The sequence below is a fragment of the Neodiprion fabricii genome, chromosome 6 (genome assembly GCF_021155785.1).
Source record: "Neodiprion fabricii isolate iyNeoFabr1 chromosome 6, iyNeoFabr1.1, whole genome shotgun sequence".
Taxonomy (NCBI): domain Eukaryota; kingdom Metazoa; phylum Arthropoda; class Insecta; order Hymenoptera; family Diprionidae; genus Neodiprion; species Neodiprion fabricii.
Genome location: NC_060244.1, coordinates 7643685 through 7850837, shown reverse-complemented (window position 1 = coordinate 7850837; position 207153 = coordinate 7643685). Strand labels below are relative to the sequence as shown.

The following is a 207153-nucleotide window of genomic DNA, read 5'->3' as shown; positions in this document are numbered from 1 at the left end:
AAAAAAAATTTACCGAACAATCCATGAAGTTTGTTCGAAATCCTAATGAAAGATAACAACTTTTTCATTTGTAAATGATTTTACCACAATTTATTTTATGTTTAGGAAATCTAGTTATTTAAAAAGTTTTTCCTATATCACGGTCATTTATATCTTATCGATAGTTCGATATAATAAGATTAGATTAAGGGAGATTTTTTGAACCACTGGTTCCTCAAGTTTCTGTTTAAACAATTTTTTTACCTGACTGTACGTTTCATACACGATCCTCAATAGTAAAATTACGTCAAGTATATAAACTGCAAAAAATAAAATACCGTAAAAGGTGGCATTGTAGTCTATCAACAAGTATACTCCCAAAGTTTCCAAGTATACTCTCGAAATCGTTCGTATTTAAATTGATGTGAAAATTCTAGTGAAATAAAAAAAAAAAAAACCAAGTGGCTAATTTGGCCGACCTTAATGAACTAGCCAAGAACTTCCAACCGGGATACGTTTCGAGCCTATAACATATTAACAAGTCAATTTTTTGTTGTTACTCAAATAACTAAAAAATCGCATGACTAATAAAATCCAAAATTTAGTCAGTTATGAGATAAAAAAAAAAGCCGCGATAATATAATTAAGATTAAAATTAAAAAAAACCTTCGATTCACTTCGAGATATTTTTTTCGTGTTCTTAATCGAACGACTCGACAGCTGTTCAAGCGATGGTATCCAAAATCTAATCAGTACCGAGTCGAGCAAATCTCCGGTGACCGAGGCCGTAATCACCCAAATCCTTCGATTCGTTCTCCAGATATATTTCGACAAAAAGCGTATCAGACAGACAGACAGGCACACACACCACTGACATCGAATGAAAATTGAGCTTTTCATTTCCCGAGGATGATTATAATAACTTTCCTCGTTCCGAGTCTCGTCTTCCTTCGCAAGTTAAAAAAAAGAGCTAAAAACAAGTTCTATACCCTCAGGGGGATTTCCTCGAGACGTTTTACATCATCAGTATCAGGCAGGCAGGCGGGCAGAGAGGGTCTGAACTTTTCCTCCGCAGTCAGAAACGGAGCGAGTTCTGGTTCGGGGTCGTCGAACTTTAGCTGCAGGAAAAAGGATCCTGTCAGGAGCCGATGCGGAAAGGCGGAATAGTGGATCACGTACGTCACGACTAGGCGACTATACCCCGTGCGGCGAAAATATCGGCGGGGAGCCAAGAGGATGCCGGAAAAGCCCGAAGGATCCCGAATTCCAAACGCGGCTGAGCAATGCCTGTTCATCAGCCTTATAGTTGCACCCTGTTGGATGGCAGCTGAGGATCACGGGAAATCTCGAGAGACCCGCCAAGATTCTGCGGAGATATGCTGACGCGAAGGGCGCCGATCTCTCTCTCTCTCTCTCTCTCCATTTTCTTCCCCCTTTTTCTATCTCTTGGAAACATTGACCGACTGAGATCTCGAAAGAAAAGAAACCGGTATGGACAATAAATCGAGGTGGCGTTGAAATTCCGAATTTGATATGTTCGGAAAGCGTCAAGTTCCAAAATATTTGGCGGCGAAACTTGAAATAAAATAATCAAACTTTTGTGAAGCATCGAAGTATAATTTTCAGAATCTCGCATTTCGGAACTTTGAGCCGAAACTTTGTTGTTTCTTCAAAGTTTGATTTCTTTACTTCAAGTTTCGCCACCAAATAATTCGAAATCCGGCGCATCGGGAACTTTTCAAATTCGGAACTTCAAACCCCGCCCCAACGATCCGAAAAAACCGCTTAGCCAACGCATCGCAGTTTTTGAGGAGCAAGAAAAAAAACCCCGGATCCGTTTCACCGGTATCTCGTTATGATCGATCGTTTCCCTCGACGAACAAACGGTGGGGGGGGGGGGGGGGGAGGGGGATGAAGGACTCGGTTAACGGCGTGGTCAAACGCAAATTCGGTTGGTCTGAGGGGCCGCTGCAGGGTTATCTCTGAAATTCAGCTCAAGATTTTTCCCAGGCACGTCCGAACCGACACATCGAGATTTCGTGGTAGCTGAGTAAAGATGAGGTTGCAACCCCTCGAAGCAGAGATACTCGTAGGATAGTCGGATACTGTCTTTGGGGAGAGAATTAGGCGCGGAACGTTTCTCGAGCGACGTTTTCGAAATACCTAATCGAACTTCGATCCTTCTCTCCGGCATCGTCGGAGGATCCGCGAAATTGGGTTTCTGGATCGATGATCATGCAGGCGAATTTTAACGCGGATCACCTTGCTTCCGGCGATTGTGATAGCACATCCGGTTCAACGTACATATATTATGAACCGATGTTCAAGTATCGCAGGGGAGAGATCGGATGGAAGCCACTCTGACTTGCAGATTCCAAGGGCCAAGGCGGGATTCGCAATTGGCATGAAATTAGAGGCGACGATTATAGGTTGCGGATGTCTCCAGATACCCTCGTCCTCTTACCCTCGAGCAGACTCCTTTTCTCAGTTTCCCGAATCCGTTTCACCACTCGCTTATAGGTACTCGTGCAAACCGAAAACGACGTAGTCTTCCTTTCCATCCCCAATTCCCAGCTTTGCCTCTTGTTGTAACAACGGCGCATTTTCCTACCGAATCGGAAATTACGACTGACGAAATTGACGAGCTTCTCCCGCAGTTTTCGACTCGCGATATAAAAACCGTTGGGAAATTTTCGAACGGTCGTCGTCTCTCGAGTCGCGAAATTTCGATAAAAGAAAAAGAAGAAGAAGAAAACGATAAATAAGAAACGACCGAACGAAATCGAAAAAAGACAACTAAGTTGACTCGCGAGATTCGTAAAATTTTTCTCACAACTTTTGAATAACAATTGCTGTTCTCGCTCTATTTTACACGATCCGATTCGATGAGAAACAGCGAAAACACCGTAATATACAAACCTAAAACTTCCGGGGTGAATATAAACCAAAAGTATATCGAACGACGGATCGCGAAATAAAATGCATAGAAGTAGAATTTGAAACGGTTGAAACGGGGGTGAGAATGTTGCATAACAGGAACAAAGGGGATGGATAGATTCGCGACAAGGGTCGCGAAAACGGCGGTAATATCGAATTGCTGGCTCCTTCGGTGTCCTGGCTCAACGCCATTTGACCCAGCTTATACCTCATACATTGACTGCAGACGTCGCTCGAAGAGGAGCTCGAAATTCTCAAAATCCCGGACCGTTCTCAAATCCGGCATACGTGTAATAAATAGCGACGTTTACGTTACAGCGATACGCGTGAGAAAGATCATTTTACCCTATCGAAACATCCACAAATGTTACATATTTCGAATCACGTACCGCAATTTTTTTTTCACAAATTATGTGTCCATTTCTTTATCACCCGTCAAGAATTGACCTGCTGTGTATATAATGTATTTTTTTTCTTCGTTTTTGAGGTTTACTTACGTTTCTGGATCGCACTGCGATTAAAGGTGTAAGTTTGATCATGAGATTGGAATTGTTTCTTACCTGAAACATAAAAGGAAGGTATTTTTAGGTAAATTTTTTACGAAGGTAAATTTTATTTGCCTCATTAGAAGTATTCAGGTAATTTCAGATTCATGAAAAACTGGATAAAGAGAATGAATTTCCGATGGTACTGAAATTTCAGATTAATCAAGACGACGCTTTGATCATCTTCGCGGTACTGAATCTCAAGTTAAAATACGTCAACCATGCTTCTCGCGTTCTCTTCTCGGCATACCGATAAAGATATTTATTAGAAACGGCTGGTTTACAATCCGAGTTGGAATTAGTGTTCGATTAAAATCTGTCGTGACGAAATTATCGTACCTCGAGTAATCGCAAGTGACTCTTAGATCCTAGAAAGCCGAGGACCGCAATTTTCCAGGACTCTTTATCATAAAAAATTTCATAAAATCTGAAAGGATTCTACAGCAGTATTTCGGGAACTTGGAGAGATTCTGCGTAGGTATGGAATAATTTCTATGGACGAGGATTTCTCGGGTCGCGTGGTGTAAAGATTCGCCATGCCTGTTCAACGTATAAACTGAATTTGAAATAGGCATGCGAGTATGTATAACATTCGTTCGGGTTATCCGGGCTCAACGAGATCCCCGGGGCACCATTCTCAAATATTATCAAACCCTACCGAGCGACGGACCGAAACCGCAGATCGCAGATTAAGTCCACCGTGAAGAAAGAGATGTACGATACAAATTGGGAAGAGAGAAAACGCCGTTTCAAAAAATATACGAATCTAAAGAAGTTTCAACAACACTGGCTAAGGATATCAACGATTATTCTGAAAAAAGATTAGAAACAATTTTATAACAAAAACCCTCAAAATGATTTAAAAACTCACATTTTTCCTCACTGAATAAATTCCCCGTAAAGTGTCTGGATTTTACGTCAGAGTAAACGAATATGCGTATTTATTGAATGTTGAGATAACGATTCGTGACATTAACTTTTTCAAAAGCTCCTCTCAACCCGTCGTTTTCTCACATTGTCATTCGAAATTGCACGCAACGTAAGATCAGAGAGTTTTCGTGAATGACGAGGATATGTAATTTGGAAACAGTAGCTGCTGCCGGCTGCGGGTGAAATTTCATATATTTAATTACTCGGAGGGTTGTAGGGTGGCGGGGAGCGCAGGCGGCAGGTAGGAAATGGCGAAATATCCGGTAGCCTGCAACAGGATATTACCTTGCAGGAGAGCATGGAGCAGAGACCTGGTAGCTGCGGGAACGAGGACGCGTGCAGCTTTAAACGTAAAAACCGTAAAAACATGCCCCGTCTCTCCGTGAACTTTAAGGTGGGATGATTTGGAAGAAAAGTGTTTCGTCCGTCCAGCTTCTGCGACTTTCCCTGCGTGAAATGCGTAAAAAATTCAAAAACCGGAAGTGCGAGTTGTGCAGGAAAGTTCACAGAAGCTGGTGGATGTTTCGCTTGAACCTCGCGATGTTGCATATTTTTCTCTTTTTATTAGCCTGTACATAACGCGTGCGTGACGAAGAAGGAGACAAACAAACGAGCCTTTCGCCTAAAAGAATTCTGCGGTACGATTTGCAAGTTTCAGTGATCGCCGAAGGACCTCGTCTTTTTTATTTGTAAAAAATCGGGGATTCGTTCCGGTGCAAAGAGTGCTGGAAGCGGATAGCGAGGAGATACGCAACCGAAACACCTACAAGAAAGGACAACCCGTCATCTTATGAATATAACAGTAAGTCCGGGAGTCGTTTTGGAGTGTAGAAAATCCCGTAGTCCGTACCAATTTACCCTCTTTATCGCACCCTGGAAATTCTCTCTTCTCTGGGAGTATATAACAACGCTCGCCGTTGCCGGGGGAACAGAATATAAAAACTTTCGTTCTCTTGCCTCTCTTCGGGCCGAGTCTGATTGCGAAGAGAGCTAGCTCCGTGCCATTAAGAATTCTCGAAACGACGAGCAGCGTTTGGGTTAAATAATTCGTCCGCGTCTGTTAATAATTATATATAAATATTTTTGAGACCTCCTAAGGTGAATAAAGCTCTCAAAATCCCGGCAGTCCAAAGATTAAAGACCGCGTGAATTTTACATCATTTCATTATCAGCTCCTCGTGCACGTTTTTGCTACGATGAATGTAGAAATTGAATTTCTCGATCTTTGAGCTGGGAATTTAACGAAAGCTTTGCCAAATTAGACGTTCTTAATTCGTGCTCGAGGAAACCGCGGCCGAAGAAAAGAATCGCCGGCGATATTCGATCTCGTCATTAGCTCTCTGGCTTTGCCAGACCACGAAATCTGAGCAGTTTACGTCGCACGGCTGCCTTCGCTCTTGGCTCTAGAAATTATCTGCAGTCACGAAGGACGCGAGGAGCGGTGGCTTCTGGTTCCTCCGTACCTACTTCGTGCATAATTACTCGTAAACAACGTCAAATCGGCCAGGGAGAATTGGGATCGGATTTCACCGTCTGGCGAACATTTCTCACGATTCAACATCGCGGCCAGAATTCTGTCGTATTGTTTAATTATTCGAAACGTGAGATTTCTGTTTTGCGATCCAAAAAGTCGAGAATTAAAAGCAGTCGAGTAGCATTCTTTCTGAAAAAGATAATAAAAAAATTTCCATCTAATTCTAAAAGAATCTTTGTTCTCACCCAGCATTATTACACGAAAATTTTAAAGTAAAGCAGATCCAGGAAACTGAGACATTTTTGTACAACCGTTATACGTTAACGGATCTCGTGTTCATCCAGGCGTGGGTACAACTATTATATTGATCAGCGTGCCGATTCCGTGGAAAATAAATGATTAAATAAGTGGTAAAAATACACCTGCTTGAAATAGATCTCTATCCGGAACGTGGGTTAAAAAAAATGTTAGAAATATATTTTACAGTGGTTGCCGAGTCAAGAATCAATTCTTTGCTGGTCATTTTGCTACAAGGAAGTCGTACGTTCGTTAATTATTCATCAATTTTGTGTATTCGTAAGCTACAAAAATTTCCCTGAAAACCCAGGAGAAAGTATTGTAATAAAATTATGAACAACGGCTAATTTGATACCAGTTTTTTTTCTTTTTTTCTTTTTTCTCAAATCGTTTGCAAATGGTGAAAAAAAAATCTAGCGTATTCGTTTGTATAAACTCTGCAGCGAATGATTTTATTCCGAAAACTATGCTCTACAGTTCCACAGTGACGCTTTTTTCATCACGGTTAGTATTGGAAAATATTCAATTAGTCGATGTCAAACTATGAAACCTACTGATTTTTACTGCACCGATATTAATTGTAAAAGAGTACCGAAGAACCGAAGTTTTAGAAAAAATTAGCTTCGTTGAATTTGTGAGATAAATAAATAAATAAGTAATCCGGTATCGTGTAGTGAAATCCAACGGATCTGCTATATTTTTCACAATTTTGAACAGACCTTAAATGGAAAACCAATCGACAACATCCAAGCTCTCGTTCGTGAAAATTCGGTATTTTCTTTCTCTTTCATAAGCATACTGATCAAATAAAGGAAAAGTACTAATTTCGAGAATCTAATACAATACAAATCCGATATGAGAATTTACACGCATCCCCTCGAACAATGATTCCAACTTCCGTAGACAATTCCGCAGCTTCTTTTCGATCGACGAGAATCGCCCCTACAGCCTGTAGAGCCGTGAGAAAGAAATTTATGGCCAATCGGAAACTCGTCTCCTCGTCGTCGATTTTTCCTACCCTGCAGCGAATGTTTTCACGGTTAAACCATGACCGTCTTTGTCACTGTCGGCATTCTTATCGTAATTTTCCTGTACCTGCAACTCCGCGAGGATCGATTCCTCCTGCAAGTATCGGATGAAATTGTGCAAATAATACACATTCTCGGTAAAGATTGTTAAACACGGTACCTACCAGTGCTATACGATTAATCGATTAATCGTTTTTCCGAACTACGGATACTTCGATTAATCGATTAATCCCAGCTTTCGATTAACCATCTTTCCGATCAATCGCTTAATCGACGTTGCCTCGTAATAATTCTACAGATTAATCGGAAAAGCGATTAATCGATCAATCGCACAGCACTGGCACCTACATGGATGTGCTTAAAAACAGCGTTACGGAAAACGTTACCTTATACCGCAATTTTCCATTCGACTTACAAAGACTGCAGCAGAAACTCGCCAATACGTCGAAACAACGTCAGGTCATTTCTGCCCCGGCAATCAAGGTCGCTCTTTTTACCCTTGGTATCAATTTTATCCATGTGTTTTGCACTTATGTGCATACAATTATACATACACATATGTATTCATATACATTATATTTACTGCACGCGCAGCTGCAGCAGAGATGACTTGCACAACGAAAAACAAACTGCAAAACTCAGCTCGACTCCGCTTCAAGTTCATTTATTTTTCAACTGTGTGTTCAGCTTGTCGAACTTGTCGCAGCTACACAATGTACGTATAAAATACGACGGTGAATCGGATCTGCGTAGTTGTCGGAGGAAATTAGGCCGTCCAACGAATGACGCTTCGGTTTTGAGAAAGACGACACGCGTACGTAATATATAATATAAGTATACACGGATAGGCGAATACGAAAATCGTATTCTACAGTAAAATTATCGTCGGGCTGACTCGACGATTTCAGATGATATACGTAATTATGCATGAAATATGCGCCGGAAGTGAGAGGGAGAGAGAGATGTTAATAAATTGCTTCATCCCCACGGGGATGATGAAACTCTTCGAGAGTTCCGAAATTATGCTGACTGAAGTATTCTCGAGCGGAAAGTTCGAAGGCTTGATTTCCCTGCACTTTGGTACATGCGGAAAATAGTCGGAGTGATAATTGTCGAATATACGCTTCGAGAGGATCTGCGGATGATTGACTGAAGACGATATTCCGATAAAAAAATTTTTACGCGACTGTTTGAGAGAATTGATGGCGGGATTGATATTCCGAATTTGAAAAGCTCCGAAAGGACCAAATTCTGAATTTTTTGCTAGCGAAACTTGAAGTAAAGAAATGAAACTTTAACGAAATGTCAAAGTTTCGAATGCTCTGAAACCCGACGCTCAAAGTTTCGAAAGAATTAAAAACTGATAGACCGAAATTCTGAAATTTAACTTTTGGAATTTTACTCACCCCAAACTTTATTTTTCGGTGTTTTGCTCTATCGGAACTTTTCGGAACTTTGTTCTATCGTAACTCGAATTTTCGTAATCCTGCGTTTCCAAATTTCGAGCCATCGGGTTTCCGACCATCCGCAACTTCGTTGTTTCGTCAAAGTTTCATTTCTTTGTTTCAATTTTCAAATTAGGAACTTCAACTCGGCCCCGAAAACTGAGCCGATGAATGTGGGGGATAGAAATTTTTTTTATCCGTCTTGCTTTCGCGTATAATCGGTAAGTGAAGGAGCATCGGAAGAGAAGAAGAGACCCTTCGAGTTTTATCGTTTCAATTAGAAACTTGACAAGGTCCTTTGTCTCGGATTACTTTATAGAAATTTAATTCTCTTCAACACAAGGTGAAACAACCTCTCGTATAATTTCCCAAACGTATAGCCAAAGTTACACTTCGCGCAGAAAAGCTGAATTATCAAGCCCGTGAAAAGACCCCTCGAGTTCTCAATAATATAACGAAGAATATCCTCTTCATCCTCATTTTCCTCTTCGCGATCACTAGATCTCGGAACGACATAGTTGATCACGAATCGCTAATTGCGCGGTAAAAAAAGAAGGAGGAACATCGATACTTGGAGAAGAAACTTTACGTGACAAAAAAAAAAAAAAAAACATAACGATTCGCGAATAAATGAGTTGAGCTAGTTATTCATCGAATTCATAAAATGGTAACGGAAGTTAGTTGTACAATTTTAACTAACCAGAATAATTTCTACGTGCGAACTTCTTTCTTACAATTCTTTGTTGCTCCATCGATTTTCCGAATAGTAACTGTCATACATTAAAAAATAACTAAATAATAAAAAGCTTGAGCGAAGAAAAAATGCAGTAATTCAAACTAGTCCGTTTGATTAAATATAAAAACCGAGACGTAATCTATCGCGTTTTTGCATTCCTCGCGATGCATGTGTGAAATGCTTTTGAAATCGACCTGAATCACGCACGTCGTACACGATAACACGGCGTACAATATACCGTCTATACGCATAGTACGGAATTTACCGTAACGCAAACCGAGAGAGAAAAGAAAACCCAACGAACCGTAACGAACAACTTCGTCACGTGTAGTCCCCACTTTTCACCGGCGTAATACAAATGCGCCAGTAATTTTATACGCCTGTACTTTTGTGTGGACAGAACGTCGTCATCGGTAAAAGCACGAGGATAAAACAGCCAGAGCAGTTCTCTCCTGGCCGTAGAAGTCATCGGTTCGCAATAAAACGTGTCCGATTCAGCCGAGCCAAAACAATGCAGCCTCTTCGGATTCATTTACGAACATTTTGCTCCGTCGTTTTTATAACGAGTTTGGCTGTCGCCTCATCAGGTGAGAGAGACGCTGACTATACAACATAGTTTCATTGTGCTGTGCGTACGATATTACATTTTTTTCTGTGAGGTTGAAGATCGCAAAGTTATTATTGCAAGTATTCAGTTTTAAGGAAATTTGTTAACTATTGTCTAAACTTTAATCGAGCATTAATAAAAAGTCATACTGGGTAAGTTTACCTCCAGTAAAGTTTTTTTATTATCAAATTGCAACAAAGTAAAATGACGATTCTTTCAACGTTTCGTTTCAGTCAACCTTCAATTTATCTAATCATCGACCTGTCGCGTTTCATACTTTATGTATGTATACTTGTTTGTTATCAATTCGACTCTATTAGAATTTATACCGCAACATGAGTGCCTCGTACAATTTCTTGCTTTCGTCTACACGCACAGCAATATCATCTGATACGCGATTATAATGTTATTTACGCGAGATTTCATTCGAGTTCAACGTTACGCCTCTTGCTACGATAATCGTTGTTTAAAAAAACGATCAGGAATAATTTTTTTTTTTCGATACCCACTCGCAAATGTCTGAAAAATTTTCCTTTCCACATTCAATCCTCACCCCGAATCGAACTTACAGTTTAGTAACCAAGCACGATGCAAAAAAACAAAAAAAAAAAAATGTAATCCGATTCGTGTTACTTGCAACATATCGCGAATAAAAGTATTTGTAATTCCAGTGTACGAGAAGAAATGCAACGATTCGAGAGAGTGCGCGGTCTATCCGAAAATCATCCAGGGTCCAGACACAAATTGGATACCGTTTTTCTGCAACGAGAATAATTTATGCGTATGTCCAAACGGATGGATGCCGGAATTGAATCGGAGCATTTGCATCTCTCGAATATCAGGTTAGCATACAGATTTCCAGCAGCTGCAATTATCTGTAATACATGTACATGAGGGGGGGGGGAGGGGTTGAGCTGAATACCCATGGATTCAGTAAATGCCGTTGCAGTGGGTGTATAAAACATTGTACGTACGTGCATAACGCGTAAGATAACCTGAAAGGTGAAATATTCCGTTTCATCACCCCCCCCCCCCCACACCCCTTTTCGCCCCGCGAATTCTTCTCCGTGTATAATTGTTTCTTTTTCTTACATCGCACCGCAGGTTCATTGACAGCAGATACGTGCGCTGCTTACGTCTGGACGATCAGCCTGCTAATCTTCACTCTCCTAGCCCTCATCACTTACAGTTTCGTTTCTCTATTTTCTTGCAGAACTCCCGTTTCACCGAAATATAACAATCTTACCGAACCGATGAAATGTTACCGAAATTTCACCATCGCCGACGAGTTTTTAGAGAAATTTTAATATTTCTGATAAATTTCCGACGAGTCGTACGCATTTCAAGCTTTTTCTTGGCTCTCGTTCACCTTCCGTTCTTTCTTTTCTTTTCTTTTTTCACAATTTTTTTACAGGAAACGAGAGTTTCATTGGAAAGGCCACGAGCGAAAGTATTTATACAACTTCTCGGTACAATAGAGACGATATGTTTGTAAAATAATACCGTTAAACTGTATTCTGGAAGAGATAAAAAAATTTGGTGTAAGCTTATGGTTAATAAGAATATTCATGTATATAATACGTGTGCCTATATAGGTATAATATGCATCCATGTTAGTAATATCAAGCAATGTACCTGTACTAGTTATGTGATAATATATTTGTCTGTATAATATTTTAGTCGGTTCGTAAGAAGTAAGCCTAGGTGTAACAATAAACGAATGAACAAGAATAAACATTTGTTCGTCGGGAAAAATAATCCCAGTAATAATGTGCGCCAATAAACGATAGTCTGCAGTGTTAGACTAGAATACGATGTCGAATTTCGCTATATCTCTCAAAAAATTATATCAAATTATGCAATTGGCTTGTTGCAAAATCATTCGTGCAAAATTGCCAGATACCTTGTGGTTCTGAAGTTGCGTTGATATTTTTAGAACAAATATTTGTACAAACATAAGATACTTTACGAAAAAATGAAATACATTGAATCGTAAAATCGGGCCGTAAAGTGACGTTTTGTACAGATATCGGTGTTTATTTGCTTATTTAAAATCATTTTCCGCGGACTTCGTACGTACGAAATATTTGCGAAATTTCGTGCAACACGCACGTAGCCTTCCTCTCGTCTAAAGGGCGTCGATTCTCTAAGGCTTCGTCGAATGCACGGAGCGAGAGTCGACGAGGGTGTCTGGCGAAGGGGAAAAAAGAAGGTAAAAAATCGGTACCAATTACGTAACGACACGTTGAGATTACACGCGGGCAGCGACTGCGCCAGTAACAAAAAAAAAAAAATGAAAAGAAAAAAATAAAAATTATGTCGCGCTGCCCAGTGGCCGAGTTTGGCTTCTCTGACACCCTATAACCCAGCTAAATTGTACCTGTATAATATACCTGCAGTGGACGGACGATAATGTTGAAGAAATTTTCGTGAGGATCTCAAATTGCAGAAAAGAAAAAGAGTAAGTCTGACTGAAAACTGCAGCAAATAAAAGGGTTTTTTGGTAAAATATACCCATGTCAACTATCTTTTATACTATAAATGTGTCGGATGTTATTTTGACACAATGATTTTCACCGTTTCTAGAGTATATTCCACATTTTACGATGCACATATTACCAAGAAATCCTGACGTGTCCCTTTTATTTCCCGCAGCTCTGAAAAAGTCGTTTTTTTCTTCTATTCTCTCCGTACGTAGAGGCGAAAAAAATTACCGCATAGCCGGGAAAATTCGTGTCAACTTTTTTGGGATCTTACATAAGGTCCGACGAGAAATTACGGGTGGGGGTGGTTTTGAAACCATGAAAAAACGAATTTAGTCACGTGCGTCGTTGCCGTCTACATTATAGGTAGCGTGAAGGAAACGGGTTTGCTGCTATATATATATACATACATATACTGCAGGCAAATTTACGAATCACGACGTGGAAACGTAATCGTAAATCGTTGCCCATTTTCTGCTTGCGGTAATACTTTCCGAGGGTCTACCACATGTATAACATGGTATGTACACATTCGTACATCTATGTAGAAACCGTGACCAAGCCGTATATGGAAGAAACTGAAAAGGAGAACTTTACCCTCGGAAATTACGAGAGGGTCAAGAGAAATTACGTATTACGCGATGTGTGTTACGCGTGTGTAACACGAATGAAAGTTAGACGTATCGTAAAAGGTGAGATATATATGTGCGTGTGTGTACTTGGGTGGGAATATTGCGTTTATATGTATTGTATATATATTTCGTAAAAAAATGTTCGCACCTTTTATCTTTCGCACGGATAAAGCGCTTGCAAGAAAAACTCGAGCAGCTAAAGCGAAGATTGAATGAATAGGGGAGAAATGTAAAGAGGAAGAAAATGCTGAAAAGATTTGGCAATGTTGTCGCTGAGGTTTTGACTCTCCGAGCTTTGGTAAGCCTCGACCCCGTTGAAGAAACGCAGCGAAAGGCAAGCATGGAAATATGTACCGTGTGTGTACCAACCACATGGTAAAAAGTTCCTTTGAATTAGAAAAACACATTCAAGCCCCGAGTGGTTGGTTGGGAAGCGAGTGTGGCACACTTTGCGTATGAAAGAGGGCTTCGGAGCGTTTTTTAAAATAGCTGCCGTTGGTTTTTCCATGCGACGATGCGAGATGTTGAAAATGTTGAGTGCACAAAAACAGCCTCATCATCGTGCTGCACCGTGGTTTGAGGTGCGAATTTACTACTGCAAGAAAATCTCTCTCTCTCTCTTTTTCTATACACTGAAACTCTTACCACACGCCGTTATTATAAGCTTCGGCAATCAAAGCCTTTTACAATGTTGCAAAAACGTAAGATTGCAACTGTCAAGTTTCGAGATAAAGTTTTCGTTGAAAAGCTCGATACGATGCGACGCTATTTCAAAATTGACGCGTAACTTGGTCAAGCAATATTAACACAAGTCTGAAGTGTAAGGGTGGAGGGTGATGGGCGTAATTAATCAACTCAGTCGCGCAAAAGCTGCAATGATAAAATCAACTTATCGTCGATCGTTCGCGTATTGATCCGATACAGACAACGAGCATAAGAGCGTGTAAAAATATTTTCGAACATGATTACCTTACCGTAAGATATAAGGAAGCTATTTAATTATTAAACGCTGAAACGTCCGGAGACCTCGCGCTAATGAATTCACTCCGAGCTTGCCGGTGCTTTGTTGTGGCTTTTTCTCTTTGTTTCCCTGGGTGACACATTATGCGCGTCGGGAAACGACGCGTAAGTCGGTGGGTGGGAAACAGATAACGTGCAAGGCGGGGCCCCCATTTTCTCTGATGAGAGAGAGAGAGAGAGAGGGAGAGACGACGCCTCTCGAGACACGCGGCATCAGCAGAAATGCGCTTTGCACCTTTGTAACTTTCCGAAATTTAATATACCGTTGTAAAGAAAATATACACTGATTCTGAAAAACCAACTATCCTTGAAAGTCGTCTGAAAATTGGCCAATGATGATTTTTCTTTCCTGACGCATCGTTACGTTGACGTTACTAACTTCAGCCTCGTGCTTTACGCCGTTTAAACATCCGTCATCTATGGCTTGCCTAGCAAATTTCGAATGACGATGATGATCGTGGCTTTCCAAAATCTAAGCAAATTTCGATCATTTGTTACAGTTTTTTTTACGCGAGTTTTGACGATACTTAAGTTACGAAATATCAATTTTTCCCCCATTGACATAACTAACTACAATGTCGTTGAAAATTTGACCTTTGCTAATTGTAAGATAAATTAAGCCAAACCTGTTCACCGAGTTTCAACCAAATCAGTCTCACTGTTTTCGAGTTTTATCCGATAAAAAAGTTACATGTTTGCAGATAACTCAGAGACGACTAGACCGATTTTGCTAAAAATTTAACCAGTTCCTAATTGAATAAAACCGAACCAACCGACTAATTTTTAACAAAATCGTTTTATCCGTTCTCGAGTTTTCGTAACTGGAAGTTAAGTTGTTGGGAATAAGTGTGCCGGTTTCATTCAAAAACTAATAAGTCCTGAGTTAAAAAGATTCACATCGTTTCGTACCAAGATTCATTCGATTTGCTAATTTTCAAAAAATTCCGGCCGTGATTTGAATGAAAATAAAATGTAAAAAAGAAGTTCGTACGAAAATTTCGAATTCCTCATATAACCCGCGCAATTTTGATAGTTGGAAATTTTCGTACGAAGATGAGTATCTCCTTAGTTTTTATGAACCAGGAGACCATCAAATTTGGCCGATAACAACCGGATAACGTGACTCTCCCCGCGGCGAAGATAAGCCGAATTAATCCCTCTCCGATTCGTGAACTTATCGCCTATATTATATAGGTATGTACATACGTCGCGATGCATCTGGCCGATGTGTTATTTCAGCCTCAATTCGTTACTTTGTGTAAGTATGTACGTCTATAAATACACCGCAAACACGTTTTGTCTCTTATCTTTCGCTGACGGCTATTTATATCCCCGATATACGTACAATATTGATTATCATTTTCATCTGTCACGCAAAATTCGGTTCTTCTCCTTCTGTGTACGTATAACTATATGAAAATCGATGTCCGTTGAAGCGATAATTTCCGTTCCTTGTTCCGATCGCATGATTACACACATGATTCTGTTTCGCATCTAGACCATGATCAAGCGGACGTTTAAAAGTTTTAAAGTCACACGTTATTGCGCTGAGTCAACTTTTATACCAAGACAGTATTCTATGGTCTTTGGGATCACTGATTACAAATCTGAAACCAGATTTAAAAAATTTTAAATGGTGGATCTAATATGATGGATGAAAATTTCAAAGTTGATCGAATACGGATATTGAAAAAACTCTATACCGGAGTTTTTGAGGTCGCTGATTAGATTCGCCGTACTGAATTGTAATCAGCGACTCCAAAAACCCGTGGACAGAGTTTTTTTATGCGGATTCGATCAAATTTGAAATTTTCATCCGCCATGTTGGATCCGGCATCATAAATTTTTTAAATCCGATTTTAGATTGGTAATCAGCGATCTAAAAAACTTATAATCTATGTAAAACATGTATATGTTTAGAGGAGTAACTTTCTCGGAAATGAATTATTGCTTCAGTTCTCACGATTTTTTTCAAACAATTTGTTTCTAACGATAATAATTTACATTATGTCGCAGTAATTACTCTCGAGTACTGAAAACCCATTGGTATACTATCAAAAACAGTAAAAAACTGCAAAGAAATATATTGAAAAGTTCTCTAAATGTACAAAAAAAAAAAAAAAAGGAATTGAAAATAGGTGATAAGAAAACTTACTACTATGACTCAAAGGGTTAAACAGGCGGTATAATTTTCAATAGATCAGAAACACGTGATTGCTGCGGGAATTATTGTTGGTACCCGTTGGAAAAAACGTATGATTCCAACATCCCTTTATTTTTGTTCTATCTCTTTTACAGATTACAAGCGTAAACATGAAACGTTTAGCTTCCTAACCGCACGGGACAATTTCCCACCCAGCTGTGATTTACGCGTTTAAACATGTTTAAACATTATTGTAGGATCGTGGAGAAAAAAAACGAGCATTAAAAAAATAAAACCTACACGGAGCGGCTGAGATAAAAAAAAAGTATACCGAGGTGAATTAAAGCCGAACGTGACTTTGAGCGGAACATCTCTTAACCCCTATAATTCTCTACGTGCGTTATACAACGACTTTTTCCGATCTTAAAAGACTCTCAAATATCAGGCGTGCGTCACTATTCGCTGTGACAAAGATCGTTGCACGCTGAGGAGCCATTACAACTGCAAACATACTTCGTCCCAAGAGACTGAAGCGAGCCTTATATAGTTACATAGTGTCAAAAGTGAAAGGACATAGATTCTGTCATCGCTTCTTTTCTCCTACGTTACATCGTTTCTCTTCTCATTTTTATTTCTCTCGATCTAAAAATATTTCAGAGTAACCACGCTGAGAAAAATTTCATTTGTTACAGTAACTAGAAAAATCGAGTAAAACAGGTATGGTTAAAAAAAAAGTGTTGGAATATTGTTGGAATTACGAAAAACTAGGTACGCCTAACCATTTTGCGCTATTGTCGATCCTTTTTTGGTAATTGCAACGCTAAATCAATTTGTTCGGTTCACTCTACGTTTTTAGTTAAACCAGGCTTTATCGTACAAAATGAAAAGAAAATATTCCAGTCCTTTTTACCTCTGGTTTTATTGAATAGAAATCGATAATTTACCTGGTCAGTACAACAAGAAATCAGAACAGATACCAACAACGAAGTTGAAACATTTTCAAATTGTCGATGTCTCAGCTTACGCGATTAGAATTTCTCTTTTTTCTTTCTTCCATCTTTCGACTCGAAAAAAAAACAAAAAGGAGCATATCAACGAGTAGAAAATCATGATTAAAGAATGAAGGGTAAAAAGTATTAAAAAAGAAAATAAATAATTAAAAGCTAACAAACTACATCCAGAGCCAGCCGAGCGCTTCCGTATTCCAAAGTTTGATACATTGGGACTCGACTCGGGCGTATCCGGCCATCAGGGCGATAACTTGGAAAAGTTGTAATCGAAGTTGCAACGGGCAGCCGACTCTATTCGTGTTGCACGTCGACGTTCCCGAGGTTCGTGCAAATTGACCGTCGACACGCCGGGCGCGCAATTCCTCGCATAGCTTTCGGCTTCCTCCGCTTAGCCTTGCAGATCCCTTATACACTCCGTGCTCCGATATATAACCGATGCCGGCGCACGTACCAGCCTCTGATAAGAACGTGCGAGTGCCCGTTAAACTCCGCGAGCGATGATCGAAAGGGGCGAGTATCAACCCCGATTTGGCAAATTTGCATTGCCCGAAAATCGGCGATTTTTGATAGACATTTATTTCCGGTATCGAGGAAATTGTTCGGGAATCTATTTAGAGCAGGCTCGATTCGGACGTTCCGAAGACGTTTTCAAAGCCGTAAACACGCGTTCAAACATTCGTAACGACTCGCTTGCGAGGATTGAATTGTTTATTCAACATTTTCAGTTATCAGCAAGAGGAAAAATGTCCAACAATTGAATAAAAGGGAAATTGTTCTCTTCGAGTAAATCCGAATGTCCGGATTACGGGATTATATAATTATATGATTCCTTGTCGCCTCTTGGATTTTGCGGCCCGCATTAGGCCGTGATAAATAAAGAACCCTGTATTATCAATCGCGTTCTTTTTATTCATACCAGTAATACGAGAGTTTAGAATTTTATCAAATCCAACCAAATTGTCGAGCACATTTTTTGGGTCCGAAAATATGCAATTTTACTGATAATCAAACAATAATTATCTGTTTTCAAGGATTGAAAATACTTGACCGACTTCTTTTCGTAATTTTAATTTTGAAGTAGAGTTCCACCAGGTAGCGGACCCGGAGCGCAGGAACCAGGAGGTAGAGAACCCGGTACTCGAAATTTGCGGAGAGCGATTCTCATCCGTCCGCTCTATTGCACGGTTGTTTCCAGACTGAGGAATTCGGCTGGCTGATTTTCGTCGTCAACGGTTACTATAGATCGATGACGTCGAGAAAAAAAAATTTTGGGTGACGTCACTTTCCGAACATCCAAACTTTGGTTTCGACCTTTAATACTATGTAATATGATGCGTGATGTATGATGTAAGATGTATGATATTCCTAATCTAAACGCGACCAATTCTCGGCCCCTCTTCGAACTTCACGCAAATTAATCTGCGGTTTGAGAACCGCGAAACCGCTAATTCCTCAAGCAATCAGATTCCAGCCGACGATCGGACAATCGGATAAATTACGGAGAAATAAAACATGAGTGCATGTCAGGAATGTTTTAGGTACGAAAATTATTCAATTGGCTTGAAATTTAGGGGATTATACATGTTTGTTTCTTGGTATATTTATTTATTTTTTGTCATTACTCGACGTTCAATAATTTCTGGATTAACAATCGATCGATCGAAATTTCGATGATTCACCGGAACTTTCTGATTCTATCCGAAATTCGTCATTTTTCACGAATATATGACATTGCAATGTACAGCGATTTAAACCGAACCACTGCCAGCTTCCATTAACAATATTGGCAGTCCGGCTCTGCGGATGTAGAAAAAATCGTATCAGACTGCATGAAAAATGCGCATTGCTAGTAACGTATCGAGTATAACATGTATTTCCGCATTCGCATAAAGCAGCCGGGAACTCCCGATGCATCAAAGGTCCGATGCCTCGCAGAAAATGCGGCACTGGTTGTAAAATCATGTACCTGTACAATATCTAGATATATACGCGTATGCATTTCTGAAAATTAGTTGCAGGTATGATACCTCGTCCGATTGCACCGGTCTTTTATATTCAAACACGCAGGGTACGTTCCACGGTTTTGAAAAATATCGTATCACGGATGTAAAGTTGAATGGGACGAAAAAAGAAAAAGAAATAATACGTAATATTCAATAAATATAATAAAAAATAGAGATAAAACTATAATAATGCAGCCGTGAAGAATGTATGGCGTGTATCGATTTCAATAAACCGGTGAAATATTTATAATTACGATTTATTTGGTTCTTCCGATACGTGATTTAATAATATAAATTGTATACGTGTAAATGTACAATTTCACCGCATTTACAGAGAGAAAAATTTTTGTGTCGATTGAACATTGACAGTGATAATTTTGGTCAGTTTTAAAGAATGGCCTGCATTTTTGAAACGACACCGAAGAAGAAGAAGAAGAAGAAGAATTACGGATCATTTTAAATTCCCGGCTTCTTACCTCGATCTGTTATCCAGTGTAGTAAAGTCTACTGGAATTCAGACCCGCAGCCTGTAGCCTCAAGCCTGCCGTACACTTTCGCAAATATTTTTCACTTTCACCTGCACCGTAAAACCCGAGGCACGAAACCTGAACAACGATATCGAAGGTAGGCAAGTCGCTCACCGCGGTTGAAGTATAATCGCAGGTTTATCCATCGATTCTGCCGCATCCAGCCTGACGACGATGACTCCGAGACGCCGCCGAATTTCCGATTATAAAAATTCACCAATTATTCCCGATCACTGTTGAAAATTTTCACAAATTTTTTTACCTCGCTTTTCACGCGATTGGAGTGATGGGGGTTTACTTATAATTATACTGGGGAAGTTTCCGTTCAAACGAACTGCTTCGAGAACTCGACTGAGACGGACAATTTTGAGTGAAAATTTGTAAGGAAAAAAAAAAGATAAAAATACGCGTCATCGAGAAGTCGTATAACGTGAAAGTGTGACGTGAAGGAGAATTTTCCTCGCTTTATGCGAGAAATAACGAGACGAGAGGTTGTGTATTATACATTATCCACAACGCGGATTAAAGTAGATGATTGAACCGAGAATTGAGAGAGGCAATTTTCCCAGGACATTATAGGTATATGCATAAGCTCCTTTGAGTATCACAAAGGCTGTGAGGAGGTTTATTAGATTTCATGGATACAGGATGAATTTCCAAAAGCAATTACACCTTTCCTCTTACCCATCGCGAATTTCGCTTCTTCGGAGATGAAACTTTACGTTAATTATACATATTAAATTATACCTCTCACGTATAACATACAAATAAATCTGTAAAAGTAACCGTCGCGATAAATTATTACATTGTAAATTGTAGCACGAGAATGTTGCACGAAACTCGTTCAAAATAATAACCCGGTTATAAACATGACGTATGTAACGCACAGAGATTTACCGCACTTTATAACGACTTAGGAAAACTCTCACCACTCACTCACTCATTCACTCACTCACTCACTCACTCACTGATTCGATATATTCCCTCTATAAGTCCAGTTACGTTTGTAAGAATTTCTCTCTCTCTCTCTCGCACGTCAGGTTTCCGCATGCGGTTGACACTTGGCGATGCGAAATCCCGTGCAATTCATCCGGGTGATTCGGGTCACACCCGAATTGCACTTGTTCGTCAAATATACGTGTGTGGTATGCAATTTGTAATTTGCAAAAACAATTCCGCACTGTATTCGAATGTCGCCACTTCTTTCGCCGTTTTGACAAAATCCTGCGTGCTGCTTGAAAATAAAAAAAAAAACAACGAAGAAGAAGAAGAAGAAATTTCAGGGCGGTGTTCAGCGCGGTTTCCGATACGGCCGCCTTCGCGCGACTGAACTAACTCGAGGAAGCAGCAGAAAACGACACGCGACAATCGAGTTCCTGGAGCTCGGGGCCGCTTTCTGCGCATGCCGCAACCCCCAGAGAGCGAGGGAGAAGGGAGATCGAATTGGAGAACGAGAGAGAGAGAGAGAGATACGTGAATTATCAGCCCCGGCTTGGCTGAAGTCTCGTATTGCACGAATATACGCGGTTACCGATTAATTAAAATTGTTGTTGTTTCACGGATTTTCAACGATTTTTTATTGTTGATTTATTATTTTTTTGCTTCGTCACTTCAACATCAGGTCGCAAATTTTTCCCGAAAGATAAGTATCACGTGAATCTGTAAAATGTGATTCTACTGTTTTAGGGATAATCGTCTGAGAAAAATGTGCAGAAAATATGCGAATTAATCTGGCAATGATTTACTTTTTCGGAGAACAGAATACTTTTGTTTATTCGTTGTTTTTTTTTTCTGGACAGAAGATTTTACATTTTTTTTTTTTTTAGATAAGTGTAAGGTGTAGATCCGATTTTTAATTATTCTTTGAAATATGGTTATTGCCGAAAATTTGGCACGCGTCTTCGGCGAAAATGTACGATTTTTATTCAGACTCTACGGATTTATACTGCAATATTATAGATGTACAATTGGCACATGGCTCGGATCTTTTTTTGAAACTGCCGTCAGAAGCTGCTGCTGAGGGAAGAAAAATAAAGCGACGTAACAACGGTTTCTTATACTCGTCGAAATCGAAGTGTTTGGGGATTTATGGGATCGAGTGTAGAGAAGAAAAAAAAACTGTAAAGGTACGAAAACTGTTATCGAATTCAATGTCAAGTGAAATTTTATCCTGACAAATGCCAGCTTTGAAAACCTGGAATCTGACGTTGGTAGTTTAACGTGAAAAAAAAAAGAAATGAAAAATTCAGAACTCTAATAGCTTCAAATAAATATTCATTTTGTTTATATAAATAAATTCACTACAAATCGCGTCATATAAATTGTTGCTCAAATCCAAAATAATTTTACAACAAAGAGATTCTTTGTGCAATTTTTTTACGCCTGCGCATGTAATTAATGAACTAACATACTTATTTCAGATTTTGTAAATTTAAACATTTAAACTAAAAATCTAAAAAGCGTTTAATCTAAATACGATGTTCAATCGCATTGCTGTTTTATTCCCTCACTGTGAAAAAGTATTTTCTTCGTGCGTGTAACACGTTACCTTGCGTACAGAGGATATCCCCGCGAATATACCATAGAGGGGAGGAAAAGTTTTTAGGGCGTGGAAAAAGTTATGACGCGAAGAATTCAATCGTTGAAGAAAAAGCGATGAGTTGAAAAGTCGGCGAGGCGGCGTGTAACCAGCTATACAGAGGGATCGGTTTTCCTGAATACAAAAAAATTACGGGGATAAAATCCAGACACAGAAAGCGAGCGCGAAAAAACGAGGGAGTGGCAAAGACGCATCAATCTTCGAATCTCCGACCCAGGATCGACTAAAATTCCTTTTCCGTCATCGAGAGAATTTTGTTTGAAAACCAAAAGAAATTTCTAGCCGTAATTTCAGCAATATTCGTGTTACCTATAAGCAAGAAACAAAAAAATTGATTTTTCACAATGAAACGAAGCGATATTAAGTATTGAGCTGCTATCGTTGGAACGAGAAAATATTGGAACCGGGAACGAGGACTCGATTATAGCTAGGATCGCTTCGCTCCCTCGGGATTAGCAAGCAGCAGTGAGGTAAGTGTAAATTCTGTATCGTCGTTAACGGCTTCTCTGGTGCAGGTAAGTAGGCAATAAGTATTGCTCAACGAGAATCCCGTCTTAGGTTACACACACACACACACACACACAATGAACGCGATTCCAATTTGCATAAGCCAATAACTGCACCGGAATTAGTTCGTTCTTATCACCCTGGCGCGATTCGAAACCGCGTTTATTTCAACAGCCACACGTATTCGACCCTCAGCTGCGCGCGATGCGTTACAAATGGATAATTAGGAAAATACTAAACGCCCAATCGCCGTGTCTCGATAAGTGTGCAATGGCTCCGTATTTCGATGAATTGTAAAACGAGATGAAAAAGAAAAACATGCATCACGCGTACAACGATCGTAGTATTTGCAGAATTATAACGAAGGGTTTTAGATTCAAGAACCCCTCTGGGTATAAGAAATAATTTCAAGTTCGCAGATTGTAGAACGGCGACAATTTTTCCTCTGCGTGGATCAAAAAGATGTGTCTAAAAGCGGATTTAAAACCTGAGCATAGATTAGGATTGGAATATAGATATAAGGATGCTAGCCGAGAAATATCCTTAAAGTAAAAGTGAAGTGACAAAATTCTGTATTATATTGCACGTTGAATTTACACACACGTAACTACATACATATATAACCGATCAAATCGAGAATTATGTAAATTTGCAAACGGTTCGAATTGCGACAAAATAATTTATACTCGTGCATAATAATATATTTAGGTATATCTATAGATATACAACTTTAGGAAAAATCATATTATACACATTTAAACATACATACGTATATACATGTACATGTATATGTATGAAGCGATCACCCGACATTAAGAGTAATTTATTGCACAAAAGGAACGAAAAGGAATAAAGGATCCGCGATATAATATCGAGAAGATATTTTTATTTCACACATGTAATACACACATTGATGTAACACAGCGGTTATGCTGGCCGTTGAGCTTATGTTAATTATCCCATCGGTCGAGGCAGCGAAATATTCTTCCCGAATTCTTCATTAACCGATCGAGAAACTCGCAAGCTGGGAAAATTATCTCGCCTATATTATAACTTTTTTATTAATTATAGTTGAATTACAGTTTTTCCCGTACTGTTATTTTACCGGTGTACCATTTACCGAACACTCTACGCGAATTATCCACGCGAAAGATAATTTCAAGCTTTTTTCCGCATCCGTAAATCTATTCGAAAAAAAAAAAAAACATCTACTCGGTCTCGTACAAACGAGCAGCAATAACCCAACGCCTCATTGATCTTTGGGTATCTGTCTTATCGATTATCACGATCTCTCTCTCTCTCTCTCACTCTCTCGCACGCGCCTAATCGGGTGAAAAAATACTGTCAGATAAAAAAAGAATACAGGAGAAAAAAAAAAAAAAACACGAATACGCGCGGGTCGCGACGAAGAAGTGAGTAGCTGAGAAAAAAGGGCTGACCAGGCGAAGGCATGGCCGTTTTTATACATATTCCTTATCTCTCGAAGCCGTTCTTCGCAATCATCCAAGAAGCTGACCGCCCCTCCCCCCCCCCCCCCCTGCCCCGCCCTCGAAACGGGGTCAACGAGATAATAAATGCAGTCAATGTGCAAAAAAATTGTATGGAAAAACTTGCAATATATGTACAAATTTATATACAGCTGCAAAACTTGAGACGACAGCGACGACACTGAAGAAAAAATGTATAATGCGCTGATAAAAAATGAAAGAAAAAAAAAAAGAAAAGTGACGAAAATTTGTCGACATATTTTTGATTATTGATCGGACGGAGGTTGGAAATGCGAGTGGCGACATCAAAGTGAACGGAAAAAGACGCCGCCGAATCGTGGAAAAATTCTGTGGCTTACCAGGCTAGGATTTAGAGGCAACGGTATCCGTCGAGAGTCTAGACGTTATAAAATCCGCAGGTCAAGTTCCAGGACACGCCGCCATATACGTCCTGCGGGACGTTCGAACGCGTTATACGTATAAGTTCATGGCTGCTGGACCTTATTTCTTCGTTCGATTCGATTTCCGTTTAGTCTCTGCTCGCGACTGCAGCCGGCCGATAAATCTCTGCACTGCAGTCTTATACGCAGCAAGGAAAAGATCCCTCTTCTCTTCTTCTATCTTATTCCAATACTTCCGACGTATCGAATTACCGTTTATAGTGGAATAAAGCGAGGAGGTGGAACCGAAGAAGCCGATTCGACGGTGATCGGTAAAGAGAATCCCTTCGTCCTGATCCTGATGCACATTCCTCGAGCCCAACTTCGCTTCCTTGATCCCTTCAGTTTCTATCCAGTTTCAAACTCGATCCGTACGATCGAACAAAACGCGAACACTTGGATGCCTCGGATATAGAGAAGTCGACAGACGTTGTGGGACATCTAATCCTGCATTCAATTGAGGACGCACAAACTGCCGGTCAACGTTTTCCCTTTCATTATTTCTCAAGGGAACAGCTCTATGCGACAGCGAAACTCCAAAGTGTTTCGATTTATGTGATATTGATTAACCTGTTTCGCGAGACAAGTGTTAGATAAGTTTCTGCGGGTTAGTAGTCGAAGTAACGTCCAAGATTGGTGGACTTGAGTTACCGGTTATGATGTCAAGGTCAATCGGAGAGAAAGAGGTTCAAATTTCCCTGACATTCAGATGGCGTGTCTAATGGTATCAGGACGTATGCGCCATTGTACGAACTTTCGCCACGCCTAAGGGTAAGAAGGCGTTTTTTTTCCCTTTTTATATTGACGCGAAAAATATGAGGATACATTGGAAAACGTTGAAATTGAAAAATGGATAAATAAACGGTAAAAGGTCGTAAGTACTGACGGTTTTGCCCTTTTATCGCAAACCTTATGAAAAATAATCACGTACACTTATGGTGCATGTAACCTTGACGTCCTTATACCATCGGACAGGCGATGCAACACCACTCGTAAAGAGACGAAATTTCTCCGAGTATCAATCCGTTCGAGAGAATTTTCCCTGATCCGGTCCCTCGCTTGATAAGAATTAGAACCAATGACGCATCGAACTAATCAATGGTCCGTGAGTCTCTCCTATCAAGGGGATATTTTGTCCGATCGAGGCATTAGTTCGCTGAAAAGAGGATCGAAGGTCGACCTGTCCGAAGTTTAGAGTGGGCTCGAGGTTCAGCCACCCGAATGGAATCCGACCCGGCTAACCGTTAGCTAATACCTAACCCTAATGGTAGGTGTAGTCGGTGGGCACTGGTTATAAAAGGAGTATCGACGGTTACCTCTCTTTCCTGCCGCAGGGTCTGACCGCGTCGTAGCGGACGCTGAGCTTCCTTGCGTGATCCTTGGGCGTCCGAGATCCCTCGGCTCTTGTCTGAATGTGCAGATCCTTGAGGAGATTGGTTGGCCAACAATCGACGATGTTCGGTCATTTTATTTCAGTCGTTATCAAATTCTTATATTCGTAAGGTACGTTGAGAAAAATTTCATTTGTTACATTAAGAAAACTGTTTGAATATCGTTGGAATTACAAGAAAAGAGGTACGCCTAACCATTTTGCGCTATCGTCGATCCTTTTTTGGTTATTGCAACGCAAAATCAGTTTCTGATGTTTACTCTACTTTTTTAGTGACGCAAGGCTTTAACGTCGATTTATTCCTGCACATATTTTTCGATTGTGGTAAAAAATGAAAATAGTTAAGGACTGAGCGGTAACCGCAACTTAAAATTTCTCTCAGTGTAAGGTTTTAAAGGTTTGTTTGAAAATACGAAAATAGAAGGTACTGGAATTGTAAACGAAAGCTTGGATGTCGTTGCTTCATTTCGGATAACTTCAAAGTTCATAAAAATCTAGTAGATTCGTTCAACTTCGCTCTGCGATAGCTAGTTTTATTCTGTAATAGACTATTTATTACAAGTTCACTGAAGCATGTTTTTTCATGTTAATGTTACAAAATTAGAAAAAAAAAATCTGTTTCGGTAACATTGCAAAATGAGTCATGGTATAAATTCTCATGATTTCTAAGATTTCATATAATTTCTTAAGATTACAAAGAGATTCCTGTAATCCTATATGATTTTTCATAACTACCAATGAATACCTTGATGATTACTAATGCGGAATTTTATTTTAACGCTACTGATTTAAATATAACTACGAAGATTACGATATGAAACACCCCTTGATAGATTAAAAACGAACCAGATTAACTAGATTCTTAACAACTTTGAAGGGATTTGGAACAAAGCATAAATATCTAATTATAAACTTTCGTTTATCGTAATTTCAGTACTTTCTATCTTTTGACGTTTGATTCTCGTGTCTTTGGAAGCCAACAATTTGATCAATACTCAGTGCACGACTATCTGGGAATAAAATTGATGACACGCATCGATTTTTGGCCGACCAACCTCCTTAGCTTCGAGGAGTTCGTACGACTTGAAGAAGAATTCGTTTCGACCGACCCTTCGACGACTTCCAAGGCACTCGCAGCACCGCGGCATCCTGATCCTGATGTCTGATTACGTATTATCGCTAAGCACAGCACAGTTTCCGTCCCCTTTTCCGTCTCTCAACCGATCATCATCCACCAGCAGATGTTGTTGCAGACATTTCGAAGTTCGTACACGTTCTCGGGAAAAATAACTGCCACGTTACTCACGAGAATTCGGCTCCGTCTTTCGGCCACAGCCTTAGATATATAGCTATAATAATTCACCAGCTCGAAAAGCTGGGGTGTTTGCTTCGAGTAAACGTCTCTCTCTCTCCTTCTCTCTCGCTCTCTTTTCCCGATCGCGAATCGATCTTTGGCAAATTGGCAAACACTCTCTATTCCTTTTTCTTTTCTCGAATTGCTCCTATCGCGGAATCAAATTGTTGACCGTTTGTTCGGAAAATGTAATAATATATTGACAATGACATGTACTAATTCTCTCCGTCAATCCAGCCGTTCACTTTCTTCGTCAACACACGTCGGCTTCCGGCTTTGTAAGAATCTCCAATAAGCTTTACGGAGTTGTTTATCAAGTCAACGAAGACCCTTCAACGGAATCATAATAAGTTGAGCTCCAATTTGTGAGGAAGGAAATTTTGTATCTTCGACAATTGCAATATTCTCGTCTCTCGTACGGTTCAGTTTCTGACAGTTTCCCGAGTAACTCCCAACTCCGGATGACAAGATCGATTACCTATTAGCGATGTAAAAAGCTCGTACACAAAAATCAAGCTCAACTCGGCTACTTCAAACTTCACACTTCACAATATCGCCAATTACTCCTCAGCAATGACCTTCGAAACCGTGCAACAATAAATTGTCCGCACGAACGATTTCGCCGGTTCGAATTACCCGCGTTCCAATTCGGAAGTTAAATGGAACAAATTCGTTAGTTTCAGACAGTAACAGGGTCGCGTTATCCACAAAATTGATGAGAATCTTCACCGCAACCGGATGTACCCAGAGGGTATATTATAATAAACAGAAGGATCTCCCCCCTGTCTGCAGTGACTTGACTTTCCAAGACCAGATCCAAAGTGCTACTGAAAGGGTTTCTGCTCAAGTACCGAGGAGTCTGCTACACGTGTCACGTCGTTCTGTCCTTCTCGTAAAATGGTCTTCTTCCTCTTCTTCTTCCTCTTCTTCTTCTTCGTCTCGATGAATGATACATAGAATTTAACGTGCAGTCTGTACACCGTACGCCCTAAGAAACCAACTTGAGTGCTAACGGATAAGTCAACAATTACTATTCACCAACAAATATGCCCCGTTTTATTTATGGAACCGGTTGTCTTTACGCGGCTTCATACGATACGATGATAAAATCTGTGAGTAGTTTTGTCCTAAAAAAAAAAAGTATCATTTCAGTCCAAATAATTTCGAGAGTATCGTACGTTTGCGACGTCTTTGTCAATTCCCATTTTACTTCGAAATAGCGACGCTTGGCGGTAGCGATATTTGAGAAACGTTATTAATCAACATCGTAATAAAAGCACGGAAGCCTCTGGGATAAGATTAGTTACAGAAACTTGGGCCTTATCGTGGGTCCCGAGTTCTGTTCCGATACGCGGAGGAAGAGCGAAGATCAACAACCCAAGAGTGTATTTCTTATCTCCGGATGCGGCGGCGGCTGCTGTTGCTGCGTATAATAGGATACAAGTGGAGAAGACGCGGCGCCCCGAGATATTCGCTAATATGAACAATGTTGAGCGTACATCTTTGAGTAACGGAAAAGCGTCTCGAACAATGTGTGGAGTAATGAAAATTTGGATAATCCCGAATTGCGAAATATGTAAGCAGCAGCAGCAGCAGCAAAGCTCGCTCTCGGTACACGCTCGTTAAAAATGGTCACGTATATTAAACTCCTCGTTCTCGTCGGCGTCGATGAGAGGAGATGCAGCGATGCCTGCCGTTTCAACCGCGTGCAGACGTTAAAATTAGTTTTTGCCAGGATGCTGCAGCAACGGCTGCGGATCGTCGGGCGCCTCGGCCGTCTGCATACTTCCAGTGAAATCTTTTATACTTTTTCTCACTGCTGTATGTTCAGTCAGAGATATACCTCGCGAATGTGCGTTACACCCCGTAAATAAAACGGAATTTATACACGCATGCATGTAGGTACGTGTAATGTACCTAAATTTGTAGCTTGCTTCGCATCTTTATTGGATGATGGCTTATGGATCACTGCAAGGATTATCGGATGGCTGTTGTTCTAATATAAATGTTCTTACTGCGGTTGGGTTCGTGAAAATTTTTATACAAATATCTTGCGTCAAACTTAAAAGTGGCTTGAACAAAAAAGATTCAATTGAATTTGATTGAAAAATTCCTCGTACAAATTCAGACAAAAATCTTTAAACATCGTCACGGAAATGACATTCTTATGTTTTTTTTTCACCGATACAATATATGAGGCGTTCCACCCCAAACCGATCTACGTCTGGCCCTGTCCATCGACAATTTTATTTATTTTTAAATAAGATGTAAAGAGTAGAAAAAAATCATCTGTCACTGAGTTGGGGCTTTTTATGAACGACGGGTTTGATTTTTACTGCTCCCAAAACCTCGAAAACCTAATTCCCTAACGAATAGCCCCCAATCGATTGGCTTTGAATGTTTCTCATGAATTCCTTGTTGAATAAAAAAACGACAATTTTCAGACCAAAGTGGAATCGCTGCGGGAAAGCTTTCGGTTCAAAAGCTACATTAAAAACCAGTCACAATCGAATCTAATAACAATTTAAACAATACAATTATTCTTATTCAATCCGATTTTTCTCACTTTTTAATTACTGTACTCGTAGTTACATCGCTGAATTAGAATTTCAAAGAACATTGTTCCGGATAATGACTACATCCAAGCGTATCCGTCATTACATGCATATACATCCGAAACGCACAATGCGTATGCAGCTTCGCGTGCGCAATATCGAAAGCACGATTCATGCATAGTTAGAACACATCGCGAGGTATGCATAGGTAGGCGCACACGTGTATAATAAGGTATCCTCGCACCGGAACTCCCGCAACGGAACATCTGTTTATCATTGTTAACGGGTTAAGTATAATGTCAGTGCATGCGGCAAGACGGACGATCCCTGTTAAGAGTTCCGGGTTTAAAGACCCCCGGGGTTACAACTTACACCGGTGCCCTGCACCCTTTCCGCTTATCGCTGCAACGTCGACAATTAACGCACTGCACGCGCCCCGGTGTAATTACAGGCATTACAATCCCGACTGCGTCGCAGCTGGGCATTTGGTCTTGTCCGTACGTTGTAACGATTCGAATATCCCCGCTTCGTACCGAAACAAGTATCTACTCCGTTGAAATTGACCCTGATTGTAGGTCACGTGGTGTAGGCCTTCATTGTTGGAACACCGCGTGTAAAATTGATTATCCCGATATGTGTCTGTTAGTTTATGTTTCTTGGAGAAGAGTTCAACTTCGATAACGAATGAAATAATTTATCGATCCGAAGATTCCGTTTCACGTTATCAAATCAGATTTGTAAAACATCGAATATACGAGGTATCTTCGACGATATAATTACACGGATACGCGCTTGAACCAACCTGACACCGTCGTTGGTAACATCGATTGAACTGCTCTGCTGGTAATAAATGATTAGTGAATAAAAATACTCGAAAATGAATGAAGATAGAGAGAGTATTTGAAAAGGAATAAAGAAAAGTTAGCGAAACAATTTTAATGAAAGAAAAACGATTTCTATTTACGATTTTAACCAATCGGTGATACTTGAAACTATAACGATGGTAAATTTAAACTAACTCGTAGAAAGAAACAGGAGCATTGACAGAAGAAAGTGTAATCGTTGGAAGAAAAAATTATTATTACTCAATTCAATTAATCAAAAACCAGCAGTTCTCAAGATTTTGCCGCTAATTTTTATAGCTGCGAAACGATGATGGAAAGAAATGTGCCTGAAGTTTCGAAGGTTCGTTCGAACGAAAACACGTTTAGTAAGCCACTTATTATACCAAATGAGTTTTCGTCGTTGACGTTTTGCACGAGTGAAATGATAAATTTATATATAAATTCGTACGTTAGTTTTTGAGAAAACTTGTGTATACTAACAACGACTATGTGATCACGTTGTATAAAACCATGTTGAGGGAAAAAGTCATCATTTTGCGACTTTAGTATTGTCTAAAATTCAGTAAACCGTAAAAGAATTTAAACAATCTCTGTATAAAAATAACAAATCGTCGTTTAGAATTGATTCCAATAGCCGATAAGAAACAATTGGAACTGTAAACAATTATTCCACCTGCCGATGCAAACTTTGTTAAGTTCAACGGATTATTCTTTCTCTGTGCAATTGTTTATTTAAACGCGTGCGTTACAAGACATTTGCGTACATTACGCAGCATCCTCGTAACTATGCGGGAAAAGGACGACTACTCTCTTACACGTAGAGACCGGAGAGCCCGGAAAGCCAGGGAATCATTCCGCCGAGTGGTTTTCTGGTTTTTAAACGTTGAACGACTGCAGCAGCATCAGAAATACGAGATAAAATCTTATATTTACATTCCCCAGCGATCTTTGGCCATATTTTTTACAGATAGACACGATTTGTTTATGCCGCGATCGAGAGATCGCGAATTATTCTCCCGACATCCCCTAAAATCGAGGATCCGAACCTCGATCTTCGTACTTTCCTTTTTCGCAGACGCTCCGTGAATTCGGCATACGGAATGCGCCGAGTTTTCGCGGGGAAAAAGTGAGGGAATAAATAAGCAAAAATTTATTCCGTATCGCGAATACTAAGCACCGCGTTTTCACAGATTTAAGTCTTGCATGCATGGCCAAGGAAATTACGAGGCGCAACTTTTGATCGCCTGCACGAATCCTGCGAGACAGATCGTTACCTTTAATCCTGATGACCAATTTTTAATTTAAAGAATTGGGAGAAGGATTCGGTTACGAAGGTACACTCGCAACATGATTCGAGTCCAATAAATCATGTAATTGGTTTCGGAAAACTGGTGACATTTTTTCAACAATAAACCTAATCAGCGAGTATCGTGCAATTTTTGTTGAGGAAATCCCTATTAGAGATTTTACCGTTTTCAGCTCAGCAATTACAGATAAACATAATTAAATCTACCGGAAAATGAAGGGATGAAAAAATCCGCGCTTCTGCAATTCTATAATTCCGCGGCCTAATTCGCACGATATATTGTTTTCTCCGTTTTTCCAATCAGCTTACAGAGCCAGAGGTAGAAATATTTCGATATATGTTGCGCCTGAATCAACGAAGGTATTATAGCTCTATATATGCATATTAAATGTATACCTATACTCATAGTACGTGTACAAAATATAATTCACAAAGAATATTTATAAGTATAACAGATACACATAATTATCGGAATAAAATACAAACCACAAATTCACGTTAATAAACATAAAAAGCAGTAAGGAAAAAAATGTACAAATAATGAAAGAAAAATCATCCAAAAAAACGATATTTTCAGCAATTAATTTGATGAAACAACGAGGTTGAAAAATCGATCAAGACTCGCGCGATTCTCAATTTACGTTCATGAAAATCAGCTATAACGATTCAGCAGAATGGACAACTTCCGGCTGATTATTGTCCACGACAGAAATTCCAGAGATGGTTAATCTTTGGCCATATGCGTAGAAGATTGAAAATGATGAAAAAAAAAATTAGACAATTTTCCCGACGCGAAAGCAAAAAAAGTAAAAAATGAAAAACACAATATGATAAAAAGTTTCACCGGATTCCCCTCTTAATGAGAGTCCGTACTACGAAAGTTTCCATGGTGTATAAAATCATTTTTTACTTTCTATATATTCTCAAGTTTCTTTTAGGGCCTTTCACATGTATCATTATTATTATCATCATAATTAATTTTTTTTTTTTGCAACAAACCCAGAAGGTTCAACTGGGTCCATAGAAATAATGCCCATATTGATAGAACTCTGTTTAAACCCGACGACACAGTTTCATATTTTTCTAATTTGTCATGCCAACTTCAATTTCTATTTCTATTATTATCAACTTACTGCTTCCTTCAATGCACACCTTTACTCATTACGGAAGCAATTCGAATCAACATAGATTCAGTAGTTATAAACAAGTTCTGAAAAGTTGGTAGAGAAACGAAACACATAAAAAAAAACAAAAAGAAAAAATTGAAAAACCTCTACGAATAAATCATTTACGGAATAAGTTTAACGAACTTTTTCCGTACAGGTATGGTTAACTTAAAATTCAGAACACGGCGTGGGATAATCGTGGAAGGACACAGTATTTCATCGCTGGTAGTACGTATCAGCTGCCGCTGCTGCTGCTTTTACCGATGCTGGATGTAATTTCAGGCAGCAATTGCAGCAGCTGCATCGCCTCTGAAACGGGGATAGTCGATATGGTCATTGACACTCGTTTTCCTTCTTCACTGAACTTCGCGCTCGCGCTGCACAAGCGATTCTTGGATGTAATTGCCGTACGGACCCGACGTACGCTGTCACATGCGTATAGGGCATTCCGTCAGCTAACTCGGCCGGAACGTAACGTTATTGTCCCAAAACTCTTGAAATTTTTTTTCCTCGAAATACGATTCGTTTGTAAATTCTACCGTTTAGCTAAAAAATCTACGTTTGTTTAAATATTTATTTATTTACTTTGTATTTTTCTCGTGCTTAATTTTAGGTACCTAACGACTGTACGATTTATCCAACCATTTCCAAAGTTAAGAATAATATTTTATTCTATTATTCCATGCAAAGTTTCGTTCGTGTGTAATAAATTCAATACGCACTACCTGCAATAAGCCCATAAAATTTTGCAACGTGCATAATTCATTAATGGTATTTAATGAACAGTATTTGTGGTAAGAATTTGACAAAACAAAAAGAAACCAAAAAAAAAAAGCTAGAAACAATCGTAATACATAAAACAGAACAAGACTGTGAAGTTGAATGAAACTAGCATGGAATATCCCATATTTAACTATACATACATATGCTTAAGTTATGAGATATTTCAACTGAACAACTTTTATTTCCCTTGCGATCTGCGAATGCTTCTATTCCTCGTGTACTAAAAATCCAATTACACGCGGAAATTAAAAAAAAAAAATCATGATAATAAAATATACCATGTACGCGACTACATAATCTGATCTAGAAATGCGAAGGGACATGTTCGTTTTAAACAAAAAAAAAAAACAAATTAAAATAAGAAGGCTGCATTAATCAAAATTCAAACCGTCTTTCCGTGCAGTCCGTTGTATATAATCTGCCGGTATAATTACGAAATTATACGCCGTTGGCAAGGACAGCCACTTCGTTACGTCTGTGTGCGAATATTCTTGCACACAACTCGTAAACTTTAACTTTAATACACGTGCATCGGGCCGCGTTAATTATTCCTTCCCAGGAGAAGATAATTAAAAAATAAAAAATAAAATAAAATAAAAAAAAAATCCAAAAGCACGAACGGTCGAAAGAATTTGACTCACACTCGAACGTCTACCTACACCTACCTAAACCTACACTACTCTATCGATGTAAATTATGCAATTTGCAAAAGATGGGACATGTCGCCTGCCCGGAAATTTTGCAAGGGTATTTTCAACATCCACAATAATAATACCTGAGTAAATCATCGAAATTGCGTGAAAGAAAAATCTTTTTGCTCTATGGAATTCTATTCGACCATTTTTTTTGCATGGATTATACAGGGATCTACTGATAAAAGGAATGAAAAATCAATGTCGGGTGTTTTGAACACCAAAATAAAGTGTCCTCGAATCTAGAATTACTGTGTTACACGATTACGCAACGACCGCATCTCTTTTGTACACACGATTATAAAATAACGTAACGAAATTCATAACGTATCTACGATTTAGCGCACATCCGGTTCGCGTAATGGCATTGGTCCTAGACGGAAATACTTGTTATTCGTCACCTTTCGATGGTCAATGGCTCTAACAAAAACGGACGAAATTAACATAAAAAGCCGATTTTACCGACTGTTTCCGACGTTATCCGAGACAAGATAGGATTTTAGACCATCTTGAGTCCGGATATCGATTTGCGATAATCGCTGCGAAAAATAATTATCTATATTTCTCAATGTGTATAAGATGTAAATTGAATCATTAATCGCAGGATATCCGAGATGATAACAAGTATTATTTTTGTTTTATTTAAACAAGAAAGGATTTCGTACAATACATCGCATGGTTCGACAAATTTACAACTGATTTTTGCGAAAAATGGTCAAACTTTTTATCCAGAATAAATTATACGATAACTTTCCCTGACTTGATCTTCGAGTGGGAAGTTTTGAAACGTCTTAAAGTCAGCTGATGAAATGTGATTTTTCGTAAAGGAGAATAGCGAAAGAGAGTCTTTCGAGGCTGAGAATCGGTCGAGAATAAAATTATTCAATTAATGCGTTGATGAAAGGCGATGGATGGAAGAAGCCGAGAGACGTATTATTTACAGAGTATAATATTTAACGTACTCGCTGAGAGAACGAGAATATTACACATGCGCGATTTCGCGGGAATTCGCGATACGTATCAAAGAGGCGTCAGGATGCCGGGTACATAAAAGAAGTCGTTTTCAACTTTTTACACATCTTCTATTTTCAAAGCGATATCGCAGGAAGTTTACGCACAGTGATACACGGTGTGTATACGTATACATATAAACGAGCGGAAGTTCGCTTGACGCGATGAATTTAAAATGCGTGCTGCTGCTGCAGCGATACAATTATAACTTGAATAAAAACTAGCGAACAAGTGGATAACTGTTACAAAAAGATGGCACAGGCAGGAAATAGATTTTAACGCCGAAAAAAGATAACAAAAAAAAAAAGAAAAAGAACATCCCATCCTTGCAGAGTGACGCGGAGGTGCAAAATAACGGAAGTTGATTCTCTATAAGCTTAAATTGTATATGACCTGTAACATTTCAAGCTTTTCCGAGTTTTTTATGCGTACATCTTCTTATATTAAATTTCTCTACACGAAAGCACACAGAGAGAAGAAGTTCGCATCGTGCGATATAGATAGAAATAAAATTTACAACAAGGAAAGTTTGGTAATTTTGAATGCGCGGCATTATTGTGTAATAACAAGATTCTTTCAAAGTGGATTATACAAAGCGGCTCTCTGTGTGGTGCGGTGCCAGCCTATTTACGTTTCGCGTTGTATGCCCAACACTATAATAACGAGGCATAGAGCATTGTACCTGCAGACATCGGTGCTGCAAATAAGAAAAGACGATGATGAAAGAGATGAAGGGATATGACGGAACCAGCTCTTGCGGAATATCCGCGAAACACAGAAGAGAGATAAGCGTTGCGCGACTTTTTCTGATGCCGCAAGCTAGGGCGTTGAATCATTCTCGGAATTCACATCTCATAGTCATCGGATCGTCGTTTCTTCACAATTTTTTATCACATGCAAACGAATCATGCCCGGCACCGACGCAGAAATTACACGCAAGATTGAAACATTGAACAAGTACAACGCTGTATCGACTTACACGACCTTTCACCAAGCGTAAAGGTAAAAATACGTATTTTTTCGAAAGGTTATTAAAACGTTTGCGACAAAGAAATTGGCTGATACGACCCTTTACTCTTACGTTCGATATCATTTTTTGAAGAAATATAAAAAAATTTCGATTCTTACCGAAATTGATAAATCTTGATGGTTCGAAGGTTTCCGCATCGTTTACGATAAAAACATGAAAATGGCGAATGCGACTTTATATCATTTATAAAGGCGATGAATAAAGATATATTTTGTTGCTGAAAAGGCGTATCCACCAAACGTAAGACCTTTTATCTTCATTTGGTTTTTCGGCTAATTTTAGTATAGATACGCGTTCTGAGTGCTTTCCTAGCGATGCCGCGAAAAAAAAAATTATACGCCCACTTACTACCAATTTCGGCTTCTTGGTGCATACGTCTTTACACCGTTAGACACACGATGCATAAACGACTATTTAGCAACTTCGGAGATGAGAATGAAATTAGTAAAGTTACTGTAACTATGCGAGTTCATGAAAAATCTTTACTTCCCACCTTCGGGAACATCTAAAATTTCGTGAACCATGACAAATAATATATACTGATATTTTTCAAAAACAACTCGTTGAAAATCATTCTAAAATTGCGCGATAACGATTTTTTACGTTACGTTAACGTTATACTGATTTCCGACTCCGAGTATAACCTTCGGAGAGAAGACCTTCCTTTATTGCAAGGCTTGCTGAACTTTAATTACAAATTTCGTTTTCCCCTAAAAGTCCACGGTTACATTTAACTACACTGCAGTATCCAAATTTGGCAACGATTGTCTTACCGAAAACTTTTCTCACAATTATTTGATGTTACAAGTTAACCAACTTGACGGCGTGGGTGCCTAAAAAATATTTGTATGAAGGCCAGTAGGTTGCTGAGAAGCAACCCACGCATAACGTTCAATTCAAAGAGAAGAGATAACACGGCCCATACATGCATACGTACGAGGATCGTGGTTTTTCTTATCCATTCGTTTTCTCGTTCCCGTCGTTCCTCTCTCTCTCTCTCTCTCTCTCTCTCTCGCACTCTCTCTCTCTCTCTCTCTCTCACGACGAGCCTACACACAACATTCCAAAGAGGGCGGACACTCACCTCGGCCTTCTTACAGCGTTGCATCTTCCGCTCTCATCCCCGGGATCGAGTGGGTACGATACTCTCTACTCGGTCCGTTCCATTCAAATTGTTATGGGTGCGCGTCCCTCCGACAACCTGCAACGTGGAATGCGGAGGATTTGAGCGTAAGGAGAGCCGATTTCAAAGTCGGTGTCACATTGATGTTACGGAAAATCCGAGAGAAGAAATCACCGTTCTCCTAGTGTTTGATGATTTGGCCAGAATTCAATCGGTAATATACGCATTTTTAGGTATAGCTATTTTATTATTGAGATTTACCGATTTGGATATGCAATCCTAGAATCGCGAAACAACGATTTTTCACATAGGCACGCATCGCGTTACGAAATTCATGATCATTCAAAAAGTGCAGTAAGAAATTCGGATGAAATTTTTTCTATACAAACTCCGACGTCCAGAATGCGATTTAAAAATTTATACATCAATTAGGTGGTGTACGTTTCAGTTGAAGAAAAATAACTTATTACCTCAACGATATGATAACGAAAATTGAAGACTCGATTCAGTTGAATTTTAGTGTAAAGAAATATCTCTTCATTAAACTTGGGAAAACTCGATCGCGTTATAAGGTCTAATTTTTTTTTCAATAGTCATATCGTATAGTTTGTACAATATCAGTAAATCAAGATTTATTTCGATTATATTTGAATCTATTCACTAGAAATCGTCTAAAATTGTAATAAACAATCAAGTTGGCTTTTTCAATTAAAATTCACAGATTTAAAATTGTTTCTCAGCTACCCTAAAAAGATGATTTTCTTCTGGCTAACTTCACGATCTTATTTCATTCGGTATATTCTTTCTTCCCGAAAAATTCCCAATTCTTTCAAAACTCGAGAGTAGATTTTCATCCCGCGTGACGTTTGGAAGCCTTGATTATCGGACTGAGTCTAAACCTCTTTACTATGTTTATTTTTAACAAGTACGCGGGGGAATGCGGGCGAACGAGAGGCGAGAAGGATAACGCCCACGTACTCGCCATGTGTGTTGCTGATCGGAGAACGAGAAAGAGAATAAGAATGAGAAAGCGAATGAGAATGAGAATGAGTCAGTCAACGTCAGTCGACGAGCCTCGCCGTCGCCGGGAGTTTATAAGCTTTGTCGCTTTGCGTTGCCGGACTTTTTCAACCTCTCCGACAACTCGAACCCAACGAAACCCTATCATCGCACATATTTAAATATACCCAAAGACACGCGGTACAATATTATCCATCGTGCGATAAAGTAGTACAGCCTTTTGTTCTGTACAGCAATCGAACTCTTACTGCTTCAAATTTTGGACGAATCGACTCTACAGGTTGAAGAAAAAAAACCTCGCATTCGTTTTTTATCTCCTTCTCTCGTCGGATCATTGATAAAAGCTCAATTTTTACGTCGATTCGAAAAAGAAACCAAGTGTTGCAGTAGGTACAGGTACGTGTAAGGGGAACAAAAACCGGATTTCGAGGCAGTAATTGTATGTCATTAGAAACCGGAAGTCAAGAATAACAACGAAAAACGTACACCAGCCAGTGAAATGTAGTAGGTATATTCTAACTCACCATAAATAGATAGAAGCGAAGCGGCGTCTTACTAACGAAGATAGCCAAGCGAGAGGAGCTTGGTCAACACGACACGCCCGGCACACTGTTCGAATCACTCTCAATATAAACAAACATTGAACCACATCATCACCGTAATCGAATCACAAACATCATCATCACACGTTGAATATAAATAACCATATACATCGGCGTATCCTGGACGATTATCGTCGAGTTTCTTCTGGTATGATACGTAAGACGAACTATGAAACACTGAAGAAAACCACGAGACGTTCAACGGCTTTAACACACCGCGTATAGATTTACGGGAACAAAGAGGATAACGAGAAAGGATGTGGAAAGAAAAGAAATAAGGGGGGATAGGTGAAAACAGTCGAATACGCGTACTCCTTCCGCTTTATAACGAGAATAAATGAGATAACCTAGGCGGTGGTTGTTGCAGAGCGAGGAAAAACCGACGCGCCGCTCCTCGTAAGCCGAAGACGCCGAAACGGCGTTTGAGACCGGAAAACTGAGATAAACTACTCGGCGCGTTCAACCTTGCACGGGATAAATTATCCTCGAAAAACACCTGCAGCTATCGGTGTAGCATGGCTGCTGCTGCCGCGGCGATACTGGATGCGAGAATAGGCAACAGGTTCGTCGGAGGGGGGAGAGAGAAGAGAAGAGAAGAGAAGAGAAGCGGCGGTGGTCAGCGGCTCGGCAGGTAGATCGCCCGCCATCATGCCTTCAGTTCCTGCCCCAGCATCCAGCAACAGGTTGGCGGGGAAAGAAGAGGCGAGGAGGGCGAGGGATCACGGAATGAACAGAGGACTTGCCTGTAAGCCGGGCTCCTAATCCATATCCGACAATATTACACTGCAGCGTGCGTCACAGGACGGTTGTCGAAGGGCTTCGTTTACGATCACGCCGCGCAGCTGTCGTTATTACACTATTTCTCAACTTATTTACTGATTCTTACGCCGAGTATGTAATGGACAGGCGTCGTCTCCTTCGATTTTTCGCTGGGAAACAAATGAACGCTTACCGACTCGTGTCTTATTCAGCTACGTTCAGACGTTCGATTGCCTACGTCACAGCGACGATTTTCAATTGTTCGTAACGCTTTTGTATACCGATATCGGTTTGTTAACATTGCATCGTAATTTTTCCCCGCATGGAATATGAGTCATGAGGACTAATTTATTAAATCATCGGACGAACAACGATACTCGAATTAGCCATCGTGTCCGATTGATCTAGTAATACACTCGCTTCGAGGAGCACGACTTTGATGCGACATCCAGATTCCTAATGTATTTAGAAATTCTTACCAATTTGTACTCTGAACTTGTCGATTCCGTGTGGCAAGGAGACGTGGATGTTCTGTAATTTCATCACAAGCTATGAAGGAAGTTTTCCATTCACAGCTAATCCCTCATTGATCGTAAAGAGTTTCAGCACCTTCTTCAGCGTTTATCAGCACTGAAAACCAACGCAACAAGTGCCGCGCGACGTGAAGTTCGAAGCGGAACAGGATGCCGAAAATTCGCGAACATCTCGCAACTAGTGCCACCTGCACGTCAAAATGTAAAAGCGAAGTGAAAACAGATGGTGGCGTTGTCTAGCGTCGAAGAATAAAACAGTTTTCGCTCAGTATCGTCATCCTGTTTGCTCTGCGGTTTCTTGACTAACTTCGTCTCGCTTGAGATATAAAAACGAGGGGGAAAAAGATATACCAGGCGACGTCTTGTGCCGTTCGTTGGGAGCTGTCAATTTTGACAAAGCACGGAACGAGATGTCTGACGTTTGTAGATAACAGTTTAAAATTGCAACAGTTGACTGATTTTCTCAAGCGTGAAGATGTGCGATTCGAGTAATAAAAAGCGATGACGCTTCTACTTCGCGGTAGATAAAAAAAAAAGAGAAGAAAATGCACGGTGCAACGAGGTTTTGTTTGTTCGCGAAAAAGATATTGCTACTGTTGCTGCTCGTCGTCGTGCGATAGAAACTGGCTTCATTCCCTTCTCTACGCTCACCGTTCTTCCAACGAGCTCGGAGGGATTATTTGAGTCACTTTGTTTAACAGGCACGCCTAACCTTCGCGTGACTTACAAACTCGTTAACGAGGTTTCTTCTGTTACCCGAGAAATCGGAACGCGGCTGTGATCGAAAATGGCATGTGTACTGCTCAATCAGGACAATGTTCGCATAAAAATACCGTCCTCGGAGACGATCGAGAACGTGACCTACTACGAGATTGAAGTTACGGTGTCGTCGATCAAATGGACTCTGAGGCACAGATACAACGATTTCGCCGAACTCCACGAGACCCTCGTGGCCGAGCACTGCGTCGAGAAGGATATTCTGCCCCCGAAAAAGTTGATCGGCAACAAGAGCGAAGGGTTTATAGAGAAGCGGAGAATCGCCCTCGAGACCTATCTCAACTCGGTCTACACCTACCTGAAAAAAGCTATGCCGAGGGAGCTCGCTTTGTTCCTTGAATTTCACGTTTACGACATATTTTTTCTACTGCAGAACATGGCGCTTCGATTCTTCAACGAAGGTGTTACCATCCTTGAAAATTCACAGTTTCACACCTTTGATCTAGTCCAGGTATTGTAATTTCTCTCTTGATTCTGCTACCCGCGAGCCAAGATATGGAGCAATTTCGAAATTATTAGAATTTGTGCACAATCAGCTTAATTATGAGAGCATTGTTATTCATTTAATGGAACTCACCTCTTTTCATCCTGATTCCGCATTTTTTATTGCAGCTCTACGCCATCAGCAAACGACTGAAGCAGCCTCGTTCTCCCCTCGAAGTTGTCGATCGAAAGTTCGACTTTAGCCATGTCTTGGACTTCAATTCGCACTTAAGAAGCCTCGTGGTTGAAGGGAGCAGCGCTCCTTACGGTACAAGCAACATTGTGCCGTGTACTCTTCCAGTGGAATTTTCTACGTTTAGGAGCGTCGAGAATCTCACGATCGATGGGTATTCTGTGAACAGGATTTACAACATGGGAAATCTACGAGACACTGTGAAGGTTTTAAAGGTCCACAATACCTCGTTGAAGAACATCGTCGAACTTGCGATGTGCGAAGAGGTTCACAGGCACATCGCTAATGCGAACGATTCTCACCTTTGGTTAAAAGTCACGCAGTTGGATTTAAGCAGAAATAGAATCGAGACTATCGACGAAGCGATCAGACTTCTGCCCCACATCGAATCTCTGACATTAAACAACAATGCGTTGTCCGAAATATCGAATGTTACCCTGCTCCCAAGATTGTCCGAGCTTCACTTAGCATCCAACAATTTTACGTCGTTACCTGACAATCTGCATACCAAGTTGGGGAACATTGTTTTTATTGACCTTTCGCAGAACAAATTGAGCTCTTTGTCCGCCTTCGCAAAATTGTATTCATTAGAGGGATTGGACATTAGTTGCAACCACATCGAGGACATTGAGGAGATAAAATACGTCGGGTGTTTGCCCTGTTTGGAGAATTTGATGCTCACAGGGAATCCGGTTTCGACTATTGTTGATTACAGAGTCAAAGTATTACAGCCGTTTGGCAAAAGAGCAGCTGAAATTTGCTTGGATAATGAAAGACCAAACCAAAAGGAATTGGACACTGTTTCTATTTTACAAGCGCTCAGAATAGCGCGAGAAGGTAAACCTGTTGTCTTTAATGCCAATGACGAAGCTTTGTTCTCAGCGCAAGTTCCGAGCAGTTAGATTAGGCGTTACTTCGAAGTTAAGTGCACATGCAACACGCACTTGTTATAAAAGTGTCCAAAAAGAAGGAAAAAAGCTAAAGAAAAGAGAGAAATGCTTCGTCACTCAAAATTAGACAATATTCAGTGCAAAGAGACGACTTTCGTATGTTGTAGTTGGTAGATTGGTCGAAAGTTAGATTTTTAAGTATTTTTAATAACGATGAGCAATTAGCATTTTTACCAATTTCGACATCATCAAAGGCACTTTGTCCAGGTTTGTACCTTTTCATGACCCATTTTCTAATTCGTACCAACGTTAGGGTTGTATTCAACGACAGGAAACTTTCCCCAGAATCCTGCATTAGTATTCTGCATAACTGTCAGGTTAGTCTAGTCGCAGCTGATTTTTAAACTACTCGTTACCAAAGGTTAGGAACCAAGTTTGCGAAGTGTATCAGACTTCTGATAAACATTGCAGAACTTATAAAATGATAGATAAAGTTCTTTGCGAGGCTCAGTCCACTTAGTATTTATTAGGGTATTTTCATTCTGTGTTTAGCGAGGATTTCCTTCTCTCTGACTCACCGCATCCCATCTAAAGTAAATATTAATAATTGTTTATCACATTGAATATTGAACACGATCAATTTTCGCATGTATGTACATAGTGAGAGATGTGCATTGAAAAGTTTTGTTTCTTTACGCCAACTACTTACAACAAGCAGATCATAACTTAGTAATGTAAAATCTGATACAATAATCCATCAGTATGGGTACAATGTTATTTTTCTGACCTTGCAGTCAATTTTAATTAGATCGATAGTTTGCAATGAAGTTATTCTATTTAATTGATTTATTTAATTTTTCTTTCATTTCAATTCGGTGATATCTATTCAGTATGCTATACCAAAACTCAGTAGATAATAAGAATGAAACAGGAAAAGAAAACCATTGAAAATAAAGAATTAAATGGATATCGTTTTTACGACTACAAAGCTTCGGCTGTGTAGACTGAATTATATTACTCACATACAATATCCACATATAGTCACGCATACGATATTTACACGCAGTCGGTTATAGTTAGCCAGGGTAGGTTTGTAGCAGGCATTCGAAACAATTCACGGTAAACCCCCCATAACACTATTCTCCATTATTCTTTTTATACTCAATACTAAGACTAGAATTAATCTCCAATATGTATATTTACCACAAATTTGATATTAATGATGTCTGAAGTCGTTGTAATCACACAATGGAAAAACAAGAACGGAGACTAAAGACGCATCGAATATAATATATTATTTTAAAATTGAAATTCTAAAGAGGAAGATAGTCGAAATGAGATATAGTGTAAGATGAATTACTGTACATGAATATTTTTATTAATATATGTGTACCTATATATATATTATATATATGTATAAATAATCTGAATCTATACATGCGTCACTATTATTCTGTACATAAAACGAATCACTATTTTGTCAATAAAGTGAAAATCTGTGATATAAAACGGCCTGACTTTTATCGTAGGGATCAACACGCGAATAGAATATTGGTATAACAACGATATCGCGCATGTTACACCGATGTAAATGTAAGTACTATGACCGATGAAAATTAAATTCTGAATATGCCGTGACGATTTTATTCTTCGCCTTGAAAATAAGGACAGAAAACAAAAAAACACAATAAATTATAGATCACCGTCGTCTTATCTTAAACACCAATTAACAATCAGTAATTAATATCGTAATTGTACAGCGTTTAGCGTATTTTGTGGAAACAAATGGAAGAAGCATGCATATACATAGACATGTATTATACGCATGTAACGATGTTCGGTAGAAGCACTAATCGGCGATACGACCGAAAACTCTAATCGGTAACATGACATTCCACAAATAACTTCTTTCTTCTCTTGCATATTTCGCCGAAGCAGAAACAGATAACGATTAATCGTAAAACTAGGTAATAAATGATGTTAATATACGTGTACACGACTAGAAAAAAAAAAAGATTTACAGTTGTTTCGTTTGAACTCTAATTTTATTCTTCGTATAATATATATATATGCCATTTTGAAAGTATTAAAATATTCATAAATAATATTAATAATGATATAATCGTATAATCTGTTTACATATAGATATACATTTACTAGGCACTGTTGTTTTTTTCTTTCTTACATTTTTCTCGTTTATTAGTCTTTTGAGTTACACCTGCACTATATAACACGTGTGTGGTTGTGTGTGAATATATAAATTACACTTTCATAAATAAAATTCTTTCAACTCGTCAACACGTATATAAAGAGGATTGCCAATCGTTATGCTGCAGTTGTTATTACAGTTTCCTCTGGTCACGATAATTTATCAAACAGATAATTAATTATGCGTCGGAACTTTCTTTTCGAGTATAGCCGTTCAGTTGTCGTCCTGTGAGTGTATGCAGACAATTTCTCATCTATAATGTTGTATGTATCGCAAATTATCCATACCGAAAAACCCGACGATATTCCGAATCTTGTTTTTTTATGAGACGCGATTATGCATCGAGAATGTACCACGTACTATACTTGAAACTAAATATTTGCGATTCCCTCTGGCTCTGCTCATCGACAATTAGCTATACTTCGTTTCTATTACACATATGCATAGGAGTATAATACAGTTGAACAGATATTCAAAAGCAATCCTGTAATATTTAATTGCACATAGCGTGACGCTTAATATCAAATTATTACTATTATTATTATTTTTTATTTATTTCTACCATTTCAAGCACAGGGTCAATAATAACGCAACGATTTCATTCAATTATATCCAAATTTTTTTATTCTCTTGTTTGCAGTTAATCTTGTGTATATAGTCTTGTCGAAAATTATCAACGAGTTTAAATTCACCTCTGCGGGAGGAAAAAATTTCGATAACATTTATGCGATTCACTTCCAAACATGTACATATATAATATTACAAATAAAGGAGGAAAAAAAAAGTAATATCTTTTTATTTTTATTTTTATTCTTTTATTTAAACAAATATTCAATTTTTAACGATCTATGAAAACTTGAAACAATAAATACTTTTTTGAGTCATTCGGCTTTCTGTTTAATTTTCCCTCTTCTTCTTTTTGTGCGAAAAATTTAATTTAATTTTTCGTCTTTCCGAAACCTACGTTTTTCTTTTGCCTTTTTCATCTTCTTTCTTTGAAGCACGATATTACAATGTATCAATATTTCACCGTGCAACAAACCGAAACGTTATGTAAATAAATATCGAATACGCCGAAATAAATTTTAATCGTTACACCGGATTGACATTATACTAAGTGTGAAAAAAAGTTTTATAATATCGCCGGTAGTCAGCAGGTGGGGTGAAAAAGGAAATTTATAGGCATATATCAGGAAAGGTTGACAGGAACGCTACTGCGACGCAGCGTGTCAGGATAGGATAATGAAGAGGAGAGGGAGAAGGAGGGAGAAGGAGGAAGAGGAGGAAGAGGAGGAAGTGGATTTATATAATCGTTAAATAAAATAATATACGTAAATAAATATATGGATATTTATTTATGCGCAATCGGGATGAGTGTTTCTCCTGATCCTAAGGGCAGAGGTGCTTCGACCGTTAGAACACCATCTTTGCTCAGCGATGACTTGATGCTTTCCGGATTGGTGCCTTTGGGCAGCAAGAACTCCCGGTTGTATTCCCTGTAGACAGATTTGCTCTCGGATTTTTCCTCGTGTTTAGCGTGAACCTGAAACAATCGAATGATAACCATCGTTTTAACACCATTTCTGCATGGTCACATACTTCACGATTATATATTTATACATGAACAAATTATGAGCTGAATGTATTTCTACTGTACGATATAGCAAATCGAACAGGCATACCAGTTGGGTGAAAAATTGGGAATTATAAGACCAGAGTTTGAAGAATACGAAGAATAACGTTGCTCGACTCAAACCGTTGGAAGATGACAAATATTCGGATTTTTAATTTAAATATTAATGTTCAAGTATAAGAATTGCGCTGACACTTTTCTGCTTCGACTGTACTTCGTACACATCGTTAATTAACAACGTGTAAGCGTCTGCCTCAGGCCGCATCGTGCAGAACGTCATCGAAGCGTATAAACTATAATATAATACAATCTTGTGGGTTTTGTGCTTGTTATGTATGTACACATACCTCTTCACCCACACGACGTCTATGCGTATAACAACGCTTACAAATTCAAGCATATAAGCTGAGTTTACCTATGAAGCTGGAAAAGAAGACGCCTGTTAAAATATATGCTCGAGAAAAAGAGATAAAAAGAAATACGTATCTCCTTCTGTATTTGCCTACGCATAGGTATACGCTTATACGGCTTATAAGTGTGCGAGCGTTGCGCCGCGCAGTTCTCACCGTCTAACCAAACGCCCCTCAGGCTATAACGCACACCGAATGACGGAATTTCTATAAATACATACTATCCCGTTGTCCTGCTGCATCAGCAGCAACAGAACCGCGGTTGCTGTCGATATTCAATTTTGTAGCAACGCTCGAAAAATCGTACGGATCAATGATAACGAAGCAGCATTAATCGCGGCTGCAAGCGTTTGATTTTCTATCAATCGATGAACAACGATATCAAAAATCCGAATACAAGAGATGAATTCCTCTCGTTACTGTTCTCCATTATTTTCTTACAACACGTATAATGCGCACAGAGATAAAGAAAACGGCCTTGAATATAATTGTAATTACAATTACACAATATCTGTAATGTAAGTTTTCGTGCCGAGAATTACTAAAAATCTTCACACGTCTGTGGTACACCTGTGCAAATAAACGGCAATGCCGATGGTAACGACGTTTAAGAGAACCTGATCCTCCGTGTCGCTCGGGGCTCGAGTTGAAATTCGTCATCGCTTGACCCTAGGACATAACGACAATGACTAGAGTATGGCTAAAGTCTGGCGTTTGACATTCTCCTGTGACTAATTCATCTAGTTCCAGTCGCTTGTACATGGATCGTGTAAGAGAATATCCGAAAGTCTTTAACGGTACTTTCTAGAAGGAGAAGTGTTCGAATTCAAACAAGTGTAACTTCGCTTCAAGACTGATTCGGGAGTCGAGGAAAAAAATGATCGAGCGATTAGCTCGTAATCTCGAAACTTTGAATCGGGCATGAATAAGGATTTCTGGATCACGTCTCGATGCTCAAGCTCGAAACTGCGCACGCGATGCACGCGAGCTGCGATGTCGACGTCGGCAAACGTGACGTGACGTTAACTTGTCCCGGGACTTGATTAAACGCTTGACGAGTGGCGTGAGAAGTAACGGAGCAAAACGGAAGGCCTTACAACGATATCGAAAATCTGCAAATCAATTTGCGAATCCCAAAAAAGACACGTTAAGCGTGTGTCCTACAACGATGCGTAGGTGCACAGACGTTATCCAACCGGTAGCTTATTTTACTCGGTTGTACGGGAAATCTCGAGAAACTGGAACAGCATCGATTTATCATCAAGGGTAGTTTTTCGCGAAGACGAGGGCAGCCGGACAAACAACGTCGGCGTCAACGAGGCTGACGCCAGAGCTCCTGCTCTATATAGAGGTGTAAGGACCTCTGTATACCTATATGCACGAGAGACGTCCTGGAAGATCGATACACGCCACCAGAATGGACTCTCTTACATTGAACGTCCCACCGTCGTATCTACTACCCCAGTTTCGAAAAACAATCTCCGAATTGAAGGTATTACACGATTGTTTCTGCTGAATAATAAATTTAAATGCCACCTGGGATATTGTAATAATTGATCGGTAGTTTGAAATACCAGTGTTTGAAATTAGTTAAATTGTCTGATTAGTAGCGGTGTAATTAATTGTACGTTTTATAAACAGCAGAAGCTGAGGAAACCCGGTGCTTCAAAATTCCGAAAATTTAAGTTTCGGTAGAGTAAAACTCCAAAAGTTAAAATACAATCGGACAGCATAGTTTATCCAACAGAAAAACCTAAAACCAAAATGACCAGGATTCCGAACGTAAAAATATCGAAAATCCAAAACAAAGAAAGACCAAAGTGGTGAAATTTCACCAAGACAAATATTCAAAGAATTGAAAATCTGGATGATTTGGAATTTCAATTTTCAGATATTTAAAGTTTCTTATATTTGCACTTTCGGAACTCTGACTTTTCGAAGTTATGCCCCCTCAGAATTTTGTCCTTTCGGAACTTTGAACGTCGGGTTTCGTTCTATCCGAAATTTTCATGTTTCGTAAAAGTTTGATTTCTTACTTGAAACTTCGCCATAAAAAAATTCGGAATTTCAACCCCGCCTCGAAATTCCGTGGCTAATCGTGCGAGAAAAAAATGACGTACGTAACATGTGAACAGGTTGAAGATTCTCTAGCAGATATTATTATTTAACGGACGATGGACACGCGATGGTGTTGTTTAACCGTATGACGTTTTAGCCTCGGTTAGCGCAAAGCGTCCGTGTAGGTATGATGTAAATGACAAGCGTCTGTCAGCTTTAACGAGTCTCGTGTGTACATATGTGCGTGTATATAGGCGATTCGGGCCAGCTCAACTTATGTGACGCTGTTCCACACGTGCTAATTATTTGGTTGGTCAATCCTTGCCACTAATGAGTTAACGTTGTTAACCACGTTTCGACGAGCGTTTGACACTCTCTTAAACTCATACTGTATCGGTGTATTATGCATAAATCGGTTCGACCAATGTCCCTTAATGATGAATGTTTGAGTTTAAAATATATGTCCAGCACTGATATTTTCGCCAACGACGTTAACAGGAATAAATCCAAGCAGATTCGTGTAACAGAAGCTAAGATGTCGACAATTTGACGAAAGGTTTCATGATTAGAACACGTTCAAATCGACTAATTATAGACTCTGGCATTTTAGATCAGATTTCAGTGCTTTTTGTCTCATTTTCGTCGCTGTCCGAAAAACGATCAATATAACACAGTTTGAAATTGTTACAACTTTTCGGAACGATTGTTTTTCATTTTATAATTATTTATCCAGATAACGCGGCGACTAATTCTCTGTGATTTTCACCGTCAATCGAAACTGTTCAACGAGTGCGCAAAAAAGAAAAAAAGAAAAAAAGAATAAAAACGCGGCAAAATTTCAAAGTAAAACGAAAATTTCTCACGATTGAAACTTGACACGTACATTGGTAACATGCAGGTTGTATCTTCTGCCCAGAGTCTAGGGAGCTGAGAAACTGGTATTAAAAGGTTATAGACGACGAAGGGAAGTGGATTTTTGGACAATGTCCAAAGAAATGGATGCTGTGCTTCTGTTTGCTTGTTTTATCTATTTCTACGTACATTGCGTCAGGTTATGCATGTTCGAGGCAATCCCGCTGTTTCTCTTTTCTAATACAGAAAAGAGAGGAAGAAGGAAAAATAAATTTACCGCGTATTCGATCACCGGTTAAAAAAGCTCATTCCTCGCCCTCGTCTGTGGTGACAATAAATTCAATATTCCGTTCAATTTTGCATCTCAGTTGCGAAATTATACATTACACAATCTGACGGGTGAAATTTTCATGGGATTTCGTAATGGACCCGACGGATATCATTTTCATACATATCTACGTACAATTGAGCATCTCGCACGAATCGAAACGATAGTAAAGAAGAAGAAGAAGAAAAACACGTTAGCGATATAAACGCGGAGCAGCAACTAGTTCGCGTATTATTTCTGGAAATTCTGTATTGCCGTCAGCTTGGCAACAGTGAATTATACAACTGTATAACAGGAGAGTTCTACTTGCTTCTTCTTCTTCCTCTTCTTCTAGTTTCTCTATCGCCTTTACATTACATATATTTGTTGTGTAAAAATTTTGGATCCCAATGAGAGATTTTGCCGATCGAAATGGATATCGGAAATCATTGATTGATTTTACACGATGCAAATTAAGACGGTCGCAAAATTTTACAAGTGGAATCGAGTTGTTCCATCGCGAATTCGTCGAATTAGAACTATCGACAAGCATCTGAAACCGCGAACGCTACTTAATAATCAATTTATTACGGTCGAAAGATTTATATCACAGGATGATTCACCGACTCATGGCTGAATGGGGATCGTTATTTTCGGTCACCTTTAACAAATGACGAAAATAAATTGGGACAAAAACGATTGACATACAGAGTTTCAGGACTCCCGATGTTGAATATCTACGCCTCGTTTTTATTCGTTCGTCATCGAGCTTTATGGTGTAATAAAGATGTCTACAACTTTTCAGCAAGGTATAAAATATGCATTTTTTTTTCTACATCGATTTTTGGAGAAGTTTCTACATTATTCGATCAACAATACCAAAGTTTGATACCTGCACATCTATTTATACCGAGAAATATTTGATTTCCTGCGTCGAAATAACCTGCATAAAAACCGAAATAGATAAATCGTATATTTCAACTCCTAGCCTACTAAAAAACAAATTTTCTTGTCAGGCAATAATATTCCGTATTTTCCATAGGTGTCAAAATTGCCCACGCGTATTATAAAATAAATAACCAGGATCGATCGGTATCAAGTGTTTTTCTATTCCTCTTGTCACAGTCCAGTCTTCGATTCTACCTTTCGAAATATCGCGGTTGAAAAAGTGATCCGAATAAAAATAACGTCGACCCGATCAAGCGTAAAGGAATTTGCATTAGCGAGGTGGTGGAGACCGTAATATTACGTACAACGGGCAAGTCTGTCGGTTAACAGAGGAACCTGATACGAGAGGAGAGGAGAGAATTGGCGAAGGCGTGCAATGCGGAGCGTAAAAAAATCCGTGGGCCGCACCCTGAAAAAGTAGGAAGGAGCGAAGCTTGCAAACTCTGCAGTTATTATACATATACAGAGAACATAGCCTAGTTGGCGTGATAGTAAGTGGGCAGGTGGGTGGGTGGGTAAAGCGTACAATATCGATCTCTCGGTCTTTCTATAAAAGGCAAAGCACCTCGGAACTCGTCACTTCGTCATTCTACACCCACGCGTCCTACTCGACGAAGAACGTCGCGTCGTCTCGTTTCCTCGCGTGTCGGTAATTCGATGCATTTCTGTGCAGAAGCCCGTATAAGGAATCCGTGGGTACCGAAACCGGCATGTAAATTTCAAATTAAAACGGGTTGCCGAGTCGGCGCGGAATTAACACTCGCCGAAAATTATTCAAGTATAATTTATCCCTCGCTACCGACAATTTTTATAAACTCATGCTAATTCGTGGGCATTTCAATAATTTTTCATAATTGACTGCAACTGTTTATGAAATTTTAATAAAATTCCGTATCCTGCAGCTGACGGGATTTTCTGAATTCTCTTTGCTTCCTGTTTTTATTCTGCAAAAAAATCCAATTTCTCAACGATCGTGTAACTGTTATAAAATCCATTGAAAAAAGATTGTCGGAAATTCGCAAAAAATTGAAAAGAAATCATACTCGACCATACATGTAAATATACAATGTCCAAACGTGCAAAGCGCGAAAATTTGTTCGCATGGCACTGCGTGACGTTGAATTCGCGTTGGCTTGAAATATGTACGTGTAATGTAGACGCGGCGTAACTCCGCAGGTCCGTACGTCCGTTTCTCGTGCGATGAGTCATTCGCTAAATATAAAGCCTTACTCTTTCAAACGATATTCAAGATATTTCACCCGCTTGTTCCGTCGAGAGAGTTTTACCAGTGATTTCGATTATGTATACGTACATATTCGCGCATGCTGATACAGTTCCGAGGTTACTTTTTATCTATGTGCAAATGTTCGGTTCACTTACCCTTCCGAGATTCGGATGATAAAAATAATTTTTACATCACGTTGTACAGTCTTTTGAAAGAATTTTTTAATTTATTATTTCATCTCGTATCGAGCTATTTACTCGTTATTCTAATTATCGGTACAACGAACGCGAATTTTATTTCTACATCGACCTTCGAATCATCGAAATTTTGACATTAAGTTAAAATCGAGTTAAAAATAGTGGAAATGAATCGAGGATGAAAGATCGTTGTGTTTATAAACCGTAAACCTCGATGTAAATTTGAGATCAAGCCAGTCTTTCATAATCGACTCCGATGCGCGTCGTTGAATTTAGGACTGTTTCAAAAAAAATTCAACAAACAAATGAATCGAATTAGGAGAAATTTTTGCGAGGAATGTAAAAGACTCGGTATCAGTGGCGAATTGGCCTTAATTGTATTACGCGGCGTAGAGGCGAGAAGTCGGTTGTAAAACGAAATTGCTCGCGTGCTTAAGGACTGAATATATTTTCTGGCCCTTTTACTCGAGGACAACGGACCAGTTGTACCTGACCCTAATTCGGTCAACCTTCACCACGATATCTACAATCTTTTGTGTACTTTAATACACCAACGCGTGACAACTGAACAATTAATACCGTATTTACTCGGTAAAATTTCAACAATTTCCGCTAATTTAGCTAATAATCCAATTATAACAACAGGATAGAAAAGTCTGGTTTCAATTTTCTTTTACTTTTTCAACAAGCCCCCTAGAACTAGAATCAAATTTCTAACCTCATACAATAAAACTGTTCATTTTCCACCATATTTATTTGGGACACGAAGAATGAGGATTAGGCTGATGGAAAAAAAATAAATAAAATGCGGCACGTCGAAATCTAGAATGAAATATAAAACAATAATAGAAGGAAATATATGTAAAAACCACGAGAATGTTACAAACAAATGATTACACTACGAGGGTTTGTGTATCTTTGAATTTCCTCGAAGTTGGAAAACTAGTCCATATCCTAGGTAAACTTTCCCCCCATCCAACCAATCTCACACAACTTTCCGAGGTAAAAAAAAAAGTCTGTTTAAATCCGATATCGAGATAGATTGAAAAAGCAATGAAAAAAAAAATGTCACCTCGTTAGGACTCTCATAGACAGCATTTCGTTTCACGCATTGTCCGATAGTTCAACATTACACATTCTATACGCGAAATATATTCGTGCGACAAAACAATTTCTTCGACACACCTTTATGATATATATACATATATATATATATATATATATATATTGTACCTAGGCGCGAGCGCAACGCGGAGAATTACATGCAAGGCACATCCGGCTCTGCAATAGTGTAGGTAAAATTGTAAACGTGACTTCTGCCTTTTATCTCCTTCCTCTCTACCGGTACGGTGGCAACAACCTCGTAAGCTCGTATACACGCAGAATTCATCCATTAAACAAATTTTGTGAGCTGACCTCCCTCGCAACTCGCCGATTGCACAACGGGATTTCAAAGATAACAAAAGATTAGCAAAAAAAAAAAAAAGAAGAAAGGCAAATTACGTTACGCAGAGAACGCGGCAAGACTCTCTAACGGTTATCGTGATTTAATTAAACCGGAAGCGATGTGAAATTCTCGCTAAAGATGAAAGATACTCCTTTTTATTCTTTACTTGTCATTTTTGTTTTTTTTTTCCGTCTAATTCACCCGCAGCAGCAGGATTTTTCTCATCACTCGGCCCGACCCGATTGTAGAATTCGAAGATTATATTCCGGGACGGAATGATGGCAGTGCGACGAGGCCCGTCGTTACGATATATTTTTGGAACGAGTTATTTCGGAGTCCCCCGCTCTGCTTTTCTCCTCACGTCGACGTCTTTTAAGACGTCTTATACACTACGCGGTTGCAGGGAATTAGATGAAAGGAAAGATCGTATCCTTTGAGAGAGACGCGGCTTTTCCTTCATGCCCCGAAAATTTTCACGCGCATCGACACGTCGCAGACCTGGAACTCGCATTTTCAAACTTTCCCGATCGTAGTAGCGACGAGTAATTATCCCCCGCCGAAAAAAAAACAAAAACAATTCCTTTAATTTTTTACTCGCTGATTTCCCCTCGTCAGGGAAAATTATGTGAATAAAAATTGGGGCATAACCAAGAGTGATAATTAATTATACCGTGAATTTCGTGAATTTCACAACGTTTAAAACGTAACAAAACCGTCGACATCATAGACAGGCCAGCCGGGATCAGCGGGATGTATTATTCGCGAGTTATTTTAGTGTGGGCTCGTCGTTAACCGGGTAAAATCGCGTGGCAGCGACGGAAGTTACGTCAGAGACGCGCGGTTATAAACACCTTTGGCAAAGCCGGAACGTCATCGCGTTGCGTTGGAAATTTTCAGCACGAAGAGAGATTCAAAGCTTGCGTATAATACGGAGTGAGAAAACGGTGCATCGAATCGACGAAAAATTAAAAAAAATTAATAAAAATTGATACTCGTCGACCGATTTTTAACATACCTATGTAACTAACATCTTACCAGCAGTTTGTTGTCGACGGTTTTAACGACGATTTCCTCTGGCGTGTATTTCGATACGTCGAAACGGAGCTTCAGCGATTTGTTACCACCTTCGTCCTGGATCAGGGGACTGTCGAGACCGTCCAGCCATGTGTTAGAGTCGTGATGCGGTGTCAGCGAGCTGTTCTGTGATTGTTCTTGCGTCGTTTTGCTGAAACGAGAGAATTTCTCATAGTTATATACTGCCGGAGTCGCGGGGATTTCTTTCTTTTTTTTATTTTTATTTTTTTCTTCTTTTTTTTTTACTCCTACACACCGAAGAATATTACACAAGTATACCTCTACATTATCTGTACGTGACACAAGTATTGGCAAAAATCGCAAAATTCTGGGAGATCTTTCGGCGATTCTAAAATCGCGAACAGCGCTCTATACTAAATAATCTACGTATAATGCGGTGTTGTATATACAAGTAATTAAACTATATTGCGTGTAAGAAAAAAAGTTGCGCTCTAAAGTTCAAAATCTCGTTTTTTTGTTTTTTTACATTATGTAGCAGAAAAATTCTACATACGAATAAAATCGGAGTTTTGTTTCAACTTTTCGGGTTATGTGATCGGTACAAAGAAACGATTTGTGATTCATAGTACGAACGATCCAAGTTATACACGTTTATTACACAATCAGCGACGCAGAAGAAGAAAAAAAAACAGAATTTAATCCTAACGTGCCTGTAAGTAGGAAGACGATTACAGGTATCACTTGTTGTATTTCCTCCGAAATGTAGAACGAGAAATCGAAAGTATATAAGGCGAGTTTCGACACTTGTACGACAAACAAAGCTGAAACTACATGATTATTATTATATATAGAAGGCACGATGCAAAGGCAAGCAGAGAAGCAGCTGTCATGCGAAGAAGAGACTTCGGTCGGAATTAGTTATTAGAGGGTCATGCGTGGCGAGTTAGCGAATAATATGCGGTAAAAAATCATGCGAGAGATGCGTGAATATCACGAATATCGAATACAGTGCAGACAACGTTGTTGCGAGTGAGCGGCAAAGTCCGAGAGAGTTGAATGATTTTTCACTTTCAAAGCGTTAGTCATTTTGAATATTCGGTATTTCCGCTTCCTTTGGTGACGCGATAAGCGTCGCCGTTGTAACGTACAACTATAGTCACAGCAACAAGTATTTGGTACGACAACAATTTTTATTACGGGTACGCGTTTGAAAGAACCGTCGAGGTGAAGATAAATAGAAAAAAATCATTCAACACAGATATAATAATATAATATAATATGATGTGATATGATATTATATAATAACAATAACAATAACGATGACGATAAATAAAACGATTGACTAATCTGACGGAGAAAAAAAAGAAATAAAAAACAAATAGCCAAGTACAAGAATTTTGAAAAATAAAGCACGACTATGTAATAATAAATTTGCTTGCGGTTAGGGCGGGGTTGAAGTTCCAAAATCACCTAATTTCTAATTTTTTTCCGGCGAAACTTGAAGCAGAGAATTCAAACTTTTACGAAACAACGAAGTTTCGAACGGTCGGAGAGTCGACGGCTCAAAGTTCCGAAAGTTAAAATATAGTCAGACAGCGTGGTTTATTCGACGATTGGTTGTAAAAAACAAAGAAATATCAAAGTGGTGAAATATCGCCAAGCAAAAAATTCAGAAAACTGAAAATCTCGGATCATTCGGAATTTCGATGTTTCAGGTTTTGAAATTTTCACATTTCGCACCGTCAGAACTCCGAGTTGTCGGAGCGATGTCCTTTCGGAACTTTGAGCGTCGGGTTTCGGACGATTCGAAACTGTGATATATCGTAAACGTTTGATTTCGGAATCAGGCGCTTTCGAAAATTTTCAAATCCCTAATTTCAACCTCGCCCCTTGCGGTTCGACTGCAGTCAGCAACGTATACGTACGTCCACGTAGACGCGACAGCAACAGACGTACGTATGCGACGTGTAACGTGGAAGCGACGCTTAGTCAAGCATTTGTGTTGATTATTTGTTCGTTTGTCACCTGGAGAAGGTATCGAATGCAGACTTTGTTGTCGGCGCGGCGCTATCCAGGCTCTCCCAATCACCGGTTGTGGACTTCGAGGTTCGGTGCTCGCTTGTCATGTGGTGCGTACTTCGAGGTTAGTCACCGTATGCAGTAAGACGCCAATTGCCAATCAGCCCGCGATTCGCGAGATAGGGATGCGAGTGGGGTTAACGTCAACACGTGTTAATGTTAGTCCAATACGCATACTTTCGATGTACGTTAGGGTCGTGATTCTCATTTTCAACTTTCGCAAAATTTTTATTCATTCCAAATAAATAAGTAATCGCTATCTTTTTCGCAAGTCTCAACTTTGCATTTAAAATGTACCTGTACACATTTTTGCTCTACTTTTAATAAACCTATATTTTATCGTGTGACCATCTATTGGGGAGAAATGAGATAAAAAAAATACTAGCATGAGAAATCGATCAGCGTTGATGCCAATATTTGATAAAAAATATCAGCATCGTCGATGCAAGATTTCATGTCAATGGTTTGATATTAAAACTCACAAAAACTTAAAATTCTATAGATATTGGAATGAATGCTCATTGATTTCTCACAGCGACAGATTGCTTTTTTTTTTTTTTTTTTTGCAAAGGATATTTTTATTCATTTATTTATCTGGAACGAATTTGGAGGACAGCCAATTTAATATTCTGAAAAGTCCAAAATAAAAACCACCCTAGTATACGTACAATACATACGTATTACATGTAATACGTATAATCATTGTAATCGGCAGGTATTATACTCTTATCTAGACACGAAATTTGCATTGCATAACTACCCTGGCACAGAAATGAAATTACACCGCATTTAGATAAAAGTTTATTTATCCACGGATTGGATTTCATATTACTTTCATATTGGTTTCTTTCTTATATCAAAACAGAGATAAGAGGAAAATTATAAGAACAACCCGGAAATCGCAGTTTAGGCTTCGTCACCGAGCATATTGTAAAATTGTTGTAGAATTATTTCGCTTCATCTTCCAACTAAAAAAAGAATTGTGCACGTCAGTGCCGGTGGCTTCTGACAAGAATAAAAAAAAAAAAAATGCGAAAGACTTTATAACAAGAATGTTAATTATTTCAAGTCGTTGCATAAACGAAGAATACTGAAATACCAGTTTTCGTAAATGTTATTTTATGTCCGTGTACAGGGTACGCGTATTGCAAAGATCGTATCTAAAAATACAGGATTACATGAGAACGAGTTTTTTTCCTCAAGCAGCTTGTGTTTTTCTCATCTTTATTCTTTTCCTCGTTTTTGAAAGATGGATAATTTGTTTTCGCCTCGCCTCTTATGTGATCCTGTAAATTTTACGTCAGATTCTTTTTTGTATGCGAATCCACCTTACACCTTTACATTATACACTGTAGCGTGCCGTATAACATATATGTATAAGTATGTAACGAGGCGCAATCCGATCGTCATTTTCTTCGCAATAACCCTAATTTACAAAATAAGAAAACAACAAATTGAACACCGTATTAAACGTGTAATTATTACAAATTAAGTGTATACGTACAAAGGTTTTTGGAGTAGAAAATGTGCGATCAAACGGAGCCGTTTGTTTTTTGTCTTACTGTTAGCATACGTGTATAAATATTCGGATAGAGCAAAATTAAAAAGATAAAAAAATTACAGAAAGAGAAGAAAAGAAAAACCGTAAACGATAGTAAACAGGATAATGCAAATATACAGTGTAAATAAAAACCAAGAAAGCCACTTTACCAGCAACAAAATTGTAGGTATAATAATATAATAACACAACATTAAAGAGAATGTCGCATAATCGTTGTAAAAAAATAAAAAAAATAAAAAAAATTGTAAATAAACGTTGGTTACGCTTAAAATGTTAAACCTAAATCAAAGTTAAAAAAAATCATATGAAAAATCGTTAATAACAATTAGCGATCACTGTGCGCAAGATGTTTGGGAGTTGTTAGTAATTTGGCCACTTAACAAAACAACGATACTTTGTGTAAAAATTCGATGGCGCGAAAAAACGGGAAGAAATTTTTCACCGACCGCGTATAAAGTACCAGGTATACAATGTATGCGTACAGAATAATATATTTATGTATACACACCCGTTCGTAAAATTTATCGCTATACAGGTGTTGGCAAAGCCTCGCTCAGCTGATCCTTCGTGGCGTGTCAATTGGCAATAGAAACTCGCAGACTTTTACATACTTTCATATACTTTCATGTATGTAAAATGATGTATAAATATGCTCCCAAGTGTCTCGGCATAAATCAAGACGCTACTAGACCGGAAATTACATCGCCTTAGGGATTGATAGACGATCGTCTGCCGTGGTGTATAAACTCGGTTCAATAACCCTTCGCATATAATACTTGACTAACGTCATCGAGATATCGCTGCTATCGTAACTACACTGACAATGGGAGACGTTTCAATCCATGAAAATATAATTGTTGTAGAAAATGATATTGTTACATTAAGTAAGTTCCAATTAGAAAAAGCAGTCAAGGCATAAGGTAAAAATTATCGTTGCATTGCACTTTTATCCGTCATCTCGAATCGTGGAGCTAGCTGCCTTTGCAAAAAGCGATGGTTCGTAAATTGGACTTGGAAAGATCGTAAAAATTATTGAACGGCGCACTGGAAATACCTCGCCTTCTCCGCTACGTGATATTCTCAAAATTATTCGGCGATGAGAAGGGAAATAAAAACCTCTTCAGGAAGAATTCAATCCCGATGATCTTCGACCTCTGCCGAACGGTTCTCCGATCAGATCGAAGGTTGCAGAATCTATCTTCGAACGCAGAAATGTGTTACGTGCTAGGAGAAGGAAAGCTCGAGACGCTTACTGGCGAGTCGAGAAGAATATAAATGCAGCCAACCGTGGCCGCGAGGATCAGCAACCCTGGGGATTTATCCGATGGCGATCGTTACTCGATCCAACGGAATAACGACCTTTGCCGGTGAGCCAATGTGCGGGACCCCGATTCGTTCCCATGAAATAAGGCACGGCATTGTTGTCTGCCCCGGATAAATCCACTCCCACCATACTACTTTTTACTCCTAACCATTAATTCTTTCCTCCGATACCGCTGCGTTGCTCTATTTTTTACAGTGTCCGAGTTGTCACGGATTTTCATGAAATAAATTTGTAACACCGATTGAAAGAAGAGGATTTTAAAATGCGTTACAGAGTTTTCGAATTCGCGGTTAAACTCGATATAGAAATTTAATAACAATTGTTTACGCATTTTCATTTAGTATTTTTCATTCAAATCTTATGACATTACGATCTAGCGATAGGTTTCTACAACGAGAATGAAAGGGAGAAAAATGAGAAGATTGAAAAAAAAAATATATACCTATATACAAGACTTGGAAAATTAATGCCACTAATGAATTAAGGTCTATGACGGGGCTGAAACTAATGAATCGATGTGGTAAATCTGTAATCTTTTACAACGATCCAATTTTTTGCCACACCTCTGATAACCGGAGGTTTAATACTTTGACAGGTATGGATCTAATTTCCGTACTGCACGCAGGTAACGCGAACTGTAAAAAACCTGCAAGGTGGAAAATTCGATTGATTTACACGCTGAAATAAGGGATTCGCAAAGATCTTGAAAAGTAATGGAAATAGAAAAAGAAAAAGAAAAAAAAACAAGCTAATTGTAAAATGCAAATTTTCGAACCGATTATCCCTTCTCTCTTAGTCTGCATTCGCATAGCGAAGGATAAACGCGGTGTTCACTTGTTGTGGCTACGATTAATTGTTTCCATATATGGTTCACCCGCTGACACTGACACAGAAACGAGGCGCGAATTGTTATTATTTTTGTCCGTTACGGTGCAAAGAAAGGGGGGGGGGGGGGGGGGGGGGGGGACGGAAGGTGAAGAGAAAATGAGAGCGAAACGCACAGGGAGAAAAAACCCTGAGCCAATTCTTCATTTCACGTTTTTCGACCTCACACAGAGAGACGACACCAAAAATGGTTTGGATATATGTGGGTTAAATCGTACCGCCTTTTAGGTCGTCATGGTGACCATGGAGCGAGTTACTCATCGATTCTGTGCAGGACGCGTTCAATCTTGGATGGTTAAATCCCCCCCAACAGAAAACGGAAATAATGGATTTGGAACGTCAGCGTAAAATTAAAATTTTCCCTCTTCTCTTTTCTCAAATATACAAAAGGAACACGATGTTTGTAACCAGACGCTTGTATCGTTTAATTCGAATATATTCCATGAGATATTTTTGTCAAAAATTTGTGCGACCTACATTCCGATCGATCCTAAATAGGTAAAAACTACGCTCCAGACGCGAGATTCAACCTCGTACCGTAGAAGATCTCAATCTCGTTCGAGACTAGGACACCGGAAGTGGCGCCAATTACAATATACCGGAAGTTATACTCCAGCCGACCGTCTACTCCATTAACTCTTTGTTTTAAATGAAACCTAGGATCTACATCGCACGGTGCGCGTTTATAGCTGCAGCGTATAACTGACTCGGCCATGCAGCAAAGTAGCACGGATTCTAATATTAGCCAGCCAGCAGCTCCGTGCGAGCATTAGACGTTCATAATTTGTGAAAGATCCACGCGTTCTCCTATGGGAGTAATAATTAATTATTTTACCGACATAACCGGGGATCTTCGAGGATTCGAAAAAAGCTCGTCACTTCATCGAAGATTAAAAGAAACTAACCCCTGGCTAATAATGTTTCAAAGATTCTTGTGAATAAAATTGCTCCGAAGGACGAGATACGATCCTTCCATGACTCGTTCGTTTTTCTAATCGAGGTGAAAATACGGAAAGCTTCGACTATCGGCCGATGGATTTAGCGATAAGTAATTCACTTAGTTGATTTCAAGGAGAAACTTTGGTCCAATATATATCGACGAAGCACGCAGAGCAGGAAACTAGCATCGCGGTAACGACACTCGATCGTGCCGAGCAGTTTCCGCTTCGTTAAAGGCACCAACTTCAAATGGAATTAGGTATAATCCTAGAGCTGGCAATTAGCGTCTACGATATCCAATCGTCGATTTAACGACGTCTAATCAGTCGCTAATGTGTAACGACAAGTTAACATACTTTTTCCAGAACCAGGAACCAGTTCTTGTTCCTTGCTTATATAGACTCTGTTGCTAATTCGAGATCAGAAACGGTCGAAATTCGGCGGACAAACCGAGCGGAAAGATGAAATACGTACCAGAACCGGATGACAGTTTGGTGGTGACCGGGAAATACTTCATTGTCGAGTGTCATTTTGGCAAGGAATGTTTTTTGTCGTTCAGAAAACTTGTCTCGCAAACACTTTTTCGCACCGTTTGTTACAGAACGCGACGAAATCAGGATCGATAATCGTGGAACAACGGCGAGTTGAAGAGGATTAAAAAAAAGCACTCCGTACACGTGGAGATATCGAGTGTCGGACGATTGACCACCGAGTCGCGAAATCTCGGCTATCTAGGCATATATATATACTCGCCGAATCGACAAGGACGAAGAAGTCGAAGGTGGGCGTAGAAAGATGGAGATAGATTTGAGTAGAAGGGGGAGTAGATCTTGTACAATGTACATATTATGAGTCACATTACTTCGCATGTATGGAGAAGCTGTGTCATCGCGGTCTTTGCGACCTCAGTTCGTGTGCCTTGGGTTAAGTTTCGTTCGAGAGCGATGTATTTTTTTTTCACCTCTCCCATCTGAAAAAAAGATCGCCTCCGAAGGATATCTCTTTTTAACTTTTTTGCTCTCGGTAATTCGAGTATTTCCATTCAAATAACGTGGAAAATGTGTCAATTGTTTCCTTAATCGTTGAAAAATTTCATCAATTAGTGTAAATTGCGGGAAATTCGTTTGTACATCTTCTGATGTCTCGAGTGGGCAAATTATTAAATCAACGATTCGTTAGTTTGTTTCTTTGTTTTTGGCTATAGGTATGACGACTAGGTATGAGAAGAGAAAATATTGCTTCCAACCTAAACGTCCTACAATATATTACACATCTGCACCGACTAAATCAGACGCTCTTTTCCCCTAACGATTTTTCAAAATCCGTGTAATTATCTCCGCAGAGCAGAATCCAAATATGGATCACATCGTCGATTCGCCGCGTTCGTCTTCTTCGGTCATTCCGAAAATTCAGTTTCAGCTCCCCGGCGGCGGTGCAGCTGGGACGCGGAGCAATTTCGAGTCCATTAATTTTCATCGCCCTCATCCCGGGGGATAACAGGAAGTCAAAGCTGGAGCGTCGAGATGGGATTCTGCAACAACCCCCGTGCACATGGCGCTCGGTAATGCCGCGTTTCCCTTGTGCGTTATGGGTTTGAAAATGAATTAACGTAGCCGAAATTAAAAAAAAATATGTACCGAACCAAGCAGTTAATTTATTTGACCACCAGTTTATTTGATTCGAACAATTTTTTACTCGGACCATATCCACTTTTTACTTGAAATCTGATTTGGATTATTTAATATTTGTTGAATCTAATTACTTTCTTTTTCTCGGTACGTAGAGCCATTTTCTTCTCCGCGGCACGAGATGAAAAGATTCAACACCAAGAGCTGGGTGGTCGAATATAATTAGTGATACCGTTTCATGTAAAAATGAGTATTGAGATCGATTAGGCGAAAGAAAATTTCATTTAAAAACTTAAGAACATTTAGAATGTCGCACAGTTCTCTGCATTGAGACAAGATAATTCATTTACGATGCATATGTTTACGTACATTCGATTCGTCGCTAGCTGTGACAAAGTCGAATCTGAAAATTTTATTTCATTTGAAACGAATACGATAAACTTACTTTTGTGGTTAGAGCAGGTAAAAATTCTTATTCACTGATTCAAGGGCAACATATACAGTGCATTACTGACAAACGAGTATCCCGCTTGGCGTAAAAACAAGCTATTCAACAAATTCAAATTCGTCTACAAATGGATGATCTTCTTGACGCGGAAGTGTGAAAAATAAATAATTAGACTCATATTTCATCGTCGCATGGCATTGTGTAATTTTTTAGCCCGTATAATAGAGACAGAAACAAACGTATAAGCCAAGGTTTAAAAAACGAAACTACACATCCTCTTTTCAAACCCACAATGCACAATTTAATATTCACAGTGGCAATTCTCACCTACGCGAGCAAACTAGCTGATCGATAGTAGCTACGTACGTATAAACGGTAAAATAATCGACGACTCGTTCACGTCGTGTTTTCTACAAGCCACGAGTTACATAATACAAGCGATTAATTTTTTCATAAGGTAAAAGCTCTCAGGCTTAGGTACACCAGGTATGCACAGCCTAGACGTGAAAGGAAGCTGTCTGCTTCATTTTTACAAGTTTCTAAAGGCGCTCGGCCAAGAGAAGACAGCGAAGGATTCATCTCGTTTCCAACGATGAGTGAACGTGTTCCCAACTTTCTGAACAGTTGCTACCCGCCTGCAGGAACGATCGCAAAGTTGCACGTCTCTGCTGATGCTTGGATATTTGACTTCGTATAAACTAATATTTGAACTGTTTTGTGTGTAAAAATAAAAAAAAGCAATTAAATATTAAAACCACAAGTTCTCTCGACACCGGCAGCTTATAGCGGCGGCGGCGGAGCGAAGAAGAAGACCGGCCAACGCGTCCTCGAATTCAGGACGTGAAAAATTAAAATTAGGCACTTCTCGCTGCCGTGAAGCAAATAATGAATACGTCCTTCGCTTACTGCGACACGATTTGTTTGTGCGTTACGACACATCTCGGTGTTTGTACAACGGCAATTTTTATTTTCTTTTTTCGTCAGAACGCAGAGAAAACTCGACGACAAATTCGTCTATCGAAATATGTATACCAAAAATATGTGAATTGGTAATTATTATGCATAAATTAAGAAGTTGAGAAAACAAAAAAAATATATATATATATATATATATATATATATATATATATATATGTATGTATATAATCATCGCTTTTAACGAGTTTCGATAGAGTTAAAGAGGTGAATGGAATCTATTCTTTGAGATAACTGCAGAAATCGCACGTGCATAAATCATTTCGAAGACAACACGAGGTGAATAACAATTATACAAATTATACCTAAATTTTTCCGCAACAAGGAAAAACCGCCGCATCCTCGCAACGTTTTAAACGAAGCGCACGATGCATATGCATCGGGCTTTCATTATCCTCCTGCAATTCTTATCTCCCTGATACTCGTATTTTCTTGTATCCGAGTCGTTCGCGCGCGCTTCGAATTTAATATTTGCGCGGTTGAAGAGCCTGCGGTATCTGTACCGGTTCGAAAGAACCGCAAAACTCTTCCTCCTCTCTCAAATACACGTTACCGCTATGCGACTGACTGACTGACCGAACCTCTATAAATAGCCTCAGACTAACCAAAATACATACAACACGCCGATTATTCAATAAGGAAGAAACCTAATCAGCTCTCCTTCGTCTATTATTCGCAGATATATTATACAACATCTCGGATCACTCGAATCGTCTGAAATAACCAATGTTTTTTTTTTTTTTTTTTTTTTTAAAGCCATTTCGTTCGATGCTGTCTATCAAAAACGTAGTTTCGTTACCGTGTTATTTCACCGAGAGTTAGAAAAAATAGAGCAGAAATGAGAAGAAGCCGGTCGCCGGCGCACACGGGTTTCATAAATCAATTTTATTTCTCTCATTTTCTCCATCCAGTTACACGGCACGCGGGGATCGATGTATAAATAAAATAGAAAAAAAAGGAAAAAAAAGCCAGGCTTAGACTCGAACAACGTCGGAACGCGAATAGCCTCTCACGAATTTCAAAAAATTTATGCGACGTAGCCACGGAGGAGGATCGATCTGTCGCTGCTTGTGGTGGAAAACGACGGAAACATTCGCCGGGTCTAGACTCACTCTGCCTGATTCTCCTTCTTCGGCACGCGACGTACGAACTTCTATTCTACCGTCGAACCACGTTAAAATATAATATGTAGAAAATGATCAAACCGGTATATAACACAAAAGTTGAACGGCGAAAGTTATAACGGAAATTCTCTGCCGAGATTGATTCGATTCGTTGCTTTCGGATGAAAATTTGGTTTTCGTTTGTCACTGAAAGACACAGACGTAGAAATTTGGCAAGTTTAAACTTGGAAACTATTGAAACCGTGTATAGTTTCAAAGTTGAATGTGTTTCAGAGTTGTACGTGTGAAATTTTATGCGATATCGAATCCATTTTTGCCGATGAATAAATTCAATTCGAATGGAGGAATAAAACTGCACGCACTTTTTACGAGTGTAATTAAGAGTGGAATTAAAAAAGTGTCGCTAGAGCCCGCAACGAAAAATCTTAAAAGACGGAGAAAAACTGTTTTTCTTCTCTGAATAGTTATTTATGGCTTGAATTTGTTTTTTGAAACAAAATAGCACTAAAAGCCGCTTTCGATTCTCCTTTTCGATTATAAAACGCTTCTGATTACTGCGAAAAGTACAGATCAGACGCCTCGCGCAATCCGATCGCCTTGGGTCTGATCAAAGTCTGAGTGCTCCGGTTCGACGATATCAATACTTTCAAGATCTATCGCTTATCGGTCAATTCTATATATCAATGTCCTCTTATCCGACGCAACATGCAGGGGAAAATCGTTGCTTTTAGCTGCGCGAACCGCATCTGATTATTTCTGATAATCAGAATCGAGTGTTACATTGTAGCAACTGGATATTCCAGCGTTTGCAAAATAAAATTCACCTAACATTTCATTTCATCATTGGCCTGCGGCTGTTTATCGAGGACCTTTTGGACCTTCCGCCACCGAGGAGTTGCCAACCCTTGATTAATCGATACAACTCCGGTTAATGGTGGAGAATATATAAAACCGCGACCTGCAAGTCTGCACGCGACATTTTTAAGCCCGCTTCTACCTGCCGGATCAAGCTGTATATGATACAAGAAATTTCGTTCGTTCGTATTCAATCTAGAATTTACTAAATATCATCGGGTTGTAGTTTGTGACGTTGTTGTAACGGTGTATTTTTAGAAAAAAACTCGTTCTTTCGCAACTTTAGAATTTTCTGGAATTCAGTGTACCGCAATACGGCACGAACAAACTCAGGTTTGGTAAATTCAACTCCTTCGGTTATTTTCCTCGACTGCAAAATGACGACTTTCATCTCAACGTTTCGTTACTTTAATGTTACTAATCTCAGTCTCATAGAATTTTAGTATCGTATGCGCGAAACACGAGGAAAACATCAAAACTTTCGACAAACAGTTTCGTTAACATTGTGGATGTCTTTAAACTCTCCGGTCACTCTCTAACACTTCTGCAACTCTGATCTTTCATTGTCAATTACATTTGATTTGCACATTAACTGTGTGTACAGTCATAAGCTATCCGTCGCAATTAGAAACGCATAAAACGCGCCATTGCGTATATATAACGTCTACGTCTGTCTTGTCGAGAACAATCAAGGGGAATCAAAAAGAATTATAAAGGATTTCGAGAACAATAACTACTCACTTCTTTTATTCCTCGACAAAGTTTGAGTATCGTAATGATATCGACTAGATCAATACAATTGTAGAAAAATAAATGTATAAATTCATGTTCAAACTCGAGCTATTTCTTACATGTAAAACATGGTAAAAATAAACTTCTCCGTTCGGTAAACGAAAACTTTTGCAAATTTAGTTTTTTTCATACTTCCCGCTTCACGATGTTCAACCAGTCACTTCCCCCCTCTCGCAATTATTCATTAATCGCTATTGGGCCAGCAAAATGATTGATTACCGATCGATCTTCCCAAATCACATTAAATATGTAACTTGCACCCAACGGAAAATCGGTCTCAGACACTCGCCAAACTAGTTTCGCGATCGGAACAAGAGATGAAGGGGGTGGGGAGGTATAAATCGTATTTTAAACACGACACGCCGGTTTGAATAAGGAAAAATAGAAAAAGGTAGAAACCATCAAAAGACGTAAGAGCAAGACAAAAAAAAAAGCGCGCGACTCGAGGATCAAAGATTGTTATCAAACACCGCGTAACAGGTGAAGTTAGGTTAGGTTAGGTTAGGTTAGGTTGAGGCCGTCAGGTAGATAATAACCGGGGGATAAGATAGGAACGAACGAGGAATGAATGTGAAAGAAACGAAGGAACGAGCGTCTACCTGGTGGTGCTCTTGAAGAAGTTGTTGCTCTCGCGATCCATGAGCTTGCTGCGGAACTTGGACATCTCGTCCTCCATTTTCCGCATCTCGGCGTCGAACCTTTCACGAATATTCGCAAACTCGGTATCGATAACGCTGAACTCGCCTAGCTTGATGGGAATGTCGCGCCTAATACCACCGTCGGCCATCTTGAGATCGTCGGATGTCTTCTGTTTTTACCCCGCTTCTCAAATACTCGAAACAACAATTTCGCACTCGCAGTATTATCGAGTACCGACGAATATAACGTGTTACCGTAACGCGTCGATATATCAAAGTTTCCAAATCTTTCACTCACTCAAACTCACTGATAATATAACTCAGCAATGCCAATGCCAGTGACAATAATAATAATAATAACAACAATATTATTATTATTATAATAACAATAATAATTGCTTATGCGTTTCTCGCCTATCTGGATCCTCGCGCTCCGACCTCTCGTCTAGCAGTTATAAACGCGGGTCGCGTGCAACGCTTTAAATACCGCCGGTGACTCGGATCGCTTCGGTAATCCTCGGCCATCGTCGGTCGTCTCCGCGAACGCCAAGCGTCGCCGAATGTTCAGGAACGATCCCTCTCATCCTCCCCCGCACCGCCAAAGACCGCGCATTTTCAATTTGCGGGGGCGACGCAGCTACGCTGGATGCTGCCTTGCCGATGCGCCGATGATCCGATTAGCCCGGAGGCTGGGTACAAAAAAGAAGACCCGAAATTGCAGTCTATCGATACCTACCGCTATTTTCTTTTTCTAATTGTCGCGGGAATTACCATTTTTAGTCAATAGTTGAAAATGGGAACGTTATTTGACGAACACAAAATTCACCATAAATTCAAGATGGCGGCAGAAGCTACCGTAAAATCTGGTCGAAACTCCGGACTTGGAATTTAAAAGTGATATCGAAAAATTGCTATTTTGTGTGCTCAACATTCCGACTGGAATAGATCCACGGATCCATCGCAGGCTTGGATTGAATGACGGACACTTGTTTCCGGAAATCGTAACTGCGGTGACGCGACTTGCCGTTCGTTTCGATGCTTCGTAATCTCGTCAGATCTAGACACACCGCAATACCTTATTCAGCGATGATCTAGAACCTGTGAATTTCTATTCAACTGAGTTTAACGAGTAGGGATGAATAGGTGTACTGCTACGCCAGCGATTAGTAATCGAATCGTCACGATTTTTTTTCTTGCATTTCGATACTTGTAGTATAAATATTTAATTCCTTAAGAATATCTGCAGAGTTAATAATTATATGATCAATTTCGATATGCGGTTTCTTAGCCTGTAACTTTATTGTACGGAATGGTGAAGGAATTAGATAAATGTACTTTGGAGCCGGAAAATAAATTGAGAAGTGGAAGTCTGTGATTACGGCGCAATGCGAACTTCAGACATTACAGTTTCAATTTAGAATAATAACTTTCGTGTCGAATTTTCATCGTCTAAGAGGAAATTCGAACAGTGTTGGGAAATTTGAAATTTACAATTCTCAGACGTAGCAAAACACTTCGTCAGGTGTAAAAACATGAGGGTATTTATTTTTGATGATACTACTGCGTCAAAAATACCAGTGCTATCATTGTGGACATACTTATTTTGCTCGAGGTGTTTTCTATAAGAACTTTGAATATTTATATACGTTACGAAGAATACATATATTCTGAAAGATTAAAAACAAAAGTGGAAATAACGCAACCGGTAATGTAGCGGCAAAAAATAAAGTCTGCGCATTTAAAATAACAGAAATCTGAACTCGCGACGATTGAAAGGTATCGGCGAGAAAAAGTGCGACGTCAGCTTCTTTTTGCGTTACAGCAATGTCAATTGGCGGAAATAATTCGACGATAAAGTTCCTTCGTGCAATAATTTAAAATAAAACAGCGGAGCGAGCGTTACATCCGTGGACGATGAGTGTACGTATTACGTGGTCTCGTTTAAATCGAGCAATTGATTAATTGGAAAATTAATTGTATCAGCGAAGCTGCCGCAGGTTTCAAGACACGAAGAATTGAAATCGAGGCGAACAGGCGCGTTATATCACACAACACGTACGATAGGAAGGCTGGCATCTTACGAACAGATGAATTTACGAGTTCAAAACCTTCTAACGAGGTGTGTCCCGTTTTCGGTGTGTTAATTGGTTAATTAGCGTGTAAGCAACGGCCCGCGGTAGAAACTAAGGCGATTCCTCCTCGTCACGTCTCGTTACGGTCCGCTTCATATCATAGGTGAACCTGCACATACGTTTCAACGTTGAAGGATGGAAAATAGGCTCTTTTCTCACGCGTTAACATTTACGAATTTATTGGTGTGGTAATTTAATCACCGTGAATGATATCGCTCTCAAGGTGCGTCGAAGGTCAGGAACGATATCTTGATAGCTGCACTGAGAAAAATTTCATTCGTTGTAGTAACTAGGAAAATTGAGTAAAACAGGTATCGTTAAAAAAACTGTTTGAATATTGCTGGAATTACGAAAAACGAGGTACGCCTAACCATTTTGCGCTGTCGTCGATCCTTTTTTGGTAATTGCAGTGCAAAGTAAGTTTGTTCGGTTTACTCTACTTTTTTAGTTAAATAATTTAACATCGATTTATCGTTGTACAAGCATTAAATTTTCGCAACAGTTGCAAGAAAATGTAGCGAAGCTAAATTTCAGCCGGTAACAGCTAAAAAACTAATTTTCATTTCGTACCTTGGAACTATATTTTTCGATTGTGGTAAAAAATGAAAATAGTTAAGGACTGAGCGGTAACCGGAAAAAAAATTTCTCTCATTGTCAGTGTGCTTATTCTGACTGATCTTTCCTTGCTAGGAGATGAAAAATCATGAAAAAAAAAAATAAAAATCCACCTGCATCGCGAAACTTTATACCTACGTGCAAAGAATGCGCATGGACAGGTTTTCGTCTAACACAGCTCTTGTTACTATCGCGAAAATCAGACGCGTTTCGAGTTTCATCTCGACGCTAAGAACACCGTCAGGCTTATTACAGTGTAAGCTATTATACGTGGTGCATTACGAGAAACCAAGGTTAACTTCTGGAACAATTGATACGTGCCTCTTTGGTTACGTGTTTCGAAAAGTCGTGGGAGGCGTACGTCAAGTGATGGCATCGATCGTATAAATAAGGCTCGTTGCTATCAATAAACATATGACGTATTAGTATACTGTGGGCATGTTTACATCCCGCACTATTTCCGTTCGTGCCGCGTTGAAACAATCATAGACAGGTAGGTAGGTTTATACATATAACAGGTGAAAAGGCGGAACTGCGATTTTTCCGAAACAAACAACACTGCAATTACGTGTCGTCTATTTTTGAAGAAATTTTCAAACCGTGACTGCTAATATACGTATTCTTTGGTACATCGTCAAAACTGTTTTATCGTGAATCATTTCGCTAAGATTTGCCAAATTTTGTTGTTTTCTTTTCATTTTTCTTCCCCTCCCCCCAACAATATAGTACTCTTGGAGTGGACTGTAAGGTTTGAACCCCTTCAACGTACATTTTTATTTGTTTAGTTCAACTCAATTACTATTACCTATAGTACAACCATTTTATGCAAAATTGTTTGAACTTTAATGAATAAAAAAAAAATCCTGCTAGCCTTAATAGAATCTGAGATATTTGACATTAATTTCCACTGGGTATTGTTTACAGTAATTTCCACGAAAGGTACAAGGTTTGGATGCTTGCCCGTCAGGGATTAAACTAACGCTGATACTTAGAAATGTGTTCAATCCTTGATCAGTCAATTTCTTGGACTTTGAACGACCGAAATTTTGAACTCTTGCCAATGGTACCGCGACACGGGTGACAAAATTCGGTTGAATAGTATAAATAAATGCGATCACAATCGAGTCCCAGAAATATATTAGGTTTTCCATTTTTGAGCTTAAAAAATTTTAGTAGCGCTACCCCGAATTCGATAAATTTTTAAGCAGTACGCGTCTTACTGTCCGAGGTTTGAAAATTTGCGAAAGCTTCGAGAAACCTGGTGTTTCAGCTCTCACTCTTTTCCTGTGAAAAAAATTGAGCCCCATGTAGGGAAATCGACCGAATGACGTGTATTTCCGTCGGATTGAAAAATCGCGAGAAGCCGGTTATGAGAGAAGTCTAAAACGTCGGAACGGGACTTGAATGAATGACGTCACGGAGTGACGAGACTTTTTTTGTCTTCTCATTGTTCCAAAATAGTCCTGCGGGGGTTTGGCGAGTGGGCGGCACGAGATTCTGGATCCCCTGGGCGAGAAACACATGCTCGAATTAACATTATCACACCGTCTTATTAATATGCATCGTAGACCAGATGAATCAACGTTGACCACAGCCAAGCGGGTCGTACTTCAAGTCCGTAAAAGACCCGATGGGCGTGCTTTACACCTTTCGTAGTGTGCGTGTGCGTGCAATGCGAGTAAATAGTATCAGAGGCTCGAGGATTATTATAATAATGCAAGATAAACAAGAGTTTTGCCAAATATGATTCGACCGCGGTTTCGCGATCAGAGCCGAGAGCAAAGTTCTCTTTACCATTCGTTTGTGTTCCACGTAAAATGTAAATCATTACACATCCACGCGGTAGGTTGTATATTTATAAGGTATTGGAGGAACAATTCGAACGCCATTAAACATGCATCACGGTGTCGATACTGTGGGCGAAACGCTTCGGGGATCCAAACTCCGAGGTTAAACTCTCGGCATTCTGTGACGACTAATTTGTGCGTGACCTCAGCTACGATTCACGTCGACGATCGTGACGTCACATCCAACAACTACCAACGCGGCAGACGTTGGATCCGAAATAGTCTTGGTCGTCTTGGAGGCACGCCGATCGATCTTCGCTTCCAAAACCGTTTTGTCGGGCAAATTTTGTCGGAGTTGTTCTTTGCAGTCGCTCTGTTGCATCGATAACTAAACTACAGTCACAGACGATGATAAGAATATGAAAATTTTGTGAAGTAAACATTTCACATTGTGCGTTGATTCTCGTTTTAATTGTCATTGAATAATGGGGCGCGAGATTTTAATCCAGTCTTGAGGAAATCCGTAAAATTGGTATAAAAAATATTCTTTCTCATAACACAGACAAGAGTCATCCAAATATAATTAAATTCGTTAAAAAACTGTGAGATAGATATTTTCGTATATTCTTTCGTACGATTCGTGACTATCTAATCAGTTTGTGATAAACTAAAATAAAAACAAAAAAAAAAAAAAAACGAGAGCCGTGGAGTGCAGCTGCAACAAGATTTCAAAAACTGGTCAAAAATATGGACCAAAATTAGAAAGAGCGAATAAAACAGCGACGGGTTGCGAATTACGTGGGAGAATTCTCGGGCCGTTCGTGATATCGCGTGTTGCGAGTTGAAAGCGACGGAGAACGGAATCCGAACTGCGGAGGCGTTATCAAGGAGCTCGGAGACCCTTATAAGGATCTGGGCCGTTTGATTTACTTGCGGAATATCTTGTTCGTCGCACTTTTTTAATTCGCTGTGTAGATCGCGCCTAACGGATTCGAACGTAAAGTTTGCAGAGGCGTACGAAGAGAGAAGATATTTTGCGATCCATCAGTGGCGGGATTTTGTAAAAATTAAGGGGACTGGCTGGCTGAAAGTATAAAATTTGAATTGATTTTATTACGAGATAGTCATGCGTCGAGTACTTGTTAAATTATTATAATATTCCGAACTACGAAGAATTTCATAGGAAAGCTTGGATATCGATGCATCGTTTAAAATCACATTAATATTGGTGAAAATCTGATAGAAGTTTATTTGATTTCGATATACGACGATTCGTTTTATTCGGGAGACTATTTTCTACTGTAAATTCTTGAAGTTCATTATATATTTTTTTTTTTTAACCAATTTAATTGAGTATTGCCACTCGCTAATTTTAATGAACATTGGTGCAATGTCAAGAAATTAAATATTCAACGATGCGAATGTGATAGAAAAAGTGTTTCATTGAATTTTTGGAAAATAGTCTTCTGAATAAAATGAGCCATCGTAAAATGAAATCACAGGAATAACATACAATCCTAGGGTAAAAAAAATACGTCCGCGAGGGTAAATTCTACCAACGTCGCGTCTTTGGCCCGAGTTAACCCGCGATGAAGTCGAAGAAAGGGCGAAAGTCCGAAAACGCGATCAATCAAACGGAGCAAAATTGGCGGACGGTAATTTCGGGGAGATTGATCGACCGCGTGGTTGTAAAAGGTGAAAATTATCACCTCGGCAGGTAGAATTATCCCGCCCGTATCCTCGGCATCCTCGTTACCCTGTATTCGGTTCTTAATTAAGATTCAAGTTACGATCGGTATCTCGCCTCAAAATCGTGCCAAAAATTCCTGAGACCCGGCTGCCGGTGCAGCTTCGCGACCTTAGCCTTCGACTCAATTTTTATTCGTCCTCGCCGGCGCAGCCAGAGGCCAGAATTCTAGCGCAGCTTTAAATGTTGCGGCATCATTTTCCGGCCAATATATCCGGCCCGATCGGAAACTGCGAGATATACCGACGAGAGAATTCCGCGATGGAATTTAAGCCGCGACCAGACGATCTTTTGCCAAATTTCCGCCGATGGAGAGAAAAATTCGCGATCCAGTGGCGTCCGATCTGATTCAAAATTTTTTTTCTATTCGCTTTTTGTCTCCTTCAAGGCGATTCGAAATGGGACACCGGCGTTTGGCATGTGCGGGAAAATAAGAACCAAACCGACTCGGGCATCGTGCAACTGCTGTATCCTCGCTGCCGCGGCTATTATTAGCTAAAGAAAATTTCAAACATCCACGAATCCGAGGCCTCGGATCAGTGCCACGTGACTTTGGTCACTTTGTACGAAGTGCGTTTCTAGGTACCTTGTACTCGAGGAAAATATGTAGGTAACCATGTATCACGTAGTGCACACGAAAATAGTTGTGCGTACATAGTTTCACATTTTGCAATCTGCGGTTTGCTGATTAACCGCACATGATGAATCCGTCTTTCATCTCTGAGATTATTTATACTTTGCTCAGACTTGTGAGAAAAAAACTAGGACTCTCACAGTAATTAATCAAAGATAATTATTCCGACCGATTGTCGATTATTGTTAGTACAATTGTGGTGATTTTTGATCGATTTGGAGAAATTCCTGTCGATCGATAACGTTCAACGATAGCCGAAATTCTTTCTTGCAGAATATTGAGTTCGTTTTTCCACACGTATTCGACGTAACGCGACAAGTAATTATACAGTGATTTTACGAGTTTGAAAGTGTGCCCGAAGAATAGAACGAATAAGAAAGAAAAAAATATCTGTGACAGATGTATCGCAAACAACGTGGGTGTGAAGTTTGTCCGGTAATGCGATACACCTGAAAGCACCATATTGCACAACCCGTCCGCATCCTGAATATCTCGTGTTTAGAGCGGAGAACGTGTCATTGGATTACGTATTGAATTTATTTGCATCTGATGACATTGACCAGCCCGCGTGTGTAACCCTTGCATGTATACACCGACGGACATCACATATAACGTAAAAGCGTAGCTGTTATACATTGCTGTTACACATTGCTCGCCGATTCTGTCGGTACGATCTATTGTGCTTCGTTCTGCGCAGAGCTAACGCGATGATTTACAACGTTCTTTATTGTAAATAGGCTAGCGCGATTCTCTCGAAAGAGATTTTTTACAATGCGAGTAAAGATCTTCGCGGATCTTCGAGAGGTCAAGTCTGAGGACAAACTGCGCAAATAGAATGGCGCGATATAATTGAACGATAGTTACGTACGTACGAATGCTCGGAAAGACTGTCTAGATCCTAGTTTCGGAGTTTTTTTATTTTTTTATACATTGGACTTACCTACTCAGAATTTTCAGTTTGACTTCAGGAGGAATTATTCGAATTATTCGAACGAATGAATTCAAAATGTGGATACCAATTCACAGCACGCCAGAAGGTACAAATTAGCAAGGCTGCAATAGTGCAACGGTTATACGGATGACTCATGGTCAGGAAGGTTCGGTGGCGATAGTCCAACAAAAATTTAACCCACCAAATATATAATGCACATACTCCTACCTACTTTCTTACAATTGGCGCTACTTGTGTGGATCTCAGATTTGATTACCCGAGTTGCGCATCGTTAGGCGAGAACTGTTGCTCCTTGGTTTTGCGAATTGATTTGTTGATTTGCTTCATAACTTTATAGATAGCGCGTGAACAACGCTAATACCTCCGAAACGCACTTCCTCATAAGTTTTTTTGTGTATTTTTGAACGATACTGGATCGTGTATAGCCGATTAATAAGTCAATGACAACGCGTTCAGAGGTAACGAATAAGATGTTCATTGATTTAAAGGAACCGCGTTTATTTCGCGCGCCGATGGCGTAGGTTGAAAAAAGCGGTTTTAACATGGCCGTCACCTTACAGCTTCGTTTGGTGCGCCGTGTGCTAAACGACTTGTTAAACATCGTACACGCGTGTAACTACAGTTGCGTGTAACAAGTCGTGCGAGTTGGAATAAAATATAGGCAAATTTAATAAAGAGTAGATTCACAGGTTTGTATTATTTTTATGTGTAAACTAATCGGTAAAACAATGTAAAATTCATTCTCATTTCTCGCATGACACCTTTCAGAACTGAATACCTTGGGGACTATTTTTTTTTATCCAATACCACAGGTTAGTTTAATCCCAAGTCGAATGATATAAGAAATTGGAAAATGATTAAAGTCGATATCGTTAAGCAAGTGCAAAAGCTTTTCCTGTGGAAAACTGCATGATAAAATTGTGATACTTACTTCAATCACAGCCGATACGGGACGTAATTAGCTTAATACCTATCCTTTTGTCAAAATTATAATTTGTTCGCGGCAGAAGAGGTTTTGTTGGATATCTACTTTTCGGTAGTAACAGGTCACTTTTAATTTGTTACTTTCGAAATTCCTGGGATTGATTGTCCGTCCGATACCGGTGATATAGTTTCACAGTCCTAATACTTGTATCACTATATGTTACGACACACTTTTTCATTCGCTCATACGCTACTGCGATATAACCGACGTCGTTTGCTACTTACTTAAGCTAATGTGTAAGCTACCAATCAACTGTTTCACTGACCTCGAAGCCAAGCTGATTTGACGCCTGCTAACATCACGATTTTACCAGTCATTTTATTTTATTTTTTAATGATTACAGCGTTTAACTCGCTTGAATTCACGAAAATTTACGTGAAATATGTGAAATAATTGAAACAATTCGAACTCACTTTATAACACAGTGATTGATCCAGGATTTGTTAGAGAATTAGCGTCACTGCGTATTAGTGCCTCGAGGGTTTGTAACGATTCTGCATAATTTCGGTTTTCACCCGAGTCTTAATAACCGTAACAAAGACTTGGACTCGGGAGCTCGTTTCAGCCGATCAAAAACAGCTAGACTGTTAATATTTATTCTTGCTTGATTAAGTGTACACATATTCCCCTGACATCCATTTATTAATCGAAATCCCGTGAAAATTTAATGTTCGCTTTCTTAATTAACCTTATGTAACAAACATATGTATTTACGTGTAGGATTGTCGTTTATTTACTCTAAAGCCAATCTTAATGTATTGGACCAGGCAAAAAAAAAATCTTCTTGAATAATAATATTATTTTAGATCAATTCTTTTGACGAATTCAACAAATTCTTACTTTCTGTGCATTCTACTGAATTTGTTATTGTTATTACGTAGGTATACGAGTTTAGATTGTTTTTTTATTACCACAAGGCCTCGCAACATTTGTCTCGTACAGTACAATTCTTTACGGTAAAGTGAACAACTATTTGTCAAATTCTGAACCAACAACTTTGCTTCGAATGAGAGGCATTATTATTAGGAATTGGTTCATTACTCCAAGTTGAGGTGTATCTAGTTCCTTTAAAGACAGTCGTTACCCACAAGCACGCAAGCCTTCAGATATACTTGTTGCCTCTCCTACTCGACGAAAAAGGGAGGCTAGAATGGCTTCAGGATAAAAGTTATTATTAAGTAGGTTTGAATTTTATGAAGTTTGGTACTGCCATGTGTGTCCATCTGACAAGTTTTCCCTATCAGCGCCGGTCTCATTGAGTATGATAAGTATATCCTTATTGCTAACAATAATAAAACAATGAATTTGGTTGAAAATTAAACGGATAACCGAATTATCCTTCAAACTTAATTCGTATCTTCTCCCAACCCGAGGGGCGGAGTCTTTCACCTAGATCCAAAAATCGTTGCAGCTTGGTATTGACGAAATCGACAACCATCGAGAGTTTCATCCCGTAGTAAATGAAAGATCTGAAATAACGAGAAATGTGAATTCAGGTACGGTGACTTGTGATGTCGATAAAGATGACTCTCATTTTCATTCTGTGGTTCTGTAGACAGAAAATGATGGATTGAAAAAATTGGAGCTCACTTCATAAGACAGTGGTTGATCCATGCTTTGTAAGATAGCGACGAGTAGAGCCGCGGCATTTTCAGACCAAGGATTTCGCAAACGAAAAGAACGGAAGTTTCGAAGCTGATGTACGGTAAAATGAGTTTGAAACCATCGAATACACATCTCGTCATGTGCTCCCACTCAGGGGTCACTTCTCGCAAATTGGGCTTCACCCAAACATCGAGAAAATCATGACTCAATTGTTGAATTTCGTGGAGAGTGCCACGACAAAAGTTGTACCTAAAAAATAAGTTGCTGGCTTACCATTGCTGACGATAAAACGCTAACAGTGCATCATGTACATTTTTGCTCGACTCACTCATCTTCCGCTCCCAGCTGGTAGCCGATGCTTCTCCACAAATGACAATAAGCGTCAAGATCTTCTTCCGTCGCGTCATGAATTCCGAAATACTGAGGGTAGCAGATGACCAATCCAACAAGTTGCCATTGCGTGAACGACATTTCAAACTGATTGAAACCCTTGGGTCGATCAGGATCGTTCGGCTTCACCAGAAAAGGACACTGACCGACCGCAGGGGTTTCACAAGCCTCGGAAAAATCTTTCAGCAACATGTCACGCGACGGACACGACAGGTTTGGAATTTTTACCGCGTTGTCCGTTTCTTCGGTTGTGGAAGCATCCACCATGTGTTTTACGGCAGCGTGGGACGCTCTAACAGCCAAAATATCCTTCCAAGCTTTCGTTCCTTTGGACCAGGGATCGTAACAGTACCAGTGATGAAACCGTATCGCCGCGGATGCCCACCTTGAATTTTTACAGAAACGGGAATTAATATTATCGACATGACTTTCTTCTTCTTTTTTAACAAGCTTTTCAGCGACAGCGTTGACTGAAGAAACGCTGACAGTATTTACAGGCGGTAACTAGGAGTACCTTTTCATGGCCGTAAAACGTGTGCTGGTCTTTCCAGTCAGAATCATCAGCTTGAGTGTGTCTTGAAATGTGTACGTGCACATCAGGGACAGCATCTCGGCAAGGTATAGTGAGAAATTGTGGTCCCGAGCAAATTTCTGACCGCGCCGTAGTTTTTCCATGTCAAGCCAGTCGGGCTTCCGGTCAGCGGGTCTTCCGCAGTCTCCGGGACGAGACATTCCCGTCATCATGTGCAGTAGTCCGTCCGGTATTGCCTTTAAAAATTCTCGCAACTCTTCGACAACCGATTCCAGGCGTTCGTCTTCGGACTTCTCGAACGTCTTCGTCTCCGGAGTCTCGATCTTCGCCTGCGCTTCTCTGGCGCTGTTCAAAAGATATTTTCTCAAGCACTTGTCACCTGCGAGCTTGCGGAGTATCGCCTCTCTGTCGTACGTTTTGGTTGCCGATGACGATTTCATTGCGTCAATCCCGTTCGTCTTTTCTTTATCGTTAGGTGTCAGAGTGTCGCGATAATCTCCTGATTTCCGAGACGTCTCCAAAATGTCGCTCTCCTTCACGCCACCAGAAATCGACATTGCATCACTTTCGAGCGACGATCTTGAATGCGAAAGAATTCGTTTCACGTAGCCGTCCTCTTCAGTATCCGAAAATTCGTTCTGCACTTCACAGTTCATAATTGACTCTTTATCCCCCTTCATGATTCTTGTTATCCTTTGACGGCTAGAAATTGAAAGCATTTAGATAAATAATCTGTCACGGACGACCATCTATGGGCCAGTTTTCACCAGTGATTTATAGCTTTTCTCTATTCAACGAAACGACTTACCAATCACATTCACTGGTCGAGTTCTGTCCAAGTTTTAACGGTTTATTGTTCACAACCAGCAGTGATAATAGGCAGAGTACAAAAATTCATGCGAAGCAATATAAAGTGGGGCTGAATTTATGTATAAACTAATGTAACAGTCTTCTTGACCTCAGGCATTTCCTGTCGCTGACCCCACGGAACAAACTTCAAACTTGCGCAGCAGTCAACGCCAATTGGACAGACTTACCGTGGCTCATTCTGGTTCGTGAATTCATAATTCTGATTTATACACGTATACGTATACCAACTCGTTAGACTTGGGAGAATTAATAAATGAGCAGAGTACTAATTTATATTAATTGACGTTTTCTGGACACATGTTCTATGCTTCTTTTACATTTCAGATACCTATTCAAATGCGCCTCTGAAATGGGAGCAATGAAAATACGTGCAATACAAGAATATATCTCCATGTAAATCAAGCACACCACACTTATTCAATTCTGCTAGGAGCACCACAACTACACTAAAGAAAGACTATAGCTAGAGGAGGGGGTTAATCAGAATCAACGTATAAATACTGTACATACATTATCGTTCTGACTTAAGCTATTCGGTGAAATACACATGACAAAACATGACAGAGGAATTTTGAAGGGGTCATCATTTTCTAGCCACCATTGCGTGAGCCTGAGTTTTGAGTCTAATTTTTGCTGATTACCGTAAACCCCCGCAGCATTCGTTTCATTGAGCGCAATCCTTCGTACAAAGTAACACCTTTCTCGTAATTCCGGACCACAAACCTTGCTTCACTTGAGGTATTATCACTAATCCTCAAACGATGCACTTCATTCGAACGTATATACTTGATACACAGGTACGAATTGGGATTTTGTTATTTTACTCACATATTGTAATATATTTATCATCCGGCTACGCGAAGGCAAATAAAAATCAGCTTATGCGTGACGTATACTTGAGGGAATCGACGTATTTAAAGTAGTGCGCAATGGTACGAAGTCGCACCAGTGTACCGTTTGAGCTTTAACAATTTACTCATCGTTCCAAATTGTGGTGTGTATAACGCTAGCAAAGCAGAGTCACTATCCAGTTGCTTCTCCTTCTCCAGAAAAAAGGGAAAGTAGCTATAAAAATTTACATCACGAACGACGCAATAGTTCGTTATGTAACAAGGGAATGGTCGACTTTTATTACCGTATTACTTGTGGAACTTTTTGCCCGACTCGACTCTGGCTACATTATTGACTTAAAAAAAGTAAAGGTGTGGAAGCGGGTCCAGGGCTGTAGTCCCTGGTGGGGTTGAACACAGATTTTTTTTTAACATTACTACTCTTACAATAAAATATATGCTGAAAATGTGTCCGAAGCACATGTATTTTAAATACCTTCTTGTCCCTTCTCTTTCCTTCCTTTTCTCCTCTCAAACGTTACGAAAATGTTAATGTTCGCCGTGCTTCCTGACACGCTGCAGCAAAATCGCTAATTCTAAGCCACATCGAGGAATCATTGCAGTTAATTGAATAAATTGAATAGCGCGGGCTTCTTCCTGCTTCCTCTTGTATATTTACGTCACATTCACGCAATTAGTCTCACCAGGTGCCATATACCGAGAGGCGAGAGCTGAGATGTTACATGAATTTCCGCAAAATATGCGCTAACATGGAATAACATGCTACTTTCGTCCCGCTCTTCTGATAAAAACAAGTTAACGTTATGGTTGAGTCGGATATAAATTTTTTTTAAAATACGATTCACTCTTGTGTTGGTTTTGATTTTATTAATTTGGATATCGTCGCGTGTGCCCATCATAAACCCTTCCGTTACCCCAGCCCTGATACCACAGATTATAATAATTATACCGTTACACCCTTATATTAATAAAATGATCGACTTCTTTCAAAATTTAACATGTAACTCCCAAACTATCCCTCAAGCTTAATTCGTATCTTCTCCCAACTCGAGGGGCGGAGTCTTTCGCCTTGATCCAAAGTTCGATGCAGCTTGGTATTGACGAAATCGACAACCATTGGGAGTTTCATTCCGTAGTAAAACAAAGACCTGAGATAAAGAGAAAAGTACGTTAGGATATGGTGACTCGTGAAATCGATAAAGATGACTCTCGTTTTCATTCTGTGGTTCTGTAGAGAGAAAATGATGGATTGAAAAAATTGGAGCTCACTTCATAAGACAGTGGTTGATCCATGCTTTGTAAGATAGCGACGAGTAGAGCCGCGGCATTTTCAGATCAAGAATTTCGCAAACGAAGAGAAGGGAAGTTTCGAAGCTGATGTACGGCAAAGCGAGTTTGAAACCATCGAATATGCATCTCATCATGTGCTCCCACTCAGGGATCACTTCTCGCAAATGAGGCTTCACCCACATCTCAATAAAATCGTGACCACATTGTCGAATTTCGTCGAGAGAGCCGCGGCAAAAGTTGTACCTGAAAAAAATTGTGGGTTCAATATTGTCGATGCGAAAAAACGATCGATACGTCGCACACATTTTCGATTAACTTACTCATCTTCCACTCCCAATTGGTAGCCGATACTTCTCCACAAATGACAATAAGCTTCGAGGTCTTCTTCCGTAGCGTTATGAATTCCGAAATGCTGAGGGTAGCAGATCGCCAGCCAGACAAATTGCCATTGCGCAAACGACACTTCAAATTGATTGAAACTCTTGGGTCGGTCAGGATCGGTCGGCCTCACGAGAAAAGGACACTGACCGACCGCAGGGGTTTCACAAGCCTCGGAAAAATCTTTCAGCAGCATATCATGCGACGGACACGACATGTTTGAAATTTTTGCTGCATTGTCTATTTCTTCGTTTGTGGAAGCGTCCAATCTACGTTTCGCAGCAACGTGCAAAGCTCTTACAGTCAACATGTCCGTCCAACCTCTTGTTCCTTTGGACCAGGTATCGTCGCAGTACCAGTGTTGAACCTTCAACGCCACGGACGTGTACCTTGGGGTTTAAAAAAAAAAAAACAGGAATCAATATTATGAACACGATTTTTTTCTGCTTTCTTAACAAAACTTTTCAGTGACAGTGCTTACAGGCGATGATTAAGAGTATAATTTACCTTTTGAAGGCCGTAAACGGCGTGCTGGACTTTCCAGTCAGAATCATCAGCTTGAGTGTGTCCCGAAAGGTGTATGCACACATTACGGAGACCATCTCGGCAAGGTATAGTGAGAAATTGTGTTCCCGAGCAAATTTCTGACCGCGCCGTAGTTTTTCCATGTCAAGCCAGTCGGGCTTCCGGTCAGCGGGTCTTCCGCAGTCTCCGGGACGAGACATTCCCGTCATCATGTGCAGTAGTCCGTCCGGTATTGCCTTCAAAAATTCTCGCAACTCTTCGACAACCGATTCCAGGCGTTCGTCTTCGGACTTCTCGAACGTCTTCGTCTCCGGAGTCTCGATCTTCGCCTGCGCTTCTCTGGCGCTGTTCAAAAGATATTTTCTCAAGCACTTGTCACCTGCGAGCTTGCGGAGTATCGCCTCTCTGTCGTACGTTTTGGTTGATGATGACGATTTCATCGCGTCAATCCCGTTCGTCTTTTCTTTATCGTTAGGTGTCAGAGTGTCGCGATAATCTCCTGATTTCCGAGACGTCTCCGAAATGTCGCTCTCCTTCACGCCACCAGAAATCGACATTGCATCGCTTTCGAGCGACGATCTTGAATGCGAAAGAATTCGTTCCACGTAGCCGTCCTCTTCAGCACCCGAAAATTCGTTCTGCACTTCACAGTTCATAATTGACTCTTTATCCCCCTTCATGATTCTTGTTATCCGCTGTCGGTTAGAATTTGAAAGCGTTTAGATAAATAATCTGTCACGGACGACCATCTATGGGCCAGTTTTCACCAGTGATAGCTTTTCTCTATTCAACGAAACGACTTACCAATCACATTCACTGGTCGAGTTCCGTCCAAGTTCTGATGTTTCACTGTTCACAACCATCAGTGACAATTGTCGATACACAAAAGCTTAAGCGAAACAATGTTAAATGGGACTTAATTTATGTGCAAGTTAATTCAACAGTCTCCCTGACCTGAAGCATTTCCTTTCGATGATTTCACAAAACAAACGTCAAACTTGCACAGCACTCAACGCCAGTTGAAGAGACTTACTAGTAGCTCATTGCAGGTTCATAAATACGATCGCTTGGAGCTACATTTAAAAATATAAATTGCATTAAAAAATATTGGCACGTCGTGGTTGCAGTTTTTTAATAGTTGACCAAATTTTAAAACAACAAATATTATTCATGCACGCATACGTATATCGACTCGTTACACTTGGAAAATTGAATAATTTGGCCGAGAACTGATTTATAATGATCAACTTTTTTTCTCGTATGTTTTTTCCTTGATTCTTTCGCATTCCAGTTAACTGCTCAAATGCAGCTTTGAAACGTAACTACACATCACAAATTCGTATAATATAAGAATATTCGTAAATGATATACGCTGTAACGTTAAACTGCTCTCACCCTCAGTTGAGGGCGTACCGTTGACAATTTGCCGCAATTCTCTAGCTATCCTGAATTCAAATAAACAATAATAAAGGATACTCGTTGGGCGCCAGACGCTTCAGCGTTAATTTTTATACAAAAGGTACGGTACGATATGATAATAATTAGAAAATCTGCCGGTTAGGCTTACAATTAGGTACGGTAAAAGAAAATGGTAGAGTGACGGTATTTAAAGGCAGCTAGCGATAGTTAGATAAGCAAACAAATAAACTGAAATCAAAGAAAAGAACAGGTCAATCAGTCGTACAATGTCGATTGGGTTTACAAGTTTCGAGGCAGCAAAGTCAGCTTACAAAAGTTAACAATAATCCACTTTGTCTTATTTAACAAGTCAACATCAATTAATATATCGAACAATAGAATTTCGCAGGATTTGCGGGAGAATAAAGTCAAACGACAGCTTTTAACAAAGGATGACAGTTAGCAGAGAAAATTGCGCGTAGGTCGAATTACCGAATTTTTGTTTCTGTTTGAAAATGGGTAAAATTTACGAGGAGCAACATATTGAATTATGAAAATACCAAGAGTCAAAAAGTCGAATTTTTCAAATGTCAGACTCGTGCCTTTTTTGAAAATTTACGAACCCGAATTTATCAACAACGACAGACCAAAGCCTCGAAAGGTCGAAATTCCGAAACTCACTAACGTAAGACAGAATGGACAAAATACCGAAAGGTTGCAAGACGTGAGAAACACGTTTATTCTTTCCAAGTTGCAGCTAATAAACGGCGTTACGCGTTTGTAAAGTGACACGAGGGCGCTGTCGTGATTACGGAACGCGGTTTAATTACTGTAATAACGTCTTGAATAAATTGAACGTACGAGAAAAAAGATATACCGTGTTATTAAAAATATAATGCCTGTTCCTTTGCGTTCTTTTTTTCGTTCATGACACGGACGATTGTCAAATACAATGAGATAATCTTGATAAAACTAGCATCGAGTTGACGAATTTCACAAATTCCGAAGTCTCAGGCGATTCGGTATTTCGTCATTTTGCAGATCAAGATTTTGCTCCTTCTGAAGTTTAATTTCCGACAAACAATATTTTCGTTTTTCGGCAGTTCGAAGTATTAGCCGCTCTCAATTTTTAATTTCGGAACTTCCATTATCGATATATTGACATTACCACATTCTGTGCTTTGTTCATTCGGAATGATGCCGTTAGTTCTGAAAATCCTTTTTCGGATAAAAGAGCGTTACCTTAAATGAACATTCGTCAAAACAGTTATTCTACTGGGTGATTCATCGAAATTCGGTACACTGATCATTGGTTATTTTAAAATACGTATCTCGATAAGATAGATACGAATGGTAGATGAATGATAGGTGAACGGTAGGTGCTTTTGAAGGCGGAGCAGAGCTTGCACATCAGGTAGTCGGTAAATGAGGCCATCGGGAGAATAAATCGTCATCAGAGTTGTCACCCTGGTACCTTGTTTGCTTGCGCCGAAGTGCGAAACACAGAGTTTATAAAGAAAGAATTGGTTACTAGTAATTTACCGTCTAGTTTGCATTCAATTCGCTCGGAGTAACCCGCCAAAGAAAAGTAGAAATCCTATATATTGTATACGTGATTATTCTGGGTCAATCTATTCGGTGAACTAAACACTGTACAACATGACAGCGAAGTTTTAGCGGAGTCATTTTCTGTTTGTCAGTCGTTTATTAATTACGAATAACGATTCGTTCCTGTTCTTTAAATACCTGCGTTCACATTATTCTGCGATTTTATATATTGTATTGATTAATTATTTTCTGTTGATTTACAATCCTTGCTAATTATATCACAGTTTTACATTGCTTACTTTGATTCAAGTTTATGATTCATCGTTTCAGTTATCACACTATGCTATATAATACAATTTGTCTTAACCTTATTAAATATTTGTGTATTAAGTGTATCATACTTTTTTACAACTATGCGTTATGTAATTTACCGGAGTAACGCCCAGCGTGAAGAATACTTTTTTTGTAATAAAGATCCATCAGTGCTCTGCAGGATTAATATGACTCGTATTCCAAGCTCAAAACGAAATCAATGATCTTACTAAATTTCCTATAATATCTTCAGGCATCGCGGTTACAATTTGATTTGTCACATCTCAAGAATTAGTAGCGATCGGATTCTCCGCCGTTTCTACATCTGGAAACCCAGGAAAATTGGAGAGCTTGATTCTTATTGCTTCGATGTCCTCGCTCGTGTATTTTTCGGCTCGATCTAAAATTCGGTTCAACAGAACATTGAACAAACTCTTCATTCCCGGCAGTTTGATCGTGCAGTAGAAGAGAGATCTGCAACAAACCGAGTGTACGATCAGAATATGCGTTCTTTCATGAACTAAAACAGATGCTGCGGGGAAATTTGAGGGAGAATTTGTAGGGAGGAAATTGGTTCATAAACGGTTTATAAAATGTGATGAAAACTTTAAAATCCGTACTAAGAATTTGTAACTCATGACGCCGAGGGTCCCAGAAGAAAAAACAATCAACGTCTTTTGAATGGAATGTTGAAATGAGTTTTCATTTCCAAAGAACTTTTTGTAAAACTTATGTGGTATCACATACAATACATCGCAGTGGAGGTTTCGATATCGATTCAATTCCAGCGGAAAATGTATTCTCTTATCTCGAGGCCATTGAAATACTGAACGTACTTGCTGAGGTTGAAGTTGATCCAATCTTTGTACGACAGCGAAGCGTATAGCCGTGGCATCTGGAGATCGAGAATTTCGGTGAGGTAAAGAAGAGAAGTTTCGTAAGTGGCACCGGGTAGATAAACGCTGACCCCGGTAAATATGCACCTCATCATGTGTTCCCACTCGGGAGTGATGATCCGTAAATTAGGCTTGACCCAAGTCTCGAGAAAATCGCTACCCCGTTGTCGAATTTCTTCCAAAGTTCCACGGCAGAAGTTGTACCTGCAGTGACGAGAAAGGTCGTATTAAAAACGCCGCGCTGTGACATCTGGTGGCAAAACGACGCATCGTTCAAAATGCACCATATTTAATTTTAAAGGATATTTTTCCACGTATTTTCCGCAGTCTATCGATTTCACGTTCAAAAACTGAAACACGGACAACTTGCACCGAGTCGTATCTACTTTCGTGTACACGTAATCGGCGTAAAACGATCCGCTCGTAGATCATTTCTCGCCGCCATGTTGCTTAAGGGGACCTTATTGCGGTCTAGCGGGTGAGAATTTCACTGCTTTTCAAACAATTTTTTTTCAATGAAAGAAATGAACAATGTTATTTCAATTTTGTAGGTATGTCTTATTACTTATAAATTTTACAAAATTGGAAATTAAAGAAAAAAGAATAATTTTTTATTATTTAAAGAATGGCGCTGAAGTCGTCCCTTCGAAAAAAGTTAACCTTGCTGCTGTTAATCGATTTGGTTCTTCCGCTTATCTGAAATCAAAAAATTAAAAATGACCCTTGATTATTATGAGTATATCTATCGCAGGAACTGAAATGAAAGAAAAAAACAAATGACAAAATGGCGTATTGTCAAAATTAGAAGTCGGAAAACAACCTGATTTTAACAATGTTTTGTTTATAAAAAAAAATAATAAATATTTGATGGAAAATTTTCGTTTCAGCCCCTGCGATAGCTGCCAGTGTACTCAATAACATATTATAGTTTCGGGATAAACGCGTTTAAAATTTCAAATAAGTATTTTCTCAAAAAAATTAGATTTAAACCTGTACTTACATTAATCTGCGATTCCAGCACCATACAACGTCCCTTCAGTCTTCTCATACTCTTCTCTCATATTTTCACTACAACTCAGGTAGCAGCTGCTTTTCTACGAACAATAAAACTATTCACCGAGTGGATCGACCCTTCTACTTACTTTGGCGCCGACCTTCAATGGGCTGTAAAACTTGAAATACTGTGAATATCATTACCAAATTTTCACAGTATATTCTTAAGATACCATACTTTCGAAATGTTGAAAAAAAAAATAGATATTTCGAAAATTCTAGACCGCAAGGTCCCCCCAAACCACGTTCGCCGCCAACTTCACGCCGAAGAACGAATAACGCGGCAAATCACGGAATCTTTCGCTACTTACTCGTCCTCCATTCCCAGCTGGTACCCGATGCTTCTCCACAAGTGACAGAAGGCTTCGAGGTCCTCGTCGGTCGCGTAATGAACGCCCAGGCACTTAGGGTAGGAAACTATCAGGCCAACAAAGCCCCATTGCGTCAAGGCCATTTCGGTCTGGTTTATGCCCTTCGGTCGATCAGGGCTGTTCCTCTCGATCAAGTAAGGACACTGGCCGATCACGGGGGCCTCGCAAGTCTCGGCGAAGTCCTTCAGCAGCATTTCCCTTGACGGGCACCACGCGTTTGGAATTTTCGCCGCCGCGTCTATCTCCGCGTTCGTAGAAGCGTCCAGTCTCCGTTTTGCGGCACCGTGCATCACCCTCACTGTCAAAATGTCCTTCCTGGCGGCTGATCCCTTCGCCCAAAGGTCCTCCGTGTACCAATGCCGAACCCGCAGTCCAGTCGACAGGTACCTGAAATTTTTTAACGTCGAAAACCCGGTTCAAACGATTTTTAGTCAGAATTTTTGTTCATTATTACTGTGTTCAAATCGCCGCAAATTTTACAAATTATTTATAATCACATGTTTTTTTCTGCTCCATATAGTTTTCAGATTTACTTTTCACTTGTCTGTGATCCTCTCACCCAAACTTGACTAATTTTCAAGTAGAATGTTTCCATCTTTTAGAGATCGAAGATAATGTACACCGTGAAAAATTGACGGTGTCAAATAATTGACCAGATGTGGTAGAAAAATTTGTATGGCCAATTCGGAACTTGATCGTCGAGCAGCGTTAGATTGACGTGAAATTGTATTGGATTAGCACCAAAAAATATTCTCTAAAAGTTCACATCCAAGTTTTTTTACAGTGTACTATTCGAAACATTTATTATTCATTTATTACGTCAGAAATTTACTATCAAATTAGAATTTATCGAAGGAGAGATTTTTTTCTCCTTGACACGTATCATGTGATAGACTATGAAACTGAAAATGCTGAAACCGAATTGATCCATTCGTTTGATTCAGCTACATCATTCTTGCGATTCAAAGAAGATTTGGTCAAACTCAAACAATTGGCACAGGCCAGAGAACTTTTAATATATTCGATTGAATATTCGATTTCAACTTATACAAACGCAACCATAACCATATATACATATACATGTACATATTTAGGTCAGGCTCCGAGCGATTTCAATTTTCGGTCAAATTAGAGATAGATTTGACGAAACCTCCCAACGCACGAACATAAAAACTTGCAAAATTTTTTATAAATTGTTTTACGATATTGAATAGTGACTAACATTGAAAGGAACTGCATTTATAAGGTGATTCTGACAAAGTTTTTCGGCACAATGTCATACTTATCCTACAGCCTACGGAAAGAGTCTCAGACTCTGCGACACTTTTTCGTAGCTTCGACAAGCATATAAAAAAAAAAAAAAATTATTCAACGGTTATTTTATCACCTTTTGAAAGCTGTGAACGGTGTGCTGGACCTCCCAGTCATAATGAGCGGTTTTAGTCCGTCCTCGAAGCTGAAGAGAGCGAAGAGGGAGAGCATCTCGGAGAAGAATATCGGAAACATGTGTTCCTGAGCAAACTTCTGCCCTCTTCTGATTTTCTCCATGTCCAGCCATTCGGGTTTGAAGTCAGAGGGTCGGCCGCAATCGCCGGGCCGATTCCGGCCGGTCAGCAAGTGCAGCATCGAGTCCGGAATAGGTTTCGTCGCCTCGCGCAGCTTCTCGATCATCGATTCCCGGCATTCCTGGCTCAAAGTTGAAGCGTCGTACTCGAAATTGTCGGGAAAATCGGCGTATATATCTGAAGCCGATTTCACACCGCCATTTTTCATCCGCTCGACGGCCGCGATAAATCTGGCTTCCCGCGGATGGCCGGAACTCACCAACTCGTACAGGATCGCATCCCTGTCGTAGGGGCCGCTTCCGCTCGTCTCGGTGCAAGGCACTTCCGGTGTTACGGTGTCGAGGCGGTCCAATGATCCCTGGGAAACTCCCACGAACCCGCTGTCGTTGTCGCTGTCGTCGATCTCCGTTCGTTCGCCATCCGACGATGAGAATATCCTCTTTGTCGACGCGACGTCTCCGAGCTCCTCGAAGTCCGAGGATTCACTCTCCGCCTTCGAGTCCTCGGACGGGTTTCTTTCCACCTTCATTGTGCTCTTGATTTTTCGAATATTCCTCTCGTCGACGATTTATCAACGCTCTCGTTAACCATAGATCGGTAGATCGGATGATCGGTAGAAAATTTGACACCGAATGTCAATTCTGAAACACGTGCAGAGAAAATTTTTCATCACGGATTAATATTTTAGCTTCGAACAAGCTTCGAAGAAAATAATCACACCGAAGAGGTCACGTTTTTAGATGCTTGAAGATATAAAATCCTGCCATACTTTTATCCTTCCGTCAAATTTATTTAACAAAATCATAGATTCAACTTTTTTTTTTGTGAAAATTTTATCGTTATATTCTTATAGTTTTCTTTAGGCTTTGTGTGGTTAATATTAACCAGGGCTTTGCCCCCACTCATTGTCAGAGCAATGCATCGCACGCCTCACTGTCTGATATTAAAATTCAAAATCTGTTCAAAATGGAACAATGAGCCTCGGGGTAAAAGACTTGATCTGTCATTTTCTGTAGTTACAAGTTGCCATAGTATTCACTTTCATTTAACAACGATCGGTATTTATCAACACGTAGGACTATGCAATTAATCGTTTTGCCTATTAATCGATTTATCAACTTTTTTAGGTCAACGTTTTTTTTTTTTTTTATTAATTGACTCGCTGCCCATTTCAATTGATTGTTCTTTAAACTGATGAGTAAATGCTTTTTAAATTTTACGAAAGATTAATAAAACCTGATTCATTAAATGCCATAATTGTATAATGAGGTTTAAGAAAATTTATATGAAAATGAAGTCGAGGTAGATCCGAATTTTCGTATCCTTGTATAGATGTAACGATCGACCTCATCAAAGCATGTAATAACAACGATAATTATCGTAATAATAAGATCCGGATACCATTAAAAGTGTGAATATTAAATAAACCTGACATTTCTCACTCGCTATTCCTATTCACGTCAATTAATATTTCTATGCACGATCAAGTTATACGACGTATCTTCTTTTTCCGCGAACAAATGAATTCTCGTCACGTTAATCGCGCAGAACGGTTAACGCGACTCTCATAGCGCGAGCAAAACTGAGTGTCGTTTTACTTTTGGCGAATCAAAGCCTAGCGTAACTCCCGTTCCTCGCCGACTAGACACGTCGACGTTTATCTCGGAGGAAGAGATTGCGATGGATTAGGGCAGCACCTGACCGCAGATCGTTAATCGCGTTCCATGGGATTAAAATCGGGGAAAGGGTTCAAAGATCAGCTATTGATCAACCGCCGAAACCTTCCTAATTGAGAAGGAAAAAATTTGGGATCAACGAACGTCTCCATAGTTAATTGATTGGCCGATTTTCAATCGCGAGAATCGCTCTGTTTCAGCGGATCAGCTGAGATGTCATTGCTAGCAGTATCAGCTTAAAATACAATTAGCTCGTTACTTTATCTGCGCAAAGTGAGATGAGCGCGTGAAAAACATTGACACGTATAATTTCGCACGGACGATCATTTTTAGGGATTTCAAATTACCGGTCGCGATCTTCATCGAATTACGATTTCATCGGAAGTTTGAAAAAAAAAAATTGAAATATACGATTAAATCCTGGACTCCCGAGACATCGATCGTCCAAAAGCGGAGCTAAGACTAAATGATTTGTTACTTTTTTTTTTTTTCGTCTTGACACACTTTGATTGCGCGAGTTCTACGCTAATGCGTAGATTTACACAGAAACGAGTTTTTGGCTAGAGCGAGACGCCAAAAGGAGTGGTGGTGACCGTTCGTCGTTCGTCTTGAAAAAAAAAAAAAGAACAAGAAGAAGAAGGAGAAGAAGAAGGACAAAAAGAGGAAGAAAAAATCCGCATAAAATCAGCGACGCACAGAACGGATCGAAACTTTACCGTGTCAATTTCAAATGAATTTTTGAAAGTTCTTAGAGACTTTCTCAATGGCTGCACACTTGTCCCGATCTTGGACACTTGACCGATAATGAATCAAACGATGCTTACGTAGATATCATGCAAGTATGCGCTTAGACTTTGCGCAGTCTCGTTGAAATCAACAAATTATAAATCCAAACACTGAATTAATACGCAACACGGGGAACAGATTATAGTCGGTGATAATTTTTCACCTTAGGTTCCTACTTGTGCATGGATTATACATCTATACACGTATTCATACACATGAATATTAATCTTCTCGTCAGACGGCCATCCCAAACTAGAAACAACGCACCGGCAGGTTGTTGGATAAAATTTTGAATACCTGATAGACCTGTAAACCCTGAACGGATAAAAAGGGTCACAACGCCAATGAAGTATATTGGAATGCTTCGGTGTGTGAAACCGACATAAGCGTAACTAAACTAAACCGCCTTGGATACGATTCGGTGTATAACATAACGATTCTAGAGCGTAAAGGTCAACAGAATTAGCAGCAAAAACAATTAGCGGCGATACGAAGGAACTGAAAATAAGAGGATCAAAAACGCGTTCAATAAAACATCTCGCAGGAGGGAAAACTGGGACAAAGCGAACAAGGTGATGTGTTAACTGTTGTTAACACTTCAGCTTAGTGGAAGCGAGGGGTCCGATGCAGAGGAAAAGGAAGACGGAGTATCGGATGGCAAAAGTAAATGAAACTTGGAAAACCGCGAGTCGTGACAACGACTTAAACTAGTATAAGTACAAAGAACGCGCGGGGGTAAAAAACGGAGACGTCAGAGTACACAAGTCGGCGCTGGAAACTATACGCCATTATCGTCAGTCGTATTAAAAAATTCGTCATTATTCTACGCGGTTTGAGCCTCCATTTCCTCGAGCCCTGCAAACCTAGAAATTGTCAATTATTGAGAAACCGGAAGCCGCAGCTCCTCCTTATTTAAAGAGCATAATTAAAAGAGGCTGTAAGTGCCGGCAAAAATATAAATTGAAAAAGAAAATGGAGGAGGACAAGTTTTTTTCCATTCTAATCGCTGGAATTCATCTCTGAAAATTGTTCTGTTCAAGATAAAGAAAAATTGAATTAACAGCCTTTAGTCCTCCTCTTAATTTTCAATATTCTTCGACACAATTGTCTCACCGCGGAAGATGATAGAGAATTGTTTTGTGATCTAGCCGAAAACTGGGTCGCGACTTTTTCCCTCCTTACTACCGTAGCGCGGTTTACGCGGTTTCGTGCCGCTGGTCCCGTTTCCGCGTTATTATACGCAGCTCGTCGAGCACCATTACGCTCACAGAAAACGCGGATCGCCGTGCGGCGTCGAGACGGAAAATCTGCACGAAAATGACAAATCGGACTGTGTTCTCCAACGACAATTATTGGCAAGGGGGGATAAATTTTGGAAAGACTCACGGTACTCGTGTAACGGCTACCTATCGCGGATGAAACTTGGAAGATACAAACTCTGGCCGTGTGGTCGAACTCACCGAACAGAAGTTCACCTCAGACTAGCATGCGAGGAACAAACGGATCCGGTTGAGGCTCTGACGGTCAGAAACTACGGACATCAGCCTCGCCGAAGGTTAGCAACTCGCAGAGACTGACATCGGGCGAGATATGTATCACGAATCAGAAGGCGATATCGGCAACTCAATGAATTGATAGACGAGTCTTGCGTGATTTTATTTCCTTCTTATTTTTCTCCCCCACTCACTTTTCTTTCTTCTTCTCGTCACGGTTTACACGTATATAGGTAAAGACGTATGTGGTGGTCGGTACCTAATGTAATATCTACTTGTACACAGTTTTTCCATTTTTTTTTTCTGTACATACCGTCGGCGGTAATTTGTATGATTTACGACGCGGTTGGATAAGCCACGGATAACGAGTCGAGTCTGCAAGCTGTTGCGAAGTCGATAACTGTGCAAGTGAAAAATTCACGAGTAAAAGAAGAAACGAATAAAAAATAAAAAATAAAAAGTTCGTCGCGATCCGTATCGACGCATCTGCATTGATACTCCTAGTTTTTCGCAAAACTTGATTCTTCACAGATCGTGAGATCGAGCAATGACTTCGTAAATTATGTAACTTTGTCCAATTCATGGGAGTCAGGGACGACCTTCCTGCGTAATGTAAAAGGTACAATAACATTCTTAATCCAGCGATGCTACGAGGTTCGAGTTGTTGCAAACGAGATATTACACCGTGTCTGATTGTGCCAGATACGCGATAGTCTTCGTGTAGATACACGAACCACGTGCGTGACGTTGGTGTCACGTAAAAACAATACTGCGTAATCTAATGACTGCGTCCTAGTGAGGAATGTCAATTAGAGCTGCGGATGTGTTTACGCAAAACGTGTAACTAGGAAAATTTTATTTCGGTTGAACAGGCAAGCGATCATGCGACCCGCACTTTGGATAGGCAGGTACGTCAACATCATCACACATACGCAGAAACCGGTTGCTGAGCCGCGACAGTGTTGTGTGAACTTAGAGTCGTGTAGTAAAAAAAACTGGATTTTATTACGCGGAATAGTTGCTAATTGCCGAGCTGACCTTCGCTTATGGATACCGCCAACACGGCGGTCAAGAGTTTTAAGACTTCCAAATTACTCAGGCAAATAATAACATTTGCTCAGCCTGCTAATGGTAAAATTGAGGTCTAATTTTTCGCGGATAGGAAGGAACGATACATCGAATTTACTATTCGCTGTTAGGGTACTTTTAATCATATCGCAATTGCGAGCAGCAAAACTTCCGCGAACGGTAAAGTAGTTTTTCTTTTCCATTTTTTTTCATTTCATCTTCTTTCTTTGGCGTCACAGCAGGAACGCAACCGATTCAATGATTGGATCGCGAAATGAATCGCACGCAAGAATTTATACGTACAAGTGCTTCGGAAGTGACAGCGGCTTCGTCTTGGAATTATTGCATTACGTAACGCGAACTGATAGCCTTGGATCGTGTGACAGGTGCTAATTCCAAACCGATTTTATGATTATGCGAGCGTTGGGTGATGAGTCCGTTGGTACATGACGAGATCACCTTTCTACAATTCGGGTTCGATCTCGCATCGATTAAAGTAATCGTTCGTTGAATCGCAGTGCGATAAAGTAATCCGAGTGAATACGCGCGTCTCACGCTGTCGCAGATCGACACGAATTTTTAAGAACCGCGGGTATCGGTACCAGTGAAGAAAAAACCGTCCACTCGGAGTTGAAATTTGAATGTCGAGATTTTGCCGAAACGGAGGAGTGTGTACCTTGTAGCTGGTACTCCGGTGAAGGACGCGTGCGTATTTTCTCTCAGCTGCATTAAGTTTTAGATTGAAATTTGTTTTTATGTTTACACAAATATTAAGTGCCCCGAACACACGCTTTTAACTCTAGACGATGATTGAATATTTCAAATTTATCACGTCACAGATCAAATATTCATTTATTTATTCGTTTCAGGTGTAACCGCCGTGTTGTGCAATTACTTTTTATTATTCATTGGAGACCGTTGTCAACAATTACGGAATTTTGGGAAAGTAAAGAACATCCGAGATTTCACGTGAAGGTAGAATCTAGGATTTTTACTCACAATCAGCTTTGTTGCAGGCAAATCATCGTTAAAATACAAACGGCAATACCTTATAACGCGAACAATTCTATACCTTGGAATATTATACATGTAATATGTACACATCTTTTTGCGCAGTCGTTGACTCGACTCGGCATGTGACTGCAAAGTCAACAAATGACAAAGAGATTTATTTCGCATTACGCACTAAGGTAGTAACAGCTGCGATCTAGATTAAAATAACACCGACGAATAGAAAAATGTCCGAGCTCTGCGAACTTCGGTGAATTATTGAAAGGGAACTTCTGACTTGAAATTTTCCATACATTTAACACTCCGACACTGCAAATATTAAGCACCACGTCCTCCTCTTCGTATTTCACGCTCTGGACAACGTTCATCCGTGAAGATTAACTTCGTAATTTCAATTTCAGTGGTTCGACATTTTCTCGGATTGTCTTGTCCGCTTTTACGAATATCACAATGTTTAAATCGACGTAAAGTACAGCGCACGATGACAGGTTATAACGCAAGTTGAGACTAGACTTTCATCTAGCGTTATTGTATACAAGATTCGAGTAATAATTACGGGCAAGCGATAGCGGTATCGCTTTTTCAGACACAATATCGCCGTAACTACTGCGTATATTATATTTTATACCTACCGGTTAACCGCGCGGAGCTTTCACAGCAGTTCGACTTCCGGTCAAAGTAGCCAATCACTTCTTCTACGACTTCCGGTCCTCCTCGATTCCTTCCTCAGTGACATTTATAAGCGAACGACGAACGCGAGATAAAAGATGGGCAAAAGCTCAGAGCCAGGTTTCGGAAAGCACAGAATCACCGTCGTGGAATCCAACGAAACGACGGAACGTATCGCGTCAAATTGACGGAAGCTAACGAGTCCGTCGACGCAGCGTCGCGTCGTGAATGCTGCTGCAACGGATCGAAACCGAATCGCACTGCAGCCAACGAAGGAGTTGAGATTGAACTATTCCGTGCCCATGCCGTGGAGAGGCGGCGCGGCGACTGGGGCGGAAAATGTATGCATGAAAGGTAACGAGAGAGAAAAGAGGGAAAAAAGGCTCGGCGAATGAACGAAGGGAAAAAGCGAATATTACAGACGGACGTGCTGCCGGATGCTGGTGCGAAGCGACACTGCAGCCTCTGGCAAGGCGATCACCGTTTTTCACTCCGTCCTCCGTCAGGTCAGAAGGGATTCCACATTGCCAGCGTTGGAATCGACCGACCCTCGTCTCCTCGACGACGGCACATGACCCAGAGCATGCGCCCTGTCGGCCGAACAACAAAATTAGACTCGCCTTAAGCCTTAAATAATTCACTATGTGCTTGTGTATCCGGCACGTGTCAATACATGCATTCTACACGAGTTCCGTGTCGCAAGACCACGTGTACTCCCATTTTGTGACACCGGATTCGTACGCTTTTCTGTTCCCATTTTCTTCTCTCGTTTGGAACTAACAACGAGTTTGGTATAATTATGTTCTCTGTGATGGAATACGATCCGTCGTGTCGTAAACTGTTCCCAATCTTCTTCGATATCTGTTAAGTCGTTAAGGTTGATGGGACATATTCGTCTAGATCAATTAATGACGTTCGGTCGTATGTTTTAACAATTTTCCACTCTGATGTATATTTTTTTTTTTTTTGTCGCTTTACTCTCGTTAAGAAAGAGGTTCCGAGTTCGCGTTTGCATTTCGAACTTCGGATAGAAAGGCGAAATTTCATTAACCAACGTATCACTTTCGTAGTACTTTCGTTAAATGTAAAGAAATATTGTCAAATTTTATAACCTTATGCATAGATATCCGTCGTTGACTAAGAGTTTGGAAACAGTGACAAGCAATGATCGTGTTCATCAAGAAGTGGCCACAAATCACTCGGGACAAGAAGTTATTTGTTCTGACCGGGGTAAATGCTGTCCATTTTTATCCGTATGACTTCCAGTTCATCGTGAGTGAAGTTCTCGGCGCGCTTCGTGGCTTTGTTCACGAACTTATTGAACCAGCCAGCCATTCCTGGAAGCTTTAGCGTGTAGGAAAAGTGAAACCTGTAACGAACAGAAACCGATGGTTTAAAAGCTGACTGCGAAGCAGTAACCTGAAGTATCGATCAAATGAATAATTCTAATTGGTCGTTACGGAGAAACGTTTGTCCTTTCCCTGTTTCACACTGGTTCTGAAATCTTCGCTCGACTTTATCCTCTTTGGTTTATCGAATAAAATTATTCAAATCTAACCCCCTGTCTTATAATTTGGAAAAGAACGAAGCTCACTTCCTGATCTTGTGCCGGCACCATTCCGTGTAAGACAACGAAGCGTATAGTCGTGGCATCGGGAGGTCCAGCATCTCGGTAAGGAAGAGGAGGACATTTTCGTACGCGATATCCGAGATGACGGCATTAAGCCCACTCACGACGCACCTCGTCATGTGTTCCCATTCGGGACTGACGTTTCGTAGATTGGGCTTGACCCACGATTCGAGATAATCGTTAGTGCGACTCCGAATGTCCTCAAGAGTTCCACGGCAGAAGTTGTACCTTTAATTTTAAAGCAAGCAATTTTCCGCAAGAACAGGACAATCGAGAATCAAGGAGAACCCGACTCACTCGTCCTCCACTCCCAGCTGGTACCCGATGCTTCTCCATAGGTGGCAATAGGCCTCGAGATCCTCGTCGGATACGTAATGGACCCCAAAGGACGTCGGGAAGGAGACGAGCAAACCGACAAAGCACCACTGCGTCAGCGCCATTTCAGTCTGATTAATGCTCTTGGGTCGATCAAGGCTGCTCGGCTCCACGACGTAGGGACACTGGTCGATCTTTGGGGCCTCACAAGCCTCGGAAAAATCCCTGATAAGAGTTTCCCGCATGGGGCACCAAGGGTTGCCAATTTTCGTCGCGGCATTTATTTCCTCGGTAGTTGAAGTTTCCAATCTCCGTCTCACCGCCGCGTGCATCGCCCTCACCGTCGAAATGTCCCTGTTAGCTACGGACCCCTTTGTCCACAGGTCACCGGTCATCCAGCGCCGAATCCGCAGCCCCGTTGACAGGTACCTTGAATTTAGAATTGATTAATTATCGGCGAACGTGGGAACGGCGAGAATGAAAACGGCGTCAGGTCCGTTTACCAACCAGTTTTTGCATTTGTACTTTCGTATCAATCGGAGTTACGTTGGGGGTCTGGTTACCTTTTGAACGCGGTGTACGGCGTGCTCGATTTTCCGGTGATGATTAACGGCTTGAGCGAATCCTCGATGCTGAAGATAACGAACAAGGTAAGCGCGTTCTGGAAGAATACGGCGTACATGTAATTCTCTGCGAACTTCTGCCCTCGTCGCAGCTTTTCCATGTCGAGCCAATCGGGTTTCTGATCGGCGGATCGTCCGCAGTCCCCGGAACGTGTCCATCCGGTCATCAAGTGCAGGACCGAGTCCGGCACAGCTTGCAAAGCTTCTTGTAACAATTCTACCAGCGATTCCAAACTTTCTTTGGAAGGATCGACAGGTTTCGAACGCTTCGAAAATAATCCTTTGGCTTCCGAAAGAGAGGATTGGTTTTTCATCCGTTCAAAGTTACGCAGAATTCTAGTTTCGCCACGACGTTCAATCTCGGCCAATCTACGTAAGACTGCCTCTCTTTGGTACGTTTCATCAATTACTTCCGACTCTGGATTCACTTCGGCCAAACCATCGTCGTCGCTTTCATCGGTCTCCGCTAGTATCCTCGAATTGTTCTTCAGTTTTGAGTCCAGTTCACGTTTTTCGTCAGCTATCGTCATCTTCGTAATGCTTTGACAAAATTATTCAGTCTCTTACGTACAAAAGTCGGGTCCGTAATTTTTATTCGGCAAAATGAAAGATACGCGCAATTTTCACGTTACGTGGTGAAGAAAACTCGTCAACAACCCCCTCCACCCTCTCCGGGAAGTAAAAAAATGACATTTTATGCATTTGATGTTTTTTCTCACGACTCGATTCACGGATTCTTACGAAACTTTTTTTACGGGTAGCTGTTACCAAAAGATCTTTTATGTAAATTAATTCGGGCGCGAGGAGCTGCTTCCAAAGTTTCGAAAAAAATTCATAAAAGTTATAAATCGTTATATTTCGAAAGACTATTTCGATGCTTGTAGACGGTACATAAAACCGAAACATTTCGATTACAGATGTTGAAAATAATTGAATTCGTGACGCGTGCGAATCGCGGCAATTGTGCGAAGGCTCGTCTTTGGCGTGCCTTAATTTAGTCAGATCATAGGGAAATAATTCAAGATGCAAATCGAGAACTTAGAAACTATACCTATATACTCGCAGAAAATCGCTTCCTGCAAGTCAATGAAAGTGTAATTTTTCAGGGCCATTGGGAACGCCAGAAATGGATATAGATCGTCATGACTGTAAAAAATCTGGCCAAGTGTGACTAGTAATTAGCAGGTAAACACAAATTGTTACATGTGACGATGTCATATTTATACTTGTACAAAACATTTAACACCACCAGGTGTGAACAACACGGTAATACTTTGACATCTGCGGTGTGAGATTTCAAGCTATTAGCTATCAACCGATACAGCGGAAACGCATGTGTACAAGTTTCGTTAATGATTCACGCTCTGAAAATTTTAAGCGAACCACTGCCAGGGTAATACTTGAAAATACATGAGAACGAAATTGTAATTTTTCAGAATTTCCAAAAAGAGCATTCTTCCTCCATTAAATTTATTCTTTAAAGCACTTACCGAGTCTTCCAATTTTGAGTTTCGTAGCTGTCAGCGACTTCGTAGCATTTTGATCTGGGAATTTCCAAGGTTCCAGAATTTCTGACCAGCGCTGTTAAGAATTTGAGATTACAAGCAACCGGTAAATCTGATAAAAAATATCCAATATGCAGAAAAACAAATTCAAATTCTGCGTACATTCCAATGCGTTTTTCTTCTTTTTATTCAAATCTGTAACGAATATAAAACAAATTAAGTTTTTATTAAGTCCGATAATAATTTTGCAAAATATCACTGACTTATTACCAAAATTCACGTCACCGATCCGCTCCAATCGCTCGAACACGTTGCGTCTGACGTTATGCAACACAACATTCACTCCCACACTCCTGATGCCGAGCATTAGGGGAGACCTGCATAAAAAAAAGCCGAAGCGAATCGATGTCAACGACCTATTCAACTCATACGTAACAATAAACATACCATCCGGTCATTTAGTTCATTTATTTTACGGTATCAATTCACGAATGGAATACATTTCCAACCAAAAACAATTCTTTTAAACTCTTCTCAGCCTCATTGTTCCTGAATAATTCTTAATTTTGTCGACGAAGGGATCTTGATCTTTAGCGGTTGAGTTATTGAGCAGGAGGTAAAAATTGAACGATTTTCGATAAAACCGTAAAAAATTCTCACCCGATGCAACTACCCTCATGAACATACAATTACGTGCGAAATTCCATTACTTATATTTGTATTTAACGAGCAATTTGAGATAATTATAAGCGGGTACCTACCCAAGTCGTGCAACTGACTCGCCGCACTGGCGCAAATTGTTTTTGCAAAGCTTGTACATACCGTTCTGAATCGGCGGACCATCAATGGCTCAATATTTCGACGATACATCTTTCATATTTACTATACGCCTGCGTGAATATTATGTACATAAATTATCATACTGATTCCCCGGAACGGGTAACCGTATTTACGCGAGTGTGTAATTAATCTTTTGGTAATCGCTTGCGCTGTGTCATTAAACTCGTCCCACGACACGTATATTACAGTTTCCAAATAATAGTTATTACACGAGAAACGCGAATGCAAAGAAAACAAATTAACCTTCTGTACCTGGGAAAAAGTATGTTAATTTACTTCATACGTACCTAAAGCAGTAGGAAAAATTTTACGAGTACACACTGAAATTGATTGCTTCAATTCACGCCGGTCCGATAGACAAATTACCGAGGATAACTGATCGTAATTATTTCATTGGTGAACTGGCGAGAAATTCTTGCCACGTACCTGGCATCGAATTTCCCCGATGTCTTCACAACAATACCACGAATATTGCAGTTCAATTAATTACACCCTTGTTTTCTACTCTATCATCAAGTATTCAACACCGATCATTTTCATCTTCTTATCAGAAGAATTATACCGACAAAAATAAAATTGATAAAAAAACAAAACGGATTCGGACAGGACAAGAGAAATTTGCGAGGTGAACTGTTGCAGAGCAAAAGTAACGTACTTGGCGCATTAATGCGTGGCACCTAACTTGAGTACACGGTGTATACAAAGAAAGTCTTCCATCCATGGACGCGTTTGTATTTTCGCGTTCGAATGGCTATGTTACGGTTAGTCATTCGGTGAACTCGGTTGACTCTCTCAGTGTCTCGTTCCCACGCTAATTCGTTGCAATAATTCCTCATAAATCTTCCTGGTGTCGTATATTCTGCAATATATAGGTATATATATGTACGTTAGAAGCAGCCAGGAAGATAACAGTTCAGCTATGAATTCTGGCTGCAGATCCGCGTGTCCACGAATTACTTTTCCACATACGTATCGTAGATGTAAAATGGATCGGTGACCACAGGTTCGAATGCTTGTTTATACAGCGAATGTACTTTTCTCACAGAATTTCTTTTCACAAACGGGCGGTGCAAACTCGTTGTGTACACAACCAAAGTCACCGTTTTCACATGCTGGACTTCAGGGTGCGTGAATACGTGATAATTAGCTGTAAAACTGCATGGGAATGCGAAACCGGCGATTCTGAGGATAAAATGCGTTTTAAACGTGAACTACGTTTTGCTAAAGCTGTTATAAACGTTACTTTTGTTATAAGCCAGGAAATCGTCTAATTTGTCGTTTACTTCCACCGCACGCTTCTATTCTTCAATCAACACCTAGATTTTCTTTGTTCTTACAACAGTGCGCCGCTTTCACCGAACCAGCTCAAGCCTATAATCCTATGTTAAGTGCATGCAGCGGTTCCTAAAAGCGCATACAACTGTACAAATAAGATGGAAAATACGCAGTGAAAAACTACCCTCTTTTCCAGCGTCGATAGGAAAAAAAAAATCGCAAAAACGTTGAAAATAAATACCTGACCGTGACAGTTGCTAGAACGGAAGATGATCCTCCTGATATGTTCGAGCGTATCAACGACGCGATAAGTGTACCCAAACTCGTTGTCGCGCAAAGCTACTCACTCCATCAGATTGTCATTAAGAACGAGCCCCGCCTTCGAGTCAAAAACGGCCGAAGTGATGCTGCAATTATAGCGTCCACGAAGACGAGGTCGTCCCGTACCCTGAACGATATCGCCGTAATGACGTTCCTTCAGCATCCCCCGTCCGCAAGGGGATGATTTTCCAGCCGGCGCCTTGGCCACGGCGCCGATAGTTTTCACTCTGACCATCACCTGTCGGCTGTGTGGCTGTGGTGGCCCGAATGGCGGTGGCCATACTCTCGACTATGGAAAATTTACGGGGGACGACCTGGAGAGCAACGGGTCGACACTACTGGCTGTTTGTAACGCGGACTTCTCTCGACTTAGCAATCGGCGCAATGCAATTCGTCGTTCAGGAGGCAGAGGACACCACGCACTTGCTCTTCCGCTCGTACGAATTGTGATTAACAGCGTAGGCGAACGTCGGAGCGTCGCTCGATGGTGCCGTGATTATCGCAGGCCTGGCGCCACCCTGAATGTTCAGACTGGCGCCCTTCATGGCGAAAGCCTCCGACCCCTTGGCCACTAAGTAGATCCGACGCTTGCCCCAGTTTATCCGCTTCGGATCCTTCTCATGGAACATATAAATTCGCCACGACGTGGAGGAGAATGTGTTTCGATGCTTAGCGAGCCGCTTTGAACGTTTTTGTATCAAGCCAATCCAAAAAGGATTCATAATGATTCTCCGCTGCGTACGGTGACAGCGTAAAGTTCTGATACAAAACCTGTGACACTGGTGTACGGAAATCTCTGACGATCACTTGCGACGTCATCCGGATATCTACCGTCGGTGGAATCGTGCTTGAAGAGGTAAACCCTGAGCGCTGGATTCTGTCTGTGGAATCATTGATTTGTCTGACTTGAATGCCCTGCCTGACAGGTACGGGTGTGCAAGACGTTTCTTCATTGAGAGAATTTTTTATTTCCCGTTACCGCTCAGTCTTTAACTATTTTCGTTTTTTACCAAAATCGAAAAATATAGTTCCAAGGTACGAAATGAAAATTAGTTTTCTAGCTGTTACCGGAAAGTCTGGTATCCGTTACTATTCTTTCTCATTACGATCACTGTTGCTATATTTTCTTGTAAGTGTTGCGAAAATTTAATGCTTGTGCAGCAATAAATTGATGTTGAAGCCTTGTTCAACTAAAAAACTAGAGTAAACCGAAGAAACTGATTTTTCGTTACAATTACCAAAACAGGATCGACAATAGTGCAAAAACGATACCTGTTTTACCGAATTTTTCCAGTTACTATGACAAATGAAATTTTTCTCCGTGTTTCAATCCGGTCAAAGCCCTTTCTGCGAACGGTGACCATTTCGGAAAGAAGATATGTTAATCAATGGAACCTTGCCGCTCTGACGTATGCGCGGTAACCGAAGGTGGCAGATCCGCCATCGCAACCCCGTTAACGTCATCCCCAATTAGGTGCGTGTCACCATGGGCAAAAGCCGACTGGCGCCAAGAGGAGGTAACGATCGTTGCAAGGGACCTGAAGTTAATCACTCGAGGCGTGAGCCCGTAATTTTTTCATAAATAAAACCAGCTCACGTTCGGTGGTCAGAGCAAGAGTCTGCCGTATGGCAGTTGAGTCTGCGAGTGTGCGAGAAGTGATTTAAAAATGCCGCAAGGCGTGGGTGGAGGTCTACCTGTGTGCATGGGAACGTTCACCGCTGCCTTGCCGTTTGTGCTGCATTCTACGTCTCAGCTGGCTCTTAACTTTTATTCCCGACTATCTACTCTTGCAGAGGCTTGGGAATGAACTGCACGATACAGTTGCCTCGTCCTGTTGTACCGTGCACGGTGTGCATATAATACTACTCGCAGTATTATCTCCGTGCCTTTCCAAACGCGGTTTTCTTACGCTTCCGGATACCCTTCCTTTACCCTCAGAGACCGATAGGTGAGACAGCTTTTCAGGATTTCGATGATAACTCGTAACGTCGCTTCTCATTTTCGTCGAATTCGTTCGAGCTTGGCGTACATTTTCGTACAAGTGATCGGTCACGTTCCTAACCGAAGGGTAAGTGTATGTGGCAACTACGAGAGCTGCAGAAATCAGTTTACACTTCACTTATCTCGACGCATCACTGTTGGCCTCAGCTCGAGATAGAAAATTTATTAGACTCCAGGGATCGTGACGGACTCTGGGTGATAAGTTTTCAGAATGATTGGAAGCAGGTGGAAAATCCGTTGGAGTGAAACGGCTCGTTGGTACGAAAGATTGACACGCTTCACGTGCATGCATGTGCAACTGTGGCGCGTGCTTGATATCTTGCAGCAATAAAAGTGGCCCAACATCTCTGGATCGCGGGCCGCAGCTGGAGGGATGACTTTCGTCTCGAGGGCCACATGCCGCTGGAGTTCCCATACCTGGACTCCTCGATACACGCTGACGGCAACTCAGGGGACAGGTGTATCAGGAGGTGTAAATTCCGTCTCTGTTCAAGCCAGCCGTCTCCGAAAGTCGAGATCCCATCGGTTATGGCGAGTGGTAGGCGGCGCAGAAACCACTGAGGATAAAACGGTTATTAAAATATCCTTAGAGCCGCGGATTTAGGCCCTTGTAATACCGTGCTATCGCGCTGAATCCTTCGAATGATCGTTAAATAAAAGACACTGTGCACGCCAGGAGCTCGACGCGATCTCGGCCCAGAGTCGAGTTCTCACGCGGCGTCGCTGCCACTTTGGATAGGTCAAGGTATGCCTGACCTGCTCAATTTACTTCGATTACCTCCGTGCACTACGTACCGTAAATTGAACAACCTGGCGCGTGTCATCCCATACTCGCCGCCTTGCCTTGCAATCACGTTGCTTAACTCGCTTCGAGCAGACGCCGATGGTCGCTTCTCGTGAAAGGACCAAAACCACGCAGGAACCACATCACTGTGACCTCGTTAAGCGGACGACGCTTATCCCTGTACCGATCATAGTCCAAGATCGAAAGTGGGATTCCGTTTTTCAATCCTTCTGTACAGCGGTAGATCACGTCTTCTACACCAGTCGTGCAACCAAGCATCGATCAAAAAATCTGGAACTCCGTCCTGTCTCTTTCCAAGTTCCAGCGATTCGGTGACATTTTTTTAGGGTGTCGGGCTCGTCTCTAGGTGGGCAAAACACAGTCGATACTACCAAGGGTTGGTATTCGAGGAGAAAGGGCTTTGGCGAAGGTGGGGGTATCGGGATATCCACGTGACCGTCGACCGCGTGCTCCGAGCTGCAGCCATGGAAAATCGGCTCTACAGAGTGCCTTCGCTTCACTCACCACGCGGTTGTCGACGGTGTCGCACGGCAGTGAACCCGGTGCAATTTATTTTTGAACTCAAACCATGGCGCTGAGAAATATTGCTTGAATTTTTGCCCATAGGACCGCGTGACTTGTCCGATTTCATTTCTTCGGTGAAGGGTTCGAGTGAATATGTGCAGGCTTTGAAGGCTTCCGGGGCAAACCGGATGTTGAGTGTTCGCCATTCCGTCGACGTTTAAACAGCAATCACGAAGAGCCAATGTCCGATTCGTCCCAATCTAGAGGTAACCGTTGTCTTCTCAAGCCGTGAGAAGCGTCTTCGTCTCCGGTCCTCATCTCGCCCCGAAGATCCTGACCTCCGGTTCTACCTTGGTGATCGAAGCGACGAGTGTTAGGACTGCGTTTTCTCCGGTACCATCCGGGAAAGAAAGATCCAAATTCAACCGCAAAACCGGTGTCTGTCATTCCACGCCAAAGTGCAGTGCCTGTGGTCTTGATACTGTCGTCAGTTGGGTAAGGAGACAGAGACTTTTTTGAATCTTGTGGATCTTGCCGTGATCATTCCACGTCTGAGGGTAAAATGTTCGTCGAAAATAACCGACTGGCCATCGCTTTTGCACTGGTGGTTTGCTTGCTGGCAGCGTTATTGCAGGTGAGTCATTTTATCGACGATAATTAAATCAGTCTCGTTATAGGCAGATTACCCCGACTAAATTGGGTTCAAAAGTGAAGCAAGAAATAGTCGGGAAAACAAGAGTCTCGTACGAATCCGTTCGTTAGCCGGGTGATCGTGATTGTCTTGAATTCCCATGCTCTCGGCGATTCGTCAGCCCTCACTTCCTGTCTCGAAGCGAAGGATACTACGGGAAATTGGTCCGTTTATCGATTCCTTAAATCGACCCTTTAAAGGCGCACGAGCGTCTTAAGAAGGATCTTGACGATCTGAGCCTCACGGCTAAAAAAATTGTTGCGGCGCGAGTTCGTAAGGTGAAGGAAAAAGATTTTGAAACAAAAATGAGAAGTGTATAAAAGTTTTTGTCCCGCAAGGTTTTTTTTTTTTTTGCCGCATGCTAAACGTTACGAAGTACACTTTAAACGTTGAGAAATAAGCGAAATAACAAACGTTTAACGAATAATTACTCTCGGCATTTCACGTGAGACTACCAGAGTTATCAGAATTGCCAATTTTCGCCAGCTGTAACGATCGCACGATCTGTGATTCGTGATTGCCAGAAGCGTTCTCCTTGGAGATTGGCGGCTTGTACGGTGTATACAACGTAGGTATGAAAACAAGATTCGATTACCGATTCCAATTACGTTTACCCAAATAATTCGAATCGACGGCAGGGGATCGCAACGGTGGAAATTTGAAAGCCCCCGCGGAATTCGATGGCACGAATTGCGTACCTTGCAGGTAATTCTGACGGTACTTCATGCGGACAGGCAGGCAAGCAGGCATTATTGCTTTGCCGTACAGCGTTTAATCAGCTGATACGCTTCGCCTGGCATGGTAAATAACGCAATATACACAATCGGTTTTTACGAAGGAAATGATTTTTTCCTCTCTTCTCTTTTTTTTTTTTATTCATTAACTCAAGGCCCGGTAACTCCGTTGTTCGGCGTGATTCGGCCGCGGGAATTAACTCGAGCGTAGAATTTCCCCCTCAATATACTTTGAACGATATCCAATCGGATGCAGGTGAATTAAAATCGTCGTATAATCGATGGATTTAAAACAATGGTATAATAATAATAACCTGAGGAAGAGAGAAAATCGAGCCGTGCGGAATGAACGCTTCTCGTCAACCGGTTGATGGCATGGCACAGCCAATTATTTCATCCAACTAGAAAATAGCTGGCATGGTGACGTTCGTTTATTGTTATTAATCTATCTGTTGGACTACATGACAGGAAGAATTGCGCAATAACGTAATTACCGTCGCTTCGTTATAGCCACTAGTTGCTGTAGGGAGATAAGATAGCCTTGCATAGTTTCATTGCTTCATTACGCCTCATGCCTTACCCGAAAATCTGTAGATTTCGCTTTCGGAAATAATTTGTGCAAATTAATAATTTTTGGACTGAAAATTTGCGATCCGAATACCGATCTCGCATTTCGTATATACGTATTGTATGCATCTATGTCAATTGCTATCACAATTTTGAGTGAAACGTCATTTTATTTACTTAGAACAGAAAATTCATTTTATCTAACAATTCCGCAATAAAAAAAAGGAAAACCACGTTAAAAAATACATGCAATCATCGCAAAGACAAGAATCCGTACCTGCCGTAATTTTTAGAATAAATTTCAGTTTAAAGTATCAATTTTCAAATAAAACGTCCGACAATCAGTAAGGCACTTAAAAAAAATGTTACGTCTAAGAATGATGGAAATATTTTGATTGCCGACTGTTTCTTACGGCAAAAACTGAACTTGGTTTGGAAAAGCTGCAGATCCACGTGATCTATAATTTTCACGTTGAAACAACACTTCCGTCGCGCGTTAATCTAAACGCATTTTATATAAAAGCGGCAAATTTCACCGCCCATTTCCGCCAGTGCTTGTTTCTCTCCCTGTCGGCGGGGAGACAGAGATAGAAAGAGAGCGAGCTCGAAGGCAACAAGGAGATAATGGAAAAGGTAAGGTCCCACGATTAGCCACGGCAGTCGAGCGGTCCGGTAAATAGGCTGCATTCATTATTTCATTAATAATTCATGAGAGAGGAGAGCGACGAATTGTTTTACAGGAGATATAACACCTGCCAGTAAAGTAATTATAATTACAATGGTGAGGCGAACAGGTGAAATATTTTGAAGCGAAAAATTGGAACGACCGTCGATTTTAGCAGGGCTTCGATGATCGTTTTCAGAAGTTTGTTTGCCCAAAAAACAATTTTATTAGGAGAGAATTTTATCTTGAATATTTCTAAAATCGACATATTTGTGAGCTGCAAAGATACAACTTACTGGAATCATAACAAAAAGCTGGACAGCTTGATTTCATATCGCTACAAAATTTTTACAAAACCTAATAGATTCGTTCGATTTTAATTATTACGATGACTCATTTTATTGAGAAGACTATTTTCTACCAATTCGTTGGAACATTTTTTTTTTCTTTTCTTTTTTGACAAATATAATAATTTGATAAATTATTACTCAATGTGCGATTAACTCGTAACGAAATTCAGAATATGCACTAACTTTTTCTGAACCAACCTGCCGAACAAGTCAATTCAACTATTCCCGGATTATTCGCATCATATTTTAGGAATCAAGCAAACGATTGTACGACTATTATACATGCACGCGTGCAGAGATTTTCTCGTAGAACTTTCTTACCCCACTTTATTCTTCGTTTCCGCGTCCGCAGGGCAATTCAGACGCTCTCGACTTCCTCTCCAAGGGTGCAGTTCCCTACAAGCCCCGGAGTCGGAAGTGGTAATAATTTCACCGCGCAATTAATTGGAGGAGATCTTTAACCGCGATCTCAAGTCCCACAGTCTAGTTCCCACCTGGCTGCATTTACCGCCATGCACGCAGCAAGGTTGTTAATTTTTTCGGCAACGTTTAAGAGGTGAGCGCATATGAGATCCAGAAATCCGCATGTGCAACGCGATGTGTAAGAAAAAAACATTTTTACCTTTGATTAAGCATGCATAATTCATTAGGTTCAAAGTGCTCGGCAGATCTGTAGAATTTGATATTCCAATTTAGTTAAATATATATTATTAACGAGTTTGAGCTAAAGTGCAAATTGACGCAGAGTCGAATTGTTGAAAAGCCGAAAATTAAATTAGAAATAACGAAATCGTTTGTGAGAATTCAACCTCTAATTAAATTAATCGTTAATCGATAGACGCGTGCAGATCGAGTTACGTGCTCTGTTCTATTCCAGTAGAGTTTAACGAAATATCATGAAAGTAGGTAAAACGACCGAGGTGTAGAAATGGAAAAGGGATGGGCAGCTGTTTCAAGCGACTTCCGTTGTCGGGGGAAGGGAAGTCGGAAGTGGAGGAATGTACACGTGTGTAATGTACGTGTATGTATTTAAATAATTTCAGGGTTGTGGCTTCACTCGACCCCCGATGACAGATGGAGAAAATACATACCCAGATACGTTGTACCTATAATACCTGCAGGAAAACGACAACTCGACGTTACCTGCAATTATGCACGTGCGCCGACCGCGGTCATCTGGATTCCGGAAGCTTAAACGTGCCGGATATTGTTGCAGGCCGATGACGTAATGCACCTTCAAAACGGCATTGAAAAAAAAAAAAAAATTGGGTAGTGAAAAGCGAATGAACCCGGATTTTTCAAAAGCGAAGTTTTATTGGAAAAAATTTTCATACCCGCAAAAAGTAGAATATTCAAACACAACACCGGTCAACGCGAATTTTGAGTCTGGATTCTAGATGTCAAATTTTGATTTCTCCCACGTAACTAACAAAAGAATAAATAGTTTTGTTAAATTAAGTTTACTTTTGTACGAAGAATTATATATACTTAAAAAAATATTTATCATAAATAACAATTAAACAAACTTCAGTTTCGCATTTGAAAAACTTTTATTCAAAATTTTAAATACAGTACCTGTATCAAACCTGTTGCATTTCCTTCAACTTTGTTTCAAACGTGAAAAGAGAACACCAAGTACACGAGCAACTTATTCTTCCCTTGACCACTGAAATATGAGATTAAAAAAAAAGTCCCAGGTTATATTTGTTTGTAAGTGCATCGTAGCGGCAGTTTGTCCGTGGAAATTTTCGCAAATATCGCGAGCGCAATTCCAACGCTTTGTCTAGACTCGAGTCGTACCTGTTGCACTTGCCGGTAGACCGCAACGCGGATTTATCGATCGATGGATCCCGCGGGTAGAAGCGTTAAAAGGATTTACGGCTCCGCTGGATCCTTCGGCTTCACAAACCGTCGTAAAATACCTCCGACAAGGTGCTGAGGTGTCGGAGAAAAACGCAATTCGCGATTGCACGTTCCGACTTGTTGTTATAGGTTTATTCGCCAGGTTCGAACTCGAGGCAGGAAAAAAAGAAAAAAACTGTAATTCTGGTGTAAAACGCGGCCGCGTCTACGCACTGCGGAATCAGCTGCAGGTCTGCAACTGCAGGTAAAAAGTGTAAAGGTGCAAAGGTGTCTCGGCATCAACTTTCCGAGAGTTTCGGAGCAGCAAGGTGTTCCTGCGCATCTGCGTCTCGGAGCGATCCAGGGATCGTCAATCGACCGTCGATTCATTGCGTTAATATACTTGAACGAGACGAAACGTATGATACGTGCAACTTTTCGAAAGACAAGAATTTCAAATCACGTCAAATAATATCTCTTATTAATTGTTGATTCGGCTAGCCAACGTTTGGTAAACATCTATTTTATGTGATATCTAATAAAATTTCTTCGAATCGATACATTTATACGATTTTCGACTGTATATACAGTTTTCTGAACGACTCTTACCAGTTACTATACTCGAATAACTCATGTTTTTTTATAATCTACAAACACAAGTTATTCCTCAAATTGAACAATCAAACGTATGAAAAAACAATTCATTCTACTCGAGAAATTCATATAATTCCAACAGAAATCGAATCATTCAGTTCGTTTGCGGGAAAAAATATTCGGCAAAATCAAACGACGCAACTGCAGTGTTGACTCGAAGAAAGTACAATACCTATATTTGGTTGCACCGATCAAGTCTAATAGGTAGTTATTTTTAACGATCTACCGGCAATGTAGCCTTATCTATATATATATATATATATATGTATACACATACGTTGAAGTCCAGGTGAAAAGCACGATGGGCGGAGGTGAGGAGGAGGTCGAGAGGCCCGGTGCTAATTTACTTGACATCTGGCCCGCAGCTCCCGAAGTCCCGAATCGTTAAGATCGGTGGCGCGTGCCCACTGAAAACCGCTTTGACCAGCTGCCCGTTAAACCTGAGAAGTCGCTTAATTGGCACCGTAATTGACCGACGAGAAGTCTTGGATCTTCTCGACGACACACGCGCCGTATATAATAATAATAATAATAATATAATAATAATAATAATAACAATAATAAAGGTAATAATGATGATAATAATGATCGATTACGAATTCCATGTGAAATAACGGAAACTTGGAATTCGATTCTTTGGGTAGGTTCAAAATTTTTGTTAAATCGTACGAAACGCCCTCTCAAAGTGGGTGGGAAATGGAAGACGAGACTTTGAGAATAGCGTTGATTTCAATACCGAAAGGAATTGCAAGATTTAGACAAATTATACAGTCAACGGTTTAAGGTAGTGGAGAAGGGCTCGTTTGAAATCAAGTCCGAGCTGCTTCGTTCCTCGTTGCTACTTTACTGTGTATATAATTGACTTTTTTAAACTATGGTAAATTATGGTAATAAATAAGAAGGCACGTCGCGACCCGATGACTTATTTCCGCGTTAGTTACGCGTAGTGTCACGAATTGATCTGTGTACAGCATTGTTGAAATCGAACAGTAGCGTATTACGCAAGGTCTGTGTCGATTTCTTATGCAATTGGGCGTGAAAAAAATTTTCTCCACGTCAGCGTTGACGGGCTTCGAACGCACGCGTGAAAATTGGTCCGTATTCGTTTTTCGGATCAACGGTTCTATCTAGTATCATCAGATCGAGGATCAGATACCATGCGGGTATGTCGTGTTACGGGTATCCCATTTATTTTTTATCTTTTTTCACATACACCGAGCAACACCCGGCCTTATTCTATCCCTGTCTGGATAAAGCGTCAGCTGCAAACCCTCTCGTGCCTTCGGGGCTCGATACCTTTGTAGCTATGCAGCTTCGTTAAACTCTCGACGAACGTTATACAGAGACGACAGATGCTGCTTGTATTCAACGAGTATAATTCCCGTGTTTACAAACTGTCGGTACTACGTATGATGATATGATTATTTAAACGACGATAATAATTTCTCATTTACGTCTGTGCGGCGAAGGTGAGGAAAGAACTTTCAAATCGGAATACGCAGCGATCGAGCATTTTTTTTATTCCCCTCAGGGTGCGACGAAAATTTCTTCGTCGAAAAGAATGATTAGCTTGTCAATGAAACCGAGGATAATTTTCAGGTACTCGATCCTCCCGGCGATCGCTTAGCCAATTTTTCTCAAATATATTTTCACCGATTGTAAGGTACGCTGTAGGCCTCAGGTATTTCGAATTACAAAACTCGCGGCGCCGAGTTCCACCTGTTGCACCGTCGCCACGCACCTGGCTTTCATAAATAAATTTATCCGATCACCGAAAGTTCCTTACAGTAAGCTTAGCCACAAAAGCTCCGCTGGAAAAAATGCCGATATTTTAATCGTATCGGTGTGAAAAGTTTGAAAATTGACCGATTAATTCTTTTCTTGCAGTTATCGGACTGCCGGCCGCACATTCGTCATCACCGAGGCGATTCTCGGTGCAGACGTTGCGAGCCAGGATGGGGGATGACGTCGCGATGCTCGAAGGGCCGAGACACGGAATGTGGAAAATGCACGAAGGGCACTTACAGCCCTCACCACAGCGTCCACCCCTGCTGGATATGCTCGAGATGCGGTCCAGGACTCTACGAGGCTCATCCTTGCACGAGCCGCGCCGACACGGTCTGCGACTCTTGTCACCGGGGTCCGGACGAGGCCTCGGAGAACCCCGACTTCCGCCGGAAGTGCAAGGGCCTCAACTTCTTCCTGGCTCCCGAGGACGCCGCCAACACCGGGGAACAGAGCGTCCTGGTTAACGAGCCCGAGGAGAGGTTCGACATGGATGGCAGGGAAATTATACTCCGAGAGGACGTCGAGGCTGCCGCCGGTGCTCAATTGCGGAATATCAATTATTGACGGAACAATTCGGCTTTTCACCGATAAGAATTACTCCGAGATTCTTGGGCGACATATCGAGATTTGAAAGATAAAAGTAAAACCTTTCGGTGGCTCGATAATCGGATTTGATTGAGAGCTTGCTGCTGAGTGAGAAACTCGGCGTTTTTGATAAAAAAAAAAAAAAAAGAAAAAGAAAAAGAAAAACAAAAAGCGTGTACGTCGTAGCGTTACGTGACATATATACCAAATACAATTTATAATATTATCAAATATGCGAGAACAGATCGTCGGTGCTATAATAGAGTATAAAATCGCGAGTTTGAAGAATCATATTATCTTCCCTCCGATGTTTCACGATCAGTTTTAAATTATTCGCAACAACAACAACAAGAACAAACAACACAAGTAATACCTGCAGCGAACTGAATCTTGTAACTATGCAGACGTTTCGTTATTACAGGATCACTTTTTGTCTACAATTTTTGATTTTAACCCTTTACTGGAATAAGAAATAAGTACGAAAAAAGATACGAAGAGCAAAGAACGTGGATTTTATTTCGTACGTAAAACTAGTCAATAATATAACGTTAGATAAGTATGGTTCAAGCCGCGATAGCATTTTTTTTTTTTTTTCTCTATTCTTTATTCTTCTATCATTATGTTTCTCTTTTTCTTCACTACAATCATTTCGATTCGGAGCATACCGAATATAACGAGTAATAACGGAATCTTGAGAGGAATGAACGACGACAAGCATTAAACAGCAGTGTACATGTTTATTTAATTATTGATTACACTTTACGGTTAAGGTGATAATAATGTTTATATTATATATACATATACGTGAATGTATATCGTATATACGATACGAAATATAGCACACGATACTGGCTGTACGTTCATATAACAATATTATACTCAATCAGTGTTTCTCTCAACTTATGTCTGCATTTGTGTGTGTGTGTCTATAATTGATGGTTCCTACGATACTATAAATAATTTCCAACTAAGCTACATAATGCATACGCGTATGTATATTACATACTCATTTTTATAGTAAATAATATTCTACAATTTACCCATTATTCGCAAATTAGTTACTTTTTTTCTTCCAATCGTGTGTACAGAAACATGCCATATAGCTCCCGATTATACATACAAATAATATTTATCTACATTCAAAGGAGACGTTGTTTACCTAGATAAAACAACGTTCTAGGCTCCTAGAGGTACATATATAGAGGTATTTTAGGGGCAGCACACTGTCGCAGTTATAATATTTATAATAGTAATTAGCTGGCAGGTTTCACGTAACTGATTATAGAGGAATGCTATGAAATGAATGCTGCGCAAAAGCTGTATTAGGTTGATTTGCACACATATTAACGAGTGCAAAAATGTATTGTAATAATGTCGAGTACATGTACAAAATCGATGACGTTGTGTTTTTTTTTTTTTGCCGTTTCTTCGTTTTCACCAACGGTTTTGAAGAAAATCTACAACCGAATAACGCATATGCAAATTAATTTGCAACGATTCAGCGTATCGGGTCGGAAATATTCGTCAACTGTCTAAAGAGTAAGGATACATGATTTTCTCTAACTATAGATTGACAAGCGAGAATTCAAATTGCAGGGAAAGAAATCACACTATTAACTCGTCGGCGATTACAAGTGCTAGAATAAATGCTTGAATTTAATCGAATAATTCTTAGCATTATACAATTATTAATTAATACCAATATATTACTGCTTAAATTTTATTCATATAGGTATACCAATTTAATTCGTCGTTTATTTGACTCTGTATATTTATATATTATATATTTTAATTACATCGTAACATTTTATACAGATTTGGTATTACCTGTGTTGTATACTGTTGTAGGTATACGTATTATTATCATAAGTATACACGAGTGGTAAAAAATTGAAATTAAAACTGTTGTACATAAATATCCACAGATTTCACTGAATTCACGTTGTTTTTGAACACTCAATTAATATGAATAAATTTATGTATATCAAGCTTCAGGATCTCACCGTAAATATGTAAAGGCATATATATATATATATATATATATATATGATATTGAAAGTCGTAGATATAGGCAAATTTGAAAGACAGATAATAACTGATAACGCGTTCTAATGGGCGAATCAATTTTTGAACAGAAATAATAATCCTCAAAACTCAATGAGGCGAAATCCTCAAGCTTCAAACTTTCAACGACACGAGAACTCGTTTCTTTCACATCGTGCGACACCGCAGCAACGTACAGCAAAAGATTGTGTCTGTTCTAATACAATATAACATAGCTAATTACAAACGAGCCTCTACACCCGTTAATTTATGCCCAGCGTGTTACAACGTAATATAACATAATATATATTCGTAATATTAAACATTTCTTGCTGTTTATAAATATGCCATAATTAATAGTTATAAATTCACGCTGTTTTTCTTTTTTTTTATCTTCTTTTGTCTTTGTTTCTTTCGCACTTCACACCTATCTCGGTTTTATCATTTCTTTTAGGTACACTCATTCTTCGAAACATAGAATGGCCTATCGGGTATCCATATGGAATTACTTTCATTGCATTTTTAGTTCGTAAATTAACTATACGTATGTAGTACCTAATATACAGAAGCAGGTAATGAGTATTATAGATTTCTAGTCTACTGTATTACTTCCGCGAAACTAAATTTCTTCAATTTTACTTCGGGCTTTTCTGGTCTTTAATTTATTTTGTATTTCATCGTACATTTGTTTTTTTTTTTTTCGACTATGTAGACTATCAATATGACATATTTTAATAACAATCCGCTGCATCTGTTATAAAAATTTGCCACTACTTAGTTCCGACGTAGACAGAGAGAGATTACAATGAGCGTGTTTTTCTTATAAATAGGGTACAAGTAACTCACTATCGTTGACAACATTTGTTCAATGCATGGACCCAATTTAACCCACTTGCTTTTTCAACTACAGCGAAATATAACGTCACAATTCGACCACCGATATTACATTTACGTATATAATCTAATTGTGAAGATATTTATATTGTCCTCTCAACATTATGGATTCAATGCGAGCAGATAAATTATATTTACTCGTTATTTTACTTGATTCGTTACGTTTTATACGATAATCTACACAGCAACACTTTTTTATACATTGATTTATAGAAATATCAAAATGACGGAGGAGTGATATTGAAATGAGATTAGAGTAAGTAAGCTCGATATGATTCTGATGGATAAGTTGATATCTGTGAGCACTGAATCCATGTCTTTTAAAACAAAGCAAGAAAATATAACAAAATTAATCAAATACACACATTGTACGAGATGTTATATTGTTTAATAATATATAAATCAATGATGTCTTACAAACATGTATATAGATCTAAACAATACAAAATAATTCGAATATTACAAAAAAAATAAACGTCTGCAAAGTTAATTCTAGATCGGGGCCGATCATTGTTATTATCTTAGAATATAAAAATCAACTTTGCAGTGTTCACAAAATAACATGCTAATATGATTGACGCTGATGTAATATAATAATAATAATAATTAGGATTAATAACATAGGACCACAATGTATATGACTGTGACCGAGGTACGTAACTATTAAATTAATTAGCTATGTTTACAGATACACTTTTTTTGTACAATAAACGTGTACAAACTAGTAAGGAATAAATGGCGTTTTTTTTTTCAACTTTCTTGTAAAATTATTTGATACCGTAATTTCTTAGAAATCCATTAACGGTGTTGAGGAATTTGTGACCCAAGTATACAGCCACAATGTGATATCGTACCTATTGTCGGCAATAATTCAAAAAACATTTTGCATTGATAAAGTGTACCAACGGCGAATAGGAGAAAAAAATAAATACTAAATAATAGCGCATCTTAGATCATCTGAGATTCATTATTCCCTATCTTCTACCCAGCCAGAGACGGATCCGTGCGCCATTGATCGATTAAAAAGATTTTTTCGCGTTCTAGGAATCCGTACTTTGTTGTTTTACGTGCCGAAATGAGTGCAATTTTATCTCATTTTAGATGGGAGACAATTCCACGTTACAACAAATTCTCCATCGTAGCGTCTGATCAAGTAGCAGCTTTGGAAATTATATACACAATTATTACTGACAACGCGTCTCTAAAAATGAGTTTTAAACATTTCAGTGGTGTGACCATATACCTGACCACACAACCAAACCGAGTATTTAATGGACATGAAATAAGAAAAAACAGAAGCACAAAAGAAAGGGAAGAAAGTAGAGTGAAAATTTACACTACCGTACATTCAAGGGAAAAGAAAATATACATCTTGATAAACATATATTCAGTTTCTAACTAAGAAATAAAAAGCTAAGGTAACAAGATCATATAGAACAGAGTTGCAATTATGGATAAGATTAGAGTTCTTATGGCTGAAAGTACCGCAATCTTGTCTCTTCTTTGGCTGATCTTGTGTTGGAAGCTAGTTAATCCAAAAACTTATTTACAATTCAATTAGATTTTACACTTTGTTTTTGTTTTTTCTAGTTTTTTTTTAAACTCATTTTCCACCTACTACACAGTAAATGTCGACTGTCGGTTATGCACTGCAGCATATCTGCATTGATATTATTCCAGAGAAAAATAGTAATAATAATAAAAGTAGTATTAATAACAATATTAAACAAGTAAGAATCTATTTTGCTGATGCCTATTACCTCTGAAATGTTATAAAGAATTTTCCTCGCGCCGGATGCTTCTTGCAGTTACCCGCTAACCATCAGTATTACCTATATTATGGTTCTAGTGGAAACGTTACTTTTGGCGACGACACAATAATTTAAAAAGAAACCTCGCGTTTAATCATTACTGATTAAAAATTTTTCGATTATTGACTAGGAGCCAATACGTAGTTATTAACCAACACTTTTTACATTGTTATATCTTGGGCAAAGAAAACTGATCGAATATCAGTATTAAATGTCGTATTTCTTTTAAGCTGAATATCTGCGAATTTCAAACGTGATACTCGTACTAAATTGGACAACACGTTATTTTTGTCACTTTGTGAGTAGAACTTGAAATAAGATTTTAATCAATGATTTTGGGTAAAGAACAGAAAAAAAATATTCTATTATGTCTAGAACATATTTCTTGCACATACAACGTCGAATTAATTTACGAAACCACTCTCGTAACTAAAGTAAATCATTTTGCAATCGTTTAATAAATTCAATTTACGATTTGTCCTAGATTACCAGCCATGGATCCACCCATTAACATTCTTTAGTTAAAACACGGGTTGGCAAAAAAAAAGGACAATCAATTCGAAGCAGCAAGTTACAAGAAATCGTTTGAGCGTTCTTAAAGATGCATTGATGTGAATAATATCATACAGCTAAGATTGCTCACAAAGCCACACTCGCCAATTACTCGGGATTAAGCAATATGATTGAAAAGCGCAATCATTAAATAAACGATCAACGTCATATGAATTTTAATCGAAATCGATTTACCATTAGTTGTAAATCATTTGTAATGTACAAGATTCATCACGCGTGATGTATTCTTGGTGCGCAGAATTTAAATCTTATATCTTGCTTCGCGAAGGATAAATATTTTTGGAATGAAATGCTGAGTAGGAACAGTGGGACGAACTTGAGCAGGTATTTTTTCATTTATTGAAAAATAGAAAATTTACGATAGAGCTTAGTATTTCGTCAAACATATTTTTTGATATCGTCTTTAAAAAAGAAAAAGGTACATGTATATTTTTAAATGTTTCCTTAAGGTCAGGGGTTAATACTGTCAATTAAAAGTCAACCGGTACGTAGTTTCCTTCATTGTTTTTAGCTTTCTTTACACAAAACTCTGTGGCAATACGAGTGGGACAGGCTCGTGATAAATTAGCGAGTGTGAAACTGAGAACAATGCAATCTTGTACAAATAATTAATATTGACCAAACAACAGAAAATGACCTCTAGATCAAACGAAACATCAGTGAATAATGAGTAAAGATCGAAGTGGCCTTCTTTTGCTGCTCTGCCTCTGTAAATATGTAAGATATACAAGCCTGACGTATGATCACTTAGAATTGATCCACCAGCAGGTTGCAGACCTCTATAGACATTGATTCTTTGCTAGAACGCACCGTTAATCGGAACATCTGAAAATACGGCAATGCCTATAATATCATTCACATATGAATTCCTACATATTGTCAAAGATTTGCAAATTTACCTGAGCTTGTTTATTCGGTTCAAGACGCAAAAGACACCCAATTTGTTGTGCCCGCATGTGCACGATTCCCGCACACACAAAGTTATCGGGATTCGGATCAATCCCGTCAAGCAGTTGCATTCCGAAGCCTTGCAACTTTGTGCGGACCTGTGCCAAGTCCATTGGTTGTTGAGCCTTAAATATTTTCTGCGAACGTTGCTGATTTGCCCTGAAAATCAACGTAGTTGTTACAAATTCTTAAACGAATTTTTAATTTGCTTGAAGACATTCCACGTTGTTGTTGTGACACTGCTTACCCCCCAAGATTCTTCCACCTCGCAAAGAACGACTCGCCGTTCATTTCAGTAGGTTCAAAGAATTTGTTAATGGTGAGTGGTAATTTCATTGTTATTTTCTGAGGCACGTTGTTATACGAAAAACAAATTACCATGCTCGGCGCATCTGGAATGAAAAAATTGAAAAAAAAAAAAGTAAGATAGAACTGACCATGAGTTAGCAAGTTTTCAGCAAAAAGCGGTTCAATTAAATCACCATTATAATCGTCGATGCATTCAGCATTAATCATCTGTTGAATTTGCGCTCCTGCTTCTAAGACCAAATCTACCGGCTTAACTTGAACAGATAGTTTAGCCTCGTCCTCCTCCGACCAGGATAATTGTGGGTGAAAGTTGTGTAACACAAATTGCGTCTTATTTCCGTAAAATAATCCAATGCGTCCAAGATTTTGTCTGAACTCAGACTTGACTCCGATTTGAATCAGATCATTTTCGAATAGCACTCCATTGTTTTTACATACAAATCTATACAGATAAATAGACGTACTATGAAAAAAAACAAAACGCGAAAATCGATACTGATAAATGATAATCAAAGTTTCAAAGTCTGTACTTACTTCTTAGGGTTATAAGTGTTTTGTGCACCATTCGTAGCACCGACATTGTTTGGTGTTCCACTATATATATCACCAAGAACGTCCAAAAGAACACCAGTGTTGCTTGTCGGCTGGGAAGATGGGGGAGTAGAGAGGCCTAATAAATCTGCCGAATTATTATTGCTGACAGTTGCAGCTGATATTGCCGAAGGGGCTTCAGTGTGATGATTTGAATTAGGTGCTGGACTTTTGCTTTCCCTAATTTCATTTTCTGGAACTCGACCTGGTTTCTTTTTTTTCAGCACAGCCAAAATGGACGACTCTCGTTCTGGGAAAGCTGGCATTTCTTCTAGAACGGTAGCCTGACGTAGATGGATCAATTCACATATTAATATTTGATAATTAATAATGTCCAGTACACGTTTTATTGTTATCACTTACAAGGACATCAGTGGAGGCAATAATGCTCAGCTGTAAGTACTCAGAAGCTCGTTGCTGTAATTCTGCGTCAGCACTGCGTAGGTTGCTGTGTTGCTTGAAAACCTCTTGAATTTGAACACGAATTTCAGGGAATAAATTGACAAATTTGATGTAAGTCGAAAGCAGCAGTGCCCTTGTCATCGGGGAGCACAAGTGATACTGTAACAAAGAAGGTGAGGCAAATATAATGAGTGTAAAAATAATCTGGATATTCATACGGCATCACACTCACTTTGGAATGTAAAAGTTGAAACTGTACTAGAGGAGACGAACGTTGATCACCGGCGATAAGATTCCCAAATTCACCCAAAATGTAGCCACCAACTTTGACCATATTTTCGTGACATGCCGGAGCCTGTAAAGCCTGTTACACATAGAGAAGATAATTAGTACAATTACAGCAGTGTTTTACCAACCATAATGAAGACAATTTTCCAATATAGAATTCTTACCTCGAACACAGTTTTAGCAGCATATCCCTGAACGTCATCTCGATTGATAACAATTTGAATAACCCTGTACCACACCTCCTCAGAAACATAATCACCAGCTATCCTGATTAAATTTAGGATCACATCGACATACCACGTGTAATCAGTTGCATATTTTTCAGCTAGTATAGCTACTTTTAATACCATTTCTTCTCGAATCGAATAATCCGCAGTTTCTAGGTAATTCAGCATTTCTTGGACAATTTCTTCGGCATTGCTTTTGTCGCACATCGCGTAAAGTAGATCAACGGCTTGCTGTCTCACGGAAACGTCTTTTTCCATTTTCATTGAAAGTATCACAACTTCTTGATGCTTTTTCACAGCTTCGTGAGAAAATTCGGAAGTAGCAAGATGACACATTGATTCGAGTGCTAAGTACCGTAGATTAGTCTCACGATTTGATAAAAATTGACCAAGCTGATTGCAAGCACGAACCAACAAGTTTGGCTCGCTATCGTTATGAATAATCAAACTTATCGCCTCAAAAAGAACTGCATTTTTTGCATTAGAATGCTGTACTTTCTTCGATTTTGGTGCCTCCTGAGCTTTGTTCAATATGGTTTCAAGACATTCGTTCAGTCTTCCACGTACTCCTGGATCCTCGGCTACAGAAAGTAAGTATAGATATCAAACGTTGGTTGAGTAACGTTTTAAATTAATACACTTATATTTTTTAAACTGTCACAGTCTCTTACCAGGTGGAGTATAATTTTGCAGCAAACGAAGAAGTTTAACAGAGAGCCAAGGCGCAGGTACAAAGTAGTAGGTATAGTCCTGCAAATCTGTGTAGCTAGCCGTTACAATCTATGCAAGAAAAACTCGTAATTAGAGAATAATAGCAGAGTGGTCCTCATTCACTTATAATTACAGAGTGCCTAATGAAAAAACTCGAAGTAATTACAACATTAAAACAGGTTTTCCATGAAAATTTACCCGGCTCAATCTTGAAACAGCAAGACTGACGCAGCCCTTATATTCGTCTGGATTTCGTTTAACTAAAGCATCAATCAGCGATGCAGCTGCTGTGACAACACCGAGGTGTTGGTCATTCAGAAGATGAACTATGCGAGAAGTCCACTCTCCACCTGGAACCACCTCTGGTGCTGTCCTCAATAATCTCAAGAGGCAAAGGGCTGCGCTCTGTTTCACAACGTCCATAGTGTCTCTGTGGATTTACGATTTTCCCTCAAAAATTGCAGTACAATTTACTAAAATTACTTTTGTCATAATAAAGTTACAAAATCATCTTCACTGTGTTGGTGGGATTTGGATAGCGGAGTTCAATTAATACAACCGTAAATAAACAGGAAATTTGTAAGATCAATGCTTTGATATACAAAATTAAAAGGTATATTTGTTCTAGGGTACACTTTATCAAAGCATGTGCGCAACAACTTAAAAAAATATCTTGATTTGACATCTACATTAGAATTGCGACTGCTGGTGTAACAATGATAGGCAGTAAATTTATCTACCGAAATAAATCCCTGAGCCAGAATTAGCGATTTACCACTAATCGACTAATGTAGCAGCAAAAAATTCATTGACCGACATTAGAATTGGAAACGAGTATGTCAATTATGGCAGAAGCGAATTCCAAGACTGTAACAAGAATTTTACATCACCTAATATCCAGTCGCCTAGATCCATTGAGCAATTTAGGGATTATGTAAAACCGTGAGAATAGTGTAGAGAATGGTGAATTGTGCTGCATCTAGACAACTTACCCTGACACAAGCAGTTTTGGAATTTCGTTGCCAAACGCTTCTGCCATTTCCTTGCTGCCAATGTTGGCGATACATTGTAGAGCAAGATTTACGTGAATTGGATTTCTTGATGCAAGATCATTCTTGATACTTTGAATAATTAATTTAATAAGATCGCTGTTTGTATTTACTAGTACAGATATGAATAGATATCCCTGAAATGAGAAATTTCAATAAATACTTCTTTGCAGAAGCAAATGAAATAAATTTTTACAGTTCAACATAAAACTAGAGTAGAAAATAATGACTTACAATTTGTTTTTCTGAGTATTTGTTCGACGAAAGAAGGTTTACAGCTTCCATATGACCAAAATCAATATCATGTCCAAGTAGAAATATGAACAGTAACTTGCAAACATATTTTTTCTTCTGATAACCATCCAGCGTTTTATCGCCTTTAAACTTACTACGGATGTTTGCTAGCTCCTTGTTTATTCTCTTGATCTCTGCCTCCTTGCTCTTGCCTGTCAATTAGATGGTAATAAAGTATTCAAAGCTGAATTGATTCAAATTGAAATATACCTAAGCAGGCACTTATCCTGTGAACAAGAGATACGTTGATATGTGATGTAAGAGAAAAAAGAAACAGGTATGACCACAGAACAGATTTTGATACTAATTTTCAGCATCAATTGCTGTAAATTTTCTTAGAACTGAACTAAGAATTACCATCCTTATTCCTGAAGTAAGTAAATATCCCTTTTTAGGTGAAAACATACTTTATCAAAAAGTATTCAAAGCTTAATTATAGACCAGCTATGAATGGAACGATATAACGTTAATTTACTCTCAGACATTTTTTTTCTTTTTCTAATTCGTACAAGACAGCTATAATTATGGCTACTTCCTTCAGCTTCATATGTGAGATATATAATTGAATAGATTTCTGATAAATCTCACGTGCAGGAATAATAACAGTTTTTTGTTGTTGTTACACGATACTGGGATATATTTTATGCAAAAAATGGATTACGAAATTTTCACGCTAAATCTCAAGAATACATTATTCTAATGTCCGGTTATATACCTATTTGAAAATCTCTAGTATGGTCAATGACACATCTAGATGGCTCTTGGCCATTTGGCATAGTAGATTACAAATATTGATTCATTTTCCATCAAAGCAACTTCCTCGAGGAATTCACTTTATTTGTAGCAGGGAAAACTGCTGTATATGTAAAAAGCAGCACTAACGAACGATTCAAACCGGTAAAGATCCTAAAATCCAATTCTTACAGAACCAAGAGGCCATAATTTTTCGTACTGGTTGATAAGAATTTTCGTACGAATTTTACCAAGGTAAGGAAAGCAATAAAACTTAATTAAAATATAGTAAAAAAACATTAGGTGTACATCGAAAGATAAATATGCCAGAATACGCAAACCGACGTTATAAATTTATGGAGTAAATATAAATATACTTTTGTTAAAAATTATTAATTTTTCTCAGATAGCTCAATGCCATTAATAACATGATTATTCTCGGCAGAGATGTTGAATGTATATCACAAAATACATATCACAGTAGGTGTTACATGTTTGTGGCATGAAGCTACCGGACTATCACATATGGGGCAGTATCACAGAACCGCCCCCATTCCCCCATTCCACAAAAGACTATCATGTATCTCCTTCAGTCTCAATGGCACATTATCATTTCATCGACAGAAGAAACGTAATAGCAATTGCGATAAGCGTGTATTCCGGTCTGCGAATGCAGTCTGGTCGTTGCGAATTTCAAAAAAAAAATGCCGGAGCAATGATACAGAGAGATTTGATGCATGCCCATATTAGTGATTAAATTTCTTGTGAACCTGAGGCTTCAAAGATTTAGTGAATGAGTTTAAATAACAATGAAACTCACAATTTCTGATGTCTGAAATGAACACGGCGAGACCACGCATGCCATCTCCTCGCACGGCTGGCATCTTTGCCTCCTATTGCTCAGACGACCTAGGATAAAGGTAAACTAGTCATTATTAAGTAGATTGGGCAAGTAGACTGGAAAGAAAAGGCTGATATCTGATATAGCACTGATAAAAGTGTTGCATTATTAGAACTTGAGGTTGATTTGTAGTTCATAATCGATAATTTGCTGCCTAGAATGCTGTGTGACAAAAATTTTTGATACGTAACAATTTTTATTTATTCGCAAAAGAAAACCGACAAATTAATCTTGCCTGACAAATGTAGGTCTAAGAAAAATAAGAATCCACTTGGATTAGTTAATGCAAACTCAATCAATCTTTCAACGCATAAATTGATTTGCAATTAATCTATACTCAGATATACTGAGCTGCTTCTGGCGGAGCTAGATTACTAATACATATACGATTCTTACATGTAACGCAAGAAGTGTTTCAGACACGCATGCAGGCACGTTGAGTCAATGGCAATGAAAATATTTATGCATTGTTATCAGCTGACGAAAGGAGAAAAAAAAAAAAAAAAATTAAGAACAGTGTTAGGGCTGAATTTAAAAACCACCTTGCGCAAAAATCTGTCAACGGCTACTCAAAGTTGTAATAACAATTGGCAATGGTGCCAACGACATAAATAGCGTACCAGATGGTTGCACAACGAAAACTAATGGGCCAAAATATTCCATTTGTTGTTCGTATGCGGTGATTTACTCTAATTGTGATAACAAGCGAGGATTTTGACAGCGGACTGATTAGCCCCCATTTTGCACACCCCTGGAAATCAAAGATCGGACTTATCTGGTAACTAAACAATTCTTGGAAGAGCCTTATTACGGTATAAGTGATAAGTTAGACAAGAAGGCGATGCGGTGCGATAATATTGACCGGATAATTTCTTCCGCGGGAGGGGGCGTAGTTTTGACGAATAAATAGTAAAATATTTCGATGAAACTTCGGCCCGATAGGCAGGCCCACCTCCCTTCGGTAATCGCTAATAACATTATTAAATTAACCGGATCACTTACGGTTATATAAATTGATTGCTATGGTTCTACTCACCAATATAACCGAGGGATAACCGTGCGGGTGGCGGAGTCACAGATATATTTACGACGAGAATTATACGCGAATCTGTGACAGGGATTTCGTGGCTGTCGCCATTTGCAACCGCTAAGCTGACGGCTCTATATTCTACGCTTGCTGCTCGGCCCTCGTATTTCGCTGCGCGGCTCGTGCGCCATTTTATCGTAACCAGCGCCATCCCGTGGACCGCCAAATTTCAAATAATATTACAAGATTCCGTTTTATTAGCTCCCTAATTATTCAAGCCACAGTCTGGGAGTTCTCGCAATACGTGGGACTGAATTCTGAGAGATCCGTTTCGGCGTTTTCGACAAAACACTCAAACTTTCTTTTGATTAATTCTTCGTCGATTCAAATTATTCACATGTCGTTCAGAGATTTTTATTTTTTATCCCATTATTTTATTGTTACACAAAAAATTATTAATTACACAACAATGGGCGGATATTTACAGTATGAATGAGTTTTGTAGATTTAGGACGATCAACGTCGTGATTCATTCAACTAGTTTGTTGAATCTTTTCCAGTAACATCTCAAGCCTATCTTTCATAACGGGTTGACCTTTTTTCGTTTTCTTCGACAACTTTTTGTACTTTAATGCTTTTTCTTCCCTATATTTTCTCAAGGCTTCGATCTTTTCTTCTTTTTTACGTTGAGCTTCTTCCCTTCTGTTCTTTTTTTCATCCTTTTTCTTCAAATATTCAATCTTAGCCGCATGGAAGGCATTTCCTTTGGGTTGCGGATTGCTGAAATAAGACGGAACAGTGCACGTTGTGTGAATATCAAGCTTTCAATATGAAAGAAAACTGAAACAAATTATGTAAAAACTATACCTAGTCTCTGTGTCGTTATCTTTTGACTCTGTCTTTAAATGTGCTGCATTTTTTTGACCTTTTTGCAGATCTTTGTAGTACTGTCTGAGAACAGCCTTCTTTCTGCGATCCTCCCATTGGTCAACTGAAATATCATTAAATATTTAACCCAGGCATATAGGTATGTCGCTATCAGAGATATTGTTTCAAGTCACCTTTGTACTTGTTGCTATACTTTTTCAACCTGTAAGTTTTTTTGTCGAACGGTTTCTTAGTTTGCTCGTTATTATCGCCCTTCTTAGTTTTCAATGCTTTATTTCTACCCAAATCTTTCCTGTTGTTCTGCATTATTCACAATTAATCGATCACCGACGGTTGACAACAACAATCAATTCTAATAGGTTAGAAAACCACTATACGTGAAACGAGTGAAATGTGAAATGCGTACACGAGGATTCTGCTTGAAAGTTAAACATAGAGTGCAGCACTATCGGGATTCACGAAATCGAACAGAGTTGAAATGTGGTTGAAATACCCTCAAAATACCGGGATGTAAATATACATCATTACGGTCATGCAGATTTACTTGCCATCTTGCAGGCGACAATTTGTTGTGTTAACCTTTGATTCAGCGATGAAAATTTACGGGGCGCGGTGAATTCTCAGAAAGTAGAACAAGATAAGATAGATCTTGAACGAATTACGTTGTGCGATGGATGAAGTATAAGTACTCATACAACAAATATGTGTGTGTATTTGGTATTTGACTGTTACATTGATCCAAACAAAAAGCGCGATGTTTCATGTGCAGCTGCACCTTACATTTAAACATCAGAAAATATAAAATTATTCAGGAATAATTGAATATTGAGTATATTTTTAATAAATTTTAATTCTCCGGACAATACGAATAAATTACGTGTATCCATTTTATTCTTCAGGTCGATTTATCTTACACGAATAAATATTGTATGATAGTTACAATATGATATGCATATGCGAATAATATAGTCGGCGACTAATTTTAATTAACGTGCCAGATTTAAATTTAGCTTGAGGTAAACTGCCAAAATTAAGCGTTGCTAATACCTAAGAGGCCATAGCGTTACAAAACAAACAAGACATTGAGTCGCGAGCAACAGCGATTAGGTACTCGTTTAAAAACTCTCGGAATGTATATTCGCCGTTGTGCCATGCGGCACGTCCGACGTTGGTAAACACGTGTTTTTATAGCCATAAGAGTAGTAAACTACATAGCGTAGTGAACGTTTACGCTATTTCCGGTTTCGTATTCAGAACGTCAAAATACGGGGTTGCAAAAATATCTACAATTTAGGATGCATGCTTTTCATAATTTGTAGATAAACATAATCATTTCGACGATATCTATCTCGACCAGAACGAATAACAAGCAATGAATAATCTAATCACGACTAATCGTTCGTCATGAGCACCGAGATGTGGCTCCATTCCATCTTTGCGCGGTGATTGGCGTAGATTTCTGTCATTCTATATGCTGTAGCCTAGGTGTTAAACGTGCCAAAGTTAGTAGATCAGCGATTCAGGCAGATTTCGTCTGCGAAGTGGAGTTATAACACCCTATACATAGACGAGGAAACACATGCAGCCCAAAGTGCAGTTTGACCCGTTTGACCCGTATGAATTTTGACGTATACTTTAAAAGATGTTGAACGCTTTGGGTCCGGTGAAATTTATCTAGTTTTTCAGTTTACGAGAATTATAATTCTCCGGATAGGTATAAATTTACACGTTACAATCGGTTCTATAATGCCCGCAAGTCGTTTGGATGCGGTGTACAGGAGTCTTTTGCTCACAAAATTTTTCACCAAGGGCTGGGGAAAACCGGAAAATTTGAGGAGGTAAATATATTAAAACTACCTGAAATCTACTCAACCTACTTTCTATTATGTTCTCTTCATAATCTCTTTCGTTTTTACTCACAGGATATTTGAGTTTCGTAAAATTGTTGCAAATCGAGAAGCTTGCTACAATCTTATACCCACCAATTATCCCGTAACGATAACGAAGGTGACGTGTTACTATGTTTACAATTTTTTATCTCATACTTTACCGAAAACCGCTTTTATAAGTATTGAATGTTCTCATTGGAAAAAACTTTCATCGACTTCAAAATGGAACAAGAGATGAAACGAATTCTGCATTCACCAATGTTAACCTTTAAAATATAACCTTAAATAATCAGGATGAAGAATGGTCAGACTGTCACATTTTGGAGGGCTCCTTTCAGTCGCCTTTTGACCAAAATCTGCCAGGCCTCATGCCGGAAGAGACGCGAACTGCTTACTTCCAGGTTGTTTTGCCACGCAAGTGGGAATCCCAGCGAGTCAAACCCATTTGCTTGCATTTGGCCGGAACAGGGGATCACGTAAGTTTAACTGAACAGCGTGGCAGCAGTTGGGAGAACTCTTTAGTAACTTTTAAATTTGTCTGTCAAGTTCTATTGGCGCCGTCGAAATCTGATTGCTCGCCCTCTGCTCAAGGAAGCTGGGATCGGGGCTATTCTACTTGAAAATCCATTCTACGGTCTCAGAAAGCCCAAGGATCAGATGTAAGAACCTCCTGTGAAATTTGTACACATAACTTTTATTTATAAATACGTTATCTGTTGATAGACGTTCGAGCTTGCATAATGTCTCAGACATTTTTGTAATGGGTGGTTGTTTAATAATGGAATCTATAGTTCTGTTAAACTGGTGCGAACAGCAAGGCTTTGGACCATTAGGGCTTACCGGACTATCAATGGGTGGTCACGTTAGTAGTTTACATGTATTTATAAAATTTTTCAATGCTTTTTGAGAGATTTTATTAATTTTTATCACCTCAGTATCACGCTTGCTATTACTATCAAACATTGTTTATCAACCTTTTCAGTGCATAGTAAAACGTATAAAAGACGGCGAAGCAATCAGAAACAAAAATATTGTACTCACTCAGGATGTACCACGGCAAAATAAAGTTTCCATCGAGATGGTTGATAGATTATGATGAAACTTTTTTGAAATAACATCTTTACCGTATCCCAGTAAATGCTTAAAACATGAAAGCATTGGGTGGCTAGTATTTATTTCTAACAGATGATGGAAAAATGTATAGATGGCCTCTCTAGCAGCAACAAATTGGCCGAAGCCAATTCCTCTGGTTCCCTGCCTTTCATGGTCTACCGCATCACCTGTTTTCACTGAAGGAGTCATGAGCGCATCCATTAATTGGCACCTCCTTGAGTCCCAGTACTTTGCAGACGAAGTCTACCAGAACGATTTAGCAAAAATGGTCAAGGTCGTCACACAGGACGTAAGCTTCGATTCTTCTCAAATCATTTTCTTAATAGTTTTTCATGCAAAATTCAAACCAACGTTTTATAAGCTCAAGTAGTTGTTATGGAATGCAAAATAAAGTGGAGCAAATAATGATTCAAGAAATGCTTGTTATAGGACGCCTTCTTGGCGGGACAACACTTCGCGAAACATTATCCAGAGAGTATGAACAGGATGAACAAATTGAAGAAGGAGTCAATTGACTCCGATCGAGTCGTAACTGCCGATTCGAAATCAGAACAAAAGATGTCAGGTGATAAGCTGTCACGAGGAGCACACAGTCTCACCGACGTTCAAAACAACAAAAACAGTACTGACCTCAGTATCGACAATAATAATGATCATTTTAAAGATAATACAGACAATAGTAAAGATAAGACTAAAGATACTGTTGTCGACCAGGCAAGAATCGATATGGAGAAAGCGGATGCATTAGTGTTTCCCTTTAACCTTATTACTAGCAAATTGAAACTCACTGACAATGATGTTTTGAAAGGTGAGTTGGGTAATTTCTATGCATTTGTAGTCAGGCATCCCATTCCGCCATCCTCTGTGCATCTGCTGAAACAATTACTCAACCCCTAGGTAAGCCTGATCATAATAATAAATGTTGACTCTTTTTTTACTTGGAAGACAAAAACTTGACAAGAACAGACAATTCGTCGTGAATATTTTTCAATTAATTCTCGCTACTTTTGTCTTATACTTTACGTTATCTCAGCATATCTTGTGCAAGGAAAAACTAACAATTCCAAGCTAATTAAACTTCTGTCACCTCCTGCATTTATGTATTACTACCTGTTATTTCCCATCCTGCCTGGCAAATGTTGATTTTCGATTGCTCTGAGCCAATCCGAGGATGAGAATATTTATAAATAACAACTCCGTTTTAGCTTGTATTGAATTGCGAATTTCCTGTACAACTTCCTCGGGCTGAATCAGCTAAGCAAGAATTAGCAAACGCGTCTATCAAGGTAGTGTTGAATCAGTGTTGTGTGACGTTAATGGGGGCCTTTTTGGAGCAGGAGTGTGCGCGTTACCCGTCACAAAACATCCCCTACTTTCAGACAGCAAGTGGAGGGAACGAGAAGCCTTGCAGTTCATGCGTGGCGTGATGGACGAATGTACTCATCTCAAGAATTTTGAGGTTCCAGTTGATACGGAACTTATAATCTCGGTATGTGCTCGAGATGATGCATATGTGCCTCGAGAAGGCTGTATGGGCCTTGAACAAATCTGGCCAGGAGCCGAAATACGGTTCATTGATGCTGGTCACGTTTCAGCATATCTTCTTCACCAGAAACTATTCAGGTACTTGATCTGAAATGGGATAGTATTTATTTTCTATCCGGGAACTTCACTCTATAAGTCTTTGATAGTAAATTAGGAATATACATTTTTCGATCTGTTTTCTCTTACGCTTATTTCACATAGGAAATTGTGGTAATCTTACAGGAAGATTCTTTGTTTGTCAATTTGTGCATTGTTTTTTTGGACTTTTTTTCAATAAATAGTGAAATTTGGGCTGCTTTACAAAGTAACTATATATATGATAATTGAAAACATACAAAATTACCATTGAAGAAGAAAGAAATTACATATATATTTATTTCATATACAAGATCAATTAATATTTGAATAATTATAAATAAATCTATTGTCCGATGGTTATTCAACTTACGTTTTCATCGGTTTTTTTTTTGTAGGTCAACAATCGTCGAGGCGTTCACAAGATACATGAAAAAATATCCAGTAAACAATAGCTGACAAGAGTCATATGAGTAAAAGAGGAACGCAGCCTACTCAGTGGTTCTGCGCTTCATTCTCATGTGCCCCATTAATTAGATTTAGTTAATTGTTTAAATATAGAGGTTTCGAAGCTTCGACATGCCTCATGATTACAATTTATCAATCGTTGACATCATAGCAATAAATTCTTGTTGTTTAATTCCGAATGTTTGTCAGCTTATGAAATTCACTAAGCAATGATATAATATGTCCGAATGAATTGTCTAACAATTTATTCTGTAAATAAGAATCGTCTGAACTCATTGATAATAATGTATTATAATCAATTTGGAAGTTTGAGAGTCTGACTAGTGATTTTAAACAGAAAATACTTGCACTTGTTTTAGCTGTTCTGTTGTATATAATACACAAAGCAAGAGGTTGTTATCGTCTTCTCATATTTAACGATCTCTGTAACACACGTATACAGATACTGTACAATATTTATACACAATTTACAGAATTGCAAACACATATACATATTTTTCTATAAAATCGTTGTACAATTTATCGGTCTATACAATACATGTATTATATATTATAAGATACTATGCACGTGTACTTATTTATATGTGTGTACATAGTATAATATATATACAAATAAACTTGCGTTATGCATATATACGTATAAATACGTATATATGACATGGATATGTGTGTGTATATAAATAGATATGCATGTCATATATTTATCATACAACTTACACAACTGTCTGAATAAATACGTTGCATATCGATAAGAAAAAACGAAATAACTTTGCAATCTACGTTCATACCCATTCGAAATTTGCGCGAAGGCTTCTGCCAAGCCACGTAGCGCCTCTAGCGGAATTCATTGGGAGAATTTTGATTGTCTACTTGAAAAGTTGGCAGGAAGAACGTGGCGATGGTAGCGCCTAGAAGTTGCGGTATTACCGGCCGCCGGTTGAACCAATATGCACAGCCTTCTAGTATCTGGAATAATTATTTCAGCTCGCTCAAAGGCCAAGATTCAGCGTCGGCCACATGTGTTTGTGCTGTTTGTGGTTCAGCGTTCGTAGTAAAGGAGGATTTTAAAATGTACCGTGTTCTCTTAATCTGCAAGGATACGACAAAATTTCTGGAGAGATAAAAATTGTCGGAAGTAAAAATTAGCGGACAATACAATTTGACGAAGTGCGCGTATTTTTTTCGCTCGATATAAAATCATCTCCGCGGTACAAGGTGCTGTCTGCTAGCCAGGGCTTGCAGCTAAAGTCGGAAAAGGATATACAATACCGTTGAGGGACATTCAAATATCACGGCCAACACGAGCTCTTCTTAATTTACAGCTTTCGCGGCGACGAACGTTCGATCGTCCGACTATCTCATGGTGATATCAGACCGTGAGTTTCACCCTTGAAAATTGACCAGTGCATCGATATTTGCCAAGTCAGCGCCGCGTGCTAGCCGGAGAGCAACCGCGAGTCCCGCATGCGGCCAGCCACGCGCTCGTTCTCTCGCCTGCGTTAAACATGGACTGAGTGCGGCGCATATCCGATAATTGGCTGAATAAACTCGTCTCTGAATCCGACCCGCTGAAATTCCTCGTCGATCTCAATTCACCGTAAGTGACCAGATGTCTCATATTTAATGGTTGAATGAATTGTGGAGCGGAAAGTATCGTCCGCCTCGTGTTTTTATATCGCCGAGTGATCCAATATGGCGGCAAAGGTGGCTCCGAGCATGCAAGGCGGCAGCGGCGGGGCGAGAGAGACGAACGAGGGCCAAGGCATCTCTTACGCCAGTGTACTCAACCCAAAAAACAACGACAACAATAAGGAGAACATAAACGATGCGCCCCGGGCCGCTGGGAAAGACCGGATGTCCGCCGAACCCTCATCGGCGGTCGTCCAACGCGGTAAATCGTACCAGAAATCGACGAGGAGATACAGTTCGCACTACGGTAGGTCGGAGAGGAATTTTCAGAACCCGTCCTCCAGGTCGAATCAGAACGCAGTCGAGGTTGCTTCGGAGGCGGAGGAAGCCAAGCCTCTGAACAATGGGGAGGCGGAGAGCGACAGCGAGTTTCAAACCGTCGCTCCAAAGAGCGCTCGCAGAAAAGAAAAACACAGGGAGCATCGAGAGCACCATGATCATAGAGATCGGTATCATCACAGAGAGAGGTATCATTCCAGGACTCAGCACAGCGACGCTGTCGACGAGCGAGGACACAAGGAGAGAGGCGAGCGGAACGAAAAGAGCGCCACCGAACACTCTCTCGCCAAAGATGTCCCCAAAGATAAAGACGATGCTGGTACTGAGCCAGAAACTGATACAGAGCCGGTCAAGTACGTCGAGGCTCCTATACCGGTTGTCAATCCGTGGATGAAGAGCAAAGGCAGCGGCGGCAATCGACCTCAGCCATCCTTACCTCAGGCTGCAATTGTCTCTGCTCCGGTTCCTACAGAAAAGCCGGTCGAGAAGCCGGTGGTTGCGGAGAGAGAAAAAAGGGTCCTTCAGCCGCAGCAGCAGAGAGGAAAAATTGGTAAGTTGTGCATATTATTTTTCCAGGATAACGCCAATTGAAATCGTTCAGTTTCAATGAAACAGGAATCTCTTGATAGATTTGAAACGTTGGTTTCACGTTAAAGGGATATTGTTTCAATGAAAATCAACTTGACCAATTCTACTTACATATCGAAACCTTCGATTCTCGCTTTCTTTGTTCAAACATTTCTTGAACGGCTTCTGCATCTGAGTTTCAAAGATTCGAGGAGCTACGATAGCTCCTCTCACAAAGTCCAGACATGGGTGCTTTGACTGTTTGCAATACTGCTGCATCATTTGTTTACTATTCAATACTATGTGCCATTCATGAATCAGCTTGTGCAGTCGCTGCATTTTAGACCCAATGAACTGTCGATAGTATGTTTGATTGGCAAAAATTTTATCTCTTACTACTCCATATATTCTCTATGATAGGATTCAAGGTTTTCTCCACCCCAATGTTTTCTAATGATCCCTAAAGTACTGGAAATGTTCTAGAAATTAAAATATTTTCTTTATTATTCAACTTTGTGCTTCCATAAAAACCTACCTTGATTTCTTTTTTCAAACTCATTAATAATTCCTGCTTACAAAGGAACATAAATAATCGAAACAAAAAAACGTAGCCAAAGAATAAAAATCAGTTTTCTGCTTTATTGAATGGAAAATTAGATACTAGATATATGCGCACATGTATAGTAAATCTAACTGGTTGAACACGTGGCAAAAGTCACGAGTTCTGATCTAGGTATATAAATTTGGATGATTCATTAGCATTAGCGATGTGTTGAACAACCTGTTGACACTTATTACCTAACACCGTTTACTCGTCGTCGTCGTCGTTCTTTTTTTTTTTGACCATTGAAAAATATCATTACTCCAGCATAATATAAAAACCGGAACGATACTGTATTTTTCTTGGTTGTTCACATTTTTCCTTATTCTCATTAATTAGTTGGTAATTGCAGTGGCATTTGTCCTCGATAATTACGTTGCTACGTCAAATCGATCTATAACTACTGCCAATCATGGGTGGGTGGTGGTTACACTTCATATCTCTCCCAACTTCGCTGTTGTATGGAACAGGTTTTCCTCCAACTCTCACTTTCGGACGATATCACTTCGTGCTCGAATCCCCCCGTCCTTCCTTCTAACATGCTTACTTACTTACGCAGGTTTGCCAATTACGTGGTTTAAAAGAATCGGCATCTTACGCAGAGCGTATTTTCATTACTATGCACCTTGTACGCGTCATATACGCTACAATAATCAACGTTTAAAGTATTCTCGCTTAATTCATCTCTTTAAAGTGATTCGCCTTGTTGTAACATTAGTTTTCGTTTTCACCATTGTCCTTTTACGCACACGCGAGCGAAATTAATGTACGAGCTTATACGTTTAATGATGCTCGGCGTGTGCGTTTGTTGTTGATACGCTGCCGGATCTAGATATACAGGCTAATATATAACGCTTCAGGAATTTCAATAGCAAGTGATGTAAAATGATATTTTATTCGATGTATAAAATTTATGCTTATATACATAACGATAATAATAATAATAATTTATGATAATAATACGGATAGGAAGGATATCGGGTACAGGCGAGAAGAACGAAGTTATTTTACCGTCGTCTTTTTCTGTTGGAAAAATACGGACGGATGATATTTATCTTATTTCTATTATTATTATCATTATTGTTATATTTCCTTCGCCAAGATTAATTTGTCCCGAATTTATATCTCGACAACGGCCTTTCCTCTCTTTATCGACAATCTAGATCAATTAATTAATCATAAAATAAAAATCTAACAGATGAAAAACGTCAAAAGTTGCGATTAAAGAACGGTTCTTCGTCTCGTTATTGTCGTCGTTTTCGATGTAAAAGAAAATGAACGTTTTAACGCAGTAACGTTTAAATTGTTGTTACTTTCACAGCTGTGGGATTGTTCGAAGTTTATTAACCGTAAGCCGGTCATGTATTGAGAACCCAATTCTTTCGAAATCATTCTAAAATCGTAAGGTAATGATTTTTCATACCAATGTCTCGTTATTCGTCAGCCTTACTAACTCGGACCTCGTTTAACAACGAGGCAGGAGTTAGTAACGTTAACGTAACGAAACAATGACTATTCTGTAAGTTAATAACGACTTTGATGTAGTCAAGATTTCAAAATATGAAAATTGTAATTTACTGAATTTCAGAAATTCCTGCAATTGTGAAGTAACGATTTTCCGAAACGTTAATCACTCGTTACAATAACGTTACTAACTTCAACCTCACGTATGAAACTCGCGGACTTGATGCTAGCCCCGTTTTATTTACACAGTGCCGAAAGTAGGCATCTTTCCGCATCTGCACTCTTCTCCTGTAATAAGTAAAACAGCAGTCGAGAATCTCCGTCTCGAATGTCGTTGCCCTCCTCGTCATCTTCGTCACCTGTTGCATGGTTCTGTTACTGCATCTGCATACGTATTATCGCTTAATCAGTCCAATGCATGACACGCAACGTGCTTTGAATGATGCGACGAAGTATGTGTAACGTAAATTATGTACGTTTACAGTTCCGATTATGCCTCTGCGCGTATAATTAATTCGTAATCTCCGTGCGGACCGATACGCGATCAATTTATAAACGAACGCGGAAATTTTTCTATTTTCTAAATCCCGCTTCCACACCTTTTTTTTTTTTTTTTTTTTTTTGGATTATAATACTCGTAAGAATTGATCTGTTATCAACATGACCGATTGCGATAAGTAATACGACGCACACGTGTTTGCACCAAATATCGCGTTATACGATTATAATACATAATACGTCCAAAGCTGCAGGTTGACGTTTTATATCACCGCCCGGCAATTGATTAACTTACGCCAATTTGAATTCGAATGGTATATTACCGTAATTTTTTTTCACTCTCTTTTCTTCTCGACTTGCCACCGATAGGTAGATTAAATTTTCAATCAAATTTAATTCGTCGATTATACGTCTCGCGCTGCCTGATCGTAATAATATTCTCCGAGTGATTTTTTTATTTTTTTTATTTGTCATTGAAATTTCTTGTCGCTTTCTATCGTTTCATTTTCCCCGAGATATCGTCTCTCCATCTATCTCTCATTTATTATTATTTTCTTTTTTTTCAAAAACAATTATACACGGGGGAGATTATTTGGCAAACGGGAATGGTAAACAATGTTGTTTACGTGTCCCACTGAGGGGACGAACGCCGACACATTTCTTTCTTATTCTCCGCCGTACGCACGCTCGCCTCATCCTATTTCGACGAGACCTTCTGCGTGTTGTTGCTTCTCTCGGCTCTCTTACGTGTACTTACGTAATTCGCAATCAACGACAGCCGTGTCGATACCAACACGCTGCCTGCCGTCTATCCACAGAACGATATATCGTAAGCATCGGTACAAACGACGACTGTATTTCGCATCGGAGTTTCTATATTCAAAATAATATCGTTATCCTTTTTTTTTCCCCGTACTGAAAAAATTTACCAAAGACGATCAAATTCTCATTGTCAATTTTTATCCACTCCTTTGAAGAGAAAAAATCTGCCAACTTTTCGCACGGGTCAATGATTTACCCGTATGACTGAATTTTAAGTGACTAAAATCCTTCAGGATTGATATTTTAGTAGCGTAAATATGCCGCCTGTTAGGATTAATATAAAAAAAGCAGTTGCGTACGATCGTTAATTCTTCGATTCAATTTACTCACGTCAGCTTTGTAAACGTAAGAGAGAGAGAGAGAGAAAGAGAAGTCACGGCATACAGCGAAGAACACACCGCCGTTACTAGCTGCTGTTGTTTTGGTTGAATTATATATTAACTTGCGTATTTGAATTAGGTACACAGAAATGCATACATGTATGTGCAAAATTCGCGCCAACGATTAAGAAGAAATAAATAATTTCTGCACTACCTGATTATGTACTCCACAATCGCGTAGTTATCGCTCTTAATATATTTAAAATTATACAATTTCCTAGTAGGTTTATACAAATGAATCGTCAACGATGCGGTAAGTATTCAACGTCACTTCTATACCTACAATATTGTACGTATGTACAACATACGTAGACACGCAGTGTATTTAACCACCATAGAATAATAGTAACGACGACAACAATAATAATAATGTAGTATAAGAAATTAATTTCAAACGGTGCTAACCACCTAAACCTACACCTTCTCCTTCTCTCGTGTTATATATTGTACGTTTATGTATCTTTTTTTTTCTCACTTGTCCTCAACCTCTACATCGATTAAGCATTGCGGTGTTATAACAGGTGTCGTTATAAGAAGGCGAATACTTATGTGCGTAATCGGGATAAAAGCATTTAATCTCTATTCGATTATCGCATATTTACATGCCTGTAAGTAAAATACGAGCTTGATAAAAGGACGGGAATGTCGGTACGACGGTGGTTAAAATCATCTATTCTCTGTGTAGTATAAAGTATAGGAGTAATGAAGAAATTGGACACCCTTGCGAGGACTTGTATAATAAACTCGTCAATGATCGTCGTCGATTTATTCCTTTTACTAAATTACAATCAATCATCGTTGTAACATGCGCGCAGTACAAGTATAACGTACACGATCTTCTTTTCTTAACTTACTACTTCCGGCCGGCCGGAACAAAGCAACAACTCGCGATAAACGTCGAGCATCGTTGTATCTTACAGTTTTGTCAATGACCCGTTATATATATTCTTATTCGACTTTTGAGAACGTCGAAATTGTTCCCTATCGATTGAATTTAAATTTGATTTTTCTCTTCGATAAATTGATACATAAATTACATCATTTATTATTTTTACATCGCCCGTGGAGCTTATTTTATATTATATTAGCGCGCACACGTGGATCGAAGCTGTCTGGATAATCGGATATCCGAATCACTCGGTAAAACTATCCTGACACGAAATTTGTAGTAATGTTTTTTCACGTGCCAAAAAACGGCATTGTCGGGAGATTGCGAGGCAACGCGAAAAAATATAATAATAATAATGGTGATGATGACGATGACAGTTAAAAACCGCCCGAAAGTGCACGTGGTAAAAATGTATAAATGATCGTCGTCTGCACAACTGTGTAATAAATACGCGACCAAAAATTAAAAAAAAAAAACTTGCAATGTAGGTACCGTGACATTATTGTTCTTTTCGATATTTTGAGATGAAAAGAAAAAGGAGAAAAAAATCAATCAATGTCAAGATTGTGCGACATTTATCGTAATATTATTGCCGATAGTAATTAGGTTTGTACGTAATTCACTCACGTACTCATATTATTATACACTTTTTAGCTACAGCATAGCAAAGGGACTTATCCACGTTTTCATTCTCTTATCTTTGAAATCGGCGTGTTGCAGATATGATTATATCTTGTACCTGTGTTGTAGAGCGATATTTTATGTATATATACGCGATATACAACGTCGTATATTATATACCTATAATCAGGCTTTGATTGAAAAATTGTTCGAATTTCCAATTTCTCTTCAATAGTACGAATCACGAATCTAAAAAAAAAAAAAGTAATTAAAAAATATATGTATTCAATAATCTTCAAACTACCTATAATAAAACACAATATTGCAAGGCGGTTATAATTTTCACTGTAGTTCGATTTATCACTTGATCACGTTTTGTTGTTTGACATAATTTGCCTCCCGTGTTCAGGCCATTGTAGTTCAAGATATGGAGCGAGCTTATCTCGTTTTATAGGCATATGCGTGTACCTGTAACTTGCAAGTTTCCGCGTGCGTGTTAAATAAAATTGATTCCATCCTGGTCATTTATTTTCTTCGAGTCTTGCTTATTTTCTTCTACATTCTGCACGTGCACGTTTTCACCTGCTGTTGCATGAGTAATTAATCATTTTACTGCCGCCTTGTCCGGAACGAGAAACGATATAAACGAGAAAAAATATATATATATGTATGTATTTAATAAAAATATGACATAAAAAGTCACGCGTTAAAAATTATAAGTGCACGAATTGTTCGTCTGCCTCTTCTATTATCTATAAGCGTGTCGAATCTAGCCTTAAAACTTGGTCAGCTACCGGTTTTATTACACGACGAGGTATAGTTTTAGTCTTCTATTCCTCAAGGCAAGTCAACGGTGCAGTAGAATTATTGCGAGTCAGTTCAGACTTTGAGTTTTTGCCAAGAATTTAGTGCCTCGTGCAGCAGCAGCCGTAGGAGAGATGATTATTATTTAGATTATTATTACATATACGATAGTTTATCGTCAGCTTCGATCGTTTTATTTTATTTTATTTTATTTTATTTGCATATTTCTAGTTGCAGCTGACCAAACGTTACGTACGTGTAACGTATTATCGTGAAGTAAACGCACGTGTAATAGTTTGGAAAAAAAGAAGAAAAGAAAAAATGGAAACGTTTATCTGCAACGAGACATGTTTTAAGAAAAAATAAATAAAATAAAATAAATAAAACTAGAAGAAAAAATAGAACGGTGGTTATAAGAGACGAGAAGAGAATAACAATTTATTGAATCTCGTCGGAAATGTTAAAAATCTGCAATCAGTTGATCAAGGGGGACAGAAATTCATAGATTAGATTTAGATAAATTATCAATTATTTGCACAAATGCTGAGCCAGCGCTGCACATTCTCTGGGACGCGAATTAGCCAAGCGTGACTGACTTAGGTATGCGTAATATTATGTGCATGTAGAAAAATTTCTTTTTTCTAATTTTTCTTATATTATATATATATATATACAAGTAATAAAAAATTGTACAAGATAAATGGGTATCGTTTTCACGACGTTTCAAAATTATCGTTCTGGAATTGCAAGAATACGCGATACAAAACATTAAACATTATGTTTCAATAGGGTGTTTCGGAAAAAATAATATAATTTTCCACCGCGCCACCCTCTAAAAAGTTTGCGTAGGTGAAAAGAAAAATTTTACTACAAATGAGCCCTCTACGTTGTGTGGAAAATCGCACAAATTATTTCACATTTCTTTAGATTTGCGAAGAAACACGCTCTAGCACTTCAATTATTACTTCTTTCCTGACATTTATATTCAACCCGAAGATCACGATCCGTAACACAACGATATATCACCCGGGAATCTTATTCTTCTAAACTAGAACTTCGTATCGAATTATAACTATTTCACGAGATTGGATTAATAATGAAAAAGTCGTCAGATACGCTTTTCAAACATCAACTGGAGACTTGGTATTACGAGCGTGGGTCTTGTTTGTGACGTGAATTGATATTGCGATTGATATAAGCGACAGAAAAAAATATTCGCGATACTTGATGAATTTCAAAAAATGTATAAAATTGAAAAATCAACTGAGCGCAATCTTCCACGTAACTAAGCTTTCTTTTAACTCGAACAAACTTTTTAGGGGTTGTCGCGATGGGAAGTCGCGATTTATTTTTTTCTAAAACATCCTAACGTACGTGTATACGACATCCTTGTTACGTCTTATACCCTGTGCCTGTGAACTTGCGGCTGCAATCTGGCAGGCGAACAAGGAAAGACGAGGCGAGGTTCGCAGAGTCGACGTCGTCGTCTTCATCGTAATTTTACACGTCGACTCACTTTCGAGCTCTCAGTACAACGCTGGGCTCGCATGGCAACGGATGACGCCAAGTCTGATCTGAGACACATACAGAATATTTCGAGTTATTTTGCTTTTCCCTTCTTTTTTCAAAAAGCAATTTTTTTTTTTTTTTTCTTCCCCCCATTATTATTATCATTCATTTTTTATCAATCACTAATGCCAATTCGGCATTACGTAACTGTATTTTATTTTTCACACTATCGTCTCTTACAGCTGCCGTGTGAAGCTTACCGCATATTTTCATTAATTTATATTGTAAACGTTACAAAAGTATGTAAATTATATCCTTGAACTTTCAAATAGTTTTAAATTATTTTTTAGCACCGGTCGACAAAAGTAAGGAATAAATTGACGAAGACGATGTGCTTTTGAAGATTGATATTTTTGATACCGTCGTCGTCGCGGTTTAAATATCGTATATTGTTGTATTTACGGCAATTAGAGTTCACAATTTAAGCCTGTGTGCTACGCCCGAGATATTTCAGTGAAGGAATATCCGTAATAAACACAGTTGATTAATTTGTGTGGCAAATACGTGCGGTGTGTGTATGTGCGTGCAGACATTATTTAAACAGTGTTCTACTGAATAAAAGTGAAAATAACGGATTATGTTATTGGAATACGAGGCATAATGAAATTTAACGAGAACGACGTCGCGCCTGCACGTGAGTTTTCGCATTTGATGTGATACAAATCTATCCTCTTTTCCTTCTTTTCCTTGAAAACTAGTCCATATTTTAATTTTTATGTATATACATTATTTCGGTTCACGAATATTAATCAGTACTATTCGTGTGTTAGTGACAAAAAAATCTATCTTATTAAATTATTTACCACATTATATACGTATACGGTATACATTAGGGTATTTTAGAAAAAAAATAACTTGCGATTTTCCACCATGATGCGACCTCTGAAAAATTTGTTTAGGGTAAAACAACGGGTCTGTCAAAACGTGAGCGTTCCGAGTTACGTGGAATCATATATTTTTTCTATTGCTTATATCAATCGTAATAATATCAACTTACGTCACAAAGACCCACGCTTGTTATATCAAGTCTCCAGTTGTTGTTTGAGACGCGTATCTGACGACTTTTTCATTATTAATTCATAAATATAAAATCATAAAATAGTTTTAATTCGATATGAACTTCTAATTTAGGAGAATAAGATTCCCGGGTGATATATCGTTGTGTTACGGATCGTGATCTTTGGGTTGAATATAAACGTCAGGAAAGAAATAGTAATTGAAGCGCCATGGCGTGTTTGTTCACGAATTGAAAAAAATGTGAAAGAAAGTAAAAAATCAAACTAGCACGATTTTCCACACAACGCAGAACACTCGTCTTTTCGCAATGCTTTTCAATGGTTTCTGCAATGCTTTACGAATTATACATCGATCATTTCGATCAAATTCGCCTTGCGACAAGTATATCGGCAATGTTCGCCGATACGTACTTCATGTTTCCGGTTTAAAATTAGTCTCTTATTATGACAAACTGTAGCGATATCATTTATCGATCAAATCATTTTATTACAACGTGCAGTTGCAGTTTTAATGCTTAGGTATATTAAAGTACATACCGTGTGTACGTCGACGAACGAAAGTATACGCTGTAGAGAAAATGTTTTCGATTACGTTCGGTTATACGCGCACGTCGAGTATAGTTGAAATTTATTATACGTACAACTGAATGAATTTTTTTTTTTTCATCGACAATCGGTTGTATATGAGAATCTTGTAGGTAAATTACAATGGTAAGATAAAATTCATCTCGGTTACTTCTGTCACCACTAGTTATAATTGTATGGAAGATCTTTTAATTGTCATCCGTATTTTTTTGATTTTATTTTTGCGAATCATTTGAAATACGGAATGACGTAAGTATGTATATAATATAATCATTACATGTCACATCAGCTGCAGCGATGCGCTTTTACTTTCTTTGAGTTATATAAACGTATATATGTATATTACGTACGCAGAACATCTAAATGTCAAATAATTATTACCGCGATTCTCTTACGAATCCTGACATTCGTCTGTAACGATATTCCAGTCTTATTTCTTTTTCTCTCTTTTCCTGAAAGCCGTCGAAATCGTACCAATAAAACCCGTGAGTTATTTACTTAATCAGTTTAAAAAATTCGTCCAAGTAAAAGTAAAATCAGCTCGTAAATTTTTATGGATATGCAGGCGTCGTTATTTTTCTAGCTTTATTTATATAATTCGAAATTTATACATGGTACTACATTATTATGCATACAGGTAAGAGTATATTTAAAAAAAAAAAAAAGAAATCAGCTAATCGCCGCCTGTGCTAATCAGTTATGTTATTAGTTATGCGATTTCTATAACAAGGATATAATCCGAATCTGCTGCATGATTTATCATTGTTAATAAAGATAGTTCAACGACCGAACTCCGACGTGAGGTGTACAGATTAGTTAGTTGGTATGTCGGTTATTACGTGGAGACCTAATTTCAAAGTCATCCCAGACTTTGGCACTTTCTCAAAACTCTGCCCGCTGCACACACACACACATATGTATTAACTATAGCTTGGTCGTTGTTGTCTTTATCTTTATCTTTAGAGTTTAGACTGGGCTGAAAATAAGTTTTATACGCAACGCTGGTGCTTTTCTACCATATATTCTAGATAAAATGGGGGCAAAATTATGCGTATACAATGTATAATGCGTGTACGGATTCATCACTAAAAATTTTTATTTTTTCACCTCCGAAACACCGTTCACTTTTCTTTTCTTTTCTTTTATTTTTATTGAGACTAGAAAAGAGAGATAAAATCTTAGCGATTCGAGAAAAGATTTTTATTTTTTGGGAATCGTCATTTTTATGCCTTGTTGACCTTTAAAAATTGACGATACAGTTGTTCAGAAATATAATGAATAAATTAGAATTTTTACGCTCAATTTGAGACTGAAAAGTTGGTCTTGTTCCAATTCTTAGGTTCTTTAACTCTCACAGACGCGGAAAATTTGTACAAGGAGAAATTCTTTTATTAGATTGAGATTGTTGTTTCTTCTAATCAGCGACTCTCCGAATCATCGTTTACGATAATTGAATATTTCTTGTACTTAGTCGCGAACGTTCATTCTTTGGCTCGATATTCGTCATTTATTGAATCAACCAAAAAGTACAATAACATCGTGTCGCTGTGTTACACATCGAGTTAAGTAATTGCAAAAACTTTTATCGCTATATCGAGTTTGAACAGGTGGTAATGAATCGACGTCGAACTTCTTTCCGACATATTTTCACGCAGGCTTATTCATTCGCACACTTTTCGACGATAACGCCTCCGCAAAATCGGCGGCTTTGCCGTTTCCGTCTTCTTCAAGGTTCCGAGCTTCTATATTATATGTATACGTATAAAATTATACGAAACGAACACATGGTGAATAATAAATCAATCGTTACGTACACGTATAATATAATATTACGTGCGGTGTCGTGTATTTAATGTGTATGTATGTGACTCGACTCACTAATCGTTATAAATTTACAACAATAATTATAAGATACCAGTCAATATGTTCAATAGCCACGGCTTATGTCATTTTTGCAATACTATGTCCAATTTCATTCTGCGGCTTGTGTAAATTTTCATTTCGTCTTTGTTAGATGAAATTCGTGTCCCCGATTAAACATTTTTTTAAAAATTTGATTGGTTCAGCGGAACTTTTTTCCTTCAAGAGGAAACTTTATTTTATGCATTAGTGAATTGGTCGAAGATTGAGTATAATATAGATCACGATTCGTGTCAGTGTCAGTTCTGACTTATCCTAAACGTACCTACGTCACACGATACACGATCGAAAAATCGATTTGCCATTTGGAAACGACGACGGCTACTCGTAAAAGAGGATTCGAACCTTTGCGAACCGAACCGGTTCCCCTGATCTTTGTAAAAACGAGAAGCAAAAGCCTCGTGGCGTTGCGTGCTGATGCGAAAACTTCTCGATGGCCACCCTGTGCAGATGTTCGGCCGGATATTGACGCCTGAATTCTGGTGATACTAAAATCTTTGATTCGATCTGTATTACACGTGTATATTTATACGTATAGACGGACGCATCTAATTTATGCGCAAATCTGGCTTTGAAGGTTTTTGTTCATTGCTTTACTCGTCGAAACTTGTCTCGGGGGGGGGGGGTTATTTCTTTTTTTATATTCTTCCATCATCTCGTTTGTCCTTGGAATTACTGCGGAACGTCGGAAAGAATTTTGAGAGAATTTTCACATAGGAACCGATGTTGGATATAGCGAAAGACATATTAAAAAAAAATTTTGAAAGTATAATTATGTTGTGTTAAAAGTCTTATCACATAACTGCTGCTGAGTGAGTGGGATTCACGCTTTATATAGTTGGGAATTGTAACATCGTTTTTCCTCGTTAATCAACGTATACGTTTTACATAGTTCCTTAGTCATTTTTGTTATCACGTATGTATGTATATATATATATGTGTGTGTGTAGTTCTTTAGAAATACAAGTTAAACGTCAACTATATCGTAACGAAACACCGGAAATACGTAAAAGTTCACATTTACAAAACAGTTACTGTCATTTGACGCACACAGGGATAACATCCCATACAAATAAACGGTTACAATATATAGACTTCCGTAACTGTACGGTGATAAATCATGGTTTTGATAAAACAACGAAATCTTTTCTCTGCTCGTGAAGAGAAAAAAAGGAGTTGTTGTTGACTGCCAAGCACAATTATTAATGTTTGTTTAATTTAAATATAAATCAAATTCGATTCAATTAATAAAAATAAATAAATAACAATTGCAATGTTATCACCAAGTAAAAGCACAGTTATTTCAATTAGAGAATCATTAATTTGTTATTTACGTACAAAGGGCAAACTTGAGGATTCGTAGTGGTCTTTGTTCACGTGTGCTTTATATTTTCTCGCTTTCTATGACTCGCTAACAACAATCACGACAACAATAATACACGTGAGCATAATGAAACAATGACAAATAATTGTCCCTGATCAGCGGTCGATTTATAATTACCTCCTCCCGTCAATTTCAACGGGCAGGTTGACTTTGCACCATGCTTATTTTATGTCGCAGCAAGTAACGTTATCGCAACGGTTCATGTTGAAGAAAAACCGTAATTTCGCGATTTTGAAAGTGGTCGAAATTCGTTAAACCGCAATGAAACAAATTATACTCATATTTTGTAAAACTAAGGAAATAGTGGACTTTCTCCCAATGTTTCGTCAAGATAACGTTACTAACTTCAACCTATCGAACATTCTCTCTATTTCGGGCTCACAAACCTATTAAGTAAGTCACCGCTGCATTGTGTCGCATTGCATTCGTGGATATTTTAAGGAGCACGTAGGTAACTTGTATTATGTTTGAAAAGTTGAAAAATTTAAATAAATATAAATAAATATAAATAAATATAAATAAATAAAAATAAAAATCATCCTTTACCGCATTTACGTTTGAATACATAATCCCTATAATCAGATTTACTTTTCGTTAGAAAAGTTTAAAAGTCACCATTCGTTTTTTTTTTTTTTTAATTCTAATTGGTACAGGTTGAAACTTGGACCGAGGCGTTCTTTCATTCCGTCGTGTCCACCTGGTCATTCGATTGACATTATAAACGATTGAAATTAATCAACCAGTTGCCTGAGGCCAGGGCTGGCTGGCTGACTTGTTAAAGGTTTTCTTGCTTTCACCTTATGTTCCGGATTCGAATTTGTTTGTCGCCCTGAACCTCGCCCGAATATTCTGCCTGGCATTTCGTTTCCTTTCTCTCTCTCTCTGTTTCTGTATTTCTTTCTTTTTCTCTTACAACATTCGAAAGTCTCAGCTGCTGCTGATAATTTCTTTTTCGTTTTTTTTTCTTCTCCCCTTCGACGAAGTTATATATTGAGACATTTTATTACATATGTATCATGTGAAGTTGAACCACCAGCAGGCAATACTACGAGTATTATTATACGTTTGGATATATTTGACAATTATTTCAAATTGGGTGACGATAGAATTTAAACGTGTTATTTGATTTTTTTGACTTTTTTTTTTTATTATTCTACTTTCAAATTAACATTTTTTAATCTCTATTTTTGAACTCTGCTGTTTTCAAAAACTCGAGTTCAATTTCAAAACAACTGTACAAACGCTTATCGTATGTTTTTTATTATCACACGTAGTGGCGATTTACCCCGCTACACGTGCACAACGAACTGAGAATGTTGGTTACGTAATCGCCCGAGGTTTAACGTTGAATTCATATCTAATCTCGATATATGACTTTAACAACTAGGAATAAATGGTTTGGAAAGCTGATCTTGAGTATCGTCGAAAAATTTCCACTATTCGTATAATGTGATACGATTTTCCTTTTAAATATATATAAATTATATAAGTAAATTGAATTATTTTGTAAAAATTATGAAAGATTTTAAATAGATGCAGTTGCAATGGCGGTTGATAATAATTGTAGAAGAGAATTAAGAAAGGCTGCAAATTCCATTTTTTTTTTCTTGAAAAAAATAAAAATAAAAAAAAAACAAAAACAAAAATAATACCACAGCCGAATTCAAAGAATAAATAACCATGCAGCAAAGAAAAAACAGTTTTTCTCTCTTCTTAATTTTTTTTTCTCGAATTTCTGGCTTCAAATACTCCTCTAAAGTTCTTCTCGAACGTTTCACCGAAAGCCTATTTCATTCAGTGAATCGTGAATGCTTCGTTGTAGTCCTGATCCTTATACCTGCAGGAACAGCAGATGGGCACTGGGGATAGTAACTGTAAATTTTCCTTGTCCTCGGTTTTCCTTGAAAATAAAAATGGAGAGAGAATGTTCTTGACATTAGGAGCCGAGAAGAGAAAAAAGCAAATGATGTATAACGCATGTGTCGGTAACCTTGAGTTAATTTTTTTTTATTTTTTATTTTTTTACGAGATCTGATATTTTTCAAACTACAAGATTTTGCAGCACAGTGCAGATATTCGACATTTTTCTGTACATGCATGTACATATATATATATATATTGTCGGACGCTTTTTATAAATTAATTATAAATCGCGTGAAAAAAATCAACGTACTTTATATTTGAAAATTGATTATTATATTCTCGTTTCCAGAATCAGGGTTCGTACGCACAGGGAAAACCAAGAAAATTTAGAAAGTTTCTTACAGCAGAGAAAAATCAGGGAAAGTCAAGGAATTTCGAAAATAAGATTGGAATTTTAGGTTTCTTGAAGAAATAAACTCGTTCTCATACGTACATTACTTGATATCGAACCTCCTTTCGTTTTTTTTCTTACTGAAAATCTTTGGCTGTTGTTTGTAAATTAGTAGTCGGACAGTAAATTAATTATTAGGTATGCAGAAAAATTGTCATCAATCAGCGACATATTTCTTGGAAGGTTACTGAGAAAAATCCTATTTTCAGGCTGGAACACCTGGAAAAGTCAGGGAATTACGGGTTCCAAAAAGCGTACGAACCCTGAATATATTCGTACAGAAAGCACGTGTGCACTTGCATATGTTGAGTTAATAGTTTAAATTTTGATCGCTTTGGTTAACCTGTAAACCAGAGACAAGCAACGATACGCACGGCTGCCAAGGTTTTCCGTATCGGATTGCTCCGGACTGCAGACTAAAAATATCGTCAACCAACGACGATATCGAAAATTATTATAACACTTCCCTGGGAATTAATTCGTATATACACTATACGTTACGTTGATTACATACCTCATATTTATTTACGAGGAATTTTTTTTAGTACAAATCCTCAATCAACAAATAATATATATATATATATATATATATATATATATGATATGTACACCTGATTTGATAAAATAGAAATTGATTGATAGGTTTAATTGTTTGACAATACAGGCTTGAATAATAAATAATCTTATTTACATGCACTTCTTACAGACAAGTTTCAAATTTTTTTTTTTTTCTTTTCATCTTTTCCAAGGTAACTCTTTACTGAATAAACAAGAGTTGATATATGTATCGAAATAATTCGTTAGGGCTTTGTATAAATTTAACGAATGTTAAAATTAAATTTATACAAATGGGTATATGGTCGGACATCACGATCCGAATAAACAGTCACTAGCTTTCGTCGCATCTTTGCTACATATTGTGTTACATTCGTTGCTGAGGGGAATTTTTATTTTTTTTTTATCTTTAACCATCGTACGATTACACACGTTCAGTATTCGCATTGCGAAATCTGTGCACGATAACAATTTGACGACGTTTGGCCAATGAATTTAATTGGATAAACATCCTTATTCAGTTCAATTCATGCATTGTGTATTTCTTTACATGCTCACGCTTACTTGGCAGAGTAAACTAATCAGGTTAAATCTCTCTGTGTGGTGATAATACCTGTTTTAATGCAAGACTAGTACAGTTCTAGGCATCGGGTATATGCTTTTTCATATTTCAAATGATTTACTTATTATAATCATTTTCAGATTCAATTATTACGGCTTTTGGTATTCTCGAAATGATTCGATAGTATGATGCCTAACGTTTGACGTTTTTCCAATTTCATATTTATCCAAATTTTTTTTCTATCTTTCAATCTTTCGAAGCAAATAATATTCTTCACCGATGTATTTGGCGCGAGGCCTGAAACAACTGGGAACGTTCGTATATTTTCGTATTTATAACAAAAATAAATATATAGCGTAATGCAACGTTAACGTAACGTAACAACGCGAAAAGATGCTGCGGCTGTTGCTTTTCGATCTTATTGTTCTCACTTGTGAAAATAATAATTATTTGCTCTGTGGGCAAGTATATATAACGTAGATACGCATTATTTAAGTAACGAAAATACTTTAAATGTGTGATAATACGTGTGTAATTGGAAATGAGGGGGTGTAATACGCGAAATTAAACTCATACTATCGGGAGATGAAATATCCGTACTCTGCGTTCTTTTTTTTTTTTTTTTTTAACTCTGTGCAACGCGATTGCCTCTTTTTCTGTTAAAAATATCCTATTTTTTTCTCTAGTAAGTAAAGTTACAAATGAGACGATAGTTTCTTACGGTTGGATAAGAAGAGCGTAGAATAATTTGAATCGCGTACGTTCGTATTCGTACAATAAGTAGATAGTCTGAGTTTGCTTTGCTGTCTCCGTTGAAAACTAATTATGTTCAATTAACTAGCGGTGAAGAAATATCCATGTTTGCGAAATATGAGAATTAATGCTTACTTTTCACCTATTCCAACTATTATATTATGTCGTAATTGACGAACTTGCGGCATATTTAGTATTCAACCGGAAATTCGGTGAAAAATTACTTAGCATTTCTTATTGACACTGTTGCTGATTGTACAGGTTGAATTGCGCACGTATAGTTATAAGAATGAGAATGAAAATTGAACAGACCGTTCAATTCTGCCATTGCATTTGATTTCATGCTATAATTTATTTGTACGAGTGTTACGCGATTATCTTCAAGGTTAAGCAATCGGAGTTGATAACGAGCGACTCTTTCTTAATCAATACATTATACACATAATGTCTATTCATGTTTTTTTTTAACTTATCGAATGTTTGTTGCAATATTTATTTTTATTACCAGTATTACGTTATTTATTGGTCATTAAGTATACTTGTTGTTACAAATGTTTATTCTTGTTTGCAGAAAATGGTTCTTCAACCGGTGTGCAGCCAACAATTGTCAAAGCGCCAAAAGACAGAAGAAAAATCAATCAAAAGGTAAGATTTTCATTAGAATCATTGATTATTCCAGTCTAATAGATTCCACAGGTCTTTGCAAAATTTTTGACTAAACTGGGAAATTTAAAATATAATATCTTGAGTTACTGTACCAGTTCTGTGTTCGATTGAGTGAATTTTCCCGATTGCTACTCTTTTGATAAATTGATCGGATCACGATCCTGGTTTCGCTACGTGATGATTTATTTTCAGATTTCACTCAACGCTTCAGAAACTATCTGCGGTGATAATCATTTTTAGTAAATCTATTTATAAACTACTCACCGTGTCCCAGAGTTTTTACTACTCATACTCGGTTTGGAAATTTCCATAATACCTTGGCAGTGTTTGTATAGTTACGTGTTTAATAAATTTGCCCGAGTATTGTTAGACTCAACATTTCTTTAACTCGTTTGTCATCGCAGCAAATCACCATTCCCGCTTCTATACCGTATTTGCTAACTTCTATGACTTATCACTGTTTAAATTATCTTTATGTTAGTATTAACGTATACGTTTTACAATATTTCAGGCCAGTGATTTTACCGATATTGGAGACTGGCCATCTCTCGGGGCTCAAGGAGAGGTGGGTTTCGTATTTTCCTGAATTTTACCTACCATTATTTAATTTAGAAAACAGACAGTAAAATTCAATCTCAACATGAGTATCAGTGTACCTATATCAAATCTGCAAAAGCTAGAGCGTACAGATTTCCATGAAAATCTGTAGGTGTAGAACTTTTGCCAGATTAATACCGAACACCTTTATCTAAAACATGTGCCGACGCTGTATTATAATTGTCTTGGTACCAAATGTGTTCTTACATGCTTCTAAAAATCCACTATGATTTCATTGTCTTGAATATTTCCCATGCCAGTTAGAAATGTATTACTATCGGCTTTCGTGCAAATTAAAGGAAAAAAAAAAACAAGAAAACTGTTGAATGATTAGCAAATCATAATTGTGAAAAGTTTATACCATAATTGAAATCACTCCATTCATTAATTTTGACATCTTATCGATAAGTCGATAAGCAGTACGTAATCTGTTATATCATTTGGTGATCATGATATCTTATTGATAATCAGCGGTACAGTTTATGCCATTTTGGTTTAGAAGAAGCCCACAATAGCAACCCAAAAACAAAACGGCGTCATCGAACCAAACCAAACAAAGGACAACTATGCTGGTCCAGCCAGCGAAGGCAAAGGCAAGGAAAACAAAGAACAAAATCACTTCCAAGATGATAGCGACGAACACACGGACGGCAGTGATAAAAAGAAAAAAGGTAACTCTACGTTTGAAGTTCCTCGGTGACTCGTGAAAGAGAAGAAAGAAAAAAAAGAAAGAGTGTTCAATTACGTTGATTGACTAAAATACAAATACGCTAGCATTTTTCTCTGGAGCTTGTGACACATTCCTACGCTCTTCACTGCTTATACAATCAACCAAGTTATTGAATAGTTCCTGATATCAAATTTCAGTCACAAAGCAGAAATGGGTTCCCCTAGACATAGATTTGGCAAAGAACAGAGGGAAGCGAGAAAGATCTCCGAAAACTCATGGACCGCGTGAGAGAAATGGAGAAGGTAAAAACTCTCGATTAATTGAGTCTTCCGTTCATTTTCGAAGAATTTTAGTATTCATCTCAACTTACCAAACCAAATTTCATTTTGCTAACTGTCAGAGGAGGAAAATTGGCGTGACAGAGATTACGACAGATCGAGGTATAGCTATAGAGGCGCACGAGGAGGCGGTAGTACTCGATACAGAGGGAGAGGTGGTAGAGGCACTCGTGGTACTAGCCGCGGTGGTTTTAAGCCTAGGCATGATCCTGAATATCCAGACTATCCTACGGACTACACGCAGGTATGTGACGTTTGTTATATGTTTAGGAGTCAATTTTTTGTTCCCTTCATTATTGAGATTAGACGATTAATTAATTTACAATTTTGCACTTGTAGTCGGAGTGAAACTCATCACAATTCTGCCACATCTAGCTGTTAATACGAATTAACAGATGTTATTAACTGTATATATTGAAATTTGGCATAAAACTTGGGAAAATTTAACTGAGTGGTATTAATTGAGCCTGATATGAAGTTAACAGAGTTGAATTGCAGGTGAATAAGTTTGGCGGATCTGATGCCTCATTTATGATGCCATATATGGGTACTTTCTACTTCAACAATTCGAGCTACATCAATTTGGATATGACAACGCTTAAAGATTACATTAAGAAACAAATGTAAGTTTGATTTAATAATGCAGGCATTAATATGATTTTTATTCAGTTCCTAGTTCATTACGTATATGATGATATTACATTATTTTGTCTTCTTTTCCCGACTTAGAAAAGAAATTCGACATGCTGATAAAACTATGTCTGAAGAATAATTTGGTTTTTTATACAGAATCAAGGATTTTTCTATAACCCAAATACTAAGGCAGTATGCATTTTCTATATTCCAGCGAGTACTACTTTAGCGAAGAAAATCTGATGAGGGATTTCTTTCTACGTCGTAAAATGGATGCTGAAGGTTTTCTTCCTATTACTCTTATAGCTTCGTTCCATCGAGTACAAGCGCTTACCACTGACGTAGCTTTGGTCGTCGAGGCTATTAAAGAGTCTGACAAACTTGAACTCGTTAATGGATTCCAGGTTAGAATGTTCGATATTTTGATTTTTTTTCACATCTGCAAGGCACATTATCATCGAATTATTCGGCTAGATTCTTGATACTAGTTTAATGACGATATTGTGCCAGATGAAAGTTGAAGGATTCGCTAACACCACAAGGACCAAAAATCCAATGAGTGGGGTTTGATAGTAGACCTTCGCACAACTGTTTACGGCTTCTCTCCTCATGCTATTCGATAATTTAATGCATTCTTAATCCACCCATTTATGGAATGTAGATTTATAAATTTTAAACTCTCGACTTTCAGGTTAGAACAAAGACTGAGCCTCTGAAATGGCCGATATTAGATGCAGCTGGAAATCCCGTTTATCCTCAGGCGCATCATCATCATCAGATTCCTTCGCAACTGTCGTCGTCGCCTTCACATCCCAGTTTCTTTCCCGTCGCCGAACCCTTGACTGCTATTCCTCCACCACCAATCCCTCTAAGCTTACGTGTACGCAATAATTCTAATTCTGTACATGGGAGACTTAGCGAATCAGATAGCGTATCTTCTTCAATAGGTGATAGTCTGAACCCTGACGTACCAGAGTTTGTGCCCGTTATAGTAAACAAGGGAATTGAGTCCTTTAATAATGACAAAGAAAATGTTCGATCCAAGAAAGAAGAAGAACGTCGAAAACAGAGCAGCTCCTTACCAGATACCGGTGTTAAACCTGTAAAAATATCATCCAATTCAGTGCGATCGTCAACCTTTCAAGTAAACGGAGATGATCAGCCGTCCATGGATGACGTTTGGAGAGAAGTAAGTATGTGACGCAGTTTTAGTCGTGAAGGAAATAATTTTATAGATTCCATCATAAGCTCAATTTGATAACTCGGATATTCATTTTGTGGTAGTCGGATGATTTGAATTGCGCAAGAGTATTTTGTGAGGATTCGCTAACACCACAAGGATTATCATCCGATGAGTGGGGTTTGATAGTAGACCTCTCTACACACGCTCTTAGCAGTGTATTAACAATCTAGTAACGATACTTACCAATAATGCTGCAGACACAGTATGATATTGGGCCTCGACCGATTTTGAAAAATTGTATGCATGGCTTATAACTTCGTTTGGATTGTGCAGGTGAGAAGAAGAGTGAAACAACCACCAAAAGATAAATCTGAAGACAGAGGAAAATTAGCAGATAACAAAGAAGAAGAACGTGAAGAACTAGACTTTCAGTTTGACGAAGAATTGGATACACCTCCACCAACAGGCCGACACAATGCATTTTCCGAATGGTAAGCACCTGCAATAAAATATATGACAATTATTCAAACACTCTAAAACATGATGATTTAATCAAATTTTGTCTTCTTTTCCCGACTTAGGAAAAATATGCTGATATATTTGCATCTGACAATGAGACTGAATTTTTTTTATGTAATCCTACCTCAAAACTTGCTAATAGTAAGGAATGTCTACACTTCACAGGTCTGAGGATGACGATGATTATGAGCTTTCGGATCGTGACATTAACAAACTTTTGATTGTAACACAGTCGAATCCCCAGGCAATCGCCATTACGACAAGAATTCCTAAACACGAAGGACATGATCGTACAGGTGATTGGATGACTCGTGTCAAGATGTCGCAAGATCTCGAGCAGGCTATTAACGACGGACTCTATTATTATGAAGAAGATTTATGGACTGAAGACAGACAAAGGGTAAACAACCTTTTGCATGTCTTATGGAAGTCTTAAGTCAGCAAATTTCAAGCAACTTGCCAATATTTTAGATTGGATCTGTATCTTCGACCGGAAGTTACAAAACTGTAAATTTGATTAGTCAAGAAGCTTTTGAAAAAATGGCACCTAAAGCCCCAAGAAAAACCAACCCTGAAGTTCCGCCGCCGCCACCTACCACCAGTGAAGATGAAATGGAAGTTGCTCACTCGTTGCCCACACAGGTATTTAATATCTGTCATTGATTAATTTTCGTTCGAAATTGCACTGATGCGGTTGCGAATACAGCGTTCAAATGGTTGCTTCCAATATTCAGGTTCCAAATACATCTGAAGGACGTGGCAAGCGTGAACGAGGCGGTGATAGAAGTCAAGGCAACGATGTACAAAGATCTGCTCAGACAAGCAGAGGCAGCAGAAGAGGTGGAGCATCTCGTTTCTTTGCCGTAGTGAAAGACGAGGCAGCTGTGGATCCTAGAACACCACGCAAACGTAAAACGCGTCACAGTAGTAATCCTCCCGTCGAGCATCACGTTGGTTGGATTATGGACGTCAGAGAACATCGTCCTAGAACTTATTCGACCGGGTAATTATATCAGGATATCATATATTTTCCAAAGTTCCCAAAACTTTACATTATAAATCAATAGGCGTATCTAACATCTTTCTTTTTTTTTTCTCTTTGAACCTTGTAATATTTAGAAGCAGCGCAGGCACAAGCCCAAGCGAAAGCTACTTGGCAAGCAGCTACGGCAGTGCACCGCAGTCTTTACCAACGTTCCAACATCCAAGTCATTCACTCCTCAAAGAAAATGGTTTCACTCAACAAGTTTATCACAAGTACCATTCTCGATGTTTGAAAGGTATGAAATTCTTGAGGCTGCATGAGTAGTAAATTAATTCTATCTTTTTCTGGCTGTTTACACATGTGCAACTTTTGTTTTCACAGAACGCAAAAGATTGGGAATTGGGCAGTCTCAGGAAATGAACACGCTATTCCGTTTCTGGTCATTCTTCCTCAGAGAGAACTTCAACCGCACCATGTACGAAGAATTTAAATCCTTGGCTTTAGAAGATGCTGCTGAAGGATACCGCTACGGTTTGGAATGTCTTTTCCGTTTTTACAGTTACGGTTTGGAAAGAAAGTTCAGGCCTCAACTTTACAAAGATTTTCAAACCGAGACGATACGAGATTACGAAATTGGTGAGTCCGTATTTGAGGACGAATTTGATAAATGATTATAGTATAGATCTTATATATTTACGTATACGATTTTTATTTGTTAATTTATTATTCATTTTTCATTTTTTAGGCCAATTATATGGATTAGAAAAGTTTTGGGCATTCATGAAATATTATAAGCATGCTGAAAAACTCTACGTTGAATCCAAACTACAGGAGTATGTTTCAAAGTTCAAAAGTATTGAGGATTTCAGAGTAGTTGAGGTGAGTCAAATTTTTATTGATCCGCCTGTATAATATATTCTTGATGAAATCTAGCATTGGGGGATACCCCAATGTTGTTGAAGTATGTATTCGAACCTCTTTCACGTTTGATATTGCGGTTGACACGTTTGTTTTGATTTTTATTGTGTATGCGAGAAAGAGGTAAATAAAGACGACTACACTTTGTTACGGTTCAGGACCGACTACCTTTATTGCCTGCCTTCTCACATTCTATACTATCGTTATAGATACACACATTCGTACACATTCGTACATCACATATCTTACACCCTTCCCCGTTTTATTCAGTTATCAAAGTTGATAGACATTATCTCCTCCTTCCTTAAATTTTATTATACAGTTTCTTGGAGGTGATTTACTAACAATTTTGGCTTCCGACATTTTCGGGTGATGTTTTCGAAAATCCTTTGCCATTATTACGTCGCCTTCAAAGTTTTCCTTTCTACTACCTTTGAAGTGCTTTTTTTGCATATATTGCTTTGATTCAACGTGATATCTCGTTTCTGGCCGTAATAATAACAAAGGAGTTTTCAGTTCTCTTTTAAACAACAAGTTGGCCGGAGTTTCATTCGTTGTTGCATGTTTTGTTGTTCTGCATGAGAACAAAAACATTTGTATAGCAGTTCTCACATCTACTTTCGAGCTTTGTACAATCGCTTTGAGTTTACGCTTAAATGTTTTTACAAGATTTTCCGCAGCTCCATTTGTCGCTGGGTGTTTCGGCGCTGAAAAATCTTGTTTTATTCCTAATTGCTTGAGAAACTTTTTGTATTCGCCGCTCGTAAACTGCGTTCCTGAATCAGTTACAATATGGTTCGGTAGCCCATGCGTTGTAAACATTTCTCGGAATTTTTCTATCGTTGCTTCTGCTGATATATTTTTCATAATGAAAATTTCAGGCCACTTAGAATAGGCATCGATGACTAAAAGGTAAGTTTGCCCCAAATATGGCCCCGCAAAGTCTGCATGAAGTCTTTGCCAAGGTTGGCTTGGCCATGGCCATGGAGTTAATTCCATTCTAATTGGATTGTCTTCAGATTCAACACACCATTTGCAATATTTAGATTTATCTTCTAAATTTTTATCTATATTAGGCCACCAAACCACCGACCTTGCCAAACTCTTCATTTTAACTATCCCAAAGTGACTTTCGTGCAATTTTTCGATTACCTTTTCTCTTAATTTAGGTGGGACGATAACTCTCTGTCCCCACATTAAGCATTCTTTTTCGACGTGAATTTCGTCTTTACGCAGTGCATATGGTTGCAACTCATTAGGCCAACTTTTAAGACTACAGTCAGGCCATCCTTCTATTACCATCCGCTTCACGATGGATAGAGTCTCGTTTTTAGCAGTTTCGCGTGCTACTGCTTTGAAATTTAAACATGTTATGTTTGTTGAATATACATAGTGTAAATACGTAAATCGGCCTTCAGTTTCTAAAACATCATTATTTTCTACATAATTTATCGGTAATCTTGATAAAGTATCAGCCACAATATTATCTCTTGTACTAATGTACTCTATTTCATAATCAAATGCCGATAGAAAGTAACTCCAATTTTGCAATCTACTCGTAGCCATTTTTGGTATACCCTTTTCAGGAGAAAAGATCCTAGACAACGGTTTATTATCCGTTTTTAAAAGAAATTTACGTCCGAATAAATAATCATAAAACTTAGTTACTCCAAATATTATCGCAGCTGCTTCTTTATCAATTTGCGAGTAATTTTCTTGCGCGGCTGTCAACCTCGTTGATGCAAACGCTATTGGTCTATCGCCGTCTTCATAAGACTGGCTGATATACGCACCCAGCCCTTTTGGGGACGCATCACATGTTAATTTTAATGGTAAAGATGGATTGTAGTTTACAAGCACACTTTTTAATTCTATTTTCGCTCTTTTAAACGCTTCTTTGCAATTTTGATCCCACTCAAAAATTCTCGAATTACTGCAATTATATAATGGTGCTAGAATTTTAGCACGATCTTTAAATAACCTGCCATAATAATTGATTTTACCTAATAATAACTGTAATTCTTTGTGATTTTCCGGTTCTATGCGTACAAACTCTAGTAGTGTGACCTTTATCACCGCACGTATGGCATACTACATTTTCCCTATACATACAATCCTTCACGAAGTGTCTTGAATCCCCGCAACGCTAACAAGCAGAGCCTCCCGGTATTTGTTGTGCTCGCGCCGTTCCTCGAGCCCGGCCGAATGTTCTTCCCCTTCTAGTCCATGTTCGTTGTCCCTGTCTACGATCTCCCTCATGTTGCTTTCGCCAAAACTTTCCACGACTTAGCATGTGTACCTCTTGAATTTCCGCATTTGTTTCTTGCAATTTTTCTGCGCCTTTACTAGCTGCCTCTGATGCCATAGCTTTTTTTAATGCTGTTTCCAGATCGGGTTTCTCTAGTTTTAATAATTCCGCCGTTATTGTTTTACTTTTTAAGCCACAAATCATTTGATCGAGTACTTGCTCGTCTTCGTTCGTAAATTTACATTTGTCTATCATAACTCATATTCATATCTATATATGTACAAGGTGTGATGCTGGCGGTTTCAAATAATCTTTGACCTTTGTTACAGTGAAACCTGGTTAATTGAGATTTCAAGGGACCATAGATTTTACACCATTTGAAGAGGTTTTCATTTATCAAGTTTTCCAATTAGACAGGTTTAAAATACTAGTTATCTCATTTACAGAGGCCCCCGCTTATAGAGGTCGAAATTTACAGTTATTCCAAATATAAAGGTGGAAATATTAATTGTAAATAAGTATGAGTATTTTTAATGTTTTGAGTTATATAATTAAATAGATTTTTTATATGAATAATAAATGAAACTAAGTGTAAGAATTTATTTATTCATTATAAAAAATAAATATATGTAGTACAGTACAGTAAAGTTTATGACTTAAAGTAATCGGTTATATTGGTTTGTATTTGATGGCTAGTTGCTAAAACCTGTTTCTCGATGGCATAAATTTGATCAAAAATTCTTTGATCGTCAATATTTGACATCTCAAAATACTTATGCAAAGTCTAAAGCTTCCATTGCCTCACGCTTTGAAATGTTCACTGAAGTTTCTTCATAAACTTCTTCTATTTCTGCTTCAGTCTTCAAAGAAGAATACGTAGAAACGATTTCGTCATCAGTAAGATCTTCTGAAATTATTACATCATCGTCCATAGAAACGAAATCCTGAAAACTCGGCTGCTGGTCATTTTCGTTGTTCCTACAGGTGAAAATTAGTTTGTTCCATTCTGGAAATCTTGCAATGGTCTCTACCTCTTCTTGTAGGTTCTCAGGTTCAGATACATTCGTCACTTTGAATCCAGCTTTTTTGTAACCATTACTTATTGTGGTTTTGCTAACTGAAAACCAAGCTTTTCTTGCAAATCTCATGGCCTGAAGTATGTTGATTTCAGGGCTTTTATCATCTTCTATAGACTTTAGAACATATTGCACAACGTCCTTTCTGTAGTACACTTTGAAGTTGCTGATAATACCCTGATCCATGGGCTGCAATTTACTTGTTGTATTAGCGGGTAAATACAATAATTTAACGTACTCCAATTTTGGCATATTGTTGTGAGCTGTGCTATTGTCGACAAACATCACTATCTTTCGTTTTTGGGCCCTCATATCGGCGTTCACTTTTTTTAACCAATCTACAAATAAATCTTAAGTCATCCAGGCCTTTTTATTATTTTGATAATTAACAGGCAACGTCTTGATACCCTTGAAGCATCTTGGGCTCTTAGATTTTCCAATTAAGAGAAGTGGCAGTATTTCATTTCCGGACATATTGCACACACAAGTACAGTAACCCGATCTTTACTCGATTTGCCACCATGGCAAGGCTGACCTTTGAACGTAAACGTTTTATCCGGTAGACACTTGTAGAATAAGCCTGCTTCATCGGCGTTGAATACGTCATCGAGAGTATAATCGTGTAATAAAACTGGAAGGTTTTTAATCCACTCACTACATTCATTGTTGTCCACAGAATTGCTCTCACCACAAATATTTTTAAATGCTATATCGTTGCTTTTCTTAAACCCCTCTAACCATCCATTACTGCCAGAAAAATTGATATGGAGCTTACTTGCAAATTCTTCAGCTTTTTCTTTAATCATTGGTCTGCTTATTGGAATGTTATTATTCCGTACCTGCTTCATCCACGTCGAAAGACATTTTTCGAGTTCAGGATGCTCTGCTGATCTTATTCGTTTAAGCTTCCCTTTTCCATCAATATACTGAGACCGAATATTCTCGTTGTTTTTAATAATTCTACACAAGGTCGATTTTGGTACATTATACTCCGCACACAGTTTATCACGCGACTTTCCACAATCATAGTCTGATAGAAGCTTTAATTTTTCAGATACTGTTAATGTGTTATGCTTACGTTTGGACATTTTGTACACTTTTATTCTTATGTTTGCACGTCAAAACTTGAGATAGTACTGACAAAAGAGCATGTACGTGCGAACGATGCGAAAGAAATTCAAATGTTTGTAAACAGTTTAATTGTTCATTTATACTATCTGGATCAACTATTTCGAACGTTTTTTTATCCACTATATCTGCTATCCGTATTAATTTTTGCTGGCCACACTCAGTCTTTTCTTTCACAAATTCTCGAAATTTTCTTCGTAACTCATTAATATTATCGTCTTCACCATCAATATTATTTAATTCACACAACTTTTGCAATTGGACTTTTGTTAAATTCTGGATCCATGCAGTCCCTTTTATTTCAATCAGCATTCCAACACTTTAATTTGGTTTTATTTCGTCATATGCCGACGAAGTTTCTAGAACAATGCTTTTGTCCTTGTCGCCAGTTATTGTGTATGCGAGGAAGAGGTAAATAAAGACGACTACACTCTGTTACGGTTCAGGACCGACTACCTTTATTGCCTGCCTTCTCACATTATATACTATCGTTATAGATACACACATTCGTACACATTCGTACATCACATATCTTACAATTTTCATCGCTTCCAATCTACTGTATAATGATATGTATGTCTTTGTAGGTTTTCAGTTTATTTGCCACGGTTTCGGTGCTTAATTTATTCAAAATCAACATGTATTTCAAGACATCAAAAACGTTCAGATTTCTATTGGCACCCGATAGAAACATGCGTTCAACAATCTTGGTTGGTATAAAAGAGTAACTTGAAACTGTCTGATAATTTACAGCCGCAAATAAACGAGATGCTCCAAGGATTTAGTGGGAATCTACGAAGCCAAGCTATGAAAAGGAGAAACAGAAGCGTGTCTGAAAGCGCTGGTGGCGGAGAAGCATCCCCTACTAGTCGAGTACGACGTTTATCCGGTGGTTCGAGTACTGTGACACTTTCTACCAATTCTAGTAATACTAACAATCACAAACGGTCAGATTCCGTAAATCTGTCGCAGTATCGAAATAGGGCAGAATCTTTTGGTTCGGGTAGATTGGGTCGTACCAAAAGACGAAACGATTCTGCATCTAACAGTCAACGTGATCTCACCAAGCAGCAACAACCCAGGAGTCGACACAATTCTGGCTCTTTTACTAGACCCCAAGAAGTAGCTAAAGTTCAGTCAAGATTATCCGTTAAATCTGAGCAACCTAAGCCCAGTGTTTCTAAACCTGAGACAGCATCAGTCAGTCAAAAATAAATAAATTATCAAGGGGCCGGAGAACGGCAGAAGGAGAAAATTAGATACTAGGGACTGAGGAACTTTTATTCTCCAAACAATTACATAGTAATTTTATTGTCTTTTGTTTGCAGAATAAAACGTAGTCAGTCAAAAATTAATAAATTATCAAGGGGCCGGAGAACGGCAGAAGGAGAAAATTAGATACTAGGGCCTGAGAAACTTTTATTGTCCAAACAATTACATAGTAATTTTATTGTCTTTTGTTTGCAGAATAAAACGTTTTACAACAAAACCCATATTATACCAGTTTGAATCGGAATTACAATTGGCAAAAATTGACGGTGATTATTGTATAACTCGTTTACGTACGTAGTAGGGAGTATTCTGAGGTACTTTATCTGATAAAGTTTATCTCGATTTGAAAATCGTTGTTTAGGTAGGTATGACTTATACTGCATAACATACCCTATTATTTTTATTTATCATTTTGTCGAAAAGGTAAAAAATGGTTTATAATTTTTATCAATAACGTGAGATAAACAGTCCATTGATATTTATACATTTTATGTTTTGATCCAGATATTCTGCCTTTAAACTTTTTAATACAATTATTAACAATTTTGGGCAACAATAATAATGTTATTACGAAAAATAATAGATATTTAAGGGGGAAATACAAAAGAAAAATAAAAAAACTCAAAGTACAGTGCTATGAATAATTATAGATCTAATTCAATAGACGTTTTACGTAAATCAATTCTACAGACGAATGAATGGGTAAATATAATTGAAACTAAAAATAATGTATAAATGCATCACGCGCACTGATGTTAAAGGAGCGGAACGAGAATATTATTATTTTTCGGGCTTCCGATATTGCCTGCAACCGTATTTGCTGGCAAAAATAACTTTATTTTTTGTTACTGACGCTGTCTAGTGCCACGTGTTCGGCGTGTGCTGTATAATAGAGAACTTTGCACATACTTAAGTATTTAATACATCTGCACTATAACATATTGCAATCTTTGAAATCCATGCTTAATTATCGTTTTGCAACGATTTGAGTCGATGATAATTGTAACTTAGTCAATCCTGTCTTGTTTTTAGAATCCCGTACGAGAAAGCTACGATCGTACTGTTGGAACAAAAACAGTTACTTTATACAAACTTTGTCTCTTAACCCAGCTGTGTTCCATATAATATATTACTCCATAAATCAGTATGATCCGGTGTAAATTTCATAATATTATGGTAGGCACATCCGAAAGAATTTTAACATTGAATTGTGTAAAATAGAAATGCAGGAATTAGGAAAAAACCACCACGAGACAACAAATTAAGTTAATTCTGAGTCGTCTCAAATTGTTAGTTTATGATTACCCACTCGTATAAAAATTATTGACATCCCCGAGATCAAGGAAAAATTTTTTTTTAAATTTCCGTCAGACAGTTTCGGAATACTGTAATGATGACTGCTGGTTTTGAAAAATTTCCTCCAAGACCGTCGTAAATCGTAATTGATAGGAAAAAAAAAGAAAATACAGAAAACATTTCAAAACAAGAAAGAATATTTAAGTAGTAACTACACACCTAGCCATTGATCAGTGGCAAAGAAACGAGGTGTGCATGATATAATATAATTACTACTACTAAAGTATAGAATTAATTTAAACATATATGTTATATACTATATCTAAAATATAGAGCAAGAAGAAAAAAAAAAAAACAAAAAACAAAAAAATACAAATGAATTAGAACGGTTAGGTTTTCGCGCGTATACAACGGGTCTATTTTCTGTTATTGAAAGGTGTGATCCCTCTGCCCACAGGCTGTAATATATTATTGCTAAAAGAAAGGGAAGAAAAAAAAACATAACATCAAGCAAATAGCATGTTTTTTTTTTTTGTGTTTTGTTTTGTTTTATTCCTATGTTAGGGTATAGAGACAATAATGATATAATATCGTATACAATTATTAAACCATTTTTTTGCATATTCGAATATTAATTATCACTATATCTGACCATGATGTAAGGCGAGGTACTTGGAAGCGTTGCAACATACTCTTAATGTTACCCAAGTATTGTTTGCATTCGGCACTTGTAAAGAATTGGCACAAAAACTACTCAAATCATTTTTCGGGTGGGAAATCTTTTAGCAATTTGCTAAAAATCCTTCAATTTATTCTACATTGCTTAATTTGTAGCAATTTTTTTTCTCGTCACATATCCAAGGATCTCAGATCACACATTTACATCCCTCGTTATAACTGAAAAATTGAAATTACAGTTTAGTTGTTTGTCTAGTTTTTTTCAAATTGTGTTTTTTTTATATATAAACTCATTATACGTCGACTTCTGAAAGATTTCAATTATTGTATTGACAGCCTTGTCACGCACTCGGTAACTCGATCCATAATCTGATTTTTTTAAACTCTATATCGTGAGTAATCCATGTATTTATTATTGCAGAAAAGTAACTTATTGTGCTATTTATTATGCATGAGAACGCACAAAAAATTGACTTCCATGTTTTTCTAATTCTTCTTACTACTTTTAAATTAAGTCATTTTAAAGACGTTTCATGCTAATTCTTGTATTGAACACGAGGGTAACATCGCGGCCAAGACCGTTTTAACAATAGTTCATAAGAGAAAAAATAATTTAGACAGTTCCTATGATAGTCTGTCAAATCAATAGGCATCAAATATGAAGTTTCCAAGATATTTAACAAACAGTAATGAAAAATCGAATCAGGCAAACGAATGAATAATATTCGTTTTAAATGAGATAGCGTTTTTGGTTCAAATTTATATTTTAATACATTAGTCACTGTTTTAGTCACGTCACACTCGGTTCAGTGTAATCTATCTATAAGTCTATAACTTGAGTTGGCTTCGAACATCCTATTCTTTTTATGGAAATCCACGTCTTACTAAAAATTGGGTTTGTTAAGAACGGGTTATAGTCACGAAAGATATTGGTGATTGAAAATTGAAAACGTATTTGTAAGCTGACTGGAATGGGTAGGATGAAAAAGGTAATTTGTCTGCGAATAACGCGCGCATCCAGAGATCACGATATTACAGTGGTGCGAAATGGAATGATTGATAAAATTTCAAAGTAAAGCGTGACGGAGAAAGCTAGAGTATAATATTGTGCTGGCAACGAATCGGACAGCCATAAGCATTGTCACGTTTGAAAAGAGTTGATAGCGCTTGAACGACTTTGCTCAGTCTTGTAAATAGAAACTAACTGCTTTGTTGGCAGCTTAGGATTAACTAGTTTTAAGCGAGTGACTACCGCATAATATCATATTATATACCCTATTGATAATATTAATGCTGTTAATTATAGACTCATAGATTCATAACTATTTGATAAGAATATATTATATGATGAAAATGCAAAATTATTAAAGTACGTCGTGGCACGTTTAGGGTAACGCAGTGTGCAAGATCCAATCTTGTTATCACTCTGGAAATTTGCAATAATTGACACCCTTCACTTCCGACTTGTTATTCCGATCGACGTGATCGAGGACAAAAACGCTTTGACGTTGAAACAGGGTATTCCTTAAATGTAATAGATATTAGTTACCGTCTGTTTTTATGAAAAAACGGGAGGAAAAAAAGAAGAACATAACTTGCTGCCAGTATTCGATAAACCTTATTTTTTCACAACGTTTACAGGGTGGCCACCCGTCTGGAAAACCGGGAAATGTCAGGGAATTTTGTACGTCAGGGAAAAGTCAGGGAAATGTCAGGGAATATTTTGGTTGGTCAGGGACTTTTTATAGAACTCACGGATTTCAAAAGCCTTGTCCATAAAATTGAGATACTATCACCGCATCGTGCTGTATTAAATATCAATTTAAAAATTTGTATAAATGGTGGTGTATTCTTAACACTTAAAAGAAAAATGTCCCGTTGGAAAAAAAATTTTAAGTTTATTTTTCAAAAAGTTACACATTCGTTAATTAGTCATAATTCTTCGAACCTCGATTTTCATTGCAAACAGCATAAATGTTCAAATAATAGCTCTAAAAATATTTCGCTTCTTGGAGCCCCTTCTTAAATATATACTTAACAAGACCAAGCAAATGGAAATTTTCATTTTTTCTCAACTTTCAAAAATCGCAATGAACGGAATGAACAACTTTTAAAAACTTTTATAACTTTAATATATTTGGCCATACTTTACCTAGGTTACTATAGTTGTTAGTGATTTCTGCACAAATTGTGCATCAAAATGTTAGGGAAAAACAGTGATTTAAGTCAGGGAAAACCGGGAAATGTCAGGGAATTCCGTGAGCGGAATTGAGTGGCCACCCTGGTTTAGCTATACTTGCGAGGGGAGTTATGTGTAGAAACTAAAGATTGTTAATTATTGTAAAATCAGACGTGATACAGTATATTATGTATCCTACATAGAGCGTGCTTCGAAGCGTTTAAAATTTTTTTGCTTGTATAAATATACATAACTATTAATTGTAATCTACTCACACTGCTATAATCTTTAATATTAAAATTAGGGCTTATTATAACGGGTGGGGTTATAATGTTAGTAAGAACACAACAAAAAAAAAAAAAAAAATGAACAAATAAAAATGAAAAAATGAAAAAAACGCAAATAAAGAAAAACGTTGAAAAAAATTACCTTGCACTCGTTGAAACTGTGAAAAGGAATGAAGAAAATCAACTGTTACCAGGGATTATGATTTATCGACCATCCTGCTTTGAAGAAAAGTAACGTACGGAGATTATCTTTTTTTATTGAGCCAACATCCTTTCAGGGGGCACGCATGTGATCCCGTCTTTCGCTTACACGATGCTTAAAACTGCCAATGTAAAGCGAAATATTGAGGAACACGGTATGTTTGAAATCAACGATCGTTGCCTATCTATACAAAATATTATTACGATAAATAGGAATTCTCGACCTCGTATATAATCTATTATAGAATCTTGGTGATCGGTCAATTAAGTAAACGTATTTTTAGTTAACGTTTCGACCCGGATATGGGCCCTCCTCAGAACGATTTCAGGGTGGCCACCCGTCTGGAAAACCGGGAAAACCGGGAAATGTCAGGGAATTTTGTATGTCAGGGAAATGTCAGGGAATTTTTTGGTTGGTCAGGGACTTTTTATAGAACTCACGGATTTCAAAAGCTTTGTCCATAAAATTGAGATGCTATTACCGCATCGTCGCAATTTTTCTTCTCTTCTTATCAACGATTATAAGCTTAGTTGTTGATTGTCACATGAATTCAGTAGTACGAGCAGACATCGGTTTGATTTATCTATGACCGTCGCTGCGTGCGGAGACGCAAGTTCACCGACGCCTAATAGTCTAGAAAAATCGAAGCCTCAGGTTTTTGGCAGTAACTCAAAAAGTAAAAGCGCTAGCCAAAATTTTAAAAAGATTCTTAAAGAGGAGGAAATTTCCAATAAAAAAGTACAAGCACCCGGAATTCTAACTTCAGTATTAGTAATTTTAATTTAACGCTGAACGTAGGGCTCTGCGCAACTGTGACGGCACAGACGCGCCGCGTCTAGACAGTACACCGCATAAAATAATTGTTTTGCTGTATTAAATATCAATTTAAAAATTTGGATAAATTGTGGTGTATTCTTAACGCTTAAAAGAAAAATTTCCCGTTGGAAAAAAATTTTTAAGTTTATTTTTCATAATTCTTCGAACCGCGATTTTCATTGCAAACAGCATAAATGTTCAAATAATAGCTCTAAAAATATTTCGCTTCTTGGAGCCCCTTCTTAAATATATACTTAACAAGACCAAGCAAATGGAAATTTTCATTTTTTCTCAACTTTCAAAAATCGCAATGAACGGAATGAACAACTTTTAAAAACTTTTATAACTTTAATATATTTGGCCATACTTTACCTAGGTTACTATAGTTGTTAGTGATTTCTGCACAAATTGTGCATCAAAATGTTAGGGAAAAACAGTGATTTAAGTCAGGGAAAACCGGGAAATGTCAGGGAATTCCGTGAACGGAATTGAGTGGCCACCCTAGATTTATTTATCTAACTGTCAAGAACAACAAAAAATTTTTTTAAAAATAATACTAGAAGTACAATCGGACATAAAATATTGTAGATGTAATACTCTTAGGGCTATTATATATTATTGGTTAGTGAGAACAATTTGATTAATTGAAAAAAGAAAGGCTCAGAGTGTTGCTTACCTTTTTTTTATAAAAGTAAGCGGACCAAGATGCAGTCGAATTCACAATTTACAATTTGTGGAGACAATGTTCTTTGGGTGACGGTAGTCATTGTCACTCTTCTAGTTATTTTACATGTAGGAGTCAAGTGTTGGAAGTCATTAATTAAAAAGATTAAAGAACTATGTTTCTTCACAGTCTATATGTCATTGTATTAAAAGGTTTTAAAGAAGGTCTTTTTAGCAGTAAAATTAGTTTGCAAAGTGTCCAAGAAGTGGAGCTAGGCTCTTTATGACTATGTTCCCCATGTCTAACAAAAATTATTATTGGTTGAACCGATTGGGTCAACGGGTGAATAGCGACTGACGGGAGAAACAAATATGATCCAGAGTGAAGGTGAACCTAATATAAACAATTATACAGAAAAACAGAAGAATATTTTGTGAAAAAAAAGTTATGTAGAAAAACTGTGCTATGGAGACAAAAATTTTTCATGTATCTAGTTAAGGTTAAACAATATTTGTTGTGTGGGCGGAGATTAGAGGTTTGTAAATATTACTTAAATGTTCAACATCTTGTCTAAGATTAACCGAATTGGTGTGACCTACAATGTTGCAATGTTTTTTTTCCCAAAGTACCCCAGAAACAATAACAATAATTCAGTCACTGACAAAAAAATTCGTGATACCATGATTTTAAAAAAAACAACCCTAATATTATGTTTTTAAAAGCGGATAAAGGCAATGCGTGTGTAGCTATGCATAGAGACTCTTACAATAACAAAATGAGGCAACAGCTTTCGTACACTAATACCTACAGAATTGCTAAATATGACCTGTGCAACTCCCTACAAACTAGGGTGAATAAACTCACGTTTAATTGGTTTAACTCCAAATTAATAAACAAAAACTTACACAGAAGCATTTCTACCTACAATAGTGTCCCCCCACGTGCATATGGGCTACCTAAAATTCACAAAGAGGAAGTCCCATTAAGAATTATCGTCTCATTTGTCAATAGCCCGACTTATGCCTTATCCAAGATAATTAATTCATGGCTCACTACTAATATCACACCTCCCACCTCTAGAGTTAAAGATAGCTTTTCCTTAGTTGACACAATAAAAACATTGATTATTCCAGACAACTATACTTTAATATCGCTAGATGTAATATCTCTTTTTACCAACGTTCCGACAGATCTTGCATTGCGCGCAGTAAACAATCGTTGGGCTTCTCTTGAAAATAAGATCCCAATTCCTCTTATTGAACTAGATAAAGCTTTAAAAATATGTTTTGATTCTGCAATATTCAAATTTAACAATGATACGTATGCACAACAATTCGGGTTGCCCATGGGATCTCCTCTCTCTCCAATCTTGTCAGACCTTGTCTGGAAGACTTGGAAAGTTCTTGCATTACCAATCTTGATTTTGATTTACCGTTCTATTTTCGGTATGTCGATGATATTCTTACTGCTGTTCCTAAAGAAAAAATAGATTACACTCTTAATATTTTTAACCGATTACAATTACTATTGAAGTAGAATAAAATAACGCCATCAATTTCTTAGATGTATTGTTGATACACAACAACAATAATATCAAAACAGATTGGTTCCACAAAAAAACCTGGTCTCAAAGGTATTTGAATTTTAATTCTCACCACCCAATGTCCTACAAAATAGGCACCATCATTAACCTAGTTGACCGAGCCATCAAACTTTCAAGTACAGAATTCCACGTAAAAAATCTGTCACTCATATACAATATACTAAGATGGAATGATTATCCTCATGGCCTATTACATAAACATATAAATAAGAGACGCACCTACATCAACAACTTACCTGACAATAATGTTGACTCTGCTCCCGCAGATGATAACAATAGACCTGCTAATACATATATTCCCATCCCATATGTATCTGGTCTCTTTGAGTCATTGAACCGTCTATTTACCAAACATAATGTCAAGTTTGTTGGAAAAAATTCAAACGATTTACAATTAGTCTTTGACACGGGAAAAGATAAGATCCCCATCGGCAAACGATCCAATGTTGTGTATAAAATACCTTGCAATGATTGCAACCAAGTTTATATCGGACAAACCGGCCGCCACCTTAACACCAGAATCAAAGAACATCAACGCAATGTACATGAGATTGAAGAACGTCACACCGCTTTAACAAAAAATAGTATCAATAAACAACATACTTTTAACTACGACAATACAAACATCCTTTGTGAAGAACCCAATTATTATAAAAGACTATTACTAGAAATGTGCAACATTGTAGGTCACACCAATTCGGTTAATCTTAGACAAGATGTTGAACATTTAAGTAATATTTACAAACCTCTAATCTCCGCCCACGCAACAAATATTGTTTAACCTTAACTAGATACATAAAAAAATTTTGTCTCCATAGCACAGTTTTTCTACATAATTTTTTTTTCACAAAATATTTTTCTGTTTTTCTGTATAATTGTTTATATTAGGTTCACCTTCACTCTGGATCATATTTGTTTCTCCCGTCAGTCGCTATTCACCCGTTGACCCAATCGGTTCAACCAATAATAATTTTTGTTAGACATGGGGAACATAGTCATAAAGAGCCTAGCTCCACTTCTTGGACACTTTGCAAACTAATTTTACTGCTAAAAAGACCTTCTTTAAAACCTTTTAATACAATGACATATAGACTGTGAAGAAACATAGTTCTTTAATCTTTTTAATTAATGACTTCCAACACTTGACTCCTACATGTAAAATAACTAGAAGAGTGACAACGACTACCGTCACCCAAAGAACATTGTCTCCACAAATTGTAAATTGTGAATTCGACTGCACCTTGGTCCGCTTACTTTTATAAAAAAAAGGTAAGCAACACTCTAAGCCTTTCTTTTTTCAATTAATCAAATTGTTCTCACTAACCAATAATATATAATAGCCCTAAGAGTATTACATCTACAATATTTAATATCCGATCGTACGTCTAGTATTATGATTTAAAAAAAAAATTTTTGTTGTTCTTGACAGTTAAATAAATAAATCGTTCTGAGGAGGGTCCATATCCGGGTCGAAACGTTAACTAAAAATACGTTTACTTAATTGACCGATCACCAAGATTCTATAATAGATTATATACGAGGTCGAGAATTCCTATTCATCATATTATTACCTTGCTGGGGTTTGCTTCACTCTTAAAAAAAAAGAACCCTTTCCAATGTGCTTACAGAGCAATAAGCTTCAATTTCGGTAGACTCGGTGATTTTATATGATACGTGGCCAAAAGTAAAGTTGGATGCTTGCGAGTTTTATTCTATTCGTGAAATTCTATTTGTAGCTATGGGAATTGTTATCGTTACACGATACCTTGCACCGTGAATTGCTGGCGTTACTTACCCCTGTGATTTACAAATATACATAACCGAATGGTAAAACCGATAGTGACATGCAAAATATATATTTTTAGAAACACGATGAAAACAATCTCTCTTACTGCATAACGGCAGTTAGATAATAACAAATATTTTAGTATCTATTATTTCTCCAACTGACAACTACTTCTAGTAGTTAACGATTTATGTCTTCGTCATTCTCAATTCCGATCGGCTCTTATCGAAGAACTACCGCAATTTTCACTTCAAATTTCGACTTACGAATTTCAAATTTTGATCACCGTATTATCATTATAAGTCAATACATGACCCGATTTTTTTTAAATAATCAAATATATTTGTTCAGGCCTCAACTTTACAAAGATTTTCAAACCGAGACGATACGAGATTACGAAATTGGTGAGTCCGTATTTGAGGACGAATTTGATAAATGATTATAGTATAGATCTTATATATTTACGTATCCGATTTTTATTTGTTAATTTATTATTCATTTTTCATTTTTTAGGCCAATTATATGGATTAGAAAAGTTTTGGGCATTCATGAAATATTATAAGCATGCTGAAAAACTCTACGTTGAATCCAAACTACAGGAGTATGTTTCAAAGTTCAAAAGTATTGAGGATTTCAGAGTAGTTGAGGTGAGTCAAATTTTTATTGATCCGCCTGTATAATATATTCTTGATGAAATCTAGCATTGGGGGATACCCCAATGTTGTTGAAGTATGTATTCGAACCTCTTTCACGTTTGATATTGCGGTTGACACGTTTGTTTTGATTTTCATCGCTTCCAATCTACTGTATAATGATATGTATGTCTTTGTAGGTTTTCAGTTTATTTGCCACAGTTTCGGTGCTTAATTTATTCAAAATCAACATGTATTTCAAGACATCAAAAACGTTCAGATTTCTATTGGCACCCGATAGAAACATGCGTTCAACAATCTTGGTTGGTATAAAAGAGTAACTTGAAACTGTCTGATAATTTACAGCCGCAAATAAACGAGATGCTCCAAGGATTTAGTGGGAATCTACGAAGCCAAGCTATGAAAAGGAGAAACAGAAGCGTGTCTGAAAGCGCTGGTGGCGGAGAAGCATCCCCTACTAGTCGAGTACGACGTTTATCCGGTGGTTCGAGTACTGTGACACTTTCTACCAATTCTAGTAATACTAACAATCACAAACGGTCAGATTCCGTAAATCTGTCGCAGTATCGAAATAGGGCAGAATCTTTTGGTTCGGGTAGATTGGGTCGTACCAAAAGACGAAACGATTCTGCATCTAACAGTCAACGTGATCTCACCAAGCAGCAACAACCCAGGAGTCGACACAATTCTGGCTCTTTTACTAGACCCCAAGAAGTAGCTAAAGTTCAGTCAAGATTATCCGTTAAATCTGAGCAACCTAAGCCCAGTGTTTCTAAACCTGAGACAGCATCAGTCAGTCAAAAATAAATAAATTATCAAGGGGCCGGAGAACGGCAGAAGGAGAAAATTAGATACTAGGGACTGAGGAACTTTTATTCTCCAAACAATTACATAGTAATTTTATTGTCTTTTGTTTGCAGAATAAAACGTAGTCAGTCAAAAATTAATAAATTATCAAGGGGCCGGAGAACGGCAGAAGGAGAAAATTAGATACTAGGGCCTGAGAAACTTTTATTGTCCAAACAATTACATAGTAATTTTATTGTTTTTTGTTTGCGGGATAAAACGTTTTACAACAAAACCCATATTATACCAGTTTGAATCGGAATTACAATTGGCAAAAATTGATGGTGACCCAATAAACATTGCTGGTAAATAAATCGTAAGAAATTCGTCGAAAAATAACGTTGTATATAGTTGAATAATCGTTCAGCACATACGTTTTTTCTCGTGAAAAATGTCCGCCCTGATATAGGTTTTTTCGACTGCGCTCATCAACGTTTTCTGTTAGTGATTATGATCCGGATATTCCACGGTTGAAGTAAACGTCGAAATTACGGTTTTCGGAAACGTAATGAAACAAGTATGAAAGAACGCAATTTAAATGTTAACGTAGACGTTTAATATATACCTGTTACAGCCACCATTTTTCGTGGTTCAAACACGTTTAATAAGCGTGTTCATTGGAAAATTTTTTTTATAATAATACACGTACTTAATGTGTGTTGATTTAACGTAAAAACGATATCCGTAAACAATTATTATACGTTTAATTGAATACACTTAATCGAATATCACGCGGTTCCGATAAACGTGTAACAACCAACTTGAGAATATGTTTTCGGTATAATTTTTCATGTACATACTATATTAATACACAAGCTGTTAAAAGCTTCTTGTATGGTCAATATGGACTTATCTCAGGGGTTAGATGATACAGCAACGCTCACATTCTTAGCTATTTCAGTAATGGTAACTTGCACCAATTAAATGATATTAATTATTTTACATCCACACCTATGTATTCTTATGAGAAATACAGGACAACTAAATGAGATAAAGCACACACCTTTGCGAAACATGATGTATATTTATTATGAGGTACTTTCATCCAAGGCAACAATGACAATAGTTACATTGCACACGTATCGAAATATCCGCTTTAACAATGTATCCGAAACATAACAGTAGTTTTTTATATACCAGTTTGTCTGTATCGTTGATGCGGACATTTTATTATGCCAACGATGTAACTGTGTGAATGTTGACTGGGATGTATAAATAAACATACAGTCTTTTACATATACGCATACCTCAATTGTACAGATGTGCTCACAAGAGTATAGAAGTATAGCAAATAGTAAAATTAAGTAAACATGAACAAACAAAAACTTATATCCGATACAAGAGGTTTGATAACAAATAAAACATGAAACAAAATAATCATACAATGATTATACCCTAACGAGGAAAATTGTTAACTTTCATCTCGGGACTAGGTAAAAAATCACAATCCTGACAAAGTAAAATAATAAAAAGTATTGGCACATTATTTCAAAAAAAGAACACAGACGCTATAGAAAGCGTTGTCTAGGTACGCAGTACGCACAAGTTTTAATTATTATTCGACCGCAGCTGGAGCATTCACTTCCTCGATATCACTGCTAATCCGTCAAATACCTGAAAATACATAGTATTTAACACCTGTATTCTAGGTAGAATAATCTTTATGTGCCATTTCAACGTTCTCTCAACGTGTCTTGACAGGTCTATTATATATCATTTCAACCACTGTGTGTTTATTGGGAAAAGATGCAGCCACTAAATGATCGTTCATTCGTACATGATACGTATGTGTTAGCGATCTATTTCACTGGATAACCTTATAAAAGAAAAACGATGCCTGCACAAGTAAGAATGAAGCTAACAATAAATATCTGCGGCTTCTATTTGCAATCAGTATATATTCCATACCATAGACATGCTTCTTATAGCATTATCTACAAGCAATTCTATTGTGCCTACATCCTTTCGGCGACGTTCAAAAGCAAGTACGACGCAATCACAAAGTATTTGTTTCTTCTTTTTATTGTCAGGTTATTTACGCCTGTATTGTCATTTTCGTCTGTATTGAATCATCGTGATAAATTTTTACAAATAGAAAATACATTTGTACTTACCAGCTTATGAAGGCTCACATAAACACGGACGTGCACTGACCTCGGAAGTTGGTCAAATTAGACTGATTCACTGATCGCGTGAGCTGAGAGCCATCGCGAACGGTGGTGGGGGGGGGGCATTCTGGCGCGTCGTCCTCGGCTCTCAGCGTGCAGGAACCGTACGAGTTACAACACGCTGACCTAGCGAGCCAATCAGAGGCAGAAGAAGAGGCGCGAGTATTTCACGCTAGGACATTCTCGATTCTTCGCGACCGCTTGTCGTTTGATACATGCGCTCATTATACGTATATGTAACATCCATGGTACACGAGCTTCATCTACGGCCACTCGCTTTCCTAGCATGGGTTATTCCAATATATACATTATGGTATAGGAAAACGTATGTTTTACAATTAATAAAGACGCCGCGAAGGGATGCACTTATATGCTCAACTACGTAATTTCTTGGTGACCTTTGTAAAAAAATCTGTTCATCGATTTTTCAACTTTTTTTCCTATGTTGGGGAATTAACAATAACACAAGGAAAAGAATTTGAAAAAATGGAGGTAACATATTGTTCTACTTTACAATATTACGTAGAATAAAATTATCACTTCTAGTGTTATGTCACCTAAATTTTTTCATATTTTTGATGATACTTACTAGTTTATCGAATGAAAAAAAAGATTGGAAATCGAATGACCAGTTGTTTACAAAATTTAAGGTAATCAGAAAAACGTGCTGAGGAGGATAACAAAACGTTGAATTTTAGTCACTGCTAACATGAGAAAAACTTGAAAATAATGATTATAGTTCCAAATTCAAACATCGCAATATGTAAGTAAATGATGTAAAAGTTGATTCCTGCCCTCACTATGTTGAAAAGGGTAGTATTCTTGGATATGAAGGTCAGAAAGGTACGAAACAAATCTTGTTTACGTTTCGGCCCGAGTAGGTATATAATTCTGTGTATCGATATGACAAGTCTATGTACGACGTAATTTTCACGTATTACATGTGATCAGTAGATCAAAAGTGTATTGACTTACTTATTAAACAATTAATGAGAACATATTGGCAAGGTATGGTAACTATACGAAACGTTAAACTTGTGTTACTGGTGAAGGAATAAAATATGTATATTAGCTGTTCATGAGACTAGAAATATAATGGATTTTACCACACGTTTATACTACGGATCTCGCTTACCACAATAAAACGTTGATGATGGAACGCAGAAATTTTGTATTTTAATACCTACAAATATACCGATTTTTAACGAATTTAAATTGACAATTGAGCTAGTAAACAAAACGTTGATTATTAGTCTAGAAACCGTTGTTTAAATGTTGTAGAAAAGCAGTGAATGAAACGTTAAACTTGTGTTACCGGTGAAGGAATAAAACATGTATATTAACTGTTCATAAGACTAGAAATATAAACGGTTTTACCACACGTTTATACTACAAATCTCGCTTACCACAACAAAACGTTGACGATGAAACGTAGAAAATTTGTATTTTAATATCTATAAATATACCGGTTTTTAACGAATTTAAATTAGCAATTGAACTAGTAAACAAAACGTTGATTATTAGTCTAGAAACCGTTGTTTAAATGTACGTGTAATGAAAATCGTATAATATTTGTGGAGAGACAACGATTAATATTTTACTGAAAAATTACCGTATATCGAACACGGTAATATTTTCTACCTATACCATAATTATACGACCTTAACGTTTCTTCAACCACATTTTAACCGGCTCATGTTTACTGGGTGATTATTGTATAACTCGTTTACGTACGTAGTAGGGAGTATTCTGAGGTACTTTATCTGATAAAGTTTATCTCGATTTGAAAATCGTTGTTTAGGTAGGTATGACTTATACTACATAACATACCCTATTATTTTTATTTATCATTTTGTTGAAAAGGTAAAAAATGGTTTTTAATTTTTATCAATAACGTGAGATAAACAGTCCATTGATATTTATACATTTTATGTTTTGATCCGGATATTCTGCCTTTAAACTTTTTAATACAATTATTAACAATTTTGGGCAACAATAATAATGTTATTACGAAAAATAATAGATATTTAAGGGGGAAATACAAAAGAAAAATAAAAAAACTCAAAGTATAGTGCTATGAATAATTATAGATCTAATTCAATAGACGTTTTACGTAAATCAATTCTACAGACGAATGAATGGGTAAATATAATTGAAACTAAAAATAATGTATAAATGCATCACGCGCACTGATGTTAAAGGAGCGGAACGAGAATATTATTATTTTTCGGGCTTCCGATATTGCCTGCAACCGTATTTGCTGGCAAAAATAACTTTATTTTTTGTTACTGACGCTGTCTAGTGCCACGTGTTCGGCGTGTGCTGTATAATAGAGAACTTTGCACATACTTAAGTATTTAATACATCTGCACTATAACATATTGCAATCTTTGAAATCCATGCTTAATTATCGTTTTGCAACGATTTGAGTCGATGATAATTGTAACTTAGTCAATCCTGTCTTGTTTTTAGAATCCCGTACGAGAAAGCTACGATCGTACTGTTGGAACAAAAACAGTTACTTTATACAAACTTTGTCTCTTAACCCAGCTGTGTTCCATATAATATATTACTCCATAAATCAGTATGATCCGGTGTAAATTTCATAATATTATGGTAGGCACATCCGAAAGAATTTTAACATTGAATTGTGTAAAATAGAAATGCAGGAATTAGGAAAAAACCACCACGAGACAACAAATTAAGTTAAATCTGAGTCGTCTAAGTCGTCTCAAATTGTTAGTTTATGATTACCCACTCGTATAAAAATTATTTACATTCCCGAGATCAAGGAAAAAATTTTTTTTAAATTTGCGTAATGATGACTGTTGGTTTTGAAAAATTTCCTCCACCACCGTGGTAAATCGTAATTGATAGGAAAAAAAAAAGAAAATACAGAAAACATTTCAAAACAAGAAAGAATATTTAAGTAGTAACTACACACCTAGCCATTGATCAGTGGCAAAGAAACGAGGTGTGCATGATATAATATAATTACTACTACTAAAGTATAGAATTAATTTAAACATATATGTTATATACTATATCTAAAATATAGAGCAAGAAGAAAAAAAAAAAAACAAAAAAAAAAAAAATACAAATGAATTAGAACGGTTAGGTTTTCGCGCGTATACAACGGGTCTATTTTCTGTTATTGAAAGGTGTGATCCCTCTGCCCACAGGCTGTAATATATTATTGCTAAAAGAAAGGGAAGAAAAAAAAACATAACATCAAGCAAATAGCTTTTTTTTTTTTTTTTTTTTTTTTTTGTGGCGTTGCAACATACTCTTAATGTTACCCAAATATTGTTTGCATTCGGCACTTGTAAAGAATTGGCACAAAAACTATTCAAATCATTTTTCGGGTGGGAAATCTTTTAGCAATTTGCTAAAAATCCTTCAATTTATTCTACATTGCTTAATTTGTAGCAATTTTTTTTCTCGTCACATATCCAAGGATCTCAGATCACACATTTACATCCCTCGTTACAACTGAAAAATTGAAATTACAGTTTAGTTGTTTGTCTAGTTTTTTTCAAATTGTGTTTTTTTTTTATATATAAACTCATTATACGTCGACTTCTGAAAGATTTCAATTATTGTATCGACAGCCTTGTCACGCACTCGGTAACTCGATCCGTAATCTGATTTTTTTAAACTCTATATCGTGAGTAATCCATGTATTTATTATTGCAGAAAAGTAACTTATTGTGCTATTTATTTAAATATACATAACTATTAATTATAATCTACTCACACTGCTATAATCTTTAATATTAAAATTAGGGCTTATTATAACGGGTGGGGTTATAATGTTAGTAAGAACAAAAAAAAAAAAAAAAAAATGAATAAATAAAAATGAAAAAATGAAAAAAACACATATAAAGAAAAATGTTGAAAAAAATACGGGTTACAATACATATTATTACAGAAATGAAACACTTTTGATTCATACAAGGAAATATCAATTTGTGAATTTGTTTTAAACTTCAGTGCCTATGCTCATTCTATTCAGATCGATTATTACTATTACGCGAAGTACAGTATAATGGATGGATAAAAGAATTTTCGGGGCCTATCAAGCAGTTTGAAATTGTACGATAGACATGTAAGCGATGATTTGTGTTAAATTTAACCTTCGTTTAATTATACGTGTAATTATAATAAATTTGAACTACCACTTGTATAAATATAGCGTATTAAAACGGGATATAAACGACAGGAAAAGAAATTTTACCCATATAAATATACAGACAAATATATTTATCGACGAGTAAAGCGAAGCTGCGTTTGGATTTAACTTGATAAATAACTGAATAATCGATGATATGTACGATATACATTTTATGTAGATACAGACCAAAAATGTATAATCCCATATCATTTATCATATAGTAAACAATAGATCATTATACTGATTTGTGAAACGTATTAACATAGCTTATTCTGAGTGACTGTTACAACGTTGCACTTAATTGGATGCGATTAACGATACTATACAATGTAAATATTATTATGTAAGTAGCAAACGTATACATTCATGTGTATATATATGCATGTGCATTAGACCTGTTCTTAATAAGGGTAAAATCGAATTTTAATGGTCTCACCCCCCAAATTGGTTCGAAATAATGCAAAAAAATGTCGGATTTTTAAAAAAATTTCGAAAAAAACAAGAAAGAACAGGAACTAAGGAAAAAAAAAGCCGAAAAAATTTGCATTTTAGAGAAAATTCTCGTAGTGTATACTTAAGTGATAAATAGCAAGGTATTATATGATGGGTAAATCACACGCCTATTAATGCATCTGGTTCTGTTCTCTCGATACGTTTTGAGCTTATACATACATAGCATTTGTTAATATAAAATTAATGGTAATAATAATAATAATAATAATAATGATACAATAAAAACCAAAACACCGAGACTAAAGTGAGGAGATATCTCATTTTTTCATGGTTATATCAAAGCGATATTAACGGACGATAATACTGTGGAACCATGGGACGTGTACCAGAAAATTATAATTCCGTAATATACGTCATGGAGATATGGTGTACGATGCAGGTTAACGCAGATAATAACATTGCGAGACCGAGTTTTAAACGAAAAAACTATTATCTTCCTGAGCCCACGGTTTAAAATAAGATCGAGCTTAAAATAATAAATACACCGTATAAGACATCTGGCGTATAATATGGTGTACACCCCCGATCCCGCAGGTATGACTATAATATACGTATGTACAATGTGTACGAAGTCGTTGGAAGCTTTATGGTCGCTTCAACTTCCGCTATGTAGCGTTCCCTCGAAGCTCAAACTTCTCTCAAAATTAGGACCACAGTGTATTCCGAGAAAGCTTGGGGATTATTTGCTCCGGTCTCAAGATATTGCCCGAAATTTCTGTTCCACGCTAATTCGTTGTTCCTGTTTAATAATACGATAAATAAAAAAAGAGGAGAGGCGGTAGATAACTGAAAAAACAAAAAAATGCCAAATAAATCGGTTCATCTTCCAACTATTCCAGGTTCCAAACATCGGCGAGAAATATGCAATAAACGGCGAAATTTAACGCAAAGCAAATTCGTGGGTAGTCGCTGTAAATTCACGAAGCAGGGGGAGAAACGCGTCGTAACAACTCAAGGCTCGAATAAATAAATATTGAGCTGTAAAGTATAAAGTTAAGACTTGAAATAGTAGCGAGCGCGGGGCGTGTGGCTGCCTCCTGGTATCTGTTCGTGTTGGTGATTCGTGTTTTACGGTTATGACTCGCGCCCAAAACACATGGCCACATGGCCCACTACTGCACCATGCAGTTCCGGTCCATGGATCATTTCCTACAGTTTTTTTTTTTTTTTCTCTCCATTTTTTTCTTATTCCCTTAATCCTTTCGTCATTTTCTCACTTTCATCCGCTATTTCACGTATAACAGTTTGACATTTTTTTCTTTTACCCGTGCTTGGAAAGATTTCATAAAGTTTTAAGGAATTATAGTAAAAAAATAAATTCTTGATAAAAGTTTATTATCCATAAGAGATGAGCTACATACATATATATTTATAAGTACATATTTACTTGGGTTACACAAGTCATGTTCTGTACGGACGTATTTATATTTCGTTTGTGAAGTGTGTAAAATGGTTGTTATTTTTTTTTTCTTCTGTCTTTTCTTTCTTTCAATTTTCTATTGCAATATCGCGTTTAATTATACATCGTAGAGGTTGTCATACAGGTACTTAATACGGCTAATATACAGTATAATCGTGTAATATACCATTTAATTATCGTAATTATATCAATCAATGTAAATTTATGTAACAACGGAAGTGGGCGAATGCAGGAATCCCTGGACGTGTCGACGGACCTAGACCTTCTGGAAAAGTGCTCGAAGCTCGCGACCGAGACGCGGCGAAGGTGCGAAAGGAAGACGGCGTCCAAGACGCGGCGCGAAAGGTGGAGAACGCTGCTCCATGTCGTCCTGATTCCCGCCCTGGTCGCCGACCAGCGAATTGAACCCGTAATTCTCGCCCAATTCCCTTCCCAATCTCGGTGTGAAGACCTGCAGAGCGTGACGTTTTCCTCCTGAGAAAATACAAAGTACAGCGGGAACTCGTATCACGCATCGCAACCGATCGGTTAAAGGGCGAGCGCAAGTTCACCTGGGATGGAAACCAAGGCCCAGGGCGCACCGTTTATCACGTCGGCTATGGCGTTCGTCTCCTCCGGATCCATCTCCAGCCTCTCGTCGGATCTTCGCCTGCGGCCGAGACGCGGCCCGAACCACATTGAGCCAGCAGCACCGTTCAGGGGACTTCGCTTTGCGCAGCTGGTTCCCGAGCACATGCTGTTCTCTTCCGGCAATCGGCCGCCATTTAATTCGGTTTCCCTGGTGTCTGGAAAATTTTTACCGAGGTAGGTACGTTACACGGCTTGCGAATTGCGGCAAATCAATATACGGAATTAGTGGCTTGGCAGTGGGGAGAATTTTTTTCGGAATTAGTAACGTCGTCGCAGAGACTGATATCCGTGGCTAAGGAGGTACTAAAATTGAAAAGAAAAAACACGCGACTCTTGGTTCATTTTAGTGATAATAGGGATAGGGATTGAAATTTTTATATCGCTGTACGGTAAAATTCATTCGGTAAAGCAGTTGCGAAGACCGCGTCTTTTATTTTGTTAAAAAAAGAAAACAAACATTTAGCATTCAAAAATTCTTGTATACAACTTTCAAGCGAGTCTACTAAATTACTTGAAATTTTCACAGTGACTTTATGATACTGAAATATTGCGGAGTGATCTTTTTCAATTACAAATCGTTACAATTTAATATTCTCCTTCTTGTGGGGAATATCTTTTGGTGTCATCGGATGGAAGTTTTGTTTCAAATCAACGTCAATTAACACGAGGTCTTATTTACTTTATACAGGTCTCAAGCTCCTCGACGATTCGCATGGTTTAAAATCACCCAAAATTCTCGAGCAGAGCATCAAATCCTTGTAAAAGATTTGAAATCCGTTACCTATGGATGTCTCATTGACAAATCAATACCTCCAACCATCTGTACGATTCACTGCTTTAGCGAGTTGCATCAATAGCCGTCCATTTGAGAAAGGAAATAACTATGCAAAGTTCAACTAAGTCCAAAAGTCACAGGTTTTCAACGAGGAGCTTAATTGCTTAATCAGGCTGAAATTGAATCGCCACACGATTTAACATCGTTAAACAAGATTGGAGTTACATTTCGTTAACAATGAGCACGACTCCGCGTCCTCAAGTACAAATCACGAAGCCGAGCCTGTAATTCTCGTAAGACTGATTTTCACTGCAAGAAATGATGCATGTGCAACATGTAATAAGGTTGCAAATGTGTGTAATAGTGTCGTCGACTTGGGACTTACCGTATTCGGCCGTGACGCAGGTGACGAGGAGAGCAATGCTCGTACAGACAGAGAAATGCTTGGTGAAGAGGATCATGCTGCTGTACACTGGATTGAACCTCTTAGTCGAGTGGTGTTCGGTAAAACGAAATCCTCAGGTTATATAGGAGGCGCAATCCCACGGGGAGGATGGCCGAGGCGCCGCTTACGGGGGCAGGAAAACCACCCCGCTGACAACACCCTTCCCCCTACATCGACAATCTCGACTCAATGGTAATTTGTCTCCATTTGATCGGGACTCCGCGTCGCCCATACGGAATTAGACGCACCGAGTTTAGAACGAACCTGTCCGATAATACACCTTCGCATCACCATTCACGGACCACTCGATACCGACGAGCTGTTTTCCCCCGATACTAATCATTTTTAAAGTCAAATCGAGAGGCTTGCTTCTTCTCCTCATTTCATAAACTAGCGTTGTTTACCTTTTACACCGTACATCGCCGCGTAGCTGATAGTCAGAGGGTGAAAGGTGACTCGGCGAATCTGTGAATGTAAACTAACGTAAGTGTTTGTGACTCTGCTCCGAAACGCGTAGAATTTCATCAATAACACCGGGTTTCATTTACCGCTGATCCTTCTCGGCATCCGTTTGTACGTTGGCTTGTCTCAGAGCCCATTCATTCTACAATTCTAATCGTAACAGTTGAACGAGTGTGTGGTGCGAGTGTGTAGACAATGACGAGGTTTCGTATTAGAATCGAGGTTGCATCGAGAGCTTTTCAACTTTTGTCAACAATTTTGCGCAGTAAGGCAGAACGAACTGTTTTAAATTCACAGTGCATAGTGTCAAATGTGAACTACGAGGGAACAGAGCGTTGTAGCAAGACAGGAAGTGGACTTCTCAACATTCGGTGAGTTGTACAGACATTTTATACACACGCATTTTGTATGCTCTGTGAAAATGATCACCGTACCGACTTTCGATCGTCAGAAAATCGTACCTATTGCGTTTTGCAACTTTCAAAGGAGGAACAAAATACACCTGAAAATGGGATTGTGCTCGGGAGACGGGTGATAACGGAAACAATTGAAAGTCGGCGACGTGGATTTCTCGACGTATTCGCGTACCCCATACGGCGTAACGAATGAACAGATTTAACGTCGAGCTTCGCGCGAGGCGTCGAATTTATGCGTAACGCTTTCCCCGGCTATCAGTCGCGGGTTAAACTTGTCAATTATCCAATTCAATCTGAGGATCAACCAATCAACCCCTTACGCTATAAATACCCTTTCGATTCTCCTCGCTTGACCATTGGGTCTTGGCAGCTCGCGGAGTAACGACGCGACGAGCGAGCTTTTTCACTACAATTCTTAAACTCTGGTCGAAGCTTCGTGCACGACTCATGTTTTTTTTTTTTACTCACGGTATTATTGTCTCTGCGTCATAAATTTATCGAAAATTCACTCCTAATTGTTTAATAACGCGTAATTAACTTTGATGTTAATCGTGGAAGACTGTTATGAGGATCTAGTTTGTAAAATAGTCGCCACAAAACGTAACCAAAAAATTACGTTGTATCGACTATTTCGACTACTCGTTTAGGAGATGCTGTAAATATGTTAAAAAAAAAAAAAAATACAAAAAATAAAAACCAATGAGCAAATTGCTTTATGCGGTGGCAAAATTATTTTCCTGCATATTAGTCACGGTATTAACGTCAGACTGACGTGAGTTGGATTTCCCATGCAGACGGAATAAGGGATGCTGAATGTATGTCGTTATTTTGATTCGTGGGCGTAGCCGAGGGTAGGAATAAGAAGACAACCGGTATGCCGATGCAAGTGAAAATAAATGGAGATTAACGCTTTTACCAATTACGGGATGAACTTGTAGACAAGTATAGAAGCGTGAGACACGAATTCCCACCTTCGGTATTTCGGCCGGGCTTCAAAAGATCCCAGGTACCGCCCGCCGATGAAAAACTACCCCTAATTACGCGAGCAATTAAAATAACGGGACGCGTATCCAGCGTCGAATAATCAGTATAAGGGTGGCGGTAACCCGACGACAGGAAAAACGTCACTTCTTTATCTAATAATAGCGTGCCTCGCATAGTGTCGCCCGTTTGGAATGCAGATTTATATCTCAACCCGGTATTTGAACCTCGAAGTTGAGGGTGCAGGGGTGGCCGCGATGGGATGAAGAAAAATTTCCGTCTTTTTTCCGGCCTCGAGTCTTCGATTCGAATCGTCGATGAAAACGAAAGTGCAAGGGAACAGTGAAACCGCCGTAATAATTCTCATACACTCGGAACGCCTTTTTTAACGTTCACGTTTATTTCACACACATACGCTATGTAACAATGTATACATACACATGACGCTGTTTACGCAATAAATATCAAAATAGCCATAAATGAATAATAATTGTGGAAAATAAGTTAAATAATTCTATAAATATGTATATATTATCCGCGAATATTATCACTTTTTACCGCTCAACTCTTTGCTTAAAAATTTATTAACCGTAGAGCTCCAAGTCCACGATGATATTCGGCGGGTTTCGTGCGAATTCTAGTGCCTGTATAACACATTGGTGTAAGACTTAATTGCCACTAAAGATAGATAGCTAACAATGTACATATGCGGGTGAATTTTAGTCACTAGATATTTATTGCTATCGGCATATATTACCGTATATGCAGCAGTTATACTTCAAACCAGGCGTGCCCTGGCTCTGCTTGTCGATAAAAATAACTTATAATACTTGCATAATTATATGTAATATGTATCTGCGTGTATTATATTATAACTTTACACATATTACGTAGTATTTGAAAATTAACAAAGAACGAAGAAAAATGAACTGGTGATTCCACCTTTTCCGACTCGGCACCTTCGAGAATGCATTTTATATATATATATTTTTTTTTAATTATTCTCGATGGTGATTTGTTGCTCATGCGACCGATTTTGTTTCATTATTTGGCATTTCAACGAACAGCATCGTCGAATTTTTCCTTCGATAATGTCTAACGTATCGCAATAAAATGCCAAAATATATTTAGCTTTCTAATTATTTTACCTCAGAACCGCGTGATTCCAATTCTTATTGAATAATCGTCCGGCGAGCTGATTTTTATTATTCCAATTTTGCGAAAGTTTATTATTTTTATTCGAGCAAGATTAAATTCCATTCCGTATCAGAATTCTGCAAAAGTTCAACTAGCGAGAAATGTTCATCACGAGAAGGAGGAAGATATCAATATTTATTATAACGATGGAGATTTTTTTTTATTGCATTAAGCTTGGAAATAGCTGTATATTTGTTACTTTATACTGTAAACGATCACGAAGCTGTATAAAAGTTTATTGGAAACCGATAAATTAAACCTGAATAAATATGCTATCAATATTTGTGTATCGATAATATAGTTTTAGTATGCGACATGGTAATAAATACTGGCTTCACCATACAGTAATAAATTGTCCTCTCAGTGTTGAGCCAAAATATAATCGAAGAAATAGAATTCAGATAAAAATTTAGTTGAAGAAACGATGGAAATTAAAACATTACGTAACCCGCGGTAAAAAGTTTCGTCAAACAGTTTCAGGTGAAAAGTCTGTTTGTTGAATTTACAAAAAGCGAGCTACATATGTTTATTGCTTTTTTTAAAAGCTGAATTATCGGCACACTAAAAATTTTCATGCATGCAAATTTCCGATTCGCGTTAATTAAAACCTACAGCTGCCGTCAGCGGTGAGTCGATGAATCATTTGAGCAAAACTATACACTAAATCATGACTTGGAACGTTGCGAGACTTTTGGCGCCGTAATTACGACTCGGAGATATCGAATTTACCAGAACCCGCGCGTAATTGATGTCTCGTTGAAAAAGTGAAGAAGAAAAAGTGACTCACAGGATTTAAACCTCGCGGTATCGGGTGTCTTGCATCACCATAAACTCTGTCCCCTTCGTCAATAGTAATATTTCAAAACAGAAAGTACGCTTTACTATCGTAATAAGCAACGATTTCACGACCAATTTCAACTTGATATCTGCACACTTTTCAAATTGATGCACAGTGAAGCGGACCTGCTCGAACATCCGTCCGCTCACTTTACGAGCTTTTCTTTAATCTTCAAACCAATCGTTTGTTTTAGTTGATTTCGAGCTCGCTTTTCCGCGGTGTCTATTTTTCCCAAGCGACGCTTGCGTCGAGATACCCGCGGAAAAAGGGATTCCCTGGACCACCTAACGTTGATTCGTAATTTATGTCGCACTCGCGCTCGCCAGAGATATTTATGAAGGAAAATTCAATGACAAATGTTTCCCCGTATAATTCAACCAGCTGCCCGCGATTTCTTTTGCCACGCCGCGGTACAGTGCATTATAATTTTTCCGGACGATTCGAGTGGAAGGATCGATGGAAAATAAAAAATTATTGAACCAGCCGGGTGAACGTGAAATTTATGTATCTTCCTCCGTGAAACGCGACCTCATTGCAAAAGCTGTTCGTTTTTCAAAACTTTAGACAAGTAATAAAAATTCCTACGTCGTGACGTTGTTAAAAATCCTGGGTACAACGAAATTATAGCAAATCTTAGGACGATTGAAACTGCTCGTAAAAGTTGAAATATACAGTCAAATTCCACGACGATTTATAAAAAATCGTAGGCACTATGATTTTGTTGGGAATATTTTTTTTACGGTAGGTATATCTATTGAGGTCGAATTAGCTGATCTTTTTTCCCAAATTCTGCAGGGTCGAAAATTACTGACGAAACATATTATGAAGTTGAAGAAAACAATTATTCTTCCAAGTGATGCTTCCGAACAAAGACAAATTTAAGAAAAAAATATGAATCAGCTTCGTGGTCGTGCTTGTTGATTTTAAATGATCGTTCGTTTCTCGTGAGAACGATTTATTCTCCAAAAAATGGCCCTCTTAGAACCGAGGCGAAAGCGTGAATGCTCTCTCATTTTTGTGACATGTCCGCACTTGTCTATCACGCCACCTTGTTTGTCACATACCCAGTTCGTATAAAGTAGGATGAATCTCAGGCTGTTCGTGGTAATTAGGCTATAATCCCGGAGGCTGTTCTTGCTTTAATTCCAAGGCCCAGACGTGCTGAGGCCATCCCGTTCTTCCTTTCGTACGCCTCGTTTCCTCAACAGGTTCTTGAGATATCGCTTCCTGACTTTGATCAACCTGCAACGAGACGCATACTTTGAACTGATATTTATACGATTGGCATTTTTTTCGTTTACTCGTGTTTCAGCGTTTGACGACGAAAATAATTAATGACTCAATTTAACCCTTACGCTGCACACCTCCTGTGTATAACACTGGTGTCACACCGGGGTCGCTGGAGACCCCACGTCACAAATCAATAAGTAAAAAACGGTGATATCGATTCGGATAACTTGAAAAAATCTAGGGACACTCTTTAACTATTATATTTCAAGGAAAATTAGTTATGTTTAGCGTAATGAAATTTTAAAAATGAAAACAATTCCTTGAACAACGAAATACCGGGAAATCGATTAGTCGACTCAAAAAATCATGACTCGTTGAATTTTCAATATTTTCAGCTGAGAACTGATTGAGTAACTCTCGAGACACAGGGATTTAAAAAAAAAAACATGGAGATAATGCGCGATGAAAAATACATATTTATATGAGTGAGTGAAGTTGAATTTTTGGAGAGAGAATGAATTAACGATTTTTACGATATTTCATTATTTCTCAAGCATCATATCAAACTGTTTTGGATGTTTTTCATGTGGAATTTACGGTGAACACGCATCGGGGTCATTTTGACCCCGGTGTACAGCGTAAGGGTTAACCATTATGAAAAGTAATTTCTCTAAAAATTAGCGTCTAATATACATATATTGAAGTCAGAAGACCTACGATTACAAAAAATTCTATGATATGAAAGGTTTTGACGACATTCCGAGAGTTTCGCGGCAATTTGAAATTACAAAATGCTTTCTAAGAATAGTGAATAAGAATAGTAGTTTTTTTTTGTTGGTATTTTACGAAACAAACAAACAATTATATATGTATAATTATTTATACATCCCCTTATTTGAGGGCCGCAAAATTTTTCATTGGGACGCCCCCCTGATCTGTTCCAAATCATTGAAAAAATAAAATCAGTGCAAAGTTTCAAGCATCTACGTCAACTGGAACACGTGCCTCTAAGCTCCGAAAGATTTAAATGTAAAATACATGTGGTTTTGAAATTTTTACGGTTTGTTCCTATCATTATAAGCAATAACTCTGCTAAGTTTCAAATCGGTCCCTTGATTTATACCTCGACTTATACCAAATTCATGCAAAACGTAATAACTGGTTATAACACGTAGTTTACATTAAAAATTATCGGGGCTTAGAGGCACGTGTTTCATTTGTCGTAGAGGCTTGAAACTTTACACTTATTTTATTTTTTTAATGATTTGGATCAAATCTGAGGGGCGTCCGAATGAAAATTTTTCCAACACCCAAACAGGGACCACCATAATACATATATATAATAATGAAAAATGTGAAAAGAAGCGTGTAGCTGAAACAACGTCGGTTTGCGCTATTTATAAATTCGTTAAACACTATCTAAAGGGTGTGGATAAAGTATATAGCGCGAGATATGCAACGCTAAAATAATATACTATATAAGGTAGTAATAAAGACGCCACATGCATTGAGTGGTTTTTCAGTGAGATCTAAGTGCGCGACTTCAATACTTATCAAAGCAAACAAACGGTTGGTTCATACTTTTTTTCCATATAGCTTAAACACGTATTTGAAATAAGTGTCGAGCTTCTCGTAGAGCCCAAGACGAATCAAGCCTCACAGCTGCCTCGGTTCGCTTCAACCTTACACTCCGTTCCCACGTTTTAATTTGAATATACGCACACGTCCATTTTCCGACTTTTTTCCTTCTTCCTATCAGGATCATCATTTATTTTTTACCATCTAATGTCTGCGCGAATGATTCTCAGCTGATTGGCACGCTGTGTAGATATGTACGTTTATTTTACTCTGTTCATAGATACAGTTTGTATTTTCGAACATTCTTCGAAGAGGGATCTTATCTTTTGAATCAGTCTTACTGCGTCGTATAATTGTTTTGCATTTGGAGCATTATTGAGCTGCTTCATATTCTTGAATGCAAAAATCGTTGCGTCCTCAACAGAGATAACCACCCACGTTCCGAATGTTGGCAAAATTAATTGGATATACTTTATACACGTCTGCTTATACATGCGGTCACGTGCAACGGGGTGAAATAACAGACGTGGAAAATATTTCAATAGGGATGTATGCTACTTCCGCCGTGCGTTGGTGGCCTCTAACGACGTTTTAAGAGTAGCGTTGAACAGACCCCGCGGTATACCCTAATTTAACAACTCGAAATGACTGTACCGAATAATCAGTGTAATTTTCAAGCTGTCAGCAAACCAGCTACCATTTTCTTTCTTTTTTTTCACCCTTGTTTGACCGACGTTCATGGTCCGACTATTATCCTCTCTTCCGTTATTACCTACTTTGTAAAAGCGTACATAAACGATTTCTAGCGAACGGTGTTCATTTTTTTCTCTCCCGTCAGAGAACATCATTGAAAAAGATCAAACCGGACGTGAAACGTAAAATTAAGACAATTGACATCGTAGGTACGTATAGCGGGAATTGATTTGGCAATGATACGAATTGATAAAACTGAAACATATCGCTGCAGCAATTAATTATAGAATTTATACTACCCAGCACATGAACAAATTTACGAAAGCTTTCACGAACCTAACGTGTACTTATGTACCATGAGTAACTGCTCCGCTTTCTTCTGCCAAGCTGCGGTCATAGATCAGACGATGTCTTTTCAATCAGAGCAATTATGGCGCTGGAGATGGCTAGTGATTCTGGACCGAGATATCGGTACAGCCATTGTGCGATGCGTTGAGATCGGTCAAAAGATAAGGGATAATTGTATTTGATTAGAAAACAAGATAAGATGATATTCCGGTAGTGAGTGACTCCGGCCTTCCGAATTTCGCGACATATTGCGATTTTAGGGGACATGCTGCGGTCCCAAGGGATGGAGATATTACCCTGCACCAATGAAGAGTAATCAAGAGTGCTTTTATCCATCTCTCTTCTCGTCCCTGCACGGTGTAGGGTGTTAATTGAATTATCATCTACTCGACGTTGACTTATTTCTCATGGAAGGTTCGCGGACAATACAAGAGGTACAAAAAGAAACAATTTCAACCCGGTCGTTTCACTGCGACTCAAACAATTCCCAACAATAGTACTGTATGCTGACAAGATTCTCCAAAATCATGCAAAATATGCCCCTTCGGTTACATTCGCAACAGCGCATCGCTCTATAAACTTGGGTCACGTGACACGAAACTTCAACATCCCATTGAAATTTAGGTCAATGAATTGGACCCAATCTGAATCCGATTTCAGTATTTATCAATCATAAGTGGTGTACTGCAGGAAGTGCCAATATAGTTTTAAAACGATTCAAAGAAAAAATTGTGCTTCATTGGGTTAAATTTTTGTATGAATCCTGACTCGAGGAAAAATTTGATACTTAGAGATTACGATGCACCATAGAAAGATCTACTCAGTGAATGAATTGTGTAGTCCAGTCAGCGCGCAGGGTGATCCGCACTTTAGTTGTCTCGACCTGGTTCCACTTACCTCGCATCGCTTCTTCTCGCAATGTCACTCGTACTAATTCCAATTTCAAATTTTACAGTTCAACTCACCCCGGATTGCTTGGACCGCCTGCTGCCGGGTACGAGTTCCGCCCTGAAGGTGGCCGGAGGTTCGTCGCTGTCCAGGACCGCTGTGAGGTAGCCGATGTAGGAGCAAGCGAGCCTCAGAGTTTTGATCTTGGACAATTTGGTGTCGGCCGGGACGTTGGGAATGCAATCTCTGAGGTCGGCGAAAGCGTTGTTTATACTCTGCGTGCGTCGTCTCTCCTTTTTGTTGGCAGTGTTCCTCCTCTTGACCGGTCTCACCGGGGTCCCGAGGCTGAAGGACGAACCCTGACCCGCCGATGTTGAGCAGGGCGCGTAGTCCTCCCGGATTTGACCATCGACGACCTGGTCGTGGTACCCGACGCCGTAATGATTGTGCGAGGCTACGACGTGGCTCTGGTTGTGATAGGTGTGGAGGTGAAACGCCGCCGGGGGATCCGTTATCCCGAGCTCCTCCAGGCACGGTGGAGTGTCCGAAGTGCCCGGACTTCCGGAGCCGGAACTGCCCCCGGATATTCCCGTCGCGTCCATCGGACTCCAGTAAGAACTATCGGGAACGGCGTGACAGTCCATGGCTGGAACAACGGCGCTTCCACCTGCAACGGATCAGCCCAGGGTGTCTTTCTACGAGTCGAAGAATCGTGAGGATCGGGCCCGATCGAAGAAGGTTGGAGAATCGACCCTCGGACCTCGCATCTTTACGCTATCGCAACGGGATTTCAACGCCGTTCGAACGGCTGATTTACAACGCCTCGTGTCGTGCAACTCTTACCGAGGTTAAACTCCGACTGGGATGATGATCGTGGCGATGTGCGAGCCGAACGTCGCTATCATGCGAAGTAAGTATGCTATACCCTACGCGTATGTATGCGGGATGGACGAGCTGATGAAGATTGGTGAGTAGGTAGGTTTAGTCAGGCCTCGACGTACGGGAGAACCGTATCTACTTCTGGCCTAAGAATAACGCTACGAAGGTGCTGGAAATCTAGCGTGTTTATACCACTACCCCGTGCAGCGAGGAAACGATAGGTGTTCTGGCCTCCGTCACTCCGAGAGTTTACAAAGCTCACCGCGCGGCTAGATATCCTACGGTAGGTATTCCGGCTGCTTTAACACCCTCGAGTTGCCTCGTGACGCGTGCCCGCGATACTAGGGGAACCGACTTTTTCTTCGTTCCGTACCTACTTCGATTGCTGGTGCAAGGAGAACGCGTCGCGAGTTCACAGCCGTAACCCCTGCTCATTTTTATTTATTTGTATATTTTTTTGTTTTGTTTCTTTTCCAGTATTTCCGTTTTTTGCCTCGCCGCGATGTAAACGAAAATTTTCAACGCTATGTGGATTACGCGATAATTCGGAATGTTAAACCTCGTTCCGACACGAGTCCACGTTCCGCGATGTCAAGTGTGAGGTATGAATTATTATTTCATGTTTTGGCGGGGAAATTGGGCTAATGACGTTTGCAAAATTTCGTTTTACTCGAATGGAAATATGTGCAGAGTATCGATTGCAAATTATTATAATATTTTCTAAACTTCATTGCAAATGTACTGTACATTCTCGTTGACGTTTGAACATCCCTCTTCTTGCTATATAATTCGCAATTCGAGCATGAAGTAAAGTTTTCATTTGACTGAAGTTCATTTGAACTGCTCTTGGCACGCGATGCACAAAATTTTGAGAACGGTATTTGACTCGACGTTTTTACGTCTATGTTAGTTACAATATCCCCAAACACTTAGCATCGATTCACCGTACTGTAAAAAAAATTATTCTGAATATCTGAACGTTCATCAAAGTTTAATAGATTTATTATCGTGAACTTTCTACGCAACGCTACCTTCAGATAACTTCGTTAATTGACCGTTATGACATTATATACACGATCTTAGGCACGTATCAGGTTCAAAAGCTCTTCAATTAGTTTGAATAACGCTGCTACGAATAATTTGATATCACTGTTAGGGTTTGCCTTCGTAAATTCCGACAAAACTTGGCATGAAATTTCTTGCTTCTATCCTGTACGTCACTGAAAACCGAGATATGCTTTTTTCGAATTACCCTGAAGATCGGCACCTCCCAGATTCAAGTATATTACCATCACCTTTTCTAAAACGACATTGCTAATTTATGAAAAACCAAATCACCTGCGATTTTTCATCAAAGTTGAAATTTGTTTTTCGGATATAAAAGAATCCGGGATATCGACGACAGGGTGGGGAAAAAAACCTGAACTCTCGCAATCCAACTTATCGCTTTTTACTAACCTTGCCGATGCGCAGGTACGGTATAAGCGTTTGGTTGAAAACACTGATTATGGGCGTAATAATTATCGAGCTGGTTAACGTATCCGTCCAACATGGCAGCCATTATGGTACACGCCTTTGTTCAAGAACGATCAATTACCCGGCGGCACTTGCGGGTGTCTAAAAGCGGTGCACACTCTAAAGTCACCGCAAATTCGACAGTCGTAGAGAAAAGCTGTTCGACAACGAGTACAATGGGTTCAAGTTGACCGACGGTTCTTGACCGTTGTTGCAAAGCCCAATTTATCTTCCGCTGGTCTTCCCCGACTAATGGATTCGCATATTTTGACACTTTTAACCGGAACACACACCAATCGCGCCTTTGGCGACTTGCCCGCTCGACGAGCGACGGTGACGTAAAATTAACGATACTTTAACGATTCGACTGTACCGTCGTATGCACATACGCCCGATGGCCGGAATGACAAATGAATATCCTCCGGCCGCGACCATCTGCGATGACTTTCCTGCGACACCCACACCGCGAGGTGCTGTACGCGGCTTCATTCTCAGCTCCGGCTCGTCCGCGTGCGCTTCGGAAGCTCCGCCTTTTCCCTTTATTCCTCCATATCTCTCGCCCCCTCTCTGAACATCAATTTATAGGATTAACCTTCTCCCCCCGTCTCTCTCCACCCGGGGTTCCCTCTCTCCCGTGACATTCTCTCTTTGTCTTCGGTCACGCGGTCCATAATGGGTCATAACTCTCCTCCGACTACCACCCCCTGCATACCACCTCCGTGTATACGATTGAGGTACCAACGACCGTAATACGCGTCGCTTCCGATGAACGAAGGGGCGAAGAACGCGACGTTTTGCAGTCGAGCTTGCGGCACGTTGGCACCAAAAGTCACATAACTTATCCCAACCGGCGACGCGGAGTTGTCGCATTAGTGTCAAATATCTTCAGAACCGTCCGCTTGCGGAACGGAAAACTAGCCATGGTCAAGAGTCCGATACTCAAGGGGTGGTTCCCTGACCGATCCGGTCAGCCCCGGAACAACTGGAGCAGAGAGAGAGAGAGAGAGAGAGAGGACGAAGGAGAAACGTGCATCTTCGTCGTTGACAAATAGGGACTCTTTCCGGGCTGCTGCCTTCCCGCGGGCGGGAGTGTCAGCTTTGTAATTGCCGATGTAAACTTTCCGGCCCCCTTCTCGACGATCCGAAGCCGATCGGGTTCCTCGATGAAACCGTTGACGGACCAGCGCCGATATAGGCAGGTAGTTTCGGTCTCTTGTTTGTGCCATGGTTAAACATTCGCACGGTGAAGAGGAGCTCAAAGTCGCGATCGAATCGACTCATCGGTAAACAAATTAAAATAAAATCATGATATTATACTCTCAGGGCATTAATTGGAGACTGACAAATGCGGTCACGCGGTTCCCTAATTACTTTGTGTCTCATAGAGGATCGTTTATATGCCCTCGTACACTGTGTCGAGTATGCACACCTATATGATACATACGTAGCGCGATGTGCGACACGCTCTATAGTCTATGGTATGTATATGGCAAGACACGCGATGAGGTTTGATATATTTGGATTGGTAAGGACCGCTATCGACGACGCTCTGAAAGTTCTGCGTCAAATATTTACTCACTCCTCTGATCATGCGAGTTTTGTACGTTGGCAGGGTCGAATTCTTATCCCTCCCCCCTCCTCCACCAACACTTTTTAAGTTCTTTTTTATTTTAACCAGTGGCACCGTCGCGTCGTCGCGTTACATCTACGTTGGTCATTTCGGTCCCCGTTATAATACCGAGGCTCGATCTTCTCAACAGTTCGGGATTCGTTCAAATGACGAGTGATTTTATTTGAATAGATCTAGTTGCCGAGCGATTAAACGGCAGTTAATCCGCAACATTCCATCTCTAAATGAGATTATAGACTTTTTATTTTTATTCCCTCCTTGTGTTTTTTGTTCTCCTCTTCTATTTGTCGAACCTTCGAAGCTGCACACACTTACGTTTCTCAGATAGTTTGGGGGAGAAAAAAATGTGCGCGCTCACACTTGTGTACGGTCCGAAAGGAAACAAAATTTCGACAGGCGCCCTTCTGCAATTGATACCCTCAATTGTCCCTTTGCGTCCGTCGGTTTTGGGTTACGTCAGAATTCTGGCGCCAGGCCATGCGCCGCAGCATGACACGAAATAGGCGTCCTAAAAAATCTCTCCTATATGCTTCCCACTCATCCCCTGACCTATAGTTCCAGTTCTCGTATTTATTCCTTACCCTTGTCTGTGAAGAACTTAGTTTTCGGTGCAATTATAGTCGTAGCCGGATTTTGTAAAATTTTGTCTAATTTTCCGCCTAGACGAAAGTCTTTTTATTCGTACATAATTTTCAAACACAACGAGCTTACTGTGTTTATCCATTTATTGCCGTGACATCCAAGCCTCGAAAGCACGTTGATCTATTACGCGATGTTTACTGTACTTACATCGCGTTAATCATTTTCAGACACCTGTTAAATCTCGCCTAACTTGACGTTTCTTCAACGATTCTTCTGCAAGGTTCAGAATTCTTGATGTTGAGGTATAAACTATTATGGGAAAGAAAACGGCCGGTAAACAGGGTATTTCAAATGACTTACTCACATTCGTATTAGTCTTCACTCAATAATGTATTTTTATTTGTTTTCATTTTATTTTTCTTCTTGTTTTATTTTTTTATACAAAATTTTACAAATACGTAACTCTCGAAAATTATACTCCCTTAACTCTATGCACAATCGAATCATATACAGTAATACTCTTTGGTAGGTAAAAGTATAATTCAGAGAAGAAGATAAAATGCACGGAATGAAAAAAATCGATCCAATTAACTTCTTATTTACATACATACATGTACACGAGAGTAGTAATATACAATCGGTATTATTTACAGGTACGATTACTTTTTTCTTTTTTTTTTGATTTCTTGTAATACACAGTTCGTCACGTGTCGCGAAAATTCTCTTGTTCCCGATCAATCAACTCCTCGACTCTTTCTCTGCGGCGTCTTTCAGTCAGGCCTGAGGTTCCTGCTTCAGTTCCAAGGCCCACATATGCTGTGGCCATCCAGTTCTACCCTTACCCTTGGGGCCTTCTTCTTGCACCAAGGAAGTGCTCTGACCGGAAGTCTCGATCTGTAAGACAGTTGCAAAAAACAGCAAGTTTAGCGTCTTTACGAATCGAAATAATTCACGGTTTGCCATTGAACTTTAATTTTCATGCCGAAAAAAATTTCAGGAGACGTGGGTCTGTATGCCTGTAACGCGGGCGGGCAAATCGTTGGAAATTACCAAGAGAAACCTTAAAAACCTGCTCAACAGGCTTAATCTGTCTAGCTAGGATGAGGAATTGTTACGGAAGCGGTCTGACCGTCAGGTGAAAAACACGGAAGCTAATCGCCCCCCTCCGAAGACCTCCCATGTCGCGAAACTAACCTTGCTAACAGAAAAGAGGTCCAAATTTCTGACGCGTTTATACCCATTTCTGCCGACAAATCATTCGACCGCACAAGGCGATCGTAATTTGCGATGATGCGACTTTCGAAATAAGATGCTGCGGATATATAATTCCTGATATTATCTTCATTCTGTCCTTCTCACTGGCTAGAAAACTGAATACCGTAAAACAAAAAGCTCTTCGTTGAACGAAAATCATCAACCTTTAGGCTTTGAGGCAAGGAAATTATCGTAAAATCTTGAAAGAGATTAATCGCGGAATATCGGAATTTGTGATTATTGCACGTCTAGGCACGCTTTTCGTGCTTCGTAAAAGGTTATACAAAATACAGGACCGCTCCCGTTTTGCATCTTTGTCAGGAATAAAAAAAAGGTTTTAGATTTATCGCGTCGAGTAGACAATCCGTCTTGAGTGTTGGTAAAATATATTTTTTGTAGCATAGATTTTTGTACAAGAGTTTATACTTTCGTTTCGCATCGAACATTCTCTCAAATTTCTTGATTCGTTCAGCATTTTTTTTTTTTTATGTTATGTTTTCAAACTTTCGGCTTGAACTTTGAGTTGAAACATAAAGTGAACAAATGATTGAAAATTTAAATCCTCATACCGTCGTTTGTGAGACAGATGTTTCTGACAGAGCGGCGATATGGGGAATTACAAATTCGTGTTCATAAGTATGTAACCGAGGTATTCCGTCGCACTCGTAGACAAATACTCGTGGATGAAACAGCTTGAGTCAGGCTGCGGTTCGTGTTTACTTTCGGCCAGTGTACTGCGAACGCTAGCAGCTTTATTAAGTTGTTGTAAACAGTGAAAAAAGCAAGAGGGTCACACTACTCGAGCTTGATACTTTGTTGGGTGAAGTGCTAACCAACCTTTCGTCGAATCTCGGGACAATTTTCATCTCAAATCAATCAACGCGGTTTACCGCGACAAGCACGATGCCAGAGATGTAGATAAATTTTTTTAATTACAACACGCGTCCGTCGGAATGTGGCGGTTGATCTACGCGTTTAGGCTGTATCAATAAATAATCGGCATTGTGACATAATTTTACCGACTGTAATCATCTGCAGATGGCTTTATTCTTTCTTTCCTTTTTTTCTCTTTTTTTTTTAATCACATTACACCTTTGAGCGTAAACGCGATTTACGTTATATTTCTCCTTGAACGTATTTATGTTAGCCAATCGCAATCGCCGGTTTGTTTTTGAATGATTTTAACGCAATTATCTGGAAGCTTGCGCCATTTTTTACACTCGTTTGGAACAAAAACAAATTTAACGCAGCATGACGAAAGCTTCGCGATATGAACTTCTGGGCGAGAAAAAGAGCCTCACATTGCGGACATTTGCGACTTGTTATGACCCTGAGATTTTTTTTCTAAATGCGCTTTTAGATCAGAATCTTGCAGAGCATAGAGATAAAGCTGCCGTTTTATTCAACCCAGTTTATGAAATTACGTTGAAACCCAAGTCTCGTCACTTATTCATTGCCGAACTCTGATCTCGTACGCGGTATGAAGATGAGAAAAAATTTCGACGTGCTACCGAGCAGCAAGCGAGTTGAGGCGATGAGTTTTCAACTGGTTTGATTGAGGAAACGGGTAAAAAAAAGAAACGTAGATTCTTAGCACGTTTCGACATTTTGACGCTTGGGCATTTAGAATTACAAGTTCACCGACGTCAATCCTCGGCTCTTCAATATTCTTGTGGTTTTCACATTTTGATTCTAATCTACCGAGCTGGGACAAGCTTAAATAATAAATCGTCTCGGAACGATACTACAACGTAAATTTTATCTCCTCTTCACTTCTTGAGATTTTTCGAAACTTTGTAAAGTACAAAAGTGGCGCGCTTTCTTCGCGCACCGCGTAAATCACCATTTCAACTAATCTCTTGCAACAATTATTAATTTGCGTATAAACAATGGCAGACTAATGTCTCAGATATACCCTCGGATGTTTGTTTTCACGTAATATATGCCCGTGTCAACCACTTTACTCGCTTTATCTACTACGACTACAATTTATGTTCTACTTGTCAACGCGTTAACCCATTAACACTGATGAAAAAAAAAAAACTGCGTAAAGATCGGTTTCTCGTCCTAGTTTAGTGTCTAAACGTTGCCCCGTTGGCACGGCTGAATGTTAAAAATCGTGTCGACGCACGTAGAGCCGAAAAGTTGATGGCAAAAAGAATTCGCCGGAAGACAAAATTACCGCGTGCACGAAATCTCCCTTGGCCTTCATCCCCCATTGACAAACTTTCGAGCCCCGTAAAAAACGTTGGATAAAATGGACTCACCGCGTTTTGTTGAGACTTGTTACGCCTGCTACTGGACAAAATTTCTGCCTTAAAACTCTGCGGTTCCTCTCCCTCGTCGCTGTCGAGAACCGCCATTAAGTACCCAATGTAGGAAGCCGCGAGCCTGAGTGTTTTTATCTTGGAAAGTTTCGTGTCGGTCGGTACGTTCGGTATGCAGTCCCTGAGATCGGCGAAGGCGTTGTTGATGCTCTGGGTGCGTCTTCTCTCCTTTTTATTCGCGGTGTTCCTCCGTTTCGGCCTTACGACCATCCCTTCCCTGACGTCGTGGACGCGTTGAAGGTGGTCGGAGGGCTGCAACGAACCCCCAAGAAATTCGCTCTGCCTAGTCGCAGACTCGGTCTGACAAGCCTGGTACATCAAAGCTGGATAAGATTGGTGCCCCGAGCCACTCGTCATCTGATGGGCGTTGTACTGTTGGTGATGATGATGATGATGGTGATTGTGATGGTGGTGGTTCGTCGTCGTCGTCGTCGTTGACTTCGAGTAGTGCGAGGAATGCGACGAAGGGGAATAGTGCGACGGTTCCTGGACTCCGATCTCTTCGATCAACGGCGGCGTCGAGGCCGCCGGACTTCCGGCCCCCGAACTGCCCCCGGATATTCCGGAATCCGCCGCCGCCCAATACGTCGAATGAACCTCGACCGGGTCCGGAATTCCGATGGGTCCTGAAACGCGTACGAAATACGATGGGAATGAGCGGCGTTGCACGAATTCGAAATTCGATTAAAGACAAGTCAAACACTTGTGTCGTGAAAATTGTATGGAAAACTCACCGTAGGGCAGCTGGGTCATGTAGTTGTACGGCTGATGCCATTGAGGGTAATATTCTGCCTGAGCCTCGTAGCCTCCCAACATTTTTAACGTTCGAGGCACGTCACTGTGGCTCAAACGCGAGAACGAAGATGATTCCGCGGGGGTTGTAACCTCCCCGGGTTACCGAATACGAAGAAATTTCTTATAGCGGAACTTACGGTCCTTGAAAGCACAGTTGCAGAAAAAAAAAAGTAACAAATATATGACTAAAAATTAACGAAAACTAAAAGAACAAATGTGGAGGGTGATTATCGTCACACACGTGTCGAACGGAGGCTGACGTTGCGGGATTTTTCTTTATTAATCTCGGTGAATTTTTCTACCAAAAGGACGCGTGCGCGGCGTGACTGAGAAAACGGTTGGAATGATACTGACGTTAGAATCGGGGATTAACGTCTCCGTTGCTCAGGCTCAACCCGGCTTTTTACCGACGTTGAGAGCTTGCGGCGTGGGTGGACACCTTTGAAGCTCCGCCTGCGGAGGCGGGATCTCGACTCCCACGCAACGGCGTCCCGGTGCCAGGCGTCGACGTATCGGCTGAACGATTCAATTAGTAAATTGGATCGCGTATAGCGTATACGTATATCCGTGTATACTATGTGTGTATGTCGAGTTGTTGTGCCCCCCAACGACGGGCTGCAGTCGAGTAATGCTAGAGTTGTTTTACTTTACGAGCTCGCCATCGTCATATTGTTTTCAGAAACGAGCCACCGATAATGTATTATTTTAATCCTGAAATATAACTATTATTTCACCACATAAATTAGGCAATTTTAAACCTGTTAAATGAATTTTAATCAGGGGATAGCAGAGGCGAGGAAGGGCAGAAGGAAAGTCGAACTACGATCTTGGTTTAGTATGCCGGCAACAATTTTCAACACTTATTAACGTACGTTTTAACGCAACGTCACAGAAATCACTGCCCGAAGGGGCTGACGCACAGCAAATCTAATAATAAATAATTTACCTCAATTGATGTACTCGATTATCGTAATTCTTTACCTTAGTTTCAAACGGAACGATTGAGGAAATGCTCGGTTTAGCTCGAGTCCGTTCTGTCGTTGGTTTTCTTTTCTTTTAGTGAAATTTACTTATGTACTCAATCCTAAGTCTCGTTACTCTCGCCTTCGCACATACATGCGTACATACCGTACGTAATTCTACGGTACGACATGCGGATTTACTCGCTATTACGCGCACAAGTTATCAGAACCATCAGGGAAAAGTACAGCGACGAATGTAAACCGCTGTATTGTAAAATAAATAAATGAAACTGCGAGTTCTATGAAATTTTCAAACTTCACGAAGGTCAGTCATTTCAGTGAAAATTTGTTATTCGTACATTCTTACTCTGTCACTAAGACGATTGCTGATTACACATATGAAACCAATATGAACATTGATTGATTACACGGCTAATTTTATTTTTACGACCGCGAAATTAAGTCACGGATAATACTTTCAAAGCGCGCTATAAATTTGTTTATCCATTTTCACCGTTGATTAATTGACCCTGAAAATCGACTCAGACTGCGATATAATTTTCCGAGTCTCCGCGGAGAAAGTAAATTATAACGATCATGAAACATTATGAGTACGGTTTAATTTCGGGTATCCTTGAAAGTGGGTGAAGCTTGAGCGGATTTATACAAATTTGTTCGTATTACCGAGGGTTCAAAACAGGACGGGAATCTAGCGTCCCCGTAAGTAGTCACGTGTTTCCTCCGAGGGTTAAAACCAGTGTAAAAAGTGAGAGTTCGAGACCGACAAAGCTTCGCGGCAAACGGTAGCGTGAATAAAATTAGTTGGGGAAAAAAAGGCCAAACAACAAGCAAAACGGCGTGACTCGTCCAGGCGGTACAACTCGGCTTCATCCCCCCGGGGAATTAAATACCCCGTCCTGAACCTGTTCGCATAAATAAATTTCTTTCGAGAACCGAACGCGCGTCCGTTTTCTTTTTTTCCCACCACCGTTTGCAGCAAGGTTCACCCCTCGCTTCCTTTTACCTGTTTTGACGAGACTACGCGGGGTGGAATATAAGAAGAATTCGAAAAAAACTTGAAACCACCGCACAAGAAGAGGCCTTCCACTTCACCGCGTGTTTTATAAGGGGACGAAATGATAAATCAGATTATGCGACGGCGTCATAAAACGTCAGAGGTTTACAATTAACGTACGTGCAGGAGTGATGAATGTAAAGACTGCAATTAGCGATAAGACGAACGAACGGTGATGCATGCCGGGCGTGTAATCAGCCAAGAAAGTAGAAACGTCTGGTATTTCGGATCGGACGTTGCCCAGACCAGATGCCATCATCTGTAATTAATGGATTCGACGATCGTCTCTCTGAGTTTCTGCAACTTGCGTCGCGATGCTTACCTTGATCCCGGAGTTTCCT

General features: G+C 38.8%; 14 protein-coding genes and 4 long non-coding RNA genes across 40 annotated transcripts; 7 read left to right on the top strand and 11 right to left on the bottom strand.

Moving 5' to 3' along the window:
• The first annotated feature begins 7989 nt into the window (after positions 1-7989).
• Positions 7990-11652, top strand: LOC124185336. Its single transcript, XR_006871367.1, has 4 exons — positions 7990-8004; positions 9772-9958; positions 10650-10820; positions 11083-11652. It is a non-coding gene; the product is annotated as an uncharacterized LOC124185336 (long non-coding RNA).
• Positions 11653-41051: 29399 nt separating this feature from the next.
• LOC124185328 (nischarin) lies at positions 41052-45290 on the top strand. Its single transcript, XM_046575994.1, has 2 exons — positions 41052-42226; positions 42388-45290. Exons 1-2 carry the CDS (start codon positions 41786-41788, stop codon positions 43351-43353), a joined length of 1407 nt encoding a protein of 468 aa, XP_046431950.1. The 5' UTR covers positions 41052-41785; the 3' UTR covers positions 43354-45290.
• Positions 45291-45518: 228 nt separating this feature from the next.
• On the bottom strand, positions 45519-69272 carry LOC124185332 (alpha-crystallin A chain). Of its 2 annotated transcripts, XM_046576000.1 has the most exons (4): positions 68872-69272; positions 57688-57798; positions 55663-55852; positions 45519-47093 (listed from the first exon to the last, which is right to left on the bottom strand). In XM_046576000.1, the coding sequence occupies exons 1-4, from the start codon at positions 69057-69059 to the stop codon at positions 46902-46904; spliced, it is 681 nt and encodes a 226-aa protein (XP_046431956.1). In that variant the 5' UTR covers positions 69060-69272; the 3' UTR covers positions 45519-46901. The 2 variants fall into 2 exon arrangements, with proteins under 2 accessions (XP_046431956.1, XP_046431957.1); XM_046576001.1 differs by lacking the exon at positions 57688-57798.
• Positions 69273-72094: 2822 nt separating this feature from the next.
• LOC124185341 lies at positions 72095-82198 on the top strand. Of its 2 annotated transcripts, none has more exons than XR_006871373.1 (3): positions 72095-72150; positions 81253-81340; positions 81484-82198. It is a non-coding gene; the product is annotated as an uncharacterized LOC124185341 (long non-coding RNA). The 2 variants fall into 2 exon arrangements; XR_006871374.1 differs by lacking the exon at positions 72095-72150 and adding an exon at positions 73374-73976.
• On the bottom strand, positions 78362-82124 carry LOC124185326. 2 transcript variants are annotated; one of them, XM_046575984.1, is made up of 5 exons: positions 81988-82124; positions 80272-80991; positions 79696-80142; positions 79353-79616; positions 78362-79231 (listed from the first exon to the last, which is right to left on the bottom strand). In XM_046575984.1, the coding sequence occupies exons 2-5, from the start codon at positions 80967-80969 to the stop codon at positions 79096-79098; spliced, it is 1545 nt and encodes a 514-aa protein (XP_046431940.1). In that variant the 5' UTR covers positions 80970-80991; positions 81988-82124; the 3' UTR covers positions 78362-79095. The 2 variants fall into 2 exon arrangements, with proteins under 2 accessions (XP_046431940.1, XP_046431939.1); XM_046575983.1 differs by lacking the exon at positions 81988-82124 and adding an exon at positions 81098-81258.
• Positions 82199-82857: 659 nt separating the features above from the next.
• On the bottom strand, positions 82858-87142 carry LOC124185325. Of its 2 annotated transcripts, XM_046575981.1 has the most exons (5): positions 85008-87142; positions 84186-84898; positions 83621-84067; positions 83280-83543; positions 82858-83158 (listed from the first exon to the last, which is right to left on the bottom strand). In XM_046575981.1, the coding sequence occupies exons 2-5, from the start codon at positions 84881-84883 to the stop codon at positions 83023-83025; spliced, it is 1545 nt and encodes a 514-aa protein (XP_046431937.1). In that variant the 5' UTR covers positions 84884-84898; positions 85008-87142; the 3' UTR covers positions 82858-83022. The 2 variants fall into 2 exon arrangements, with proteins under 2 accessions (XP_046431937.1, XP_046431938.1); XM_046575982.1 differs by having other exon boundaries at positions 84186-87142.
• A 144-nt stretch (positions 87143-87286) lies between these two features.
• LOC124185324 lies at positions 87287-98462 on the bottom strand. 3 transcript variants are annotated; one of them, XM_046575978.1, is made up of 5 exons: positions 98013-98462; positions 91169-91987; positions 89722-90168; positions 88298-88561; positions 87287-87935 (listed from the first exon to the last, which is right to left on the bottom strand). In XM_046575978.1, exons 2-5 carry the CDS (start codon positions 91873-91875, stop codon positions 87746-87748), a joined length of 1608 nt encoding a protein of 535 aa, XP_046431934.1. In that variant the 5' UTR covers positions 91876-91987; positions 98013-98462; the 3' UTR covers positions 87287-87745. The 3 variants fall into 3 exon arrangements, with proteins under 3 accessions (XP_046431934.1, XP_046431936.1, XP_046431935.1); XM_046575980.1 differs by lacking the exon at positions 98013-98462 and adding an exon at positions 95269-95417; XM_046575979.1 differs by lacking the exon at positions 98013-98462 and adding an exon at positions 95195-95374.
• A 509-nt stretch (positions 98463-98971) lies between these two features.
• On the bottom strand, positions 98972-104651 carry LOC124185322. The gene is made up of 8 exons (XM_046575973.1): positions 104585-104651; positions 102393-102499; positions 102285-102317; positions 102108-102198; positions 100558-101157; positions 99977-100423; positions 99644-99907; positions 98972-99418 (listed from the first exon to the last, which is right to left on the bottom strand). Exons 1-8 carry the CDS (start codon positions 104587-104589, stop codon positions 99262-99264), a joined length of 1704 nt encoding a protein of 567 aa, XP_046431929.1. The 5' UTR covers positions 104590-104651; the 3' UTR covers positions 98972-99261.
• A 3214-nt stretch (positions 104652-107865) lies between these two features.
• LOC124185333 (tumor necrosis factor receptor superfamily member 4-like) lies at positions 107866-117334 on the top strand. Of its 2 annotated transcripts, none has more exons than XM_046576002.1 (2): positions 107866-108503; positions 115259-117334. In XM_046576002.1, exons 1-2 carry the CDS (start codon positions 108432-108434, stop codon positions 115721-115723), a joined length of 537 nt encoding a protein of 178 aa, XP_046431958.1. In that variant the 5' UTR covers positions 107866-108431; the 3' UTR covers positions 115724-117334. The 2 variants fall into 2 exon arrangements, with proteins under 2 accessions (XP_046431958.1, XP_046431960.1); XM_046576004.1 differs by lacking the exon at positions 107866-108503 and adding an exon at positions 114333-114534.
• Positions 117335-118089: 755 nt separating this feature from the next.
• On the bottom strand, positions 118090-133025 carry LOC124185320 (AP-2 complex subunit alpha). 2 transcript variants are annotated; one of them, XM_046575971.1, is made up of 15 exons: positions 133015-133025; positions 128554-128664; positions 127437-127525; positions 125825-126036; positions 125534-125727; positions 124740-124971; positions 124502-124610; positions 123768-124411; positions 123548-123679; positions 123277-123474; positions 122857-123197; positions 122496-122764; positions 122261-122405; positions 121965-122172; positions 118090-121908 (listed from the first exon to the last, which is right to left on the bottom strand). In XM_046575971.1, exons 3-15 carry the CDS (start codon positions 127498-127500, stop codon positions 121813-121815), a joined length of 2844 nt encoding a protein of 947 aa, XP_046431927.1. In that variant the 5' UTR covers positions 127501-127525; positions 128554-128664; positions 133015-133025; the 3' UTR covers positions 118090-121812. The 2 variants fall into 2 exon arrangements, with proteins under 2 accessions (XP_046431927.1, XP_046431928.1); XM_046575972.1 differs by having other exon boundaries at positions 118090-121890.
• LOC124185327 (protein ABHD18) lies at positions 128222-135131 on the top strand. 8 transcript variants are annotated; one of them, XM_046575987.1, is made up of 10 exons: positions 128222-128295; positions 131147-131270; positions 131355-131439; positions 131615-131797; positions 131868-131980; positions 132045-132183; positions 132526-132723; positions 132864-133242; positions 133772-134057; positions 134453-135129. In XM_046575987.1, the coding sequence occupies exons 2-10, from the start codon at positions 131179-131181 to the stop codon at positions 134511-134513; spliced, it is 1536 nt and encodes a 511-aa protein (XP_046431943.1). In that variant the 5' UTR covers positions 128222-128295; positions 131147-131178; the 3' UTR covers positions 134514-135129. The 8 variants fall into 8 exon arrangements, with proteins under 8 accessions (XP_046431943.1, XP_046431944.1, XP_046431942.1 ...); XM_046575988.1 differs by lacking the exon at positions 128222-128295 and adding an exon at positions 129932-130044; XM_046575986.1 differs by lacking the exon at positions 128222-128295 and having other exon boundaries at positions 130178-131270; positions 134453-135128.
• Positions 128932-129878, bottom strand: LOC124185335 (rRNA-processing protein FYV7). The gene is made up of 3 exons (XM_046576006.1): positions 129606-129878; positions 129412-129535; positions 128932-129324 (listed from the first exon to the last, which is right to left on the bottom strand). Exons 1-3 carry the CDS (start codon positions 129736-129738, stop codon positions 129078-129080), a joined length of 504 nt encoding a protein of 167 aa, XP_046431962.1. The 5' UTR covers positions 129739-129878; the 3' UTR covers positions 128932-129077.
• A 380-nt stretch (positions 135132-135511) lies between the features above and the next one.
• Positions 135512-177209, top strand: LOC124185319 (la-related protein 1B). 7 transcript variants are annotated; one of them, XM_046575965.1, is made up of 19 exons: positions 135512-137040; positions 154366-154439; positions 154972-155025; positions 155557-155728; positions 155925-156029; positions 156128-156309; positions 156564-156688; positions 156913-157102; positions 157390-157887; positions 158215-158372; positions 158566-158800; positions 158872-159042; positions 159135-159403; positions 159520-159680; positions 159767-159968; positions 175890-175942; positions 176052-176185; positions 176537-176994; positions 177134-177209. In XM_046575965.1, exons 1-19 carry the CDS (start codon positions 136215-136217, stop codon positions 177186-177188), a joined length of 4122 nt encoding a protein of 1373 aa, XP_046431921.1. In that variant the 5' UTR covers positions 135512-136214; the 3' UTR covers positions 177189-177209. The 7 variants fall into 7 exon arrangements, with proteins under 7 accessions (XP_046431921.1, XP_046431923.1, XP_046431922.1 ...); XM_046575967.1 differs by lacking the exons at positions 175890-175942; positions 176052-176185; positions 176537-176994; positions 177134-177209 and adding exons at positions 160131-160264; positions 165509-165966; positions 166106-166244 and having other exon boundaries at positions 135512-136119; positions 136227-137040; positions 159767-160021; XM_046575969.1 differs by lacking the exons at positions 135512-137040; positions 175890-175942; positions 176052-176185; positions 176537-176994; positions 177134-177209 and adding exons at positions 144665-144735; positions 144996-145339; positions 160131-160264; positions 165509-165966; positions 166106-166244 and having other exon boundaries at positions 159767-160021.
• On the top strand, positions 150661-152189 carry LOC124185339. The gene is made up of 3 exons (XR_006871370.1): positions 150661-150673; positions 151864-151866; positions 152071-152189. It is a non-coding gene; the product is annotated as an uncharacterized LOC124185339 (long non-coding RNA).
• LOC124185337 lies at positions 167504-172511 on the bottom strand. The gene is made up of 3 exons (XR_006871368.1): positions 172162-172511; positions 170610-170790; positions 167504-168220 (listed from the first exon to the last, which is right to left on the bottom strand). It is a non-coding gene; the product is annotated as an uncharacterized LOC124185337 (long non-coding RNA).
• Positions 177210-185290: 8081 nt separating the features above from the next.
• Positions 185291-187352, bottom strand: LOC124185334 (PBAN-type neuropeptides-like). Its single transcript, XM_046576005.1, has 3 exons — positions 187103-187352; positions 185864-186097; positions 185291-185786 (listed from the first exon to the last, which is right to left on the bottom strand). Exons 1-3 carry the CDS (start codon positions 187176-187178, stop codon positions 185569-185571), a joined length of 528 nt encoding a protein of 175 aa, XP_046431961.1. The 5' UTR covers positions 187179-187352; the 3' UTR covers positions 185291-185568.
• Positions 187353-187538: 186 nt separating this feature from the next.
• Positions 187539-198622, bottom strand: LOC124185331 (heart- and neural crest derivatives-expressed protein 2-like). 2 transcript variants are annotated; one of them, XM_046575999.1, is made up of 4 exons: positions 198131-198622; positions 195871-196460; positions 192121-192298; positions 187539-187627 (listed from the first exon to the last, which is right to left on the bottom strand). In XM_046575999.1, the coding sequence occupies exons 1-3, from the start codon at positions 198231-198233 to the stop codon at positions 192170-192172; spliced, it is 822 nt and encodes a 273-aa protein (XP_046431955.1). In that variant the 5' UTR covers positions 198234-198622; the 3' UTR covers positions 187539-187627; positions 192121-192169. The 2 variants fall into 2 exon arrangements, with proteins under 2 accessions (XP_046431955.1, XP_046431954.1); XM_046575998.1 differs by lacking the exon at positions 187539-187627 and having other exon boundaries at positions 189411-192298.
• A 2472-nt stretch (positions 198623-201094) lies between these two features.
• On the bottom strand, positions 201095-205130 carry LOC124184299 (heart- and neural crest derivatives-expressed protein 1-like). The gene is made up of 3 exons (XM_046573846.1): positions 204715-205130; positions 203921-204606; positions 201095-201293 (listed from the first exon to the last, which is right to left on the bottom strand). The coding sequence occupies exons 1-3, from the start codon at positions 204794-204796 to the stop codon at positions 201174-201176; spliced, it is 888 nt and encodes a 295-aa protein (XP_046429802.1). The 5' UTR covers positions 204797-205130; the 3' UTR covers positions 201095-201173.
• Positions 205131-207153: the final 2023 nt, after the last annotated feature.

Bases quoted from the DNA above. Each gene is read 5' to 3' on its own strand.
- LOC124185328 (XM_046575994.1), top strand. From the start codon at position 41,786: ATGGCATGTGTACTGCTCAATCAGGACAATGTTCGCATAAAAATACCG. The intron at 42,227-42,387 runs GTATTGTAATTT...TTTTTATTGCAG, and splicing joins ACACCTTTGATCTAGTCCAG to CTCTACGCCATCAGCAAACG.
- LOC124185332 (XM_046576000.1), bottom strand. From the start codon at position 69,059: ATGGCCGACGGTGGTATTAGGCGCGACATTCCCATCAAGCTAGGCGAG. The intron at 57,799-68,871 runs GTAGACGCTCGT...CTAACCTCGAAG, and splicing joins TTCTTCAAGAGCACCACCAG to TACGCACCACATGACAAGCG. The intron at 55,853-57,687 runs GTGACAAACGAA...CTCTCGTTTCAG, and splicing joins GCATTCGATACCTTCTCCAG to CAAAACGACGCAAGAACAAT.
- LOC124185326 (XM_046575984.1), bottom strand. From the start codon at position 80,969: ATGAAGGGGGATAAAGAGTCAATTATGAACTGTGAAGTGCAGAACGAA. The intron at 80,143-80,271 runs GTACTCCTAGTT...TAAAAATTCAAG, and splicing joins CGTTTTACGGCCATGAAAAG to GTGGGCATCCGCGGCGATAC. The intron at 79,232-79,352 runs GTGAGCTCCAAT...TCGTTATTTCAG, and splicing joins ATCAACCACTGTCTTATGAA to ATCTTTCATTTACTACGGGA.
- LOC124185325 (XM_046575982.1), bottom strand. From the start codon at position 84,883: ATGAAGGGGGATAAAGAGTCAATTATGAACTGTGAAGTGCAGAACGAA. The intron at 84,068-84,185 runs GTAAATTATACT...TTAAACCCCAAG, and splicing joins CCGTTTACGGCCTTCAAAAG to GTACACGTCCGTGGCGTTGA. The intron at 83,159-83,279 runs GTGAGCTCCAAT...TCTTTATCTCAG, and splicing joins ATCAACCACTGTCTTATGAA to GTCTTTGTTTTACTACGGAA.
- LOC124185324 (XM_046575978.1), bottom strand. From the start codon at position 91,875: ATGAAGGTGGAAAGAAACCCGTCCGAGGACTCGAAGGCGGAGAGTGAA. The intron at 90,169-91,168 runs GTGATAAAATAA...AAAAAATTTCAG, and splicing joins CCGTTCACAGCTTTCAAAAG to GTACCTGTCGACTGGACTGC. The intron at 87,936-88,297 runs GTACGTTCAGTA...GGTTTGTTGCAG, and splicing joins ATCAACTTCAACCTCAGCAA to ATCTCTCTTCTACTGCACGA.
- LOC124185322 (XM_046575973.1), bottom strand. The intron at 102,199-102,284 runs GTACGCAGAATT...AATTCTTAACAG, and splicing joins GAAGAAAAACGCATTGGAAT to CGCTGGTCAGAAATTCTGGA. The intron at 101,158-102,107 runs GTAAGTGCTTTA...ATTTTGTCAAAG, and splicing joins ACTCAAAATTGGAAGACTCG to CATTACGAAGATGACGATAG.
- LOC124185333 (XM_046576002.1), top strand. From the start codon at position 108,432: ATGTTCGTCGAAAATAACCGACTGGCCATCGCTTTTGCACTGGTGGTT. The intron at 108,504-115,258 runs GTGAGTCATTTT...CTTTTCTTGCAG, and splicing joins TGCTGGCAGCGTTATTGCAG to TTATCGGACTGCCGGCCGCA.
- LOC124185320 (XM_046575971.1), bottom strand. From the start codon at position 127,500: ATGCCAGCCGTGCGAGGAGATGGCATGCGTGGTCTCGCCGTGTTCATT. The intron at 126,037-127,436 runs GTGAGTTTCATT...TCTAATTGACAG, and splicing joins CATTTCAGACATCAGAAATT to GCAAGAGCAAGGAGGCAGAG. The intron at 122,173-122,260 runs GTAAGCAGTGTC...GTTGATTTTCAG, and splicing joins AGGTGGAAGAATCTTGGGGG to GGCAAATCAGCAACGTTCGC.
- LOC124185335 (XM_046576006.1), bottom strand. From the start codon at position 129,738: ATGCAGAACAACAGGAAAGATTTGGGTAGAAATAAAGCATTGAAAACT. The intron at 129,536-129,605 runs GTGACTTGAAAC...ATGATATTTCAG, and splicing joins GTATAGCAACAAGTACAAAG to TTGACCAATGGGAGGATCGC. The intron at 129,325-129,411 runs GTATAGTTTTTA...GTCTTATTTCAG, and splicing joins GATAACGACACAGAGACTAG to CAATCCGCAACCCAAAGGAA.
- LOC124185327 (XM_046575987.1), top strand. From the start codon at position 131,179: ATGCCCGCAAGTCGTTTGGATGCGGTGTACAGGAGTCTTTTGCTCACA. The intron at 131,798-131,867 runs GTAAGTTTAACT...TTGTCTGTCAAG, and splicing joins TGGCCGGAACAGGGGATCAC to TTCTATTGGCGCCGTCGAAA. The intron at 132,724-132,863 runs GTAAGCTTCGAT...TGCTTGTTATAG, and splicing joins TCAAGGTCGTCACACAGGAC to GACGCCTTCTTGGCGGGACA.
- LOC124185319 (XM_046575965.1), top strand. From the start codon at position 136,215: ATGGCGGCAAAGGTGGCTCCGAGCATGCAAGGCGGCAGCGGCGGGGCG. The intron at 156,689-156,912 runs GTAAGTTTGATT...TCTATATTCCAG, and splicing joins GATTACATTAAGAAACAAAT to CGAGTACTACTTTAGCGAAG. The intron at 158,373-158,565 runs GTAAGCACCTGC...TACACTTCACAG, and splicing joins CACAATGCATTTTCCGAATG to GTCTGAGGATGACGATGATT.
- LOC124185334 (XM_046576005.1), bottom strand. From the start codon at position 187,178: ATGATCCTCTTCACCAAGCATTTCTCTGTCTGTACGAGCATTGCTCTC. The intron at 186,098-187,102 runs GTAAGTCCCAAG...AAAATTTTCCAG, and splicing joins CTGCGTCACGGCCGAATACG to ACACCAGGGAAACCGAATTA. The intron at 185,787-185,863 runs GTGAACTTGCGC...GTATTTTCTCAG, and splicing joins GGCCTTGGTTTCCATCCCAG to GAGGAAAACGTCACGCTCTG.
- LOC124185331 (XM_046575999.1), bottom strand. From the start codon at position 198,233: ATGGCTGCCATGTTGGACGGATACGTTAACCAGCTCGATAATTATTAC. The intron at 196,461-198,130 runs GTTAGTAAAAAG...GATCCGTTGCAG, and splicing joins CGTACCTGCGCATCGGCAAG to GTGGAAGCGCCGTTGTTCCA. The intron at 192,299-195,870 runs GTGAGTTGAACT...GTCTCGTTGCAG, and splicing joins GGCGGTCCAAGCAATCCGGG to GTTGATCAAAGTCAGGAAGC.
- LOC124184299 (XM_046573846.1), bottom strand. From the start codon at position 204,796: ATGTTGGGAGGCTACGAGGCTCAGGCAGAATATTACCCTCAATGGCAT. The intron at 204,607-204,714 runs GTGAGTTTTCCA...TACGCGTTTCAG, and splicing joins CATGACCCAGCTGCCCTACG to GACCCATCGGAATTCCGGAC. The intron at 201,294-203,920 runs GTGAGTCCATTT...ACTGTCTTACAG, and splicing joins ACAAGTCTCAACAAAACGCG to ATCGAGACTTCCGGTCAGAG.